Raw genomic sequence first — 288358 nt, 5'->3', positions numbered from 1 at the left:
CCTTTGAGGCAATTGTAAAAATGTAATGCCTCTCTTCTCTATGAAACGGCAAAGTAAATTATTTGGTAGAATTGAGAACATAATAAAATATGACTGTAGAAAAATCGAGGGCAATATTTAAATAAGTACGAATTCACTTTATTATTTTGTATAACTTATAACTAGAGAGAAATGTAAAAGAGTTTAGACTTCTTTTCTTTTTGGGCTAAAATTTACTATAAGTATTTTACCAACGTAATAATGAAAAATGCTAGTACCTAGCATGCATTTAATATTTCCGCAATAATAATAATTAATCAGTGGGTAGACCCATTTAATTTTCCATCCATTAAATAAGCGAAGCCTTATACGTTTCTAATAAGTCAAAACTCGAAACTTGGGGTATGGAGGGTTTGACGAAATAACACCCCGTCGTTTTTCCGTCAGGGGTAAAAACCAAAATTCACAAAGTTGCAGAACAGACAATTAATAAATTAACAAGTTGTTCTTTTAAAACGCGTGGTACAGTAGAACTTCAAAGCGAAATCAATCACCGAAATGCTTAACCGCCACGCAATTTCAGCTACACTTGAGATATTCCAGAACTTTCTGCGTAAATCGAAGTTAATTAAAAAGTTACTTCCGAAATTTGTGCAGCTCCGAGCGAGTCGCAAGAATAGGCAATGAAGATGCGGAACTCCAGTGGTAAACAAAATTAAACAGTCCACAGAATGATAGCTAGTGCACCTAACGAGGCCTCTTCAAGCTCGCCTCAGGCTCTCTATTATTTTTCATCTAGTTTCAGCTTTTTTCTCTAAGCTTGGAGTGGTCTCTAAGCTAGCGCCGTCACTTTGAACGACGCAAAATGAATTATTTAAATAAATAGGTAATCTTTCTCACGCCTGCCGCTCTGCAAAAAGGCTCTCTCGACAAATTTAGACGCTAAGGAATATCCAGGAATATTAATCAGTTTTTTCTATACGATTATCTCATTGGTTCCTTGAAGCAAAAAAGGAAAAATAATTGGTATTACACAAAAATATGTATCATCAGCTATCATATAACTTCATGTAAATTTAATTACTTACAACTTTTGTCTCCATAAAGGAAAATAAAATAATACTTTACTTACTAATTAGTTTTGAACACAGCTGGTTATTGTGTGAACTCTGTCTGAAACATAATGGCCAAATACTGCCAAAATACAGGCTCGCCGTCCTAACTGGCTCACTCGTACCTGTTAGCTGTTTTTGACATTTTCGACTTTGAAGCCCTGCACGAAACAGTTTTCGAGTGGCCTTTGTAGTCAGTACCGATATTCATTACTTCGGCACTCGCAGAACGTGAGCGGACAACGTTTGTGATAGGCAGTTGTTTTGATTGCCTAGCAGCGGTAAACGATAAAGGATACAATGTCTATGGTCTATACTCGTAGTAAATATGTAGTCGTGAAAATTTGAGAGGATGTACGTTCAGGCGAAAACTTTTGAAACGGATTTTGATGAAACTTTAGCTAGCTTACAGAATTAGCACAAACATAAGCTATTTTAAAGCATAAGTCAGAAAGATAACTTTAAAGGCCTGCAGTATCTAGGTATGTAGGTAAAAAAGTTATAATCTCATGGAAAGAAGTAAAGTATCAACATTCAAATCAACGTTATAGAGATGAAGTAGTATAACGTGTACACTGTACAATTAAAATCGAACTAAATTTCACGCTGTCGTTTGCCATGATCGACCATGAACAATTCAACAATACGTCCAGTGAGTAATCGGGGCTGTTGTGCGTCCAGTGCGAGCCAACGAGGCCGGCTCAAATCCAATCCCGATATAATTAAATTATCGGACGCCGATCGCAAAACAATTTTCAGGCAATATTGACTCGCCCGATGAACGTTCCCAACTAAATCGAATTCTTACCCCTAATAGAATCATTAAAACCGGGGACAGCGGGAGAAATCCGCGGGCTTTAACGGTTTTTAACCCAAGGAAACAATTGATTTAATTATTGAACATAAAGCAGAAGGATTGAAATCCATTACTTAAATTTTATGATCAAACCCTGTTATGGTCTGTTGAGGACATGGGACAGTTTAATTAGAGTTAAAGCAATTAAAGTTTTATTCAATCAAATGTATTAAAATACTTATACATACGTGCTCTATGAAATGCCTCTACTCATACATAAACTTATTCACTTAGAAAACCATTCTACATTACTGAATTGCCTCTTGCCATGATGCAGTGACAGATTCAGTCCCGTAATATCAAAGCAAAACTTCATAGCAAATTTTGAGAATAATCCTTTTCGCTAGATTTCTAGACCCAGCCTGCGGGCTAGGCGTTAGGATTTCACACGCTGCTAGTGACACGACGTAAACCGCGGTGACAGTATTTCATGCCTTTTCTGACTGCTGAGATGGCACTGCACGATTTTGTAAGTGGAAATTTTTGAACGAGCTTTGTGGTGCTAAACGATTCTCTCTAGTACGAGAAAATGTAGATACAAAATATGGCATGGAAAACTGTGGAGCTGTTAATGATTTATCTTTCAAATACTTAGTTCTATCAAATATGTAATGATTTATATCTAGCCCTTATCAGTGATAATGTAATGATTCTCTTTTTGATGTGCAAAGTAAATTATTATACTATGTTAAACGTAGGTTTTAGTAGCTAACAAAAAAAATTGTTTTGTTAGTGTGGAATCCACTTTTACAAAGCTCTCAAAAAGTATACTCCGTAGAGCGGCAGTATCACAATTAGCAAGACACGAATGGGCAACAGCTGTTTTTGAATTCATACGACTGCAGTCCGACATTCGGGCTATGAAATATGCAAAACGACCGACTAACGAATATTGATGTTACGCCCCAATTACATCGAGAGGCGAAAACCGTTGCTTTCTAGCGAGCGACGAGCGACGAATACGCGAGAATGACGAAATAATTGACGAACCGAGCTGAAGTGCAGCGCCGAATGCTCTCCACGAGCGTGCGTGTTGATATTGCCTCCCGTTTGGCGCATATGAAAACCAATTACGTGATTTGAGAAATATTTCCAACGCAAAAATAGCGATACCTACCATTAACTTTATTATCATAGTGCAGCATTTTCGTTTTTAAATCAAAAGACTTTACTTAAAACCAGTTTGATAAAAACTGCTTATAATGCCTGAATGCTGGTTAAAATTAACTTTTTTTCTTGTAGGCAAATTACTCCTTTTATAGTAATGCTTAAAAATCTTAAAAATCAGTTCTGAAAATGTCCGAAAAATTTTAAGAATAGTCGATGAAGCAGCATATTCGATTCTGTATTGACTCAAGTTTGGTTTGATACAATTTGAACAAGGGAGCAGTAAAAATATTATTTACCCTTTCAAAGAACCTGTAACATTGTTTGACAAAGGTTCCGTAAAAATAAACAACAACTTTTTACTCTGCAATGCTCTATTGTGGACACCATTCAGATATTTTACGACAGGATTTTCTCGATAAAGATCCTGACATTTTGTTTCCTACTGTTCAAATACAATCATTATTTTCTTCTTTTCTTACGAATAATAAACAGATTTTGATTTCAGTTCATTATTTGTAATCAACATCAACGACCCAGTGTTTTATTTGTGACCCTCGACCTATAAATTACACGTAAGATTAATTTCGAATTGTTGAAAGTCCAACCCTTCCCGTTCGACAATTTGAAATCTATCAACAAAAGCTTTCCGAGGGACGTCTTTTATTAAGATTCCCAACCCAAGCATTGGAAATACATTTGAACACACTCGATCATATAAGTTACGTGTCCGTTGAGGCGCGAAAATGTCTTTATGGGCATTCCGACTTGCCGATATCTAGTCAATTAGTTCCTTAGTCAATGGGAAAGGAGGATGCTACAAATTGGGTTATCCATTATGCGATTACAAATGTAGGCGGGTCTAATCAAGGCTGGCTATTGTTAGCAGCCCTTTGTCCTTTGTGGAGCTAGTTAAACAAATTTAAAGCTAGTTTCGGTTGTTCTACTCGCCAATGTTTGCGCTCACCTTCGTAGGTATATTTGCTATTGGTGATCCAAGTTGTAACGGGTTATGTAAATAGGTAACTTTTAAGAATTTCGATACTGGTTGTGACTGTGATTTATTTTCGTGCTTTTAAACAGGAATACCTATGATTACGTAAATTACATAGGTACTTACATATAATACGATAAAATTCTAATAGCTTCTGACTACGGCGTTGCCCGCGAAGATTTTTAAAAGTCTTTATTTCCAACTAAAAGCTCTTCAAAGGATACTCATATCTACTGAATTTCAATATCAAACTCTACAGTAAATATTACTTATGTTTGTATGGATTTATACCAATAAGCCTTATTGAAATAGTAACGTATTTGCACAAACTTTATCATCCATTTAATTCCCAGCCTACTCAATCACAAAATTGCTGCAGTAACGGTTTTAGTTCATATTTACAAAATGGGCCAAGTTGGAAGTTCCAAGTTTTAGAGATATTATAATTTAGGCAGCGAAGCAAAGGCTTCAGACATAGTGCAATAGAACAGTAATACATCTCTTCTAGTGCGAATTCCAGCAATAAAAGCAACCATTACACTACACAAATAGAGCCCAAAACTTCACTTCAGTTTATTCAACAAAGAAGTGTTATGTTCACATTTCGCTCATGCACCAAATTAAATAAATACCTAAGTAATATTAATTACTATTCCTTTTCACTGTGCTTTTGGGTAGCCCTATACTAGGCGGGAAACGGGCTGTGGTAAGATTTCATCGCATAAGTGGGTAGCCAAAACTTTAAACTATCGGCGTTACATCACAACATTATTTGAGTTTGGGTTTATGAAGCACCATGAAAATGGAGTTACCTAAGCTTGTGAGATTAGTAGACAGAAAATTACCCAAAACAAAGAAAATTAAGCTGCAGAATATTGCCCATAGCTTAGAAGCAAATCTAGAGATTTGTATGTAATTCTTATTCATTTTCACAATCGATCGAAAACGTACCTACTAGGTAATCAAAGCGATTAAGAGAAACTTTTCATGATTTCCTCACACAAAACTACGATGAAATAAATGCTACAGTAGCTGATTTCCCGGAACTTAATTGGAAAAGAGAAGCCATTGCGGCTATCGTGCTAAGAATGCTTGGTAACGTTAGAAACAATCCGAGCTACAAGCATATTTTTCGTAACGTAACATTGAGCACATAAACATTTGAATGTATTACTTATTAAAAGAGTGATTCAGAAAATGGCTTTTATCGAGCAAAAGGAAACGCCCGGGGAGTTGTCACAGTCCGGCCGTCGCCGCGAGTTCATACGAGACTAAACTAATCGAATGACCGCCCGCGCCAGACGTTTCCGGATTACACCAGCACTTAGCGTCCGACACAGATTTCCGCATCCTAGGTTCGTGTAACGAGCTACCATTTTTAAATTTTAAAATACTCGTAGTGTTCCATAAATAACAAAGGATTTAATTTCGGGAAGTTTCATTGTGGTAAACGAATGGCCGATGTTCTTTTGTTTTATTTTTACTCGTAAATTTTGTTCTCACAATATTGAATTACAGACCTTAATACACTAGTCACATAAGCAAAAAAACAAGGAAAATATTTTTACATGGTTTTTACTGCAAGTGACGAGAACAAACGAGAAAAACTCATTTTGAAATATGTAAGTAGAAGAACTATTCGGAAAATGTGACTTTTCAGTAGTGGAAACTCCGGTGAGAGTTTCAGATGTCTGATTTCCACATCCTCCGCATATTTTCATAATGTTTTTCTTTGAAATCTTACAAAAATGTTCTTTTCGTTCTCGCTTTGTGTTATATCAAATTATGATGAGGGCAATATTAAATGTTTGGGGTAAGCCCAATGAGGGTTTTCGCGATTGAAAAATCCGCCAGATGGCAATACGTAGACGCAAGGTCCAAATGCTGCATGATTGGTTATTATTGACATGACATTGACAGATATGTCAAATTCACCAATCACGCAGCATTTGGACCTCCCGTCTACGTATTGCCATTTGGCGGATTTTTCAATCGCGAAAACCCTCATTGAGAGTTTATATTTTTGGGTCGTAAACTCGTAACAAAACTCTTGTTTTATGCATGACTAAAAAAACTGGTTTACACCAAAATTTTGCTTCTTTTATATTCCTGACAAAATGCATTTTGAGACAGTGTTTCATTTTATTATGTACATGACGTGTATTCAGTTGCTATCACACTTCCGCGCGACTGAATGCGTACTATAAATGACCGGTTTTCCAACGTCACCGAAATTAAATCACTGCAGTAGAGAAGTTTTCCTACGCAAATTTTCCAAGCATCCTTTTTACTGAAATCCTGACTAGTTGGCTATCAGTGTCTCTCTCCTAACACTTAATTACCAAGCCACTCACAGAGCAGGGATTAAAAATGACTTTTTTGACTCAAATTGTTTTAAGTCGTTTAAAGAAGTGACTACGCAATCAGGTCACGTGAAATTAATATTTGCAATGATTTATTTTCCAAATAACTAAGATAATTATGAAATTTCGAACTCTGTAATAAAAATAACACCTTATAGAAGATACCTTCTATTCTATGACATCTTCTTTGTAGATTGATAAAATAAAACGTTGATATGAGAAAAACGTTATGTAGCTTTCAATCTTGAAAGACGATAACCGTAAAGATGAGGATCTCGAAAATGTCCGTCCAGTGCCAAAAGCAATACGTCGTTTTCTTTAATCTTTCATTTGTTTCACTTCTAAGCTCCACTAATACACTGCACTCAAATAAAAGACGAGCGCAGATTGTCGTCATCGCGTAATTTTCCACCGCGTAGGAACAAACTCAACAACGTTGCAATTTAAACATGCAGGAAACATTTTGTTGATCGTAGACGATTTTCGCGCCCTTATGAGGTACCACGTCAGTTTAGTAGCATTTAACTTAAGTGTGGCCGCTTGCTTAGCGGTGATAAAAAATAACATTGTGTGTCGAACGATTTACCGCTGTATGGGTAATATAATTGGCACTAGCCTTTGGGAGCGTTTTGGATCGCGTCATTGAAAGATTTTTCCACAGAACTATTTTCCACGTAGGTACACACAAATACCCTAACAACAAGAAGAGTCGACAGTAATACGTATTAGTCTTTCCTAACATGTTTTGATTAAAAAACACCAGAGCCACTAATCAGTAGAGTCCCGTCCGTCCCAATAGAAATGTTGACAAAACAAAAACCAGCCTCCGTTTCGACTGTCGGATTGGGTTTCAGTAACACAAGTAGGTTACATAAAATGTTATTTAGTAGCTTCAAAGTTCCATAGCGTCAACTTTATGCCTATCAATTAAACTCCAGAACCTTCAATGATCTAAATCGCTGCGAATGATTTATGACACCAATTTGGCAGCTCGGACTTTTCAGACCGAGCATTCAACTAACTTCGATATTAAAAAACTTTCGAGGTGCCCTTTGCTGTTATTGTTTTGCAAAGTAATAACACTTCGCAGCAGTTTTAAGTTTGTCATATTGAAAAACAATTCAGAAGTTTCGAAGAAATTTTCAAGGTGCAATCAAGTTGAACGGTACAATAAGTTAAGTAATATTTTGTTTCATTACATCCATGTTGTTATTTCTTGATATTTTACATAATAATATGGGTTTCTCCCACACTAACCAAAAGCACTCGGTGGCTTCTACAAAACTTCATAATAATAATAATAATAATAAAATCATTTATTTGCAAGAACATGGTTACAGATTGGTGTTAATTTAGTTAATTCCAGCATATTCTGTCGCATGCGACATGCAAAAGTTCTTGTTCTTAAAGTTATGTTAATTATTATTGCTACATTTAGTCTTAGATTTTACATATTTTTACAACTCAAAATACTTATTTTACTCATAGTTGTTTTTCATATACCATGACAGTAACAAGTAACAATACAATAAATACATGACAGGGAACAAAATTTGAATTGCAAATGTCAAAGAAATTTAAATTATTAATTGTAGATGTCAAATTAAGTTACATTACCGATGTCACATCATTCTATCATTTAAAAAGTCATTCATTGTATAATACATTTTAATTAACAAAAAGTCAAAAACTGCACTTTTAAATTTGGTAAAAGTTAACATTTTTACATTGTTTGGTAATTTATTAAATATTCGTATAGCCATACAATAACAGTTTTTAGAATACAGTGTCAATCTTTGAGGTGGGATTGATAAGTTGTCTGCCTTCCTACCTCTATAGCCATAAGTTTTATTTGTCTCAAATAAATGGGTATATCTCTTGACAAACATTGCCATCTCAAAGATGTATAAGCATGGAAGTGGCAATATGTTAAGATCTTTAAACAATGGCTTGCAACTGTCTAAATAATGTGCTCCGCAAATCGCTCTAATGCACTTCTTTTGTGCTCTAAAGGCTACAGGCATATCGACTGAGTTTCCCCACAATATAAGGCCATATCGTAATAGTGATGAAACATATCCATGATAAGCCATAACAGCTGCGCTTTTAGATGCTGCTTGTCTAAGTCTATTAAGAGCATAAACAAATCTGTCAATTTTATTTACTAGTAAGTCAATATGAGCTTTCCAATTACAGAATTTGTCTATAGTTATACCTAAGAATTTTGTCGAACATTATCTACATTATTATTCATATGATTTATGTCAAGTTGTACATTATTTTCATTGAATTTAGCTTCAAACTTAATATACTTTGTTTTACTAACATTAAGGTTCAAATTGTTACATTCCAACCATTCAACAATTTTTTTTAGATTGGCATTTGCCATGAGGGACAATTCTTCCTTCTTTTTACATTTTATAATGAGAGTAGTATCATCCGCAAAAAGTACACACTGTTGCTCTGTGATATTTGGCAGGTCATTAATGTAGAGCAAAAACAATAATGGTCCTAAAACACTGCCTTGCGGGACACTACAGCGATTATATCTGTAAGGTGATGTAAATGTTTTTTTAATGTTTGAAGATAACTTGGATATTTTAACACATTGTTGACGGTTTGATAAATAGCTTTCTATCCATGACAAAGCCGTCCCTCGAATACCGTATCTGTCCAATTTATTAAGAAGCCATAATATACTTACATACTGCCAAACTTAGCTGTTAAACAGAGACACAACATAAATATACACATCATAATACAAATGATATTAAAAATAAAACTACACAATATTGATGAGTATATCTTACATTCATTACCGTCATTCCGCATAATCCTACTACATAATTAATCAATCAGCAGGCTAGAATATCTAATTACGTAATTAGCTATCTCATGTCCCACGAGTGGTACAATCAGAGCGGCTCATGCATTCGCAACGCCGCAGCAGGGAGCATCGCGCCTGTCACTTCGCAGGAGACGAGCTTGTATCTGCTGTGGTACAGCAAGATCACACAGTAAATGGAGAGTATTTTTACCGTACCGTATACTAATAAACCATTCTACAAGTCGCGTGCTGGTTGTATGGTTACACCATAGCTCTACCACATCAATATCATTCAAGTGAGGAAAATGACGCGGGTCGACCGTAATATGGACGTTTGTATGGCAAACTGAACCATGACTTTCAAAATACATTTTTGAAGTAATTCTAATTTATTACGAAATTCCAAAACATACTGACCACAAATGTACCGCCAACTATTAAATTGACTATCACTAGAAACAGTAGGCCTAAAATCAATTTACAGTTGTATACCTCTAAAAAAACACCCGTTACTACCTATTGTACAATATATATTTCTAATTAAGGGGCTGTTCTCTTTTAGCTATAACAGCGCTTATTCGTGGAAACCAAACCAGCTTAACGCTGCATAGCAGATATCACAGTCGCAGCTTTATTAATAAGTCTAGTTGAAATTAGCTCGCTATGTCTTACAACTGAAATAGGTATTTCAGACCGTTTTATCCGACTACTCACGTAAATTAAAGCAGATCCACAGAGTACAGATTAGTCGGAATAATCCTAATGTAATTGCTCGAGTAAGTTCGCTACAAAAGAGAGCTAAATAGAGATTTCAAACCTTGTCTACAGGGGACGTATTTTTAAAGCGCTCGAATTCCTAAAATAAGTATAATTCGAAAATTGAACAATGCGTACAAATTACTGAAAACAGTTTCAAGAAATGTAGGTATTTCATGTGTCTGATTATTTAATTCTACGCATTCTGGAGCGATTGTGTTCGTTCATAATTTAAATTCCAGCCAAATCATGACGTTAATATTTTTTTATTATTTTATCGAACACACTCCTGTGTTTAACTTTCACAAGTGAAAAGATAGCAAACACGTCTCCGTGATATTAACATTTAAAATTACACACAGAATGGTTAACTTCACACGCAAAAATCAAACTATGTTTATTAAAATCACACAGTTTTCAACGGAGGGAAACGTGGAAAGCGTCAGTTTTTAGGTTATCAGTTTTTTTACACTACACAACGCACTGTGTAAAATGAATGCATGATTTACAAAACATTAACGACACATTATTTAGACATTATAAAGGTGTCGCAAATTATTTATAGTTGTTGCAACTCACGAAGGCGAGTGAGTTTTACATGTATGGTGGCTCGTTACTGTTCGTTTGAGTTACAAGAACTTTATAGCCTGACCAGTGGGTCTAGACAAAGTGCAAATTATAATCGCAAACCAGTCGAAAAGTGGTCGAAAAGCCCCTTTTTTGTATGGAGTTTTGACGGATTCGATTTTCGATTCGATCAAAAAGTGCTTTTTGTCTAGGGGGGCAGGAACATAAAAACCCTGGCATAGAGGCGCGTCAATTGCATTTGATAGTGCAACACTGAATACAGTCGTACCTGTGTTAAATTAATAGGCTAACTTTATGTATCAGGATTCAGGATTACGGGCTAATTTGATATTTTCATAAATTAACGAAAAAATATTATTATAGGTAACCTGGTTTAAATAAATTAAATGAAACCATCAATCGAGCTAGTAGGATTTATTTTATTATTCATCAATAATCAAATTCAGAACTTGAATATTCAACTGCAATGTTTGCTCATGAACTCGGTACTTCTTTCCCAATTCCATAAAATTCAAAACTTAGAAAGTGACAAAAAATTTTAAAATAGGTAATTGAAACTAACCACAGATCATTTTCATAGTGGACTGTACTATGCGATAAACATGTCAGTCAATTTGACAACCTTTGTCGGAAACATTATTCAATGAAAATATTGTCCGAACCCTTAGTATTTCTCTTCGACAAATACTTTAACACATTGTGAACCACTTGTCTTTCACGACTATAAAAAGATTTTAGCAATTTAATTCACAAAATCAATTGCGCACATTTAAAATAAAGTTTGATTACACTTTGACAGCAATAGACTGACATGCAAGGTGACATGCCAATGAAGTTTTCAGTTACTGTTGCCATTAAAAGAAATTAGTACCATTAGTTTTCCGCAACATGGCGAGGGTTTTTATGTTCCTGGTCGGGCCTTTTTATGTTCCTAACTTGTATTATTGCTTTTGCATCACATTTTGATTTGCGGCCTGAAAAAAGTCTTTTATCTACAATCGACCGCCTTTTCAGCTGAAGGTTTTATCGAGACCCAGATTAAGTACGAGTGCAACGTAATAAAACACTGTAATCGAGTCCATTTCCCAGTGTCAAGCTCGCCGCGCCAATCGAACGGGGAGACCGGGGCTCGACGCTCCGCTATTAATTTCACTTCGCAGCAACCTCCATAAATACTGAAGGCATAAAAATGGCCGCTAATAATCTTTTATACAGCATGTAACAAAATGGATTTTTTATATCTTAGAATCGTAGTAAAAGTGTAAGCTATTCCAGCTATTCCTGCTAACTTAAGAATACCAGGACTGACCAGGAGGTCCATTGGAGAGTCGTGCTAATTTAGATCGTATTTTTAATTACGGTGCTTGTTTATTTACCAAAAAAATCATCAGAAATATAGACCATTTAAATACATAATAATATACAACCAAACCTATCTACTTACATATTGTTCGCTTTTGAGCAATAAGTATCGACAACATGACAAATGAAGAAACTCCGTCCCGAAACTCGAAGTAGTACGCTAAGCGAGAGTTGTTCAGAGTTCAACAACAAAAGTGTCACAACTCGAAGAGGTAGCTACAGACGCCGGCGCTGAAAATGATTGCGAGTATACTTTCTATACAGTCGACAGAGTATGATAGAGGTACGAGTATAAATAGATTTTTTTTTAATTAGGTATCATAACCCATTTAATAAGTTTTTCTAATGTAACATAGTAACTGTTCAAATAGTTTGTAAAAATACTTGTTTTTTACTGTAGACTGCAACTGTAGAGGTATACAGGGTGTCCCAAAAAGTAGAGTCAAGCCGAAGCCGAAGCATCACTAGAGCTACTGGAATCATTTTCATAAATAGACTTGTTTTCAGCTTGATGTTGTTTCCAGAATGATTTATCAACCAATAGTTTTCCAATGGCCCTCCGAAAGTAGAGCAATTAAGTAAGCAAGTACCACATTGAGACTGGCCCTACATTGTTCTTTAACGTATTTATGATAAGCACTTATAACTGAATTTATAATAAAGCACCTATCTATAACTGAATATGAAATAAATCAGTGTAGAATGTATGTGAATTGTACAAAGATATTTGTAAATAAATATGCTCTTCTGACTGTCCTACGAGCGAGAAGTTTCGATTGAACGCCGCCCCGGGCGCGTATCGGGGAACCTGTCAAAAGAAACTCACCGACAATACCTCCGCGAGAACTTCCAACGAACTTCCTACAAAATTTTATAAAGGCTGCAACAATATAGCACATCGTGCTAAACATTGTAACAAAAATCTTAATAAAATTCCATGGGATCACTAGGGTTTGAATGAATCCTCATTAATACATTTGTTATTAAAATTGTGATAAATGAATAAATAACCATATTATATCAAAATTCTATTAAATTATTCTCTTTATAAATCAAATCCTAGACTGCAACTCACTTAACACCAGGTGCGATTGCGGTCAAATATCTGCCTTGTCTTACATTAAAAATAAACAATAATTTATTTGTGTGATCCTTAGGTTCTAATAAAATTAACTTACCTAGTTCTTACAAATTGTCTAATTTATACATAGCATGTCCCTATTAGATATTGTTTCCTATAAAAAATGCAAAAAGTTAAGATGATCAAAATGTTTATCCGGTCTTTCTCCTATTCCCATATCCATTCAATTGAATTCAAAGTTATACGAGCACGTGTCAACTTTGATGCTTACAACGTCTGATACGTATCATATCTACGTAATGAGGCTAATTTAACCACCGTACATACCAGGCAATCTCCCTAAGCGTCAGTTTCACAAGGCGTCATCAGACATTCAAATGTGCTGCGGCGCCTAATCCCTAATCCAAGTCCCACTTGTTAGCTAATGAGAAGCGATTAGTTAGCACAAGCACCCACTCCCTCCCGTACCAAAACAGAGCTTTCCGATGGCTCGTAACTTCACTAGCTTCAATTAGACAGGGTCACCCCGGTGTAATTAAAGAACAAATGAATTCGCTGTAGACAATACTGATCTTCGCTAGGGATAGCAATTATGCTATCCCTAATAAGGGGGGTGGGGTCAATAGTATCCAACTGGTTTCCAATTGGCGTGAAATAGGTTTGCGTAGGTAATTGAATTCTTAGAGGTTACCAACTTGAAAACAAGGTCAGTTGAGCCCTTCGACATGCAAACAATCCGATTCTATTCTCTTTCCGAATTTGATTGCCTCTTGTAATTACTACTATTAATTCCAAATCTACACTAATATTATAAAGAGGAAAACTTTGTTTGTTTGTTTGTTTGTTTAGTTGTAATGGATAGGCTCAAAAACTACTGGACCGATTTTAAAAATTCTTTCACCATTCGAAAGCTACATAACTCACGAGTAACATAGGCTAAATTTTATTTTGGAAAAAAATAGGGTCCCGTAAAATATTTAGGATTTTCATAAGACGTGGAAAAGCGCCATCTATCGTCATTGGTTAAAATCTTCTTGCGCCTGACAAAAATTTTTGAGGTACGTAAATATTCATGAAGGCAAAGCTATCAAACGCCATCTATCGACATCATTAGTAAATTAGTAACTAAATATTACATGTACTATGAATAACGCTGTTCGTAATAACATTGAAAATTTAATAAATAAAGATATTTTATGTAATTGAACCATTCACTGTATGTACCTATTTGAATCATTCACTGTGTTTAAACGAGCAAATCAAAGTGTTAATAATTAGTGACTTTTTACAAACTTCCTTGCAAATTCTTATTAAGTGCCGCCATCTACCGAGATGAATATTAGGGTACTGTTCAGCCGCGGACAAATGGTATGGGCGCGTGGGCGATTGTAGTTAAATAGGATAAGAATTACTTCGTTTTTGTTTTCTGTATGTAATTTGTGAATTTTTTGGTAGAGTCTTTATTTTAATTACTTAGGTTGGTAGGTACTTACTTATTTGATTTTAATGATAATTACTATAGGTACGTATAATTTTAGTAGAAAGAAAGGTCATTGAATGACTAAGTGACTCACTCACTCATCACGAAGTCTCAGAAACTACAAGCTGTGCTACAAGTCTCAAAAGAGTTCTCATAGGGGTTAATGGTCTATTCCACCTGGCTTTGATCACGAAGATGATCAAAGTGGACTCCAGTTAAATTATTTTTTTTAGTGTTCTTTGATCACCTATAAATAAATCGGGTCCGTGGCCGAGTCCCCCTGTGTTCGACGCACCCGTGGTCGACGCCCCCGGTCAGACAGAAGCAATTTTTAATCAAATGTACAGTCAGTCACAAAAATATTTATAAACGAATAAATATTTATACTGATCGTACAAATAAATGTTTAATATTATTTTACCATAGTGATACCTAAAAATATAATAGGTTTTATTTTAACCTATCATATTTTATCATAGGTTTTATTTACCTATAATAACATGTAAATCGTTTTACCTAATCAAAATAATTGTAACAATCAGTCTTTAAAATAACTCTACTCTCTCTACATTTAACTAACTACAAATAAAAGTTTTAATTATAAAAGTTTTAAGTATTTTTAACAAAAAAATAAATACATCATTTTAAATAGCGTCAAACATGCATGGTTTTCGTTGACTGTACTTAGTGCAAAAGCCGAAAAAAATATGATAATATTAAATTTATTTAAATCGGGGGCTTCAACCACGGGTGCGTCGAAAACTGGGGGACTCGGCCACGGACCCTCAAAATCATACCTCTAATTTGTCACATACATGTCCAATTTGTTTATTGCGGTTTTTAGAAAATATCAAAAATGTTACAAAACAAAATATGTAGTACAACAATTGGACATGTGACTATTCAGAGGAGGTGTGATTTGTTTGTAGATGATCAAAGGACACTAAAATAATAATTTAACTAGAGTCCACTTGGCTCACCCAAGACATTGTATCCGTGGGTGATCAAAGGCACAGAATAAATTCAAAGGACACTAAATTGTCGCTGTAAGTCCACTTTGATCACCTGGCTGATCAAAAGCCAGGTGATCAAAGTGGAATACACCTCCTTTTAGAACGTAGGTAGTCACTAAGACGAAATTTTGCAAAATTCAACCCTTATGGGAGTTAAAAAGGGGGTTAGAAGTTTGTATTGCAGTCCTCGGTTTTTAAAGTAAGAGACTTGAAAGTTAAAATGTATGCTCACTATGATCTCTAGATATTGTGGAGGTGTACATATACTGTTCGGTACACTGTGGTACTGTGTACACATCGGTTTGCCGACGATATTGTGGTCATGGCAGAATCGTTGGAAGAACTTGGCACAATGCTCGAAGACCTTAATCGATTTTCCCAACAGGTAGGCCTGAGGATGAACATGGACAAAACGAAGCTTATGTCGAATGTCCGTGTTGCGCCCTACCCAGTTTCAGTTGGGAGCTCAATTCTCGAGATTGTCGACAAGTAGGTATGTCTACCTCGGACAAACGATCCAGCTAGGTAGGTCCAATTTCGAGAAGGAGGTCAATCGTCGAATCCAACTCAGCTGGGCAGCGTTCGGGAAACTACGCAATATCTTTTCGTCCAAAATACCTCAATGCCTGAAGACCAGAGTGTATAACCAATGTGTGTTACCAGTGATAACTTATGGCTCGGAAACGTGGCCTCTCACTATAATAGGCCTTATACAGAAGCTCAGTTGCACAGCGTGCTATGAAGAGGCTTGGTGTTTCTTTGCGAGATCGAATCAGAAATGAGGAGATTCGTAAACGAACCAAAGTCGCTGACATAGCCCGACGGATTAGCAAGCTGAAGTGGCAATGGGCAGGGCACATAGTTTTAATAAATAATAATAATAATAATAATGCATTCAGAACTCTCATTGCAAAGCTAATTTGTTTTAGACGGGGAAATAATCGTCCCCGAGTCATGCGGTTTGTGACGCAAGCCTTTGCTGGGACTGGCGTTCTACCTCAGGACTACATGGCTTGTGTCACAGAACGCATTGACTACCTAAAGCAAAAAGTCTATGCATGGGCAAACCGTATTCGTCGCTACAAAGAGCGCGTGAACAGATACTGGCAAAATCGTGTCTTCCAAAGTGACCAGAGGAAGGTGTACCGGAGATGGGAGGGAGCTGATCAACGTGTGAGCGACGGGCAGCTGCCAGATGTCAATACCATGATTGATTTCTGGCGTGGCATTTGGTCGATGCCCGTTGAGCACACTGAGGGTGATTGGATGCGTGTAATTGAGCGTGAATGTGAGTCCATCGAATCCATGGGGTCTATTGTTATAGATCCCGAAGACGTTAGTAGTGCAATCAGCACGGCCCAGAACTGGAAAAGCCCTGGGCCGGACGGATTGCACAACTTTTGGATTAAGTGGATTCGATGCTCACATGACCGTTTAGCGACACAATTCCAAGAAGCCCTCGAGCTCGGTTCCCTTCCAGCCTTCATGACTACCGGTGTCACCACCTTGCTCTACAAATCTGGTAGTACCATGGACCCAAAGAACTACAGACCGATTACATGCTTGCCTACCATCTACAAGCTCCTTACATCTATTCTGACCACAAAAATTAATACGCATATTGTCGCGAACAATATCTTGGCCCCTGCTCAGAATGGATGTAAGGTTGGGTCTCGTGGTACTAAAGAGCTCCTCCTCATAGACATGACCATTAGCCAACAAGTTCGACGGAGCAGGAGAGCTCTCTCTGCTGCCTGGATTGACTATAAGAAGGCCTATGATTCGGTGCCTCATTCATGGCTAGAGAGGATTTTAGAGTTGTATAAGGTAGATGCAACTCTGAGATCCTTTTTAAGCTCATGCATGGGGCAGTGGACTACAGTCCTTCGGCAACCAGGTGGTAGTGAGAGGTCTCCTGATCCATTGAACTTCATAAGGATTGAGCGAGGCATTTTCCAGGGTGACAGTTTGAGTCCCTTATGGTTCTGCCTAGCACTGAATCCTCTTAGCACTCTGTTAAAGGATTCAGGGCTTGGTTATCGGCTTCGAAGAGGGGGTGAGGTCATTAGTCACCTGCTCTACATGGATGATCTCAAGTTGTTCGCACCAAAACGACAAGACCTGGTGAAGTTGCTAAAAACCACACAGGTATTTAGCAACGCCATCAGGATGGAGTTTGGTGTAGACAAGTGTGCGGTCTTACATGTAGAGCGGGGAAAAGTTGTGAATTCCCCGAATTTACAGCTTTCTGAGACAATGACACTCAAATCTCTCTCCGAAACTGAGACCTATAAGTATCTTGGTATGTCAGAATCGTTAGGTATATCGGTAGAAGACATCAAAAAATCGGTGAAAGAACGCTTTTGTAGCCGACTGACAAAAGTTCTTAATAGTCTTTTGTCTGGCGGCAACAAAGTAAGAGCTTTCAACGGTTGGGTGATGCCTCTATTGATATACTCCTTCGGCATACTAAGATGGACTCAGACTGAACTTGACGCCCTGGATAGGAAGGTACGTCAGCAGCTCACACAACATCGCATGTTACATCCGCGTTCATCTGTGATGAGACTGTACATTCCACGGAAGTGGGGTGGTCGAGGCTTTTTAAATGCCAAGAACCTCCACAACCGTGAAGTGTGCAGTCTCAGGGATTATTTCCTTGCCAATGAGTGCGGAATGCATCGCGATGTTGTGGCAGTTGACAAAGGCCTCACGCCGCTCTCCTTGGCGAACGAGAACTGGCGCAAGCCAAAGGTCCTGAGCGTCGCGGATCGGAAGGACGTATGGAAGAGCAAGGAGCTGCACGGGAGGTTCTATCGGGCCCTTACAGGTCCTGATGTAGACCTCCTCGCCTCGGTGAACTGGCTACGCTTCGGTGACCTCTTTGGGGAAACCGAGGGTTTTGCTTGTGCAATTGCTGACGAGGTCATGATGACGAACAATTACCGAAAATATATCCTGAAGGACGGTACGGTCGACATTTGTCGAGCATGCCACCGTCCCGGAGAGTCACTCAGGCATATAATTTCTGGTTGTTCGCATCTTGCTAACGGTGAGTACTTGCACAGGCATAACCTAGTAGCCAGAATCATCCATCAGCAACTTGCTCTTCAGTACGGCCTTCTTGAATCTGAGACGCTTTATTACCGATACCAGCCGGTGCCAGTTCTCGAAAATGGTCATGCATTGCTCTATTGGGATCGTTCTATCATCACAGACAGGACTATTGTCTGTAATAAGCCTGATATTGTGGTGGTTGACCGATCCCAACGTCGGGCAATGCTCGTTGACATTACCATCCCGCATGACGAAAACCTCGTGAAGGCCGAGAAGGAAAAGCAAAGCAAATACCTTGACTTGGCCCACGAGGTGACCGCCATGTGGGATGTTGACTCGACGATCATTGTCCCGATAGTTGTCTCGGCAAACGGGCTAATAGCGAAGAGCTTCGACCAACATCTAAAGAAGCTCTCGCTGGATGGTTGGCTCAAGGGTCAGATGCAAAAGGCGGTGATCCTCAGCACGGCACGCATTGTCCGGAGGTTCCTCAGCCTGTGACCCTGACCACCGGTAGCTTGGGCCCTGCTCCGCTACCAGCGGAATAACTATTTTTAAGTATTTTTTATAATGTATTTTTTTTTTTTGATAATTTACATTGTAAAAAAATATTTAAAATTAAGAACCAAAGTTAATAAAGAGAATAATAATAATAAATAAATAAATCTTTGGACAATTTCACACAGCGCCAGCTAGCCCCAAAGTAAGCAACTTAATGCTTGTGTTATGGGTGCTAGCTTAGCGGATATACTACTTATATGCTGCGGGTATACTACTTATACATAGTACGCAGAACTGATGGCCGATGGCGCAGAATGGTTCTGGAATGGAGGCCGCGTACCGGAAAACGTGTGACGGAAACGCGTGGGACTTCCACCTACAAGGTGGACCGACGACATCGTAAAGGTAGCAGGGAAGCGCTGGACGCAGGCCGCTTCCAATCGATCAACATGGAAAGCATTGGGGGAGGCCTATGTTCAGCAGTGGACGTCCTATGGCTGAAATGGTAGTGGTGGTGGTGGTACATATACTGAAAATGTATCATTAGAAATCAACTACGGGGGATAAGGAGATAAAAGGAGGGTTGGAAGTTTATATTATGAAAGTCCTATGTGTTTAATGTAAGAGAGTTGAAATTTAAAATGTATGCGCTATAGATGCTAAGAGCGGATTTTACGAAACTCCATCCCTAATGGAGTAAAACGAGGTCCACGCGTACGAAGTCGCGGGCGGCCGCTATTAACTATAAAATTACTATGACTTCATCCCACATTTTTTGGATTAAACTCCATACTCTTTTGTATCAACCTAATAGCAATTAAAAACACTATGGTTAGTAGTCGTTGTTTACCTACTCGTGTGGCAAGAAGATTTTTCCAAAAGATCTCAAGTTATTTTATGTCTTAGAAAGGTACTACGTAACACAAAATAGATTTTCCGTACCAATTTTTATAATTTAGCCTACTCATACAAAAGCGCGGTATTCACATACCGACATTGAGTAAAACGCCCGAACGAATCGTCTCGCCGCAGCACTATAGTGCTCGTAAATTAGTTGATTGAATGAAAGCGCAATAACCGAGCGCGCTGCCGCAGACCCGCATTTGATCGCACTCCATCGACTCTACCAAGAAATACACTCCACTGAGTTACTGGAGCATAACATTTTAGCAATGAAAAGGCTGACATTTTCGCAAAACAACGTCTTTTTGCTATTATCTAAATGTGATGAAATCTAAACACATTTGCAGCACTTTTCTGATCTACAAAATATCCTTTTAATATTGTAAAGACGCTTATTACGTGCATTGTTATTCCGAGCGTAACACCAAAATGTAGGTGATAAAATTTTAAAGGAACATTTGCAAACTTCCTCCTAGATTACGTGAGGCGTGCTCTCTGGACTCGCTAAGTCCTCAGTCGTTAAAACTCCTTAACTACCTCTCCATATTCAAGAGACCGGCTGCCCTCCGCCGCTTAAATCTCCATCAACGAAATATGATCGGCACTTCACTTTGTGCATATTTTAAGGAGCAAGGTGTTTATAAGCAGAACTTTGTTTGTTTTACTTACTTAGGGCTTCAAGCAGAATATAAGGACCTACCTTACATAAGTTTGTAAAAACCTAGAGATTTCATCGCCGACTTTTTAACATAATTATTACTTTTCTCAATATTTAATTTAGCTTCATCCCGGTATCGATCTACTGTTTCTAGAATTTGGATTCACTCCCGAAGTTCAGCTAAAATCTTGAATACTTACTTGAAAAATTTATCAAATATTAAAGTGATATAAATCTGATCTTGTGATGGAACTGGAAGGGCGCCATAGAAAAGCTATATAAAAATATATTTTTCATACACCTGGTACTAAGTCGACTAAGCGCTTTTCGTCGCTTTATCGGTCTTATAGTGACCGCAAAGTTTCCTTTCCCAAACCTCAAAGGAGAATTTCAAGTAGGTAGTAAAATAAAATGCTCGCTGCGCCCATGTCCCGTACCTTTATGAAGTCACGTACCGTTTGATGTGGTGCAAAAACCGCAAAAGCTGCACGAAGTTATGTACAAAGATGTCAAGAACGTTTTAATTACGTTCGCAACTCTGTACCACTATCTCATTTACAATGAGACGCAGATTCACTTAGGTACATATAGACTGTATAAGAAAACAAATAAAGACAGTTTGCCAGCTTAGATCAAAATGTTGAAAAATTTGCGCTGAAAATTCTAAGAATTTGTGAAAAGATTGTAGCAAGATCTTGCTTTGTCTAAGATACACTAACGATCATTATAAAGCTCCGTGTTAAGGAAAACCTCTAATATCTTGCTTCTCTGTGTAATCAGGGGTTGGATGGAAGAAGTTTGTTTTTATTTTTAAGCAGACAAATGTGTTTCAGTTTTAGATAGATGAAAACGTCAAATGAAACGCCAAAGAGTTTGTCTTGCTAAAGTCCTTATTACCTCAGCATCGTGGGCTTCGCTTAGAATTAATGAAGTTCTCCAAAAACAATTTATCAGGGGAACGATCTCTAGAGTGAAAGAGACGAGTTTTGGGGGTATCCTTCGACCAGATAGGCTATTGTGACGCGCCTGCGGCCGCGCACTAATTGTTATCAATTACCCGCCATCACGTGAATCTCTTTGAGCCCATCTTAGATCTAAACGTTTTTGCTCTTTGGCGCCCGATATTATGAAAGTTAAATGAGTTATCGTCTTTTGAAAGCGCGTAAAACTGTTCGCGTTAATCCAAATTAGCAATTTGCTATAAGAAGTTAGGCAATTAAACCCGTTGTGAGAATAGGCAAAGAATGGTTATGTAGGTACTTTAAATTTATTGTAAAGACGAAATATTAAACATGAGATAAAAGTTTGTTCGTAACTTACTTTTTCAAGGTTTTAGGTTAGATTGGAATCAAAAGCAAAAGAGGCTATTTTATCTGGACACTTAAATACGATGACACTACAGAAAAAACATGGTAGAGTCTAAAAGTTACATTGAAATAGAAAACCTAATTTAGGTCACAACCTCGGTTCAGTGAGAAGCATGAAAACCAAAATCAAACGAAGATTTTGTTGCTACTGTGATAGAAATGACAGGATTATGCGGGTCTGACTGGGTCTAACGTGAAAAAAATAATATTTCGCACCTTACTTTGGGAACAATGAAATCGTTAACAGTTGGCTAGACGCGTACGGACGGTTTCTTGCGCGGGTAAACAGGTGTGCGCCAAGTGAGCCGTGGTGTATCGGATTTACTGTAATTCAATGTACGATCGGTATGAAAAACGATCGAAATTTTTTGTGAACTTTGAAGAGAAATATTTTTATGAGCCAATGTTAAAACATGTTTAGATAAGAAAGCTCAAAGCATATTTTCTTAATAAAATACAACTTTCCAAGTAAGTAAAATGAAAGGAATCATTCGGGAGACTTTGTTGAAGTGTCGTTACTTCTGCTCGAGAGAGTCAATAATGTAATCCAAACTTGAAATTTTATTGCACAAAGAATTGAATGATTTAAAGACTTAACGCCTTACTGTATTCTCTACAAGTCAACCTTGAAGAAGCATAACCTTAGATGCTTTACCTAAAAATGTCGTATCCATTTGGACCCGCAGATGCGGCGGTAGAGAAATTTATTCACCTACGAATCGTAGAATGTTACCCAAATGTGCATAAATAATAATAAAATGCTTGGTAGGTATACCAATCTTTGTTACTCCGTATTGTTTGCCACCATTAACAATTTATCTCAATTCGTGCGACGCGCGACGGAAGAATGCGCTAAGGCTTTTACTGTGTCTACCTCTGAAGGACCGTAAGAACATTTTTGAGGTCTTTCCTTTGCTGGTAGAGCAAAATTTTGTTTATGGAGTTTTGAATATATTAAGCCTTTCCCGTTTGGCTGGGTTCATGCATAAGTACTGTTAATCTATGATGTAAGTACTTACTGCCTTCCAAGGCATGGAGGCTTAGCATATTTCATGCTTATAATGTTCTAGGTACATCAAAGTTAGTGCCTCGCCCCATCGACAGAAACAAGTTGATATATTACAGTGTCTTATAGTACACCTACCAATAGGTTAAGTACTCGTTCAATTACGTGTTTGATTAAAGAAAACATTAGATAGATATAGGCATTAGGCACATTGCTAATCTCGTCTTTGTATCAAAGCAAAGTTAAACCATCGTTAGAGCTAGTTCCACCACAGTAAAACTACTTGATAAAAGTGCAAGCAAGGTTTTAAAAACTCATATGGGCCTATTCTGGAACTCAAATCAACAAGCAACATCGGAAACCTAAAACAGCATTTTTTGCCTTAGTGGGAAAGGTTTAATGATAAAGATGACCACGCCTCGAACTTTAGCCGGAATCTCAGAATCACGCTGTATTATCAAGTTATGCCACATTATGCTTAAACTCGAACATGCGAGCTTAGGGAAGTACGAAATTGAAATGCCAGTATGATTCCATTTTACTATTACATTTTACTGTGGCACAACCCAGTTATTCGATTAATCTCCAACTAATTGAATGGATTAGGCACTTCTAATGGGTATTGTTGCTGAGCTCACTCCGAGAGCACTCGAACCCATGTACGAGTATATACTCATGCATATTATTATTAATTTGCTATGTACACATTACTGTGCCACGCCAATTAATCCTCAATTATTTCGGTTCGATGGTATTTGTACTAATGCCTATCCACCAAGTTGGAATACTTTGGCTCTTGTGGCTACAGTAACTTCCTAACTCTCCACACCTCTCTACCAAAGCAGTAGGATCAAGGCTGATTTACACGTATTAGTAGTTAAGTATTTTACTTTTAACTTAATTTTTTGAGTAAGTTGTGGGCGGGACTTGTCACTTGACACGTTTTGAAAAGCAGTTTCATAGTAAACAAGAGCTTGACTACAATGTTTTGACATAGACTTTTAAGTTAAAATTTAGTTACCTATTTATCTTAACACGTGTAAATCAGCCTTTAGTAAAATATTATAGAACCTTAGTAGCTCTTTAACTAAAAAATCAAGTTCATAAAATTATATTTATTCGTATTTTGCATTCTTTTTTAATTTTATTTTAATTTGTGGATTATATAAATATTGTCTACATAACAACTAAGGGCTATATTTCACCGGGACACCATGGCGGCGTAACCAGTCGCCGCTACCAACAAAATGTATGCAGCTTTGCGCAACCAAACGGACACCAGGTGAGTAACTCTCTATAGAGCTGTATACCTACATTTTGTTGGTAGCCGGCGACTGGTTGCGCCGCCATGGTGTCCCGGTGAAATATAGCCCTAAGAGCTTTGTAAATAATACATAATAGACTGAATATACTGAAAGAAAGAAAACTGAGACAAAAAATACTGAATTATTGCCTCACCATACCATACTACCATACAAACCTTAATAAGGATATTGCATACACTGTCCTTCTACATTGATTTTCTACTTTCCAGGTATTGCAGGTATTTCCAGGTTCAACCTCGACTTCCAGAGAAAGGTGAAGCCCTGTCCGGGGCTTGGATGGAACTACCCCGGGCATTCGTCAACCCTTCAGGGCGCAAATGTTTCCCGGGTCGGCCGTAAGGTGGCGTGACACTTTTATTGTTAAAGTCAGACTTTTCGAACAACCTCGGTAGTTTGGTTCCAGACAGCTTCCTCAACTGAAACGCAAGTTAATATTTAACCGTTTCCGAACAGAAATACCTACTCTAAATTAGAAACTAGGGGTGAATTCGTTTTTGAAATCCCGACAAGGGTAAATGACATTGGGAACTTTTTGCCCCACTTTTCGAAAAGTAGCGGACACAAACGAAACCTATCACAGATGATACATACTAATATCCAATGAATTTCCGTCCATTTTTTTTTTCTCTCTTATATGGGAATATTGAGAAAATGAAGTTTTAATATTTTATTTTATTTTACATTTAGGTAACATTTTTGACGACCTCCGTGGCGGAGAGGCGCACACACAACCGGTGTCTCTCACTTCAAGGTGTGCCGGGCCAATCCTGAGGTCCCGGGTTCGATTCCCGGCCGGGACAATATAGAAAACGATCTTTTCACATTGTCTCTGGTTTGGGTGTGTTGTGGTTCGTCGTTCCCGATTTCCATAACACAAATGCCTTAGCTACTTATTTTGGGTTGGAGTAATATATGAGATGTTGTCTAATATTAATTTAAGTATTTATAATATTTTATTTATTTATATTATTTTATTTATATTTTTTATTTATTTATATTATTTTATTTACTTTTATTGGTTACTCTGCAATGCCAAACAACATAACATGTAAAAATATCAAATCATTTTAGACAAATATATTTTCAACTTAGACTCGTCATATCTCAGAATTCCCATATCTCACAACATAGCGCTTTAAGTGAATATACCTACAAGTATAAAGCTTTGAAATAAAATACGTTTCATCTTTGTCCGCCGTGGGGCATTTTCTCATATTAAAGTTCCCAATGTCCTTTATTCACTTGAATAATCACAGGGAAGTGTTCAAATTGTGGGAAACTGTTTCAACAACATTGGTTGAAACCTAATCTATCGTAACAAATTTAAACTTGCTCAGTTTTAAATCAAATTATTTTAAGACACAATTCACAGTCTATCAAAGGAATGACTGAAATTCATACTTGGACTCTCTACTATCATAATTTTGATAAAACCAATATTTTAAGAAAATTGTTAAATGCTCTTCCTAAGTAGAAAACTTTACAACAAGTAACAGAAACATTTGATTATAGGCAGTATACTATAAAAGCTTATTTACTTATTAGCAGACTCGCGACTTTAAAAACCTTATTTTTTCCGTAGTATGAAAGTATGAAAATAATGAGAATGACTTTATTAATGCCCTGAAACACATTTTAGGGATAATTTTGCATTTTACTCAATCCCACTTAATGTCTCGTATTTAATTACCTACCCACGTAGGTGACAGCTTGAGAGAGACAAACATTCCTGTGTGTTTCGGACAAACGAATGACTGACATTTTCCACTAGTAGGTAAATGTGGAAAACACAAACAACGACACATAAAGCCAAACACTGGTTTTTATGGACTTGAAATACGTGCTATTTTGCAACAAAAATAGAAATCTGAAATGCAGCCGACTGTAGAAAATTAGGATAGCCACACTACCATCAACAGTTCGAAAACGACTAAACTAATGTGTCACATTGCGTGGAGGGGACTAAACAGTTTTCAAAAAGGTACGGACCCAAAACTTTATTGTGTAATGCTAGGCAAAGTGGCCATTACTTAGTTAGACAATACCCGAATAAACTTTCAGTGGCTTACAGAACAACGGTAGTTTAGGTGTGATGAGATAGGTGATGCTCGTAAATAAATGCAACTCACGGTTTAAATGCTATATTGTACATCCACAATGTTCTCAGCACAAAGTATATAGTTCAGAAGGCACAATAGAATAAGAAGAGCACATACACACGCGGAAAATAGTTCCATAAAGCACAGAAAGTCAATAGGAAGGAAGTATATAAGCGAAAGTAGAAGTATATGAGCAAATAACAGATCGATAGTTAAAGCGGTTAGTAAGAGCGGCGTGCGTAGCACCAAATTTCCAAGAAGGTTTATTACAAAGAAGAACGGTCATCTGTGACCCAGGCCCGACAGAAACGAGACATGCCTCAGTTTTTTTGTCATGTCTTAATTAGTTAAATTATATATTTTTTATATTCGAAATCTATGTATAACACCAAATTATTACCCTTTGTTTTTGTTCAGGCGCTCAGATCATAGAAGGGATTCAGGCGTCATACAAAAACTAATACAAAATGCCTATTTATCACCAAAATTGGTAAATGTATGTACCTAAATAGCTGCTATGGAATGTATCTAGGTGACCTGGAGATACAGCCGGATTATACAGGGTGGAAACGAGAAGTTACAAAATCCAAAAATTCAATGTTACCAACTTCCATAATCTGTAACCTATTATTGGTACCATTTGAAAGAGCTCGTGAAGCACGTTCAGAATCAGTAACTAGTTTTTCGATATCTTGTATAGTTTAGAAATAATCGAGTGAGATCACTTATCGTTCCATATGTATAATCACCCTGTATAATCCGGCTGTATCTCCAGGTCACTTAGATACATTCCATAGCAGCTGTAATAGACATTTAGGTACATACGTTTACCAATTTTGGTGATAAATAGGCATTTTGTATTAGTTTTTGTATAACGCCTGAACAAAAACAAGGGTAATATTTTGGTGTTATACATAGATTTCGAATATAAAAAATATATAATTCAACTAATTAAGACATGACAAAAAAACTGAGGTATGTGTCGTTTCTGTCGGTTCTGGGTTTTTTTTGTATGGGGCGTGACCGTTCTTCTTTTGACACGAATAATGAAAGATCAACCCCATACTTCGAGTCAAGTTTACAATACGAATACGAGTACCTACTTGTGCTACTTGAGTCAATGCGGACTTTTTCTTAGCGATTAAAAGTTCATAAGTAGGTTAAAGTTAATAAAGGGAAAATTTACCTAGAGAGAGAGGGAAATTTTACCTACCTTTCAGAGAGAGGTTCTTAGTGTTTGAAACACGCAAGCTACTCGCTATCTTAAAAATTGTCACTTAAGAAAAAACAGGATACGTTTTTTTATCCAATCGCGAACTATGTAAAACGGGTTGACTTAATCGGGTTTACGCCCACGCAATAAAAGAAGGGCGACTATAATCAAAGAAAGCTATAAATAAGTCGATATAAATACAAGTAGCTTTGGATACCAAAACGGCCGGCGATATTTTGGGCAACATTAACGCGCTCAACGGGTGGCAACTAAACGGCTCTAGTATGCGCCAATAGAAAATGTAAATTTTTCTAACACAGTAAACCTAACCTACCTAACAATGAGTCGTCTATTAAGTTGCTTATTATTTGAAGAAACTTATCTTAAGTTTCAGAGATACGTAATGTTCAGGATTTAAGGGCGGTTACATCTCGGATTGAGTCAATTTTTACCCGACTGCGCCAGAAGGAGAAGGAGGGTTATGTTTTTCGCGCTTACGAAATTGTCAGTTTAAATAGGCGCCAACTATAAAGCCCGTGCTGCTAGGTAATTATGCGGCGGCGGTGGGCGCCCTACAGCTAATATATCGCCATCGCAGCCCTAGTAAACATCTGACGATAAACTTAATGAGTCACCCTAAACGCTTCCGGGCTAATTAATTGCCGTTATATGTATAGGCAATGTAATAAATCGGAAAATAAACATTAGGTAACTACACCTCGGCCACAACACACTGAAGGTTCGGTATCGTCGGACTTTTCTTCTGAGAACACTGAATGGTTCCAAAACAAACTTATCGAGATAAAATACATTTGCAGTTGAAAGCGTTGAAAGATAATGTTTTCCCTTAAGTTTACATCTGGAAGTTTTTCCTTTTCTTTGAAGGCGCGAACCCTAAAATAGACAGCATCCATCCAAGAAATAGAACCTTAAAGAGGAATCACTTACAAAATTAAGGCCACAAAATTGGTTTGCGGCCACTTTTTTCATTTAATCCCAATATTTGATTTAAAACCCCCATCCAAAAATAAACTAACAAGCTTTACTCAGCTTTTTCAGTTAAGCCGGTAAATACAAACACAGGCGAAGTACGAACAGTCTTCCGATAAGGCTCAAACGAATAACGAATCAGAGTCTGAAAAGTAAAAAAACTGATTCATATTCGTTCGTAATTGAAGGCAACATCAAAGAGAAGCAATTTTCCGATAGCCACGGTCGAACGGGATGGCGCAATGAAAACTGGCTCATGCTAGCTGCACTTAAAAAAACGATACGTGTAAAATACACAGCACTGTGTAGATGCCTCATTTTACCGATGAAACAAAAGATCTATAGACTACCATTGTAGAATCGATTGAAAAGCATTCGTACACGGGAAACGAAATCGGAAAAATCGTTTTTAGATAAATACTTAAATCCAAAACAAATCTATGATAGACATGCTAAAAATGAGCCCTATGCAAAAGCTTTCTTTCTTGTCATCTAAATAATCACTTAGCCAGAATACTTAATTACAGTGTAAAGGCCTCAGATCATAGAAGGGAATAGATGTGAAACGGGGGCGTGGCGCGTGTCTCCGCGATATGCCCAGAAACGAACATCGGTCGCGTAGCTAGGTTAGTCGCGATTCAGTCGTACTAAGGAAATGTTCTCCGATATTTTGGATAATGCGTCGTTACGTGCAATAAAACAAGTGAAACGAAGAACTACAGGAACAATGGAGTCATTTACTACATGTAAGTATTGCAAATCCATTGGTATTTTGCTTATAAATAAAAAAAACTAAACATTTTTACGAACGAATTCAGTGCCGTAACAGTTACTGCGATATCGAAATCAGTGGTGATAAAAATTCTAACACGCTTGTACATTGACGATTTATTTAGCAACCACTTTATGTCATGCTCAACTACTGCGCAATGTATTTAATTTCTTCCGATACCCACTGTCGTGTGAAAATACACAGTACGGCCGCATGTGCCGGTCGTAACATAGTGCCGTGCTCGTGTTCTAATGCGGTTTCCTATTATCGATAAATAGAAGTAAATTATAATTTTCTATTTTGTAATTTTAAATAAAAAAATGATGTGTTACTTGCGATTATAAGATTTTACAAAAAAAAATAATAACAGTAGAAGTAATTAGTAACTGTCAACATGTAATTACTATAAGGGCTAGTTGAAAGCCTAATATAGGCATTATTTTTGATAAACATAATAATTATGCGGTACGCAGATCGCCATAATTAAAAAGTAAATGCGTGATAGTAGTTAATAATAACGTATAGTAATAAAAAGGTTTTCATACATAAGCATTTTGTGAAATCAGTTTCGAGCCTTGCCCCTAGCGATTTAAAGTATCGATATCTTGTCGACTCCATTTTATTTTTGTTCTCTCACTAGCGTTTTCAAAGTGTGCGTCACGTCACGCGGCCATTGATTGGCCATAAGGCATGCCTTCTGGCCAATCACAGCACTTTTAAGCCGGTTGCACATGTTGTCGTAGACTCTCAGTCGCTTTGTTTTTACACAGTTGAATGTGTGTGTGGGGGCTGTGGTGGGGGAAATGTGGGGACACTGGTTCTCGTTGTTGTTACGCGCGACTTCATATCTATTCTCTTTCTATGATCTGAGGTAAAGGCCAAAAATGTATCTTATAAAATAAAATCTACGTAATATATATTTATTGATGACGTTCCGCTCACATGTCATAATTATTTTGTTTTGAACTGAATATTTCTCTATCATTTTCGAAAAGCTTTTCCTTCTAAGGCTGAGTTGCACCATCTTACTTTAACTTCGACAAGCGTCAAAAATCTGTCAAACTCCATACAAAAAGCACCGGTAATCGTTATTGTTACGGTTAAAATAAGGTGGTGCAACTCAGCCTAAGTATATGAGATAGTTCCGCATATAAGAAATTTAATGGCTGCCTTAATTAGGCACTTTAGTTGCACCGCTTTCGATTAAAACCGAGTAAATAGAATCTGTGCGCCCGAGCAAACTAGATTTCCTGAGGAGCTGATCTATTTTTGCTAAGTGAAACAAAACGGGGGGAAATTTTCTATTAGGACTCTATGGCTTTGGCAACAAGCTTCGTTTGTATGCAGACGACATCCATTGGAAGCTGAACGCAGAGTGCCTTCTACGCTCACCACTAAATCAGTCCCGAGCAAATGGCCCGACAGTGTATAGGTCCATTAAAAAATCAGGTCAACGAAAGATCAGAAAGTCACATCATATTTACTACGAACTCGATGTAGAAATACAGCTTACTAATAAGTTACTCTAGAGAGCTATCTACATAAAATATTTCTGGCCCAATCACAGCCTCCTACTTACATATTAGTTTATGAAACAATAGGGTAGGTAGCTAACAGCACTAATAAAAAAAACGTACCTCTCGTACCTTGTATAGAACGCAAACTGAAATGACTCTACCTTTATGTAATTTAAAGCTACAACAATCTAACTCGAATTATTGGGTACCAGGACTTGTTTTCAAATAAGTAACGCTCTTATGCATATTTCATCTAGTTAAGCTCTGCTTACCTACTCTCAAAGTCAATTCAAGAGTCCTTAGTATTAAATTACTTACTACAAAGATTATGTTCATCTACATTTTCGCAAAGCCCGGCTTATAGGGAAACAATATAATATTATTATATCCAAGGGTACTTACATAGGAGGCACTGCTATCGAAATGCCCCGTGAAAGGTATGGGACACGGTCCGAGCCTCTTTCATATTCATGACGCTAAGCTCCAAACTTAATTGCCTGCAAAGATGAAAAACAGAACGAAAAATTAAAATTCCGACCCGTACTTATATTTATTATGTAATGTAAATAAAAAAGGACTTACTGGCTTATGTTTTAGGGTTGCTCGTGTGATCCTTACAATACCTACAGGTCGGCCTAGTACTTTTTTTTAACTGGGAATCAAACACTGAACCTACGAGCTCTCTTGGCTTATTAATGAAGAAGGTGCGTGTCGGATCCAGTTTCAGTTTGGTAAAATTTTGTATTGAGTAGATAAGTAGGTACCTATAGTATAGGTACAAGATATCTGTTACCAACCCAACTCAATTTATTGCAAATGACTCAACCACGTCGGTTCACGGCCTATATCGTTATTATTCGGAGTTTTACCAAAATCACAAACATTGAGCGGAGCCGAGCCGAGCGAGCATCGTTTCCTGTTCCAGTTTCATTACCAATATTGATACGTAAGCTCCTTCGATTCAATTTCCTTGGCAGAAATTTGGTTGCTTACACATCCGAAGGCGAGTGATTGACGTTTATATAACGACCTCATGCGATACACCACAACGTCATAAACCTCCAGCTACGGCTTACTCCTGCCCGTAATCGAGGGTACTACAACTTCGCCAGGCACTCAGGTAGATTAGGTATTTGCTAGAAAGCCTTTTGTAATAATAAATAATATCGGTCATGCACACTAATATCATTTTTTTAAACTTCGAATACCTACCCACATTTCGCGCTAAATCACGCGGTGCTTACACCCGCATAGTGGCATAATATGACTAAGCGTAACGTCAGCAATTTTAAAGGCGTCTACTACGAATTGTGGTCAATTATTATCTACAAACAATTGTCAAAAACTAAAACAGCTAAAAAAACTTGATGAATCAGTGTTTTCAAGGTACCTGAAACACATTTCGTCAAACAGGCTTCGAGGTCAAAGCGTTTGTTGACGCCCTCCTCCGCAGAACATGATCTGAATAAAAATGTTACCATTATTTATTCTACCTCTGTTGACTTGGCAGTTACCCTAAGAGAAATGCCTTTAGCTGTTCGAGACCGTAGTCTTAGCAAATAGGAAATATTGACGCAAGAGAAAGTTTTCCGTCACCTCTTTGCATTTGTAATCCACTCTGAAAGGTTTTGCGGATTGACCTTGTACGGCGGCAACTTATTTGCTGTCTTGGCTTCTAAATATTTAACCTAGATCGGACGGAATTTAAAACTGGACTAAAAGTTGAAGATGTTACATCCGCTTGATTTAACTATGTAATAAAGAAGTAAAAGAAAATAAATCTGAGCCTCATGGTTACAAAAGTATCAGCAAAAAAATTCTGCGAATGTGCGCGGGCTGAACAAACTTTACTAATGCCCGCATTTCTTTGTAGATTTTATTACCTTTTTCCTACTTTTACGTCATAATATTTTTATTTTGAATATTACAGTATATAGTCCAGTCAATGAATGCCTTAACGACGGTGTAGAGAGAAATCCGTGGAACACAATTTCTGATTTCGGGACTTTATTTAGACTAATTAGGAGGTGAACATAGCAAAAGTCCCCGCCCTTATCCCTTGAGCTGGCGGGGTGAGGGGGGTTTAAAGGTACCACTTTTCGGTTTTTCGCTTAATCCTCGGAAACTATGCATCCTAGTGACATGACTACTATAAATCGAAAAAAGCTTATTCAATTTGCTATAGGTGAGAAATTCAAGTTTTTCTATATCTTGTATAGTTTTCGCGGCATCTGCTCTAGAAGGTCTGTAATATTGGAAATTTAATTTTTGTCTTACATGTTCCCATCAGAAGAAAATCGACTAAATCAACATTGAGCAAACATTCTAGACATGCGGGAGCATGTTAAGCCTAGTTCCAGGGAGGGGACTGCACTGTGCGTATATTTAGACGAACCACTTGCAGCCACTTTTGACTCCTCATCACTCAAAAACTACTGTGCATTAACACTTCAAATTTGGCTCATGTGTTGAGACTTACGATATAAACATCAGCTTCAAATATTATAAATATACCTCAAACGGTTATTTAGGTATTGACGTTCAAAAATCGACATTTAGGACACTAAAATCTATCTTCTACCTGTGAAATGTTAAAATTTACTGGTTTTTTATTTCTTCCTTTGTATTTACACATCTACCTATCTGGATGCCAAATTTGAACCTTCAAGGTTATCTGGAAGTGGTTAGAATTTGGTCTATAGGTCAGACATATAGATTTTTGGACATCAATACCTTAAGAACCGTTTGAGGTATATTTATGAAATTTGAAGCTGGTGTTTATCTTGTAAAGTCTCAACACATGAGCCAAATTTGAAGTGTTAATGCACAGTAGTTTTTGAGTGATGAGGAGTCAAAAGTGGCTGCAAGTGGTTCGTCTAAATATAGGCACGGTGCAGTCCCCTCCCTGGAACTAGGCTTAACATGCTCCCGCATGTCTAGAATATTTGCTCAATGTTGATTTAGTCGATTTTTTCCTGATGGGAACATGTAAGACAAAAATAAAATTTCCAATATTACAGACCTTCTAGAGCAGATGCCGTGAAAACTATACAAGATATAGAAAAACTTGAATATCTCACCTGTAGCAAATTGAATAAGCTTTTTTTGGTTCAAAGTAGTGATGTCACTAGGACGCATAGTTTTCGAGGATTAAGCGAAAAACCGAAAGGTGGTACCTTTAAACCCCCCTCTCCCCGCCGGCTCAAGGGCTAAGGGCGGGGACTTTTGCTATGTTCACCTCCTAATTAGTCTAAATAAAGTCCCGAAGTCAGAAATTGTGTTCCACGGATTTCCATCTATAATGCTTTGTTGACTGGACTAGTAGGTAACATCGTAATAAACATTTCTTCGAAACATTCCGCCACATCTCTTTACGTTATTAGAAAATTGCCTTTATGTTTGAACAGAATGGAGGTTGACATGAAAGGCTTGGCAGTAATTGCTATTTGTGTATAAAGTCCAATATTATGGCTCACGTCGCATGTTACAAAAGCCTATTATGGTAGAGCACTCAGCGCAGATAACGTAAATCTAATAGAGACTCTATCAGCTCGATACTGTCGTGAAAATTGATTTATCTACCTTCTTACCTACCTTGTTGTTTATACTCACAAATTATATGCACAAGAAGCTAGCAGTTTTACCTAGGTATCTTACGAAATTTTCCTTACGTAAACCAATAAAATATTTTACTTCTGATAATAAATTCTCATTTGGGTAAAGGATTTCATTCTACCCGCTAAATTAGTATTATAACGATCTTCTCCAAAAGTTCAGGTAATAGCCATCTGGTGGACTCAAATGGAAACAAGAGCCAAACGTTTCAGCGCTGAAAATTTCAGAACCACTGCTATGTGCAAGATGCTATTTTAGATGATTCGGACACGATCAACAAGATGGAGTTTGATTTAGTTATGCTTATAATAAGAAAGATATAAATTAGTGTTAATAAATAAGTATTTAATAAATAAAAAACACCAGTGCCCTAAGCACGAAAAATTATCGTTTTTAGTTATGGTATGGTATCGAAACTCTCCAATTAGCAGGAGTCATTCATGCTCAAGGCATAGAACAATAATTATAATAAGGTGTTGTATGTTTATGTACTATCTAATTTATATTAGGCTAATAATTTATGAAAGTCAGGATCAGATTAAATTAAACTTCATAGTGTGCTTAAATCGTGTATTACAAACTTAGTGAATAAAAAAACTTTGGGTTATAATATAATATGGCATACAAATTGCACTTACAATCTCGGTGTAGGTATCACTTTGGTAAAACAGACAAACAGTTGAATTGGTACACAAAAATCAACAACTGCAAATCACACAAAAGTAACTATAACAATAAATGCATGTTTGAAATGACTTTGAATATCTATACTTATAATAAATCTGTAGAGAGGTCAATTCTGTACATGAAATATATTTTCAAAATAACTATCAGGGGGTGATTAGTGATCGATACTGATGCCAAAAATGCAATCAGTAAAATTTTTGTCTGTCTGTCTGTCTGTCTGTCTGTCTGTCTGTCTGTCTGTCTGTCTGTCTGTATGTTCCTTATAGAAACAAAAACTACTCGACGGATTTTAACGAAACTTGGTACAATTATTCTTCATATTCCTGGGCAGGTTATAGGATACTTAGGAATTCCCACGGGAACGGGAATTAGCGGGAAAATCCTTTTGTACGAAAAATCTAAACCGCTTAAGTTAGACGCTTGAAATTTGGCATGCAGGTACCTTAGTAAACCTAAAGCTTAGTTACAACAGGATATTGCAAAATTCCCACGGGAACGGGAGTTAGTGGGAAAAAACATTTGTATGAAAAAATCTAAACCGCGTAAGATAGACTCTTGAAATTTGGCATGCAGGTACCTTAGTAAACTTAAAGCTTCGTTACAACAGGATATTGCAAAATTCCCACGGGAACGGGAGTTAGCGGGAAAAAACATTTGTATGAAAAAATCTAAACCGCGTAAGATAGACTCTTGAAATTTGGCATGCAGGTACCTTAGTAAACTTAAAGCTTAGTTACAACAGGATATTGCAAAATTCTCATGGGAACGGGAGTTAGCGGGAAAAAACATTTGTATGAAAAAATCTGAACCGCGTAAGATAGATGAAGGGGGGGTAAAACGAGATCCACGCGCACGAAGTCGCGGGCGGCCGCTAGTAATAAATAATTCAATACAATACACGTATTTGTAGTAACAACAAAGCGTTGCCCCCGAGCAGGGCAGGATGTATCATTTGAGACGGTAACAGAACGCATCCTGTCATTAGAATGGATATAGACTTCACACGCCTTCAAGATAAAATTTTATACAAATCAAAAATGAATGCATGTGAGTCGTCTCTCTAATCTCCAATGTCTGACATAGCTTGTCGAAATATCTTAGTAGTGTCTCAAACCAACGCAATCAGCCTGCGTGCGCTATGGCGATCAATGCGTTTAAGTCTGATCGCTGTCGTGTAAGCATTGATTTAGCCGAATCTTAAGAGCTGATCACCTACACTAAGATCATATTATTCAGCGTGAAACTGATCTTATTCGTAATACTACATTCATATCACAATTTCAAACCTTCACTAGAAGATTTTACCAAATAATAAGTTAAATATTTACATCGCTTTTTAAATGAAAAAAATATTGCTCGATTTTTATGTTGTGGCAAACCGAATACACAAAATTTATAAACAATGACTAAATGGCCATTTTAAGACTAATTACAAATATGACATTTAAATAGGTAGGTAGACATTAAAGCATATAGGGATTATAAAATAAATATACATACTTGTAAAGGCTTCGGCAGACAGCGGGCAGGTCGGGTATTCGCGGGCCTTTAATTACAGATCGAGAATAGTTTAAATTTTCAATAATGTAATAGGCAGACCGCTTGTTTCAGCGAGTTTTAACCCGCTCTAGACATGCCAGAAGTGTACCAAAGCCTTTCGAATGTGGTTATCATATAATATAATATAAAGATGATAATAATTAAGAAAACAGTTTAAGAGATTTCAAATATTTCAAACCTAACAAACAAATGCACAGCCTGGAAAAGTAAATCAATAAATTTTAATGATTATAAGTTATAACAGTCATCAAATATTTTAAAGGCACAATCTTTTAATTTATTTATGACTTCAAGAGATCCCTAACTCTAAAGACTTGGTTTTCTATAACCTTAGAATACATGTCACATACAAAGAAAAAACGTGGAAAAAGCAATTGATTTCACTCAATATGGTGGGGACAATAAGAAAGTTAGTACTTCTGAGTAATTCGTTTTGCAGGAAAATATTTTATAGTAGCGGTGTTAACAAGTAGTTACAGTAAAATTAATTCTTGATTGATTAAACAAAATTTACTTTAACACATCTAGTAAAGAAAAAACGTAAACATAACTTTAACGAGAGTGGAAGCGGATATTACATAGTATTAAGTGCGCTTATCGGCAAAACGAAATATGCGAATACTATAAACAACTCCAAAATTAATAATGTTGGTAAAAACAGGAAATGGGACTTGTCCTACGACACTTTTCTACCACTGCAACTCCTGTATAGCCAGCGTGGCCTTCAATTAAACCCAACCAGTAACGGTTGGAAACAGGAAGGAAGGATAAAAACAGGAAAATAAACATACACTCGCTACAATACCCAAAATAAATGAATAATTCATAAAAACAAGTAATATGTTAGTTCTGCTTCTGATTCATTAGTTTGTCCAATGCAATCGCTAATTTACCGAGTCTTTGTATCAATAGGTTACTACGCAGTTACTGCGTAGTTGTAATAATTTGTCGTATCAGATGTCACATACCATTTAGCTTAACGAATGTCGTTATTGCAATGCAGACCTTATGGCAATTTTAGAAGGTTCAACCTTTGCCTTCGTTTTCGAATCAGATAATATCAAGATATAATAATACATAATATTATTTTTATATAGTTAGTAACTATTAGTTACCTATACACAAGAGACAAATACAGTGTGTCCGGGCATGTAGTGATCAAACTTTAAGGGCGTAATCTACGGACAATTTTATCGGTGAAAATACTTTAATTTGGGGCTTGACCCATTTCTCGCATATTTACAAGGATTTAAGTTTTTAATTTTAAATTTTCACCTCTTCCTTCAAAAACAAGTGATAGCGTGGGTAGTTTAACATTAATAAGCAAAAATTTTATATCATGCGATAGCCAATAAAATTATCTATTAGTAGAAGTAGAAAACAGATACAAGTATCGTACATTTTAAGGGTGTAACAATGGATTTAATTAGAAATAAACACGATTTTTTTCACATCTTTTTCAGTTATTTCCCAACACAAGAAAAACCAGGTCGTTAAGGTATGTTTTATTTGCATTTTATTATTAGTATTTGAGCTATTCTACAAAACCAATGTAAATTTATTAGTCTACGTCTATTAGTTTCGACGTAATTGTTGAACAAAGATACCCCTTCCCAGCGGTTTCCATAGCGCACGCGACATGCGAAAATGCACTGCCTGAAAGAATCACACAACCTATTCCGATTACTATGGAAACCGCTGGGAATGGGTATCTCTGTTCAACAATTACGTCGAAACTAAGAGACGTAGACTAATAAATTTACATTCGTTTTGTAGAATGGCTCAAATACTAATAATACAATGCAAATAAAACATACCTTAACGACCTGGTTTTTCTTGTGTTGGGAAATAACTGAAAAAGGTGTGAAAAAAATCATGTTTATTTCTAATTAAATCCATTCTTACTCCCTTAAAATGTATGAAACTTGTGTCTGTTTTCTACTTCTACTAAAAGAGAATTTTATGGGCTATCGTATGATATAAAATATTTGCTTATTAATGTTAAGTTACCCACGCTATCACTTGTTTTTGAAGGAAGAGGTGAAAACTTAAAATTAAAAACTTAAATCCTTGTAAATATGCGAGAAATGGGTCAAGCCCCAAATTTACAGTATTTTCACCGATAAAATTGTCCATAGATTACGCCCTTAAAGTTTGATCACTACATGCCCGGACACACTGTATAAACTGATCATTAGTCAGTTGGGGCATAATTTATACTTAATTTTCTTTATATTCCAAATACAGGCATTTAAATACAATAAAATTAATCAAGAAAAGGTCCCTTAGCAAGAGCACATACAGAACACACGCGTGGCATAAGACCGCCCCTTTTGTGGTTGTCACTTGCGCAGTGCGGTAAAAAAACGTGAGCAAATATTGCGCCATGATTATACATTATTACAATCATTATACACATATTAAATTTATTGCTCTTGTTTTTATTGTGTAACCACTTTGTGTGTTCTCAGGCTGAGGTACCTAAACAGCCTTTAGCTGATCAAATAATTATAACATTGTATATTCCTTTAGTGCTTTATCCCTTTGGAGCAAAAATAAAGTTTGAGTCTAATACCTTGTGCTTTCTGTAGACTTCAACATCGTCAATTGCTGGACACCTGAAAATTACAATAACATTGATTACAATATGCTTCACAGCAGAACACATTAATATACAAATTGAGTTTATCTGAAAACTGCATATCTCCAAATACTGATAAGATAGTAAAAGTGACTAATGCAGAAGCTAGCTATGGCTGTTCATTTATAAATTTATACATATTTGTAAACATTAATGATTATGAAGAATACAAACTTACAAGATCAGTCTTCCAGGTCATGCCAGTCGAACCCTTATAACTCTTTCGACGTCACCTCTACACAATGGACAGTTTTCAATTTCCTTTTGTGAACAAAGAAGGCAGCAACACATGTGTCCACATGGAACAAATACTACCTCGCATTTTGCATCCATACAAACAACACACTCCGACTCATATGTGGTGTCATCACTGTCACCAGCAGTGACAACTCCACTACAATTCTGTTCAGTAACACTCGGTTCAAGAGGTGCACTAGGGGTAGGTGTATCTGGTACATCATTCATCTTCTCATATTTGTTTGTATTCTGATTCTTTGCTTGAACATACTCATTGATTGCCCTCAAAATACCTTCTCTATCAACAAGTAAAGAAATCCCAGTCTCTTTCAATTTCTCATCGTCAATGTCCAACAAAGATCCGTCTGAAAACAAAAATTTCACCAAAAATGGCAAACAGTGTATAACTCCTTCTTGCAACAAATAGTTGGCTAAAACCGGATCCAAGTGTTTGCCCACATCCAGTAAAGTTCTTGGGGCAGAATCCATCAACTTTTGGTAATTCTTCAACCAAAAATCTGTTGATTTTGCATCAGTATCGTTTTCCATTTCTCTTACTGTGACAATAAGTTGTTTTCTTCTTTGTGTCTGCTGATCCAAGAGATCATCTAACAGAGTTACCATTTGAACTCTTTGCTGCATCAGTTCATTGTAATTGTAATTTATCTGCAATTTTTTCTTCTCTTGTTCTATTGTACTCAGTCTGGCTAAATGTGATGAAATCAATGCTATTTCTTCATTTAAACTCCAACTTTTTGCATCAACTCTCTCAATTAATGAAGCAACAGCTGCCTTTTGGACATCCTGATCTTCCAGTAGCTGTTCAACCAAGGCAGTACGGGACTGATCTTTTGCTTTTAATAAATCCTGCAATTTTTCTGTACCCTCCATATCTTGCAGTAGCAAACTTTCTTTTACATTACTTTGACTGTCTTCATAGTGTTTTTTGGAGTTTTGAATTGTGTAATCTTCCTCTATTAGCATTTCCATTGCTTTTAAAACATCAGATTTTTTAATATTATCATAATTTTGTCTAGCTATTTCAAGTAATCTTTCATGTTCAGACTGTTCATATGCAAGCTGTTGTTGTAATATTTCTGGCTTCAAAAACTCAGACTGTATAAAGTTTTTAACTAAACATTCAATTTCTTCCTCATCTTTTTGAATTGCTTTTAATAATCTTTGCCTTTCTATTTCTTTAGATTCATGAACTTTTGCTATTTCACTGTCCAATTCTTGCTGTTCTTGCAAAACTTTTGAAAGGAATCTTTCCCTCTGCTGTTTAGCAGCTTCATGAAATTTGTTTTCTTGCTCAATAATAGCAGCTTCTTGCTCTTCCCATGTAGCAGTGCTATACTTTACAAATGGATCTATGGTCACGCTTGGAACCTGTATAGTAGTTAGGTCCGACTCCATTGGTAAAGGAGAAGTATATTCTACCTCTAATTTTTTGCAAAGAAATTTCATAATTTCTGGAGTACCAAGGCAAATAACATGTGGTGGAGGGAAAATAAAATAGTCTGAATCCAACTCGATAGTTACAATATTTGATGCTAGACATAGTTCTGGACAAAGTTCGTTCAATTCTTCATTTTTAGTGATATTTAACTTTCTCAGTCTCTTTAACTTGCCAAGTGCAGGAGTCAACTTTTTTAGTCTATTTTTTGAAATATCTATTATTTTCAAATTTTGCAAGTATTCTATGTTATCTGGTATGAACTCCAAATAGTTATTATGGACATGTAATTCAGTCAAATTTACTAAAAATTTAATATCATTAGGCAACTTTGAGAATTTATTGCAACTTACATTGAGGACTTTGATAAGATACAAGTCTGATAACAAGCCGCCTTCATCCAACGAATGCAGGCGGTTCCCTTGTAAATATAAATATTCTTTTCTGTACACTTTGCAGATTGAAAAAATTCCAGAAGGGACTTGTCGTAGTTCGCAATCTGTCAAATCGAAGTCCGGTTCTGGAGACTCTTTAGCTATGTAAAGTTTCCTCTCCAGCTTACCTCGTGAGTCACTAGTATTAGAATTCTTACCAAACAACAACATAGTCGTTTGATTTACGCACGATACAGCACAACCCATTAAATTATCAAAACAATAATCCGCACAGAATAACCTCTCTGTCACCGATTCAAAAATAACATTGCTGTAAACCTAGCTAAGGTTTATGCACTTAATTAAATGCTAAGGTCTTGATTATCACAATCATTTCGATAAGCTGATTCAATTCATTTTCATTAGGTTATTCGTCACAATCGTCACTGTTGTTGTGTTGTCAAAATAATGACAATTTGAGGTTATGGCTGTCAGTTGTCAGTGTCAAACTGTTTTTTTTTACGGAAAATACAAAGGCATTATACCATACAGCGAACTCTTCAGGTTTTATTTAATATTTTCAGTTATAATAATCTTAAAATGACTCTAGTAAACTTAATTAAATGATATGATGATAAATGATATACCTCCCTTTCCCTTGAGTTTCAGTAAAGATGTGGTGGTTTACTTAGACTCCATTTTTGGACTTCTTGAGTTATATTGGGAGTATTTTTAGGAAACTAATTAGGCTCTAGAACTTTAGATATATTGGATCATTTAAATTTATGTTTATTAAATACCGGTGAGCCGACGCGACGGATATTACCTAACGAAGGTATTAGTATACCAGATTTATCTATTTGCACACCCAATTTAGCTTCTTCTTTAACCTGGACAACATTAAGCTCGTCATTCGGAAGTGATCACTTTCCTGTTGTAATTACATTTCCTAATGAAGTAGGTAAAACATCAGAAAGGCGCCCACCTCGTATGAAGTATAGGTTAGCTGATGCAAATTGGTATGCATTCCAACAGGAAGTTCAACGCCAGATCCCCTCGTTACCTAATGTCTTTAGTAGTAATCATTCAGAGTGCGCGGAAGCAATCTAAACAATTAAAAAGCAATTAAAACAGCTGATGAAATGTTTGCCACTAAAAACCATTCAAATAAATAGTTAACTAATGTTGACCTGGACGCTTTGCTTTCCCGCCAAAAAATCCATCCTTAAAAGTTGTAAGTTGTAATCTATGGTTGTAATGTAATGTAGAGCGAGCTTTTGAAACGGCACGAGCAGCAGCAGTGACTGCAGTAGTAAGATTGAAGGAACCATTTGTAAGAGTAGTGATTTGAGTTTGATTCATGCCATCATTTTAATGTATTTTTAATAAATTTTAATATAGTACAAGTATTAACCCTAATCTACTTAGGGTTGCCTTGCCTTACTCATTCCATCCAGGTTTGTACGGATACCTATGCTTATATTTTATAAGCTAATTTACTTCAGCACTGGAGAAAAAATTAAGCGTGTAAAATTGTTGAAATAAAATGCAGTCTTTATGGATAAAACAAATTTATTATAAAAGTATCTAAATACAACTAACAGTCTTTACTTTTAGGTAACTTGCCTTTTCCAAATTATTGATGGTGAATCCTTAATTTTGGAGATAGATTATCTAATTAAATTGGACCGTCAGCAGTAGGTACCGTCTCATCTGTGGTAGGTAAGTAGGTACAGCTTCTTCTTATCGTACTGATGGAAAACGAATTATTTTTACAACTTAGATTAATAAAGTTTTACAAGACCAAAACTCTACCCTTCGGCACTTCGGGCAGCGTTCCGTGTAGAGCTCATGGCCATAAAACAAGTAACTAAATCTAATGCAAAAAAAATTGCTAAAGTTACAAATAATCAATATTTTTGACAGAGCACCTTACATTTATAATTAAATTTAATTATTTAATTTATATATTAATAATAATTAATTATTATAAATTCATTGAGTGGTTGCTTACTTATGATTAAATTACGTTATTTTAGCGCTAGACTTAAGTACCTTTAAAAACAGGTAGGTAGTTACCTAATTTATCTCTGAGAAGGTGGACTTGTTTGTACATTGTGGGACTACTACTTATCTATTATCTTCATTTGATTCACTGTCTTTTGATTGGTAATGTTTGTGTGGGTAATATTCAATTAATTTTTCACTGTCAACTTTATACCAATTGTTAGTAAGAGGCACACGCGCACCAAACAGGGAATATGGCTGCTTCAGCTGTGGAGAAAAGGAACCACTATATTTGGATGTGTTATCGGCTTCTTGTTCCGTGCTCCCTGATTGATCTTCTTCTATTACGATATTTTGATGAGAACCTACAGGAGGCGTACCGTAATTATATGACTCTTTGTCATAATCAACAGGGTTACGCTTCAAATAATCCTTTTGATACCAATTTTCGTATGTTGGTACTGGTACGCCGAACAAGGCATATTTTCTTTTCAATTCATTGTCGTTTTCATGCACGGAGGGATCGTAAAGTCTGCTATAATTATGTTTATCTTTTAAATTTTCGTAACGAGCATATTCAGGTGTTTTAATTTCAAGTGATCCGTTTGAGAAATGCTGGTGGACTTTAAATGGATATGCCGTGCGGTATAACGCTTCTTTAACAGTGGGATCATTATTATGTTCATTATTTGGTATAAATTCATACATTTCCTTCGGATTTTGTAACCTTTCGAATTTCTTTTGCGGTTCTTCTGAATACAATGATGCGGGACCATTAATATAAAGGCTTTTTATGTATTCTGATGTTTCTTTGTCCTTTACATCTTCTTTTGAATGCGTATGATCAATGAAATCTTCTGCTATTTTTGGTAGTGATGTAGGGTCTGCAAATTCACTGTAGTCAGTATTTACTTTATAGGCAGTCAGGTCCGGTACGTGTGTATGATAGACGTGTGTCTTTAATATCTTTTCTAAACGCTTAAAAGCATCATTTAAGTCTTTATCATCAGTTTCTGACGATGTTGCCTCTTTTTCATTTTGTGATGGTGCTGGATTTTTATTTTCGTCGCTTATATCAGTTGTTGGTTTCATATCATTGGCTATATTCTTGGGACTGTTATCATTCGTGCCATCTGGTGTATGGAAACTATTTAGATCTTGTACTTCCTTAAACCCTTGACTTGCGTAATCTTCTTTGTATGGTGTATACAAGTCGGCTATTCGTTTTCCCGATCCGTAGCCTGGGATTTCCTTCGGCGACAAGACTTGCTGCGTTTTACTAAAATAATCAAACATAGGAAATGCTGGCTTATTAATATTATAAGTCTCTGGAGCAGGAAGCAACTTTATAACGACTGTTTTACCTTGATGGTATCCGATACCGTGACCATCGAAGGGCTTATTCTTTGGCCTCTTCTTTTTGATCGTTGCCCTGTGCGTTGTGCTCTCTTCTTCGTCATTGTTGCCAGAGTCAGCATCGCAGTACATTTTATTCAGCTTCTGCGTGTCTTTGTCAGAGAGTCCTACTCTTTGTCCGATTTGAGCGGCACCCTGAAATTATAAACAAATAATAGGGTAGTAGTAGACCAATTACCTATTCAACTTATATATAACTTAGATATATGGATCCGCAAAAAATACCTGTTTGGGCACGATGGTGTCTTGCCCGTTGGAGGAGAAAGCACGTTTGCTGTAGTGCAGGACACTATCGTAATCATATCCCACGCCAAAGTCAGACACGGAGAACGCATTATATTTGCGGAAATTGTGCCGCGCCGCTGAAAACCAATAATAATTCTGTTAAATTAAACATTTTTTATGTTCTGCCTTTCCAGCTAAGCTAAATAAGCTTGTGGTACCTATGAGTATGATCTGTAAGTCCAGCGGACGATGGGGTTCGAACAACTGAGCCTCGAATTGATCGGCAATTCGACACTCTATGGCAGCGGTTCCCGAATGGTGGTCCGCGGAACCCTGGGGTTCCGTGGAACGGCCGCAAGGGTTCCGTAAAAAATATTATCCCACGTTTCGTGACCGACGTTGTTCGCTCGCACCGATTTGTTTACGCACAAGGGAGGGGCAGGGCGTGCGGGCGGAGTAGTACGGGGGTTCCGCTAGGAAAAGTATAATCATTTAGGGTTCCTTGGCAAAAAAAATTGGGAAACCCTGCTCTATGGCACCGTTGGGCTAACTAATCGTCGCAATTTTTCGTCATCCATGCACATGATTAGTATTGCCGACATTTTTGCATCCTGTCCAATGGTTAGCTAACACCTGCCTGCCTACCTACATACATTATGGCATTTGTTAAACTAGGATTTGGCATTACGTAGGTATTCAGTTCAGATTGCATACCTATAGGTAAGCGTGTTTTATTTATCGTCACTTTGTTTTGTGTGGACAAGAATTGCAAAAGTTTCGAATAAAAATTAACTTATATAAGTAAGGTAATTTTGTTTTTCAGAATTACCTAGTTATCGGCCACGCGTTTTTATCATATAAATCGATTTAGAAATAAATTAGTAGCGAAGTAGGTACTTAAGTTTCGAATTTCATCATTCCGATTTGGCATGCAGATTTTTACCAATACAGGTGGGATTGATTTTCATACCAATTAAGTACCGCAAATTACCACGGTGGTCTAGTGGCCTCACTCAGCTTTGAAAATCTTACAACAAACTAGACTCAAGCAAAAGTTAGTGGCGACATTCCCACGATATGGAATAAGTAATTGACTTTTCTGTGCAGCCTCATTGTTATTTAATATTACCAGTGTTACTGTATGACGTCACAAGTTTCACTGGTGTCGTTGTTTGACCTCTGCTCAAGACACTACTATGGGCCTGTACTATTATACAGTGTGAGTCACGTTAAAGTGTACATATGAAAATAGATGAAACTAGACCTATTTTTATCGACAAAAAAGAGGTCAAAAAATTTTTGAGATTTTTTTTAAATTTTTTATAGAATTTTTTTTCTTCCAATTACTTTTTGTAAAGAAAACGTAATAACTTTTAAACTAAGAGGTATATCTTGATAAAATAAAAACAGTAATAATGCTAAATAACAGGCGATACTAAAAAAATACATAAAATACACAAAAAACGCCAACAAATAATAAAAAATGATACTTTTTGAAAAAAATCTGCTTTTAAATTCGTGTTTTTTTGGTTATTTGATAAATTTCTCCAAAAAATGCCCCTATAACAGGTGGTTTTTATTACTTTTTATTATTTTCTATCGTATTATCTTTGTAAAACCAAAAATCGCATGTCTCTATTCCTATCACAACATTTGCTATGATCGTTTGAACAAAGGCCTGCCACAACATTATTCTCCGCTACAGGTAGAGACAATTTTAATTTTAACTAAAATGCTTATTTTACTTTGAAATCCTTTGTTTTTATTTGAAATCTAACTTGTTTTTATCAAAATTACAAATCTAGAGCCATTTTCAGTTTCGTTGTTAACGAAGCTTTGAATGGCGCGCCCGGAGAGGCTTAGTTCAAACGATCATTGCAAACGTTGTGATAGGGATAGAGACATGCGATTTTTGGTTTTACGAAGGTAATACGATAGAGAATAATACAAAGTAATAAAAACCACCGGTTATAGGGGCATTTTTTGGAGAAATTTATCAAATAACCAAAAAAACACGAATTTAAAAGCAGATTTTTTTCAAAAAGTATCATTTTTTATTATTTGTTGGCCTTTTTTGTGTATTTTATGTATTTTTTTAGTATTGCCTGTTATTTAGCATTATTACTGTTTTTATTTTATCAGGATATACCGCTTAGTTTAAAAGTTATTACGTTTTCTTTACAATAAGTAATTGGAAGAAAAAAAATTCTATAAAAAATTAAAAAAAAAACTCAAAAAATTTTTGACCTCTTTTTTGTCGATAAAAATAGGTCTAGTTTCACCTATTTTCATATGTACACTTTAACGTGACTCACACTGTATTCTATACTATGGGTGGCATTTGTAACTTCTTTGGTGTCTTTTTTTTACTTAATATTTTTATTTACTTACTATGTATAAACTTACTTTCTTCTGTTACTTTAAGCATTAAGTTACTTATTTGTAGACCTGTCAATTTTGTGATAAGAATGAAATATTAGGTATGTGAACTATTTTTAATAAGTTACGATTATAAAACCAGTCTCTTGAATGTATGTAGGTAGTGTAATGTACATAGTGCGCCTTGCAGCTGCTGAGCCCATTAATATGAACGTTCAATTATTCAAATACCCTACCTACATGCAGTGGCAACTGTACATACACCGTGCATATTGCATTGCCGAGTTATATGCCTGTGACATAACTAACGAATACTTTCAAATGTTTTATCATAAACTAGCCTTCACCCACGAATCCGGTCGCGTGGAATTTGAACCGTGAATAATACTTTCTTAGAATAAAAATTACCTGCAGTACACCTGACCCGGGTCCGAACAGAAAGGCTTTCTATTACTTAATGTGAACGTTTCACATTCAGAATCAAATCAAAGTGTCCTAGGTTCTAGTGTTTAACTTCTCAACTGTCCAATGACAGTTTAACTTTCCCCCGGGACAAACTTGACCTTCACTGGTTGGGTTTTTTATTGGCCATCAAGCTGTAGATCATGGATAACACAGAAGTTGCAGCGATGGCAACGAGATGTGGAAATAGTAGGTAAATAGTTCTCAACTGTCATTTTAAGCTGCATGAAGAGAAAAAGCACACTGAGGAAAATGTAGCTAAAAACTGGTGATAAATCAACTTACGTTGCACGATGTTCTCCCAAACGATGTCGACGTAGTCGTCCCTGTCAGGACTGCTCTGCATGTGGTAGAAACCCAGGGTGTGGAGCAACTCATGGACTACGGTGCCATGGCGGAAACACCCGCGACCGACTGGGTGACGGCCTGATAAGTTCAGCACCTGATAGCCTCCTTGATAACCCACTTGCGAGAAACAGCCCCGTCGACTACCCTGGAAATGGAAGACAAATATAAAGGAATCACTCAAAACAGTAGCTGAAAAAATATTGTTTCGTAAGCCAATCATTGGAGCGCGTTTTGCATGCTAGCTTCACAAGAATAATAGGTTGCATCATGCATCTTTCTACGTTGATGCTCTAAAAAATATGATAGCTTTTTCTTAAGATTTCAATAGTTAAATACCTGAATTACTACTGCATCTCTATCTCCTTTTCTGTACGGTCTAAATTTAATACAGGATGCACGCGCTATATCTTCGATACCATTTCTGATAGCGTCTACTTGGTCACCAGCTGAAAAAATAATCATACTTACTTGGGCTGTTGTCTCAAAAATTAATTAACTTGCGACTGTTGTATTAATTATGAAAAAGACATACAAAAATGTTCCTTCTGTATGAAGTAGATGACTTCGTTATCAGGCCATCTCTTGGTGCTGTCGCGGAGACCGTTCCTGGAGAGACCCTCGGCAATGTCCTCCACTATCATCCTTCTTTGCCGCTCGTTCAGGATCAAGTCGCCTTCAAACTTGCCGCTTTCTTCCCACGCGTGGTCCGATACCACTTCATCTTCGTCGAAGTCGTTTGGATCCGTGCCCTCTGAATATTTATAGTAATACAATTTATAGTTAATTTTAAGGATCAATTATTAATTCAGTAGCATAATAGAACTGAACCAAGCCAGTTCGTATGATAATGTGCCATAAATATTTTATTTTATGATAAATACATTCTATTAAATATTTTTTGCCATGACAAAACGCATTCTCTGTCTTAAAAAGGGCAGTACACAAGTCGCTTGAAACATCACTAGTAATAGAATCAACTTTCAATAACTTTTACTTACTTTTCAAAGTTTCGTCCAACTTTGACGTCTTTTGGAGGAAGTTCGCGAAATCTTCCAGTTCACTTATTGACATCCCTGCACACTGCACCACCAAACAAGTCATAACAATCACAAATAATTGCTTGCACCTCTTCATTTTCGTTACATTGAATATCCTTACAACTTAATATTCATCAAAACAGGTCCGCAAAATAAGTAAACAAGTCACACGCGTTCAAAGTGTGTCATATTAACGGTATAGGTAACATTTTGCTTTGTGAATAAACTTTTACTCCTGTTGCGCGCGATTTTTTCTAAGGAACAAAACCCATCGGAAAGGTGTAGGATTTAATATAGGTTCAGATACAACCATTTCACAAGGTGTTGGGCCGCAACTGCGCGGGCGCCGCTTGCGACAGCCGCGCCTCCGGTGACAGCAGCCACCACTACTTGCAAGAGCAATTGCTAAATTCACCGCCCGACTTATTTTCGCATTTCATACAATTTTATTTCGGTACGACAATAACTTCGATACTCATTATTTGATAATTGGATTAGTGAAATAGAGAAATCTAAATGGAAGTCGAAATAAGCATGGGCGTCGTCCGTCAAGTGGTTTGGAACTTTGTAACTTTACTGAATGTTCGCAAGCCAATCTTGTCACAATTAAATAAATATCATAATATTTATATTACAAATGAATAAGTATTTCTGCTGTCGTGATACTCTTTTCACTTGTAACCTTTTTTACTATGTTTTTATTTACTTTAGTAGGTATACCCACTAATACCCAGCTTAGAAAAAATATCGTAGGTATGTGAAGTCGTCCAGAAAATGGAAGGAAAGATTAGCCTTCAGGAATATCTGAAGTCGTACTAATTTTTCCCTAAGTGTGTTTTGTTTTACTAGTGGAATAATACGTTTCAAGATTTAGGTATCTCAAAATATCGTCTTCAATTGATTTAATAAAACCATTAGGTATTTAAGCCTTTGCTCTTTACAAATTCTCAACTTTCAGTTTTCTATATTCTGCAATCCTATTCAATGCCATTATCATGTGACGAAATACAGATCTATATCATAAGCATTAAATCGCGTGAAAAACAGGTTGTGTTCCGATTTCACGAATTAGTAGACATTGAATAGATTTCAACAGGGAAACCCATTGAAATATAATAATACTCGTAGCTAGCTACTCGTATCAAATTGGGCTATAAGGTAGAGTTTTTACCTTGTTTACCCCGTATAAAAGTAGGTATATTACATACATACTTACTTAGGTATTCAAATTCTAGTTACGTACAACGTTCGTTTCAGCCAAATGACGTCCACTGCTGGACAAAGGCCTCCCCCAAGGTTTTCAGTTACGTACAACATCTTAAACTAAATATACAGGGTGTCCCGTAATGTAACGTCAAGCCGGAACTGGGTGTTGAGGCAAGTTATGCTGGTTATCAAAAAAATTAAAAAAAAAATCTATGTGGCATTTTGTCAAAATCAAACCACCGTACAGTCAGTCACAGAAACTTTTGTCACCATGACAGTAATTAGTAGTTGACATACTGTGACAAAAGTCACCCGTGCGTGCGCGCCGGTACTACCTGCTCTGCCTGCACTTGTACTTGGTAACAGGGATAATAAGGATATGAAGTTTCGGTTATGGATACGGTTACGGATATTAGAATAATATTATACCGGTTTCGGTTACGGTCACGGATATGAAATCATTTCAGATTATCTGAAAGTTTCGGATAATTTCAGTTACGGAATTATTAGAATTTCAAAAATTTAGGTATAATTCAAATAGCAAGATGCTGCGTGACCCACATAGCTACTTTATGTACCAACTAAGACGACACCTATGTATGATAAAGGTAAAACAGGCTGACATATTAGATGGGGCCAGGGAATGCCAAACAAGTTGGTAACAAATATTAAGATTTAAGATACAATTCCAAGATGGGCCGCAGACGGCAAACTGCAACCGCAAACTGCAAAACTATGAAATCGGCAGCGCGGCATTGCAGCTGCGGCGTGTATACTGCAGATTTCATAGAGTTTTGCAGTTTGGAATACTTGTAACCTTAGACTCCGCCTTTATCCGAAACTATCCGTAACTTTTAAATCAGTTTCGGTTACGGTTATGGATATTTTTTTATTTCGGATATCCGATAGTTTCGGTTATGGTTACGGATATCCATAACATCCCTGCTTGGTAAGATGGCCCTCTCCGTCCCGCTCATACCTTTTAAAATGGCTTAAGTGAGGTGGAGACCTCACTTAAGCCAGAAACTTGAATTTTGGGCACATTAGAATAATAATTTTTAACCAAGGTAGATAAAGTTAAACGGGATTATTTCCAAAAAAAAACAAAAATTGTCGACAATTACAGCAAGAATTTACCAAGTGTTATACCATTTTGGAAACCTTACTAAATGCACCAAATTATGACGTCACTTGCCACACTCGCGTAGTACAATTTTTTTTCAGTACAGTCAGTTTAAACTAGGAAAAATTTTATTTTGAAAATTTTTTTGGGAATAATGTATTTTTTTCATCCAAGCTGGAGCAGCTGGTTTTGTAATTTTGATAACGATTTAGAGAAGCATTATTCAGGGTTACATAACAAAAAAAAAATTTGGAAAAAGTGAAGATTTGTGGCAACACGAGTAAAAAGACCGTCACCGGGAGTAGAATTTTTTGTTTTTTTTTTGACAAAATGCCACATAGATTCTTTTTAATATTTTTTTGATAACCAGAATAACTTGCCTCAACACCCAGTTCCGGCTTGACGTTACATTACGGGACACCCTGTATATTATGTAGTACCTATATCCGTTAAGCTAGCACCCATAAACAAGCAGGGTTAGATAGAGCTGTGCGAAATTGTCCAAAGATTATTTATTTATTTATTTTAATTAAAAATTTTTAAAGGATATATTGCGATAATTTTAGCAAAATTTTCTTTGAAAGATATGGGTAATTGTTTATATCCCAACTAATATTATAAATGCGAAAGTAACTCTGTCTGTCTGTCTGTCTGTCTGTCTGTCTGTCTGTCTGTCTGTCTGTTACGCTTTCCCGCTTAAACCTCGCAACCGATTTTGATGAAATTTGGCATAGAGATAGTTTGAGTCCCGGGAAAGAACATAGGATAGTTTTTATCCCGGTTTTTGAAACAAGGACGCGCGCGATAAAGTTTTTCTGTGACAGACAAAATTCCACGCGGGCGAAGCCGCGGGCGGAAAGCTAGTAGAGAGATAAAGCATGTAGATGGTATTACGTATATTACTAACAGCGCTTCCAGGGAAGAATAAACCTATTGCCAGGTCTCTCTCTATCTAGGAGTTATCTCCCTAGTTAACCTAAGTACCTACCTAATACAAAATAATAAGGTATTAACTGGGTAGGTATTTCAAATATTTATAATGTTAAATGTTTGCTGCTTCTATCTACGTAATCGTCACGTCAGAGATACGACATTTTGTTGGCTTCACGTCGCGGTTCTTAATTTTGACGCAACAAACGCAAGAAAACCATCCAAGCTGGTGATCACGAAATAAAACAATAAATCAGGCAAATTCCGACCAATGTAATATTATAGACATTTAGATAATTTCATTCGCAACTTTATTAGGTAAATGATTCAGGTCATTGACTAATCTATGCGAGTAAACCGATTGATAAAATCTGTGGTAGGTACCAAACGATCTAAATTGTCCAAATAACAATCATTACAAATGATACCTAGATGGCATAACTAAATACATAGTAGGTAGGTATTTCGGCTTTAAATAAAAATTTGCGATAGTTTTCACTTTATCGGTCTGACTAATTAGTCCAACAATCATTCATGATTGACTGGTAGAGAATGCCTTTACCGCCATTAGCACAACTTTACGTGCAATAAAGAGAAATTAATACCTACTTAATTAAGTAAGATATTTAGATGAGAGAAAAATACGTGCATCCACCCACAGTAAAAATTTTTTACCCTGCCAATCATTTTCGTTGGCCGTTTGGCAATGTAGCGGCCTGCATCTAGCGCCTTCCTTCGACCTTTATTTACATAAAAGGTCATTTGTTGTTGCACCTTTGTAGTTCATATTTATATGTATGAAATGCAGATAGAATAATGAACTCTACAATTAAATACAGATAGTATTGAACAGAAAACAGTAAAATCATAACAAATACAAAATTAGGCGGACTTATAGCTGCAAACGCTAGCTTCTTACAACAGAAGATTGCTTCGGCTTCCTATGGCACGTACAAATTTCTTGAAATCATTTCAAAACTCTGGATATGGAAGGCTAAACGTTAACTAAGCGAAGAAACTACAATGCTTTCAGTTTTGAAAACTTTTATTCACAGATTATTGCCAATTCGACTCTATCAATAAAAACACTTCAGGGTCAAGCAGCCGTTATTGAGACGTTACATAGCATTTCATAGTTCAGCATTCTTCAATGACATTTTGAGACTATTCGCAATACATTCTGTTCAGCTTCAGAATATCACTTTCAGACATGCCATTTCTTTGGCCTATCACTGCATCGTCCTGAAAAAATGAAATTATCAATAAAAAATTGCTCGGAAAAAAATATTTACCTACTCAATCATAGGAACAAAAAAAGTAGGGAGGACAAAAGTAACAATGTTACGACTATTTAAGCTAAGACGAAAAACTGAATTAAGTAGTATTAGAATAAAGCTTTATATTCAACTTTACATTGTAAGTAATTGTAATTACCTTCAATACAATTATAGTTTTATTCCCATTTTTAGAGAAAGCAGTTTCAGGATAATGCATTACACTGCCATAATCGTACGGCACTCCGAAATCGGTTACCGTGTCATTCGTGTATTTGGCAAAATTGTGTTCTGTGCCTTAAATAAAAAAGATGTTTAACAAGTTGTATAATTCGATTTAATTTTATCACATTTCCTCATGACCACTTAACCCAAATATTTTCGCTACCTACCAGCTTTTATATTTTCCCATACAATTTTGACGTAGTCATCTCTATCGTATGTGCTCTGCATGTGATAGAAACCCAGGGTGTGCAGCATCTCATGGACTACTGTGCCATGCCTGAAGCAGCCCTTGGATAGGTTCAGTACCTGACTAACCTCTTCGTCATCGTCGTCGCCTGGAGTATTAAACCCTACGCTAGAGAAGCACCCGTTCGCAGAACCCTGTAAATAACAATTCGAGGAATACCAGAAGGTCGTCAGGTAAGGTTTGCCTAAAGCAATACTCTTTATTATACTATGCCCGAAGAGTGCAAGATAACGAGAAAGTCTAAAAATATCTCTACTAACTCTAGGGGGTTAAATAGTAGTTTAATACTAAAGTATAACTTGTATACTTTGTTCTTAAAGTGCAAAAACATTACTATTTATATTATATATTATGCAGTAAGCAGGTATTTCCTATACCCCCATAATCTTTGAAAGTATGCAGGTCTTGCAGGGTGCCAGGGTTTGTTAAGATCTTGCATGAAAATCTATTCGAATAAAATATACATGAAGACGGTTGGCAGGAGTTTGCATCGTGCGGTCCACATAGCTAATGACCGCAGTCTGTGGAGGAACATTATCTGTGGTCGCGATCCTCATCAGTGAGGGACCGAGGAAGAAGAGAAGAATACATGATTCAAATAATAATTACCTGTATTATTACAGCATGGTCACCATCAGAAGCTCTGGGCACGAATTTTATACAAGACTTATTAGCGATATCCGCCATCCCTTCTTCAATCATTTTGATTTGATCCTCATCTGCAGATACGAGATAGCAATAAAATCTCAAAAATTTAAATCAACCTCGAAACATTCTGGTAAAATAAAGGCTAACACAAATTGAGCTTGCTAATTAACAATTAAAGCTCTTAGAAATTAAATAAAACCTGTTCTTTCTAAAGATGCCAAGTTTCACGATGTAGTGTCAAAGCTATAAAGATCGATGTTTATTATGTTTTCACGGACATTAGAAGATCGTATCGCTAAAGTAATTTTGTTAAGAAAAAGTTGATCAACTAAAAACAGTTTTGTTAAATAATTGCTTAGGTAGGTAAGTACCTGAGAAACAATATGAAAGCGTCAATAAACATTCATTGTTCATTTTGTTATCAGTCATGAACTGTCGTGTTTTCCGATATTCTCAAAGTACAACACAAGTTATATTTTGGATTTATTCTGCGAAAATTGATATTATTGATCCAATATCGTTTACATGGCAAAGAACTACCTAGGCACGCAATAATTAAAGTGATGTCAAGTTACATGAATATTATTGAAATGCAACGTTTTTAAAATAAACTGGACTAACCGAAGTCATCTTCTTCGATGTGATAGGCAACAGTGCGCTCCGGCCAGCGTTTGGAACCACCCAACAGTCCGTTGCGCTGTTGTGTCGCAGTGTGTATCGCACGATGTTGCTGCGACGACAATAACATGTCGCCCTCAAATAATTCGCCTTCTTCCCCAACTGAATGCAAAAAAACAACATTTAACAAGAAGGAATATGTGTTAACCAAAATAAATTGTATTAGACTTACTTACCATCTCCACTAAAATCTTTGGCTTCATTGAGATTGTTCTCCTCTTTAACTGGCGCGCTCGATGAAATAACAAATAACAGGCAGAAATTGAATAAAACAAAAGCCTGCATTTTTACAAAATTTAATTTACCACCTTAATATGTACTGTGACAGGTGACAACACTCCACTGTAAATTCCATGTTTCCAGCACTTATATTTAAAGAGGAGGTCCTAGTGTGTTTAACAATGGGATAGACAATCAATCACCTAATTAGATAGATAAGCAATATCTAACACCTGCCTTTCGACATTAAGTGGATTTTATTTCGCCACTTAGCTTTATCTATGAAGGACCCCGCTGAGCTCCCAATGGGACACCTTTTAGCCGCACGATAATCACTTATTTCGCAAACCGAATGTTAATGACTTCTGCTTAGTGTCACACTCAAACTCGTACTTGCCTTGACTCAAATATTTACGAATTTGTAGTGTTTGAGTGCATGTGATAATAACAACAATAAGGACTTCGATATCTAATAATACCACAATAGAGAAATGTGAGTATGTCAGTTTGTCTAAGATCAAATTTATTAAATAGTCAGATGATTTTAAAATACTTTTTCCGCAAGTGAGGTTTTGTGGATGACCACGTCTTTTAAGCTTCCCTCGGGAAGCGAGCTAATGTTTTTGATCAAATCAAAGTTCCTACGAGGAATTCTGCGGCAAACACCTAGTATTTGATGTTATCATCATCTTAAATACATAAGTACTTAATCGTATTCAAAAGACATAATTCACTCTCTTGAAAATTATCTATTGAACAAAGAACATGCATCATCATCAGCTTTCTCTATCTACTTGGTAAATAAAGGATTATTCGTTGATTTAAAGTGGGCGTATAAATGGACATTTGATGTTGAGTAAGAAACACCTGTTTAAACGAATATTTAGATTTTAGTAGGTCATTAACATTTAAAAATGGGTTCGAGCTTGCATAATAATAGCAAGTCAATAATGCTAGACACAAAAATTACACTGTTATGGGTCATTCCATAAAAATCTGTATATTTTCGACGTCATTTTGTCCGTAATTTTTTTAAGATGCTTTTGAATACTTTATTAGTGTAAATTATAGTTTATTAATGAATTATGTTATGTCTAAAAGGGTCAGTCACTTTATGCTTTATTTTAGGAGAAATTATAATTTTCAATTTTTTCATACTACATTACTCCTATATGACTTCTAATAAAGTATAAAACATATAACCTTAACATTTATAGATAAGTTAATATACATAATGTAGTTGTTTTGTTATTATCACTATATAAAAAACATCATTCCCTAACTAGTAATTTAGTCCCAAGTGCCGTTTAAAGCTAGGGCCTGACGCTCTAGGGACTGACGATTTGGAGTAAAACTTAACACAAATGCAGATTAACTTTATATTATAAGATGCTTAATACGATGTGCCGAAAATAGCCAAAAAACCACACGTAAATACTATTAAATTATATACAATTTCCTATTGTAATCAATAAAGTTACTCAACTAGGGACTGACGAAGTGACTGGATTAACACATGTTTCCGCAACAACTGGCACGTTTGCACTAATTCAAAAAACGGCTACCGCAAAGCCAGTATGGTGTGAGGATAACTTCGTATCGTACTTTAAACTCAACTAAATGTCATTCACTCTAAATACATATTAAAGCGCAAAATTATAAAATCAGTGCGTGGCGAGGGAATGACGCTAAACGCTGTAGACTCTTTTTCAACTAAAGAAAATCAAATTATTGTTTATTGAAACCGCAAAATATTAATAGAATTTGGTGTAATATACATTTAAATAGATTTATTCGTTAATTAAAACAAAGGATAAAGTTGATGTTTTTATAAATGTGGGTCCCAAAACACAAACTTTTGGAGTACGGACATGCCTAGGGAATGACGTTTTGGGTCATTCAAAAGTAATTTAAGATGTTTTAAAAATAGTTTCAAAAAATATAAATGGGTGATGAATAAAGCACATTGCGAGCTGTTATTTAACAATTTTGGGGATTACTAATGTTTGGCCAAAAAACGTTTCCCAAATTATCACATCGCAAACAACGTTTCGCAAATTTTCATTTGGCAAATTCTCATTTGGCAAAACAACTTATAGCAAACTTTTAATTCGCAAATGCCGTTTTTGGCATATTATTGTTTAGCAAATTATTGTTTGGCAAAGTATGTTTTGGCAAATGTTTCATTTGGCAAAAATATTTCACGATACACTATTTACAAAATAATTTGATTGGTGCATAGAATGGAGTACAAATTAACAAGTGGTTATTATTTTGTTTAGTGGGTAGTTAATATTAAAGGACAATGACCAAAAATGTATGGAGTGTGGTCCAAATGTCCACCACTAACGAGACCTATGTAGTAAAATAGTCTACTAAATACTGATTCATTATAACCAAACCGCAATCAAAAATATGCTGTCAGTAAAAAGTTATGGCTGAATGAAAAGTCTGTTTTTTTTACCTTTTCATCCGAAAAATGTTCTTGATATCATTCTATCCATTGCACATTTTAGACTAATCTACGCATTGTTTGTCATATCGTATGTGGCGCGGGGTTATAGATGAATTTTATTAATATTATACTAGCTGTGCCTACGACTTTGTACGCGTAAAATAGTTTGAATAATATTTCCCATTTTTACAACATTTGTCTTTACTGCTCCGCCCCTATTGGTTGTAGGGTGATGTTATTTATCCTAAAATCATCCTTGATAAATGGGCTATCCATAACAAAAAGAATTTTTCAAATCGAACCAGTAGTTCCTGAGTTTAGCGCGTAAACTACATCAATTTTTCAAACAGTCATAACTTTTTACTGACAGCTTATTTTTTTTTCGTCCCATACTGAAAGTTAATCTCTATTTATTGGACTATAAGTCAATATAGGTCTCATTAGTGGTGGACATTTGGACCACTTTTGGTCATTGTCCTTTGTTCTATATTAATTTTTCATATTTCATTCTTTTTATCGAAATTTCCAAATGATTCATTAACAATAGAGGTGATTCTAGCGCTCGGCGGCCGCTGCCGCGGCACGCTTCGCTCGCCTTCGCGCGTTAAGGGTCACTGTTCTAACCTAACCTAACCTAACCTACTATTTTCTGCAATACCTACTTTCTGCAACCATACTATTTTCTGCAATCTCTTTGTTTTACATAACATTCTTGTGAAAACCATGATCATCTGCCTCTGCCTTATGGTTTGATTTGTGGGTAAGTATGTGAAGTGTCGATTTGACCAAACAAATTATTTGGGATATAATATTTGGCAAAATAAAACATTTGCTATAGAAACATTTGCCAAGTAAAATTTGGGCAAATGATAATTTGTCCAAAAGAATTAGTTGCGAAAAATACAATTGCTAAAAGTTCATTTGGGAAATGAAACTTTGGCGATAAGTTGTTTGCGAAGTGAAATTTGGCGAAAAGTAATTTGGCCAAACGGAAGGATACCCAATTTTGGAATAAAATATTAACAAATATTTCATGTGAAATGTGGCGCGTACTAAGAGTTGACATATTTTTGTGAAATGACCCTTATAGTGAAAAGAAAGAGAGAATTATTTGTACATAAAATTGCAAATATACAATTCTATTTTAGTAACCACAAACAAACAACGATAAGAATGATTAATAGGAAAATATAAAACACATTTTATGTTGTAAATAACGTGCTATATTTATTTTACAAAATAATTACAAAAAAACTTGACACACATAATGTAGACTGTACATGCATGCAATTCAGATTATACGGTGAACATTACGACTAACTCAAATAAAAGTAATTTACAATAATATGTAATTTATATAATAAAAAAAAACTTTACTTAGAAGTAATATTCAACATTACAATATAAAACATAAAATAGTTCCCAAACAATAATAATTTCATTTCATACATTATGGCATTTCATGTTTTTAACATAATACTGAGCTTGCTAATACAACAAAAAAATATGTACGATTTACTAAACGGCCATGTTTAGTGCTATTAGAAGACGGACGCGGTCGCGCGCGCGCGCCACTATTTTCACGGGAGTACAATCTATCGTGTGACATAATGGAAAATTTAAACAATTCTTTAAATTTACACGTCAATTATATTGAATAATTAATTTAGGCAGTCTTTAATTATGTTTCAATTAATAATTATATCAAACCGTTACATAACTTTATAGGTACACTAAATAAATATTAATAGCAGACAACAAAATGGTAACATACCCTACCAACTTAGCTAGCAATCAAAATATTTTACAATACAAATACAATATCAGCACATAATTTCAGTAAAGCACTGTAAAACATTCTAAATATTGGTCTAGTTTATTTATTGCATGGGACTCGTGTCCCTTTGAACGACACACAAACTACCAGATCGTTGCGAATTACATTAATATTCATAGACCAGTATCACACTACTCGTCTCATGCCTGTTCCTGACCTGACTTACTTCTTACATCCACTAAATAATCAAATATGTCACTTAAAATGAACAATTACTTAACTTTACTTCGTTTTTAATTTGCCCCACCATTTCACAGATTTTAATTCAGATTTCAATCAAATAAAACCTAATATAACAAACTATGTTATACGTGATTCTGACGTTTTCTTGGTAAGATGGTGTGATTAATATCTCTAAAGAGAAAAAGTACAAATTGGAAACCATTAAGGCAAAATGGTTGATTCCTCCATATGGCATAACCAACTTGTACTTATAACCATCTGAATATTAGATGGTTACGAACAAAATCATTAAAACATCATATTTCATAAGTCACAATCACACCTGTTTATTGAAACCGCAAAATATTAATAGAATTTGGTGTAATATACATTTAAATAGATTTATTCGTTAATTAAAACAAAGGATAAAGTTGATGTTTTTATAAATGTGGGTCCCAAAACACAAACTTTTGGAGTACGGACATGCCTAGGGAATGACGTTTTGGGTCATTCAAAAGTAATTTAAGATGTTTTAAAAATAGTTTCAAAAAATATAAATGGGTGATGAATAAAGCACATTGCGAGCTGTTATTTAACAATTTTGGGGATTACTAATGTTTGGCCAAAAAACGTTTCCCAAATTATCACATCGCAAACAACGTTTCGCAAATTTTCATTTGGCAAATTCTCATTTGGCAAAACAACTTATAGCAAACTTTTAATTCGCAAATGCCGTTTTTGGCATATTATTGTTTAGCAAATTATTGTTTGGCAAAGTATGTTTTGGCAAATGTTTCATTTGGCAAAAATATTTCACGATACACTATTTACAAAATAATTTGATTGGTGCATAGAATGGAGTACAAATTAACAAGTGGTTATTATTTTGTTTAGTGGGTAGTTAATATTAAATTTGTTCTATATTAATTTTTCATATTTCATTCTTTTTATCGAAATTTCCAAATGATTCATTAACAATAGAGGTGATTCTAGCGCTCGGCGGCCGCTGCCGCGGCACGCTTCGCTCGCCTTCGCGCGTTAAGGGTCACTGTTCTAACCTAACCTAACCTAACCTACTATTTTCTGCAATACCTACTTTCTGCAACCATACTATTTTCTGCAATCTCTTTGTTTTACATAACATTCTTGTGAAAACCATGATCATCTGCCTCTGCCTTATGGTTTGATTTGTGGGTAAGTATGTGAAGTGTCGATTTGACCAAACAAATTATTTGGGATATAATATTTGGCAAAATAAAACATTTGCTATAGAAACATTTGCCAAGTAAAATTTGGGCAAATGATAATTTGTCCAAAAGAATTAGTTGCGAAAAATACAATTGCTAAAAGTTCATTTGGGAAATGAAACTTTGGCGATAAGTTGTTTGCGAAGTGAAATTTGGCGAAAAGTAATTTGGCCAAACGGAAGGATACCCAATTTTGGAATAAAATATTAACAAATATTTCATGTGAAATGTGGCGCGTACTAAGAGTTGACATATTTTTGTGAAATGACCCTTATAGTGAAAAGAAAGAGAGAATTATTTGTACATAAAATTGCAAATATACAATTCTATTTTAGTAACCACAAACAAACAACGATAAGAATGATTAATAGGAAAATATAAAACACATTTTATGTTGTAAATAACGTGCTATATTTATTTTACAAAATAATTACAAAAAAACTTGACACACATAATGTAGACTGTACATGCATGCAATTCAGATTATACGGTGAACATTACGACTAACTCAAATAAAAGTAATTTACAATAATATGTAATTTATATAATAAAAAAAAACTTTACTTAGAAGTAATATTCAACATTACAATATAAAACATAAAATAGTTCCCAAACAATAATAATTTCATTTCATACATTATGGCATTTCATGTTTTTAACATAATACTGAGCTTGCTAATACAACAAAAAAATATGTACGATTTACTAAACGGCCATGTTTAGTGCTATTAGAAGACGGACGCGGTCGCGCGCGCGCGCCACTATTTTCACGGGAGTACAATCTATCGTGTGACATAATGGAAAATTTAAACAATTCTTTAAATTTACACGTCAATTATATTGAATAATTAATTTAGGCAGTCTTTAATTATGTTTCAATTAATAATTATATCAAACCGTTACATAACTTTATAGGTACACTAAATAAATATTAATAGCAGACAACAAAATGGTAACATACCCTACCAACTTAGCTAGCAATCAAAATATTTTACAATACAAATACAATATCAGCACATAATTTCAGTAAAGCACTGTAAAACATTCTAAATATTGGTCTAGTTTATTTATTGCATGGGACTCGTGTCCCTTTGAACGACACACAAACTACCAGATCGTTGCGAATTACATTAATATTCATAGACCAGTATCACACTACTCGTCTCATGCCTGTTCCTGACCTGACTTACTTCTTACATCCACTAAATAATCAAATATGTCACTTAAAATGAACAATTACTTAACTTTACTTCGTTTTTAATTTGCCCCACCATTTCACAGATTTTAATTCAGATTTCAATCAAATAAAACCTAATATAACAAACTATGTTATACGTGATTCTGACGTTTTCTTGGTAAGATGGTGTGATTAATATCTCTAAAGAGAAAAAGTACAAATTGGAAACCATTAAGGCAAAATGGTTGATTCCTCCATATGGCATAACCAACTTGTACTTATAACCATCTGAATATTAGATGGTTACGAACAAAATCATTAAAACATCATATTTCATAAGTCACAATCACACCTTGATTCAGAAAATAAATGGTTCAATTTAAAATGTGCCCACGTTATATCCCCTCATTGGTGTATTAATTAAAATAAATATCGCAACTGTATGTATTTATTATTTTTGCTATATAATCGTACAACAATAAGGCTTGTATGAACTGACTGGTTTTTACACTAAATACACATTTTGCCTATGTGCAATACCGGCCTCGACGATCATAATATTATCAATATTTGGGGTTTAATTACGCTTACTGCTAATATTTGCCTAATATAATTGCCTACGCGTACGCATAGAGGACGTCAAAAGACTGAACAATCCTGGACTCGCGGAAGTTGTTTAAAATGTGCACTAAAACATCACAACAATAGTTTTCAGGTACAGATATTCAGATAAATCACGTAATTTCTTATACGTGTTATGTTTCAATACCAGTTAGCCACAAATTTATTACAATGCACATTTTGGACAACTTTCGAGTGCCCTGGACTTAAGCGGCACGCTACATGAATATCACAATTTGTGCAGCGATTCTACCAACAAGTAAAATTTATTGCTATTTCATTGAAGACTCTTGGTCTTAAGGCAAATTAAATGCTGATTACACTAGGTATTTGTTTATTTTCCTATCAATATATTTAAAAATGTGATTATTGTTTCTATATCAAACCGAGTGAACTTCAACATGTTCCAAAGTTACATTCTATCTACGGCTTCATAGCCTATACTGTTTCTAAAGCTTACACAGTATAATGACACAAACCGTGACGTTTAGTATAAATAAGTATAGATCTCAAAAGTATGTTACTCATAAATCTTTTGCTTCCTTGTAGGTAGCAAACTATAGGAAAAATATAACTCCTGAATATCAAAAATAATAGTATGCATTGAATTTCTTACTAATTTCAAGAGAATACAAAAAATATCGCAATGACCGTAATGATACGATTAAAATGCTTCAACGCGAAACGCTAACGCCAACAAAGACCTCGCGTTACAATTACTTTAAAACATCACAAAAATAGAAGAGACGGGCATCGATAATACACATTCATTGGAATGTGTTTTATTACGTTTACGTCGACTGCAATTTGAAGGGGTATCCTACAACTCGTTTAATAACGTGCTTCATTAAATGCAAAATCTCACTTGCGTGCAACTTTGTACCTGAGAGCTATACCACAAATTCGAAAGGATGCCCCTATATTAATAATAATAATAATTGTACTATATCGCATAAAGCACTATCATTATTAATCGTAATTATATATCGATGAACCGATTTATTTATACAGAAATGGGACATTTCTCTCACTTAGTTATTTGGCACACACGATAATGATATGTATCAGTTGTATGTAGGCTGTTGCACATTGCGCAATGGTATAAAAATATGTATGCATATAGTCTGTATTACTTGTCTAGAGGTGTGTATCATCAAATCATCGGGGTTAAAGTTTTATTTCATTTATTCTATGGAAGCCCCGCATAAAGAACGAAATTTATTTCGATTTAGCTGAAAACCCAAGAAGCTGTCCCATTTCTTATACGAACTTACGCATAAGCCAATTTCAAAACTTTCGCCATATAGTAATATTATGTAACCGACATTAAAACGAGAACATTAGAAATGCCTAACGAACGACGGACTAAGTTACTATAATCAAACAGTAGTATGACTACCATAACTACACGATCTCAAAGTTCCTCTAATTCGATGTATTGAAAAGTGTTAACTTTCGAAGCTGTTACATGTGTATACATATTGACACCAATGGCGAGTACAACAAGTTTTTTTATCAATGACATTAGCTAAACACGAAGGCGTTGCTCGATTTTTTAGTAAACTATTCAAGTCACATGCTGATATGTAAAAGACGACAGTAACTCGATTCAAATACTGATAGATATATTTGGCTTTCGTATTTCGTTATATTTTTTTTTCACATGAAAAGCGTGGAAACTGCAAGCGAATAAAATGCACCACGCGTGGCGTCGTCGGACCGCCCACGACTCATTCGCTCTCAGACCGAATACCGATCACAGATGAAATCGCACGATTACGAATAAATACACTAATATTAATTAGGCCTTTTTAGGACAGATAATCACAATTCTTCTAACTTACACAATTCCTCCTAGTCATTTTCTTGAGCGGATTGTTTCTTCCGTCCATTATTTTGTTCTATCTTTGGGATTCATATCTGTAAGGAAAAACACATTAATTAATATAACATTCATAGTGAAACATAGCGGTGTTATAATAACAGTTCGATCTTTAGACAGCTACACAGTTTGGATATTTTATACACATTCAATTAATTGGCTTTGATAATTTTGCAGCACTATTTTTAATTAGCTAACTAATAGATGACTACTCTTAGTAAACATTCACCAAAAATAAAAGACAAACAGCGGCAATTTTTGGCTTCCCACACAAAGGTCACAGTTGAATATCGAGTTCGGTGGGACAGTTCAGTGTAGGTCATCTATAACGACGAAAGAGAGCACTTCCTACGATACAACGCTGTTTATGTGTAGAACCTTAGAGTAGGCGCACACCGTTGATTTTTAGTTGGCCGATAGTTGTGCCCGATTTTAATTTGTATGAAGAATCGGCCAAATCGAATCGGCGTAGTGTGCGCACTCCCATACATGCCCATACTGATCAACTGCCCGACTAAACTATCGGCCGACGAAAAATCAACGGTGTGCGCCTACTCTTACGCTATACTTACTATTCAGCGGCAGTCGGGCACCAGTCTAGTTAGGCGGCAGCCTGCTGCGTGGCGGGCGGCGCGGCGGGCGGCGCGCGCGCTCGGCCCCCGCGCGGCTTTATGGTCTCGGAGACTTGCCACATGGCCTCCTCGCTCAGCACGTCGTCGAACTCGTTGAACATGGCTTGGATGCGCTCGTTCTTCTTGAACTTGTACTGTCTGCTGGAGGGTGACGACGAATTATATCATTCGTGGTTCAAAACAATACAAATAACTTATAGAGTTATTTAAATATTACAAAACATACACTCAAATTGAGGACCTCCTCCTTTTTTTGAAGTCGGTAAAAAAAAGAAAAAAAAATATGCGCGGAGCAACGTCAATCTGCGTATAGATTTGGCAAAGTAATAAAGCCATTCTTTATCTGCAAAAAGGCTTTTAAAAAGCGCTTTAACACATCTTAGTATTACTTTAACACTACCACAGCTTCGGAAAAATAAATCGGAACAGTGCTTAGAAGCAGCAGCACAAGAAACACAAGTAACATGTCAGCCTCTTTTAAAAAAAAAACTTAAGAAACATAAAGATACGCACTCTTTGTGGAACCTCTTCATGTTCTCCATGATGTGGTACTGCTGCCACCGCTTGGTGAAGTTGATGCTGCCGTCGGGCAGCAGGTCCGGGTTCCCGATGTGGACGAACGTCAGATCTTGCAGGACTAAGCCACTGTAAAATTAATTCAAATATTAAAGTGCAAAATATATTTATTGCAGGCAATATTGTTTAAAGTCATGATAATGAAAGGCGTAGACAGTAGACATTACTATTATGGAAGTATTGTAATGGTTTTTGATGAAACTTTATCTAAGACTTCATACGAAGCGTTTGCGTAGGCGTCCGATTAACGTATCCATATCGCTGCGCTAGCGCATCGCAGACGTCACATAATTTATCCAGATTGTTGTACGATATTCAACCTTAGGTGAGTCACAAAATAAATTCCTTGAATGCAGGTACATGACATCGCAATATCATGTGTGCCAGAAGAGACACTGTCTGCGCTGCGAATACATTTATCGAACGCCTACGCTGGACAAACGCTAATTAAAAGGGGTTCTTACTCCGTGAGCCTGATTATCCAAAGATACTTCAAACTATTGAAAACGCCAAAGTTATAGTCCCATTACTAATTGAGATCTAGCAGCAGTCTGCACTCACATGTAGGGTATGCAGGGCGGCTGCGTCTCGGCGAGCGCCATGCGGTAGGCGCGGAAGGAGGAGGACGAGTCGATGATGGCGCAGTGGTCCTGCAGCGCCTCGATGAGCGCGCGCGGCCAGCCCAGGCGCCGCACCGGCGGCGAGTCCAGCGCCGACACCAGCGCCAGGTACGAGTTGAAGTTGTTCATCTTGCGCAGCGCCTTCATCACCTTCAGGAATTTGCTGGCGTACTTCTCGCGTTCACGCGCTTCGTCCTGCATAAAACAAATCATTCTCAACACCGATCTTTCGACGACGCAAGTATAAAGGGTGGACACGATAAGTGATCTCACTCGATTATTTCTAAACTATACAAGATATCGAAAAACTGGTTACTGATCCTGAAAGTGCTTCACGAGGTCTTTCAAACGGTACCAATAATAGGTAGAATAAACAGGATCTATCCAAAAAAAACAATGTTTCCAGCTTTTTGATTTATCTCATATTATTATAGTTTAAAAATAATCGAGTGAGATCACTTATCGTTTCCATCCTGTATACACAAGACGTTATTTTCCAAATGATACATTATCACTGTACATACGTTTTACAGGAAATGAATTTCACTTGTGGAAGTCCTCGTGTTAAGGCTCCTAAAACGCTGTGTGCGTCTACCGCAACTGTATTATGTTCAGCGTTAACGGTAGTGGCCCAGTTCATGTTTCCGAAACATCTGATTATCAAGGAAAAATTAGTTCTATTCGTATTATTCGAAGTCATCGACGAACAATATTCCAAAAATGACCAATGTTCAAAATGTATTGCAATGAGGTTCTCAATGAGGCATGACTTTAGCTTCTCAGGCAAGACGTATAAGCGATAAGATTTCATTCAATTTCTTTTCGAGTTAATACCTCAAAATACCTAATACAACTCAACGCACCTGTTCCAATATCCTCGATCTCGCCCAGTAGCTCATCTTATTGAAGTGTTCCGTGAACCTGGTCAGGTTCGGCGAGCTCTCTTCGGACTGGTCTCGCGGCCACGAAAGCACCTCCGCGGTCGTGATCCTCACAAACAGTGCTGCGTCCAACAAAGTCATCTGCTCTGCTAACTCCGTCGCCTTGAAGTCGAGCAATGTATCGCGACGTAGCGACACAGAACCGTAGCACGGAGTGTCGTACTCGTATCTGTTGTTCGTCTGGAAAAAGTAATAATGATATTAACATTTAATGCTGACAATATTGTACTGAACTTTTATTTATCATGATAACAAAGTCATACCTGTTGGAAGTGCAACTGTTTTTGTTTGTCGACTAGTATTTGCCTCAGTGCTTTTGCTATTGGCAGCTCCTCAACCTCGACTAGCCAATAGATGAACTCCATTATCTCTTGCATCAATGGACGATCCAGATCCGACATCCTGTGTAACGATATGGAAACATTAAAATCATTTACTCTGTATATGTACCCTAAGGTGTAAACCAGATAGGCCAACAAACGAGATTATAGTTTAGAATAACAATTTATGAAATTGACTTGACTGACCTAATTACTACAGGCCTAGCACACCACTGAATAGATTACCGTCGTAGTGAAAGGGGTGCGATAGGGGTATTTTCATTACTTTAAACGGCGCGAAACTTTCTTCATAGCCCTATCAGTCCCACAATACTCCCCTCCCCTACCATGAGATTTTAATTCGTTTAAACCTGCGTGTAATTTTTTACTTTTAAGTGGTGTAAATCAAGATTAGACTATGTACAGATTAATTCATATTCATAACGCGCTCGTTACTAGTCCACCTTTTGTACACCATTTTTTATATCTAAGTTTTTAAATAAATGTAGTTACTCACGTGAGGTCGGCAACCACGCGTGTGAGCAGACTAAGCGTAGACCGCAACTCGTGCGGGCGCGGCCTGAAGTGCTTGGCGCGCCGCACCAGCCGCGCCACCAGCCCGCTCGGCGACACCCACGTGCGGTACGTGGCCAGGAACGCCTCCTGGTAAGCGAAATCTGCGCACACGACGCTTGTGTTAAGACACGTTTTTGAATAACACCAAACAACTATATTTTGAGCAAAAGTAGCAGTCCACATTGTTATAAGGGTTGCTTTGCTACATACACGGGCCATTGTAGTAGCACCAGTAATTGTTGAACCAAAGCCGGTCCAAAGAAATTACAACATCTCATTTAAATAGTGCCGATAGTAGTTCAATCGGGATAACACATCACTCAAGACTGTGCCGATTAATGTCGTCCTATTATTGCCCGGCCTTATGGATTTTAGCTTTCTTCCCTAACATTCATCTACATAATGTATATTCGACTTATTTTACTGGCTGTGCCGATTAACGCAACCCTAACAATCAAAAGTCAAGGAACGTAATATCTTTTTCGCTGTATTGCTCAAAGTATAGTTGTTTAGAATGCTAAGCTGTAACACATTTTGAAGGCACACAAAGCACAAATTAGATCACACTAAATCTCGATAAAATATCCTCTTTTTTGCTTCAAAACAATTGTGTTACGGTTTAGAAAGCTGAAAGCTTACATTTGCATTGGTGCGGTTTAGCTGGGATTGGCATTCCATTTATCTAGAAACTACTTTTTACAGTTGCTAAATATATTTCTAGTGTTTTATACATCAGAAGCGCAGTGTATTTCGTATATTCAACATTCAAGCAGTTATTATTACATTTCAATCAGTAATGTGCGCCTTTACAATCAGTGACAACCAACACGAGCTATGTTGGCAAAGCTTTTAATAATAATATTAGTAAAACAAAAACCAGCAAATCTGTTTCAGCCCCAATACAAACAATGATTGACTTACACTCGTCCGTTTCTGTAAAGTGAAAGCATGAAAGTTTAGAGGTTAGATGCGATGCCTCAGAGTAGGTACTGTCAACAGGTAATTATTGCACTATATGAAATTATGGACCTTTTTTTCTTGTTTGAAATTTATTGTTACTGTTAGTAAATGAAAGATAGTGATTATGAGCATTATCATAGCGTTCCATGGAACAGACGGGGTTCGCTCTCAAATGTTAAATCATAATATTATTTTATCTTACCCCTGCCCTCATACATGCCTTGCGATGGTTTAATGGTTTATTTAAGAGAATTATATTCATGCGAGAATTTGATTAATAGATTTTAAATAGTAGTTCCCCTTTAGTTAATAATGATAAAGAAACTAATTTCAATATACCTTTGGTAGCTTTGGTAGCAAGGACAATAAGTGCGTCGGGGTTCCCTCCCCGCACCTCAGGCCCGTCCTTGCTGGGAGCCTTGAGGAGTAGCCACGAGCTGATGTCCGTCTGAATGATTATGTCTTCGGCATCAGTGGACGCTGCTGGAGTATTGTTAGTTTCAGTAGCAGGTACTGCCGGCTCAGTGCTGCCTTCACTTCTCTGTAAACAAACATCCAACATTACAATTTAAATTTTAAGAAAAAATAAACTTATGTGTGATTTATTTAAGGTCATTTTTACCGTTGACGGCACCGGCGAAGGCGCAGGCGGCGGAGCGAGCGTCTCCAACTCATCTTCCACTGGGAATTTACCAGGCGTGGTCGAACTCACGTAAGAATCGTCAGAATTCTGAAACAAACAACAAAATGGTTACAGAAACAGTACAAACAGTATTCATGACCATATTCATAGCCACAATAAGAATGATTTTTACTCACCACATTATTTATAATAGATTCATCAGCAGAGCTGTTGTGAGACGAGGGCCGTGGTGACGGCGGAGGCAATAGTTCGTTGCTCGAATTCATTTGGATCTGTAAATGGAAAACGTGTATTGTTATCATTGTTATCTATGTTGCGATTGAAATACTTGTGATATGAAAATACAATTAGTGATATATTATCTATCGTATCTTCAAAAGACAAGCATACCTGTTTATTTTTGTTTGTTTTGGGCGGTAACGCTGGAGGTTCTATTGGTAACGGACTAGTTCCACTCCATCCGACCATACTTTCATCGGAACCACTGTAACAAAAAAGAATTGTTAATTTTAATAAAAAAATGCTGATTAAATTAACTTAGCTGTTAACCAACCAAACAATATAAGTGGAATGTTATGTTTACTGACCTTAGCGGTGGCGTACCAAAATGCTGGACCGTGAAGGACTGCGCTATAGTGCGCTGTACGTGTTGGTGTCTTTGGACATTTATCACTCCTGCTGCTGTTGCATGTTGTCCACTGTAACATCGAATAATACATCAAATGCATGTATCTAAATAAGGCAAACAATAATCCTTGCTATGACAAAAGTATTTATTTACCTGGCCAAGTTATACGTGTGTATGGAGTGCCGGAACATATCCGACGGGGCGGCCGCGCTGTTCGGCGGGTGACTGCAGTTCCCAAACATCTCCATGTACGCCATTACTGTGCAAATTCGAACAGAATAATTTATAAATTCCGTCTACAAAATACGTATACCCCTCAGAGGAATTCAAAATATTTACAGGGATTCTAATAAATTCCAGAAACGATATGAAACTGTGCGTAGGGCATATACGTTTGGATCATTAGTCAAATTAAAAATAACGGAGGCAAACGTGAAATCTAGTAACTTCCAAACTGACTGCCGAAATACAATGAAACTGAGCAAGGGCATATGTTTCTGTAATGAAGCGCTAAGCACGTAATCATCTCGAGTGATAATTAACTACGCGCGAATAATATTCCGCTGTTATTCACTGACATAGATCTAAGCGGTAAGACCATTTACAACAGAAAGTAGAACTGTTTGCAAAACATCGCGTGATTGAGTGACAGAGTGACAAGCAAGCTTTTACTGGTACTGATTGAGGCATATTTTTTATGGACTACTAAATGTTAAAGGTCGATGAACACAGAGAACATAATGTATCATTGTCGCGAATACACCGTAAAATTTGCTTCATGCAGTACCAACTAGAAAACAATGAGTTTCGAAAAGGTCAGTGACAGAAGCTGTGTCGGAGACCGCTAAAAGCGTTGATGACCTCCAAACGGTCTGTATTTGGAGTGGGCCTGAAATGTGTCAATTTAAAACTGTGACTAGGGTGTCCCCCATGAGTCTAGGTTTACTAGAGCTACGTAGCGCTTCGCATGCATATCCACTCACCACTGTACGCGACGCTTTGGAACACTGCCGCGCCGCACCGGCACAACAGATAAACATGCCGTTATAACCCCACATCAAATGCCATTCAAACCTAATTCATACACCCACATCCCAATAATATAGATTTATATCCACATGTCGAGTACATAACACAGAGTAACATCGATGCATTGTTTGCCATCCACATCAAATGCTACAAATGAGATGATAAACAATGACAGAAAGAACATACTTTACATACATAAAGGTGCAACCAATGATATAGATAGTGTGCTAAGATACAAATAAGAATTGAAAGATTTAAGTTTGTGCTTTTGCCCACAATATGCAGTTTCCTTAGATGTAAAGATTTACAAGTGCAGCCGATCATATTAAAAAATCATATCCCTTTAGTACATTCCCAATTTGTTACAACATAGCTCCCATGCGATATTGTTATAGTATGATTATGTTAATAATTCCAATAATATTATGTAGAAGAGAGAGTAGGACTCTTGATTTTTTTTCATCAATTTACAAGTCAAAATGATCATGAAAAACGAGTGATAAACTTTTTTATTTCAAAATATAAGCTTGATCACATTCCAAGACACTTTTATAGTCTCATATTTTTATATTGCCATAAAAATCGATATTGATAAATATCATTTTGCAACATGAAATACGGCAATGACTGATCCTTTCCCCAGATTAAAGCAAGGTAAAATTGAGTGATACTGACTGTGTTTTTTCTTCAGAGGCAGCGGCGGGGGGCGCGGCGGGTGGTGGTCGGCCAGCGTGTGCGGCCGCGCCTCGCCATGGAGGGAACACACTGGAGTTTGTCTGGAGTAACACGGCACATTAGATGCTTAAGTCACATAATAATAACCAACACGAAAAGAACATAAAGTAACAAATTAATCAAGTAATAAAATTAATAAAAAAAACAACAAACACGAATTATCACCTCAAATAAAAAGTAATTATTATTGACAAACAATGTTTACTCGCGTTCGTAAGTCGCTAACATTTATTGCCGTTCCGTGCAATACTGTCGTTAACAGCGTTTTCAATTCGGCAGGCGAGCCGTAACCGAGACAGGTCGGCTCGAGGTCGCATTAGGTAATTACCTGATTTCGACAGTGGGGAAGTGTTGCTGCACGTCGGCGCGAATGTTGCGGCGCGTCTTGGCCGGCAGCTCGGGCGGCGTCTCGCTCTCGTCCGACGTGATGCTGGCCAGCCTGCGCGCACGCGACTGTTAGTGGTTCCGAGCCTCTCGCAGCCGCCGCGCCCTTGACCGTGCACGGCGCGGCGGCCAGCGCTCGGGTGGGATTTCACACAAGTACACAATAGATAATAAAACCAAAACAAACTTATCAGTCAAACTCAAAACCCATAACTTTAGCTGTACTGTGATAGTGAACGTGTCTAGATGGAATCGAAACCTGTTCTGCAAATTAATAAATTCGTGAGACTCGTAACCTGGTTACAATTAATTTGAAAGTGGTGTGGCTTATACAATTAAGCTAAAAAATAATGTTGCGTAAGGCTGTATATTTTTTCCACAACTATGGCTTTGAGTGTGTTTATCATTTTGCTTGGATTAAAACATTATTTCACCAGTAACAAGGTTGTTATTGTGTAAGTAGCGTAACGTGTGATGTAATAGGACGGTGCGGACATGATGTGTTCTTGTTCGTGTGTTAATGATAGAACAAAGAAGAACACTCACTTTGAAGAATGGTGCGTGGCTACACTGTTCATATTCATTATATTCATGCGGCTCTCAAAGCTTTGTCGAGTGCATCTCAATTCGCTCACACAGTCTGTACTGTCAAAATGACTGCAAAAACAATAACAAGAAGCATTGAAACCAAAAGTGTTAAATAGTATAAATTATGTACTGAGATTTACTTGTGACTCGATAGTCAATGCAGTATGGTCATAAAATTATACAACATTCAACACTTTTGCTTTTAGGAATATAGAAAAGAAAATAATCAATGGTCACAACGATGAGAAGGAAAAGATGACAAAACAGTGAATTCACAAACACGTTAATCAACAAAAATAAACATACAAAACTAAGAAACAAACATGTGTGTATACCTATCTGAGTGGCTGGAGTAATGATGCGAGGAGAACGAAGATGTGAAACTGTGTTCTGTAGAGATCTCCGTGTGGCCCACAGAAACAAACCCGGACTCATTGGAGAAGCTTTGAAGAGAAACAAAACGCTATGAAGTGGAAACCTTAGAAGAAAGCTCATCACTATCAAAATAATAAGAGGAAAAGCTAAAAAGCAAACAGAGTCAAACATCATGAAGAAATTCTCCAGAGTGTGTGTAGCATAAAGCGAAATAGAATTTGGAGACAGCGCTGGATTTCGCGCAGTTCAATTGCAGTTGAATTTGTAGATATGTATTTTTCTCAGATTCAGAGTATTTCACTAGGCAATTCCCTTTATTTCACAATCATTAGTTTGGAACTAATGATATTGCAAATGACCAAAAAGGCAATAAATAATGTTGAACCTCATCAACGGAATCACGTTTTTGGCGTAGTTCGCTCGATTTGTGTAGTTTCGCAATACATTAGTGCACACATATCGTAATACAGTGATCTCGTGACCGCAGCGTGCGGTTAGCGCGGTGCGTGCGAGTTTAGGGTTCGCCGATGTATATCAAGCGGATAGAATACATTTATTATTTGATATTTGTACGGACTTCTTAGGTAGCTATCAATTTGATATTATACTGTATAAATATTTACTGATTTTATTAAACTAGCTAAGTATTTATTTTTCTAAGAGTTAATTATGTTTGGGATTTGTTGTATAACTTTGTTTAATATAAAATAAATATCAAATAACCAGTTTATATTTTTCAATTTTGAGTTCTTAAAGAATGACTTCTCCGCGGATTTGTAACGGAATTTAGAAATGTATCTAATGTCGGATATTTTATTATTTAAAGCCTCTCGATTTGAAAGCTAATCGCCAGAATCATTTTTCCCGCAGTCTGCATTGGAATCGCACGCGAACCGACAATATCGCATCTTTACTAACCCTAGTGCGGTGCGTATTATCACAGTAAATACAAATGAGTAGGTCATTTTCATAGAAACGCACGGGCGCGGTTTGTATGTGAGCGCGCATGCGGCTTGCACGCACACACTGACAAAATTTAGAGGGGATTAGCGGTGGTTACGCCGAATTTTGTCAGTGTGTGCGTGCGCGCCGCATACGTATATTGGCGCGCTCACATACAAACCGCGCTCGGTGCGTTTCTATGAAGATGACCTACTCATTTGTATTTACTCTGGTATTATGTTATGTATGTGGCACGTACCGGTTGTGGTTGGAGTGCGCGTTCGCGTGCGCGTGCGCCTCGTGCGCCTCCAGCGACGCGCGCAGCTCGCCCGCCGCGTTGCAGCTGCACACGCCTGGGGAAATAAACATTAGTTTTTACTTATTCACTTAACAAAAATTAATAGTCTTTGAACTTTTCACTCATTCACTTAACAAAAATTAATAGTTCTTGAACTTGTAACTCAGTCACAAGTGAGAAAAGCGAGTCTTTAGCCTCCGACAATAATAATTATAATGTCCACTCTGGACTGTTCTGCGCCATTTACCATGAGACGTCTGACTGGACAGATGAGATAAATAAATTAAAAGTATTCGTGGTCAACTCTTAGTTCTTAGTAATCACGTTTTTGGTAAGTGAGATTTGAATCAACCTGACGATTTGACATGTCTTCAGAAGTACGATCTGAAGACACTTCAATCATCAGTCTAATTCAATAGGATTAAGCCATTTCAGAAGCCAATAGCAGCTGTTTTAGTCTGACACCGGGTTTTTGATCTGAATTGTTCAAAACCACAAGATACAAGAAGAAGAGTACTAAGTATCAAAATAATATCTTACCTAGCATATCATTAGGCTGTGTGATGAAAACATGGTCGTGGTTGTTGGCCTCATGGGAGTTGCGCTCCTCGTCGTTTGACACGTTCAACATGGAGTCCAATGAACCACTGCTGTGCGATTGTAGGGAAAGCCTAAACAAAACAAAAAAATTGATTAATCGTGACGTTCTTCCCTAGTCGAATACTTAGTTTTTTTTTATATAACATCCGAACAACAATTAAATAAGGCTCCGCTAAGTAATTACCTGAATGAACTACATATTCACTTTACAATATAATAAGCAAGCTACATGACCTTAATTAATTAAAAGTAAAATATTGTTACTAAAAATTTCACAGTTACTTAATATGCAAGTCATATGATATAATATATCCTTTCCGTATAAATGCAAAAATGAATACACATTATGTAGAACTTACATAACCAATGATAAGAATAATCAATTAGCGAGGAAATATTAAGCGGACTTCATCTCAAAGTGAAAGCAGGAGCAACGAACTTTTGCTGTAGGTTGTGTATGTAACAAGTATTTATTACAAGGCCCTTTTACTAACCTGTCGATGGACAGCGCGAGAAGGGAGTTGTCGTTGGCAGACTTGCGCTTGGGCGGCAAAGGTGGGGCCAACTCGATTTTCCTGCAAACACAATTTCACTCTCACTATCGCATAAACTTGTTGACATTAGAAAACTTGCACCTGCGCGAAATCGTCTGCTATTTACCTATTAGAGATCTGTAGAATACCTTAGTAACACGTCTCTCCATTATATTGCAATAGATTACATCGAAAGTTATTAACGAAGATTAATATCACTCTAATATGTACATAAATACTGTCATATCGCATTAAATTCTTTTTTATTTAGCCAATTCGTCTTGTTTATTTTGTTGCGTGAGATAAACATGCGCACACACCAATCATAATTTCACCAAATGTCATTTCTTATCTAAATCTAAACAATTTTATTGCTCAGATGTAGACATAACAATCAAGCGCTTTTTACTGCAATTGTTAATTATAAATAGCTTATTTTACAGTTATAAAACAATTCAGTAACGCATTAACCAATCAACGATATAATAAAAAAATAATTTTATTAATATTATTTCAGTTCTGTTAGTAGTTTCAGTAAGTAAGCCACTAATTAAAACGCCTATTTACTTAACTAACACTGTGCTACTTTATTACAACAACAATGACTTAGGTACTGTATCATTTAAATTTTATTGCCATAGCATGTCTCTTGAATTGCATAGTCAAATAGATTTTACACAGAGCATTTCATACGAATAGTACAATAAATAAAATGTGAAACCTACGGCGTACCTACACTTCATAATATTTTATCACCAACCACTAATTACTTAATACACAACACATACTTAACCCATACTTATAAAACATACAGCACAATAATTGATTTTTTATTGTTTTTATGTTAATAATAGTTTTAAGTACCTAAAATATTGTAAAGTTATCTCCTGGCCTCCACGAGACAGGCTTGCCTAGTGTGGAGTCCAAGATTAATATGAAAAATGTAATTGTTTTTCTTGCAATAAACGATTTTATTATTATTTATTATTATATTCTTTCATGTCATATAGTTGCTTAATGCCATTGTGCATTCTCACATTGTCATTGGGCATTGGGATTTTCAGAGGAGTCGCAATAATTCTAACAAGTTACCTATTGGGCCTCGCTGGCTTCGGCGGGGGCGAGTCGGGCGCATCAAGCACCGATTCAGAGGAGTGCGAGGCTCTCACACCGGCCGACTCGCTGCCGCCCTCTCCCGTCAGCAACGATAACTCTTTGGGAGTCAGAGGGATATCTGCAAGAAGACATCGTGATTGAGCATTACGACGGTATGTAGAATTAATAGCTTGTTACTTGTGTTTTATCAACAGAATTAAAAATGAAATTTACTCGTATATTCGTCATAGTTACAAAGTGACAATATTTAATTAAAAATTAATAGGACACTCAGATAATACTCGTAGTAGTTTTAGCTTTGTGAGAAAACATCTAATATTTGAGCCTAATCAGTTACTTGTATTTTCACGGTTATCATTATTCTAATTACGTAATGAGATGTACAAATTGAAATTAACCATTTAAAAGGCTTACGAATTACGATCGTCATGACTAAGGACTGATTAGGCATATTACGCAAATACTACAATTACGTTTAGCTCTAATCGTATGTATAATTTAACGAGGGTTTCCCGTTTGGTCAGTTGTTACGATCATGATTCACGGCAACAATATCAGAAAAAGGGGATTCAATCTATTGTGCACGTAGCAACGTTTTAATGACTCGTGTATTATGTACGAGTAATCGAATACAACTGTATAAATCATTCCTAAGTTGATTTATTGGTCAAACAAATCGCATGCTTTTATGCAAAATCATTGGAGCATACATAAATACTGCTACAAGCATTCAATCATACAATTTGATAGATGATGATATGATAATCTATAAAAGTATGCACGCAGCTTTCTGGGTGACTTAATATGAGTTAGTATATTATTTATTATTTTATTTTAGATAGAGTAGAAATGAGTTCCACGCTACCAATGGGCATTCGTTTAGACCCCCTACCTCGAGCAATGAGTGCCTCGTTATTTTATAAAGTTAATTAACTCGGTTGCGCGAGGGCACGAGGGCAGGCGAGGTAGGTACACCTCCTCCCGTCAACACAGCACATAGTTTTGCGCGCTCAACTGATCATATTTCTTTTCCAACAAATAACATTAAATAAAGCAAGTCCTAACCAAGTGATTTTATAAAATAGGGTTTAAGATATCCGCAGTTTATACGAAACAAGCAGGTAAACACAGTGACTAATGTACGACAGCACATCAAGGTAAACACTGTGGCATTTTATGTAAAAGGTACTAACATTTTTGTTTTATGACTACACTAGTTTAGGTATACGTGACCCGTCTGGGAATCGAGCTTAGAATTGCCCATTTGCCCAAGTTATTTCATGAGGATGTTTCTGATAGGGTAAGCCCACAATCATAAATCATACCTCTTACTCGCACTAAGCGCAGGCTACATCTTTTATGTGCTCTGCCAATAGGTGGAATTCCTTATCACCCTCTTGAGTTCCTAAAGTTATACAACCCTAAAGCCTTCAAGTCAGGGGTGAATAGACATCTTCGGGGTAGTCTCGCTCATAGATCGCATCTGCACCTCTTGGAGTTATCAAGAGCAAGTCTATATAAATAAGATAGTTACCCGGCAAGGAGTTCCTCTGCGTATTAGCTCGCGGCGAGACGAGCGCCGGTCGCGGGGAAAGCGCGGGCCGCGTCATGTGCTGTTGCGCTAACGCCGCTACGTCCGTCACCGCCGCCGTCACGCCCTTAACGACCGCACTGACGTGCTCCGGCGACAGCGCCGCCGCAGATGTATCCAGCTCCTCATTCCCCGCGTCGGCTCGCAAGCTCACGGCCGTGATCTCATCGCACAAACGGATCAGCATCGCCAGCGCCGTGCACAGACGCTTCACGGCGCTCATCAGCTGCGGCGAGCGAGCGCAGTACGGTTTTATTTCTGTAACACGAACGTGATGGATCAGTTAGGATAGGAGGTTAAATAAATCGAAAACTAGGCAGTAAAATATAACATCGCCGGAGCGCAAAATATTACACTATAGACTCGTCGATTATATTCGAAAACGGGATTCAGGTTTCAATGGTCTTTTAGATTAATTGGGCATTAGAAGCGCAATCAAACAGTAATTTCAATCAAATAAATTTTCCGTAATATCACGCAAACATACTGCACGAAACTGTAATAAAAAAAATACCTTTGTGTATATTAGCAATAGATTCGAAGACTATCGTGCCGTTGTCAGGCAGCATTTCTAGCTTCCTTTTTGTTATAACGTCAGAGAAGTGTTTCAACCCGAACGTAACCTGCAATTAGAGATAAAAAGGTGATTTTATAGCGATAGTCAATGCAATTTATCGGATGAACGAGCAAAATATAAACACAGCAAATGGTATTGTAGGCATGAAATGAACCTCTTTGACTAGCCGTTCCAGTTCTTTGGCAGGCGTGACTTCCCCTTCCTCGGCCGCAGCAGACTTCGCCCCCATGTTCCGAAGTTTCGGACTAAGCGGGGAATGTGATCTGCAAACAATACATCATTTAAAATATCATTAAATATAAAAATGTGTGATTATTTTGTCATTAATAGGTTCTAAGAAAACATTATGACGGAATAAACATTCAACATGCAACATTTGTGTACACAGACGTAGAAGTCCAATTATAATTGATGTTTCAATTAGTTTAGTTTACATTTCTAGAGCCATAACGAACTAAATACTACTATTATCAAAGTAATGACTTAATAATAATTGTGGTTTCGCAAATTATTGGACTTTAATCTATTGACATACAAAATTATAAAAATCACATTACCAATTTTGTCATCATTATTGAAAGACGTTACAACAGAACCTACAAAAATGGTAAAAATACGTAATACGCATGACACAGTTCGATAAAAAAATATTACCTACAACAATAAAGTCGCGATACCTAATTTGTTTTAAAATTTATTTGCAGTTTTGCACCTATACTTTTGAACTATAATGCATAACGGTGTCGTGACGGTGTCTTTAATAACTTATCCAACTCGTGCGCTATGTAAGATGGTGATGATGGGCATTTATAACGAAGTAGCGAAAATGATCGTATGTGTTAAATGTAAGTAATTTAATTATTCAACGAAAAAAGTATCAAATTTTATTTCTATACTTAAATTATTTTAAATTGAAAAGAAATATAATTGAATTACTAAACAACTAATTCCAGAACAAATTAACGACGACATTCACACTAGGCTAGACGTGTATCATGTATATTTATATAATCCACATCACGTCACATATAATTGAATACAGATGAGACGGGCGATGTTAGCATACTAATGGGCGAATACCCAAATTTATATGAGTTATCAAATCAACAATATTTCCCCATCATATTGACATTCCAACGGACTTGAATCCTTCAATTTTTACTAACTATTAGCCATGTTGAAATGGGTTACATACACTATGTATCAACTTGATTTTTAGCTCTTAATTCATGTCATTGGAAACTTTGTCATATAATAAAATGGTACGGAAACTGATCCTTCCGCATGCAAGTATAATAACTCGGATATCGATAATATTCTCAGAAAAAGTATATCTTATCAGTTATCAGGTTATCAAGATCATAATACTAAGTTTTATTGAAGAAAAGTATGAAAAATTAAATTAATTAACTGTGCTGGGTTTTCACTAGTGCATACCAAAACTTTTAATGACAGCTTGTGTGTGCCTTAATTAACCTCGATAACAACCTTCAATAAACCTTACTAGATTCATAAGTGTGTTACATAAAGGATCACTTAAAAATGTCATTGCTCGGAATGTGTTGCGAAAGAAGCTGTTTTGCATGCAAAGCCCACACCGCAACGTGAATAACAACAACGAGTTATATTTGATATTCAAGTAGGAGGTCCCGGTTCGACTGACTTCATGAATGATCGAACAAAAATAAATAAACATTACATAGAAAGGAACAAATATCGCTATGGTTAGCAATGATAGCAAGTCTGCCTGCAGTAAAGCCTACTTACAAATAAAATTTAATAGATCACTCGTCCTTGGACTTCTAAGTTCACTGTCAGAGCCAAGGACAATTTCTTCACAAATTGTATGAAATTCTGATACTATATTGGTAATCTGAGCATTGCTTAATGATTTATGTACTGGTTGGACCTGCGTATCTATGTGACGTAAATTGATTGCAAAAACAATTACCTACATACCTAACGATATTTGAATTTATTCCGGCCGTAACCAAAAACAAAGGACGTTACGCCTTAACATGAAGAACGTGTAACTTATCTAACGATCGTACCGTCTTCCATTGTTGGCAAATCTCCGGTGAAGTTGATTCGTGCGTCTGTTGAACCAGTCGCCGACGGGCGATCGCACCGCGTTCGACATTTATGTACACCTGAGCCACTCCGCCCGAGCCGTAAAGAACACTTGACCACACTAGTCGCTCGGACGTTCCGCACACAGAACTACTTTCGAACAACCTCAACGCGGTAAAAACGCGCGTCCACTAGCCGCACAATAAATAAAAAGCGATTCAGTCACGCCGACAGCCCGGGCGCGGACATTAAAATGTAATCACTTAACATAGCACGCACTAACTAATGAGATTTCAGCGGACAGTCACTAATGAGTACGACAGTGGCGGGTCGCGGTCGTGACTCATAATAACATCCACATTTAGTGCAATGTCTACATTAACGCCCCGCAAACGGTAAAGCACTGCGCACTCACAACAACGCTCGCAGCCCAGTACAAAGGTTAGCACTAACTACGCGGATCTGCTGTCAATACACTTGAATATTTTAAAGCAAATCTAACACGAAATAACAAAAGCATTGTTCTTTCGTTAGCGGTTGAGATAAAACTGTTAAAGCGACACTTTCTTACACCGTTGTCAGTTAAGATAACGGAGTTATGTATCTAAAATTATTATCAATTTAGATAAGAAACAATACAGTATGAATATTTGATCGCAGTGCAAACAAAGTAGATAGTGGATAGATTGTTGTTGGTTGAGGAGAGGATGTCGAGATTGAAAAACAACCTTAATAGAGATCGTGATGAAATGGGTCCATATTGGCTCACCTAAAGTTATTTACCCGAAATTGTTCTTCCTAACGATTTTAAATCCGAATGATCACTCTTCCTAAAATTTTTCATCCTAAAGTTTTCATTCATACTATTTGTAGTGCTACCGGCGATGTTCATAACACTCATGTTTCCGAAAATTGTAATTAATAATATCATTTATGTAAATATATTTAAACTCCTACTGTTTTTTATCATAACACTTTTATCCCTAAACATTACCATAATATTTTCACACATAACATAGAATAATAATAAATACTACGTACAGAAGTACGTTCTTCGCGAATGAAATGTAAGGTCACAGTTCTAACCTAACCTAAACCAATAATTATGAATAGGACCGATTCGTTTCTTGAACTTGACTGAATGACTGGAGCGGGACTCTGGCTTCGCTCGCTCGGCTCGTGCGTTGTGGTCACAGTTCTAACCTAACCTAAACCAATAATTATGAATAGGACCGATTCGTTCTGAAACTTGACTGAATGACTGGAGCGGGACTCTGGCTTCGCTCGCTCGGCTGGTACGTTGTGGTCACAGTTCTAACCTAACCTAAACCAATAATTATGAATAGGACCGATTCGTTTCTGGAACTTGACTGAATGACTGGAGCGGGACTCTGGCTTCGCTCGCTCGGCTCGTGCGTTGTGGTCACAGTTCTAACCTAACCTAAACCAATAATTATGAATAGGACCGATTCGTTTCTGAAACTTGACTGAATGACTGGAGCGGGACTCTGGCTTCGCTCGCTCGGCTGGTACGTTGTGGTCACAGTTCTAACCTAACCTAAACCAATAATTATGAATAGGACCGATTCGTTTCTGGAACTTGACTGAATGACTGGAGCGGGACTCTGGCTTCGCTCGCTCGGCTCGTGCGTTGTGGTCACAGTTCTAACCTAACCTAAACCAATAATTATGAATAGGACCGATTCGTTTCTGGAACTTGACTGAATGACTGGAGCGGGACTCTGGCTTCGCTCGCTCGGCTGGTGCGTTGTGGTCACAGTTCTAACCTAACCTAAACCAATAATTATGAATAGGACCGATTCGTTTCTGGAACTTGACTGAATGACTGGAGCGGGACTTTGGCTTCGCTCGCTCGGCTGGTGCGTTGTGGTCACAGTTCTAACCTAACCTAAACCAATAATATTATGAATAGGACCGATTCGTTTCTGGAACTTGACTGATTGACTGGAGCGGGACTCAAGTATACGTGCTAATGCCAACAAACTTGAACTTTAATATATCGTCAAAGAAAGAAATCTAAACAAAAAAGATATGATATTGAATAATAGTGTAAAATATGGTTATGTTTAGAAAATCTAGGAGAACAAATAAAAGTATAATAGATGTTTATTGCTAATGACATTATGAAGTTGAATGATTCGGAATTATGAACATTAGAGACAGAGTAGTTAGGAATTGTGATTGTTAGGATGAAAAATTTTAGGAAGAACATTTTCGGACTTCCAATTTTTGGAGTTGAAAATTTAGGTGAACTTTGGCGCACCCTGATGAAATAAATCTCTGCTCCTAACAAAATTTTAACATGATGAAGATTTTCATTGCACATCTGGATTATATGGGTAACTTCGTCATAATTAGAATGTCTAACTGTAAAACTCTACATAAATAGTGTATCACAAATAAAATTTGAAAAGACAATGCACTGGAACGGGGAACGGCACACTCATCGGAAATGCATGCGTGCGCTCGGTACGATGCCTACGCACGCACGCGTTCCGGCGCGTCACTGACCCAGGCGGTGTTCTTGATAAGTGCGATAAGGCTGACCTAATAGCCGAGGAGAGGTGCGGCGGGTGATGCTGCTGCGCCGGCGAGCGCATGTTGGAGATGCGCTCCAGTAGGTCGTCCTTGAAGGAGCGCGCGCGCCGCGCCAGCTTGTTGGCGCCGCGCAGCGAGCCGCGGTGCCCCGAGCCCGCTTCTCCGCAAGCCTCGGTCTCTGCAATCAAATTACCATAAGTACGCATCCTCAAAATACCTATCTGACGATGCATCATGCATAAATTACATGGCGCATAAACTGAATGTTGGTATACAAAGAGATAGAGGGGAATTAGCTGACCTAATTGGGCCATAAGTCTAACGATTGGTTAAAGTGGTGATTAATAAGTATGATAGGTAAATGTACAAAATTGACACAGGATCGTCACAGTGCAGTGTTGCAGTATCTAACGCAAAGATTCCACAAGAACTCTACCAATTAAATAAATACATATAAGAGTTAGAATTTAATTTAAAACATTTTGGCACTATGTGGTTGTGCCATATTAGCGCCATAGTCGTCAAAAGTAAATAAAAAAAGCTTTTCAAACATAAGCGAGAGGATGAACTTCACACCTCACACCAACACAATTTCAAGTTTCAATAGTTACATCATGCGTTCGACCATACATGTAAATTATGACTATTATGCAAAACTCGCCAAGTTACATTCCTAAACTTTCTTTTAATTAAACAAATGCAAAGCGTTGATGAACTTATGTTAGTTTATTATTAAATTACATTGGCTTTAATTGGATTTGCTCTAGATGTCAATATTGTAGAAATAACTGAAAATAAATGCGTATTTATGTATGCTGATGCGTCATCTTATGTTTTCGTTTATAACTTATTACACACCTAATTATACCGTATAGTATACTATAGGTACCTAATTGTTTTGAAATATTGCTTAAATTATTATGTTCGTAAGCAATTTAGTTTGGAATTTAAGATGTAAACACATTGTAAAGGTCAGCTGCGTCAATGATTTAGTGTCTTCCAAGGTCATTTCCTTAAAGTCTACTACTTTGTTTGGGTTTGAAGGTTGAGAAAAGATTTTTGGGTGGTTCAAAACATATTGGAACTGAAACAAGATATTTAAATTTGAATTCTGCGGCTTATTTATTGATTCCTGTATTGGAGAAGACAAAACTAGAAGCAGTATTCAAAACTCTTTTTAAAAATCAAAGTCTCTGCAAGAAAGGATAATAACATTGTGCAGGTAGGTATGACGTAGGTATAGCTGTCCAATGTTATATGGTAGGTAAGTACTTGTAGTACCTATCTACAACATACATTGAGCCAGCTTACCTGATCATAACTGCGAATGCTGAATATAGCAAGCGACCGTATAAGGAAAGTATTCAATCGAACCAACCGACTGCTTGATCAAAGTTGTTTTTGTATGTACGAGTACCTAATTGGTCGCTACTTTAAAAGGGAAAATGTCTGCTTAAATTTAAGATAATAAAAATGATTTAATCAAATATTACACATGCTATTACATATAATATCTAAACTATAAAATCTGTCAATTTATGCCATCCTTTATAATATAATCATAATAAAGTACTCCAATGCTCAAAGCTTTGTTACTTATGTTTAGGATAACATAAAGTTTCAATTTATAATTAGGCCTACTGACTGGATAAAATATTCTAGAACAAAGAATACATTATTATACTACTGCGAAACATCGACCTAATTGGATTGGATTTAAGTGATTTGGACCTACCTGAGGACAATGACGTAAGCCAGATTCTCGTCACACAAATAAATAACAAATTACTTTGTCTTTCAAGAGTTAACACTGGCGCTCAAATGTACTTCCACTAGTTTGAGCCATAAGGGAGCAATTACAAGGGTAAACACAAGTTTATCACTGGATGTGCGTTTATAAATAAATATCGAGGCGACAGCAGGACGCGCCCAAAGCCGCGGTTTGCGCCGACTGACTGCGACGGACGGACGCCGGTCCTCGCTCCAAGTCCGAGTGCGTCATGCCATACACATCATAAACACGCCCGATATTAAAAACCTACTTAGCATGCAGCTTCGGTAGGACGGCCCTGTCCCATCGTCTCTACACGACCCTTCATACCAAGACACTCCAGGCGATAAGTAATTGACAAAGGAAACATGTAAGTTAAAAACTACTCAAATATTACGAAGTCGAACTACCAGGAAGGATAAAGATAACAAAAACCACTAAAACATTATGAAGAACTACAGGAATTAGTCTACAAAATAGTAGTAGCTAGTACGAAATATAAAATAGGTATGAGCTGTATTATTAGCCAATAATTGTAATTTTATGATAAGACGTAAAGCTTCATAACGGATCTTGCACCATTGTTATATTTTATATTAAAATGTAGAGACTGATTTTACACTGCAGTTGCAGCAGTAACAGCAAGGATATCTTTGAATTTTCCATTTAGTTCAGGGTTTCTCAGAAATTATTAGAGTATAGGAGATGGAGAACCGTCAGGCCAATCAACAACAAGTGTTTGATTTTTATGTTACAAGTTCCAACATTCAGTTCTGTATTTAGCTTCGCTTAAGACTGAGGACAGTGGGGACCGAATTTACGTAAAAAACAGTAGATGAATGTAACCATTTCGTATCGAAAGCTCCAATGTTACATTTCCTATCTCTACACAATAAACAAATCGTTAACCATTTCCGGACGAAAACTCTTACAAAATACAATGTACTTTAATAGAGCTGCTCAAAAAATTTCTGAGAATAGTTGCTTATCTTTCAATATTATTATGGATATTAAGTACCTATACGAATGAATACGTACCTACTTCTAAAACAAAGTTAGTTAACATAAAACGTGTAAAGATTTTGCTAATTAGAAAAATATACACTTTTTCACGCCATTTTTATCCTAATGGTTTACAATGTGTTAATGTGGGACTTTTCCGAGAGCTTCCATGAAATATAAAGCAAAGTTAAAGACAATACACATTTTCCAGAGTCGCGGACAAATCTTTCAACAAGCTTTTAAATATGCTCAGAAAAATCTGAACAATCTTTCTTACATGCCACTAAGATTTCTTTAATGGATGAAAACATTGTTAGTAGATAATTTAAATTGTTACAATTTGCAGCAGATAATAATCTGTGTGTTATGATGATGACGAAGTCTTTGTTGCATATCGAAAAAAAGAAAGTAAATTGTGATCAATGTGTAGATAAACACCAGTCAGTGAAAATACTAACGAATCAAAAATTTTACCTCTAAGAAAGTTTTATATTAGAAACTCGAATAAATGTTTACATAATATTGCTAATTAGATTTTAGATGTGCATTTTGCTGAGAGTTGGTACCGTTTTACAGGACTAATCACATTCAAAGATGAAATTAAAATTATTTTTAAAAAGCAGGCAACGAAGTGGAAAGGCATGAGTAGATTACAATGTTTATTGCGGCAATCGATACTACTTGAGAAGAAGTAATAGTATTCAGGGGGTATTATTCAACACAGTTTTTGTGTACGGCCTTAACATTATCGCAACAATGGAATATGGACACAATGGTGTGGTTTCCCGCGTCTCTTACGCCTTGTTATACAAGATCAAGCATTTCATTAGATGCACTAGCTTAGCTCTTTACAAAGCGCAGCGACACGAACAAGGAAGAAAAACCGAAAGCTCTCCAGGCTGCATTCTCTTCCGTTTCGCTGTGTGGAAATAGAGCATAGTTATCTAGTTACGTCCGACTTTCAATTTTGCAATACGGCAATGAGTCCGCCTATCACGTTACGCATGTAGATTGTCAGTCATACTTATTACGATAAATCGTTTACGGTTTAGTAAACTCCGGCTGCTAATTTAACCTTTTCCCTGTTTCAACTACACGAGAAAAACTTAAACATCGTTAAGTATTTGTATTTGATTCATGAGATGAGAACCTGCTAAAGGCCGAACGAAAGCAATCAAAATTAATATGAACCATTATGCCGTCATGAGAACACTGAATCAGGTTGACAATATAAAAATATAAACCTTGACATACATAACCTTAATCGACATTTAAAACGATGAAGACGGGAAAATTTGTAGAAAACCTTAAAAATTATAAATTAATGTATTTTCAATTTTTTAACTGAGAGATAACGCCTGTAAATAAAACTACGATATTATCGTGATTAGCACTGCTAATAAACAAAATTAATATGACATTACTGGAGTAATCGTAGATTTAATCGAACCAATTGTTAATTAAATGTTTTTCTTTTTGTATTTTAGTTGTGAAAAGATACGTTTATTATTTTAAATTTTTACTTTCTTACAATGTGCCACAGTTAGGGTTGCCAGGTCCAAAATCACAAAAGCCGGACTTTGTGTTTCATTTGGCCGGACATTTTACCCTAAAAGCCGGACATGTGACGGGGGGTGCAATTAGGCAATTAGTGTCAGCTCATGAGTGAGTACTATCATCATCGGTTGCTAACCAACATCCTGATGCGTGCGCTTCATATGATTCTGTGGCTCGACTTTCGCCTGGCGCGGCAACCAAATAAAAAGCCTAACAAAAGCCGGACAGGCCGGACAAGGCAATATTTGGCCGGACAAGACCCTAAAAAGCCAAACATGTCCGGCTAAAGCCGGACGCCTGGCAACCCTAGCCACAGTCAGTGTAAACATGTTAAATGAGTGAGTGACAGAGATCCATATGGATCATGGATGTCAAGAATACTGGATTTATGTCTTTATATTATGTATTAATTAGTTACCGTGGACATTATTGACTGCCGCGGGTCTTTCCCCGCTGATCTGGCGGTACACGCCGACTCCGGGCGCGGGCGCGCTCCTCAGTATGCGTCGCTGCAAGGGGCGACGACGCGCATCCACGACAGAGTATGAATTTTTAACATCATCACTCCGCGTTGCTACTGAAATATCTTCTAAAGGGGAGACGTAATGTTTCAATTTCCCGTCATCCAATAAATTTTGCAGGCTGAATCCATTTCGAATCTTCTCTTTTCTCATATCATTCTTCTTCACAGGTTTGATCGTCAGATTATCAAAACTTTTACAAGGTGTTAGTGGTTTATTATTATTCCTTATATCAATAATCAATTTACTTGGATCAAACACACTAATCCGTGGACAGTGGTCTACTATTATGTCTGGTGTCTTGTACTGTGTATTTCTATTTTGTACTACCTTACGGTTATTTCGATGTTTAATGTTTTTTATGTTATTTTTCAGAACTGACGTTCCTCTCTCTTCGAGATTATGAAATACATCGTTCGATTCTAAAAAGTTTATCGGGCTTAGACCATTTTTATACACCCGATAACTTCTTTTATTTCTTCGTTGGTTTTGATTGTCATCGTATATAAAACTTTCGTCGTAATGTGGCATTTTGTCCGAGTTTAAATACGGTGCCGCATTATTTGTCGGCACCTGTCAGCGACATAATAGCTTAGAGCTTTGTCGAAAATAAAACATCAGGATCACAAGCGAGACACTGATAAAACAAGACTTTACCTTGTTACGATGTAAGTCAGCCTCAGAAATAGCGAGTTTCGTATGTACAATTAGGTCATTATTTATTTACAGTGAGCGTCGTGACGCTCGTCATATGCGCATCACGCGCCGCAGCTCGCTACAGATTGCTGCTGTTCAGTCCGTCTGCCTGACCCGACAACCTTGACACTACAAAATTGGACACCACTCCAAACGTCACATGAATCTGTATCTGCCCAATTGGTATTCCGTGTTCTAGTTGGACGTATTTAAATTAATAAATATGTACATCATTACTCAAGATTTCTTACGATGGCGACTTGGGTTACGAAACCTCAATATGTGATGTTTACACTAGCTAAACAAACTTAGAAATTGAATAGCGGAATTAACGACTTTCTCTGGGTTTCCGTCACTTGATTTTGGACACCTGTGTTTTCACCTGTCAGCACAATTATTACACGCTATGACACAACACAAATTCTATCACAATACTGTTATTTTTTATTATCGCTTAAAAGTAATGAAAAAGAAAACTGAAGGTTTTCGCTCCGAAATGCCATGGATAACCACATCGAACGGACGACACGGCAGAACTAAAAATAACCATGAGTTTTTCACAACACGATCTCGATATTCAGCAGAGCAACGAGTTGGCGAGCCCATGCGCAACGAAGCATAAGATTGACACGGGGTGCCGATCGATCGCAGTGGCCCGTGCGCCCGAGCAAGCAAGCGGTCGGCCGAGGGCGGCGGCGCGGCAGCACTGGCAGGCTGGGCTGCTGTCGCCGAGAGTGAAAGTGTTGGCTCCACCAGGCATCTCCGCCGACTGCGCCCGCGCACACCTGTCCCTACAATTGACCGATTCTCCGCTAATTTGTGATCGTTACCTAACAACCGTAATCTCTTCCTACACGGTAATGTAACTAATGTAAGTAACTGTTTCGAAGCACCGGAGGACATTTGCAATGATATTGACGAAATACACCGCTTTACAACAAGTCTGCAACAATACGTGACTTTTAAAATATTTAATTCAAAACAAAACCTACTAAACTCCGTTATCACCTTGCCCTTGATTAGGTAGGTAACCTAATAATTAATTCCACTAATTAGTTCGAAAAAAGGATGTACGTGAGTAATGCACTCTATTTGTGTTTAATGTTTATCCTTTTTTGTTTTGGAATATAACAAAATAACAGGTAGATAATTATTTACAAAAGAAATGCATTCGATTCTACATTTCGAAAAAAAAATAGGATAAAACAAAACTTGCTCATTGAATGTGCGGTTAAGGGGTACGGTATAAAAAATTCGAAATTACGTTCCTGAAATTCCGAAAGTAGTTCAGAACCGCTTTAAATTAAATCGAAATTACATTGCAAGAAGAAACCGACCTTGCTGATCTCAATAAGGTATGCTGGCTGTGTAACTAATTATAAATATGTATAACAATGTATCTCAATAAATTGTTTTAATAATTACCTAACCTTGTAAACAATGTTGTAGATTAATAAACAAATCTTTATGTGAGTATAGTATGGCCTACCATCTATACATATTTCCACAAAGTGAGCAGATCGAATCTAGATACATTACTTGCAGGGTTTTATTGGAAGTCGTGCTGTAGATCCTGGCTACACAGGAGTTGCAGCGGTTGGACATTTTCTCTACCTATCTGAACAGAAAAACTTCAAATACATATTTTACCAAAATGCCGAAGGAGTCTAGAATTAGCCTCTTCATTTTTAATTCAGAGCAACTTTCCATTTATTTTTTCTGAATGAACCTAATAAAGAAACGGAATATTAATCACAACCTACACATCTACGTAGGATTTAGTTACACCTAAGCCAAAGACCATGATTGGTAAATCTAGTGTGCATTTACATACAAGTGTAAGTAGGCAATAGCACAGTAAGAAGTGTGTTAGAGATCTGTGTCACTTGACCATTAGCAGTTTGCGCCAGGGCTACATGCAATGCCATCTGTGAACTGCCTAGTAACGGGTATAGAGCACGCAACCGACATGCACTTGTCACGGTTTATTGACAGCAATATCTAAATGTTCAGTTCGTGTGAACACTGAACCCTGTTCAGCGTGGCCAATTAACATAAGACGCCTAAAGATCAGAAATTCTTGAGAAAGCTGTGGTAATCGTTGACAAAACAAAGCAATAAAATAACCGCAAGTCATGATAGTCTATGTTTGACGGTGCTTTTATAACAAAAGTAGCGCTGCCTATCTTTCTGGGACTACTCATGGAACTGCCAAACTTTTATAGACCACTAGCTTTCCGCCCGCGGCTTCGCCCGCGTGGAATTTTGTCTGCCACAGAAAAACTATCGCGCGCGTCCCTGTTTCAAAAACCGGGATAAAAACTATCTAAATATAATTTCATCAAAATCGGTTGCGAGGTTTAAGCGGGAAAGCGTAACAGACAGACAGACAGACAGACAGACAGAGTTACTTTCGCATTTATAATATTAGTTGGGATGGGATGATAATTATTCTCAGGACAATCAACGCGAGGAGGCCTAGCAACACAGAACGGTTAGTCCGAAATAACGGAAGATTACTACCTAGTAAGAATGAAACAAACTGATATTCATCATACATATCTATTAACGTGTATTATGCTTTAAATGCTATACATCTTTAATTGTGATAATTTAGCCATTTATCTGTTACTTTGATGGATGTAATAATGAGTAGGTATAATGATGTTTTTTTCATCAATCTACAGAGAGCATAGAGTTTCACGCTACCCAGCCACGATCCGTGCAACTCACTTTCCAATAAACTAGCCCGGCTTTAGATAGCTAGCTACCTAACCTAACGGGATCATACACTTCGAGTTGCTTGCCCGATTATTACACCAACACAAAGTATTATTGCCTTCTTTTCTTAGATATATTGCAGATCATCAACGAAAATTGTTTTCACGACCATGTTGACCAACCTTAGTCAATGTCTTAAGTGAAATCGCTAACAAAACCAGCTTGAATATTTATTTCAAGTTGAAAGAATTACGAAAACATACCATATTGTTACTAAGTTTGCTCAATAGTACAGTGTCTGAAGAACTCGTCACGACTCTATGCAACAAGAAAACAGTACCTAATGATAAAACGAATTACGTTGCACTTTGGAGCAACGTCGTGAGCGAACGAGGACATGAAAAAAGAACATCACGTTTCAAGTCCCGTACAACTAGCAGAGACAAAATGTAACGCAAATAATTTATCTGACCAGCCAGAATTGGTGTTAGCAATTCAGTAGTGAAGTAATTTTTTTGTTAATTCACGAGTTCATCTCGTGTTCGCGACCATAACAATGGTAACAGTCAATCATATCAATAACAGGAAGGCCACACTCGTGTGAAGTTTTATTGAAGGCTCCCTCGAGAACCTATTAAACACATCTTATGCGCCGAAGGTCAAAATCCTTTCAACAGTAATTTGTCAATTCTTTTAACTGAACATAATTGGTGTGTATTAAAGTTATCCATAAGTTCTCACGATTACATTTCAATTACGCTTTTTTTAATTATCAGACTGAGATTTAGATTCATTTATAATGTGACCGTTAATAGCTGCTCTATAATGATCAGCTATCGCAAATAATGTAGCCTGTTTATTTCCATTTTCGGATTTTCATGCGGTTTTTACCAATAGATAGAGAGATTCGTGAGAAGAAACACTTGGAAGGACGTGCGCTATAAAAACTCTCTGTGACATTAATATTAACGCAAAGACGCGGACAAAAGCTATTAGGTAATCACTAATCTTCCCGAGGTGACCTTATACATACGTTATGCATATGCACTTCAAATCAAAACTGTAATGACTAGATTGAACTAGATACACAGAGGAGAATTGAATTGGCGCATTCAAATGAACATTTGCATAGAAGACGTTATGTAAATAGCTTGAGGTAATCGAGGCAACATGTGGTAAGCGCAAATGGGTTCCTCATAACGGGTTTCTGTGTTCAGATGAGCATTACGGCGTAGAAATATGTCACAGCACCAACAGGTCCAGAATAACTTACAGAAAATGTTTGTCGACCACATTCTATGAACATCATATCACATTTCATTTATTACAGCGCAGCGAATGCTGCAATTTATTTATTGCTCAAAGGTTAATCTCAAAACAATTGCATAAGCTGCGTCCATACTTATTTGAACATGAACGGATACGCAATCATAGATGATTTGACGGGCAAGATAGAGGTCTTTAAAATAAATGGTTTCTAACGACTACAAATTTTGTTTAAAATTGGTTTCAATATCATTTACTAACTTACGACATACGAGAGAATCTCGTAAAATTAGTATTTACTATAAGTAACTGTGCCTTTAAGCAGCAGCACACAACAAAAAAGCTATTAGAGCGTTTATTTCATAAAAGCTATTGGTGAAAATCTTATTTAATTGTAGTAATTAATATCTTTGACAATAAATACTATGTAACTAGTACTAGTAGGTACTAGCTAGTACTATGTAATCATTATGAGGGAAATAGATTGTTCGGCACGTCGCGAAACCGCGACTCGGGCTAAGTCCCGTTACAGTGCCACAGATCGCCTCTGTAGATGTGCCAGGGCACAAGAAACTAGGAAGCGTTTTGCTGATATTATTACATTGCATTTTCAGGCATGCAGAGACGATAATCCTATGTCGGGCAAGAGCTCTCAGTAAACATCGTTGAAATGACATGATGACTCAACATAATATGACTCTACATAATTTAAGATTGAGTATATTCACTAAATTTCCTTGTCGTAGCTCAAAAATAGTCCGAAAAAAATGCCAGCGTATAAAAATACAAGGAACAGAATGCAGTTACAGAAGACTCTGTAATGTTCTGTAACCTAAATCGCGATGGCAAAGATCCCTTTCCTATGGTATGCCATTGAACACTATGATTTCGTCAGCAATTAGCCGTCGAAGAAATTAAAGTCTCAAGAGCATTCTAGTTTAAAATAACATAAGAAATAACAAAATTCCTATGGAAAGAAATAAGATCTATTGATGGAAATGAATTGAGGCAATGACCGGCATAGGTACTTCGCAGCCAGCTGGCCCTGCACCGCGAAAGGAATGTCTAATTCTATAGAGTTCTGCCCCGTTACGATCTGGGATTTTCGCGAAGCGCTGCATTTAGATGTCAACTTATTACATGTAAGGTATGTAGAGTTAAGGTATGTTAAAGATAAAGCAAAGTTGCAGCATTCGATGTGTTGCTACCGATCAACGAAAATTATATTTTTATGGAGAGGCTTGTAAATCTTATCGAAAAACATTTATTATTTTCACACATTGACTTGCATTGCTGTTGTCTTGTAGGACTTCACACTTCACGGACAATTAAATGCCTGGGGAAACACGATGAAGAGAACTTTCTCAATTGAAAAGAAACTCAAACAACATAATAGCTACGTAGGTACGTCCCCTAGTCGTCGTACCTTGGCGAACTAAGAAGTTACTGACTGAATCAAACGTAATCAACCACGAAGTTTGGTGAGGCGATTCATTAATTTATCATCCTCCAGGTTATCATCGTATGATACTAATATCATATTACCTACCTAATATTTGTGTGCGATAGTGTAAATATCATTCAGGAAAACCTGTTTCCTTATTCGTATGTGTCAATTTTCATAAATTGTAACATTACTTCCTCGTAAATATTAAAATTAATACGCAGTTTTATTTCATGACATTTATAGGTACTATATTATCAAATGTACCTAGGTACTAGGTAGGTTGGGGGAGGCCTTTGTCCAGCAATGGACGTCATTCGGCTGAAACGAACGAACTAGGTAGGTAGTATTTTGTTAATGCACTACTTGTAAATTCTGTAATGAATAGATTTATTAAATTCATTCTAGATTTGAATCCTTTTACAAGCGTTCAAGTCGTCCATTGAAGTGAGTAGGTACCCACACAAATATTTAACATCATGGATAAGCGTTTCGCTCAAGTGGGACAGAACAAATGGCGGGCTTGCGCGTGCGCCGGATGCTGCGCTCGGTCACTCTTCCCATAAACGTATTCAAACGTGGACTAGCAGAACTATTCTGATCACTATTACGAATGGTATAATATAGGCACAAAATATAATGTTTGCAATAAGTAACTACATTATTATTTTGTATTCAATCAGTGGTTCACTTTTCGGGCCTAGGATGATGACCTTAAAAACAATTTGACCTAGAAAAAACACAAAATCATACTAGCAATTAGGTAGGTACCTACATCTTGCACATTCTTGAATTATCATCAGACAAAGAGCACAGCGACAACTATGTTATTTAATATCACACATAACATAATAGACATCAATTTTTACATGGTCTTGCATAACATAACATAATTGACATCAATTTTTACATGGGGGCTCGTGGAAACTGCTTGGATTTTGTTTACAAATTATGATGAAAATCTACAAGTTAGGCTTCTTAATATTAAATATTGAATTAAAATTAAATTAAAGTTTAACATTCAATTTACACAATAATGTTACTGTTCATGGGAAATAATTTCAACAGATAGTGTAGGAATCTACATAAGGAAAATTTGTTATTTCCTATAATAATTACAATATGAATATGTGATTTAACACAGAAACTATTTTAACTAAGGGTCAAGAAGAATGACTGACATAAAACTACAATATTTTTCATTTTTTTATTCTGGAAAATACATAATATTACATTTATATTATAAATTGTCTATTGAATAACGAATTCAGAAAAATATTTCCGTAATTTAAAATAATACAGTGTGAGTCACGTTAAAGTGCACATATGAAAATAGATGAAACTAGACCTATTTTTATCGACAAAAAAGAGGTCAAAAAATTTTTGAGATTTTTTTTAAATTTTTTATTTAATTTTTTTTCTTCCAATTACTTATTGTAAAGAAAACGTAATAACTTTTAAACTAAGCGGTATATCCTGATAAAATAAAAACAGTAATAATGCTAAATAACAGGCAATACTAAAAAAATACATAAAATACACAAAAAATGCCAAAAAATAATAAAAAATGATACTTTTTGAAAAAAATCTGCTTTTAAATTCGTGTTTTTTTGGTTATTTGATAAATTTCTCCAAAAAATGCCCCTATATCAGGTGGTTTTTATTACTTTGTATTATTCTCTATCGTATTAACTTCGTAAAACCAAAAATCGCATGTCTCTATCCCTATCACAACATTTGCTATGATCGTTTGAACAAAGGCCTGCCACCACATTATTCTCCGCTACAGGTAGAGACAATTTTAATTTTAACTAAAATACTTATTTTACTTCGAAATCTTTTGTTTTTATTTGAAATCTAACTTGTCTTTATCAAAATTACAAATCTAGAGCCATTTTCAGTTTCGTTGTTAACGAATCGTTGAATGGCGCGCCCGGAGAGGCTTAGTTCAAACGATCATTGCAAACGTCGTGATAGGGATAGAGACATGCGATTTTTGGTTTTACGAAGTTAATACGATAGAGAATAATACAAAGTAATAAAAACCACCGGTTATAGGGGCATTTTTTGGAGAAATTTATCAAATAACCAAAAAAACACGAATTTAAAAGCAGATTTTTTTCAAAAAGTATCATTTTTTATTATTTGTTGGCCTTTTGTGTGTATTTTATCTATTTTATTAATATCGCTTGTTATTAAGCATTATTACTGTTTTTATTTTATCAGGATATACCGCTTAGTTTAAAAGTTATTACGTTTTCTTTACAATAAGTAATTGGAAGAAAAAAAATTCTATAAAAAATTAAAAAAAAATCTCAAAAATTGTTTGACCTCTTTTTTGTCGATAAAGATAGGTCTAGTTTCATTTATTTTCATATGTACACTTTAACGTGACTCACACTGTATATTAAAAATTCTTTGTAGAGAAGTTGAGAGAGGCCTTTGTCCAGCTTTGAGGGTATATTAACCGAAAAGGAGGGTAAAGAAAAATATCACAACACAACGCTCCAATCAGTTTATTAATTTTATGTCTATAAGAAAATAAGTAACTAAGGACAAGTTGTTCAAGACAAAATTATTGACATTAGGTTGTATAGATCCATGTAGGGAATGGAGAAGGAAAGAGAAAATAAGAATAATTTATACATATTTATATAAAATTACCTAATAGCATACTATCAAAATAAAATATTGTGTATTAATCTTTGCTAATCTGTTTGACTTGTTTTTAACCAGATGCTACTTGTATTAAAAAATATTAATTAAGTACATAGGTATACTTTTTACTCTCAAGCTTTCAATAAATTAGAAATAATGACTCATTTTGGAACTTTGGACAAGTAATCAAATTCTTAACACTAAGACTAAGCTAATGTCAGGAGCATAATAAACAGCTTTAAAAATCGAGCAATAAATTACAGAAGTAGGTACGTGAGTTAATCAATGATGTTTTTTTGTTTTAGTTTTTCTTTTCTGAGCTTGGCGGATAGTGCATGTCTCAATTTTTTAATTTTGTCAATAATGTTTCAATTAGTTTACACACAAATTATTAAAGATTTTGAGCACGACAATCATTTCTAATAAAAAACTTATAATCATTTATGTTAGAAAGTCAGTCTGAAACAGCGAAATTAGGTACAATTGAAAGATGAAAATGCAGAATGTTACGCATAGCTTACCTTGTCCGCATTTCTCAGTCTTGGGAGTAGAAGTCATTGTGTAAGTAATTTTAGATCCACTATGGCATATTATCACTTCTGACACGGTTCATATGAATAAAATATTAAAAAATAATATACTATTCACAAAAATATCAATAAATGAAGATCTGACCGGCAGCCATGTTTAGAAACAATTTGCAATTTTAGAAAATATCTAGTATACCAGCGCCATCTATACGAAATAAAGCTAATCTTTAAGACAATGTAGTTATTCTATGTAATACTAGATGGCGTTACAGAAAGTTAATGCCACAGATTTTATCCATGTCTGTGGATAATGCAATGGTTATAGTGACGACTTTTTTGTGTACAGATGTCAAAAAAAATAGTAGAATTTTTGGCTGCTTACTCTGGCAACACTATTTTTTCTTCTCTATGTTGGCAAAATTGATTCAAAATGGAGATTATTTATTTGTCGTGGTGTTTCGCAGGCGCAAGCGAGCGAGTTCAATAGTTTTTACTGATAACGTGTCGTGTGGTAAATAATGAATTACTTGTTTATCCAAGCTGGTGAATGTTAGACTTTAGTGCGGTTATTAATTTTGATTGTTAGTGACTATAGTGTGAATAATAAATCAAAAACGTAATCATGGCGGATCCTCTCAGCTTACTTCGCCAGTATAATGTAAATAAAAAAGAAATAATAGAGCGCGATAATCAAATTATATTTGGTGAATTTTCGTGGCCGAAAAATGTTAAAACAAACTATCTTATGTATGGGTAAGTAATCAAGAAGAATCGGTATTATTGATATGTGCTTACCACGTCCGTGTTAGTTCATTTGGTAGATAATTTGTTAATTTTTATTACCACTATGTTTTAGATCGGGGAAAGAAGGAAGTGTTAAAGAATATTATACATTGGAATGTCTGCTTTTCTTTCTCAAAAACACACAACTTACCCATCCAGTTTACGTCAGACAAGCAGCTGTAAGTAAACTCTCACCACAGCTCAACTGAAACTTTACTCATGAAAGAACAAATCAACAAATCGTGGTATTTTTTTGTAGGCGGCAAACATTCCTGCAGTGCGTCGCCCAGATCGTAAAGAGCTGTTGGCTTATTTGAATGGAGAAACTGCTACTTGTGCCTCTATAGACAAAAGTGCGCCACTAGAAATTCCAACTCAGGTAAGCATACATTTAATTTTGCCTTTCTCTTTCATAATGTTCAGACTTTTCGCTGTCCATCATTAATAATTGTCCCAAATAGTTATCATTGAATTTTTTGCACAAAGTGATTAAATATTAATTATTTTGTTTATGAAGGCTATGAGAATCTTACTTTACAAAGTTCTGTTTAATTCTTATTGGATATGAATCCTTTACATTTGAAATAAGTTTCAAGTTGATTCCAGTGAATGTAACGATAAATTTACAACCATATAAAGCAGTTACCTTTTTCGAGTTTGTCAAAATTAATCAACTTTTGAACCTTCCTGAAACATCTTTATTAATCACAATGGTCCAATAGGTAAAGCGCACACATGACAATGATGGGGGAGAATCAGCGGCTAAAAAACCTCGTATTGAGGAGACACATGTGCAAAAAGTTCGAGAGCAACTTGCTGCGCGTCTCGATGCACCAAAGGAAGCATCAGTCACTGTTGACAATATTAAGTAAGTGAGATATTAATATGTTTAAACATTGAACAAAAGTGTTGCTAATGATCTATTCTAATTTATGCTTTTTATTTTACCAGGTCTTTATCTGAAGCTATGTCAGTGGAAAAAATTGCAGCTATCAAAGCAAAACGTTTAGCTAAAAAAAGGACCACTATCAAGAGCAATGACTATTCAGACACATTGGGAGTAGTTGGTTCAGACTTGCGTGCAATCCTAGACTATGATGTTGACCTCACTAAAGACATTATCAGTCGTGAAAGACAGTGGAGAACTAGGACCACAGTATTACAAAGTAATGGAAAGGTATGTTTAATTATATTGTTTAATATTTAAATATTAAAATGAGAGCTCATTCTAAAATAATTTAATAGATGAATGTGTTCTGTACATATTAAAATTCCCCTCTATTTCTTTTCATAAATAAAAGATTATTATGAGTCACTTAAAAAAATCGGTAAATATTACATTGTCTAAGAAGCATTGCATGCTCATTGCTCATGTGCAATATTTTGTACACCACCATAAAAATATAAGACAAAATACTTCTGTAATTGTGTATCTATTTAACATAAAGCTTTTCTTGTGTAGATGTTCGCCAAAAGTATTCATGCACTGCTAAGCAGTATAAAAGCCCGTGAAGAGGGCAGGCCAGGGGCTCCAAGACCACAGCCGGTTGTCATGCCACCTCCCACTGCTTTACCAGCTCAGCAAGCTCAGTATAACAGATACGATCAGGAAAGATTTATTAGACAAAAAGAAGGTGTGTAATCATTTTATATGTAACATTAAGGTGTTCTTTGGATTTTATAGAATATGTTGTACTATTTAATGTTTCTTATTGCAGAGACGGAAGGGTTCAAAATCGATACTATGGGTACATATCACGGTATGACCCTGAAATCAGTGACGGAAGGTCCCAGTGTGCCCGTCGCAGCGCGAGCTCCGCAAACGCCTACACACCCTCGCCAGATGTCGCGTAAGTATTCTGTTTTTTCTTTATAATACAAAAATAAATTTTTCCTCATGCATTTCATATTCCTATAAATATTAGATGATAGAATAGATTGTGTTGATTGTGTAATAAATTAAACCACAATACTCCAGTAGGGGACTCCAATAGAGAACAAATTCCGCTCGAAATTTTCGAATCGATCAAGCAGTCCAATGTGACAATAGCTTAACATGCTTCATCATGTTTATTCATTACTTACACAGTAATGAACCATGCATGAAAGCGATTCGTGAGTTTATTAATTTAGCTATGAATGTATCTGAATGTCATGTGTTTTGTTTGCAGAAAACAATTCTTTACCGAACGGTACGCCAGGCAGGCGTGAGTTACTGCCGGTGACGGCGGCGCGGCCTCCTCCGGGCGGCAAGCGGCCCTCGCGCACACCCATCATCATCATACCGGCTGCGGCCACCTCGCTCATATCAATGTACAACGTCAAAGACATGCTGCAGGAACTCAAGTGAGTAATATCAGGCCTGTTCATCTCCGCGAGTTTACATCGAAAACAAAACACGCACGATGGCCCACCTACAGGATACTATTCGACAAGGCCTTACATACGAGCGGACATTGACTCACGCACGCGTATTCTTGTGTAAGATGGAAGAAAATAAAGAAAATGGTGTACTAAATACTGTGCAGTATTTAACTGCCTAAATAATAATAAAAACAGAATGTATTTTTTTAAGTTGCCTCAAGACACTGAAAGGTAAATAAGTAGTTAATATTATTCATGATAATTCATGCTAAATCATGTATTTCCTCAGCCATTTCGCAGTTTGGCACCGCATGTCACATCATTTTACCGAAGTCAGCCCTATAGCTTCGGCGCAGTGCCGATCACTGACGTTTGTCAACAAAATGGTGCTTGACTCTTGAGACAGGCTAAATTACACCATATTGTTAATGACATTGAGCATACATTTTTTTAAATACCTTCGCTAAGTAAAACTTCTGTACGTAGTACTTATTATTATTCTGTGGTAATATACTGTTACCATGTTATTAATAAATATTAAATAATACCAAATCCTTATAAATAATACCACATAATATAAATAGTACCTGTGGATGTAAAAAAAGTGACCAAAGCACAAAATATGCAAAATCTGACCTCCACAACCCATCTGGGCAAGTGTGGGGTGTGTACAATCCTTCATTTGTCTCTGATAAATTATAGAGGGTGCAGTGTGGACTAAAACATACACATCTTATTTTAGGAGATAATTTCTTTCATGTGTTCATACCAATAGACTTTTTCTGCCAATTTAACTTTTACCCAAAACTTAAGTTTTTTACTATTTACAGATTCGTGCCAGTGGAACAGAAGAAAGCGGAAGGTTCGGCCCGTGAAAATGAAATATTGCTGCAAAGGAGGAAAGGTGCCTCTGGTGATCACCCACCGACTGCAGCAAACACAACCACGGTAAGAATTTTTATATTCCTTCTTTCTTAACTCACGTCATTTAACTCTTAAATAAACCGCTTCAGGTATACCTAATACATTTCCTCAACAATTAAATGGAGTTCTGGATGTCAAATATATTTCATGTCTTAACATTATTTGTATTTCTATTCACAGGTGCCTTACCGTGTTGTGGACAACCCAGGAAGATTGTCAGCCGCAGAATGGGATCGCGTGGTCGCTGTATTCGTGCAAGGTCCAGCTTGGCAGTTCAAGGGCTGGCCATGGGACGGAAATCCAGTTCAAATATTTGCTAACAGTGAGTACTCTTGTTCTTGTTTGATTAATTACTCTAACGCCCGTATTCAAAAACATTACTTTGAGGTCTCACAGTGCGCGTGGACGCACAGGGTGACACGAACCAATCACAGAGCTCCGTTCAACGCTATGCGTTCGATTTTCTGCTTAGTATGGGCTCAGACAAATATGAAAACCAAACCAAAATGCAAAATAGTTTTCTGTTCTTTATTTTTTCACTCATAAATTGCTTTATGTAATACTAGCTGACCCGGCGAACTTTGTTCCGCCTTAATGGCAATAAAAAGTATCCTATGTCCTTCTCCTGGCTCTAAACTACCTCCCTGACAATTTTCAGCTAAATCGGTTCAGCCGTTCTTGAGTTATAAGTGGTGTAACTAACACGACTTTCTTTTATACATATAGATAAGACACGTGTAATCTTTCAATTAAGTATAATTAAAGGACCAGACAAATGCATTGGTGGCATGCTACAACTTTAATCATTGTTCCAGTCTGTGCCTTCCATCTGAAGTACGACGAAATGAAACTGGACGCGAACGTGGCGCGCTGGGCCGTGTCCGTGCTCAACCTCAGCCGCACCAAGCGCCATCTCGACCGCGCCGTGCTGCTCGGCTTCTGGGAGACGCTCGACAAGTAAGTGTGCTCACATCTCACTATCCCTAACACCGCGCCATATACGAGATGAAACTGGACGCGAACGTGGCGCGCTGGGCCGTGTCCGTGCTCAACCTCAGCCGCACCAAGCGCCATCTCGACCGCGCCGTGCTGCTCGGCTTCTGGGAGACGCTCGACAAGTAAGTGTGCTCACCTGTCGCATGTCACTATCCCTAACACCGCGTCATATACGAGATGAAACTGGACGCGAACGTGGCGCGCTGGGCTGTGTCCGTGCTCAACCTCAGCCGCACCAAGCGCCATCTCGACCGCGCCGTGCTGCTCGGCTTCTGGGAGACGCTCGACAAGTAAGTGTGCTCACCTGTCGCATCTCACTATCCCTAACACCGCGCCATATACGAGATGAAACTGGACGCGAACGTGGCGCGCTGGGCCGTGTCCGTGCTCAACCTCAGCCGCACCAAGCGCCATCTCGACCGCGCCGTGCTGCTCGGCTTCTGGGAGACGCTCGACAAGTAAGTGTGCTCACATCTCACTATCCCTAACACCGCGCCATATACGAGATGAAACTGGACGCGAACGTGGCGCGCTGGGCCGTGTCCGTGCTCAACCTCAGCCGCACCAAGCGCCATCTCGACCGCGCCGTGCTGCTCGGCTTCTGGGAGACGCTCGACAAGTAAGTGTGCTCACCTGTCGCATGTCACTATCCCTAACACCGCGTCATATACGAGATGAAACTGGACGCGAACGTGGCGCGCTGGGCTGTGTCCGTGCTCAACCTCAGCCGCACCAAGCGCCATCTCGACCGCGCCGTGCTGCTCGGCTTCTGGGAGACGCTCGACAAGTAAGTGTGCTCACATCTCACTATCCCTAACACCGCGCCATATACGAGATGAAACTGGACGCGAACGTGGCGCGCTGGGCCGTGTCCGTGCTCAACCTCAGCCGCACCAAGCGCCATCTCGACCGCGCCGTGCTGCTCGGCTTCTGGGAGACGCTCGACAAGTAAGTGTGCTCACCTGTCGCATGTCACTATCCCTAACACCGCGTCATATACGAGATGAAACTGGACGCGAACGTGGCGCGCTGGGCTGTGTCCGTGCTCAACCTCAGCCGCACCAAGCGCCATCTCGACCGCGCCGTGCTGCTCGGCTTCTGGGAGACGCTCGACAAGTAAGTGTGCTCACCTGTCGCATCTCACTATCCCTAACACCGCGCCATATACGAGATGAAACTGGACGCGAACGTGGCGCGCTGGGCCGTGTCCGTGCTCAACCTCAGCCGCACCAAGCGCCATCTCGACCGCGCCGTGCTGCTCGGCTTCTGGGAGACGCTCGACAAGTAAGTGTGCTCACATCTCACTATCCCTAACACCGCGCCATATACGAGATGAAACTGGACGCGAACGTGGCGCGCTGGGCCGTGTCCGTGCTCAACCTCAGCCGCACCAAGCGCCATCTCGACCGCGCCGTGCTGCTCGGCTTCTGGGAGACGCTCGACAAGTAAGTGTGCTCACATCTCACTATCCCTAACACCGCGCCATATACGAGATGAAACTGGACGCGAACGTGGCGCGCTGGGCCGTGTCCGTGCTCAACCTCAGCCGCACCAAGCGCCATCTCGACCGCGCCGTGCTGCTCGGCTTCTGGGAGACGCTCGACAAGTAAGTGTGCTCACCTGTCGCATGTCACTATCCCTAACACCGCGTCATATACGAGATGAAACTGGACGCGAACGTGGCGCGCTGGGCTGTGTCCGTGCTCAACCTCAGCCGCACCAAGCGCCATCTCGACCGCGCCGTGCTGCTCGGCTTCTGGGAGACGCTCGACAAGTAAGTGTGCTCACCTGTCGCATCTCACTATCCCTAACACCGCGCCATATACGAGATGAAACTGGACGCGAACGTGGCGCGCTGGGCCGTGTCCGTGCTCAACCTCAGCCGCACCAAGCGCCATCTCGACCGCGCCGTGCTGCTCGGCTTCTGGGAGACGCTCGACAAGTAAGTGTGCTCACCTGTCGCATGTCACTATCCCTAACACCGCGTCATATACGAGATGAAACTGGACGCGAACGTGGCGCGCTGGGCTGTGTCCGTGCTCAACCTCAGCCGCACCAAGCGCCATCTCGACCGCGCCGTGCTGCTCGGCTTCTGGGAGACGCTCGACAAGTAAGTGTGCTCACCTGTCGCTTGTCACTATCCCTAACACCGCGTCATATACGAGATGAAACTGGACGCGAACGTGGCGCGCTGGGCTGTGTCCGTGCTCAACCTCAGCCGCACCAAGCGCCATCTCGACCGCGCCGTGCTGCTCGGCTTCTGGGAGACGCTCGACAAGTAAGTGTGCTCACCTGTCGCTTGTCACTATCCCTAACACCGCGTCATATTATACGAGATTTATTGCGCATTCGTCTTCAAAATCTAATTCTCACTTATAGTCTTTTTCACCTAAGATGATCCGTATGACGTTTCGAGTTTGAAAGATTTAGAGATGTCAGATAACTAAACCATAGCGATTTATCTATCGATTTTTTTCGAAGAGTTAGTAAAACCTACTTTTAGAGAAATATTTTGTATAGGTGTTATTTAACAAAAAACATGTTTTTTTTAATTACAAATATTAATGTATCAATTTTTTATTGATAACATTCAAATTTCATGGTTCGTGTTCAAAAAAACGATTCCTAAAAAGTACTGGTTCTGTTTCTTTAAATTAAAAACTGTAAATTTATTTTCAATGCGTTTATTAAAGTCAATAATCGAAAAATATAGTTGATTTTTGTGATGTTTTTAATAACTAAGTATTCACTGCAATCGATTAATGAACCGCGGAAATAATCGATTTTATTATACAAGAAATACCCCAGCACTAAATCTATTCCGTTTCACACATTGCGTACATTAAATAAAAAATATTTTTACATCGTATTTAATTAAAATATAATCAATAGACCCAGATTTTACTATATATTTCAAGAAAAGTAGTTAATTTTTTTTTTATATGTTGCTTAATAATATAATAATAATAATATAAGCCTTTATTACTGGATTACAAGGTATTTTACAACATTAACATTTCATTTTACAATTTAGTTGCACTCATCTCCAGTTTGTCCTTGGACATAGGCCTCCTCCAATGATCTCCATGCTTCTCTGTTTCTAGCCATTTGTGGCCATAATGGCCCTGCTAATTCGCGGATATCGTCCTCCCATCTTTTCGCTTGTCTGCCTCTGCTTCTTTTTCCTTCACGGGGATACCATTCCGTTACGGCTCTTGTCCATTTCTCTTTCTTTTCCCTCATTAGGTGTCCCGTCCACTTCCATTTCAACTTTCTAATTGTTGCAACAACACTTCTAAATTTGGTTTTTGATTTTATTGTGTTTAGGTTTATCTTGTGTTTAAGTTTCACTCCTAATACACTTCTCTCCATACTATTTTGGCATACTTTTAACTTTTTATGTTGTTGCTTAGTTAGTGACCAGGTTTGGCAAGCATATGTGAGGCAGGGTAGTATACAGGCAGGCATCAAATATTTTCCTTTTGTGGAACATCCTTAGGTTCCCGTTTTTCATTACCTCTGCTAGTGACCAGTATCTCTTCCACGTGTTTGTTATTCGTCTATCTATTTCTTTGCCCATGCATTCTTTGTTGGAAATTAGATGTCCCAAATAGATGTATTGCTAATATGTTGCTAATAAAATACAAATATTTTTTCAAAATTATTCTGCATAAATGTATAATGCCGCATACTGTATGCGTAATATGAATAACCTTGAAGTGTCATACGGATCATCTTACGTGAAAAAGACTATATAGTCACCCTTAACTTACATCTCTATTGTTTCAGGCACATGATGAAGAATAAGCCGCATCTTAGATTCTAAGTCTGAATAAGGGCCGATTTTTCAATTGCCAGTTAATTTTTGTCTGAAGAAAAAAAGTTCAATGTTTTACCAAAAACATCATACTTATTCATCAGATAAAAAATGCCTAGTTATTGAAAAATCGGCCCTTAGTAGTGTATAAAATATATCCTATAGTTTTATTATATTTTACCGTGTGAATATCCAGTAAAAAGCTTTTTAAAAGCAAAGCGAATCTAAGTCAGATGGTACCATTTAGTGACTATTTTGGCTCTTCAATCCCACCTATCAAGCCTTGACCGACTTAGATCTGTTTAAACTATGACTAATTTTACTTTGATTTGTAAATGAACTGTAGTCTTATTAGCATTACTTTAATGTTATTATTTAGTCGAATTTTGAAAACGTCCAGTGTGATAGCTATGCATACATCGACTTAAGAAAACTTAGAGACAATAGATTGTTAAATGTATATCTACAGATAACTTTAACATTGTACCTACGTCCTACATGTTAATTAGTTAAAACACTCAGTTGAATGTATCTGCATACAGACAGTTAACACTTTTACCAAAATACTTAATTAATGGTATTGACATGGTCAAAGATCTGTGATCTTTGTGTAATTTCACAACAATAAATATTGATTGTTGAACATACAACTGACTTTTAATTTAAACTTACACCGAACTCTTATTCTAAGTAAGGTTTAAAAGGAACTACTTTTCATGGGTTTTTATCAAATAAGAACGCTATCATTTATTTTAAGTCGTCTTTATTTAAAATTTCATTTCATTCAATGGTAGTGTATAACAATAAATATTTAATTTCTGTTCTCTTTCAGAGATAAGTACATAGATAAAGTAGGTTACATTTATGTAGTACATATTCATTCATTGATATTTCTGTACACAAAATAAAACCATTAGTTTTACCCATAACAATATCACATCGTTAGAGGTGTGTACTTATTATGTGCCCGTTTTTTTCGTAAAACAATACATATATTATTATATTCATCGCTGTTTACGCGAATAGTTAACTCTACAGGCAACGCATCAACTAAGCACATTGTTACTATACGTAACTTCACTAACCCATATATTAATTGAGTTTTCAAAATAATCTCTGACAAAATTATAATTACATTAATAAAATATAAAAATAACTTTATAAGAACGAGATGTCGACAGGTCATTTTGCCCCGGCAAGGAATGATAGGACCAAATTTTACCGGTCGCAAAGCTCAACTGTCAGACATGCTTAAAATCGTTAGAAAAAACACACTTAAGTCTTTAAAATGGGATAGCCTAACAATAATAATAATTACTCCAGTTTCATAAGATCTGTTCTATATCAGATTCATATAACTTTCGTTTATTCCAATGCGAACAAGCACATTGCTTCCAAAACGCATGCAATTGTCTTTAGACGCATGCTAAATATCTTAGGTAGAGTACTTAGCAAAAGTAAACTGGAGTTAAAGCATAACAACGCGTTACATTTGCTATCCCATGTAATGTGAGTAAACAACCGCAAAATAAAGAATAAATTAATTAACACATTACTATAATTTTACTGTATTTTTCAATTCTAAGGTCGACTATGATGAGATGAACTACTGACTATGAGTTTAGCACAATCACTCATAGTAACACGAATAGGGCTCCAAGGCTAACGAGATTCGTAAAGAGACGCAATTCCAAAGTATGTAATCCATGGGGAGCCGTCTAGACAACCACTTAGTCTTGCGTACCTCGCTTCGCCTGACCCTCACGGGAATGATTCGTGCAAACTAACGAAATGAACAATGAAAATACTAATCTAAAGATTCACAAATGCCGCTAGTCGGCTTAAAAATAAAAGAGTAACGAAGATAAAAAACAATATTATAAAATTATAACGACCTTCAAAGTTTGTAAGCAATACCGTCTCTATTTTTTGACGTATCGGAAGAAGGAGGCAACTTAAAAAATGCAATGCAGAGAAACTTGGTGCATAATGAGTGAAAGTTGAGTATTAAACCTCATGCGGTTATCGTGGACCAATTTGTAAAGAATCAATTAAAAATTTTACGCTTTACAATAAATTCTTTCCTTCTAGCTATTTAATTTAAATTCGTAGCGCTATGTATCGTGTAAATTTTATTAACAATTTAAAAACATAAAAGTACATCGTATTTTATCAAAATTAAACTGCCTCCTTCACCCTGTTGGAAACTGTTATTAAATTTTATGTAAAGTTTGTATCAAATTTTCACAATTTAATTAATTGAGACATAACAATAAGTAAGTAATTCGGAATACATAACAAATTTATTTTAAAATACGAAATGGGTCTCGTTTCCTAATGAAAATATGGCCAAGGAACATGTTTCAGTCAAAAAATACAACAACCAATTTATTTTTTGGCATAGTTCTCTCCAATTTTTAATTTTATATCTACGAATATTCATCTCTTGAAATTGGCTCTAAGATGCAACACCAACATTGAAAATGATCTTACTAACAAAATATTCAAGTAGGTAGTAGTAATGTATTGTAATATTATGATAATGTCTATCTTTGTCACAAATGCTTTTTAAAGTCTAGCAGAGACTTAATATTCAAAGGTTGTCGACGTCGGTACCACCTCCAGTACCATTTGCAGAAAAACTGTAATTTTATCTGAAACAAGTAATTTCATTATAAGAAAAGTGCTATCACATTATTATAATCAAAATATACAACTTTCGATATTAACATTTACTCTAAATAATGTAGAGTAGTACTAAGTATAATACATATTATCTTGCTCACTAGGGCGACTAAATAAGCTTCCGGAAGCTTTATTCGGAAAATAAACGTGGTGATATTAACTTGAGTTACTCGTCGCGTGTGTAAGAGCAAGAGTTCCTAGATAAATAAAGGTATAGCCTGACCAGGAACATAAAAACCCTAGCATAGAGGCGCGTCAATTGCATTTGATAGTGCAACACTGAGTACAGTCGTACCTGTGTTAAATTAATAGGCTAACTTTATGTATCAGGATTCAGGATTAAGGGCTAATTTGATATTTTCATAAATTAACGAAAAAATATTATTATAGGTAACCTGGTTTAAATAAATTAATGAAACCATCAATCGAGTTAGTAGGATTTATTTTATTATTCATCAATAATCAAATTCAGAACTTGAATATTCAACTGCAATGTCTGCTCATGAACGCTTCAAACTCGGTACTTCTTTCCCAATTCCATAAAATTCAACACTTAGAAAGTGACAAAAAACTTTAAAATAGGTTTATTTTTCATAGCGGACTGTACTATACGATAAACATGTCAGTCAATTTGACAACCTTTGTCGGAAACATTATTCAATGAAAATATTGTCCGAACCCTTAGTATTTCTCTTCGACAAATACTTTAACACATTGTGAACCACTTTTCTTTCACGACTATAAAAAGATTTTAGCAATTTAATTCACAAAATCAATTGCGCACATTTAAAATAAAGTTTGTTTACACTTTGACAGCAATAGACTGACATGCAAGGTGACATGTCAATGAAGTTTTCAGTTACTGTTGCCATTAAAAGAAATTAGTACCATTAGTTTTCCGCAACATGGCGAGGGTTTTTATGTTCCTGGTCAGGCTATACGTAATATTACGTAAACTATTGAAACCGTGAGGTTGTCCACCTTTATCAATGGGTCATTTACACATGGGATGGGACCAATGACCTAAAACAACTTAATATTTATATATAAATTAAAAAATATAGTAAGTACTTATGTAACGCAGAATATTATCCGTACATTAGCTAATTACGAGGGGTTAACTGGACTATTAGTTAATTAATATTTTTAAACCCCGACGCAAAAAGAGAGGGTTAGGAGAGTTTAATTAATAAAGTGTTAGCTACACCGTAGTCATGTCAAAAAGTATACTCACCCATGAACGGCAGCGAGTAGCCCCACTTGACGAAGGGTAGGTAGACGAGCAGCCCGCCGAAGATGAAGGCGGTGGCGTACAGGTACTCCCACTGCGGCTTGTCCACGATGGGCGCCACCACCAGGTATGCTGATACGAGCAGCACCACATACGGGATTATTATTGGCACCTGCAACACATTGTTATACATGAAAAATATTTTCAAATACATTTTTGCCGCTAGGTAACTCCAAGGTTAAAATGATTTTTTAAAATTGTAGTTTCTTGCTGTTCAAGATTAGCCTGTTACAGTGCATGGTACTCGTCGATGTAGTCAGTAAGTAAAACACATTTCATAGAATTACTTAATACCACAACATTTCACCAGTTATGACGGATCAACGATCATGTTAACACATGGACTCACGGTGATACACAGTCATCTGATAGAAACAGTTGTGTTAAACCCGCCATTTTGTAATTAAGTCCACATAAATGCTATTTTTATAGAGTTAAGTTTTACTTTTTTAGCGGATACAAAAATAATCCTATGTATAGTGAACCAGTGGTATTACCTTATAAGGTCTAGGTGCATGGGGCTTCGTGTGTCTCATCACAATCAGAGCCAGCATGGCGCCGCCGTAGAAGATCCACGCCGTGAACGAGAAGAAGTCTATCAGCGAGTCTATCGTGCCGTACAGGACCATGGCCACCGCTATCAGCGACTGAAAAACATTTCAAAGAAAATATTGAAATACATCTTACGGCATTTAGGCTGCGTTTCCACCAGAGATGTGCAAGGTTGCGTAGCGAGGGATGTGTTTGTCGCTTCATTTACTGAGGCGAGGTAAATGAAGCGACTCTATTATACGCGAAACGCTGACGCAGCCGAACCTACTGGACGAAATATAAAAAACCGGCCTGCTTAAAATATGGATTCTCTAAGTATTGTGTCAAAATCGTGTCTGGGTGTGTTTGGAGATGATAATAGCTAACTAGCTACTAAAGATCTTTAAAATTGACAAATTAACTACAGAGTGCTCTGAAGTATTAGTACTTACATGAAAAATGAGGCCGGGAGCCGGAGTGAATCGTCTCACGTGGACGTATGATAGGATGTCAAGCAGGTGCCCTTCTCGCGATGCTGCAAAGCACAACCTGCGGGGTGTTTGAAGTTAATATCCAACCGATTCCGAATTCAATTAAACTAAAAAGTGTGGGTAGGTAAGTACCTATTACATGTCTTTAGATTTCGCTCGTAACGTAGTCAGCGTTTTAACATAATGATGAATTAAGTAAGTTGAGTCATTTCATCCACAATGTCGATCTTAAACCTTGTAGAGTCTTTGGCATCACATCAACAAGGATTTTCAGTCAAGCTCTACATTACATATAGCTTTGAGGAAATTCTTAATTCTTATGCAATTGTGAACCTAAACCTATCGTATGTTTAAGGGTTCCATGCAAACAGTTCTCTAGCTATGAACTACGGAACAAAATCGTGAAAAAGTGGAATCAACATACCTTCCCGCAACAAACAGCGTTCCATTAGCCGACCCGAACGTGGATATAGTGACCGCCAGCGGCATGAGCCACGCCATTGGCCCCAGCAGCCGGTTGCCGAACGTCACCGCCACCGCCTCGCTGTCGGCCATCTCGCTCACCGACATGACGGCCAAGTAAGACACGTTGACCAGCGCATAGCACAGCGTCACCAGCGGGATGCCGATTATTATGCTCAGTGGGAGATTCCTGTGGTCATATGATTGTGGGAAGTTCAAACGAGAGCCGCGCTACGGGCGTAGTTCAGCGCACATGTTTCAGCTATTCAGTAGAGGCCCATGAAATCATTAGTTGGTTTAGCTGGGCTTTTTCCGCACTTAGCTGATACTACACACAGTAGAAGAGCTAGCAGATAGAACATTTTTACGAAAATTCTCTGTTTCTGCAGCATTGAGTTGTGGTGAGCGTCTTTTCATAATACCTATGTAGATATCCGTGTACACCGAATCGAATAGGTAGAACTTAATTAATAATTGATAAAATTTAGTTACTTGAAGTAAAGCAACGAGAATGTAAGATCAAAACTTATAATAAGTTAATGGTTAGTGATTTCATTTAGTTCTGAAAATACGAATACTACATTTCTACTATCTAACAACAACTATTTTATGCAATATTTACATTCTAACAAGAATAATTAGGTATGTTGTAGTAGAATCTAACTACCTGCTTGATTTCTGAGTTGTAACATGCTGGTCTTACCTGGATGGATTCTTAATTTCCTCAGTCACATAGTTGAGGTTATTCCAACCGTCGTAGGCCCAGAGGCCGGTGTAGAATGCGGTGGCAATGTTGCCCAGAGTCGCCGTACTACTGGCGAAGTTGGGCTCCTGTAAATGTCGCGTATTACCTGCACCATACGGACACACCACCCGTCAGTCTTACAGAATATTTACATCCCATTAGCATTACAATATAGGTAAGTATTGGTGATGATTCAAATCGGAAAATATCGAAATTCGAGTGGACAAGATGGCTCGGGATTCAAAAGCGTGATGGTAGAATGATCATTCATTAAGAGGAAATGGTGAATTAGAATATTTTAACAATTACATCGTTTTAACATAAAATACAAATTATCCTTACATCCTGGTTACTTAGATTTATTACCTAAAATTAATTTGTAAGCTCCACCGCAGACGATAATGGCTATCGCCACAAGTTTGGCAGCCGTGAAGATGTTTTGCACGTTCGTGGCTAGATTCACGCTGTAGCAGTTCACTGCCAAGATCATCACTGGAATAGAGACAATAGGTTATTGATTCTTATCGACAGTGACACTATCAATTGATCGCCAAGGTCATTCAAGTACGTTTGAGCATCTTACCAATGGAAATGACCGCGACGAGCTTGACGAGGCTGCTGGGTGGCTCGCACTCCGATACAAACGGTTCAACCGCGTATTTAGCGAAACTCAGACAAATTATAGCCATTTGAGACGGCTTCAGCACCAATGTCGACACCTGAAATAAACGTGTTTACCAATTAATTCATTTTGCGCATTATTATTGACATACGTTTTGCGTGGTCTGAAACAACTTTGGTGTAGGACTATAAACCACAGGTGTTTGACGCTACATAAGGCTCTATCGGACCTTCAGTTAAGGTGTCAGTCAAATCAAACTGGGAAATACCACACCAAGTGTTTTTCATTGTGTAGGTATATTCCAACAAGGAAATCGAACCTAGGACTCTCAAGGTGAGAGTTTTGTCGACATTGCACGCGGTTTCTAAGAATGTTTATTAGCTTAAACAAAAGACGAAATCTGAAACATTACCCATGAAAACAAAAATGCGGGTGGCGCGCCGAATGCGTCCATGAAATAGGCGTACTCAGCACCCGACGACGTATTCATTGTACCCAGCTCCGCATACGCGAGCGCTCCTGTTTCACATCAATTTGACACCGTTAATGTTGTTGACGTCCGCGGTTCTAGTAAATAATGTTAACATAGCAATACTGTCTTTTCAAAAGGCATTGTAATTACACGTTTTGATACACGTGACTACTGACCAAGTAGCGAGAGCAGGCCGCAAGCCATCCAGATGATGAAACTTATGCCCACTGAGCCGGTGCGCTCCAACAGCCCAGAGGGCGAGACGAATATTCCTGAACCTGAAAAAAGGAAATTTCAAGTTTTAAAAAGATCACTAGGCAGATCACTACACAATTCTAATCATAATCGTTTATAACCAAAAGCTCTACATAATTTAGAAGAGCTAATATTGTGTTAAAAAATCTTACATAATGAAGGCCTGAAAATAAGTAAGAGCTTAATTATTGCTCATTTGAGTAAATACGACACATAATTTATTGTATTTTTTGTTGAAGAGTATCCTCCAAAACTAAAAAACATGTTTGTGGTGTGTATCAAAATAAACTTAAAGAAAAGTAATAAATATCGTACAACGTGTTATTTTCTTCAGATTGTGCGCAATAATTATGTACTAAATTGACAAGGATTAATTGACAAAATGGATTAATGACGACCTTAATTAGGTTAATCTCAATCTTTAATTTGAAACATATTATAGATACTGAATACGGGTTACCTAATCCATGAAAATTCTACAAATTCCTCTTCGAGTCAACGTCAACTAGGTACCTAATACGTAACTGTATAAACTTAATTGAAATTACTTTACCACTAGGTCAAGTAGGTAGATACTGCATTTAAAATGCAACAGAACAAAATACAAAGGTACTTATGTTTATTGTTTATTTGGCCTAATTGATAAGTTGAGTGATGTAGAGTCAATTTGAACATTGATTGTCCTATAAATTCTACGAATTAAAGTTAGACCAAGTGTGCTTTAATACCATGGTTGCAAGAAAATGGTCTTAATTTAGAATCATCGGTAAAACGCACTTCCTTCATAGAACCGTTTGTGCAATCATTGCATGCATTTCCCAACCGATAAATTTAGATTTCTGGTAATACAATTCAATACTGAATAAACATCCCAAAATTGTGCAAATAAGTATTTGAATTTAAATTTAAACAATAGACAGCGTTGAATAACAAAAAGTTAGACATGCTTAAAGATTGACTAAAACATCCTCTTTAACGCCATGTTACTATTGTTCTATGTGCAGGTATATCTAATTTAGATTTACTTACTCGTAGCATGATTTGTAGTCTAGACAAATAGTTTATGTTGAAAAAAGGCAGCTTATATGTTAAACTAAGTAAGTAATATTATTCTGTGATACTACAACATATGTGTTGCAAGACTTGCAAGTATCTTAGTGGAGCTGGTTTGTATGCTTTGACGTCACTCGTAGACTCGTATATTTTTGTTAGTCTGTTTTGATTTGTAGTTTGACGCATGCAAGGCAAGCAAGGTTTAGATGTAAGTACCTTAAAGCTCATAGAGTCATGTGACGGGATGTGCCTAAATAAAAATCAGCTGAATGTGCTATGTAAAAGAGTCTGGATTGCGTTACATTCTTAACTCTGTTAGTTTTTCTCAAGCGGACAGTGTGCAAATAATGTTAGATCCAATGGTCAATATTCATTAACAAGCAGGTATTTCGTGTAACTATTTATATTAACCAAGTTATTTACATACTTTAAAATAACATTACCTAAGAATTATATTTAATTACATTCGTTACACTGAAAGACAATAATATTTTAATTAAAAAGTTGCTTCTTGTGATTTTATTTTTAACAATATACCAACAAATGCAAAATCTTAAAAATATTATTAATTTTAAAAGTCTTTGTACCTATTCTAATATGTAATAAGTAATGAGATGTATTCTTAATAAAACCGGATATACTCGTACGTGCTTTTGTTTACATGTGTAGGCAATACAGTCGTACATTTCATGACTGTGTAAAATAAGTGGCACATGGAGTTTGCACTTTTACGCATGATTTCGTAATTGAGATTATCTGAGTCAGTGCAAAAATACTTCGATTTAATTCTTGAATTGTAAAGTAGCTATGTGACTCAGGAAGAAAAATAACATGTTTTGCTCTTACATTCTTAATCTTCACTCTAAAAATAATTTAATTTAAGGAATTTTAATGTAATGTTTGTAATACTCTGATATTAACTTTTTATATCCTCTGATATTGAACAGATTTTGTAGAAACTGTCACTATAGGTACTCTCTATACATAAAGCTCGTTCCATCTCTTAAAGTCCATAGAAGAGAAGAGACTGACCTACTCCCACTCATTAACTTCTAATACTTTTTAGCATTCATGGAAAGTTGAAAAGGTGGAAACAACTTACCTATCATGGTACCAACAATTAAAGCCACCCCACTGAAGAGTCCCACCCGTCTCTTGAGGTGAACAGGGTCGTCCGCAGCTGCGTCCGACCCCTCCAACTGCAAAAACAAATCAAAAATCAATACCCTGTAACATTCAGATGAAATACTCGTGGTCTAGCATACTCGTATCAAAAAGGTAGAGGCACAATGTCAAATAAGAAAGTAGGTACCTAAGTCCTATATTTGACCCTGTTGCTCTACTTTTACAACGAATAACTAAATAAGGTGGTGTCAAAATAATATGTATTGTTGCTTCAATATTTGTGAAATAATCGTCAACAAATGATTTGACCTGATTCTTTCTAAATCCCACGTACTTAATTTGAATACGTAATAATAAACCTATAGCAACCATCTAACATTATTACATTCCCAAGCAAATTAACGCACTAACCTCAGAAAATTCTATACATGTACCCACAGCATCTCTACCCTTATTAAAATGTTAAGACGCTGAACAAGCACTCATCTCGGATCGCGACGGCAAATAAGATCGTTCCTGCGAGCCTCTGCGGTTGAAGTGGTGCTCTCAGAGTGAACTAGGCTCTTTGAAAACCTCAAGATTCAATCTAAATCTTCTCCGTAAGCATAAAAGCGGTTCGAAGGTTCCATTATATGTATTTGCTTTTAATTTAACACTTAGGCATACACATGTACACACAAGGTGGACCGACGACCTGATAAAGGTAGCGGGAAGGCGCTGGATGCAGAACGCTACCAACCGTGCGATGTGGAAGTCATTGGGGGAGGCCTATGTTCAGCAGTGGACGTCCTGTGGCTGAAATGATGATGATGATGATGATACACATATAGCAGCTTATTTACTTTCAAAGTATGTACCTCCTCAGTTTCCTTGTTTTAGGAATTCAAGAATATCTGATAGGTAATTTATATCATAAATTAATTTAGATATTGATAGGAATATTTGAAAAGCATTTATAACACGTAAAATATATTGGTATATAGATAGATAGCTTAAGGCTTGGTATTTCTGCTAAAGTAGGTATTTCGCGCTGTCAAAATCTGCGCGCGCAATTCTTCGCCGAAGACAGCGCGCCAAAGAGCTCCCGCCACAATTTCCAGCTACATAGTATAGAAATACGCAGTTGGTTAGGTTAGGTCGACTTCCTTCCCTTCAAGCGTCACACTCACAACACTTTCTAATACAAATCATATCCAAGTGATACAAATTAAAACACCTTACAGACTTTTTGGGAATATATTCTAGAATCGAATAAATATGAAATATAACTGCAGAAGTAAACACGGTTCAAAGTGGCCGTGGCGTCGCCTGACCTTCTGGAAGTTCTGCGCCGGCTTAAAGAATTTCAAGATTACGTCACCCGACCTATCGGTAGGCCCTGGAAGCTTGAGCGACTGGAAAAACATTTTATGATAAGTTACTCTTAGTAGCGATTATTTAGAGCTTGGATAATAAATTATAGTTGTTGCAATTCACGAAGCTTTGCATGTGGTTAATAACATTAATCAGTACACGCATTAATTTTGTTCAGTCTCTTTGTTTATTAATAAATAAAAATATCATACTAAAATTGCAGAAACATATTTGTTTGTATTGGTCTGGGTGTTTTCTTTCTATAATATGTATGACGTATGTACGGGGTTCTGTATCGAAAATTACTATGAGCATCACACGCGGTTACCTGCTTACCTCTGTGCACTCATGGGAGTTTAAGCAGAGGTCCCTAGAGTTTGACTTTGAGCTTTGTTTATAGTCATTACGAAGCAGACTGATGGGAAACTGCACTGTCTTGAATTCGAAAGGGCAATTTGACGGTGTTAGGGGAATTCTAGGAATAAATACAGAGTCTCCTCATTGAGATTGAGATTTCACTTGACATTGAACACAATCTGACATGGAGTTTTCAAACGCTTGTAAAAATAAAAAGTAATTAAATCAAAGGCACTAAGTAGTATTGATATCAACTTCGAAGAAAATGACTGCCAAAATTACTTTCTACCCGTTCCACACGTCTTTCATGAATTATATTAAGGAATTGTTAAGCTAAATTTCAAGTAGATTGAACCAAGGAATCACTTTGTCCCATACAAACTTTGCCCCCTTTTTTCACCCCCTTCATTTCATGACCCCATTTCGGAAAATCTTTTCTTATGAGATGCCTACGTCATACAAAGAACACACCTTCCAACTTTCAGGTCTCTACGATATCCGTCAGTCATTTAGGACAAAGCATTTTCATTAGTTGTCCAATACTCTATCGTTCCAGGTATGTCATTGACAGGAGGGCGCTACTATCTTAATGGGTTATTCATTAGTCCCAACTTTATGCCACTTGACATTTCAGAATCGTTTGACTTTAGATACCTAAGTGATTTGATATTCGGAGTCTTTTAATGAAATCAAGTTCTGAAATAACTTGAGGTGTTGTACCCGATCAAGCTTTTCATTGCAGGACAGTTAAATGGTTTTATTATTAGTTTCTTCTCTAAGTCTTAATTTGTCAGAGTAGGTAAAGGCTCCATGAGAGCAAAATTTAGCATTATTATAATATAGTTTTTAATTTTTTTCTTGAAATATTTGACGCCTTGTAATCTCTCGTTAATATAGGTCCACACAAATAAATAATGTTTGACTTCGAGTTTAATAATTATGCTCTTACATAATTATAAATAAACTAGGTTTCCGCCCGCTGCTTCGCCCGCGTGGAATTTTTCGGTTTTTATATAACCTATTACACTCAGATATAATGTGGCTTTCTATTGGTGAAAGATTTTTTTAAAATCCGTTCAGTAGATCCCGAGATTACCCCTTACAATTTAACAAATATACAAACACACAAACTTTACCTCTTTATAATATTAAATATAGATAGGTAATTTGAAACCCTATTTTGTTTTATTCTTTTTTTTATTTTAAATATTTCACAATCCAAACTAATATTTACTGTAAGTAAATGCTAAATAGTAAATATTAGTTTGGATTGTGAAATATCCTACTAATATTATAAAGGCGAAAGTTTGGGTGTCTAGATGTCATGATGTCTGGATGTTTGTTACTCTTTCACGCAAAAACTACTGAACGGATTTTGTTGAAACTTCACAGTATTATTGTTTATAACCCAGATTAACATTATGACGATATGTGGCAAATAAATTTCAATAAATAAATAAGACGTGTCTAAAAAGCGCCATCTATCGTCATTGGTTAAAATCTACAGCACTGGACAAACTACGGTATGACGTTCGTAAATATTCATTCGGGGGAAGCCGTGAAACGCCATCTATCAACAACGAAGTAAAACATCATATCTAACGGGGGTAAAACGAAGTCGCGGGCTGCCGCTAGTTTATAATAGGTAGCTTTCCCTCCGCAACCTTATTGGTATTCCATGTATGTGTCTTTTAACTGATTTCTGTTAAACATTTCATGTAAAATTGGTCCAGTTATAACTCTATTTACATCTGCATCTGTAAGCAAGGATTCATGTTCTCCAGCCCAGATGCCGAGTACAGAATCGTCTTTCAGTGACGTGCAGCTGCCCCTATATTTGACCTAATTTTTATTATTTATTTGTGTCATTGTGCTCTTCTAAAGAGTGTAAGACGATTATTATGTAGGTACTATAAAAATGTAATTTTAACTCATTGGTTTTGTCTCATATTTGAGGAATGTACTATGTATCATGAGTAGGGTCTTATAGTCTTTTTCACGTAAGATGATCCGTATGACACTTCAAGGTTATCCATATTACGCATACTACATTTATGCAGAATATTTTTGAAAAAATATTTGTATTTTATTAGGAATATAATAAAAAAATAATTAACTACTTGTCTTGAAATATATAGTAAAATCTGAGTCTATTGATTATATTTAAATTAAATACGATGTAAAAATATTTTTTATTTAATGTACGCAATGTGTGAAACGGAATAGATTTAGTGCTGGGGTATTTCTTGTTTAATAAAATCGATTATTTCCGCGGTTCATTAATCGATTGCAGTGAATACTTAGTTATTAAAAACATCACAAAAATCAACTATATTTTTCGATTATTGACTTTAATAAACGCATTGAAAATAAATTAATAGTTTTTAATTTAAAGAAACAGAACCAGTACTTTTTAGGAATCGTTTTTTTGATTTTAGAAATTGTTACAATAATATTTGTAATTAAAAAAAAACATGTTTTTTGTTAAATAACACCTATACAAAATATTTCTCTAAAAGTAGGTTTCACTACCTCTTCGAAAAAAATCGATAGATAAATCGCTATGGTTTAGTTATGTGACATCTCTAAATCTTTCAAACTCGAAACGTCATACGGATCATCTTAGGTGAAAAAGACTATAGTTCAAAAGGATGCCAACGATTTAAATTTCAATAGGTAGACAAAATTCATAATTCTTAATTATCAAAAATTTTAGCTTTCTCCAGTAACACTGATGTTATTATACTGTGACTCATCAAAGTCATCATTGTCAAAAATATTGACAAATCGCGAACTGTCACGACCAAAAAACTGACACGCGTCCGTCCTCCGTAAGCGCCACCGCGCGACTGATTGAGATTGTCCAAGCCGTCATGGGCGATTTTTTCCACATTTTTTAACATAGTAACTAAATAAGAGCCAATATAAAAATTTCATCCGTTAAAAGCCCTCAAGTTATTTCTGAACTTTAGTTTAGTAAAAGATTCAGAATCTCAAATCGCTTATTTAAAAAATAAAACCATAAATAGAAAACGAATAGAGGTAACTTTGGGAATTTATTCTATCGAGTCAACTTCATCAAATCGTGTTTCCATCCGTTAATAGCCCTAGAAAATATCCTCAACTATGCCCAAATAAAATCTTAGCCTTTAATTTTACTGTTTAGTACCTCAAAAATGAAAAATGAAAACCTCATTTTCGCCATTTTCACTGCTACCCGGCCTTAAGTGTAGATAGCATACACTTATGATGTCTAGAAACATATTATCTGCAACTTATATCTTAGATTTTGTGATAATGATAGATGTCTACCGATGGTAAGCTTGATGCGCAGTTCTGACGTATTCCAATCTGTCCATGATCAGGCTTATATTTTTGGGTATAAATAATTGCTATTCTATCCCCCTAAAAAGATACACCTAGGATGAACTCTGGATTAAAATTACGTTTCCATACTAAATGTCAATTTTAGCCAGAGTTCAACTAGGGTGTAACTTTGATTAATAAGGGGGAATAATAAAAGAAACTAACCTTGTCTCCTGGGTTGACGTTGCCGTCGGCGAGCGCTCCCGCCGCGCCATCCTCGGCGCCGAAGCCGGCGGAGCACCCGCGCCACACCAGTCCGCCTTCGCGTGTGCCCCCTGAAAATTGAAACAAGTTTAAATACATACAAATAACAGCCTTATTTTTAGGGTAATAGGAAAATCTAACCCTTTTTCAGAACATGTTCTTTAATAGATAAACAAACAAACAATTCAAAAGTGCGTCCATCTGCCAACCACTAAACTATCCTTTTATTAACCTTTATTTTCCATTATCATTTTGGCATCAAAACAAGCACGTTGCGTTAGCTTACGAGTAGTTTATGTGATTTCATATGGTTTTTTAATCATTGATAATAACGATATCATTTAAACCTGTTTTTAAGCTAATAATACAGTTTTATCGCAGTTTCCACGAAGGTAAGCACATTGGCGCCGAAAACATTGCAGTGGAAAAGAACATAATGTTGCAAAGATTTATTGGAATCTTTATAGTCTTTTGTCGTGAGTGGGCAGTGAAACAACTGCGTCGTCGGCTAGCTCCTGTAACCGCTGACATCCCACCGCCTATCAACGCGTACTTATTTAGTACACTTTACTTATAAATAGCAAGAATGGGTGTGCTCCGTTAAATTTTTCTGAAAAACTCAAACATTAAATGACGTCACCGTCGATATAAATTTTGCGATAATACCGACAACGAAAAATACCAAGCTCACACTGAAAGTCTGCCAACACATATCGAGATTCGTGTAATGAGCTTTGATTGAACCGGAAAGCATCTTTATAGTTAGTTAAAACTACCGGAATAACAGAAATGCATAACGCGTAGGATACGTGACTTCTGACATGTAACATAAATAGAAGTGAAGAAAACAAGCAGCATTCTGAGATTTGACCCGTTCACGTTTAACTTAGTAAGAATACAAGACTTGCTTATGACTCTACCATAGCATTTAAAAAGCAGAAAAATCAAATCATAGAGTTCACTAAAGCACTGATACTAGAAATATCTAATCAGCCAGTTGATGCTAATTTGAGTTATTTCCACGGTTAAATTAACGTTTCAAGGTAAACAATGTTTTTTAACATAATTACGCACACTTCAGCTGTCTAGGCCAGGAATTGAGTTGGTAGCTAAAATTAGCGGTGAAATTGCGGAAAATCGATTCAAGGCTAACCACGTGTCCAAGCTCTGATATTGATTAATTGTCAGTACCTACCTACTTTTATGAAAAGCTGTACCTACTACCATATTGATTAGTTTTCAGTTTACAGCTACAAATCTGCCAATGGAAATTTTAATCCTGCAAAGAGCTATGTTTACGTGAAAACTCAAACAAAACAACACACATAACATAAACAAACTTCCAATTCTGTCTGTCTATATTGTTCAATGTTGAAATAAATTTACATGTCGTGTAAAATTTATTAATATATTTTGTTGCGATATTGTTTTTTATGGAGTACAATATCAGTGGGTCTCATACATTTTAATATATTTAAAAAAGCAAATATCTGATGACCTTGGCCTGATGTTGGAAAAGCCCTCGTTGATAAAAGGGCCAAACAATAAAATGTTCACTGTGATATTTTGTTGCTACATTGATGTAAAAAACGTAGTAGTAGGACAGAGAGTCATGCCAATTGTAATTATGCGTTTCATATAGCACTTGTCTAATTTGTAGTGCCAAATTGTAAGAAGATGATTGTCGCGGTGGCCCAAGCCGCGGCTAGGCCGCTGTCGTTCAGGGTTCTACCGGTATAATAATGAATTCCTGCCTACGAAAACAATTAAATGGTTAAAAGTCACACTCACGATCTACGTCACTGGGAGTCTTGAAATTATTTCATGGGGATACTTTATACCTACAGAAATCCTTCAGAAGTTCAGACTTAATTCAGTTTATCAGGACTTTATATTATCTCGTTATTTTCTGGATGAACATTGCAGTTATAATTTTCAAAAACTTCCTCAGCTCAAACATTGATAGCCAATGCAGTCATAATATCGAGTTAGTGCTCCTTAATGCATTATCTTATCTCATGCCTTTTGAATTACCTAAACACTTAATCATTTTAAAGCTAAGTACCTCAATATGATTCAGCATGTACGTACGGTTAGGTATAGATAAGATGGCACTGAATGGGGACAATACGTAGAGATATGATAGGATTTTAATGCTTCGCTATCGCATACGCAATCTTTCAATGTCTGTAAATCGAAATTATTCTGCTCTATCTTTACCTTTATCTTTATCCTTACGTCGCCGTACTTTGTTTTCTAAAACGTTTTTCAGTTGAGCTTTATGAAAAACATACAATGAATTTTATTGTAATCAGGTTGACATTATTATGCACGGTCTCTGTTATGTAGTTATTCAAGAAATGGAACAGGTAGAAATGTTCAACGTCAATCAATGTCGAAATAAGTTTATTTTTACCTTGTAGTTATATGTAAAATCGATTTGTTTGAATAGCGGCTTTAAAATAATGTATGTAATGCATTGGCACTCTTCTAAACTCACGTCATCATACATAATTTTGTATTGTAAATGTGAATGTTGGGAGATACAATTGATATTACGAGTAAATTAAAAAATATATCATAATCTTTAGTAATGTTGACTTAGAATAAATATTAGATGAGTCACAGTCGCCTATGCGCTTATTTTACGAGTAGGTGTTGCTGTCGCTGGCACAATGCACGTGCCATGCTTTATTTATTAGCAACAACTTACATTTGCAATTGACTCACAACTTCACAAGTGATGAAAGCGCTCCATGTCAAAATGCTGAAAGACAAATATTTTTACAACGGTATTTTTACATAATGCATCTTGTTTCTGGCTTTCGTGCAGTTTTTAAATGAAGTTTTAATGAAATCGTGACAATAGTCAGTTAAAATTAATGTCCTCTCATTGATGAGAATAGATAGATAGTTGCGGCGCCGAGAGCTGAAAAAACGTCACTCCTAACACATAAGCATAAATTCCTAGCATGTCTCTACTTTACGATAAGTTCTACAACTCTACTTTTCGTTTCTACAAACACTTTATTGGAAGACGAAAATCAACAAACATTTATTTAAAACTAGGTGCAAACGTTAATCGTTTCGTAATCAAAAACAATACCTTCCCAGACAAAGTTTATAGCCAACTTCGTTAATAATAAGCGTGTTGACTAAACATTAATAGTGATCCTTAAAACACCACCTACATATTATCATTATGTATCTTATTGTTTTTCTTAAAAATATTTTGCTTGAAATTGACTTTAGTTCCTCACTTGTACCACAATCGCAAATCAGTATTCTTTAAAGTAATTTGGCACGGAACTCAAATTTTATGAATAAGTCATAACTGAACATGCACTTCATATCCCAACACCAAACAAATCGTCACTTGTGAAGTGATAATCCCTTGAGACGAATTTATGAGCTGCTCTATTGTACAATTTCTTGAAATTTCGTTTTCGAATTACTCAAAACGATTTAAAGAATCACTAAGTACGTTTAAGATTGTAACTAATCCATCTCTATAATTATATGTAGGTAAACATAGCTATGTATACTAAACTATTGTACACTTGTAAGAGATAGATTTAGTACTCAACAGTTCAGGTCGCGAGTGTGTTTAATAAATTGTTCAGCTAAATTATAATAAACATAGCATTTCTATAGGTACAAATTTAGTATTATGAGACATCCGACTAGGTATGTTACAAGTCAAAACAGTGTCTGATCAGTGTCACGTACACCGGTCAGCACAATACCTCTATTAGTAAGAGTGTATTTACTTAAACAATGTAGCCAGAATGAAGTTATGCGGCTGCGGTTAGCTTACTGACGGGAATTCCATTAAATTTAAAGAAGTAGGTATGTATTCTTGAGAATTGTGTGCCCAATTTATGATGTTTTTATGTTTGAAGTTACCTAAGGAAAACAAACTTAAGCGGTCTACGTGACTTAACTCATACCTAAAAACCATAAAAGTTTGCAACTTGACGATGATTACCGAGAAGCACTCAAGGAAGAAATATTAAGAAACAATATTTATACGCAAGTAAATAGGTATTACATATATAAAAACAATCCCACATTTCTGACTCTACATTTCATGATTTATTGCCTAAAACATATATATGTTACTTCGTTGCAAACAAAAATGTGGGAATGATTTATTTTAAAATATTCTGTATGACGCACGTACGTAAAATCACGTTTTCGTACCTACTTACGCAATAGAAGCAGAGGAAGTTATACAAACTGGCCGAACAAAGTTATTTGGTTATTGCATTTATTCAAAAAACATACACAAATTAAAGAAACATTAAAAAGTCCTAGCTAATTAGATTTTAAGAATTTGAAACTTTTTTGTAGTTTAGTTCTATTTTTTTGCTATGTATGTCTAAATTCGTAAACATCCCGAGCTTTTTACTTTTATACTAATTGGTGTATTATTGTCACACAAACGCAATGACGCTATCCGAAGCCAGTTTGCGATGAGGAGGAAAACAACCAAAACATCCAACAAACTATGTCTAGTACCCAAAATTTGGGATATGCTTCACATATACCACAACATTTAGGTAGATAGGTTCTTACGATGTGAAGAATTTGACAGAAATTCATAGTCATAGTCGGTAGTGTTACTTTTACCGCCATTCACTTTAACAGATTTAAAGTAAATGAAAAGAATTTTCACTTTTTGCCCTCTACGGTAAAAGGAAATCTTTAATATCACACTCTACTTTAGTTTTATCCCGCCCTAACACACCTAATATCGTCCTTTCTGTGAAAGTTTATTACAAGGAGCTCAGCTGTTTCGTTTTGGCATAACCAGTCGCTTTTCCCTCCATTTTCTTGATTTACGTGCTCCATTTCACTCGTATCCCTTCCCATTATGTTTTACATCCTCGAGCCTACCTACTAACCACATCATTCATTTTGAAGTAGGTCTTGTTAGTTAATTTTCATATGAATTTAGCCTAGATTATTTAATTTAAATAATGTGATGAATATTTATTTAAATGCTACAATAATATCAGTAAAGCGCGGTGCTGCACTGCATTTCACTAATTTCTGATTATCAATAAATTAGTCACGAGAATAAATGCTGTAAAGTTAAAAAATCTCAGATGAAAGTAATACAAAATACACCGACTAGCATCCAGTAGTCACATCATATACTCGTATAATAATACCAGGACATACACATAGCAAAAGTTATCAGTCGCTACATAGGAGTTTATTTTACAACACTAGAGACAATTACCAAGAGTAAATGAGGTAACCGAATCGTAATTAGATACCTTAGCTACCTACCTAACATACTCGTAACATAAACTCCATGAAATCATGCACCAATACTAGTTCCTTAATAAACATAGTTTCATGCAGATGCAGAGCTGTAATTTATTATTGTTGGCATATGATGCATGTATGCTGCGTGTCTCCAAACAAACAGTAGCAAGGGCAAACACAACATTAAAAACTTTAACTAAAACATAGCTCATGTAAGCGGGGATTAAAATTTCAAAATATTCTGAAATTATAATTTATTTTAAATATGCTACGAATTTCGTAGCGGATCAGTTGGCTACGTCGCGTCGTAGCCGGCGGGTCTGTTTGCTACGTCGTAGCACGCGGGTCAGTTTGCTACGTCGTAGCATTTCAACGTATCTCAGAAATCCAATTTGTTGTTGGAATTATCATCTTAATTTTTACTATACAATTGAATAACATTAAAATATTAATAACTGTAGAAGTAAGTAAGTATTAAAAGCAGAATTATTTAGTAATGAGAACAAAACTTCTATCAAGTGGTCTCATTGTTTCAAGCCACAATTTTTTGTTATGATGTTATTTATCATTCATCATAGTGCTTAGAATGATTTAGTTTAGAAAGTGTTTGCAAACCAATTCTTACAATGTGGTCTTATTGAGAATTGTAGTAATTAGTACTGAGTAAGTATAAACCTTCATCCGGAAACACGAGTACGGGTGTGATCGAACCGTTCTGCAACTTCTCCGTGTTGTGTGCAAGCGCGCCCGCGCGCACTGAGCCTCGCAGCAGCGCGGCGAGTTTGTCACGCATCGCATCGCACATGCGCGCCACGCACCTTGACAGCCGCGGCGCCGGCGCTCGCCCGACCTCCGCCGTCCGCGCTCTACAGCGCGAACGCACTACACCGCAGATAAAATACGCGAATCCCGAACCACGCGATTCGCGCTCCCGACGCCGAACCTGTTACTATCTTCAACCCAATCGCACCAATACCCTGTAGCACCTTATCAACTACACACAAAAACGCGGCAACGTAACTACTGATTACGATATTGCTTACGTTTCACAACCTTTCAGTACATCACAATCACAGTCACGCGGAAATAACCTAAACTGTCCCAAGCCACTGAAATTAAAACTAACGACAAAAGGCGACGCGAGAGAGAATTAGGACGTACACAATATTTAAAGAATGACCGGTCTGGACTGTGTCCGAATTTTGCACGTAATATTTGGAAAGCGAACAGAACGAAACGACGTGATCGGTGGCGTGGAGCAGACTGTCTATTCCGGGCGCGAGCGAGCACGTGGGCGCCGCCCGCCCTGCCGCCCGCCCACCGATCAATGGCCACGAGATTTGACACCTAACCTACCCCGGCTAGGTCCTTATCAAACTTCGCATAAACAAACGTTCCTCGAGTTTTCGACACTTTAACAAGTAGGTATATACTGCGATGAACAACTTTACATTTTAGTCAAGTTAATATTCGCGTGGGAAACTAATGCATAATGGTGTGACGAACCGAATACGTCACACATCCGATGACGTTTCAATATAAAAATGTAATATTAAGGCTCAACCACAGTTCACACTGATGTAACTTTTTGTAGAGATACATACCTTTTGCGATATGACTACAGATACACTAACCATAGCGATAATTACCAAATGTAGCACAAATAATGAAGAATGCGGGTCACTGGCTTACGTCAAATATTAATTGTGACTTTATCATCAAGACATGATAAAATCGCAACTCACAACGACCGTGAAATCTAATCTACCTAAATGAAAAGTAGGTAACACTGTGTCAATCCTATATTCCCAAATAAGCGTTATAATACGTCATGAACAACAGGTCACTGAGAAGCCGGGAAAGAGACAAAAACAAAAGAAGTAGCACGCACACACCCTAACTTTCCACTGACGTAGCGCTAGCATAGCGCTAGCGGGTGATGACGCAATATGGGACCACCATTGCCTACGAAAATTATTATGAATTTAGGTCCACAAAACAATTATTTTACATTTTCTTGAACGTATTTTAGAAAATAAGTGCTTTATTAATTTAATATCTACATTTAACTAGTAATTAGCGCAGTGATCCGAACATTCGTACCAATTTTCAACTGTATGCAAATTATTAATTGTACTCCTATTTTTGGTGCAAATTTTACCGGGCTATAATAATTTACACATATTATCATAATTTATCATAATTCATTTCTTCCAAAATTCTTCCTTTTTTAATTTTTCAGGATAGCTTTTCTAAATTTGCAATTGTATAATATTAATCTTAATGTGCCGAGTATTGTACTTAGGATGTAAGTCCTGAAAATTGGTTAGGTATTTCATTAATAAAAAATACTAGTAACGAACATGAATACGTAAGCAGATTTATGACTTGCACCCGAAATACCGGAGATGTAAACTCATACCAAAATTATCATGATTCATCATGACTACTGCACGTTTGCATAGGTGCCTGCCTAGCCTTAGAAGCTAGAACATCGTTTAGTCGAAGAAATATAGAGATGATGTTCACACAGATGTGTAAGATGTTCAAGTTGTAGCAATCAAGAAATCAATCCGTAAAAGAGGAACAATTTCAGCTGTTGTTTCACGTACAGTACTTTGGCACCTTGCTACAGTAATCACACATACCACCCGAGTCCTATTACAAGCTACAAACTTGTCTGTGCTGACACAAATCTGCCCTCTAATTACATTTTGACTCTTATCCCCTTGTAATATGCACTTCAGGAGGACGAACTCATTGGAACCCGTCGCTGGTTTATTAATGTGAAACGTCAAAATAGTGAGCATCCAAAGCATTGAGAATGTCTTTGAAAGTGCACTAGATAGGTGACCTTGTAGGATCTGTCTCTTGATAATCACGATCACTATTTTTATAAATATCGATCCAGACATGCTTGTTGTAGCGACGCAAACTTTGGAATTGGAAGACACACTATAAGAAGGAGTACTATTCTAATTTTTTTGCTTAGATAAGTATATTGATTAATGTAGAGCAATACCTAGCTCCGGCGTTTGTTATTGGTAACATAAAAACGAACGTAGCATTTGGTTTACAAATAGAGATACAATGTCCATGCCGACGATAGCTGAATTATATCAAGTAGAATGTTCTCACGTGCCTTCGTTACACTCAAACAAAAAGCAAAGGACATTGTCAGAAACCGCCTTAGATTCCTGGGCACAGCAGTAAAGTATCAAAATTAATCTCTTACTTTTTGAATACTTAAATATTAATTAGATTGTAACGGACACTTAAGGATTAGAAAATGAAATAATAAAAGTCTTTTATATGTATTCCATAATACTATGACGACATCCGGACATTTTAGGGCGTGGCCTGCTCCATATCCTATGAAGTTCCATAATTTGTGTCGATAAAATCTATGTAAAATCGGCACAAGGCAATGCCGTACTTCATTGTTAGGAATCCATGTAATAGTGATGTTGACTGCGGTCATCATAGACAATAAGATACCGATCTTGTAAATAAAATAAATCGTCCATATTGCTACAGTATGACTAGATTTTAATTAAAAGTTAAAAATATATTGCACGATACTACAAGAAGCTATCTAATGTGTCCAACTGGTCGAAGGTTATGAATAAAATAAAAAGAATTGTGATCATAACACTGATATAGACAATGACAACAATATGGGATCATCTATACTAATATTATAAAGCTGAAGAGTTTGTTTGTTTGTTTGTTTGTTTGTTTGTTTGTTTGGTTGAACGCGCTAATCTCAGGAACTACTGGACCGATTTGAAAAATTCTTTTTGTGTTGGATAGCCCGTTAGTTCCTGAAGGCTTTAGGCTATTTATCATCACGCTAAGACCAATAGGAGCGGAGCACCAATCAAGAATATTTCAAATCAGTGAATTTTTTCCTTTTGAGAGCTGACGCTGCGTAAACGGTTAAAGTTTCGCAAAAATCATGTATAACAGGATTGTTCCCCTTTAAAAGTTCTTTAAAAAAGTCTGCGGTAGCATATGTCTATCTTTTAAGGTTGGCTCATAGTAACCATTTTTATGCAAAAAAAAATCTGTTTTAAAATAATGCATTATTTGCGAAGGTGTTTTTATAAACATGATATTAATCCTTATCCAAATAAATAAATTATTCACCACAAGTATTTAATTTTAAACATTCTTGCCCTTTACACTATTCGATTTCAATAAATATCTTAGGAGATATCGCAGTTTTAAAATATCATCGCAGCAAAATAATGATCAAGTACTACGCGCGCTACTGATGGATCAATGCACAGCCTAAACCGCTGATCGTAAAGACCTGAAACTTGGACGGTATGTTCTTTGTATGACGTAAGCATCTGATAAGAAAGGATTTTCCAAAATTCTACCCCTAAGGAGGTAAAAAGGAGGGGCAAAGTTTGTATGAAATAACGAGATTCCTTCGTCCAATCTACTTAAAATTTTGCATAAGCATTCTATAACAGAATTAATGGAAGACGTGTTTCGTATTTTAGTGAAATGCACCCCCTAACTATGTTAAAAAGGGGTAGAAAGTTATTTTAGTGGTGATTTGCTTCAAAGTTGATATTAATTACTCATTAGTGCATTTTTTTACAATCATGACGTCATGTTAACGTCTACCATACTCTAGGGGCCTCCACTTAACTTTGGAGTGGGTGCCCGCTGCGTGCGCTCGCCCAACAATGCATAGTAATGCATGAAAATCATGCCGCGGGCACCTGCTTGCGCTGTATACATAAACTCACTTTCGCGCGAGAGTTTTGGCGGAGGCCCTTGAGGTAGTGGGAGTAGTCTTGAGGAAAAGCTCCTTCTCCCACGGCCAGTGGCATGCTGGAAGCTTGGTGATTCTAGCACCCGTAGGAAAATATAAAAAAAAGTTTACCAATAATACTGCGGTAGGTGTAGTTTTCGATTTCGTTCACCGGATCAAAGGCCGAGCTGCATATTCATAAAATATAAGAAAAAAATATTTTCATGTTTATTTAACCTGATTTTTATATTTTAAAAGTATTCAAACATTTAGATAATAACGTTAAAACATTTAAAAATAATCGTATGAGAACGTTTTCGACTTCTCCACGGACGAAGTTGCGGGCAAAAGCTATTTGTAAAATAATTAGACTAAATTAATAAAAGTGCCTACCCAAAGTCATTATTCCACGCGGACGAAGTCGCGGGCACAGCTAGTCTTTAATATATCTGTAACAGTTTCAAAATCCGATGAAAAATCCAATGCCGCTTAAAGTGAGAGAAATGTCTAAAGTTTTAATAGAATTGAAAGTTTTATTCGCTCAAAATGCTTATAACAATAATTGGTAATACATTTCAAATATTAAGTACCTTTATAATGTATCGATAGAACCAAAAAGATGTCCTCTCAGCTTGGAAAGGGAAAACCCAGGATTGGGGGAGCGCTCCAGGCAATGTTCAGAACATTTCATAGGTAGTAGTAAATAATATTTATTTTATTATTAAAATTGAATATTTTGATATTGATAAAATTGAATATATCTTTCGATTCAAATACCGAATATTTTTCAATCGATAATAATTATCGAGAATTGTTAATAATATTCAATTAAAAGTTGTTCAATCCCTAGTCATGCATAGACTAAGACGGTAACCATGGAGATAGTTAGTTTGGTAAGTCACGTGTTAAATGTCAAGAGTGGAAAGTAAACATAGGATTCATGTTATTTATTTACGTGCAAAATGTAAGTAAGTAAATCATAAAAGTGGAACGCCGAGCTATTTCCAAAACCCGTCCAATATTATAATACAATTTGGCTGCGACAACTACAATACAGAACCTCTCCCAAATCGATGTGCATAAAATAATATAATACAATACTAGTAAGTAAGAGGTTATGATAACAATATTGCTATCAATAAGTTTATAGAATTGGTCCGCCAGGAATAATTGTTCTTACATAAAGATTTGTGTCATTTAGAACCTAGAAAGTATTTTTTCGGCACTGTTGATCTAACGGCGAACAATGTATGGAGAACGAACATTGTCCTTTGCAAAATGGTCACTTGAATAATGTAAGTATGTTTTCATCCCTATCGATTATTTATTTACTCTCCCTCTCAAGAAGGAGTACTCATCACCATTACCTTTTGTTGAAACGTAATAAGTATATATGTCTCGTGACTATACTATAATAGTCAGTGGCAGTCTTTGATGCCAAATTCTTTATTTGCCGCCAGACAGATACATTAAAATTATAGATACAATAGGTATAATAAAGGACCGGTATATTAAGGAAGGAAAGGAAGGATATATTATTATAAATATATAATATACCTTAAATTATAGATACAATAGGTATAATAAAGGACCGGTATATTAAGGAAGGAAAGGAAGGATATATTATTATAAATATATAATATACCTATATTATAGGTAGGTAATCTATGTTTTTCTAAAATGTAGGTAATTGAGTCAAAATAATGATGACAAAAATGACCTCTTGCCCTCAATCAGAAGACAGTGCTAGTTGCTACTTTTATGAATGTGCTGAAGTGCATTAAAATGCTGAAAAAAGGTTACGATAAGTGCGTTTATACGACTCGTTTAAAACCTTAAACCGTAAAAACGTAATTTTAACGAGCTACGTCACTTATACTCATATGTAGGTAGTTGTAGAGTGAACTAGAGTGCACTCAACAAGTGTAACTCTACAACAAGAAGTAATTACCACTGTTTTACTTACTGCTGAAAAATAAGTAAAATAAAGTACGTGTAAAATTCTGTCTTTTTCTGTTTACCAATGTGCTTTTTGATATTTGATACGCTATTTCTGTATTCGATCCATAATACGTTAATCGACTCCCTTGCTCAATGAGTTGCTCAAAGATATAATTATGTGGACAAAAATCTAAGAATTAAATAAAACAATTATTGCAATTGCATTCATACATAGATAATTGCGGCATACTAAAGTGCACGAAAATTAAACGTTTCATAATATTATCGTCAATTGATTTCTTCACTAATAATGTAGGTGAATAGTGGTTAGCAACAAGGCCAAATTACAAGTAGGTAAGAATTTACTTGCAAACTAAGTAAATTTTAGAAATTGACCACTGAAAAATGTGTATTAGGCCGATTTCAATTGAAATGTAGGTATGTATTTAATTTTGTACCTTATTTTACGACCCCATAAAAATATTACTTCTACGTATACATATTTATAGTGGATACATAATGTTTTACGTTATACCACAGAATACTAATAAGCACTGTTGTATTATTAATTGAGTAGTGAAATAAATAAATAAATAATAAATATCCTTTCACATTTTACACTGCGCTTCTAGTCCCAAACTAAGCAAAGCTTGTACTATGGGTACTAGACAACGGATATAAACATACTTAAATACTTTTTTTTTTTTTGTAAATACATACTTATTATACATAGAAAACACCCAGTCCAATACAAACAAATATGTTCATGCACACAAATGTTTGTACTGTGCGGGAATCGAACCCGCTACCTCCGGAATAGTAGTCCGTTTCGAACCACTACACCAAACGGCCGACAATAATACATACCACTCCAGATACGTAAATAGAGAAATTATAGGCAAATGTAATATAGGATTGAACAACACGCAACTGTGAATGAAGCCATAGGTATATTTCATGGTTAACTTGTTCTATCGTCTGATAAATGTTGATTCTATTAAAGCAAAATAGGAAGTGTAATATCATCACAGATAAAATGTAGGTTATATTTGAATCGCTAGTAGTTGTGGTAGTAGGTGCATGTGCTACGTGACTAACACGCGATGATGCGAAACAATACGTAATAGTAGAGAGCCCGAATTAGAAGTTTCTTTGCGATATGAATGGGTTGCCTAAAAATATTTCACTATTTTATCTCGTCAATCGTGAACTAACATTTTATTACCTATCAACAATTTCAAGCCTATGGAACATAACAAACTTTTGGATAGGAAACAGCAGCTATAATATTGTTGGTCTCTAAAGTAATATTCTTTCAAGTGGTGGTCAAAAAGACAAATTGAAACATTTGCAGATTCCTCCATTATATCACCCCATATATCTTTTTAATTTAGAGCGGATTATGATCCTTATGATTCTGCTGTATTTCATTTTAATTCCCAGGTTATGTTAAACCAAATATTTTAAAGCTTAAAAAGCTTTCAAATTAGCATTTCCCGTCAACTCAAGTAAACTTAGTACTACTTTTTCATTTTAACCTCGACTCAGATGTTTACTTTCGTAAAGAAACGACAGAAGTTTGGAACAATGCGATAAATAAATAATGCTTTTCAATCAATTGGGACAGGTGGACAATGCCTTCTTGTTACGGTTGTAAACTGACACGAAAATAGGCACGGTGAACAACCCCACACACACACACTCAGTGAAATGGGAATGAGACTTTGCGACGCCTTCTGGGCTCTTCGCCCTTCGAGCGACCTTCCACAAGTCGAGTCTACGAAGCGCCGTCGTAGCATTATTACTACGGCAATAATGTAGCACTTTACCAATTTACGAAGGGCAAAGGCGTCAAATATGGCATTGGAAAATGGTATTTTTAAAGTAGATATTATTTGTAATATTATGAGTAAGATGTTAATACGAGTAAGATGTTATTTTATATCCTGAGTTTATATCAGGAGAGTGAGAGAGATCAAGTCATAACCTTAGGTCATAACTCAATCTTCAGAATAATATCTACATGAATAAAATATATTTTAAGGTCTGGTACTATATATAGTACATTCATTCATTTATGTACGTGAATCAATTACTTATCTTAGTAATTACATAGGTATCATACGAGCATGAAGTAATTTTAAAAATCTGTTCTCCGTATTGATAAAAAAAATATCAAACTTTATAATGAATCAACTGTATTGGAGTATCAAGATGCTGTCATATGTGGGCATTGAATTGGTTTGCATAAGTTGCACTTTAAACGAAATAATATTTTTTGCAAGGCAATAGAGAAGATTCGTTTTATAATTAGACCGGACGGTCAGTTATTCTGAGATTTCAACGTTGTCATGTGATCCACTGAGTGTGTGAGCAACGTTACACTGTGTAACACCGTGCACCGGGCCTAAGAAAATATACAAAGACACATTTGTTACGCCTCTTGTTATTCAGTGGTTTTTCGCGTAATTAAGACGACTTCTCATAGATACAAATTGCGAAGCTCGTTATACATGTACTTTGCCAATTAACGCCAAAATTTTAACGAAGTGGAATGTCTATTAGCGAGATACGTATAAGTAGCTATGGAACAAGTAGATCAGTGTCTGGTGTAGCCCTGTAACTCTGTAATGACGTGGAACTTCATTAGTCGGGTCAAGGCCTCCGGGACACGAGATCGCAAGATAGCAAAACTAACATGAAACTACTAACAGGCACGCTTCATAGACGTAGTGATCTGTGCATCTCACTGAATGTCAGGAGACTGAAATCAACGTTGGACCAATCAATAAATTCCACGCATGCGTCGGGATGACTTTAAATAACTCCGAAACGCAAGAGCGTTTGTTTTAAATTATCTGCTAGTTAATGAACATTCAACATGCACCGCCTCTGTAAAACAATATTACTTAACCTGCCCCAATATTTGTTATGCTGCGTATTTTTATACGGTGTTATTAACTGTAATTAATTTGTTTACATATTCGAGTAATATATGTGTATTGTAAGAGTAAATGGATCCGAGTTTCTTCAAAGGTAAATTACTATTCCGATTAAGTAACTAAAGTAAGTAACTTGTAATAAAAACTCTCTCATGCTTTTAAGTAGGAGCTGAAATGTTATTGTAGCATAACAGGATAAATATAGCTACTGAAATGTGCAGTGTAAGGTTAAATGGTTCTATCATTTTCAGCATAAAAAGTTTATAATAAGGGTTTCAAGCCGAACTATGAGTTGATAAAATAATTCTGAAATTGGAAGGATAGTTCTAGAGATTACCTCGACAAATAATACCTACGTAGTTATCCACAATAATTTTACTTCTTTATGATATAAGATAAACTTGAACGTGATTCCGATAAAAAAATATGGATATTGCCTGTTTGAGCTATCATAAAATCGAGGCTATTCCAACCACAAACCTTGCGTAGTGTTTTCATGTCAGTATGATTTGATTCGCATATTTCACACAAATCAAAAAAATGTCTGGACTGCTTACATGTTTAAATATTGATATGTAGGTAAGTGGACTAGACGTGACTATTACATTATACACATTAGTCCTGAGAAAAACTGTTGCTGTTTTCCTACGATATATTATTATTGCAGCAAAGGTTCATTTTTTTTTCTACTTAAGGCTTCAAGTAGTTGACTGGTAGGTAAACAATGTCACATCTTTTGCCTTTGGCCAATAAATTATGGAGCTCGTAAACTTGTTTGTTTACGTGTTCCAGCTAATCTTAAGAGTAAAGCCACAAAATACAATATTTACTATCCCATTTTCTTTTACTCAACAGTGACCTATTTTTTTCCAATATACCTACTAGTAAGTGATCCTGTAATCAAGTAAAAACCTAATCACTATTCTCTGACTCACTAAGCTTTACAATCTTTACAGTCGATTTAATGATTATGTACTAAAATAAGTTGTAAACTATACGAATCTTCGATATCTTTTTTCAAAGGATGCCGCACTGCATGGTATGCGCACGACAAATCGTCGGAAATTGTTTCAACCTTTATTTATCTTATCTGCGCACATGCTATTAACCATATATGAATGTATATGACCGATGAATGCATCAAAAGTAATATTTTGGCAATGATACACATCAATCAGCACAGTCAGTCACTCGAGCCAGATATTAAGATGATGAAGATGAAATGAGATTATCTGAATCCACTTAAATGGCTAATGATATGGTGCATGAATGATGATGATTTACTGTATCAACAGTTTTGAAAGGACATTCTCTTTTGCTGTGATCCATACAATGAAATCCATACAATCTAATGCCTGAATATAAAAATACAGGTCCTGGACGCTCTAGTCGCCCTCTACCCCATCTATGGGACACGCCAGGCCATGATCGGCATATTATAGGATATCAACGAAACTGAAAACTCAGAATGGACTAACTATGGTATGTTAGTTTCGCTGCTCTACATGTTTCGTAGCCGTTTAGCATTGAATCAACCGCGATATAAATGGACAGTTGGGCAAATTAATATAGTGGAATGGAAGTGATGGGGCGAACTACTTGTTACACTGCACGTGACGATGATGTGCTGAACATTAAAGTATTCTTTATTGTTGCCCGTTTTTAAATGACCATGTGCTCACGTTTTATTGCCATTTGTTTTACTTTGTATCGTAGCTGTTTAGTATTTTGATGACAAATCGATTTAGACTTTATTGAGATTATTATTCCGCATTAAAAGTTTTTCATCAGACTTCTTACGTGAAAGGCTAAACTAAACGACAGTAAAAATATTATTACCTAAATCTATTTCCTTTCCAAATAAGTTCTTTTAGGGAATAACTACAATTTCTTTACACAAACGCGATGAAAATAGAGCTTACGATGGCTATGGTAACAGATTCTATAAATATATCCTGGGCACACCAACAGTACACCACTCCTAATTGGGACAATGACCATTAAATAACATTGATTTGACATATCAACGTTGGACCTCAATTCAGTTCCTAACGTAATTGACAATCAAATGAAGAGGATGAACCACACAAATATGTATTAAAATTTGTTGAGTTTGAACAGGGCTTAAAATCTATAAAAAAATATTGTTCCATGGCTTTCAGGAACTTGCAAATAGGTATTATGAGAATTTCGATATGTGAAAGATAAGATACGATATTTTGTGAATTTGTACGCTTAGATAAGGTATTGTAGATGCATGTGGTCAGATTTTCCTAAGAACGAACAAATACCTTCTTGACTTTAAATAGGTAAAATATTCTGATGCAGATTACATCTGGTTCAATTTAATTTTAATAAACAAGTCAATGTTAATCCTTAACACACTGCTGTTGAAAAAAATGTGTTGTTAATGCAAAACTGGGCTAATTGTTCCTTGATTAATAGAAAATAACCAAAGATTAGAACTGTGCTTTTAAAGTACCTACTACTAAAACACCTTTTAAAACTCATACCTACTATTCCCAAATGAAATAATAACGCGAAGTACTTCATATTTTTATTTCAGACAAGATTCTTTTTGACGAAAAAGTAAAAGCTGTAGGTAATATGGAAAGATTTCGCAATGCAATAGATAAAATTCGTTTGAATCACGTCTTAAACTGAAATATGTCGTCATGATATTCATCGATAAATATCTGGTTTACTCGTAGTTTCTGTTATCACGGTAGAACACCTAGATAGGTATATTATGTAGAATTAAATGATCAATCACTTAAAACGTTTACTTAGATAAAATTTTTCATTACAAAATTGAAAATACAATAGTAAAAAACACAACTGTTTTAACTGAAACATAAATTGAAGAATAATTGATGATTGAACTAAATGTTTTGTTCTTAATAATGGTTTTGTTTCAATTTAAGTTTTCAACTAGGACAAACATCAAAATCTCGTCACATTCAAAACAAAAGCTTCCGAAAAACTGCAAACTGCATCCAGGGATGCCAGGGCGGGCGGATTTCAGCGTGACCGCCCTCCGCCCGCCCCTAACGGGTAGCGAGACGACCCGAATATGACCTTGAAAAGAGTGACGCCGTTTCTCGTGAACTTTACCATGACACGAGGTAGACTCGCCGACATACGGCATCAATCAAGCAAAATTATGTTGAATTATTTGTACCTGATACGCGGTGCGCGATCTATTACAAACGACAAGAATGTTATTTCACGGTTTGGTAATAGTGCTGTTAAGTAGCTGTGTAATTTCCTGAATCTTAATTGCGAATTGTTTTAGATTAAATTTAGTTATGGGAAACATTTAAAATCATTTTATTGAAGTTTCATGTAAATATTGTTTGTTGTGACATTAATGAAGATTTATAAGTTGACGATTGCTGAAAAGCTCTTGTTTTGATGGTGATTTTCCATTTTCCTTATTAAATATTAAAAAAAAACGTAAATTTGAATTGATTGTTTTTGAATTTTCATAAATATTAAGAACCGAATAAGCTACAAAAAATACATAGGTGGTATCTAGATATAAATCATAAAAGGACAGGTCGAGTTTCAAATGCACTAGATGTACTAACTCAAAACTGTAACGCTTACTGAATTGTGAATATCTCGCCAACGATACGAGATTGAGGGTTCGTTAAAATATAAATGATTGGTTGTAACTCACCATTACATGCATTCCCTGGCGGCTGTTCATTGTGATGCATTGCTCGGAGCACCGTGATGCGTGTCGAGGATCGCGCCCTTTCATGTCACAAGCGAGACTGAATGTGCGACTGAGCGTCACCGGCTGAAGCACTGACCGCCACCCTCCACCCCGCGCGCCCCGCATGCGCAGGACACACCACGAGATGCCTCGCTCCTGAACACCACCACTCTATTAATGAATGACTCCAATGATACACTTGTGACGCACAAAAGTCCGCGTAACACAACACTCTAATTAAATTAACCGAAGCATTTCAAGTTTGGACATAATCTCTACCTAGACTACCCATACTTTAGAGTTGAAGTTGAAATAACACTTGTCTCCTGTATGCATTTACAAATTAGTCCAAAAGTTTCATTGATATTCAAACCAATATTCACAAGTTTATTTGACTTCTACCGAGTTCTACTTAATTTGGTCCCACGATTTATTCAATACTAGCTTTCCGCCCGCGGCTTCGCCCTCGTGGACTACATTATATAAGTAGCCTATAGTGGACCCGCCTATTTTTTCCAAAATAAAATTTAGCCTATTAGTAGGGAATTTAGTGCAAGAACCCCTCCACTTTGGTATAGAAGGCTCATTTTTGCACCAGTTGTTCTTTGGGTGCTCCTGAGTAGATTTCCGTCGGTAGACATCGGGAGCCCCCCCCTGTGGTACCAGGGGGAGGGGGGGCAAGTTTCCTTCTGCCGCGCTTCACTTTAAGGCCCATATCTTCAAAACTATGAGTATTAGGGCAAGTGTGGTGTCATTTTCGGATAATTAAAGGATGGCGAATTCATTTCTAGAACAAACTTTTTGCCTTTTCTTACAAAAAAATAAAAATATGGAGTAAAATTCACAAAAACCAAAAAGTATTTTTTTAAATAAACGTCGTTTACTTTTAAACCACTGGAGATAATCTAATAAAAAAAAATGTACTGAAAGCTACATTTATCAGGATTATAAATATATACCATTGTATGGTACTTTTTTTGAAAAAAGTAGGTGAAAAAAAATCTTTCTTCAGGACACAGCGGGCGAATTTTAATGCGCGTCGGAAAAAAATCTTTATTTTATCCATGAATTCATACTATTTGGTTCATAAGCAAGTAAAGATTATTATTTTAGAATTTATTTAGAGTTCCTGGCACATCATGCTACCATGATTTGTATTTTTTCTTCAATTAATTTTGAACTCTATGTGTAAGACATAAGGTTGAAAATAGTTTAAATGCGTTGTATGTGTTTATTACTACATGCTTGACTATAAACGAGTGCTGTAAGTGCCCACCAACCTAGGCAGTTTTGTATCAGTATATCAAGGACAGTAATTATGTCCTTATGATTTTTTCAAATTATTTAAAATTTAGTTGGTTCAAGGGGTTCGCGTATAGGGTCAGTTGCAAGCAACCGACTCAGTCTTCCCTTTACCCGACTGGTTGGGGGTGGACCAGAATCGATAGCAACATGGAGCCTACATGGACCAATTGCCCGTAGCTGCCGAAGCTTGCCTGGAAAGAAGTAGTGCAGAAGCTGGTGCTGTCTGAAAAAACAACTATAATGGTCACAGCCGTAGCCTTTGTGTTAAAAATAATCTCCCGTAGGTACTATGATAATATCAATCCTCACTTTCCTCAAACTTACCTTTCCGTTATCACTGGTACAATAGTATATGTAGAAATAAAAATGTTAATTAAAATAATAATAATAATCATTAGACGTTTAGACAAATTCAAGTTCTTTATTTAGTGCTTTCTTCTTATGATATTTTCAATAATACAATGCATTTAAACTATTTTCAACCTTATGTCTTAAACATAGAGTTCAAAATTAATTGAAGAAAAAATACAAATCATGGTAGCATGATGTGCCAGGAACTCTAAATAAATTCTAAAATAATAATCTTTACTTGCTTATGAACCAAATAGTATGAATTCATGGATAAAATAAAGATTTTTTCCGACGCGCATTAAAATTCGCCCGCTGTGTCCTGAAGAAAGATTTTTTTTCACCTACTTTTTTCAAAAAAAGTACCATACAATGGTATATATTTATAATCCTGATAAATGTAGCTTTCAGTACATATTTTTTTTATTAGATTATCTCCAGTGGTTTAAAAGTAAACGACGTTTATTTAAAAAAATACTTTTTGGTTTTTGTGAATTTTACTCCATATTTCTATTTTTTTGTATGAAAAGGCAAAAAGTTTGTTCTAGAAATGAATTCGCCATCCTTTAATTATCCGAAAATGACACCACACTTGCCCTAATACTCATAGTTTTGAAGATATGGGCCTTAAAGTGAAGCGCGGCAGAAGGAAACTTGCCCCCCCTCCCCCTGGTACCACAGGGGGAGCTCCCGATGTCTACCGACGGAAATCTACTCAGGAGCACCCAAAGAACAACTGGTGCAAAAATGAGCCTTCTATACCAAAGTGGAGGGGTCTCCATACAAATCATTGCACTAAATTCCCTACTATATGTTACTTGTGGATAATGTAGCTTTCGAATGATGAAAGAATTTTTAAAAACGGTCCAGTAGTTTTTGAGCCTATTCATTACAACCAAACAAACAGTTTTCCTCTTTATAATATTAGTGTAGATTAGCTAATCTGATAGGTAAAACTCTTTGTAAAGTTTAATCAAAATCCGTCCAGTTGTGGTTGCTTAAAGGAGTTACAAATATCGTTAAAAGGCGCTATAAAAGCTTATTTGTAAAAAAAATAACGTTTTTTTTAATCAAGTTTCATAAACTTTCGCGTCTAATTCGCAGTTATTATTATGAATGATGTTCTACCCTTATAGCTAATCTTAATATTAGTAAAATTATAAATTAACATTACCTAGACATCACCCTACAGTCAATAGGGACAGAGCAATAATGAAAAATTTTGCAAAAACGAAAAATACTATTAGCTAGGTACTTAGCTAGTTCCAGGAAAAAAAAGTAAGCGCAGAACTGCTGACATCATTTCTAAAACTAGGTACTTAGGTACTAAACACTATTTTAGAGTAGGCGCACACCGTTGATTTTTTATCGGCCGATAGTTTAGTCGGGCAGTTGATCAGTATGGGCATGTATGGGAGTGCGCACACTACGCCGATTCGATTTGGCCGATTCTTCATACAAATTAAAATCGGGCACAACTATCGGCCAACTAAAAATCAACGGTGTGCGCCTACTCTTAATGCGAGTTTTCCTCTCTGTCCCATGAAGTCGAAACCTTACAAACCCGCGCTAACAAATACCTATACGAGAATTAATATTACGACGAAATGTTATTAAATTTAAGTGACGCCTTTCTGAGTACTTCCACTGAGCCCACTCGTACTTGTGAACTGTTTCGTTTTCGTATTATCCATACTTCACGCAAACTCCACTTGTGACTACGAAAAATTATCAGGCGTTACATCAAACGCCCTGTAAATCTTTAAGTCCTTTAATTAACGTCAGTGCGATTAAATTATTTATTAGCATATACGTATATTATAATATAGGTAATTTGCGTGCATTAATGCCCTAGGACCTAGATACACATTACCTACGTACAGTGCCGTAACTAGCCTTTTATGCACCCGGTGCGAGATAAAAAAAATTCTACGGGGGGGGGGGGGGGGAGCGATTGTGTATGGATGGAAAATGAATACATTGATCATCAATCATTTACCTAAATTCGAAATTTTGACCATTCCATGAAGACCGAAAAGTGACCGGTCGTATAAAAACGTTTCATGGATTTGCGTTTCACTATCGAAAAACATAATTTTTAAATTGTCACTATTAATATTTTTTACTGAATAACCTGTAAAAGTTAATTTTACAATTTCTGAAAAATCACCTAAAAGTAACTTTTTCATTAGTGTAACGTAAAAGTAACCAATGCAGTTCAAAAGTAACCTAAAAGGTTACAAAAGTAACCTTCTGGCAACACTGCGGCTATCTGAATGCGTGATTCTCGATGTATCGGGGAATCCCCGAACATTGGGTGGGACGGCGCGGCAGAATGGAACGTTTGTGAATCGTTTAGTTTTGTAAGTCATCCTTTTCACTCTTGTCGAACGATGAATTTTCTATCTATCTCTCGCACGCTAGTGCGTCAGTAACGACGCACGTAGTTAATGAATAAAATCAAAGATAAAGGGAGGACCTACAGTTTGTCTATAAAGTCGTGACATAAAATGAGGGCGCTTTTTTTCTTCATGTAGCAACCCTATACAATTTGACCAAATGAGTTTGATACTAGGGCAATTTAGTTAAGAGTAGATTTTTCTATCCTTAGATATCTTTTGACTGATAAATAAACTTGTCATTTTGACATATTTTCCATACTAAAACTGTCAATGTGCCAATCTTATTCTTCAGTTAAAAGTTATCCGACGATTGAAAAATCAGCCCTTAACCAATTTAGACGACGATTTTTTTTTCTGTTTTAATACAATAGGTACCTATGCTTATGAAAGGTTTTACCAAGCATTTTTATTGCATCAGCATAATAAAAAACGCATCATACATATTTAATAAGGACATTTATTAATCACTTTCATCATCGGATTCCAAATATTCGATGTTAAGAAAAGTTTCGTTGCCACCTTCATAAGTAACGCTGACATCACTCACATCATCTTCACTGTTGCTATTATCGCCTAAGCAAATAACCAATTGTCTTGGTACAGGTCCATAACTATAATGGAAGGCTCATGAAGATTTGGTATTAGTTTTTCTTTAATCCACTTCGTAAAGTTATGCGCATTCATTTCTGAATGGTAGTCTTCCAAATTATTTCTGTCAGTGAATATGAGGAGGCAGTTTGAAACAAACCCCTTTTCGCTTCCAGCATGGACTATGATGTAACGCTTTCCTTTGAAAATGTCTTTTGTTTGATGTTTAGAGATTGCGAACATTTTGTGACCTGGTGGAAAAATAAATAGATTCTTGTTAGTGAAAATTTTATAAAATTATACATCCATACTAATATTATTAAGAAGAAAGATTTCATTGTTGGTTTGTTTGGATGGGGGTTTAAGGGGGTATAAGAGGGAGGGGGAGGGTGTAATTGGCTTTGAAACTACTGGACCGATTTGAAAAAATATTTCATCATTACAATCTAAAAAAAACTGCTTAACATAGGCTATATTAATATTATATAGGTTACCATATATGAAGAATGAATATAGCTCACATCAAACAAAAAACATGCAAAAGATGAAAAAATTTATTTACCTACCTCTTTTTGTACCGTGTAAAAAAATTATATTTTTTGGCGCAGAGCACAAATATTAAAATTATCCATTTCTTTCTTTGGTTGGCCTTGCCTGTGTTTCCCAGGAATTCTAAATTTTCCATTATTCTGAAAACCTTCATTAACTATGCGCCTAACCGTACTCTCTGATTTTCCTGAAAAAAAAAGTTCAAATTTTAAAGGGATGGAAAGAATAACTACAAAACCTAACTAATATTATTTATTGTTAAATATTTACCAACAAGATATCATTTCACATGCACTCACATTATAATCTAGAGCTAAATCATAATCATAAAAAAATATTGCAACAAATTATTGTTTTTGTAGACAGACAACTTGATGTGAAAGTGATGTCATACAGTTATCAATGGCCAAAGCGAACGGGTAATATAGATATGAAGCAATTAATTCAAATTCAAAACTCGTAGAAAACTTGACTGAATTGATGTATCAAATGAAATGGTCGTACTACAATATATCCTACTTACAATGAAAATTTAACCTAAAAATGTCCTATGTAAACAATGCCTGTTTTGGTCACCAAATCGCAAAATGCAGTAAATTTGTTACTTTAGGTAGATTATAAACAAGCAGTAACACGATTACGTACCCGTCAAAGATGCTGTTCGCCCTTAAACATCATCCAAATCCCACAAAATTTGACCAGCTTGGTACTCCGCGGAACATTGCTGGAAAACTTTAAAAATCACTTTCCGCGTGGCACTCCAATTTACTTTACTCATTGTTTATACTTTTCTTCGTAGCTGAGTAATAATTTACTGGAGATTAGTCAAACAATAAAAACCACAAAATGAAAATCGTTCCACAACTTGTTCTCGATGACAGCTGATGTACATATGTTTGGTGAACTTTGGTGTTGCCAGACACATGAATAATGTTAGTTCCTCAAACATTCATGTCACGACTTTATAGACAGACTGTATGAATGTGGCTGACAGCAATGACAGCGTAACGTGAACTATATTACATCTCCTCAGCTAGATTGACAGATTTGCTTAGAACTTCTAAGTTAGAAGTGGCGCCCTCCAAATGAATATAGACAGAAATTGTCCAATAGTTACGGTATAGGTACTTTTGTTTGTGTATGTAATATTGCGAGCAAGACAAGGTGGATTTATATTTGTCTGATGTGTCGTGACGTGACGCGTCAGAACTGTATCGGTTCCATACATAAGCCATCACAACACAACACGTTACGCACTAGTGTGAACGTTACCATCCTACTAATATTATAAACGCGAAAGTTTGTATGGATGATGGATGGATGTTTGTTACTCTTTCACGCAAAAACTACTGAATGGAGTTTAATGAAACTTTACAATAATATAGCTTATACATCAGAATAACACATAGGCTACAATTTATAAACATATTGTTCGAAATACTAATCCAGCGCAGACGAAGTCGCGGGCACCAGCTAGTACTAAATGTATGAAACCGATACCGTTCTTCTGACGCGTCACGTCACGACACATCAGACAAATATAAAACCACCTTTACAAGTGTTGTTGTTTCAAGATCGCTTGAAAAATGCAATATACAGGGTGGCCAAAACAGTGAGGTCTAACAGAAAAATTTAGATTCCTTACATCAAGGTGTACCTAAATCACCCCCATGTATATTATACGATTGTGCTTAGTTTAGGAGATAGAGTTAATTTTGTGATATTTTAAAATTTTATGACCTAGTAGGCTTTAAACATTTTTATCTTTTTTTTTGGGTTGACTTTTTTCAGATTTCTTTTTTTCGACAGATTTGTTATAAATTGTAGATGTTTGAAAAAAATAATCACCTTCCTATCTGTGATTCAAGATACAAAAGTTTTGCTAGAAACATTAAAATTATGCTTTTATCAGAACACTATCAAATTTTCAACTTAAAAGTTTAAGTAAAAAAAAGAACTTCCATAGGTCCAAAACCATTTTAAAAACTGCGCCGTTTCCTGAACATTCATAATAATACAAAAAAACATGTACTTAATAGGCCACTATTTCCTGTAATCGGTCCACTAAAGTGGTAAGTCGGAGATTCCGTTACATGTTTTTGACTTTCTTAGAGTGAATTAATATTGGGAATCCTCTAAGTTTACATTACGTAGAACAGATTTAAAGCAGTAACTGGACAGAACATGTTTTTATTCTCAACGAGGAAGCTCTTGCCCTTCATCACACCTGGTGGAAACTGAGGATTAGGCTGAAGGTTTAAGGGAACTTCAACTACAGAGGAACTATGGCTTCCTACCTCCAAATGCCGGAATACAGTAATGCTTTTAACATTATTGTTATAGTGACAGACTTAGGAAAATAGAGTTGCTAGCCAGGCAGACTTAGATCAAACCCTACCACCAACCAAACCGAGCAGAAAATTTCACCTCCACTGGGAATCAAACCCGGGACCTCTGAAGCTTACCTCTTACCACTTGAAGACAGAGGCAGTTGTTACATTTTACTATTACCCTTGAAATACCTACTACAGTGAGAAGAAGAAGGAGGGATATTTGGTTTATGTTCATCAAAACTTACTTAAAATAACAATGTGTTCCGGAATTTGGAGGTAGGAAGCCATAGTTCCTTTGTAGTTGAAGTTCCCTTCCACCTTCAGCATAATCATCAGTTTCCACCAGGTGTGATGAAGGGCAAGAGCTTCCTCGTTGAGAATAAAAACATGTTCTGTCCAGTTACTGCTCTAAATCTGTTCTACGTAATGTAAACTTAGAGGATTCCCAATATTAATTCACTCTAAGAAAGTCAAAAACATGTAACGGAATCTCCGACTTACCACTTTAGTGGACCGATTACAGGAAATAGTGGCCTATTAAGTACATGTTTTTTTGTATTATTATGAATGTTCAGGAAACGGCGCAGTTTTTAAAATGGTTTTGGACCTATGGAAGTTCTTTTTTTACTTAAACTTTTAAGTTGAAAATTTGATAGTGTTCTGATAAAAGCATAATTTTAATGTTTCTAGCAAAACTTTTGTATCTTGAATCAAAGATAGAAAGGTGATTATTTTTTTCAAACATTTGCAATTCATAACAAATCTGTCGAAAAAAAGAAATCTGAAAAAAGTCAACCCAAAAAAAAGATAAAAATGTTTAAAGCCAAATATCACAAAATTAACTCTATCTCCTAAACTAAGCACAATCGTATAATATACATGGGGGTGATTTAGGTACACCTTGATGTAAGGAATCTAAATTTTTCTTTTAGACCTCACTGTTTTGGCCACCCTGTAGATATAGATAGTACAGAGGGCGCGTCTACACCATATTCGCAATAAAACAAAATGTACCTACTAACTACCATGCATGAAACAAAACTAGATACTGGTCTGGTCATTTCTGCGCCCCTCCAGGGTCTGCGCCCTGTGCCTGGGCACCGCTGGCACCGCCCTAGTTACGGCACTGCCTACGTAGTCTTTGTTTTACGCGTTTAGATATCATATTACTTACGTAGAGTCCGCGTCGCATTTGACTATCATTCATACAATGAATGTAAGTGGGGACGTTAGTATTGTTACAGCGACATTTTGTTTTAGTCACAAATAATTATGTGTAATTTAATTTAGAGTATGACGGCCAAGATATTAAAAAGGATAATTTATCGCGTTTTATCTAGTTCCTACACGATCGAGTGCATTTTCTAACCGATAAATGCATTTTTTCTGTCATGCGGTTTACGATACGCGTGCGGATTACCGCGTGCGTGTTAGCCCGCGTAATAGGAAAACATGAAATAATTACAAAAATTCAGGCAGCCTGTATGCGGACCAAATCCGCACGCGTGCCGAAACCCGCATGACAGGAAAGGCACTAACGGATGGTATAACATTGGTGTATAAAAAAAAATATCTCGCAAACAAAAAAGTGTTGTTTCAGATTCGAATTTATGTTGCTATTTTTGTTGAACCGCCGTATTACAAAACAGCGCTGTTTTTAAAAATGGCTGGCTGTAATGTAAAACGGCGGATTATACAATCCCTCTGCGACATTTTGTGTCCTCATCCATTTGTAATCTCTAAATTACTATAAAATTACAAAATTTTAAATAAATAAGAGGTACTACATACATAAATAAACATAAACATTAATATGGTTTATATTTTATTGATATAAAATTAAAAGCAACCATTATTACAGCATAGGTCATATTTTGTTACCTTCATTACATCTAGCTCTTATTACTTAAAATTTATAGATAATAGTTATACCAATATAATAAAGGCATGCAATGCTTTTTAAAATATGAGGATTCAATCAAAATACACTCTGGTGAAATAGAACTAACAATAAATAGTATGGCCATGCTTTTTGCAGGGGCCAATACTTTTTTATTATTACATTTTAATTTAATGAAGAAAAGCAAAATGTGATACAAGATACATAGTATACTAGTATGCGGAATCTGTATCAAACTCTCCAAACAGCTTTGCACCTATAAAGCTGTTATTATGGCATCTAAAAGCTGCCTGATTTAAGTGTCATGACTTATTCATAACAAAAAAACAAATGAACAATTTGTAATCAGAGTTATGTGTCATAAGTTTGTTCAATAACACTCATTAATATTGTGACATGCTGAGTAATTATGATGTTATTGGTAATTTTTATCATTAACTACTTATATCTAATGCTTTAAAATCCAAATATATACAGAAACATTTATGGTAAATATAATTTTTGGGCAAATACATAATCCACTCCATAAACTTATCACAAGTTATGTTTAAGGAGGTTCCAGAATAATAACATATACACAGCAGTCAAAATTTAGTAATACATAATTTTTAAGACTATATGTAAATCAATATAATAAACAGAATCTTTATATTATATCCTTTTGTTGCTTAAGCTTGCACTTTGCTTTTCTTAATAACATTGTCAGATAATTAATTGCATTAAAACCTTTAACACACAATTTTATAGACTAATCTAGAATATTTTTGGTTTAAAATTATCAAAACTCATATATTTTAAGTAATAAAATAACAATCTATTAAAATGGAATATTATACTGTTAATTAACTGCTGTGTTTAACTCAATGCAAGGAAAAGGTAACAACACAATAGCTGGCAAACAGTGATAATAGTGTGTAGTGTGACATAGCAAGTTTATTTTAAAATAGAATCAATCAAGTTTTATTTTCAAACTAAAATAAACAGAGATTAGTAACCTAAATTATGTAGGGCAAGAGGCCTGTTGATACTGCACAAAACAACATTCAAGGCCTTGACTATTGTGCTGCTACCTATTAGTGAAACAATGAACAAGACTTAATTAGATGCTGAAATCTCCAAAATTTCAGTATTAAAATAAAATAATTATTCTAATCTCTAATTAGCTATATCGGTTTCATGTAGCTGTAACAAACAATAGATACCTAGATACCCATTATACCAAAATTTAACTAGACATCACATGAATTTTACCAGAATTAAAAACAACACAACAATGGACATTATAACAAGCAATAGCCAAACTTATGTATCTTAGTGTATTACAAAACACTACTCTTCCACATTGTACTTAAAAGAAGTCATTGCTGGATGACATAACTTCCTATGGCATGATAATTTTGATTACATTTTTTAGAAGTTATTTTAGTCTTTAATATAGACGTGCAATTAAATTTCAAACATCTCACATGTGCTACAAGAAACTTGTCCAATCTTTATAGTATTTATTTTCTCTATACATTTTTACATGATAAGGATATAAAAGAAATTTACTTACAGAATAACATTATACTTCATTGTATTAACTTTATAAAAAATGAGAAACTAGTATGATGCCAGCACTAGAGAGTGTACCTAGGCCTAGCAGGCACAGTTGTCTCCATCCTTATTGCGACCATTGTCATTGGCATTAAGCTTGATGTGGTCTGGGAAGTCGTTGTACAACTCTGCTTCTGTCTCCTGAGCGAGAGCATTGCGAGCTATAGTCTGGAATGCTAGCTCCACATTCACAGCTTCTTTGGCACTCGTTTCATAGTACGGAATATCATTTTTGCTTTGACACCATTGTTGTGCACGTTTGGCAGAAACAGCACGGTTTTCCAGATCTACCTTATTGCCTAATATCACGAAAGGGAAGTTCTCAGGGTCACGAGGCGAAGCCTGGATCAGGAACTCGTCTCTCCAACTCTCCAAGGACTTGAACGTGTTGGGGGCAGTTACGTCAAACACTAAGACGCAACAATCCGCCCCACGGTAGAAAGCGACTCCCAAGGATTGAAAACGTTCCTGACCTGCAGTATCCCATATTTGCATGGTGACGATCCTATCATCGACGATTACCTCTTTCGTGAGAAAATCTGCGCCTATTGTTGCCTTGTACTGGTTGGAAAATTTCTTGTTGACAAACTGATTCATCAGCGAAGTTTTACCCACGCCACTATCTCCAAGGATGATTACCTTCAAAAGAACCTTTTTTCGTGACGACATTTTCGACTAAAATTTATAAATGTGGTAAAAATACAAAATAATCACACTCTTTGTCTGTACTCTTGACATAAAACGAAATTGATAAATGCGTCACCTGTTTGAAGTGTTGCCAATTAAAAAAAATAAACATCACTACGATGAGCTCAAATAAAATATTATGAGCTCTATGATTGAGCTACATAAAAAGGTAGCTCGTAGCTCTATGCCTAATATAATCTATGTTTTTTTCTATTCATTCATTCGGACATTCAGTAACATTCTTGGATAATCATTCATTCATTTTTATTTCATCGGTCTTTGCTGCTGACTGATTTCTTCTGTAATTTTGTGTGATTCATGATTTTTTCAGAATAATTGAGTTTGTTTTCAATATTGATACGTAAAATGGACGTTTAACATGAGAAGCGAATAGAAGTGATGACTACGTAAAATATAACGATTGTCATTTTGCTCGTTGGAGGCAAGAAATCATTGAGGTGAGGCATGAATCTAGCTTACAGAAGGTACCTCGTTCGATATGACATGGTAACTTTGTAACTTTCTTTATTTTCTAGAATGGAGAACAATTTGAGCCGAAGTGGAAGCCGATCGAGCTCTGTATGCGAGCTCGAAAAAGATTTTAGTGACATGGAAATTATGAAAAGTAGGACAAACAGACGTAACGTATTGCTTCGAACACAGCCAGCGCGGAAAGCGAAACGAGTCAGGTTTTTTCGAAATGGTGATAAATTTTACTCTGGAGTCATAATTCCGGTCTTGCCAGAACGATACAGGTGAGTAGTATTCTTCTAATCTTCTCATTGACAATAATTGTACCATTTGAGGTGAATTAGTGTGAATAAGATTACACTTTCACTTATTTATGCAGCTACCTACACAGCTGTGATCTATCACAACACAGTATATTTATTTATAATGTGTCAAATGACAGTGACAATAACCAGATTTTGTCTCCCATTTTTTTATTGCATCTTTTACTAGCAAAATTAAATAATCCATGACTGTTCTTCTGTTATGCTCTTATTTTCGTCACTAAGATCCTACTGATTGGGCTTCCACCGTGATCTCAGAAATCTACTAAGATCACACACAAACATAATATTAACAGATAAAACAAGTTTTACGATTGGCGATACATATCAATAAAATTAATTGGAACTGGCTGCCATTGAAATAAATTCTCATTAAAAAAAGCTGTGTCTGTGACTAGCAGAATGAGTCATTGCACGTGAAGCATCAATTGAGACTACTTTCTAATATGCACTTAAAGATTAATAATTTATCTAATCAATACCTACTCCTTATAAACTATGTCCCTCTAATACTTGATTCTCAGTCTCATCTTACTGTTTGAATTGTCATTACAAATGCAAATATATTTTCTTATTGGAATGTTTTTAAAACAGATAATGAATTTAAATAATTTTTTAGGTCTTTTGATAGCTTAACAGCAGATTTGACAAGGGTATTAGTGGACAATGTTACTTTGCCTAGTGGCGTGAGGACAATATACTCTCTTGAGGGTAGAAAAGTAAGTAATTGCTGTTATACACAATTTATAAATGGCTTGAGGCTGTGCCTGTGCAGTTGACATTATGTAGAGTCGACAGCACATCTGACTATACATTTTCGTTGCAAAGTCGCCCCTATCGCAACTGTGTAAGATACCACAGTGTTTAACGTTGATGTACTGTGAAAAAGTACAGGTCATAACAAAATGGATGATGACAAGTCAATGATAACCTTTTCTTAATTAAAATTAAGTTCATTGATTACAGAAAAATTTTACATGGAAAAATTTCTACTAAATATAATATTTTTTTGTGTCAACCTGGTAAATCTATTGTAAACTAAACCCTTGATTAACTCATAAAATCTGCTTCCAGATAGGAAAACTCGATGATTTGGAAGATGGACAGTCATATGTTTGTAGTGGTTTTGGGGAGCCATTCAAACGGTTAGACTATGAAGCAAGTGCAGTGACACCACAGTCTTTCAGACTTAGTGGGCCTGAATCATTGAGTGATAGTGCAAGTCCGTCCCCGGCTAGAGCTAACAACAGGCTGTCCCGCTATTTGCAGGTACGTACAAAGTTCACTTTTGTAATCTTTTATTATTTTTGTATCCATTTTGTAACACTGTTATCACTAGCTAGAAATTGTTGTGAACTTGTTTCTGGAGGGAAGCAGATGATTATATTTCAGAATAGTGCTGAATTTTATCATTTCCAATAGAGAATAACCCACATCACACTGTAACAAATAAAATAATCTGCAGCAGTGTGCAAACCTGAAAGAGCTTTTTATATTGATAACTTTTTCAATTATAACTTTAGTACATATGCTAGTTGGTGAAGAGGTTTAAAAACCAAATAGCAAATCTATCATTTCCTTTCAACCATATTAGGAATTCAATAACACACCTTTCTGATATTGTTTACCTACCTAATATGTTACATGGTCTCACTTGACCTTAGATTTGTTGTAAATTATGAGGTTCTTTAATACTCATCACCAGCCGATATATGGTTTATTACACCTTACATTCCCTGGTTGTAAAAGTCTATTTTTGGAGGCTGTTGCGTAAAATTCGTTCAGCATCCGCAAAACCAAAGGAGATCTCCAGAGCGTTTGTTGACATCGATTTTCTCTTGATAAAACCTACTCTGGTGGCATACAAACTTGCCACGTTTTGAAGAAAATTATTGTTTAGGATTCCTAATTTCGTTCTTCGTGGTGATACCCACGCGTTTAAATCTACGATACACGAGGCTTTTTAGCCTAAACTTTATCCAGACAATACAAAATCAGATGTAATATAATAATAATAAATTGTAATGTAATATAATATATTTAGTGCTTAAGTTTCTAAAGTTCTTGTACTTTATTAGACTAATTTTTCAGGCAAATGGTAGTAGTACTACTGGCAACGGGACAGCGCGCGTTAGCCCCCCCGCTGGCGACAACGTGGTGCGGCCACGTATAGTTACTATTATTAGGAACGGTGTTAAACCTCGCAAGGTAAACCAATATGTACCACGATCGTGCTGCTTACACAATGCAACAGCGCTGTGGTTAATGACTCATTGCGGTTGATGTAATAACAACTTACTGCAGTCTACAATAATTTATCATTATCATAATTTCATTAAATAATGCATACCTATTCGGAATAATATTTGGATAACATGTTGATGTACCTTTTTCCACGAAAACGGCGTAATTATATTTGCTACGTGAATTTTGCTGTTTTGAACGGACACGACAATGATATCAAAAACAATTAGTAATAATCCTCTAATATGAGAAGTAATTGCGAAACAATTAATCTTTAATAACAATACTTTTCCAACTCTAAAACAGTCTAAAACGTTTTTACAATAAATTTTCAGTAGCGTACAACAGTTTCGTTTTACCGACTCACCTGAGCGACGTTTCCAGGTATGCCGGCTGTTACTAAACAAGCGCAACAGCCCTACCTTGGAGCACGCGCTCGCCGCCATCACGGACTGCATCAAGCTGGACACGGGCTGCGTTCGCAAGGTCTTCACGCAGACCGGGTCGCCGGTCTCGGCGCTACACCAGTTCTTCGATAACGAAGACGTGTTCTTTGCATATGGAAACGAAAGGTGATAGTTTATCAAACTTTGTAGTGATAGATGTTGGTAATCAAGTTTTAATTTTGTTTTTTTTTGTTTAGGGTAAACCAAGAAGACTTCGAATTGGAGTTCGAAGAAAGCAAAGCTGTGTTACAATGTAGAAAAACGCCTATTTCAAGAAATTCTAGGTAAGTTCAAGTAAACTAAGGGTTAGTGTCTGAGACCTGACCAGCTTCAAGGTTCTAGATACAATTTAAATTATCAAAATCAATATTGGTTTAGCAATTTCGCGATGACGTCACTAATTAACACTTTACATTCCACATGACAATGTGTGGCATTGCAGCTTAAAAAAAAGTTTGCTCCACCTTGCCTGGATCCCCCATTTGCCCATTGCTATTTGGCTAGAAAAGCTGAGTATGTCAATGCCTGATGATACGGGACTATTCCCAGCACCACTGCAACTCCTTTGTAGCCGGGCTCTACAGCTTAACCGCCAATAAAAACCCAACCAGTAAAGGTCAAGTCTGTCCAGGGGGAAAGTTAAACTGTCTTTTGACCCGCAACGAATTTAATCAGAAGAACATAGGAGGAGAACAATGCCTGATGTTGATGAATGTGTGTGTCATCTTAGGGCCGGGCCCAAGCCGCGTATGCCTGTGAAAGCGGGCGGCGCAGCGCGCGCGGGCAGCGAGGCGGGCTCGGGCGCCGCGGGTGACTCCGCCGACGCCGACGCGCCGCTGTTACCGCAGCCGCTAAGACTCAAATACAGCGTTGGAAAGATCATCGGTAAGTTAATTGCTTCATAGTCCGTGTAGAGATTACGGCAGACTTGTACGGGCATTAAACCATTCACTATCTCGAAAAGGTAAACTCTGTGGGATCTTATGTACGTCAGCGCTACTTCAAATGTTATTCCGATATGAATACCGACCGTGTAAAGGACAGTGCCAATCCATGTATGGAAGTTGGACCAAGTGCTGCCCAGAATGAAACCATAATGCATTTTGTTCCTCAGGCCAATACTAATTTGTAAACCGGAGCGCAATTAAATCTATCCCTGGAGTTAAGAGAAAAAAGAGTATTGTTTTGAATTATTTACATACAAAATATCATCGATGTATACGTACTACGCATAAGATTTCGCGATTTTGGCATTAAATAACACTCGCTATGTTGAACTTAACCATACTGCATCCGTACACCTTACTTTAGTACGACTTCGACATTCTTTATAAGCGATCAAGCGCTGTTGCAGTAGTTTGGTGAGTTGACAGAAATTAAATATTTCCAAAATGGAGCAAGAAGTTCTTGCTTCATTTTGGAAATAATGAATTTCTGTCAACTTACCAAACAATTGAGAATGTTACTAGGTATGCAAAATCACTTGAAACCTATGTTACAGTTAGGCTTTTACATTTACAAATACATTAGTTTTTATTTCATTCAAAAATACCCAGTAGTTATGATTTTACAGGCATTCAAAGTTCGCTTAAATATTGAGTGCCGCCGACGGTCACGTGACCCCGCGTGACGTACATTCACAGTGTCCGCTCACTAGAAAACGGATATAAACATACTTAAATACATTTTTTTTTGTAAATACAAACTTATTATACATATTAACACCCAGACCCATCACAGAAATTAAAATTGAACCAAACCCAAACTTGATGCGATTGTGTCGTTTTATTGCGAATTACCTTCCAGCTCCATCATTAGACCCTGATTACTATATAGAATTAAAGTACTCATCAATACAAAACGAACGAACCCAAACTCGATGGATTTAAGTCGTTTTATTATAGAGTTCCTATGGCCACCTTCCAGCTCCATCATCAGATCAGCTCCATGTCATCATAATATTGCATGGTCATCCAAATCACATGTGTTTGCGAAATTTCAGCTTAATCGGTTGCCTGGAAGTGGGTCTTAATTCAGCTTGCAAGATTCCACCCATACAAATATGAGCCAGTCACTGTAATATGACGTCACGCGCATAAAATGGCGGGCCGGCCGCCGCCCGCACTTTTAAAATTCAATATCTTGGAAACTAATTGACGTATCGAAATAATTCTTTCACGTGTATTTTTTATTTTTAACAGAGAATACAGAAAGCTAAAAAACAAAATTAGTGAACATTCTTCATTAAAACAGTGCTAGATCGTTTATAAGCAATGTCCAAATCGCACCAAAGTAACGTGTACGGATGCAATATGGTTAAGTTCAACATAGCGAGTGTTATTTAATGCCAAAATCGCGAAATCTTATGCGTAGTACGTATACATCGATGATATTTTGTATGTAAAAAATTCAAAGCAAAAATCTTTTTTTATCTTAACTCCAGGGATAGATTTCAGTGCGCTTCGGTTTAAACATTAGTATAGGCCTGAGGAACAAAATGCACTATGGGTTGATTCTGGGCAACACTTGGTCCAGACCCTGGCACTATCCTTTCTTTTACATAAGTGACGTTGACGGAGTTGTGGTTCCTAAAACCAAGTATATTGCGTCACATGTAATCCATCCCACACTACTCCACCACTGCAGGAATCTATTCAATTAGGAGCCCATACACAAGTAACCACAGCAGCGTCGGGTGTACTACCACAGAATAATAATAAGTACTACGTACAGAAGTTTTACTTCGCGAAGGTATTTAAAAAAATGTATGCTCAATGTCATTAACAATATGGTGTAATTTAGCCTGTCTCAAGAGTCAAGCACCATTTTGTTGACAAACGTCGGTGATCGGCACTGCGCCGAAGTTATAGGGCTGACTTCGGTAAAATGATGTGACGTGAGGTGCCAAACTGCGGAAAATGGCGGAGGAAATACATGATTTAGCATGAATTATTATCATGAATAATATTAACTACTTATTTACCTCTCAGTGGTTTGAGGCAACTTAAAAAAGTACATTCAGTGTTTTTATTATTATTTAGGCAGTTAAATACTGCACAGTATTTAGTACACCATTTTATTTATTTTCACACATACACAAGAATACGCGTGCGTGAGTCAATGTTCGCTCGTATGTGAGGCCTTGTCGAATAGTATCCTGTAGGTGGGCCATCGTGCGTGTTTTGTTTTCGATGTAAACTCGCGGAGATGAACAGGCCTGGTACTACATCATTTATAGTATAGTAAACGCCCCATTGTCATGTTTGTAGACAGTGAATGGGTTAATACATATTTTATTACGCGTAATAATCTTTTATTAGTTAGTCATGAAAGCATGAGTTAGGTTGTCGACACCATCAATCAATCTTATGTATTTTTATGAGCTGCTTTTTATATCAAAATTAAATTTCTAATTTTGCAATAGGAATATCTCACGTTTTTTCCTACTCCATTGACTTTTATTGATACAAAGTAGCAAAAATTTCAGACTCATTTCAAACCGGAGATTTATAAAGAAAACTCGTTGCTCTAAAAATATAATCCAATAATGCCTAATGATTACATTGCAATGAAGAATGTTCACTAATTTTGTTTTTTAGCTTTCTGTATTCTCTGTTAAAAATAAAAAATACACGTGAAAGAATTATTTCGATACGTCAATTAGTTTCCAAGATATTGAATTTTAAAAGTGCGGGCGGCGGCCGGCCCGCCATTTTATGCGCGTGACGTCATATTACAGTGACTGGCTCATATTTGTATGGGTGGAATCTTGCAAGCTGAATTAAGACCCACTTCCAGGCAACCGATTAAGCTGAAATTTCGCAAACACATGTGATTTGGATGACCATGCAATATTATGATGACATGGAGCTGATCTGATGATGGAGCTGGAAGGTGGCCATAGGAACTCTATAATAAAACGACTTAAATCCATCGAGTTTGGGTTCGTTCGTTTTGTATTGACGAGTACTTTAATTCTATATAGTAATCAGGGTCTAATGATGGAGCTGGAAGGTAATTCGCAATAAAACGACACAATCGCATCAAGTTTGGGTTTGGTTAAATTTTAATTTCTGTGATGGATCTGGGTGTTAATATGTATAATAAGTTTGTATTTACAAAAAAAATGTATTTAAGTATGTTTATATCCGTTTTCTAGTGAGCGGATACTGTGAATGTACGTCACGCGTGGTCACGTGACCGTCGGCGGCACTCAATATTTAAGCGAACTTTGAATGCCTATAAAATCATGACTACTGGGTATTTTTGAATGAAATAAAAACTAATGTATTTGTAAATGTAAAAGCCTAACTGTAACATAGGTTTCAAGTGATTTTGCATACCTAGTAACATTCTCAATTATTGAACTCTTTAATAGAAAACAAGTGTACAATTTTCAATCCGTTCTCTCGGTGATGGTTACAATTTTATACGATAAATAAAATAATTTCGAAAGTATCGTGCAGATACTTTACTACATCAAATAAAATAATTGGTAGTCATTTAATTATGTTAAAATAGTAAACGATGTAAGTTCGTGTCGCCGTAAAACGGCGGAAGTTGTCTATTCCTTAATGGCTCATTATGTTACAGTTGTACCTGTACTAAATTATAACTATAAAATATCTTTCAATCCTTATCACGCCAAAAACTAGTGTAAATATTTTGTAATTTAAACTTTCGAGCAACGTTTTTGGCTCTATTATGATACATCATTAGTAGTTAGTGGCCTTAATAACTCGACCGGTGCGGAAGCGACTCGATCGGATTCAATGAACTGACCCCAATATAGAATATTATTTATTATTTTTCAACAGGTGACGGCAATTTCGCTGTTGTAAGGATATGTAGAGACAAGACTTCTGGGAAGGAATACGCTCTCAAAGTTATAGACAAAGCCAAGTGCAAAGGAAAAGAATATTACGTGGAGGCTGAGGTATGTATCAATCAATTTTACTTGTTTTTACAAAATTGTGGTCACCACAATTAGGTCATATCCTGATAGAATATTGTTCACATAGAGCGAGTTCTGTCTTATCACAATTGAACGTAATCAAATGTGATAATGAAAGATAATGCATGATTCATTTTGCCCTCAGGTCAGAGTAATGCGAAAGCTATGTCACCCTCGTATCGTATCACTAATTGAGGAACAAGATAGTCCCGAATGGTTGTTCCTTGTCATGGAACTAGTTAGTGGTATGTATGTTACATTTATTTTTTACAATGAGTGTGAATATTATCTAGAATTATAAAAATCATAGATACTTTTGTCGTATTTTGTATCACTATTCATTAGTGCAATACCGTTATGAAGCGATCGTAAACTATCATCGTAATACTTTTGCAGCGGTGGGCGAGTGTTAACAATACATAATGCCAATTAAAACTTCTAATGTTTGGATTTGTATTGACGGGATCATCAATATTAACTGAAATCAATCATTACTAATATTATTTTGTACATTTTTAAAATCGCCCACCTTTACTTTAATATTGATCTTCCATTTTACCATTTCATTATATCAGTACCTAATGCTATTCACATTCTACTAAAATCGTTTATTTTTAGGTGGCGACTTGTTTGATAGTATCGCAGCTGCTTCCAAATTCTCAGAGCCACAAGCGCGTTTGCTAATTGGCCACCTAACATCAGCTATTGCATACCTACACTCGCTTTCTATAGTGCATCGCGACATCAAACCTGAAAACCTATTGGTAAGCGAAAGACTAACAAAAAGAAAGTAAAACCTGCCCTCATTTTGGTCATCGTAACAATTTGGAAATTCATTGTTAACTTTCTACTGTCAATCCATTTACGAATAGCCAAAAATGTTAACGAATAATTTATTTATTTTTCATATTACGTAAAGCAAAAGTATCGGTTCATGTTATGTATATTTACACTAATTCTTATCACTAGTGAAAGAAACACTTATTTAAAAGTATTGAGTGGGATGATGTCTTGTATCAATTGGATATATTTGTTTACTTGGTCTTTATTAAATAAACAGAATGTTTGTAACAGCGATTCTCACTAATCGTCTTCATAAACAAGACAATCTTCTTTTTAAACAAGTTTTGGAGTTGTTATTGTATAAGTATGATATCACGACATTTAAGTAATTAAAATGTGACCAGTTTCTCTGATAGTGGCGTTTCTTGAAATTGTATAGTTGATAATGATAATAAATGTTATAATAATGTTTTCCCCAGGTGGAAGTGGGTCCAGACGGCAGCATACGCGGGCTGAAGCTGGCTGACTTCGGCCTGGCCGTCGAGGTGTGCCGGCCTCTGCATGCCGTCTGCGGCACTCCCACGTACGTGGCCCCAGAGATACTCCTCGAGACTGGATATGGACTGAAGGTTGGTGTAGTATACTTAATGTGCGAACATTATTGCATGTCATGGAACTCTTTTTTAGCTTAAGTGCCACCATTGTAAGAAAAAAATATTCTAAAAATGTAATAGCTGTTGAGTTTCTGAATAAACTAAATAAATAAATAAAAAAAAAAAAAAAAAACAAATATACCGATGACACATTCCCACTGCTGCAACTCCCGTGTTGCCTTCTAGCATGAATCCCGATGGCAACCAAATTTGGTCGATTCAGTCGTAACGATTGCTCGAAATGTTATAAACCAAAATCAATCTTATCTACAACGACAACAGCCTGTAGTAAAATAGTCACATTATTATTTATAATATTTTAGTACAACATATTTACAAAAGTAGCCTATTTCCCATCACTCTGAATGAGTTTTACACACAAAGTATTTTATCTATCTTATTACATCACTCACATTATATTCCACATAGTTGTGACTTTGAAATTTTCTCACATTTATGAGCATCTGAGAACTGCCCATTGTTTCAATAACTACTGAACTTGAACTTCCCAGAAAGTATGTGGCCCGCACACGTAACTTTATGAGACACAAATTATTTTAGTTGTATAATAATTGTCATCCAGATCGACGTGTGGGCGGCGGGCGTGATCCTCTACATACTGCTGTGCGGTTTCCCGCCGTTCTCGTCGCCGGACGGCGATCAAGAGAAGTTATTCGACGCGATCCTGTCGGCGCGGCTGGAGTTCCCCGCGCCGCACTGGGAGCGCGTGTCGGCGGGCGCCATCGACCTCGTGGCCAACATGCTGCGGCCCCAGCCCGAGCTTCGCTTCGCTGCTGAGGACGTGCTCGATCACGCCTGGATGGCGGTGAGTTTTTTTTTTTATTATAGCCGTTGAAGATACCGGTTGCCAGAGAATTTTCAGCCAGTCTGAATGTAATGAAGTCGTCCGATATCGATGTTACTGAACTAAATTGTTATAGAACGGAATTCGAACAAAACTGCAGCAACTATGTATCTGTAATATACATAATTATAAAATGAAAACTAATAAAATGTTATCTGTAATATACTTCACATTGTCTGGCTTGGTGATAAATACAAGGTATTTTTCCTAAGATACCCTGTTTTATTTTTTTCTATTAAGTCATAAGAATGTCTGAATTTTGATTGTGAATGACTACTACAAGGTCAAAAAACTCTTGTTGTTTCAATTTTGAAAACAGCTCTGTGCCGTGTAATGCGTGCTGACTAGTTACTATTTGTGCTTCAGGACGACTGTTGCGACGACTGCTACGACTTCCGCACATGGTACGACGAGGACTCGTCATAGCGGGGCGCCGGGCGCGAGACGGTGTCGGCGCCCACGTGACGAGCCCGTGACGCGCGCCTACCGCGAGCAGCCTTAGCCGCCGGTGTTCTCACCGCAGCGTATGCCTTTCAACATAACACCAATACCAAAGTTTATTTAACATTACAACGTATTTACCCCAAAACGATACTACTGCATTTGTAATTCGTAAATTGTATATCTTTGGTTTTGTTCAGCGTGACCACAAATGCAATATTATAGTTATTTGTGTATTTTCGACACCTATAAATTAACGTCTCTTCTGTTCACGAAACAAAGGTTCCGATGTAGGATAACAGATTGTATACTTTAAAAGTAGCTTGTCCCATGCTCCATTAGGTTAAAAGAGCACTAAAATACCTAATAGTTTATACGGCTGCACATCTGTTTTAGTATTATTATTCCTGCTTTTTATAGTATCAGAATCAGTTGTCAGCCAATAAGTACAATAAAAGTAAAATCGTTCTTAATAATTTCAAAAGATCTCCAGAAGTTTTCATGTCTACCTATTCAGTTTTAAATTTAAATCTTAGGTTTAAACAAATTGTAATATTTATAAACAAAGTTTTTATTTTATTATAACATTCTGTAATATATGAGTAATATATCTTATTTAATTATTTGAATGAATTTGTATTTACAAGTGCAAAGCGGAAGCTTGTTAGTTTTTGTATTAAATGAAATGCTTATAGGCGTATATTCATTGCTATTGCTTGTATGTAACCATATCAGTAATTTTCTTAGTAGTATCACATCCATTAATGACCAAAAATTGGTTTGATAAATATTTGATTTTAATACATAAATGGTGCTTAAGTATAAATTTGCAGAAACATTGCTTTATGATCATTGGTAAATTAATGTAAGTGATGACTAGTTAAAGTTGGCTAGTAAGGTTAGATTGTTTAATCAATGCAAATCATTTCATCTAATTGTCACTTTATATGGTGCAATGTTATTAAAACGCAATAAAATAAGACCATGCACTATGAGACGTCGTTAAGTGCCAAAATTACATCATCAAATTTGGTAATTAGGTTTAAAAGTAGGTTGATGCGACGAAAACTGATGTTCCTCTCGAATAACGTATTTACAGCTGATTAGTTTAAAAATTATGTTAGTATTTTTGTATCATGGCTGTTGTGCAAACATGGTACGAGTGGATCTGAACAAGCCTAAATTGTCGTTTTATCAGTCATTATGTTTTCCAATGAACAAACCTTGTGTCAAAATTTATAAATTAGATGAAAAATTGTATGGTAAAATAATTTGAAAAGCTTATTTATGGTTGAGTCGAGTGCATTGTCTCATCCCTGATACCTGTATTTAGACTGACATACATTCCTTAGAATCTGTACTACTGAACTTTATAATGCATTAATATTTTTGCATAAGTAACAATGTTTTAATAAACAGTCAATTTGCTTTTGTAGCAGCTATATGCCATCATTAGACTTCAGAGAATTTGTATATCCATGTGTTTGGATGTTTTGTAAGAATAAAGTTTTTAAAATTCAAAATTTACCAAGAATAAATATTTACAATAAACAATTTGATATCAAATTCTTTATGAGAGTGATGTACATTGAAACCAATAATTTACTAAATAGCTTGTGTAAGAAAATTTTATAAATTGTGTGAATTATTAAAATATTTTCATACATGTGTAATGTCAAATTGGTTATTATTACTATTGTTTAAAAAATGCAAGATTATAGCACATCATACACACATGATCATTTTTAATGCATTTAGATATGGTATGTGCATTTCAATAAATGAAAGCATTAAATAAATTTTTTAAAACTATATTTTTGTTTTTATCTTATAAAATAATAATTGATCAATACCAAATTATTTTAAAACATATCCTGTTAGAAGAAATCCACTGGCTGAATTCATCATTACTTCTGGATGTGTTCTGTCTGGTAGTACCTGCAAATAATTTTATAATTAATTTCTTTTGCTAAAATAATGAGTAATATAATATGTTAGGCCATTAACTATTTTTCCATCTACCTAATAGATTTTGGAAACTATAGAAATAGGTTTTGGAGAATGAATGAAAAATTGATTTTTAACCAACAACACACTAATCTACATAAAAAATAAATACATAACACACATGTATTTTGTGTTGTGATATAATAATATTTGCATACATTAAAAACAAACCTGATAATTCCTCATCCAGTTGCATGTTAACTTTAATGCAGCTACATTACTTTGTGATTTCAACAATAAATATAGTTGTTGCAATGGCTCAGCAACAGCATAATAGATAGCAAATGGTCGTCCTGGTTTTACAAATTCCACTAATTCAGTGAAAATATTTTTCGGATCTTCTTTACAGGTGATGACTAAAGCATCCACCTTTTGATGAAGTAGTGAAGCAGCAGCTATATTGTCAAAGTGCCATTTAGGCTTTTTAGGTTCTGGCTTATTCTCTGAATTATTGGCTACAGCTTCTGATATAGCATCTGCATCCTGGTCTGTGTTTTCCAGTCGGGGAATCTTATTCTTATGATCTGGTTCTTCATCAGCTTTTCTTTTTAAAACATTTGATTCAACATTTGAGTTATCATTAGTATCACAGCCTTGGTAAAATTGTCTCAAAGCCGAATACACATTGACAGAAATGCATCTATTAAGTTGTTCTTCTTTAAAATTCATTGCCAGCAATGCTTGTTTCTGTGACATATTACCAGGGTGCATATGAATGAGTTTCCCATTAGTTTGGGGACCGATGGCACTCATCAAGGATGCAGCTAGTAAACCATTTGATCCTGAATCATACAGAAGATAATTACCTTCTGAGTAAATGTTAGATAAAGTATTTATTTGTGATAATGTATCAATACGAATGCCCTGGATTTTGGCTGGTTCTAACTTATACATCACCTCTGCGATTAATCTCAGATTTGGTTTCAGAATTCTAATGAACTCAAAATATTTTTTTTCCTTTTTCCTAAGGTATTTCTCCTGAGAAAATTCAGTTTTCCTGTGAAAAGTATTTGAGTTTGTAATCAATGTTTCAACAATATCTGATGCTTTGTTTGAATCCACTTTCAAATCTTCTATCTCTGCAGCAGTCAATTTTTGAGATTGTCCATCATCAATAATGTTGCGATTATCATTTCCTGACGTTTTAATATCTATTTCATCTTTTAAATTCACAACTTCATTAGTTAATTCCAATACATATTCTTTACTTTTCTTGCCTCCAGAAAATATCATTTTGAATGTTGAAAAATACGGGCATCCTTCTATCCCTTTCAAGTTTATGGTATCACGACCTACTGTAATACTTAAACTTGGTTTATTAAACTTGAACAACTTTTTGTAGTTTTGTTTTTGTAAGACAATAAAGTCCCCAATACTAATAACTTCGTTAGCCATTTGGAAATCTTTCTTATTGTGTCAACTCCATGCACAGTGAATGCTCCACGAAAGCTTTTAAAATATAGACGATTAACAGATAAACGCTTTTATCATTTATTTTTGATTTAGCGAGGTTAAAAGTGCCTTGTTTTAGTTTTAGGTTAGGTTAGGAGAAATTTTTAGGTTATGTTTACTAGTTTGACTTTTTACTTTTTCAGTCGTGCTGTCAGCAGTGCGGTCAAAAATATTAACGATATGATATCGATAATCGTTTAAATTTCAATTGAATACAACGAAAATTAATACCCGGGTTCGATCTCCACGGAATCCCGGTCCCGGTCCCGGGTTCGATTTCCACTTGCTAACTTGCATCAATTTAGCAAACGAAAACGATCTTTCTACATTCTTCTCATAATAAAATAGTAAAAAATCAGTTGTAGTATCCTACTATATTTCCTACATTATTTTCATACATTTCCTACTTTACTTTGTGGATGTTACTCACCTCTAATCCATATCTGTGTTACTCACAGATATGGATCTAATCCTTATCTGTGATGTTACTCTTTCATATGTGTTATCGTTGTATAATAATAATATATACAAAAAGTACGATGAATGAATTTTGATGAAACTTTACAATATTGGCTATTTAATATAAAGGCACTGGGTCTCTATCAGAAGGAACTCTAGGGGTGGAATCTCCATAGGCGTGGGTTAACGGGCAAGGAGATAATATCTTGGACGGTTGACAATCACTTTTCCTACAATTTAACGTTCCACCAAACTCAACACGCTCTCAAAGATAACCTCGTAGCCGCCTGCTCACACTTGACATGACACAACTGATTGACAGTTATCTTTTTCTGCGCATCAGTCGGGTGTTACGTTTAGGAATCACAAACCTTCTGCTCTACAGATTTCTACAGATAACATAATATTAAGATTGGTACTATTAATCATCAATAATAATTTGCAGCATCTGTGTCCGGCGCCGACACGGCCAGCCTGACTATCGCACGGCCTCGTGCGCTTAGTCCAGGGTTTGTCCATCTGTAAACATTCAATTTCTTATTATCACAGCTCGTCCATTCCTGACTACAGAGCGTGCGAATATCAGATCGTAGAATCAAAATAAATACAGCTGATCAGGGCGTGATGACCCTGGATCAGGAAACCAAACCATTACAGCTGGCCCGGGCGCGAAGCCCGACCAGGAAACCAAAACATTACAGCTGGCCCGGGCGTGAGGCCCCTTCGACCAGGAAACCGGGGTTTAGGTAACATGGCCCGACGCGCAAGGCCTAAGCCAAGGCTCCTTCAACCATTTACCTCAAACCGCACCACTACTACTGCTGATCCAGGCATGCAGCCATGCGACCAGGAAACCAACATTACATCAGCGTGGCCCGGGCGTAAACAGCCCCTTCAACCACGGCAACAGGGTGGCCCGGGCGCCCTTGGCCCGGCCCCCTCAAGTCACTCACTCACAAAGGCCCTTCCAGTTTACGTCAATCACAATAATTTCCGTCAACCTGCACCAACTCTCAATGTCTGAGCCAGCATCCTCCATGTAAAACTTGATGAGTTGCGTAGCGTAGGTGCGCCATGCTGAAAGATTTATCTCCTTTGAATAGTGCCCTTCGAATCCCACTTCTGATAAAGGCACTGGGTCTCTATCAGAAGGAACTCTAGGGGTGGAATCTCCATAGGCGTGGGTTAACGGGCAAGGAGATAATATCTTGGACGGTTGACAATCACTTTTCCTACAATTTAACGTTCCACCAAACTCAACACGCTCTCAAAGATAACCTCGTAGCCGCCTGCTCACACTTGACATGACACAACTGATTGACAGTTATCTTTTTCTGCGCATCAGTCGGGTGTTACGTTTAGGAATCACAAACCTTCTGCTCTACAGATTTCTACAGATAACATAATATTAAGATTGGTACTATTAATCATCAATAATAATTTGCAGCATCTGTGTCCGGCGCCGACAAATATAAGTTAGGACGATCTGTGCTGTGACAAGCTAAATTTCAGGCGGGCGAAGCTGTAGCGCTGTAGGTAAAAAAAACTAGTAATAAAATAAGTCAAGCCACGCTACAACAAGCGTATCTCTGCAAATAAGATTTTACAAAAATCTGTGCTGTCGACCGTAAGATAATCCTTTGATATTACATTTATATAAGTGATAAGAAATATACCTAATCTTACTTACAACACATACACAATAGCTACTTTATTGAGTAGCTATGGATTGATGCACAGATTGATGGCGCGCACATTTAGGTAGAAGGAGTCAATTGATACGAAATTATTAATATTACTTATTCCTTGGCACTTAGAAGAATTTTCTAAAGTAAAGTGATGATGAAGACTTGAGATATTTTCATACATAAACTAAAAAAATATTCTCAGTTAATGAAGAAATTACTAATGCCAAAAATAATAGTAACTTTTTAATAACTAATAATAAAATATAATTAAATGTCTTGAATCATTTTTAAAATAGTCTATTAAAAATATACTTAATTTTCAGATATTAAGTAAAAGATAAATATTTACAAAACTAAGCAAATCAATAATAATTATGGATTTCATCTTCTATTGCCTTTGTTCATTTGTTGTGTAGGAAGTTCAGCTCTAAAATATATCAGTACAAGGATGTAGACCGTATGTTATAGAGCTATTTCTAACATTTCTTTAACTGAACAAAGTTTCTCTCTGGGTTTTCCTTTAAGTTCACCCTGCTGAACTTCATGTTTATTGATTTTCTCCCAACCATTCCAATTCACAATTTCATTATTGCTTGGTAAAGCCTTCTTTATTTCTTCAAATCCACCTTTATTGATTAAGCCATTAGAACTTTTTAGATCTTCACATATAAGCTTTGCTACATGGAAAGCATTCCCCATGGTGTGCAAAATAACACCAACTGGACCAGTTCCAAGCCAACCTGCCACATATAGATTAGCCAAATCTGTAGAATTGTCCACAGAAACACAACCTTTGTCATTTGCAACTGTGCCATGTGGTGTAAATATTAAATCTTTATCTACTTGTATACTCTTATATCCTATACTTCTAAAAGCTAAACCACAGTTAATAACTTCAATTTCCTCAGTGGGCACACAAGTTTGATTTTCTGGTTTATCTCCCACCAATTTATTACAGTTCAATTGTACTCCAGTCAACTCTTTTTGTTCATCTATAAGAAATTTTTTTGGGCTTCTGAAAAATATGGGCATGAAATACTTTTGGCTGAGGTCACCTTCATTTATTTTGTGATTTTCTTTTAATGACTTTACCATGAGTTCTGTCAGTCTCTTCCTAGGTCGACCTAAATTTGGGATGGTTTCCTCAACTCCTTTAAAATCTTTCTCTCTCCATATTGTCAGGCAGTTCTTTAGTTTTAGCTGTTCTCGGAGCTCCTTGATAGTAAACGCTACCTGTAAAGGTCCTCTTCTGCCTATAAGATAAAGTTCCTTCAATTTAGATTCTGCTAATGTTTGGAGAGCATACTCAGTTATATCAGTTTTTCTTAATTCATCTATTGGACTTAGAAGTATTCTAGCAGCATCTAACGCTACATTTCCTTGTCCTAGAATAGCAGCAGTTGAGTGGGATAAATCAACCTGAAAGAAAATTAAGAACACAATTAATAAAAAAATATATAGATTTATTTGCTATGCAAAATAAATAAAATGTTTGTCACCTTTAAATCTTTATCACTGGGGAGTCCATTATACCAACCAACAAAATTTCTAGCAGCAATTACATTTTTGGCATCTTCATTCTCAATGCCAAGTGTTCTATCTTCATCAGCCCCATATGCCTACAAAATAAATTAATATTAAAGTATGAGATACAATATGAGATTGATGTATTAATAAAGAAAAATTAAGAAAATTAGATACTGAAGTTAATATTAATACCAATAAAACAGCATGATAATGTTGCCTCAACTGGTTCAAAGATACATCTTTCCCTAATGTCACATTTCCATAGTATTTAACATTGGGATGCTGAGCTACTTTGGTAAATTGATTGATTACATTCTTAACTTCTGGGTGATCCGGAGCTACACCATACCTGTAAAAAAACACAACTTGATTACATCATGTTTTCTATCAACATTACATGAATACTTTTCAATAGCCCACATCACACACACCTTACAAGGCCAAAAGGCACAGGTAGTTTTTCAAGTAAGTCAACATTAACATTAGCCAAATTTTTGGTCAAATGCATAGCTGCGTAAAATCCAGCTGTCCCTGCACCAACTATACACACACGAGGAGTGTTCTCGCCAGTTGAAAACATTCTTTTGACTACTTTTAAATGTTTCAAACTCATCTCTAACAATGTAACAATCTTATTTACAATAGATCAACAATGTTATGAATTGTTATACATAAACTTTTGCCAATATCACTATTTCACGGTTGTACTACTTAAAATGAAGATATATTTTATTAGTGTTGAACAAAATAATAAATATTAATAAATGTAAATTATTTGTATTTCAGCTTCACCGCTTTAAAACTTGTTTGTTATTTTAACGGCTGTCAGATAGTAGTGACAGCTAGCAAGCTAAAATAGTACTTTGTGTAGTGTCGTGGCTTTGTGATATCCGTGGTGCAATAGCAAAATGAATAATTTATGTAAAAGACTAGTTAAGTTATGGGGACTTGTTACCCGAGGCGCGCGTTCCCGTACCGGAACTGCATTTTGGATGCTCTATTTACAGTGCAATTTTAATTTTGTAGTGTACAGAGCCCCGATTACGGTAATTTGTAACGTCTACAATCCAGACACGCTTCTCGATTCTGCGATACGATTGGTCGTTCAACAGCGTACGTCAGCTGTTTTGACCAATCGTATCGCAGAATCGATGAAGCGTGTCTGGATTGTAGACGTTAAAAGTTACCGTAATCGGGCTCCTGTTTGTTTACTTAAAGATAAGTCGAAAATGCCGTCTCCATAATTTCCCACTCGAAGATGACTGACTACATCTGTCAATATTTATTTTTTAATTATCTGTGGTCAGGAGCACAGAGCCCCGATTACGGTAACTTTTAACGTCAACAATCCAGACACGCTTCTCGATTCTGCGATACGATTGGTCGTTCAACAGCGTACGTCAGCTGTTTTGACCAATCGTATCGCAGAATCGAGAAGCGTGTCTGGATTGTTGACGTTAAAAGTTACCGTAATCGGGGCTCAGATGTAGCTCAGAGTATGGAAACTTCCATACAACGGTCATCGAAGTGAAACTTGCTTCCAAACAGCGACATCGGTGAATAAATTCAAATACTTTTTAACTACCCTAAAACGCTCTAGATGTCGCTGCTCCTGTTTCCTTCATATTTACATTTTTTTCTTAATTAAAATATATTTGAGAATATTGTTAATTACAATGTGAAAACTTTTTTTAAATGAAATTAATTTGTTTTAATTTAAAACTGAACATTGACATTTTTGTTATAATTTACATAATAGAGTAGTAGAAATTACTATTTAACATATGGCAACATTGTTTTTCCTCCAAAATGGCCGGTGTTGTTTTTGTTATGTTAAATGCATTCTTGTTTTCTTAGCCATCATTTAAGTTTTCTGTGGCCCTATTAAAGTATTGAAGAGTCGTCGAGTCAAATTCAAGTTCATTCCTTCGTACCTGCTGCTGTTCTGGTTCATCGGAGTTTTGTTCGTTCCTTCGTGAATCGCGAAGAAACTTTCTGTTATGTTCACAAGTGATCTGAGTTTTCTCAATGTGCAAATGCTTTTTTAGTGTTGTTGAAAACTTTGCGAAAAGACGCTTTTGGTGTATAATATTATGTGTGTTCATAAATAAAGTAAAATTATTAAATTCAAAAGTTTTTGTTTACTTATTTGCATTTCCATGTGCAATATAGAATTTTTCCAAATCCATTGTTTTGAAAATAATACAATACGTACACCATAAAGATAAATATTTTCAAAATAGTGGATTTGAAAAAATTCTACATTGTACATCATAAAAACAATAATTCTTTGAAGGTTATGAGGGCCTATGCGTGCGTGAACTGTGTGTATGTGTGCGTGGACTTTATGTATGTATGTGTGCGTGTACTATGTATGTATGTGAGCGTTACGTACGTAGGTTAAGTACAGGGAATTTAACACCAGGCTGTCAATTAGTAGGCTCAAAAATTTGACAGAGAGGGTTCTCTATTTCCTATGTATTACTTTTCTCTATGATGTAGCTTGCTACATATACACAGATGTCAGGAGCTGTCAACAATTTGTCAATCTTTTTTTGTGAAATGAAATAATTTTACAAATTCTTTCGTAAGATCGTAATTATTATATTCGTGTAGAAACTGTATTTTATATTTTTCTGGATAGAGAGAAACCTTTACTACCGTATTATAAGACATTCTAAAAATGTCACATGTAACAGATGTGAAATTTCTTTTTAGTAGGTTATTTTCATTAAAAAATGGGTACGTAATTTACATTTATTTGTTAAGTGCTAAAAATAAAGTGTTGAATTTTATTTTATAACTCAGTAAATTGTATGATAACTTATTTATGTCAACAGACTGAATCCATCAAGATGGGGTCTGAGAAATTTTTCTCAGGATGTGGACAAGTCAGTTGCAGGCTTACAAAAGGGCAGTGTGACTCCTTTACCTCCACTGTCAGAGCCCATGCCACACCTTCCTCCAGTATCATATTCTACAGCTAAATCTGAAGATGCACACACAGAAGTAACTGTGCTTAGTAATGGTTTAAGAGTGGCTTCTGAAAAGAAATTTGGGCAGTTCTGTACTGCAGGAGGTAATTAATAATTTACAATAGTTAATTTACACCTCAAAGCACATACATTTTTAATTTGACTGTGTTGCAATAGCTTCATATTATTCATAACTTAAGATTTTTTATCTCAATGTTGTAATGTATTATTTTTTATTTTAGTTGTTATTGATTCTGGTCCAAGATATGAAGTATCTTATCCAAATGGCATTTGTCACTTCCTTGAGAAATTGAGTTTTGGTGTAAGTATAAATCATTTTTAATTAAAGAGGATTCTTATAAAAATACAAAATTGCTATCCCAACTTTTTAACTAAATCTGCATAAAAATAAATGAATAGTTTTTAAGCTTATGACTTGGAATAACTATTTACAGTGTTGCATTATTTTATTGAAATTTACATTGTATGAAAACAGCATGTTGTTTTACTATGCTAAAAAAAACTATTATTTACAATTTCAGGCAACACACAAATATGCAACACGTGATGTGATGCTCCGTGAGCTAGAACGACATGGTGGGATCTGTGACTGTCAAGGGTCTAGAGATACAACTGTCTATGCCACAAGTGCTGACTCCAGAGGTCTTGAGGCTGTTACACAGGTAACAAGAAGTCCAGGAATTTCAAAAAGCTACAAGTTCAAAATGTCCTTACCTGCAAATATTAATCAATTTATCATTAGGTTTTAGCAGAAGTAACATTAAGGCCTCAGCTATCAAATGAAGAAATAGAAGCAGCAAGGCAAGCTGTAGCTTTCGAGTTGGAAACTCTCGCCATGAGACCAGAACAAGAGACTATTTTGATGGACATGATACATGCTGTAAGTATTTTTGATATTACTCATCAATATTATCCCTGATTTTTTTTGCATTTATCTGGGATCAGTCCCTAACTCTAAGCAGATTTGTTCCTTGTTGTTTTGTTATTTTGTCCAAAGTACTCCCCAGCAGGACAACTGTCAATCACTATCTGTCCCCAATGATTTGTTCCTGTTAAAAAAATTGTTAATATTTCTTTTTGTGATTTCAGGCTGCATACAAAGGAAATACACTTGGATTGCCAAAAATATGCCCGACAGAAAATGTGTACAAAATTGACCGCAATATTATACTCAAATATTTGAAAAACCATTACTCTCCCAGTAGAATGGTTGTTGCTGCTGTTGGAGTAAGTTTGTTGATTTTTTTTTCAATTATTGACTAAAGCTAATCTGAAGAAGAATAGAAACTTTAACAATTATGATTATTTTTTAGGTAGAACATGGGCCATTTGTGGAGTTTGTCCAAAAATATTTTGTTGATATGAAACCCACATGGCACACAGAAGAGACAGAAAATTCTGCTATTGAAGTTGACAATTCTATTGCACAATATACCGGTGGCATTCAGCAGGTAATGTTTTATAAATTTTGTTGCACTTCACGCAATTCTAACGAGGTCTATTTTATTTAATTTGTATTAATTTCTGCTTTTAGGAAGAATGCGAAATTCCTCTATACCCAGGTTCTGATCTCCCTGAGTTATCTCACGTTGTTATTGGCCTAGAAAGTGAGTAATTTAATTAATTTCATCATAACACATAATATTCAGATAATTTAAGAACACTTATTTACATGATGTAATGCATATTTACCTATATTTTCAGGTTGCTCCCACGGCGACCCCGACTTCGTGGCAACTTGTGTGCTAAACATGATGATGGGAGGCGGTGGCTCCTTTTCTGCCGGCGGGCCCGGTAAAGGCATGTACACCCGTCTGTACACAAATGTGCTCAACAGGTATGTAAAAAGAACTGTAAAGACTGTTTCCTCATAGAAATACCACTCAATACACAACAAAAATTACTCTTGATGACAGTTTTTTGACATTAGCATCACCTTATTTTTCAGATATCACTGGATGTTTAACGCGACGGCTTACAATCACGCTTATGGTGATACTGGCCTGTTCTGCGTGCATTCGGCGTCGCCACCAAATCGCATTTATGACACCACGATTGTGATTGCTAGAGAACTCGCCAATATGGCAGGAAAAGTCGGAGAAACCGAATTGAAGGTAATTTTATTGAACTTTAAAAAGTTATCTTACTTAACAATATAAGTGCATGGTATATTAACTATCTTTTCTCTGTTTTTCTTTAATTTTATTTTTCTTAAAATATTTTTAATGTTTACAGAGAGCCAAGACCCAACTACAGTCCATGTTATTGATGAACTTAGAAGCGAGGCCTGTGGTATTCGAAGATGTCGGCCGTCAAGTCCTCGCGACGGGCAAGAGAAAGCCACCATCTTTCTTCATCAACGAAATAGGTAGGTGACCATGTTTAATTCATTTATAGGCGGGACATAATAATCGTTAATTCAAGCCACATTTTCACTAGGGGACATGTCGCAGAGATAAGTCGTCCGACATTCACGTAGTTTGTCTCTGCAACTTTGTCCCTCGACATATAACTTGTTCACACTAGCCAGTAGTGATAGAGCATCGACATGCGACAAATCTCGCGACCCGTAGATGTCGCAAGCGACGTCGGGCGACATCGCGCGGGACACATGAATTTCGTGTCGGGCGACAAGAGTCGCGGGACAAATGTCTCCTAGTGAAAACGCGGCTTAAATAATAAAATTAGTTGGTCTGTGAGGGTTGCTAAACATCAGCGGGCTGGCATAGCTAAGCGTCCATTATATTCAGATAACTGTTCGGAAAATGCCGCTCAGCTTTACCGCATATAACATCCAAATCCGAACAAGAACCGATAACGAGAACAAGAACCAACAAGAACCGCGCACACTTTGTAAGTATGCCTCGTCCGCGTAGTTCCATACGTCTGGAGCGCGCGTATTTTATGGATAAAAATTATCAAAAATTCTCGTTGTTTCAGAAAAAATCACCGCCGACGACATCGTCCGCGTAGCGCGGCGCATGCTCAGCAAGCAGCCGGCCGTCGCCGCCCGCGGCAAGCTCGCGCACCTGCCCAGCTTCGAGGAGATCCAGGCCAACATATCGCTCTCCAACAGCGACGCCCCGCAGGGACGGCGGATCAATCTATTCCGCGCCTAATTATAATAATACCCTTCGGTAGCATAAATTAATTTCTATTTACACTTCGGTAATAGCCATAAATTGTTAATAAAAATAGTATTTCTTCCAACTACTGTTTTATTTTGAACCATCTTTGCCCGCGGCTTCGTCCGCGTGAATTTTCATCAACATCCGTTCATTAGTCTGCATGAAACAGTACCTATTAATATCCTTACAAACTTTCACGTTTATAATATTGCGTAGTAGGCTAAAATGAAAGTATTTATTTTATATTACAATTTTATTCTATTCAACATCTATAAACACTATGTACAAAGTCCATTAAAAATCATAACAGGGAAAATAAAAACAATTCACATTTTTTGTGCATTTATGATCGCGTGGACCGTGGCCGAATGCCATGTCGAATATTAAAAATTAACTAACCATGGTTGGTTAGGTAAAAATATTGTTTATCAGTCTTTACACTAGGGATAGCACCTATACAAAAAAGTGTTAGTCACAGCAAATGAAGTGTTATTTTCTAAAATGCAAGAATTTTAAAGATACAATTCACTGGATTAGTTTGCCATGGGAATGAAATGCACATAGCTTACATTATATGTACTAATGAATAAATTCATATTAAGTAAGGGATTCAACACCAGAGCCGTTTTCTTTTTCTACATTATTAAATTATATTTGATTATTTCTGTTGAGCTAATTTAACAGCCATCTTAGCTGCCTCATCTGCATCATTTAAGATAGTAACAGGGAATCCAGATTCCTCTAAAATTTTCCTGGCAGCTGCAGAGTTGGTGCCCTCCAGCCTTATGACCATAGCATGCTTTGGTGGATTTTCTTTGCAAGCTGCTACAATCCCATTAGCAATTGTAGCACAGTTGACAATACCTGAAATGATAATAATTTTAACAGTTTAGTAATATAAATAAAAAAATATATAGCAACAGCTATCTTAATATCCTTGTGTATTTTAACTCACCAGCAAAGACATTCACAAAAATGGTTTTAACTTTAGGGTCTGACTCCAGGATTTTCAGGGCAACAGCAACTTGGGCCTGCCCAACACCACCACCCAAATCCAAGAAATTGGCTGGTCTGCCACCATTCAAATTAATCAGGTCCATGGTGGCCATGGCTAGGCCAGCACCATTGACCATGCACCCTATGCTGCCATCCATGTCAATATAGACAAGGTTTTGAGCTGCTGCATCCCTCTGAAAATTATAATTTTATCATAAGCAATTTCTTGAACTCAAAAATACCTAAAATGGCATTGATTGATATCATTATCTCTGTAAATACTCTAGCTAGTTTGAGGAGGGCTTGTTTATGACATACAACTACATAACATGATATCGGGTTAGTGATACAATACACTATCATTAAAGTTTAAGAAAGAATAAGCTATGATAACAAGGTTATTTGATAACACAAAAATATGGGACTTGATAAATGATAAGAGATTCTCTTGTCTTTACAAAATTAGTAAACATGGTGATTTTAAACTTTTTTAAGTTTGTTAAAAGTTTTGATAACAGATAAAAGCAAAGAATTCAGACAAACCTCTCTAGGATCAGTTTCTGAAACATCATCAAGGGCAAATATATCAGCTTGCCTAAACTTTGCATTGTCATCGAAATTGATTTTTGCATCAACTGCTACCACTCTGCCATCATCAGTTTCAACCAGAGGATTGATTTCCAGCTGTGTTGCATCTACCTGAATCAAAATGAAATACCTATCATTAGTAACAGGATTTTTGCCCAATGCTTTAGGGTTCATTTAATAAAAATTAAATAATTACATTCTGGACAGTACCTTCATAAATAGTTGCCATAGATTTTTTATTTCTTGTGCACATTTGCTCCTCAGGGGACCCTTAAATTCCAAGAATTCTGCTATTTGATTAGCAACCTTATCAGTAACACCTTCATAAATATCAATTGGAACTGTTTTCAACAGATGAGGTGTTTCCTCTGCAACAGTTTCTATATCCATGCCACCAGCTGGTGAAGCTACTATAGCAGCACCATTGTAGCTCCTCTCCATTATTATACTTAGGTATGTTTCCCGTTTTATGTTTACACTCTCGGCCACCATGACTTTATCTACCTTTATACCATCTTTTGGTGTCTGCTTAGTAATGAGCTTATGCCCAAGCATATTCTTTGCTAGAGGTACAATTTCATCTTGTTTCTTAGTCAGATGAACACCACCTTTGAACCCGTTATCAAAGTGGCCTTTGCCTCTGCCACCGGCAAGAATTTGAGCCTTCACTACGTATTCATTGGCCTTGAAATCAGAAAGAGGTGTCGTATCTAATTTAGTATCCAGTATGCGGAAATCTTGAACAGTAACCTGATGCTTTCTTAGAAGATCTTTACTATGATACTCCTGTAGATTTAAGTTTCTCTTGATATTAACTTGTGGATGTTTCACATTGAGCACTTTAAATAATTTAAAATTCTTAAACGCAGACATAGCGAACTTTGTTCACTCGGAGAAACTAACCTTAAAAAAAAAATTATGGTAATTACTTTCACAATAAAGTTAAATTCAAATCTAGTTAAAATAAAATAATTGAAAATAACTAGAGTTACTTACAATAGTTAATTCGTGATGTTCTGAATCAAAAAGATTTTTATTTACGTTATCGCGTTTTGATAAGAGTGATGACGTCTATTTTTTTTTTAATCCGACAAACAACGGAATATTTTTTTTTAGTTTGGAAAAACAACAATTTAGCCATAAGTAACTTAAATAAAAGAGCTCAACTTTCTGTCGGGTCAATAACCATTACATTATTCTACGGCATTCAATTTTTATTTTTTGTATATGGCAACATTGTGTACCACCCTGCCACTTTCGACTGCGTCCGATCAACTTCCTTTTTCTCGTGCTCTTTTGACAGAACGAGGTTAGAATTTCTATTTTGTAAATTTTGTAATTGAAGAGTACGTAATAATCTCGTGGTGTTTACTTAAATTTTAAGTTTTAAGTGATAATCTTTAGTAATATTTTCGTTTAATTGTAGGCGCCATGGCTGAAGAAAACTGGAATGATGAAATGGAAGCGGGCAGCGTGGCTGTCGAGAGCATGCCACTTCCCCAACCGGCCGACATTCCCGAAATTAAACTCTTCGGGAGATGGAGCTGCTACGACGTGCAAGTTTCGGACATGTCCCTCCAGGATTACATTTCAGTAAAAGAGAAATATGCTAAATATTTGCCACACTCTGCTGGAAGGTATGCCCACAAAAGATTCCGCAAGGCTCAATGCCCCATCGTCGAGCGTCTGACCAACTCTTTGATGATGCACGGACGCAACAATGGCAAGAAACTTATGGCTGTGCGTATTGTTAAGCACGCCTTTGAAATCATTCACTTATTGACTGGTGAGAACCCTCTTCAAGTCCTTGTTACTGCCATAATCAACTCCGGACCCCGTGAAGACTCCACCAGGATTGGTCGTGCCGGTACAGTTCGTCGTCAAGCTGTGGATGTGTCTCCACTCCGTCGTGTGAACCAGGCTATCTGGCTGTTGTGCACAGGTGCCCGGGAAGCCGCGTTCAGAAACATTAAGACAATCGCCGAGTGTGTGGCTGATGAGCTCATCAACGCTGCTAAGGGTTCATCTAACTCTTATGCCATCAAGAAGAAGGATGAGTTGGAGCGTGTCGCTAAATCCAACCGTTAATATCTATGTAGAGCTGGTCTCAATAAAAAAATATCCAAATTTATGTGTTTTATTTTATATCTAATACCTTTCCATTGTTTTGTAATTCTTGATTTCATAAAGTAAATAAATAGGTACACAAGTTAAAAAATTACATATTGAATATAACTTGACTAGCTAACTACTATTTAATTTTTAACTTGAGTTTTTGAAAGAGCCTAGAAACAAGCATTCTTTTCTGTTTTACTTCTCACATTAATTTTAGTTTCAAAGACTTATTTATTAAAATAAGTCATACAATTTCTTAATTTGCTAGTGCACACAATACATAATGTAACATAATATTCAAGGATTTAGTTGTGGGTTCGAGTCCTGCATGGTATTTTTAACACCCAAGCTTTTGAAACTCAGATTGAAAGATATGGTCATTGATGAGTTAAAAAAATACAAAAGGTAGTAAGTAGGTATTCTATTTATACTTGTGCACAATGATATTATAAAAATATAATCTCCACTGAAAAAGTACAATGGCCATGTTGGCCAGACGGGTTGAATTTATTATCATTATGCACAATGGCGTATTGGCGTAGCGTGCCCTAAATGGGTGCCCTGTACTTTGTTGCTGGCCCGATTGGGCGCTTTTCATCTAGAAAAAGGTCATCGCAAACAAGAAGAGCATCTAAGAATCCGTTCAATGAACAGTGTTCATAGGGCCCTAGGTACCCTGCCTGAAGAAGGAAACCCGTCCGTACGGTCCGTATCATTCAGTGCATTCAGTCATAAGTGCTACCGAAGCACGGAATTTTATTTATTTTATCCTAATTCAACTGCATATGATATGCACAAAAAGATTTTACACTACTTGATTTTCTAGGAATCGAACCCAGAACTTCGAGTCGAGACTGTCGAAAGTGGTCAAGAGTCTGTTTCTCTGAGGTCATGAATAGAATAGAATAGAAATGGGTCATGAAAACGGGAGGTAGACCTGGTTCTAAAGCACCAGGCTTAATTTCAGTTAACTGAACAATGCTAAAGATGAGGAAGAATGGATTCTGGAGACATTACATGGTAGGAACTGTAATCCTGGTTCCTGAAAAAATGCTGGTCAGCGGTAGCGGCTAAATAGCTACAATTCAGATAGAAAAAGAAGATAGAACTCTATGGTTGTTTATGACGTGGAAGGAATGTCACTCATTGTTGATAGTTGTCATTAAAGTCAAAATTGTGTATCAAATCTGGATCAGCTGTAAATTGGTGTTAACTTGAATTAACTTAAAATATCATAATATTTTATAACATCGGACAGGTACCTTGAAGAAATGATCCACAGCTTATTTATAATAAATCCTGCTGGGTGAGTAAACCTTGTTAATCAATTTTTCTTTTCCCGCGGCCCTGCAACCATAAAACATCCACAAGTTGAAATTAGTTTGTCTTTTACTATAGAAGGATACTATCTGATACTATTAATTACATTCGTCCTAGAAATAAACGTAGCCTAAAGTCTCATCAGTGTGCACGTAAGTAATTTGGTGAACACTAATTTAGTTAAACTTTTCACAGATATCTGTGAGAAGGCTTATAATAATATGTAGAGATTACTCTCTTACAAATATAGGAAACAACTTTATATTATTATTATTGAATAAGAGTGTTTTAAGTAGGTAATTATATTAGTAATACATCATTTTGGTTTCAGTGATGTGTTTTTGGAGAAGCACTGGCGTAGTGTAATTCCAAGATCTGTCTGTGATTATTACTTGGAAGCACAACGGGCATCTCCTAATGTGAGTAGTAATAATTTGTTGTCAATGCAGACTCATAATAATTAAATAATTTGTTTTCCATAGTGCATAGAAGTACCTAATGCTATTAGATTACTGTAACTTGGTTAAAACAAATGAAACAATAATAAATATGGATTATTTTGATTAAATGCTCTTGTTTTATTATTTCAGGATGTGCCTCCTGTGCTGGCTGCGCCACATCATTACTTGATATCCATCCAGAGGGGAGGTGTGGCCCTCGTGGCCGTATGCAAGCAAGAGGTGGCACCTCTATTTGTTATTGAATTTTTGCATAGGGTTGTTGATACATTCAAGGTAAGTTATACATTTATTGGGTTGTTGGCTTGTTATTTACCAAAATCATTGTGTTCACAATTTTTTTTATTTTCAGGACTATTTCTCAGATTGTACAGAAACCATTATAAAAGAAAACTATGTTGTAGTATATGAGGTAAGTAAATATATTTTTAAAGTTAAGTTAATATCCAGTGGGAAATAATTCACCATTTCTTTTTACTATTGTGTGCATTTGTTTCAGTTGCTAGATGAAATGTTAGATAATGGTTTTCCACTGGCAACAGAGAGTAATATTCTGAAAGAGTTGATAAAACCACCTAATATTTTGAGGACCATTGCAAACACAGTTACTGGCAAATCCAAGTAAGTATTACTTAATTCTACAAAGCTTTTTTTACTAACTACAAAATTTTATATAAAATTAACTAATTGAATTTCTTTTTTCCTAGTGTGTCTTCAATATTACCAATTGGCCAGCTGTCCAATGTGCCTTGGAGGAGATCCGGTGTGAAGTATGCTAACAACGAAGCATACTTTGATGTAGTAGAGGAGGTAGATGCGATCATAGACAAAAGTGGCGCAACTGTTTCTGCTGAGATACAGGGATATGTAAGATAATAATTTTCAACCTTTTGACAAAAGCATGTTCATAATTTATTTGGATTATTTGTAACTTCTTTTAGATCTTTTGGTGACTCTGCCTACATGTCATATAATATTTCTTTACCAATGCTTTCAGATTGACTGCTGCATTAAATTGAGTGGAATGCCTGATCTGACTCTAACTTTCGTAAATCCACGATTATTTGATGATGTTTCATTCCATCCATGTGTAAGATTCAAACGCTGGGAGGTAAGCTAATATAATTTATGAAATTAATAAAATTTTAAATTAATATAATAAAAAAATACACTTAGGTTGGGTTGCACCATCTTACTTTAATTTTAACAACAACTATACACAAAAACACTGGTTATAGTCACAGTTAAAATAAGGTGGTGCAACTCACCCAGTCAGTGTAATCATATAGAAACATTGTAAACTTTTTATTGTTGTAAATAATTAACGCAGACAATGAAAAACAAAGATGAATAAAATATATTTTTTATAATTGTATATGTTAAAACTGTATTCTTATCTATTTGCAGTCCGAGAGGATATTGTCGTTCATACCGCCCGACGGTAACTTCCGACTAATGTCGTACCACATCGGCTCCCAGAGCGTGGTAGCGATCCCCATCTACGTCCGGCACAACCTCTCGCTCAGGTCGAACGGCGACCAGGGCCGGCTAGACTTGACCGTGGGACCTAAACAGACTATGGGCCGGACATTAGAAAGTAAGTTACAATTTAGTTTTCAGCATTATTTTAACCAGCAGCAGTCTAATACTGTTTTAGCCTCACATGAGTAGAATAGTATTGAATGAAAAGTATACCACATTTACATAATTTGAAAATCCTGTTCAGTTTAATTATGATCGCTGTTAAGCCTTATATCATTCAATAATGAATTTTCTGTCATGCTATAATTTTTTGTACTTGGATATTGTGTTTTAAATGTGTTTTTTATTCCTCCTTGCAGATGTAGCGTTAGAAATATGTATGCCAAAATGTGTTCTAAACTGCTCTCTGACTGCAAATCAAGGCAAATATTCGTATGACCCCGTGAGCAAGGTTCTGCTCTGGGATATCGGGCGAATCGAATTGCCAAAGCTGCCAAACATTAGAGGAAACGTAAGTAAATTGTTTATATTCATATTATTAAGGAGACATTTTTTTACTTTGATTTAGCATTATATTTTCTGGAAAGCATTTTAGTGCGATGCGATAGGCCCAGAACAGACGGTGAAACGCAACTGCAACGAAACTGCAACTGCTAGTTACTTTTGAATTGCATCTAAGTTTCTGCCATAGCGTCCGTTGAGAGACCACACATGACGCGACCAGTTTGAAACTTTCAGTTTCAGTTTTATTCATCAGAATCATCACAAAGTTGCAGTTTCGTTGCAGTTGCGTTTCACCACACCGTCTGTTCTGGGCCATAGCCTTTCACTATGACCTAAGTTGGTGTTAAGCATATTCAATGACATTAAACGAAACACTTATCTTAGCTATAATAAGCATTATTATACTAGTGTCAATATAAATGGCAATATTTAAATATTTTCCCTCAGTTCCACTATAAATATTGTCAATCATGTTACTCACTGAATATATCTGATAGAAGGGGTCAAAATACCCTACGTCCCGTACGATTACTGCGCATTTTGCGATGCATTTATCTGACGCGGAAAACGCTAGCTTCCGCATCAATGACATAGTGCGATATTGCCTCGGATATTCCATGTAGTGTCGGGTGACACGTCCGGCGACATATCGCTCGATATGTGTCTCCAAGGTGGTACAAGGGCCCAACTTGTTTTATGTTTATAGGTTTCCGTAGCGTCCGGCGCTGACACGAGTGGCGCGAACCCGAGTATCAATGTCCACTTCACGATTCCGCAACTGGCCGTCAGCGGGCTGCGCGTGAGTCGCCTGGATATGTATGGAGCCAAGTACAAGCCCTTCAAGGGGGTGAAATACATCACTAAAGCGGGCAAATTCCATGTGAGGATGTGATGGGAGGCGCGCCACCCTATATGGGACTGTCCTGATCTATAACGATGAAATCAGAACAAAGCGTGGTACGGCCAAAGACTTCTATGTTCTACTACTAGATAGGACGTCCTGAACTGAAATATCTCACTTTGTGACACTTATCAACAACTAATTTAGTCGATTGCGAGCGAGAGAATCGGATGCTGCGAGACTCGCAAAAGTTGTGGTTGATAAACTAACACTCATATCGTTTAACGAGATCGATAAAAAACGTAACCAGTGCATACTGGTGATACTTATTTTATTATGAACTGCTTGTCTAGTAGTAAGTAGTAAGCTTAAAGCTAGAAGTTTTTGGGTGCAGCAAAGACTTTGATTTTAATATTGAGGTAGTGAATATGATATGTGTTTACTGATGTCGCAAATTCGTGTCGTGATGGAATATTTTGATGTTGTTTGGATGTCTAAGTATCGTTTGCGAATTGCGATTATGATATTTCTTAAGATCTTTGAAGTTTTATCTCATAAGATGATGAATCTTCTAGCTGTCTGAAAAAAAAACACTTGTAACCAATTCCGGTATAGGGCTGTATTCATACAGTCTGTGGTATTTTAAATCACTAATGAAGAGACAGTTCATAATGCGGTTAATCCATAGTTTTTGTATGGTGTCAAGCACCGTACAAGGCGAATAATGAAAATTCAGTCCTGGATGGCGACTGCAATCGGAAAAATGTATTTTATAGAATCAATTACATAAATTTTCTCGTATAATTTATTAAATAATAAATCTCTCCGTGATCTCGGACCCTATATTTTTAGCAAACGTAATCTATTTTCCTGTATGTTAAGTTTGTTAATATGTCAATTCCATAATATAATTGTTAGCTGTTTCGCTTTAATACATTATTAATGTCACATGATAACTTATGACGAGTGTAGGATATAAAAATTATAATATACTTAGGTAGGTAATTATTAAGCGTAGTTATGAGGAAAACCATAATGACGAATAATTTACTCGTGCATAAAAGTTTAATAAAGCCTGTAATTACACACAAGTTTTCTGGCTAGGAAGTTTAATCAGACTTGTGTTATAGATAAATATTAACATGGATGTCAAAAGAAAGTTACTCGTTTTTGTGTGTTAACTAGCCAGTATTTGTCTTGTTACTCGCAGTTTGAATTGATGTAAATATGCTCAATGCACTATTCAATTTGTTTATATTGTTATAAAAATAAACATATTTCTTATTGTATCATATGGTCTTTTTATTTACATAAAACATAATTAGCTGCATTACACTTGTTTAGTTTGTTTAAATAATTTTTCGTTGTGTGCCTTGTACGAAGCGAGTTCGCGTCGCAAAGCGTCCAACTCGGCCTCTATGCCGCTGCAGGCGACGGTGGTGGAGTGTTTGTCGCGGAAGTAGCGCTGCACTAGCACCGACATTAAAGCTGGGTACTCCTTTTGCAAACTTGCCTCGAGATCACGTTCCTGAATTATAAAAATATTGATATAGCCTAAATAACTCTGATATCAACTGTGTAGTTGGACATGCGGGTCCATTTGTTAGGCAAATACTTTGCGGTTGATTGTTTGCCTCCTATGCTTTATAAAAATACATATAATTCACAGACTGAATTATCATAGGAACTGACTGTTTACCTACTTCTAAATCTTCTACGAGTAATTAGCCAATAGGTTCGAAACTGTCTCGTGTAGGTTTTATTAGTTTATGAAATTAAATCTTATCACAATTAGGTATATTTTATAATTATAAGACTAGCGAGAAAACTATAAACTTGAGGATGTATTTTTTAGTATAAAGGTAGTAAAGTATAAAATAGGAACCGTATAACAGCAGTACGAGAGCGACCAGCGCGCCGCAAGTCCTTGCGGCTTGCTCATCTTGGCTCGGATCCACTCCACCACGTTGCCCATGCCCGACGCGGTGGGGATCATGTTGAATGGGGACGGGAGCGTGGTCTGCAGCATGTAGTCGATGTACACCTGGAAAAATAGGCGAAGTAAGGGTAACACTTTGCCCTATCACAGCTACGGAGACACGGAGTCTTTAGTATTTTAGGTATCCATTTCGTATTGCGCATAGAGGTGTAAATGCCCTCAACTTGCATAACAACTTACATAATCATTATCAGGCCGGCCGTTAATCCCCTTATATCTTGAACAATCATGGAGGTTGTTTCCTTAATACCAAGAACTATTACTTTACAGTTCTGAGCTTCATGAATATACATTTCTTAGTATTTTACGCAAATGCAATCACACAGGGTGGTCTGCCTACATTGATTTGAATAACGACAGTGCGACCAGGTCTGGGCTTAGTCTAGCTATTCCAGAATTTGTCTAACGATTTACGTTTACGACTGACGTGACCAGAGTTTAACAGACAATATTATTGAGAATGTATCATATACATTGATTAAGCAATTAAAGTTCCACGATTCCGTTAAAGTTGCAATTAAATGTAGGCGTTAAACGTGGGATGGTGGGAATACAAAGTAACGGAACGCGCAGGTCAATCAGGATTCAGGATGCAAATTCACTATTGCGTAATGGCGGACGTCGGAATGTAGTTAAATAGATTCCAGCCGCCATCGATATGTTAACACGTGCCATTAGTCGGGGATTGCAATATGTTAAACTAATTAGGAAACACAATTTCATATGTTACCTTAATTAACAAGTTCCGGCACCTAATCTTAATCGGACCAAATGACTAAGTACAAGCCACATTTACTGTTATGGTAGGTACATAATTTAATCTAAGGTATGCTAGACTCACAAGACGGATAGGTACGGTACCTACAATAAGAGAGCAATAGAACATGCGATTTAGAATTTAAATCATTAAAAAAGTTTTAAAACTTTAGGGGGATAGCGTCGTATCTGGGAAGTACTTAAATGACGAAAAACTGGAAATATCCTCTGAAAAAAAACGCTCTCTGCGATAGGACCACTTACATTATTCCGCTACAATCTTTGTCAGTTTTGTGTATAATTACATTTTCTGTAGAATTGAAAGGTGAAAAATGTAGAGTTTGCAAACTAGATATCTTATAACTAACGTCACGGAAAGCAACCTCTTCTGATCTGAAGCAATTATTAGATCTAGATCTATTTAATAGTAGGTAAGTAAATGAGACGAGCAAGTTTGTTTGCTATTTTGTTTGGATTTATTTTCCTGGTATAGGTATTAAGTACCTATATGTATACCTGAAGACTCGAGCCATTGATTAATACTTAAAAGGTTAGTGGTTCCGTGTAACTAGCTACTCGACGGGCACTTTACTAGTACCTACTTAACTGTGTTCCTTTCCAGATTTATAGCGTAAGGATCTTCGAAAGTTCATAAAATAAGCACCATAGTGCTTAAACCTGTCTACAGCACTTATATCTGAAGCCTGATGCAGGAAGAAGGCAGCATTGGAATCTCGTATAAATAATTGCGATATAAATTATAACAGCACAAGCACGATTTTAGTCTGGCGAGGCGAGTGGAAGTGTTCGTATTTGCCGTGTATGGAGAGGCACAAATCATTTTGTGTCCGCAATACCGTGCTCTCACGGGCCGGCCTTAAGGCCGAACCCACCTCCTGCAATAAACCTGCGATGGTCGTTTGCACATGTGCCGATTATCTTGTATGGTGGTTAGGGTGTCCCTTATTTTTCAAAGTTTTAAATTTGTAACGCATAGGTCTTAGTTTTGTTTGTTTGCCTCTAAAACACTCGGAAATAAATTTTTACCTTATTTGGAGTACGATAACCCGTGCCGACTTGCATCGAAACATGTTGCGCGGCAGTAGCGGTGCGTATTCGCGGTATTTGTCATTTGTTCTCAATTAATCTCGTGATAAACACCTATTGTTTGACATTTAGAAGATGGCTGTGGAATTAAGAAGCAATAAAAAAAGTATTTTCTTAGTCGGGGACGTAAATTTATCAAATAATAGGCACAAATTTACCGTTAATCGTCAAGTTTTTTCAGTAGTTTTTTACATATTTTGCGAAGTTAATTAAATGTTATTGAAACCTCTAATCTCATCATTCGGGAGTGTATTATATTTTGGGAAAAGCTATAAATCCTACCAGAGCCTAACTGTGTAAAAAAACTTGTGTATCTTCACCATGCTTGGAGGGAGTTGCAAGAAAAATTATTTTAAAAAAATCAAGATTTATAAGCGCCGCGGTGAGGAGGATTTAAAAACAAATAAAATATTTTAACAAAAACAAATAAAACCAAGGCGTCCAGAGTGTTAAGGTGTAGACAAAAAGTTAGTTAAGAAAGTAGAAAGTGCAAGACAAAGAAAATTAAATAAATAAATAAATAAAAAATAGAGCAAATATGTTTCGGAGGTTTATCATCATCTCTTACTACGCAAGATTCTATACAAACGCAAGGACATCACGACCAGCTTACCAGCTCTGAGGAAAGCCCTAAGGAACTCTTGACATCCACTTTCCAAAAGGTATATGAGAGTCTTGACAAATTGATTTCCAAAGCAGCCCTGAGCAAGTTTAGTCAACATCTTTGGTACTTCATATCAGAAGAAATTGCCGTTTTATCACTTTTTGATGATGAAGGTCATGAACAAACACCGTCAATATTGTAATAAAAGTACAAAGAGAGAGTATGTATGATTCTGGGAAGAGATACATTCCATCTGAAGAAGGTATGATTATTTCTATGGGAAATAGGACTTTGCACTAATTTTTTATCCTGTTTTTAATGAATTGATAATAATACTGCCTTATTTATTGTTGCTGGAAAACCATTGAGTGGTTTTATGTCTGTCAAGAGTATAAATTTATTTTCTCGATTGAAAATTTATAATAATTTCCCCCTGAGACACATTTCTATATGAGATAAAGATGTTGCCTATTTAAAGGCAAAAAAGTGCTTCTTTAAGGGTAGTTAATGATACAGCTGAAAGAGCTATAAAGCTTATGCAAGATTTTCACGGTTTGATCACTGCAAAGGAAGAGCAAAAGCTTTTTTTGCTACGCACAGTGTAGCAAAAATCAGGCCAATATTCAGGAGCATGGAAATCTGTATCCAGAATGTAAAAAAGGGTCCCTCAAAAGTAAAATATATTGTCTGATCTGTAATGTTATCTTCTTTTTATAAATATTTTATAAAAAATAAATATTTTAATTGATTTAGCTACACATAACGAAAGGGGTAAAACCAGCATTTTTCAAAATCTTCAGAGCTAAGTCGGCACGGGTTAATGTGGACGTAGGAAGATGAAATTTTGTATTTAAGTATGTCTGAGTAGTACGAAAAGAAATAGAGGGTATGCATTTCAATATCTAAAAAAAAATTTTTTTCGGCCATATAAGGGACACCCTAATGGTGGTCTTCGAGAGATGTCAACTGACCCACAATACATAGATAGTGAATGAAATGAATGTTAAAAGTTTTTACTTCTCCAATGCTAATGGATTATATAGGCCAGTAGAATTAGATTTTAAATCGGAAATAATTCCTACAAAAGATTTTATTGCTTTAATGGCTTCATTGGTTGCCCTTTAAGACTCTCCTAGGTTTTCGACTTCGACGGAGTTGTGCTTAAGTGGTGGGGGCCCCCGAAAGGGGCGCTTTTTCGGTTTTCCGGTTATACCGCGTAAAGGACTTACCCTATCGAAAAGTGGTCTTCTTGACGGTTGAAGGGCATTTAATCCTGCATTAAATAAGACCAAATTCATATGTTTTGGACAAACCGTTCTCGTGCAAATGTTCGGCAAAGTGACCCTCTCCACGTCACCCGTAAGCTCCCAAGTCATGTAAAGGGTCGCCTTAACCAGCGTATCTCTGTCAAGGCTCACGAGTTGGATTCGCTTATCCTTGTTCGTCCCAGCCGTTCCTTAACTGCGGTTGCTGCACCTCTCCCTAGCACTCTCCCGAACGACTCTGTGTTACCTAATGTGGCTGCCCCTCTTCCTTGTACCCTCCTGTACGATTTCATTGCTTAGCCATATGACTGGTCCAAGGTTAGACGCCACAAAATCAACTTCGTACGCGTGAAAATAGTTAAAATACTATTTTCCGTGCTTGCAACATTTTTCTTTACTGCTTCGCCTCTATTAGTCGTAGAGTTATTGTATACATATATCCTATAGCCTTCCTCAATTTATGAGCTATTCAACACAAAAATAATTATTTCAATCAAAGTAGTAATTCTTGAGATTAGCGCGTTCAAACAAACAAACAAAAAACTCTTCAGCGTTTTAATATGAACTTGTTGTTGTTGATTTTTGGTGTCGAACCTTAGACCAGGCATACGGCTAGGCAAGGAAGATACAAGGAAGAGAGGGGCAGCCACAGTAGGTAACACAGAGTCGTTCAGGTAAGTGCCAGAAAGAGGTGCAGCAACCGCAGTTAAGGAACGGCTGGGACGAACAAGGATAGGCGCATCCAGCTCGTAAGCCTTGATAGGGTTACACTGGTTGAGGCGCTCCTTTTCAAGACTTGGAAGCCTGCGGGTAACGAGCCATTGGACGTGGAGAGGGTCATTAATTATACGCATATTTTCTACTTTGCCGAACATTTACACGAAAACGGTTTGTTCAAAACATATGAATTTGGTCTTATTTAATGCAGAATTAAATGCCCTTCAACCGTCAGGAAGACCACTTTTCGATAGGGTAAGTCCTTTACGCGGTATAACCGGAAAACCGAAAAAGCGCCCCTTTCGGGGGCCCCCACCACTTAAGCACAACTCCGTCGAAGTCGAAAACCTAGGAGAGTCTTTATGGGTAACTAATGAAGCCATTAAAGCACTAAAATCTTTAGTAGGAATTATTTCCGATTTAATTCTACTGGCCTATTAGCAGTGTAGGTAGGCCTGTTTAGTCAAAATAACTTAGGTAGGTGTTTTCAGTTAGTATCTACTGAGAAGGTATTGATGGTGGTGAATACGTAATTCTGTACCTTTTACAGTGTAACTTTTCTTTTACTTTGGCTAGACTACGTGACTCTATCTCTTTATACGGTGAGATATGTCCTAAAGTTACCTAAATACAAGAAAATTATTTCATAAAAGAAAACAAAAAAGCTTTTACTCACTTCAGTTCTCCCAAATGTCCACTCGATAGCGACGTTGTCGTTGATTCTTTGGAATGTATTCGACATGGTGGCAATGAGCATATTTAGCACGATTATTACGGATATTACTTCAAAACCTGCAATATGTTTAATTCATAAATTATAGGTTTGAATTAAATAATATGGCGATTAGTTTTTAATAAAATAAATAATATGTTGCTACATACATCCAAAACAGAAGTATCCTATGAGTTCCGTATATCCGTGCCGATTTTCCTGAAACTTGTCTAATGTTTTCGAGTTTTTCGTGTTCGTCAACACAACATCTGCACTCTCCAGGGGAGCCATACAAAATAGACCCCAGAATAAAGTCTTTAAAGTGTCAGACAAACTCGTGAACGAAGATACCTGTAGAGACGGAAACCATAACCTTTTGGCAGTAACCTTTCCGCACCATTATTCATTTTATGCATTGATACCTCAATTTTGTTACCTGCACAGTTTTCACACCGAACTCGTCCTCATAAACCATCCCATCGTAATATTGATAAAATCGAGCAAGCCCAGCAGCAAATGCACTTATGATAATTGTGAACACTATCGCATATTTGTAAATGTCAATGGTCATCTTCCCTAAAGATACCTGTAATGGAAAATGCCTAATAAGATAGAAACCCACTTCGCATTAACTATTTTCTCGTATTAGCGAGAAGACCTTTAAAAAGGTTGATTTCGCCAGTTACAAATAGGTAATAATCAAAAATACTTTTTTACAGTTATGTTCAAAGAGTAACTAAGTATATTTTTTCATAACCACGATTTTAGCTGCCCTGGAAAATGCATCACGTTTAGTTTAGGGCAGTGAGTGTGCTAATTAGCACAATCTTAATGGACCGTTTTAACGGCGTGGCGAATGAATTATAAAATCAGTGTAGGATGTTTTCCGAGAACTTTATCGTAACTTAAATTCCATTCCATGTAGTTTCAACACGTCCATTATCATTTTCTCTTAATAAAAATAAATGTTATTCTGTTCTAAGTTGCTTCTGAGATGTAATGCGTGTTTTAATGTTTCTATTAAATAGAAAGTTAAAAGTTGAAGATTTACTCGTATGTGTAATTTGTATTTATTTACATTATTAGTAACTCTGGCCCATTTTAGGAAGCCCACGCGTGTGCATATTTAAGTAACTACGTAGTAAACGCGTCGAATACTCCGGAGCTAGTACAAAGCTAAGTAACGCAGCAGAGCCGCCTACCACATTCTCTAACGAGAGCGTTCTTACAAGCAGCCGATGCGGCATTGAAATGCTAATGTGCATACCTGGAGCGGCCCTAGATGGTAGTTCAGTTGGCACAAAAACAAGAGTCGGAAATAAGCGAATATTGTTGCCAGGCAGAACGTGCCCTCCGCGAGCAGCGTCGGTTCGTGTTGTTCCCAATACTTGCGCTCTGTGAAAACGCGCGAACGCTATTAATATCGGCTGTTAAGATATTTCACAAAGAATATGAACCTGCATTTTACTGCCTTTGGTAGGCTTAATCGTATTTCTGCTTGCCACAATTCGGATATTTATTTCACACTTATTGCACAGGAATAAAATCGTAATTATGGCGAACTTAATGCCATAGGGAATTCTCAACATAAAACATAAGCACCTTAACCGTTTAAAGTTCTTAGAAACTTACTAATAGGAAACTGACAGGTTTTAAGATACCTATCACCTGTCTGAAGTAAGAGGAGGTGTCTAGTCATCAGCGTTGCCAGTTTTTTTTTTCGCCAAGTCGGGACTTTGGTACTTTTTGAGTGAAAATAGCGGGACTCTTCCGTCAGAAGCGGGACATAGTAAAAAAACGTATATAATCAAAGGTTTTATGAAAAACTAAATGGGTCACCAATAAAACCATCAAAGGTTTTCAAATATTAATCTTTTTATTTGACTTAAAATTACGTTTACGTGACAATATATAGCAAAAGTAGCCATAGAAAATGTATTTTAACAAAAAAATAATATTTTAAATCAGATTTACTCTATCGTTAAACTCGTCTTTAGAATAAAAAAAGAATAAAATTAAAAATGTTTTATTCTTTAGAATAATATGGCGTTTCAAACAATAGTTTGGTGAAGTGAGTGTCTCTCTCCGAAAAGCGGGACCGAACCTGTCCCGCGCGGGACATTTAAATTTGATTGAAAAATCGGGACGTCCCGCCAAAATCGGGACGTCTGGCAACGCTGCTAGTCATACTCGTATTATAGGTATTTCATAGTACCTATAAACTAGCCCAGCATTAAAGTAATGCTGTACTTACTTAAATACTTAATTATGGAAGAAAACTACCCACCTAAATCATTTGTAGAATTTGCGACATCGATGGCAGCGGCAACCCACAATGCAAAGGTCAGGCCAAATAGCAAGAGCATGATGATTTCTGCCCAGTTCCACAGCTCCGTAAAATACCTCTGGGGACCTTGCATTAGGCACATGCGAACCGCCGACCAAGTGTAGCCACACACGTACAAGATTAGGGGCGCTTCTGCACCTGTGAACGGGGTTTCAAAGACGCAGTCCTATAAAGGTGTAGAGCTAGGTCATCGATGAAGCGACAAGCTAATAAGAAAATAACGCTTAGTAGAGAATACCTAAAATTTGATTATGTTTAGGAAAACTAAAACTCTACCTATCACCTGTCCTACTGGCATACTACTGGCATCGTCTGAAAATTTATTTGATTAGGTAGGTATGTACTACAGTTGAAAAACAAATGTATTTTTTACAATACCTATCGTATTTATTAGTATGTATGTTTACCCGACAGGAATGGAGACCGACTGCTAAAGTAGCAGACGAAATCTACGCCACTAAGAAAGACATTAAACCGTCGAAACGTACGAGCTTTAGCGCTTTCCCCTAATGATACCAGTTAGTATTGACCAGTGGGGTCATATCCTTCCTCCTTTCTAGAAATACATTAATACATTCTTAGACAAGCATTTTTGAGCCTTATTATTGCTAATTGAAATGCAAATGAAGTTTCTTAACCTTTGAAAATTTGGGTAAAAATTCCAAGATCTTACGAGATAAGCGATTCTTTTAATTTGGTGAAAATAACACGTGCTAAAATGATGTTTTCGCTACTGGATCATCAAGATTAATTGATGCAATCACGTCAACAAATCTCATCAGAACCACCATCGGATACTTAAATAATAAAGCGCGAACCTGTATCCGGCGGCCCTCGTTTCTGTTCGGTTTTATCTTGATTGGAGATGTGGAAGACCAGAGCTAGGAAAACGATGTACGCTGACGCATGAGTAATAAGTTTGTTCAACGGGATCTGCCAGTGCCTAACGAGCCAATGCCGCGGGAGTGCCTGTAGGTAAACACTCTAATTAGACGAACACTAAACATCAATAGCTGTAAATACTGGTACTAAATGGCAACTTAGGGTTTGTTTACATACCATTGACATAAAAACAATTATGGGGGTCATGAATATACGACTGAAAACGATCAAACTCTTTGCTAAAATTGATTTAGTCGGCCAACTATACCAATCGCCAATCCAGTAGGACTCTAGGACCTGAAAAATTTAACCCGGCATTGACATGAGAACTTCATTCACTGTGTGCTTGGATAATATTAGCTTCTCTATTAGTAACAGTAATATAATAATAGTATTTTGTTTAAATGTGCTGTAACTAATAAATAAATACTACCATTATAAAGATTCGGGTAGAGTAATGACTGGTTGTGAGAAATTTTATATGTAAAATTATTTTTTAAATTAGAAAGTATCAAAAATATAAATTTACCTGCTGCGTATTTGGGTGTGCGACGAATTCCTTCTGTTTGTAATTGACGGCCATCAATAAGCGCGGCAGCACGAAGTGGCGCTGCCCGCGACAACCCGCCGTTTGCTTTAAAATCAGCTCGACTTCTTCAGAAGTTCGACAACAGCCTGAAAACGTGTACATCATTCAACATCCAAAATGACATATACGTATTGTTAAATTTTCCTTATATTAATATTTTGAGAATTCGGAAATCGTTTTTCGTTTCACTACGAAATGATAACGGAGTCCAACTCAATGACAGTGGAGTGTGATCTACAAAAAAGTGCAAAGCTGTGATGGTAGTGTCACCTATAAGGTCAACAGCGAAAGCGCTGACGTCACTTCTGAGTTGTAAGTAGGCTGCAGCTAACTGCCTGTGCGCTGCTGCGTTTTCTGTCAGCTCAGCCGCCATCCGTAGTGCGGTCAGGATGGGATCGGGAGACATTTGCACGATATACGCGGGGGAAGAGATGGCCCGGTACACGGACAGGCGAGTCATGCTTGCGAAAAGGGGATCTTCGTTGATTAGAGAGTTCCTAAAAATAAAATAGAACCATAGTAGAAATAAGATTACATCGTGTCATTATGTATACCTTTATTATCAACCTACTTGCAGCTTGCACAAAAACAGCTAGGAGGATGTGGTCGGGCGATTGAGTGACCACGAGAGACAAGCAATTCAATAATTTCGTAGTGACCCAGTTGAGCCGCTAACAATAGTGGCGTCACGTGTTCGGGAAACTCCGTGGAGTGGGTAGCTCCAGCAAACTCCAAACCGGGCGATATCTTCTTCTGAGCATCCAACAACATCACTGCACGGGAATTAAAATAATTATTTTATGCAAACACGCGAAGTGAAATCGAGATCAAAAGGCTAATTACCCAAAATGCCAATATTGTTATCTCTTATGGCATGCAATACAGTATCACCAATTTCAATATGAGGTTGCTTTAGCAAGAATGAGACCATTGAATCTGACCGATTTCGTACTGCTATGTGAAGCGCCGAAATGCCCTGCATACATAATTAAAATAAAATGTAACCAAACAAAGACAATTTTAAAGGTACTGTTCTCAAAATCAAAACAAATATGACTAACCTGAAAGTTAATGCAATTAATATTTAATTTAGTGTGCTCCTGGAGAAAACTTTGTACGCGGTCTATATCATTATCAGCAACTAATTGGAATAATTGGATTTCACTTGACTGCAACTTTGGCAGATGTATTTTATGTTTTTCGTCGAATTCTTCATTTAACTGGAATTATTATTTCAGTACTTTTAACACACTTATTTTACAACAATAATTGACAAGATTATACTGGTACTTATTTAAAAACAGCTTACATTTATCGACTCTGTTGGACGAGTCTTCGATTTATATTTATTGCTTCTACATTTTATATCAACATTCCGTTTAGGTACTCTAGTAGGGAATGAATTTTCTTCAGCTACGCTTTGGTAGTAAGTTTGAATCTGAAAAAATAATCTTCAGATATGCTTCAAGTTAAGTAGATCATGATGATATAAAAAATAAAGAATTATGCTTCATAATAGAAGAGTGAGTTTATAAATCTCATACAGCTTTGAGTTGACAAAGTTACAGTATTTCATGCAATTTCAGACAAAGAATCAAATGTTGCTCAGCAGTCAAAACGATGGAAATGAGGTTACGGAAATAGAGTGCGTTAGAAGATACCCATGAAATAGTTTTGTACAAGTTTTGTAATAGAAAAACATCATATTGTTGTTTTATGTCCCATTTATAGACTTGGTGCATTTTCCAAATGTAATTTGCATTAAATAATATTGTAAAAGGAATGTTTTATTTGAACTATAAAAAATACATTTAAGAAAGAATGAGGTTAAAATTCGGTGGGCGAGTGTTTCCAACGTTGCTTACCGTTTGTTTCTCGTTTTGGAAGCGATTACCTCTTTCTTTTGGAATACTCGGCAAACTTATGTTTTGGATGGAATCCGTTTGATTCGACTTTGATGATCTCACGTCTCTGTCACGAGAGAACATTCTGTGGAAAATTTAGGCTATTAGTAGAACAGGCGGAATAATAATAGGCTGTATTTATAAAACAGGTTCATCGCAAGTACTGATACTCTTTGCCTGGAGATTTGAACAGCGCTACGAGTTTTATTCTAATATATTCTTTAGAATAATTAAACTAAGCTGCTTACCTCTTTTGCACATCTAAGTCTCGTGTACTTAATATTAATGATCTCGTTTTAATGATAAATTATTTTACGTGGATTTAATATTTATTGGTTGTTGTTGTTGTGATATTTCCATCTATCAATCATTTGGTTTGACAGAAACAGAGAGTATATACCTATATTCGTTGTTTATAAAAACCATAGTTTCAGCCATTTCCTAGCATGACCTATCCTTTAGATTTCAGACGATTTCAGGTGTAAGGTTTCTTTAATGAGTAACAACTAGTATAATCTAAAATTAGTTTTTATTCATAAATATTTTTTTAAAATACATTTCTAAAATAACTATACGAGTAAATCACAACAAGTAGTCGACCAATACAATAACTAAGAGTACCTATAACCTATGTCTTCTACGAGCTAAGCTTTAGGTATATGAATGATACCAATAATAATATTATTTCAAAGCTAAAATGATGAAAGTATATTTCATCGTTGTACGCTATGTGTATTTTTTTTATTTTTTTATTTGTCGTTGTACATAGTGTAAAGAAGTGCAAAGTAGGAATAAGATCTCGTCAGGATCTGTAAAGAAGAAAGTTCACGGTAATGTTATGTTTCGTTAACAATATGTAACTATTGTTGTTTTAAATTATATTTACCGATGAATAGGTCACTAAAGATATATCCGTGAAACCCATCGCTGTAAATGCGATTGGTTTTTGTGCTCTGAAAAATAGTTTGATTGATCAATATCAGTGTCCAAATTAGCAATAACAGCAATACGATGATCTAGATGTCAATATTAAAGAATCATCAATTAACTACAGTTATTAACTTTAATTTAGATCAAACACTACGGTACTGCTACAAAAAGCGGATTACGTGAATTGGAAATTGATTTTAAGTGCAAAAGTGATACGATTTAATTTTATACAGCGTATTTCTTATGTGCCTACATAAGTTTTTGCTACGTGCTGCTACTATTGATTTGCCTGTTAATTATTTTTAATCGCATCATTCATGTTGTGGTATCTAATTGGACGCTAATTGTTCCCGACATCAGTATGCGAACGAAGCCGCGGGAAAATGTTTGTAATTGGCCAGAGTTGCGGTAGTGGAGTGCTTTGCAAATACGTTGTCTATATCGAGAGAGGGCAGCGGTTGTTGACTGACCTCTGGATAAGGAAAAGCAGGGCGCGGCGGCAGCGGGCGCTGGTCCTGTACCAGCCGCTGGTGTACGCGGCGGCCGCCACGTCCGCGTTCTAAACAAGCGTTTATGTCACTCTCGGAACATGCTCGATATAAGCGCCGGTGCACACTTGTTCGCTATCCTATCGACTATCGGCCGCACTCTTGTTCGAGGGCGTGCTTGTAACATGTGCAACTATAAGCGCCGCCCGTTCACTTGTCCACTGCTGGCCGCATAAGTTATTCTTTTATGATTCATGCTTGTGGCTCGGATGCACTCAGCCACCGACACATTATAAATGCAATAAGACTAATTTACACTAAACATGTGGAGGCAGTTAGTGGCCAAATGAGCAAGAGTGCCTAGAGAGCTGAAGAGTCTTTACTGTTCAAACGAAGTTTGAATTTGCAATACTACTTATTCACGTGTAAACTATAAAAAAATACCATGTTCGCATAGCAACTGAACGGAAATTAATAAAAATTATTCTTCTAATAAATAAGAAATTGGCATTTAAAATATGCTGCAGTAGATGTAACTTGTTAAACAGTTCTAACAGTTAGTTCGTGATATAAAGTATAGTTGCCCGTAATACTGCACACGCAGAGCTTGCCTGCTTTACGGCACATGATTAAAGCTCCGTATGTGCATGAACGTAGGTGCTTTAGCATTAGATGTAATTTTGTCGTTTGGTGCACCTTTTGGTTAAAAATATTTTTTCTTTTTATAATTTAGTATAGATCCAAGAATTTCTCATTCTGGTCACATCAGTTATCGCTCTATCTCCTTTCCTTATCTGGGTACTTTCCCTGACTGAATGCCGAGTTAAATGTAGCATCAATGTAAATAGCTGTCATTGTAAGTCGGATACACTCACCGCGTGCAGGATGTCGTCCGCGTACCAACACAACATTCCAATTTGAATCAACGCTGACCCTAAAAAAAGCTTGTTGCTGATGTCTAAAAACGGTTCCAGCAACTGAAAAAGGTAAATCACTGTCTATTGTTCAGCTCTAAGATACAATGCTAAAAGGAACGGTTTATATACCTAAATACGAACTCATTTTCGTCGGTGACGAAGCAAGAAAAGTTCTACTTCACGATCTGCAAAGCGCTACGCAGCTAAGTTACTGGTGCGTTTAGAACGTACACTAGAGTACAATATTATAACTGAAAACGTAGAGATTACGTACGACAATGGTGAATACGACGCAGCAAATGTTGACGGAGCTAAGAATAATGTTGACCAGATTCGAGAAAGAGAATGCAACTTCCAAATCGTTGCAGTATCTGCAAACAATGTGTAATTTTAATTCATTCAGTTAAGTATAGAGAAATATTATCATATTGCAATTTTGCAGAAAATTACTTACTTACCTACTTAATATTATGAAAAAATAAAATGAAAACTAAAGAGCTTTACTACGAGGTTTGACCAAATTGTTTTTAATTTACTTGCCTGATGAGTCGTTGATGGAGCTTAATACTCGCTAAAATGTCTCTATAGTTATCTTCTTCAGTCTGTTCCATAGTTGCTAGCGTTTCCAAGCGGCGCTGTAGCAGCCGAAGAAGGAGGCCTATGTGGCTCGCCATGCCAGAGAACAGCAGGTCAGTGCCTACCATGATCCAGACGCAGGTTTGTCCTGATAAAACACATTAATAAATTAATTTAAATAAAATATGACAAATTGTATGGTAAAATTTTGGTGCAGGCGCATAAGGTAGAGTCTTTCTGTTCGGTACCCCAGCCACATGAGTATAAATCTTAGCTTCATTTTACAGTGTAATAAAAGCACAACTAGGTTGTAAAACAAATACAAGACGCGATGGGATCATTATGGCCCATTAATTATATGCCCACCTCCGCGAAAGTAGTGCAAAAACAATGTCCGACTGTGATATCGTGCATCTAATAATCTTATCACGTTTTTGTTGTAAAGTCGTTGGCATTATAATCAAATGCTTAAAGTGGACTAATTGCAACATATCACGATCTCACAAATCAACACTACTCCTGTTCACTTTGATGATGATGATAGTTGTTTTTAGATAATTGTATATAATTTACTTTCACTTTTTCTGTGCCAATAAAACAAATATTTGGATCTCAAATTGATGTTCAGTTTTTGTTGCAATTTGTAATTTTATGGATGGGCGTTTAAATAGCTGTAGTCACCGTAAAATTATAAGCGACACGTCTTGTTAGACATTCCTATTTGTTTGTGAATTGCTTGGAGTATAAATTACCGGCAAATATTTCGAAGATGTAAACGGCGACATGCGCAACCGGATGATGTTTATCGAAAGGGTACCATGAGACCCAAACGTAGCCCATTTCCACGTCTTGTCCTTGCCAAACGCGGTATGCGTACACGATGATTGGAGTCAGATTGTAGAACCAGACTCCTAACACGTTTATTACAAAGTACCCTGCGAAAAACACTAAATTTTAATCAATAGTACCATTTTATCTGGTAGAGTCACGTGTAATTAATTCAGATTTGGACAATAACTTTAATTTTATCTCTGTGTTATTTTCTTTGTTCAGCTGTGTATACTTGTAATTGTTTCCGTTTTTTTATCCAAGAATTCGTGTAGCAAACACTCACATTGATGTGCAATACGTAGCGCAGTGAGACTTTTTGCTTTAATGACCGCAGCATCGTCATCGAGGGGAGACATAGGCCAGATTCCTGCTAGTTCACTTATCAGTTGCTTGAACACGTCCTTTTTGTACCATAGCGCGAATACTTTTGCGATGCCTGTTAATTTTAAATTCAAGGTTAAGGTTGGGAACATTATGTTTGACTTTTGTCTTTTTAATACTAGCATTTGGGGGACAATATTATTATTAATATTGTTTTACTTTATTTACAAAAAATCACTTTCTACTCACTAAGAGCACCATAACCAAAAGTATGAAATAACGGCACAACATCTTCTACGTTGGGCGAGTTGGATAACGTTAGACCGATGTACACAATCTCGCTGAAAACGTGATAGCAAATGCTCATCACTGACAATACCAACATAAACTTCTGCGCGAAATATGACGACGCATTCTTTGGCTCCTCAAAAGACAGACCAATGCGCCTCATACAAAAGGTATTTAATGTCAATGATTCTGCTATTTCCCGTTTGGCCTCGGAAAGCGTTATGTCGGACATTTTTGACCTGGATTTCCTTTGGTCACTCAAGTGGGATGGACTATGTGATGTCTGTGTTTGACAATGATCCTGACGTTCTGAACGGTGCTTTTAAAATGCAGTAAATGAAAGTGGTGTTTGCTACAGTCATAAATATAAAATCAGTTAATAGTGGATTGTTAGTACAAATAAATATTTAATTGGTTTCAAGCGTCTGAAATGGGCGTACCTATCGGAAAACTTTGAAACTTACAGTTTAAAACTTGTATGATAGACAAGTCTGATGGACGGAGCTTCTTTCCTATTATTATCAAATGAAGAGTTTGAAAAATTTGTAAATTTTTAATATACTTAATAATTGTATCGATTGATTTAAATCAAACTTATACATTTAAAAGGAATGTGGTTGAAGTAACTTGATTTTGAAAGTAATTTAAATGCATATTATTCTATCAACACTTAAAACGAAAACTGCCTTTGATATTGCCTGCCATGGAAATGCTCTCAGCTCTAATCTAATGTAGATTAGCTTTCAAGGTGTAGCGTGTTATTATTCTGGGAAATAAAAACGGTTTAGATTTAAAATTTCATTTAGTTTTACAGCTATACTCTTGCCAATTAAATCTAATACAGAATAATATTCACATGGGTAATTAAATTAATATCTATAGTCTTTAGATCAAATACAAAAGTAAGTAAGTACAAGTTAAATAAGTTAATTAAATTGAAAATGGCAATCATTACGAGGTACCGTAATGAGATAAGAATTAGTTTCCATAGTGTCGTGATATAATTGAGTACATGTGTACTTGCAATGTTGCGGTACTCCGTTGCGTCTAAACACGCAAAGCATTTAATTAGAATCTGATGAGCTGGGATTTCATTAGTATAGTGCAATAGATTATTTAGTAATTATAGCAGCGCGGGAACACTGGGATCAGAAACAAAGCGCAGCAGCGAGTTTATACGCCAAGGAACTATAACACTATGCACATACACAATATGTACATAAGACCGCGAGAACCTAGCGGTAGGGTAGGATAATGGACGCATATTTTATTCGTTATCTAAGATGCATAATCGCTGATACCGCTAATACTATTCAAGTCACATTCAATCCGATACTCAAAGGACTTATTTTTATATAACGTAAAATAATATTTCAATATTATTTTACGTTATACGAGTACTACAGTAAATATATGGATAAATCAATTTTATTCATTAGCTGTTAATGGCTTCTGGATGATTTATGTTTGATATGTTCAATATTTGCATTCAATGATTAAATGCGATTGTCAATAAGTATGTTCCATCAGCTGCACTGTCGTGTTGTCAGCCTAACGACAACGATTGCATTGCGGCAAACGAACCACGGCAAAATTGTTTAATGGGCTCCTCGAGGCACATCTCGATCGAAGATTGCTAGCGGTAATCCATCCGGATTCCGTTCAAGGCTTTGCTGGTGAGACGCACACGATAATTACTTTTACGATTGTCGTGCGAGACGAGCTCTTATCATACCTATATTACGAGTATCAAATACATTTATTGCTACTCATAACAGTTTTAAAATTACCGTGCCTTGTCTATGTTGACTCATGAGACAGCTTTCCTTGACCTTGTTTACATAACCCTTACTTACTGCATAAGTTCATATTTTGTGTCATATTTGCAATTGTTAAGATCGTTGGTCTCCTTTTTGGTATAATAAAGTTTTCTTTATTCACTTTGGACTCCCGTGATTTTACCACGTTTTGTTTATTGTTCAAAGTCAAAATTTCTTTATTTGTATAGATAAATTCATAAAATTTATTTATTTTTGCAAATAGGCTTTTAAAAAGCACTTTTACACGTCCCAATATTAACGCTACCACTGCTTCGGGACAATAAATGGGCCAGTGCTGAGAAGAAGCAGCGCAAGAAACTCAGTCACTATTGTCAGCCTCCTTTTCAAGGGTTTACAGTCTTTAAAATATACAAATTATAGTCATAAGTATTGATGCGAGCTAGGTAGTTAAACATTCCAATCATTTTTATCTTTTATACAATCATCAACTTTATAGGAGCCCTTTTTCATTAAGGTGCTTTTGATATGTGCTTTAAATTTATGAATGGGCAATTCTACAACAGTTTGTGGTAATTTATTGAAAAGTTTAATACATTTCCCCATAAATGAATTACCAATCTTGTGCAGTCTGAAATTTGGAACGGCAAGTTTATTTTTGTTTCTTGTATTGAACTTGTGTAAATCACTCTTTCTAGTAAATTGCTCTATATTTTTGCGAACATATAAAAGGTTTTCATAAATGAACTGTGAAGCTACTGTCAGTACCTATATTAATCTCCTTAAAGAATTCTCTCAAGGAAAATCGGGGTCCAAGGTTATAAATGGCCCGCACTGCTCTCTTCTGCAGAACAAACATAGTTTCAATGTCCGCAGCTGAGCCCCACAACAATATGCCGTATGACATTATACTGTGAAAATAGCTAAAATAAACTAGCCTTGCCGTTTCAATGTCAGTTAATGCCTGATCTTTCTCACTGCAAAAGCAGCTGAACTGAGCCTTGCTGACAAGGTTTCAATATGAGGACCCCACTGAAGTTTAGAGTCTAAAGTGATTCCCAAGAATGTTGTGGAACTTATGCTATTTAATGGTTCATTCTTCACCATCAATTGTGTGGGAACCTGCCTCACATTAGGTAAGGTAAATTTAATGCATTTAGTTTTGTTTGCATTTAACAATAAGTTGTTAACAGTAAACCAATGCAAAACCTGTGAGAGTGTGTCATCACATCAGCAAATAACACAATATCACATAGATCTTTTACAAAGTAGGGAAGGTCATTAATATAAATAAGAAATAGCAAAGGTCCCAATATCGATCCCTGCGGCACACCCATGGTAAGAGGTGCTCCAGAAGACTCAGTTCCATTAATACAAACTTTTTGCTTTCTGCCTGTGAGATACGAGTTCAACAAATCAAGTGCCTCGTCCGAAACACCATAATGTCGCAATTTTTTTAGTAACCTAAATAGACTATTAAATAGTAGGTACTTACAAATATTCAAATATTTTGCTCTTAAGGAGCCTCTACATGTCTCATAATCTCTTTTTACCCTACCAGTATACCTGTACCTATGTGGAAATAATGATACAAGGTATGGTTATAAGAAGTAGGTACAAAGAAAATAAAAGCTCCGTATTATTGACAGCAGTACAGTGATAGCATTTATTTTAACTTTATTTTTCAAAACTTGTAACAGCTAATAATGCATTTTACTGCTCAAGTAAGTGTTAAACAAAAACAATGAACATGCAATTTCATTTCATTAAATTTTGATTGTGTTGGAGTGCTATAAAATTACTAGGTATTTAAACAACACGCTTCTAAGAAAGCCACTTAAGTAAGCAACTCGAGTCCCGATGTAAATGCTGGCTAAATAGTTAACCTTTAGCACCGAAGGTACAATTGTTTTGTTGTATTTGGGTTGTACTTACTGCGTTTGGGTACCAGGCTGTCATTAGTAATATGCAAATTGTATGTATTGGAGCTACAACTTTTCTTTTTTATTTGATGCTAGTTGCAGCCGCGGTATCGTTGTCATTTTTCTATAAAAAGCGAAGATGAAACTTCTTGCGGCGATCATGCTTTTTTGTATAATTGACTTTTTTCAGTTATGGGCGGGCATCGACACGAATTAAAGTGATTTAAGATTTTCCCGCTAGAGATCGCGGTGTTTCGGCAAATTTAGCACGCGGCCCGCGGTCCGTGGCGCGCTTTACAGTTCGCCACCGTTACGCAGCGATTAGGCGGCGCACGCGCGTCGCGCGCTCCCTGCGCCCAGCCCGCCTCCGATGCGACTGCACCGCAATCACGACACGCAAGCACTTCAAAAGTTACGATACACCCAATTTATCATACAGCTACTAAAATATGCTTCATCAGAATTATTACACCTGATTTTCTATACTATAACTCATTCACAAAATACGCCTCCTTTACGATTTCGAATATGTATGCTTCCTTTCATTAATTTATAATAAAACATTGCCATCTCCATCATCAAATAAATTGATACATTATGAATAGGCATCATAGTAAAAACAGAAATTAATTTATTAATTAAAAGCCAAATCTCTCTTAAAGCTCAGTCGGTCAAACAATCAATATCAATTAACATACTCATGTGTGCCGTTGTTTTGGTTCTGTGTGTTTAATTGTCTGAGAGCAGCGCTGGCAGTTACAATGTGCTGACGCATCATCTGTGCGGTACTAATGTAGAATTAATAATGGTCGATCTCTCCGAAGTAAAAGTGCTACGTATTACCTACCTATCAATGTTTGGACGACCGACCCAGTTCTATTGACGAGTGGATCGCCGGCGCCCGAGCAAAAACATCTCCGAGCGACTTCAAATAAAAGGTGTGAAAACGAAGTGAAACCAGCACCGTGTCTATATTACTATTCCAAATTAGGATTTGCGATTTAAATTATATTTATTTATTTTGAATTCCTCTACCATGGCTGTAGCTACGATAGAGTCGAGCACAGAAACATTATGTCTTGGTGTCGTAGTATAGACGACTCGCTACAGTTAATGTTGCGGTCCTCAGAGACATACTCTTCATGTATTTACAAAATTGTCTAAAAACCGTTTTCTGTAAATGAAAAACATAAAAAAAGAACGTAAATTAATGTTTTTCAAAGGATTGTTGTTCGATACGAAAGGAAATTAGATTTTGTGGAATAAAATATTTAAACAAAAATAAAAACAAAGAAGAGAAATAAGATGACGCAAAATCAAAACCTAATACTAATAAACAATTAATAAAAATAACAATATAACAACTGAAACAATTTGATCGATGACAGGATTCATCGCTGCTTTTCGCGACTATGGAACGTCTCTATCGCTTCTTGTAGAACCACCAAAGCACACCAGATTTTTTTGCTGGTTACAACGTTTACTATATTTTTATACCCCCTTTTTTAATTGGTTCAGTCGATACTTTTCATTACTACGAGTATCATCACTTTCTGACGAGGTATGAGTCCGCGCCAGTGTCACTGCACGACCGCCTCTTTCCCTGGCGGTAGCCATTACAACGCATGAACATGTATAAATGCCTGCAACATTAACACAATAACCCACATGATATGCAATGCAATCATTCGGATAATGTTCTCATGGCACCATTCAAAAAACTGATATCATATAGGTAAGTATTTAATGTGCTCTACCGACCACGCGCCAGGTCGTGCTATATTCGAATGTTAAACGAATATGTACTAGGCTAGTTTGCGGTGACTTAGCAAAAGAATAAATATTTGGTTGACATGGTCGACTTGCGGAAAACATAGCGTTGATACCGTTAGTATCTTACTAAGCACTTGTTTTTAAATAAAGTAAGCCGATACAGGTTCCTTTGCAGGATACAGGCCTCAACTCACGACGCCACGCGGGCCCACTCAAGATAGGTGAAGGGTCATTCACACCCCTTAATAATGGCTTGACGTCTTGAGGTACTTGATATGAACCGGGATCAACCTTTGATGTGCTTTCATAAGCACGAAGGTGCTTGTAAAGGCATGCGAAGTATGATCAGATTGACGCTGCTGCCACTGTTAGTAATTCATAGACAAAACTAACTACTAGGTACTTCTACGAGCTAATAATGAATTTTTATACATAAACATTTTGATGATGATGAAATAACTCTTTCATATTGATATTACTTGTATTATTCACATGTTCTAAACTTCATTACTATACATACTTCGGCTTAAAATTTTATATCATTAGTTATTTAATTATGCTAATTGCAAAATAACTAAATGGTTTTCTCTTCATCAAGCGACGTTCATTACGCTGTGCCTACAAAGAATTATTATTTTCTTAGCAGTAGCCTAAGGCGTTGTCCATCAGTCACTCAGAAGCGAGTAATTGAATCTTACACAAATAAAAATAGATCAAGACATTCCGTGTGCAGTGTAATTTAAGATTTTCATCGCGGAGATAATGAGTAGCAATGCGAATCGACATTAACTTTCACTGCTGTACGGCGCACAGTTGGCCTTAAATCCTCCTTTGGGAAACCGCAGGAAGTGAGATTAAAAAGATCGAGTTTGCACGTTTGTTTTTATTGCACGGGGAGTCATTAACCGATAATAAGACGGGCAGAACGTAGAAACTCATTTTAAATGACCATTTTATTAATTTTCTACTTCTCATTAGGTAATATTTATAGTAAAAGAGTAATTAAACCACATAATAATAATAAGTACTACTAAACTTCCTAGTGTGAATGCTTTTTATGCGATTTTAAATATTTCATTAAGGTACTTGAGTGCTTGGTTGGTGAAATGGTTCATGTTATGATGAGTGTGATTGGTGTAAAAAGTAAAAAAAGAAAAGAAACGAAATAGCACAATTTTTGCTGCAATATATTACACCAATTACAACCTACAACGTACAATTACTCAGTTTCCCATTTATGCTGTATGGTTTTTAGGTGATTTTTGTCCTAACTAATATAAATAAAGAACTCTATCTATTAAAGCATATTACGAGCTACATAATGATTACGTACTCGTATATTACCAAAAGCATTTTCCTTGACTTTTGTTTCATCAGCAATTGAATTGCCATTGACAACGAAAACTATAAGTTTATCTAAGTAATAGGTAGTAAAACAACTTACCTATATTTTTTTCAGCTATTGTTCGAGTGTATTAATTTAAGTTCGATTTTTGTTTCTTTCGGTTTAAACACATTTTATGATTGTGGTGTAACAGTAAAGAGGTAAAATTGAGGGAACCACATAATCAAAACAAACTTGTAAAGCTAGAAGTTCCTGAAAAAATAGAAGTTCCTGCAGTGGAATTAAATCGCCTTTAGGTAAGTGACGTATTTCAAAATATTTTATATTAAAATAAAATTCGCGTAATTATTTCTGTTAAATAAGTAATTATTTATATGAAGCACCTCACCTCCTATACTTTAGCGGTCGGTTTATATTTTTAGTCAAGCAGTTACTTGTTTAATAAATCATATAAATAAAAACACATACCATATTAAAATTAAGTAGGTATGTTCTTATGTCTTAGGCAATTGCAAGATGTCTAACGTCACTGAAAGGCCAACTGTGCAATTTGTTATTATAAATATTCGCCATAAATGCAAGTAGGCGCAGGTGTTGTAGGGCAGCTCAGTTAAGTTGAAATCCAAAGCTCTGTTATAAACTTACGACCAAATCTAAGTTAGAATATTAATAAGGCGACAGTGACGTTATTATACGGTTACGTTGATGTCATATCATAAAGAAGTAAATGCATGACGTGATGTCAGAGCCTTGCCTTTATTGTCAGACGTTTAGTGTAAGGTCCATAAATATTTGATTTCCTTCTTATTTTATGTGATATGAATACGTTACTACTGTCATCCATCTCTATAATAATGTAGGCGAGTTCACAGTAACACAATATCTAGTTTGCATACTGATACGACGTAATTATAGTATTGTGTTTGTAAATAATCACTTAATTCCGCAAACGCTTTTTGTCGCGGTGCCATTCAACACGGTGCGCGCTACTCGCTGTTTCTTGTTCATTCATCGCATTTTGCCTACTGAATCATGTTTACACACACTTAATTGCTCTTCACAGTAACGTTAACCTCAACAGCATCTACGAGGCTTAAGAAAGCAAATATTTTCCCACATAAACCGAGTTCTTGTTCCGCATTCATCTAATTTGCTCGTTCACATGTCAGGACCAGTGTGAAGCTGCCGGTGCCAAGCACGTAACCGCATTAATCTATAGCGCTCTGTGCGGTAATTTTACTATAATCGCGTTGAGCAAAACACAAAACACTTCATTCACTACCTCGCTACGGTCCAATGAACTAATACATCAGTGTAACCTATCATTATGCCACTTTATGTATTTATTTATTCATAATTTATGCTTGTTTGACATTTTATAGTATTATATGAATTAGATTGAGCTATTTTAAGAATTAAAATAATGCTTATACAGGCTGTCTCAAAAAGTAGTGTCAAGCCTAAGCCCAGAGGTAGAGCATCACTAGGGCTATCCGAATCACCCCTATGTATTTTCCGCGATATTTAACTCGAAAGTTGTTTTAAATTTCTGTGCTTAGGCACTTAATCATAACTTTCAAATCAAAAAAGTGCCTAAGCACTTTTTTGATCACTGTGGCGCGAATACTTAGTCAAGTTACATGCCTGATTTTTTTATTGTTATTAGATGAATACTAGGTCTAGCTGATTCAGAAGTGTTTACATCTATAACACGAATGTAAACTAAAAACCTGTATGTTGTAAAAAAAAACATAACTCGAAATCTATCAAAAGTCGCGGTGATTCGGGTAGCCCTAGTGCGACTAGTGACTAGATGCTCTACTTCTGGGCTTCGGCTTGACACTACTTTTTGGGACATCCTGTATATTCAAGTTTTCGGTAACTCTCAATTAATATATTTTTATTCTTATCACTCATCCTATGTAGTAATGTAAACTAGCTACTTACCAGATAAACTGATCACGATTTTATAATTAAAAAAAAATGTATAAGTATACTCGTACTCGCTTAAGTTTTTTTATAATGTATTCTATTGAAATTCATTGACGGATTAACGGATTTAGATGAAATGTGCGTGCATTGCACTTAAATGACATGAAAAAAAAAAAACGTAGCTTTACTTTAATCAAGAAACATCTTGGTCAAGTGCAATTTAAAAGCTCAAGGAACCATGGCGGTCTATCGCTAGTGAGTATTAGCGATGATATTTTATATTAAGTTATATTTTAAGTGTAAATAGAGCAAACAGTCAGAATGCACTTAGTGTTTTGGTTTGGTATCGATGGCCTTAACCGATGCCATTTATGTTACCGTCGTGTCCTCTTCCGTCTAGGGTTTGCAAGCGCTAACACCAGCGAATTGCAGCGTTCAGCTCCGGGCGCTTTATTGAAAATTCTATCTATCTGTTACAGCAAGAAGGCGCTTTTCCCGGCGGAGAATATGGCCCTTGCGCCGGCGCAGCACGGTCGCTAGTCGGGTGGCTGAGCGCAGGCGGTGCCCGTTATCCGGCGTCAGGTTACGGTCACGTCTATAAAAGACCGCGGCGTCTTCTTCACCATTTCATTCGGTTTGAGACGCCCGGCCGGCTGCGTGTTCGCCGCGTTTTCCGAACATTCGCGCCGGTGTCGAGCACCAAAGTTCGCTAGTTCGCGGTTCATTTGTTCGGGACTTCGGGGTCCAGTGCTCGCTTCCCAGCCCCGGGACAGTTTAGTTTCCTGTGAACTTTGAACATTATCCAGTGATCATCAAAGACTGTGAAGCAGCCTGCTGTGCACAGGTATAAAACGTGAATTTTACACTAACCAACTTTTCCTAACAGCATTTAAAATATTTGAAGAAATGCATGAATCACATTACGAGTGAGTAGGCATTACACAAAATGTCAGATTTTTATAAGTAATTACGCAGTTTTCTTTGATACTAAAGATTAAAATTTGTTATACATAGTTTGTCAACATTTTTTAGCATGACAATAAATAAAATAATTTTCAACACGAATGTTATTACATAAATAATTTAATATTTATATTATGTATGTGGATAACCAAATTGAACTTACAATGTTATCTAACTAATGTTATAAGTTCAATTTAGTTATACACAATAATATTTTTTGTTATCTTATTATTAGGGGACATTGACCTTTTATTATCCATTTTTATCATCGCATGTTATACTATTAATATTTATTTCGGAAACAGGGGCCATATTGAGTTCAGTTTCATTTCAGGGAAAATAATATCAGTTTTTTTTTTAAATATGTAGAGATTGCAGGGATATAATAATATAGCGATTACTTTTGAATCATTCCTATTCTTAGCGCAGAAAATAACAAAACCAAAAAGGTTAGATACGAAAAAAAAACAGGTGTAATACACAGTCCTAGAATAAACATAATGCCTGCTTCATTAATCCCCGGCATAAACTAACCATTACGCTAACAGACGTCCTATAAAAATACTTGTTTAACTCACAACTTGCATCAAAATAAAATTACTCGTGTACGTTTAGATCAATTTTCTGCTCGATAAATGTTATTCATGATCATGACTATAAGAGGTCTACAATCACTAAATTACAAACATGTCGTCTTTTACCTTTTATTCGCACGGTCCTCCGCGGCCCTATTGCTCTGTACAAACGCAAGCTATTGGTATGAAGATGATAAAATGATTACCGTCATTACTAGCGAATTACAAGGAGACGGTCTCTTAGGGTATTACATGCACTCGCGTGAGATATAGGCTGTGTGCGACGATTGACGTTTTTGTTGCCACGCTGACTTCTAATAGTTCGTGTAAGCTTTAGAACACAGGCAGGTGGCTAGAAAGAAAGCTATTGACATCAATTTAGTTTGAAATAACTCTTATTTCCTTGGAGATAGTCATTACTTGCTAGGTGGATTCCACCACGATATACATATACGATACACTCATGCGTTAGAAAATAAATAGAAACGTTTGAGGGTAAAATGTATGATGCACCTATGATATTTCAAGCTTCAAGGTCCAATTATCATGTATTAAATATATTTATAAAAAGCTACAGGTTGAGATTATGATAATAACACTGTATACAACTGGGATTAGTCAAGGGATAAATCTGAGCTACGATTATCATGATAGTTTTATGTTTAACATCAACGTTCACCTTTTTTGTGCAAAAAGCTGCGTGGATCGAATCCAGAAGTCGTGTCTTTTTTCCGTTCCTTAAACATGAATGAAAATATTTAGTTTCATAGCGGTAAGTCGTCGTCGGAGATAAAAAAACTTGGAAAGTTCCACGTTGTATCCATGTTAAAAACCTTTTTTGTAAATCATGATACGAGTATATATTATTGTGAATAATTCTTAACATTTAAAAAAATAAGAATAACTAGTTAGGAATAGTTAGAAAATGAGTTTAAAATATAAATTATTTAAAGGAACTTTAACTTGAAACTTAATTCTACTAATAGGTTTTCAGTCCAATTTATTTGCCGGCTGTTCTTTAAATGGGTTAATAATTCAAACATAAAGATTAACATAAAAAAGATATTTACAACTGTCCCATTACAATCCTATAACTGATGTCTTTGTGAGCAACTAGAACTAACTCGCTTCTATTTTCTCGGTTCTCGTTCTAAGACTAGTTCAAGAACAGGTTGCAAGGCGTCGACCATTACAGGATGCAAGTTATTAAAAATTTAATAACCCTCTCCTAGTCTTTTGAACGACTCCCTTCAGGCAAACCAAACACTAACCGTGTAAAAATAAAACTAGTAGGGAAAGTAAAGAACGTAGGGCCGCGTAGTAACAAAAACGTCCCCCATGTTATTTCCATGGCAGACTGTTAACTAAATTATTACGCGTAAACGCTATTTTATTACACTTTCATTTATTATGCTCACAATGTCTTATCGTCGTCATTACAAATAAAGTTTGAAGGAGCAAAAAACGTATACCAAATCATTTTACCGTATACTGAGTCATCACAGTAGGAGGTATTTAAATACAGACAGAGTTAATACCCGTCACATTTTTTACTCTTAATTAACCATTATGGCCATTAATTTGAAGACTTAAGATTTGTCTTCTTTTTTTGTTTCGCACGCTTACTAGCATTTTTTTAGTATTTCGGCTACTTAGCTTACGGGTATTATTATAAAATTATGCATTTGTGTGTGTAAGAACTATCACAGATTCATTGTACATAATTAACTACCAAACATCGTGCATAAATAAGTATCTAAAGTGAAGTTGATTGCAATATTTTATGCATTAACAGAGATATTGTGTTGTGAGAAATCAGGTCCACTACCATGTAGAATATGTATATTATAAGTGCCGCTTTTATGGATTACTCTGAACACTACATGCACTGCTTTTCCTCACTTTCATGTTCTATGCATAATATCTAATTGTAAAATGAGCTCTGGTAGTTACTTCTTAAGTGAGTATCGGCGTCTCTACAAGTGGAACACGTTCGCCATCTTGGATTTTAACATTAATACTACGAGTATAATCGCAATTAGCGCCCCGACGACCCCGGAAGGCACAAGACATGCTCGTAGCACTCGTAACAGGCACCAATTTTTATTGATAGAGTTTGCAATTGTGGTAAATAAGCATCATGTTACGTGTACGTACTTATGTATAAGTAGGTACCTACATACAGTTTTTCTCAACACAAACAAGTAGGTACTCTTTAGAAACAACCAACTACAGCTCTTGTAGAGCTATGGGCAATAGGATAGTGTTTGATCTTAATCAAATTAAAGTATAAAAAGACAGTACACATTAGTATAAAATGGCATACAAGAGAAGGTAATAAAACATCGAACATCAATAACCCGCGTACTTACAAATTATTTGTATGTCGTAAGGTGTTACCGCAAAAAAAAACACGTCTATGATAACCGCATGCGTGGGCGCAACCAGTTAGTTTTTTGCGGCCAGTGCACGCGGCCTTGACCGCCCCACCCGAATCAATCTGTCCTGGTCCAGTTATGAGCCGCATATCGAATTCATATGGCGCCCGCCCGGTTGGTGTCACCATTGTGTTCTGCTTATGCGTAATGCGTATCGACTCTTTATCACTTATAGACTTAATATAGTGGCTTCAGTACGCGTTTTGTAGGGCAACTCTACTTTAGAATCGCTCAACGAAACAACGATGCATTTTCCTGTATGCTGAACCAAATGATAAATTGCTCTTTTATAAAAGCTCACAAGTGAAAATCGACCGTGTTTTTTTCTGACAAACGTGCCAAGTTTTCAGTAACATCTTATTTGTAACTGTACGTTACATCTTGATCATGACTATGTATTCTGTCACTCTATATGTTATCATTGTTACTTTAAAATTAAAACAATAAAGCACTGGCTTGCAAGGAATAATATGTTTTAACCTTTACCTTTTGCAATTCATCAATTTGATTGATATGAAGTAACAATAACATTTGTTTTTTTGCCAGCGCTACACACTTTATTCATGGCAATAAAAAGTTACAAACCACAAATAAAGTGAAATTACTAAAGTAAAAAACAGTATTCTATGCAGACATGAATATGGTACAGAATTGAGTGAAATGAGTCGACAAGTGTCTGGAAGATTAATGGTTTTATAGTTAGGTAAAATTGATCATACGTCGCAGTTTATTATTATTTGATTGATTGATCGGTGTTTAAATAGAAGTTTCGCTAACATTTCTCACAGTTTCACGCGGCAGTCGGCATGCTATCCAAACATTTAGCCTCGGCTTGAGCTGCCGGGCATTGATAATGACCTTTATTTATGGCTACGTGTTAATCATTATAATTTATAACAAATTGCAAATTATTTCACGGTTCATACACATACACTTTAAGTTCCATTTAATTTACTCCTTCCTCTTTATTTAAATATGATTTATGGAGCAATAGTTGGGTTGCTTAATACAATTATTAATGTTTATTGGATTTCACCTAAATAAATATATTTTCTTTACAAATTAGTTTTTACAAAATAAGTTACCTGCATATCAAAGAAAGTGCCTGATTAGTTATTAATTTATTAAAATTAGCGATGTGAATTGAATCTATTGTGTTCATCACACTCACAGGCAGATACACGATTATGCATGTACGAATAGTTCAAAGGGTCATACCCTAGACATTCGTGCGTGACTCAGAGTTTCACAGGCTTTGAAGAGGTATTTTTGAACCATTCGACTTGAATTCGTGCACGGAACAAATCATGTGCGTAATTGACAACTACCGATTTTATTTATTTGTAACCATTCTAAATAAAGTCTTTGGTTGCTTTTAGTTTGGGGAAGTCAAAAGTTAAGTTAAAAAAAAAGTATATTTTAAGTTAAGTTTAAGTTTCCTTCAGACAAAGAAAATGTTATTTAACACAAAGACAATTTTAAAAGCTACGTAACTTTTATACCCATCTTTAAATGTAGGTTTACCTACATCTAAAAGGCTTTTCATTTGGTTGTATCAGTCTGCTACCTCGGAAGCCGCAGTCAGAGACGATTTCTAAAATCCGCCAGAGACATAATGTAGCAGCAGATCGGCGGTGTAATTGCGGCATGCACCGTGCACGTACATAAGGCCCCACTACTTTCCCCACGACCCAGTGCCCTCTCAGTCGAAGCCGACCCACTACTGCCGCACAATTCCGTAATGTCTCGCATTTTATTTGAGATTTGCCGTGCCTCATTACACGTTCAGCGTACAGTTATATCTAATAACACATCTCTATTATACGATTGTCCACTTCGAGTTATCGCGCGATAATCGATTGTAAGTAGCACTCGCCATTGTCATAACCAGCCGATTTGGATAGAGATTTCTTATTCGCATTTTATTTGAATGCTGATTATGATAAGTGTGGATAAATTAAGCTAGTTGTTTGCTTGATTATCATAATGAATAAAATAGATCAGGATTTGCATGTCGCCATTTTTACTTATGCTATTGATCTTACAATTTTATAGTTCCGTAGTTACCTATAGTCTTTATCACATGAACTCAACAGGTACTGCATTTATGTAGTGTTTATACATGATATTAGTATTTTTATCGGCTATAGAAATCATCACAAAAGAGCTATTATGTTTATTTTTCAAAGAAGGTTTTTTTGGTTGTTATGTATTGAAGTGAAATGTTTTTACTTTCTTTCGGAATTTGCATATTTACACGTGTTTGCGAATATTTTCATACAATGACTTGTACTAAGAAGTCACGCCTACATCCTTGTAACTTACCCAAAAATAAAATATCATCTGGTAATATTATGGTAATAATAGTTTTCACTAACCATTCTTAAATCACAAATGATTTAGGTAACCTAGTTGTTAAAAAATAACTTTTAGTTATATACTTAGCTGCAGGCGGAACTGAAAACATTTAATAAATTGCAGATTTATATGAAAGTACCCGAGATTCTGAATATTAATCAGTTTGTACGAGAAATTTTAAGTCATTAATCATCATCAATTCATTTAATTGAACGTAAAATTAATGTGATCATGTTGATTGAGTAATTTATGACTCAGTGGGTGATGAGTGGCTTGTGTATACCTTGTTGGAATTCGGGTAACAGTCAATATTTGGTCGTGAGCGCGTCTCCGCGAGTGGACGGTGCTGCGGCGGCTGTGGGCATAACGCTCGCTATCGCCTGCATCTCGCGGCAATATGCCGCCTCGAGTACAGTTACCCGAGATTTTTAACATTCCGCTCTATTCGCTTGACGAGTACGTAAACATTCGTAGGCGTGTCCTTCACGGGTTTGGGCCAAAACGTTTTATCCACGGAATAAGACTTAGTGGGTTTAATAACGGTTGTTTCATTTGACAAAACGACACAAATGTAACTTTCACTGACAGTTCGGATCACGTAGTCGGGTGGAAACATTAGTGGTGTATTGTTGGGTATAATGGATTTACCACAGCCGGCCGGGCCAGGGCGCGTGCTCGCGGGCGCACGTCGCGCGCGACCCACTAAGCTGATGAATAAACGAGAAAGTGCACGCGATACCACCTCGCATTATGTCCGGCAATCGGCAAACTTAATAATTTTGAGTTATTATGACTCGATATCATGACCCAAAAAGTGAAGGTGCGTATTGTTGTGAATTCGCTAGTGGAACGTCGAAATTGACTTTCCAATGCGTCTGGTGCATAGATGAATTGAACTTTAAATTATGATTAGTTAAATTATTCAAAAGCTTGTTTAGATAGGATATGAATACATTAGTATTAGTGTTTGCTGTAAACAAGCTGATTCATTTGATCGATAGTGTGAATGAGCTGGTGGTTTTTCGCGTGCATTTCTCTTGTAAGTGGAATAGTGTAACGCTCACATGAAGCGAGCGTCAGTGGTGCGTGCGCTTGGGAACCGTGCCGCCCGCGCTGCGGCGACCCGCCCGCTGCATCGATGAGCTCACTTGCCACTGCATACGTATCAGACATCTAATCCAACGAACACATCGATATTCCGCTTCACAGGTCATTAAATTAACTATGTCCGGCCTCAGGCGTAATTATCGCTAGGCATTAGATGTGCTTATAAAAGCCTACACGACCTTATCGACACCTTAACACCTAACTAAGGTGGCGATTACTCATTATGTATCTTAACATCATTTAATTTGAATTAAGAGCATCTTCCGTTAAGGCCCCCTGTAAGTATATTAATTTATTACCTTACAAGGAACATGCAATAGGTGTCTTATACGCACTTATACCATTAGCAATATAATTTATGCAGTGTAAAGAAAAACAAATTAAAAAGCTCGAAAGCTTCCAACAATATTTCTGATAGAAACTTATCTCCGATAATGCATAGTGCCCGCGAATTTATGTGATATTGTTATACCATCCAAGCACTTCAAAGGCTGGATAGTGGATAGTTAATTGAAGGCTGGTCGCGGCGCGCCCACGACACCGCGCGGCGGAGCGTGACGCGGCCAGTTATCCGCTGACCGCGACACTCGCGCTTCCTGGAGGCACAACTGGCTTTCGTTATTACAGCGAACCGAAGCAGGCATCTATAGGAAATCTAAGGCATGGAAATATTATCTTTGTAAAGAATAGGTATCATATTTTACAGCGGCGGTCCATGATATCTAGCGACAGGCTTTGATAGCAAAGTTTTCATATCAACTGATGAATACTTAATCATATTTACTAAAATAAATATATCGAAATAAATAAGTATAACATACTGATTTATCAAAAAGTTTGAGATGAGATTATTAGAAAAGAGATGATATTTCCATAACAATATTTTCCCCAAAGCTTTCTTGAAAAGTTGATAATATCATTACAATTTTATTCCAATCGTCACGACGAGCAACTATTCATAGCATTCTGATAGCATTATGTTTATTATTCTAAACAACAAGTGGTCAGTGTCAGCTCATTACACGCGTTATGTTTATTTTGATATGTTGCTCTGCCGACAGATGTGTGCTCGATGCGCCGTCTGTCACTGCGATCAGATAACGTGTGCGGCGATGTAACGAGTGTATTATTACGACAATGGCGCTGATAACAGCTCACTTATCTCCGCCGCTTTGTATTTTTATCGGTCAAGTATTTCCAGTCCGCATCGCAACTAGTTATGTTAATTTTGTGCCGTCTCTCAGCTATTTTTACCTAGTACGGTACGATGCACTAGCGTGCGGTAATATAACGTAACAATCATTATCACAGCATTATTTTGTTAAGTGGACAGCAAAACATGATAGATTGCCGTTATTATTAGGAAAAAGAATGACATTACAAGCATGCTGTAGCTTTTTTCTTCGAAATATTTGATTTTTTTTTATTTTCAGTTTACGTAAACAGGACAGTGATTGATTTAAGTGTTTAATTTTCAGTTCATAAAATTGAATTGAATAAAATAAATGATTGCATTTTTATACAGTAAACGTTAATAATTTATTTTCGAACGACATTGATACAGAACAATAATATAGATGATTGCTGGTTCCAAATGATGATTTTATGTCTTTATTTTTATAAGAGCTTCCATTTCTTGTTTGATTTTCTTGTTGGCTCTATTCTGATGTTAATTTTGTGTAATCTTATTAAAACTACATGTATTAGAACCATTTATTTATTAATTATTAGTTATTACTAGATAGATAATAATTTACGTAATAAAATAATTATATGGTCTATATTTTAATAAACATCCATTAATAGACACAATTAGTTTGATCGCTTCGCATATTTTCGTGGCCAGGTGCTCGTATATTAAGTTAATGGCTTATTAGAGCCGCCCGCGCATCAGCATAAACACCGAGAACCGATTCACAGATTACGTGCACTCATGCAATAAACATCTGAAAATATCCATAGGATATTAAAATTATCAATTTACAAAATGCCGGATGCCTCCGTCGGTACGCCAGTTCAAAGCTCTCTTCAAGACGTGCTGTCTCTAGAATAGCAAAATCAGATTTCATCATCTCAATTATATGGAGGACGAAGCGCTCTTAATAAAAAGTTATGAACGCAAAATTGAAAATCTGAAATTGATGTTATTTTGGATTATTGGATCAATTTTATTAAACGCAAAAACCATTCACGTGCAGACATTCGCAGACAACAATAAGCCACAATAAAGCAATAATGTCTAAGAATGGATCATAAACAAAAGTGAGCCGAGCTAAGCATCGCTAGTCCCTTCCTTGTGATCTCGGGCGTGCGGTTGTATTTGAAGCTGTACTTATTATTTTTTATTACATAATAATTGTGGGGACGCTGTTCCGCGGTCGCCGACCAGAGCCTGCACGCCGCCTCCTGCACCGTATCAGATCAGGATCGGCTCCCGCTTCTCACCACGACAAAACAATGAGATAATATTATCCACGCTGTCAACGATCGCTGATGATCGAAGTCACGTTGTCGCTTCGAGTTTTGAAACAAGGGCATTACCCCTTTTTCGAAAGCTCCGGACAATACTTTCTAAAGAAGCAATCACAGAAATCACGAAATGACGTAAATTGATAGAAAGTGCTACTGTGATTTGGTATTTTGTCATTATCAAAGAAATATTGCTACGAAAATATGAACGCGTGCATTAGACATCAACGCGCTGTGACCTATGACTACGTTGTTTCCGTAGCTCGTAGCAAAACGTGATTTGTTTGCTACGATGCAAATAATTACCCGAAAAGCTACCTACGGTTTTTTCCACGGTTTCGCACGTATGAATTCATCACTTAATTTGAAAATTATCAATGCCACTAAAATTTATAGCGACCGGACTATTTTCATAGTCATAATTTTCAGTTTAACAAAATTTAATAGTACCTATTATATATTTTTTACGAAAGAATGCAAATTTGAACAGATAATTGCATAGATGTAATGGGTTAGTAATAAAAATTAATCATTAATAACTTTTATGATGGGAAGAGTTTCAGAGGGTAATACGAGTACACGTGATGGAAAGATGTTAAAAAACTTATATTTCTGGAATTGGAAAGTAAGGTCAGTTACATTTAAAAGCAAAACGATGCGATATAACGCATTTAAAGAAATATAACTCTACGCGGAGTACAAAAGAATGCTAATTGTTTAACAAAATCTAAAGTTATCGCGGACGAAGTCGAGGGCAATATCGAGTAAAAGATAAGAATCAACGGACCGGAGAAATCACACCTAAAAAGAAATAAATAATTGTGTTAACCTACTATAAAACATCATTGTGTACGTATCTGCTTCTAATTTGTAATTATAGGCGTAAAATTCGATATAATAGCGTGTCGGGCCGTGTCCATCGTCAAGTCGTTTGCGAAAAGAATTCTAACGGGCTCTCTCCTAAATTGGTCTCCGGAGTCCGCCGCGTGGCCGGCGCTGAGATGGTATCGGCACCGCGCGATATCGCACTCGTGTATTACTCGAGCTAATGTTTACACATTACGGCAATTTGTGCTTTTTTATGTGATAAACAATTCGTTTTCTAAGGTATAAACGCATTCTCTCATTTATACCGCAATAAATAAATGAAAAACGTAAAATAAAATTAATTGAAAGGAAAGGAAAACTGATTTCCTAGAAAAACCTTTTTTGAATTACTTACATGCTTTTTTAAATAGTCGTAATAAATTCATTTTATTCGATGAATGTTTCTGTCCAATTAAATTAATGCAATTAAAATTCCTTAGTAAAGCATCAAGACTCATATCATTTTTATCAAAAGATCGAGTACATTTCTCAAGTGTAACAAAAAATATCACACAAAAAAGATCCCCGGTCAGTTAAGCAGCGTTTTCTGTGAAGCGGAGCGGACTTGTGTATATTCGTAGTATTGCTTTCTACAGAAGTAGATAGAAGAAGAGATATATGAACTATTCCCACCTCTCGTTCCTACCACTGCAACTTTTGTGTAGCCAAGATCTACAGCTTGACCGCCATAAAAACCCAACCAATGAAGGTCAAGTTTGTCCCGGGGGAAAGTTAAACTGTCATTGGACCCGTAATGAAATTAATCAGAAGAACATAGGAGGAGTTCGAAATTAAGGTTCGACTTCCCTCCATTGCAAAGCGGATGACAGATAACAAACAAAGGCTTAATAACCTTTATGAAAAGATATGCACCACGGACAATAAATATCAATTAAGGGGGCCTATATTATGAGCAATTAGCTGCCAATAATATTTTTCACAAAATCGCTTAAAAACACGGAAATTTTTCCTTGTCGCGACAAGATCGGTGTAATAAATTGCGGAAACAGTACAACAGTGTATGTTGTATTGAATTAAGCATTATATCACGTTCATGTTTCCAAAGATCACACTCCCACAAGATACGATGGGCAGACTGCTCGCTCATGACTGACATCATCAGTGGAACACTCGCAAAAAGGAGACGGTACTAGTTTGAATTCGTGAAGAATAAGAGTTATAAGAGGAGAGGAGCTGGAGTCGACTTTTGATGACAGATGAAGGTGGACTTTTGGTGACGCGGACGCCATCAGACAAATATCGCCAGCAGTGTGATTCTATTTCATGTTCTTCATTACGTCCAAATTTTATTACATTGAAGATTGCTAGGTTTTCGCTTCTCTATCCTGCAATCTACTTTTGCTCCGCTTCAGTGAAAACGCAGCCTTATAGAAGAAAAATATTGAATAATATTGTGTTGTTGTTAATGTTATTGTGGGAAAAAACAAAGAAAGAATAGCATTATTACATTAATTGCAATTAAATTGAATCAAAAACACTTCGTTATAATGATTAAAGTGAGAACATAATGTTTTATAAAGTTGGAATGACTCATTAAAATAGTTTTATTTATTTATTTAAATTGTTATTCAGCATCGTCGTAGACACCAGTACAAAAATACTTCTATATCTTTTCTTATATTCTCACTCCTTCTCAACACAAAATAAAATGAATGGTAATGGTAAAATTTTGACAGACGCCTGGATGAATTCAAGGTTTCTTCGCAATTCTTAGGCTGGGTTTCACCATCTTACTTTAACTTTAACAAACATCAAAAGCCTGTCAAACTCCATACAAAAAATACCGGTTGTGGTTATAGTTACGGTTAAAATAAGGTGGTGCAACTCAGTCTTAGTATGTAACACAAACAATGAAAAAGCACTGAATGGTTGATTCATCCCAGCCTAAGAATGTTGAAAGTAAATTCTCGGGTATAAGCAAATAAACTTGTCCACTTGCGAATTCACTGAAAAACACTTAACACCTTTTGCTTTTTGTGCACATTAATCTTCGTACCTGTGGGCTGCATGTTTATAGATCGAGCGGATACGTCTAGCCCGGCGGGCTCGACTAAAGGATTAAAAATACTTAAGAATCTCTATTCACAGACTCGGGTATTTATTTGACATCCAAGTCCAAGCTCCTTGCTCACGATTTGGAAGACGTGTAATGATTATTTTATTGATTTATTCATATGATTTTTCTATACCGTTTATTATTTCTTAAGGTTGTCAAGAAAAATATACGTAATATCCGTCTGAACTCCAGGTATTTCATAGACTTTTTTTTTAATAAGATGATAATAAATTAAAGCCATTAAAAGATTACTTATAAGATATTTTTTAGCTTAACATTTTTTTTTCAAATCAGCAAAGTCGATGGTGGGGCAAAGAAAATAAAATAAAATTGCAAAGTTCGTTATTTAATCTTAACGTGCTATCTTCAATTAAGACGCTAGAGGCATCTGAAATGACTGAGAAAAATAGAATAAAAGAGTTGGAACATTTTCCACTGTCACGTTCGTTAAGACTAAGCTGTGTTGCTAGATCTTGTGCAACTAAATTCTTGTGATGTACAAAGATTTATCGAGTTCAGCGCAGTTTGTGTTCGCAGTAAAATCTTTTATTCCATTTATTCACTACAAATGCATGTGAGATCACTTTTAATACATTTACGAAGATCAAAATAATCTGGGTCTGTTGAATTTTATTGACAGTCTAGCTAAATCGTTTCAGGGTAAACAGTAGTGGGAATGAGTCGAGGGCATGGTTTTTGGTCAATTAAATAAAAGCATGAGACGATGAAAGTTTAAGTAAAATTACTAAATAGTGCATCAGCTCTACCACAGAGTTTCATAGTTGCGTAAAAACGAAATGTAAAGAGATACATTAACGTTCTTATCTAGTAGTAACTGTATTTAATGTTTATGTGTGGTTTATGTAGTCATTGCATTGCCTCGTAGATGGATCCGTTATTTGCGAGATTATTTGTATAATCGGCACGATTTATCATAGGCAACTTGGTGGTTAAAAAGAAACGTTATTTTAGACTTAGAAATATCCAAGGCTAAGAGAGCACTTATCTATTAATAGGTGTAGGGAAGGTGAGCACGGCGATCCTCTCTTGGGTGAATGCTTGTTATTTATAGGATATTTAACATAATCTAGTAAAAACGTGTGCTTATATTAAAGTAAATCGCTGTTATGGGTAAAGTTCAAAAGATTTGCGGTGTTTTAGTTTTTGTTACGAGTAGAAATCAATGAAAAGGGAAATTAATAATGGCATTACCTACTGGTAAGGCGTGGTAGCATTTCTTAATTTTTTCAATATTATCTGTAATCAGCGGCGGTGTATTATCTTCAAAGGCTGAAAGCAGAGTGAATACATACAGCTGCATCCGTTCGTATTACTATTACCTACCTCCATGTAAGATCTTAAGAGAAAGATCATAATATGTATAATTTTGCAAGATTCCGCTGGTCTTAAAAGAAATTATACAGTACATTAATAAAAAATTGTTTCAGAGAAGTCAAAGAATATTTTTTTAATACTTTTTAATTACACTATAGAGATTAGGAAAATATTTTAAAGTTTTTAATTAGAAATAACCGGTTACTGGCTATAATATATAATACCTCGCTGTGATAGAACGCCCCTATTAAATGGGCAGTTAAAACAACAAAAAATATTGTTCTTAATGACGTCAACTATTTTCCCATGGCCTTACAAATGAATGCTGGAGCACTGTTTTATAACTTGCGGTAACTATTTAATTTAACTAACGGTAGTGATAGCCTGTTGTTTTAATTACAACGTAAATTACTTAAGTGCGTGATAATTATGTATCTAGAAGTACGTCTATAATAGTATTTATTACTGACCTTTACTCACACATGCATTGCAAATCGTCATTTTCATAAAAAACTAAAAAAGTTTAGAGGAGAAACATCAAAAGGTTATCAAATGTTTTATTTAAATATCTACTTACATATTTTATACAGAAAAATTACGTCCATGAATGTTTATAAATATATTGAATAGTATTAGAAATATTATTATTTTATTTGATTAATCTTCTAAACAACATGTCCAGTTTTACGATTGCAAATGTAATCATGTTTGATTAATGGCCAATTCACGCAGTTCTTTACGGCCTGGACACTATTTTTTGTGACAGCCTTGTAAGTACATTTACAACTTTACGTGCTTGTAATATTAGTATTAATAAACATTTTTATTTCTTTCTAGCCTTAAAAGCGTACATACAATTAATTCCATGAGAAAATACATAATTAAATAGGTCTAAATGTTTTTGATTAAGGCCCTAATTAACCGCACCCCATAAAGAGGTTTTCGACGTTGCTGGTTGTGGGAAAACGATAAAAACAGAGTAAAATTCTTGGTTTATAACTCAAGTAACAGGTGTAGCATCACAGTATAATTTTATGCCACAGAATGCACGTCTATGTGACATACTTGAAGTTCGACATGAACAATGCATGTTCGCTTTACGCCTTGCCTTCAGTGTCGCCATAAAAATATTCACGTCCCCCATCAGTAATTCTAAATATGGAGAAACAAGTTGTGCTGCCGATTCTAGTAATTACACAGTTCTAATTGTGCTTTCAAAAGCTCTGCCGACACTAGAGAAATCAAAGGCATTCAAAGCTCTTTTATGTTTATGTAATATCGATGTAAGAAATAAAGCAAATTATTTTCTTAGTACATCAGGTTTTATGAGAAATCAAAATCGGTTTGATAATACAATAAACCACGACGTCAACGCTCTTTGAAAACGAACTTTTTGATATTTTTGTGGAACAATGAAATGAGTTCACTGTTGCTGTTTGGATTTCATAACTGAGAAATTGAGCTTGATCAACGTCACTTCTTTTGTCAATATGCAAACTAAATGAGTAAACTGCACATTTTTTGTACAAAACGTCTTTTTACTTAATAAATTAAAAAGTATTGAATACTATTTTATTAATAAGGGCAGACTCGTATTCCAAAATGTACTTCTGTGCTCTAGTTTAGAGACGCTTGTTATGGGTAGTGCGTGGGTAGACAATAAAGGCAAATAGTGAAGGAATGGGCTCATTACGTGTGTTTATGTTACGCTCGGCGGGCGCAGGCGTAGGCTTGCGCCGATTCGGACTCATTCCGAACGGTTTCTGTGACGTACGCTTGTGCTTTTCCAATTATTGGATTTGGAGTCCGTTATTTCCCGTCTGGGTAGATTCACAACGCTTTTTAGATTACGATTAACGTAAAAATTCAAGAAAATGCACAAATGTGAGTGTGAATAATGTTTATTTTAGAATAATTGACAAACATTACCATATTTAAGAACAACGTTCAAAATAGAGTGAGATTTGTTTCTTGTTCTAAGTTCTCGTCGTATATCGACACTATTCTCTGTTTGTTTAGTGAGTGTGTTTGTTCTTTTACAACTTTTTGTAGGTTTTCAAAGGTTATTAACCCACTTTAGGGCATCATAGTACTCGGCCGCATGTGTGTTTGAAGTTAGCATCCTAAATATTGTCCCGCACGTGTAATTCTTGCGCAATGTTATGCGAACAAGTGAAAAGCTTGAAGTGTTTGGTCTTCTACGATTGTAAGACCGGTAGAGCCACTTTAACTTTACTTACAAGAATATGTTCCTATTTTTTTTCTGTCGAAGCAGGAATGAACTGAGAAAGTGGGTATACTTATCTTGTTGAATACCGGATGATTCTTAATTATAGTTGGTTTATACATTATGTAAATTAGCTTTTTATGAACACCTGATTAGTGATTATAATATGAAATAGATCAAGCGTTGACTATATAAACTACCTGACTCTACGTACCCTGGTTCAAAGTTTTAAACGAACATTGATAAGACCAGGAACAATACAGCGCTTGGAGCTCTAAACTGCAGCGGGGCGTAGTAGATTACATGCAAACGATACTAATGCACATTCCCTAAGTGGCCTAAGTAATAGACTAGACCAGGGAGAGTCGGAGGGCCGCGGGAGCGTACGAAAGAGCGGGAGGAATGTGCGCGCAAGGTCATTGCGCCCTGCGCGGTCATGCGCTCGCGCCGCGCCCGCGCAGCCCACCCCGCACCCACCACCACATTGTCTAGTGATCAGCTGCGGATAAGGGGGAAGCGACCGCACCGAAAGCCGATAGGAACCACTTCAATGCGAAAGTGCCTTTATTTTTCCATTTTGCCCGTCCGCTCGGACGAGCCGGCACGAACGCCCCGAGCGATATTGTTCCCTGCTCTAACGCCATTCTCTAAGCTAAGAAAAAGACTATTGGAGCCGTCGTCTTTTATTTACGATGCTTACTCTTTCCAGCTTTTATCCCACGTATGCGCTAGGGGCGTTTGAAAGGGTTTTCTGTCGGGGTTTTAGAATATTCTGTCTATAATTAAGAAACTACTAATATTTTTATGACTCTATATCTTATGAATATTATATCCTGCGTTACATTTATAAATGCTTAAATCCTAAGAATAACTTGAAATACCAGCCATTAACATAATATTACGAATAGATCACGTACTTTCACATCGACCGTTATATATTTCTTAAAAAGCAAAATTAAAGCAGCGAATGTGTGAAAACAACATTCTTCGTCTTTGTTGGTGGCAATAAATTTACAAGGGATTTGCAAAAATTATCATGTTTTGCCGAGTTAGGCAGTCGAATGATAAATTAATTCCAGCTTTTATACAATGACAACATCTATTAAAATACTGTTTTATCGATTATGTTAATGCGATACAATATCGATTGATTTTTACCGGTGATGACATACTTTAGTTTTTAAAATTTATAGCATAATTGCGACAGGCTTTCGGTATAAAATTTTGTATTTTTTGAGTTTTGTAGGTGTCACTTTATATGTTGGTCGGTACGAATATGGTTATAAAAGCGTGTCGCTAATTAAGTAGCAGTTTCACTTGGTAATTGATGAGGTGATAAAATCCGCTTGGTAGCGGCCGATGGGTTGTCGCGGGTCAGTGGTGCGGTATCATTACTCACGCAAGTAGCGCAGCGCAGGGTCCACCCGAGCGGCCAGCGTAAACATGGTAAGGTCAATTAATGATCTTGAACGATTGTGTTGATTAAGTCAAACGCAGGTAACCACGATTGAGGCTGGAGCAAATAGGAGTTACTTTGAAACATTATAGGGGTTCTATCTAACACAGTTGTCGCACATAATGTTAACATCAGCAAATAAATGCGGATAATGCGTGTACTGGTTTCAGTCGCTTCAATGTGGCTTCCAATATTATGTTAACAGGTATTCTTACTTTGGTGTTCTGAATATAAATGTACTTGTAGAGTAGAGTAGAATGTTTTTTCTTCGATTATCTTGTATCATCAAGTTGTTTTACTTGACGATCTTGATGTATCGAGCGATACCAGCTCATTATTTATTTATTTTTGTTGTACCTAGTTGTTTATAAAAATAATAAGTAAGTGCCATAATGATAGTTATTCAGTTTTATCTACATTATACGTATATTAGTAACTATCTTAAAATTTTCAGAAATATAAAACTTTTACAGAAGCTTTAAAATACTAGTAGTGATTCAATTTTATTGTTGTTCATAAAATGTGACGGTAATATGCGAATATTATTGCCCACTTGTAACGGTTGCTTGTGCGGTATTGTGAACTGTTTTTTGCAGCTATTGATCAAATTGAACTTCAAGAAGACATTACAGAATGGTTATGTTTTCGTTTTTACAACGTTTTATGTCATGTTAAGTTCATTCTTATAAGTTTTTTTTTTTTTTTTTTTTTTTTTTTTTTTTTTTTTTTTATAAAGATTATTAGTAATTTGTTGTTACACAAATTACTAATACTCCCGTTAGCCCCTCGTACTAAGCTAAATATGCTTGTGTCACGAGTGAGCTCACCACAATAGTCGAGCGGCGGCGGGGACCGAACCCGCGTTCCCCGGATCACGAGTCGGCCAGTCCGACCCCTTCACCGTTCGGCTATCGTGGCTTCTGAAGTATTACATCGTTCAGCATAAAGTGGTGCCGTTATTAAATTTTACTATTGTTTGTTGCAGGATTTGGTTCCTGGGCTACTCATACTTCTGACGAACGGGTAAGTTTCAGACACCTACATAAAATAAAGTACATTCGCATAATAAAAGCATCCAACATTTCAGAAGTTAGGTACAATCGTGTAAATATGCCTATCTACCCATGTAAGCTCGTACTTTAGTTAATCCAATACACTGTTTCTACCATTGTTCGTATCCACTGCTCTATTGTGTGACACTGCAAAGAAACATGGTCTCGATACCTTTCCGTGGGACGTCCGTGAACTCTACCTCTTTTTGTGTTGTCAAGCATTTTACTCGCGAGTTAAACAAGATTGCATGTCTGCAACAACTTTGCGTTGACCAAGTATCTATATTCAAGACACAACCAGTCTTTACTAATTCTACTATTTTCCAAACTAGCCTATTATCTTGTAAATGTAGATATAACTGGATATTCTCCGATACAAAAACAAGGCTTTGTTCGATGAATGATTTATTGATATTGAGTTTGCACAGATGAACTCCAGATAGCATGATTGATAGAAAATAAATTTGCTGTATTTATGAGATAGACGTTTTCGTCATTGTTGCTTGTGCAAGTGAAAGTAATTTCGTAAATGATAAATAAAAATTAAGTAGCACACGTCTTATAACTTTCGATTATTAGTGATATTTAGGAGTTTGATTTTTATTTTTAACTGCTTTACCTACTTGAAATGTTAGTGAATAACTTTATTAGTTTTTTGTAAAACAGTTTTCACTTTATAACAAAGTAGATAGCTGTAGAACTTGTTTAATTAGGTAGAATATTACTATTTTAGTACTTTTTTATCCTGTCCTAAAGAAAGCCAAGTCCATCGTACTTACCGTTTACTCTTTGCTTAAATTTCATTTAAGATCAGTTTCTTTTTAGTACAAAATAGTGTTCTGAATCACGCTTCCAAAATTGCTGTAAGATAAAATTTAAAGAGCGAAACACTTTTTTGCTCAACGCGCCTCCGCTGATATACCGATAAAAAGCTCTGGTAGAGTTTGCTCTAAATGCGGAATGTTGTAATCAGCCTGCATTTCGCCAGCGGTTTCTAGAGAGACCTAGTTGGTTTTACGCGAAGGGCTAATAGACGTCATCTCTAAATAAGTGGTTATTGAGATGTTACACGCTAACTTCTGTAAGCATGAGTGACAGGCCGCGCCCCAGAACATGTTCCTCGCCCGCGGTGCGGCAAATTTCTATCATCTAACACTCGATTCCTATGAAATGTTTAGAGAGAAATTGCTATGTAATGTCAGATAATGGCCAATATCATAATTGACAGACACTATGTCCGTAAATACGCCACGTTTGTGACAATGTGGTTAATAATAGTTAACGCTCGGTGGGACTGCCACTGGTGAAATTTTCAAAGAAAGCTGTGTCGTTTAGATGTCAGTAAAACGACGCTACTTTTATTTCTGTCGTTAAAACGGTGAGAAAGAACTTCTTGAATTAGACTCGTGGGTTAACGATCACAGCAAGTACTTACAAGAAAAGTCATTACGTCATTTTATTTATTTTAGTAGGAAATTATATAAAATATAGTGACCATTCATTCCTGGGTTTGTCTGTGGTGTAATCGTTAAGTCGTACGTGAGAAATTAAACGCTACCGTTAATTGTTTTCTTTCCGTGATCAAGGAACGAGCGTAGGACGCGTGAATGCTCGGTTTGCGGTAGGGCTCGTAGCATTCCGCGCGGTACTTCATGCTCATTCTGGCATCCAGATAAACGGAAAGTAGTAAGAGTGAAAATATGTGGCAAGAAGTGTTATTAGTAAAATATTTGTTTTTCTCAAAGTTACGGTAAGCCCGCGCCCTAGCTTAGTAACCGCCACATCGCCACTTACCTCAATGGTATGTATGCACCCATCCATTAATCATACATTATTTTGTTCAGTAGCTTGTATCATATGTACTTTTTTGATGTATTCAATTTGCGTGACTTGATTACCTCAATAGCTATCGCTTAATTTCTTCTCACCATAAATTATGTTGCAATCTAAGTATATTCAAGAATCTAGTATTTCTGAACGAAGTGGACTTTCGATGCGATTAACACACATTCTGGACATCAGCGATAGGAAATCATGTTTGCTTGCAGCATTATCAATTACTCTTTGGAACGGTTTCTCGCCCCTATAAACGCTCGCCAACGCGCATTAACTTCACTTTGTACAACATGGTTGCCGCGTGTCCTAATGGCCTTTCTTGCCACTTTCTAGATTTAGGTTAAGAAGTAGCCGGTACTAAAACTATATTATTAATCTAGAGACACTAATTAAATAGGTTGGCGACGCGAAGTCGGCTTCGACTTAACGAGTAGTAGAAGTGCGCAGTTGTTAATGCAATATTAAAAAGGTATTCATCATCAAATCAAATCAAATCATCGGTAATATTTTTTCTAATAATAAATTCAAACTAGCCAGAACGTACATGATGTTGGTGACTACTACTTAGATGTACTAAAATTATTATCTAGTATAAGTAACTTTGTAAAGATCATTTTACCACTAAATTATTCTTTTACAACAAACATTTATTTAAATTATAATGGAAATCAAGAATAACTGCTTCCTATAGCAATTTGCTTAGTTCTTGTTAGTATCTACTAACATTTTCCAATCAAATTGTTACAGCAAACTGGACATTACTAACATTTACATATTAGAATTAGCTTGACGTACTTAGTACTGTATGTCTAGGACGGTTCCCTACATGGTTTATTTTAGCGTCCGGTTGTGTCCGTAGCTGCAGTTTCCTGACCAGTCCAGTCGCGGCGTTAACGACGTCGTGCGTTTTTCATCCCGTGCCATAAGCCATGAGCCGAACGAGCATTATCATAAAATAACACATTAACTAACTGTCGCAACTCAGCATTTCTTTGTTGTTCGATGATTTATTTAGAACAGGTTGCTTTGCGTAGAATTGTTTCTTCTAGATCAGGTCGCTTGCAGAAAGTAAGAAATATGTTTGTTACAAAAGTTTAAGCAAGCTCCAAAAGTTAGTGTATATAATTATGTAGACTTTATATGATAGAACGATAATTTGTTTTTCTACCTTTTTTTCGCCAGTCACGAATAAAAATGTATGCCAAACCATTAATGATAGAATATAGAATTTTATACAGTCAGGCATATCAACATGTCTCACTTTTGGCACGCGTATTTTTAACTTGATGAAATGTATTTTCATAATTATGTCAGCAAACTTGGGATATTGACACGATTAGATTGAGAGAAATTAAAAATAATTCGAAATACATATATAAAATAACAGTAGAGTAAAACATTAGGTGTTTTGTTTATCGCGTCCGCTTATGGTGTATATCAGAGACAGCGCGCGGCGCGGGCGCAGGCGACAGCGACAAGCTTTAGCATTCCGAGCACTGCCTTCTTTAGCGCAACACGCGATCCTTTGCATCCAAGATATTTAAATAAGCTACATTAAAATAATTAAGGGTTGAAAATGTATTTATAGGATTTTATTGATACTGTTGTGATTAACAGCTTGTTTCATTTGCGTTGTTTTTTCAAATAAATTCCATGAACAAATTAGATAATGTCATCATGATATTCAACGTTAATCATTTTATGACGTTAAGCTGAAGCATTAATTTTTAATTAGATACCTACTTGTGCAGTGTGCTTGTATGAGTGCACCATTGCATTGATTTCAATAAATTAAAAGTGATGAGTTATGGTAATCGTACCAATAACACGATAATCCTTTTAGAGCCGGTATGAAATTCTCGTATAATAGTTTTGAGGAATCTGAATTTATTCATGTTGCAGGAGAAGGAACAGACGTGTGAAAGTTGAAACGAAAATTCACACGCATTCGAAAACAGATGCCCCAGTTGGAACAGATAATTGGGTCAGCCGAGCAACCTGTCGAGCTGCTCACACGCATTGTCTCGCGTCTCGGTGCGCCCGCGCCGCGGTACCGTTAGCGCTCGGTCAAGTTCGGCCCATTGTGACGTATCGTGCTCATGAATGTGACATACGGATTTAAAACTAGACCCTTTAGGTGCGATTAATTTGATTTTTTAGCTTATTTGTATCTATAAAACTCAAGAAATACATACAATTCAGTAGAGTATGTTGTTTTCCGCAATTTAGAAAGTCTTGCAATTTAAATAAGTTTTAAGGCTAAGGAGTTTTAAAATGTACGTTAACGAGGCTTCGCGTGCTCGTTAGTGATACGACAGTTTACTGTATCTTAAATCCTTAGACGAGGGAATGGAACGTGCAAATAAATTCGTTGCAGACGGAGATTCCTTAGCAGATACGAGCATTATTTAAGTACGTGGACTCGGTTCTAAGGTAGGCGGCCGGATGAGTACGTGAGCCCGTGACCCGCCGGGTAACATCAAAAAGATCTTAATGCTAGTGCATAACTTCCACTTGTGTGGCACCGCTTTGTCCCTGCCCGCAAACATAATATTATGAGTGACCGCTTTAAATTGCCTTCAAAACGATTTATATCAAACTACACACTTTTTCGGAGACATTGTAGGAAAAGTTGATATTTTTAACGCTTATGTTTTATTTCGACACACTTCTTGGACTTTTGAATTGCTTTACACATTAATCTGGAGTCTCAAATAAAATGGCGTAATGCGCCCACTGATTTCGGAAAGCTCTCTCAACTTAACGAGTACACACTTAAGTTTGAAGGCAATTACCATGCCGTACCATAGGATACAAGAAGAAAACAAGCCCAAGTTTGGTTTAATTTTAGACTTTTTATACGTATAAGTAGATTCAAATCTGTGTACTCTATTAGTAAAGTGTAGATGGGGTTTAGTTTAAGTCGGTACACATACCCATACCAAAGGTAGAGTAGAAAGATATGCTGTATAAACTCGTTAACGTTTCTTATTGCCCCCGCATCATTTGTTATTGTCCTCGACTAAGCTTGTTATTGTCGGAGTTAGTACCACGTCACGGGCACTAATTAGAAGAATGATTTGACAAATGGAGAGGTCAAGTATAGGTCCGACACAACTTTCTATTTTAAAAACAAAACAAAATACTAACAATTACCGTTGTTGATTCCGTTTATTGTTGTTTAGAATTGATAGTTATCAGTGGAACGGTGGGAGTGTAGAGAATGCAAAAATCTCCGCCGTTACATCAAATAATATTACCTTTTTTATGGAAATAAACGGTGTTTGTTTTCTCAATCTTTTCTAAACGTATAACGACGTGTATAAACTTTTGCAAATGTATTTTAGCTTTGCCATTCCGAACAAAAGTAAACATTTCATTTCAAAGAAACCGAGTCGTGAGCTAAGGTTTGTTTACTAGTTATGCCACTTAAATTTATTTAGTAGTAAAAGGTGATCTTGCAAACGAGAACCATTTTGTTTGAGTTATGATTGCTCTAGAGTTTAGAATATAGTGATCTCCTAGTACGGTTATGGTACTTGGAATACAATTATGGGCTACCGTATTCATGTTTTATTTATCCATCTTTGTTTTATTGTGAGAATCTTTTAGCGATAACCCTTTCACACGCTGCATAAGTGCAGGTCAGATATTAAGTGCTAGCAGGAAATGTAAACTAGTAATTCTATCTTACAATGCCTGTGTGAATAATTGTTTAAGGTCGATAGAATTGGTATGGTCGGGGCGGTCACTAATCCGTACATTGCTTGGGAACACAGGCCATTGTATGGATAATGAAGAATAATACCCCCATGCCGGCTCGGTCGATTGCAAGGTAATTATTAATTGCACTTGGATCTATTCATAAAATCATTGTGCATTAAAGGTCTTCAGAAAGGTACGGTTGTGTAACTTTAATGACCAGTTTCTTTGATTATTACTGTCGGATCACCGTTGTACGAAATACTACGTTATTGTATTATTAGATTATATTACCCATATTAGGAAAGAATTAATATAAAAAAAGTCAGAGAACATTAATCAATTCGACATTTAATGAACTTTTATGGTTAGTGATGCAATCGTTACGATGTGAAGTTTTGTTACGGATATGTTAATTAAGTCACTGTTTTCTCAGTGTTATTTGATGTTCATTTGATTCGATATGTTCTCGTATTACGGTTAGTATACCAACTACTTATCGTTTTACAAATGAAAAATGCTCTGTTACAGTACTTGGTAGTGATTTAGGATGCTAACGGGACCAACATTAATTGCGAAACGTTTTAATATTAGCCGAGCGAGTCGCGCAACCACGAAGTTTGCAATTTGTGACACAGTCTGATATTCTCCACCGTTAAATTGGACAATTTGTGTAGGCACACGGTGGCTGCGCGCCCGTTGCGCCACGCTCTGCGCACCGTGATATAACTGTTGCGACGATTACGTGACATATGAATATCGTCACACGTACTAATTGCCGCTCGTTACGTTACGGCCTCGCACACGACGCGTCCCGTTCCTATCGTAACGGCTCCTCCATATATCGCTTATGACATTATCTTGTTAGTCTGATGAGAGAAAATGTGCCCAAGAGCCTGTTTATGGCGTCTTCATTGAATATCAACTGTAATTGATTTTGATAACGGGTTATTATCGTGATATGCGATCTTATCCTATTAGTAACGTAAAAGTAATGGTAAGTAGGTAAGTATCATAATAATTTTACACTTAAGTATACGTTCTCCTGCAGATCTTACAAGGTTTCTTTTTACAAATAAGTAATAGTGAAATAATAAATCTTTTCGTTAGTAAAACATAGCTCTACCTAGGTACATATATTAATAAACTGGAAATAAACAAATACTAATTGTAAGTACATTGTTAAAATTAACGATAGTCTAGTCACTAGATTTGTAACGTTCAACCATAAATGTTAACAAGAATTTGACATGAACAATCACACTAAATGCGATTTCAAATGGCAACCAAACGGTCAGCTAGCGGGAGTCGATAATTAGGAATTAGGTAAACAACTTCTAGAAAATGATTATGCCGTTATGCATTTGTATTAGTTAATATTGTGGCTGTTTTATGTCATCAATAACTTAGTTAATGTTTTAACATAACCCGTCACATTCACTCACTTTGAGTTCCGTTAGTTTTCAATAAAGTCGGACAATTTGCACGTTCGGGCCTACATGGAGCTTAAACAAAGGCCTTTTAAAATTGCCACAATTGGAGCAAAGGTTCCGCTTACGATCGCGGGCAAAGCAGTGCCATAATGGAGTAATAACTGTCTGTTTTACTCCTTCCGCTCTTAACCTCTTTGCTCTATCTTTCCCTAGTCGGATTTTAATGCCGAGTATCGCGGTGATTTGTTTTTGTGTATAAAATCATCTCTACAAATCGTGGTTTCGTTTATGGAGTGGAATCTGGCGTTAGCGTGGAGCTTTAAAGTTATGCGTCGGGAAAGGTCAACGAACGAAGGTTAAAGAATAAATAATCAAACAATATAAATTAGCATTTATGTGGAGAGTCGAGCGGAGTATCTAAGCGTCTGGATCTATATACGATACCAGAGCTCCTGTGTTTAGCTTTAGGTGAACCATCTGTGCTTTTGGCGTAGTTGTTTACGAGCTACTGATAGAATCGTTGAAATATGTTTCTGAAGTATTAAAATATTCATTCGACATCATATTTCATTTCTAACTTAATGCAACATTACCTTATAGTTATACCACAAAGTTTTGTAAACCATTTGTTATACTCGTAAGTAGTTTTTTATGTGAATATAGGTCGTCACCAGCAAATGTGTCCAAATTGTCAACACCGCAAGACCGCTCGTAGAGTTGTTTTGTGGTTCGTTAAAGTTAAGAAATCAGCACCGTAAAGTTACTTCTTCCGGTGGATTTTGAAACTCACGATGCTTAATAGATTAATCTCATAGCAGACTGTACAGAAACGGGATCTAATATATTGCAGTTATTCTGTGGGAACGCACTAGGGAGTGGAGTGATACAGTTCAGATTTACATGAGAACCTAATGAATATGTTTATCTTGTATTCTCGATAACGTGGTTCTTTTAATAGGCACATTTCTTTCTTAATTATAATTTCTCTGGTAATGTATTAAATCAGGAGCTGGAGTAATGTCTTCTCAGATTTCGAGAAAGCAACCTGAATCGGTGTAGCGGTATAATAAAGTGCAATTTATTTTATTGCTATATTGGGCAGTGCAGCATTCCGTAATGTGATAACTTAGATTGAAGAAGGCTTCGGGCACGTCTCAGATACAATTCAAACTCATAGTGATTGATATGATCATTGAAGCAAAACCATCAAATAATAAAAGGCTTTTTGAACGTGGTTAGCAAAAAATATTTCTGCTGATAGTATGTAGACAATGTAGACTTTCACGTTTACAAATTATTCATTCTGCTTGATAAAAGACCCAAGTGAAAGCGATATTGCTGTGTAAAAAAGTAAATGAAAATTCGTGTCACTGACTTTCCTATAGCTCTCGCGGTTCGCCGGATCGGTCTTGACCCGCATTCAGCTGAAATCGCAGGCATTAGTGGGCTCAGGTTCAGCTGGCGGTGAGATGTAATCAACGTAATGATACCATCCGCTTATGATAATTTGACAGAAATGATTTTAAATTGATATTTCAGTTAATTCAGTTTCACTTTTTTCATTATAAGCTTTATTACTTCACAAAAATAAAATATTTAAGAAACTGTTTTAGTTTCTTAAATATTGTGTTGTAGTTTGAAATACATAGTAGGTACGATATGATTTCATAAAAAACTTAACTTCAATAAAGTAAGGTTATGATAATCCTAGATTGTGTGAGTTATAAAGTTTCTGCTTAGGTGTAAATGAAGTATAGTGTAGATAATTATAATTTATTTACATGCCTGCCTGAGTCACATGCCGACTATTTGAATTGCTATACTGGTCTACTCCTGATAGATAAATATCTTGTGTCAGTAGACAGACTTCCATAAATGATTTGGAAATCGTTTTCGACTTTTGTTTCTAATTCGATCTGCCTCTAAAATAAATAATGATAACATCATCTGTCCAGATACGATCGCATGTAATGTCATTGTCGTTGACCGGCTTTCGATTTTATTCATTGTAAAATTGACAATGCAGCCGCGAGTGCGAGCTTGAACGGACGTCCTTAGTACTTGCAACTTTCTACGGCATAGTAGTTTTATTTTAGACGGTACGATCAAGTACGATACCAGCATTGTACTCAACGGGGTGCTGTCAACAATTTATCGCCGGTAGATTTTATCTTTTTGTCCTTCACCATTCATGAATGCTAATAATTTTCAAGAAACGAGAGAACCGATTCGAAAGTTTATAGTGCGGTCATTTATCTTTTATACGCGTAAGAACATTGATTGTATAAATATAGCACTGGCCATAAAAGAAGTAGGGCTGCTTTTAAATCTGTGGTTTTGTTGTGTGCGCGTTAGTTAATCAAAACAATAAATTACATTTTTATATTTATCCAGACCGGCCTCTACACAACGACTTTTTCTTCTTCTTTATGGAAAAAACTTGGGTACCTAGTCCTGCTGTCCAATGTCAATGAAGTTACTATAAGTCTTTTAAAGGAGTTTTGAAAACCACTTACAAGTTTTGTAGAGTTTGGTGTATTGATTATATTTTATATGCCTTATGTAATATTGTTTGTTTTCAGGTGGTGGATCCGTCGGCATGACGGGCGAGACGCTGCGCTGGGCGCGGCTCGCGTTGCTTCTGTTGCACTCCTCTTTTGCATTCAGTAAGTTTTATTACCATGCGACTTATTATTTTAATGCCTTTAATCTGTTGTTATTAAACGTGCAATAATAAAATTAATTGATAAAATATCACACCGTGCGATTTTTGAGGTGCAAGTACGTTATTAAGAGAATTGTAAAAGCTTTAAAGATACCTTTTAGAGCTAATCCAGTAACCTATATTTTAAAAAATACTGAGCAATTTTAGCAATCTCTATAATGTCCAAGGTCTTTGTTAGATTTGTTCCGTGGGAAAAAATACTTCGACAGATTACTGTTTACTTAACATTGTTTTACTTACCTACTTCCCTAATATTTACAAATTAACTCTAAACGCTTCTTCATAATACTAAACGAACATTTTGTTGCAGGTCGGATCGCCTTCGAGAAGCTCACAGATGTGGACTTCACAGGCACCGCGTACTACACTGTGCGCAACCTGTCACTCTACGAGTGCCAGGGCTGGTGCAGAGAGGAGCCCGACTGCCAAGCTGCCGCGTTTAGGTATGACAATAACAATAATAATTTGGTACGAAAGTTTTATTAATGATAGCTTTGCCTGCAACTTCGTGTCCGTGAAAATAGTTTGAAATTTTTTTCCCGTTTTCGCAAAATTTTTCGTTGATGCTCTATTGCCCGTAGCGTGGTGATATTTGTATAGCTTTGGTTATAGCCTAGTCTTCCTCGATAAATGGGCTATCCAACGCATAAAGAATTTGTTAAATCGGACCAGAAGTTCCTGAGATTAGCGTGTTCAACTAAACAAATAAACAAACTTTTCAGCTTTATATTAGTAAGTATAGATAGATATACATAATTATGTATTGAGTATTGATGATAAGTAGGTACTATCATTATGTTATTGTGATTCTAATATCAAGCACAACTTTCAATGTGCCAGTTCGTAAATTATTTTCATCCGTTCAGATGGTTTCTAAACGTTTAAAATGTAGGAAAGTGACTGAAAGTGTGAAAGTGAAGCTTTCGTGAGCACATTTGATATGGTCGCACCAGTTCCAAACGTGGAATATTAAGTATTTTAAACATTTTTAAAAGATATTAAGCGAGACCAATGTACAGAAATAAGTATTAGCCATGGGTTTTTAAATATTAACCAAAAATTTACTGAACGAGGTATAGGTATTTTTTTCTCATCGTTCGAGTTACGGTCATAGAGTTTCTAGTATCGATCAACAAATTCCAATCACATTAAAGACTTGAATCGTCATTCTCTGACTGATCACGAAATAAATAAAAATCAACGTGTCGTTACTATCTCCAATCACGATGCTCCTGACCCGAATGTCTTAGATAAGATCGGATTGACGTGAAGATCCACTAATACTCGTACAGCCAAGGTGCAAGGGGCATTAGGGAAATTTGAACTATAGACGTTTATGGAGCATGTCACGAAAGTGGCTTGTGCGTGAACAAGTTCTGCACGCTATTAAATAACGAATTTCTTTTATTGATAGCACAATATTATTGTTTTATAACTAATCACGTTTTGTTAAATAAAGTGCTATTTGACTTCACTTGAGCTACAGCTCGTAAGCGTAAGCTATACGCTTTCATCTCACGACTTCAATGTATATAGGATCTAAATCGTGCGCTATCGTTCCTAAACACAGTCCTGATGAATATATATGGCCTGCGCGTAGACATGTTTACTGGCCGGCTGCAGTACATGCATTAGGTGGGCTGATTGCGCTCGAGCCGCTTCGTGTCTTGTTTTGATACTCAACATTGAGCGCACAATGCGAATTGCATCTGGATTGTGGTGAGGCCAGGAATGTGTGTCAGTCTGCCACACGTCCTCCGCTTGTGGGATCCCAATGACACGCTGTGGGTAATAACAATGTGTCTCTGGCATCGCCGGCTACAGACCGTGTAAAAGCGGAAACCGACCTCGCCGCGCTCTAAATTGGATAACAGTAAAAGTGATCGCATACGTCTTCAATAGATTATTGCCGGCCGTTTTCAAGCACGCCAATAGTTTTCATGACTATTGGCGGTTTGGAACGGATTACTTAATTTATTGTTACTCTAGAGCTATGCACGAGATTAGATTAGTCCCGATGCTTCATAATAGGTTTAGCTTGAGTGCACTTGAGATTACTTACTATAGTTTTGGGAATGTTATTTTCCTACTATCAACAACTTTCTCTACTAGTGTACATTGAAGTCGACAACGCAATCTTTAAAAGAAAATCGTGTACCTATACCTACTACACACGCGTATATAGTATTGCCACAAGTAGGTGAATGCATCGATTATCCGATTGTCTATCTATATGCTAAAATTATATTTAATTACCGTGTCTAAGTGCAGTATTTTTTTGATTACGCCAATTAGTTTAAATCCATAAAGGCAGATTTTATTCTAATACCTAACTTGTTTAATACAATTTTAATGTACAGTTTAATAATAATTTTATAGTTATGCGAAAAACAAAATTGCTTAAAATTGCGTGTAACTGAATAACAATGCTGGTTAGATACATCGAAATCAATTTCAACGGGATCGATCTAAAATCAATTCGGCATTCAATTAAACGAGATGAAACTTTCCCGCGCTTCTAATCTGGCATTGTACTAACACGGTACGTATCTCGAATCAATCTGTCCAGAGAAATGGCGATCTGACAAAAGAATAGGATAGATGCGGTATTAACAATCAGTAACTGTTCACGGTGCCACTGGCTTGCTCGTTTACGGTACAAGGCCACACAACATGAGCTATCTCTTATCTCACCAGATATAAAGTCCAAAACGAAATGATAATGCGCACTACCGATGCGCGGCGATTGACAACCGCTTTGGATACCGCTTCTTCAATGGCATAATTCAATAAAATCGCGCACTAAAATCAGGAGTATCTAACGTGAACGTGACCCTTGCAATCTGATGCTGTCACGAGCGATATCTTGAACAATATTTCACTTTGAAGATGCTTCTAAATTATAACTGGATAGCGGGCTCTTTACGAAAAACAAATTATTAACAATCATGAACGGAAGAGCCCAATTACAGATCTGATTAAACACATAAATACCATTAATGTCTGTAGCCGGATGGTAGCAATAAACACGCAAAAATCATGCCGTAAGCTTCCATTGAACAAATAAAATAAAATTGTAATGTATCAATCATTAATACTGCAATCAAAATATTTATGAGTGTTTAGAGAGTGAGATGAAGTGTGGAGATAGTACGCGGGCTACTTAAGCTATTTTCATCGGCATTGGGCGGTGATTGATGCGCGCGCGGCTCAATGCGTCGGCGCAGCGTGGGATGCGTAGACGCAGAAGCTGTAATCTTTTGTTGTCTGAGGGATGTTTTCAATACTTGTTATTAATGTTTATTAAGTGTTATTGGCGAAAGTATTTCGATTCAAAGATATATTTGTTATAAAGAGCTTCTGAATAATAAAATTATAGGTTTTCAGGAAAAACAATGTTCTTACATTTTAAGAAAGTTTTCCTAAAAAACCATTTTCCCAAAACTTAGGAATTTCTGTTATTAGATGTTTTGCTCTGCTCTTTGACAGTTAATTCATTGATGTTCATGAAGTTCAGAGTCATGTACTGGTATAGCCTCAATAATTTAATGCTTTGAATGAAACAGGATAGCATTAGAAATTTTATTGTTCGAGGCTCACTGGTGAGCCGCGCTGCATCCAACGTGTTATCTGGTCGTTAAGCAGTGATCCGCGATATTATGAAACACACGTCACAGCGCGTTGTCCCAGCTACCAGTTGCACGCCACCATAAATCGCGAGGACGCGTCATCGCTCTCGTAATCGACGCCCGCGGCAACCTGACTCTACCTACCTCTCTCTCATACCTGATGCGATCTTGATACGCTTTGATGGGATGCCGAGCTGGATTGCGGCTATTATTTCCAAAGGAAAGCTAGCCAGGCAGTGAAAAACTATGTGTGCGGATTCCTTTGTGAGACGTAGAATTTATTTCTGAAAGACCACCCACTGAAAATAATGATCTAAAGTTTTTGTTACTATGTTGTACACAAAGTACTTACTTGCACAAAGGGCGACACAAACGATTTTAACAAAATGGGCAGCGCAGTTAGATTTCATACTGAGATCCCTGTCATAACGAAAGTTATTTTTAATGAACATAATTTGTCGAATCGTATATTCAGTGAAAAAGCACTAACTCTATTTTACGAGCTTTTAACTTCAGGTTTGATGTGCCTATGCTTATTTCAGTCGTTCTATTTATATCATACTGATTTTAATAACACCTTTAATAATATGTGGAGTGCTCTGAATGCATAAATTATAGCTTTCTGATTTCTCGATATCCTGCAGGCCTATGCAATTCTATTGTGCATTGGCGCTGAAATTGCTATCTTTTCACCCATCAGAGTCCTAGGAGCTCACATGCATAGATACGAGTAATGCTAAATGAAATTAAAAAACATTATTTTATGATTCATGTTCTTTATCATGCATACAGCATGTTTCTATGGCGCGGCTTCTTTTTGCAAGATTCATCTGCCTGCTTATTTTTATGAAATTGCTTTTATAATTTTATTATGATGATGTTCGTAGTTATCAGCTTTTTAAAAACATAGAATGTCACAGAGTAACAAGCAAAATGTAGATTCTAATTACACAGTTATTATTACTTCATCAAAGTCATTTATGGCAATTTTAAGAGAATGTGATAATATCTTCATCACAAAAATATCTAGGTGATCAATTTGCAATAACAGAAGACGCCTTAAGCAGTCCTAGATATGCATCGCAATATACAAGTAAGTGTTTTGTTGAATGTAAAAAATGCACGCCCGCAGCGATTGTCAGTGCATTTTTACTTTTGTATGATTAATGTTATGTTATCAAATCAAGGTCCGCGCCTACCTGATAGTTATCTTTGCTATCCGCAGAGCCACATCGTACGGAAGGAATGCCCATCATTCGTTTAATTACCACTTTAATGACAGAGCACACGTTCAAAGATTTATTATGCCAGTTGTGAAACTAAAACGAAATCCGATGTCATTAGTCTAAGGGCTTCGGAGTAACATTAATCAATTATTTTTTGTAGTTATTTTTGTGTTTACATCTGACTTAACAGCAATTTATATGACCGCGCCTGTAATTTGTCTACGGTTGATATATTGAAATAAATGTAGAACATGAAAAGTATTTAGTTCAATTATGTTTCGGTACATCTTAGTTTAAAACTTTTAACGACCTTGCGCATTTTCATCCGGAATTTGAAATTTATTATGTGCCGTATACAGTTTTATGGCAATTCAACAACATCATGATACGAATTATGAGTGAGTTAAGTGCACCGCACTTAAATTGCACGATTTAACGACATTGTAAGAGTGGTTAGTTGAGAAAGCTCTCAGTAGCTTATAAAATTCGAAATATCACAGCAAACGGTACCACGCGCCGTTATGCGCTGCAAGCAAACTGTAACGCAGTGTTCTTGCTCTTGACACTTTGCCGATATAGGCCTATGAATCAATGCTGATTTCATTCATTCGTTTTGTAGATAGATATCATACTTAAGTTATGGTACTACTTTGCTATAATATCGTTATTGTTATACTCGTAATAGTGGATTCTCAGTTCTATTGAATTTTATTTGGAGGAGGCTGGAGATTTTTTTAAGGGACAATATTATTTGATCCTCTAAAAACTAATTGATCTTTTTTGTATGTGCACTTTTAAAAATAAATGATGTTTTTTATTATATTTTATCTTTATATTAATTATTGGGTCTATATTAGTTGATCTACGGATAAGTTATGAATGATCTTCATTAAAGGTAACATAATATTCATGTTTAATATACTCTTTTAATATTTGGTAAACAAAAATAATATTTGATCCTCTTTTTTAGTTATTGATCTTTAATTTTGTTAATTTGATGATTTTTATATCAAGTTTGCCTTTTAATATTGATCACCTAATAAATACATTTCGATCTATGTATAACTTAACTTTAAAATATATTTGATCTAACAAAAAATATTATTGGTTAATATTTTTAATTAAAAAATATCTTTTAATTTACGCGGTACTTTGTGGTTGAGTGACAATCGTCCGTCATTGGTTACTGAGTTGGCCAAGGGCTTAGCGGCCAATAAGCAAGCAGAATGGTACATTGCCATGTTTGTTTAAATTACAAGCTTTGCTTAGTTTGGGACTAGAGGCGCTATGTAAAATAATTTCTTACTTCTGACATCCCTGAACCCGACATCATAATTTTTACCTCTTTATTTTTTTCAAATCGCAAGGTTGATGAAGGTACCGATCTCGACCGTGATCAGTGACCATAAAGTCATCTGTCAACGGGTCGATTAGACACGATAAAAGCACTCAACGATATTGGTTTACTTTTAGTGCGACATCGGGTCGTAAGGACCTGATAAGTTTTTTTTTTCCAAATATTTACTGTGTTTGACGAAACAATTGCAAAACAATATTTATATGTCGTACTACTGAAAAGACCGAATATATCATCCCGCACCAACGCATCCAGCACCTAAGGTCAATTCGACCCGATAACGCAGTGTGAACGTGTTAAACGTATGCTTTTTTAATAAAAAAAAAATCTTTAAACATCATCCTTTAAATAGTTTCCATCCTTTGACTACAACGTAATAAAAATAAGTACCATAACATAATTATTTTGAAGATTATTTGATATAGACAAAAAATAATTTATACAAATCGAATTATTTAAAAAAGTATCACAATATTGAATATTTGATGCTCATTTCTTTTATTTTTGAGGACCAACAAGTAACGATCAGATATAATTTATACATCTCAAATTTTTTTTGCGTAGTTCAAAAGAGGTTAAAATATCGATCGATTTCATTAATTTTATGTCTCAAAGAAAGAGGATCAATCATTAAAATAGATGACCATTTAGATTTTTTTATTTGCCGTTTTTGCTAATTTAAAAAGATCATTTAAATACATGCCTTTTTTTAAGTACCTAAAAGATATTCTTTATTTGTAAAGAAGATAATTTAAATTCATTTGAGCTTTTTCAAAAAGGGGGCAGTTGCAAGTTTTTGAAATATACGAAACCACTGTACAGTACTAGGCGTGTGCACACACTCGTTCATTACTTATTTGGTAACTACGATACTGTATAGAGCATTATCTCACTGCAGCCTCTGAAGGGCATTATAGCGGCATTTACAAAGAAGTGTGCCATCGACTCCATTTCTCTAATACCATAGAACAAGATCAGAGTTAACACCCTTATCAAGTGCAGTTCCATTGCACCATGATAGATGGCATTCACGCTGGTAAGTATAGGCTTGGGTAGGGACCTGCTTTTATAAGGCACAATTCAAGTTACGATAGTGTTGTTAAGTGCACCCTTTAAAGATGCTACATTCTTCACTGGGCGCGCGATACCTAAGGCATAATATCTAATTGTATTACTATTATAAGAATTTTAGATTTGTGGTGGCAAAAATTATTGTTATTTAAAAGTTGCAAGCATTAGGAATTATATTTAAGTTATTGTAATATCGTTGGTGTTATGTGCATATTTATGTTTTGCTATCTACAAAATGTTTCGGGCTGAAAAAAGGATTCCAGTATGTTTATACTGTACCGTTGTCCGGTAATAATTTGCATAGTTTAGGACTGGTTGTAGCTGTGTAAAATGCTAGTTATTTATATTATTCTTTATTTTATAATGTCAGTCTTTAAAATTACTCAAATGGTCTATATTTAAAATATCGAAAGAGATGTAAAATAATATGGCGAGGTGAGGGTAAAAATTATAACTAATCCATGCATAGCCTGTCTGCAGCCGGTTCCTCAACTGTAAGAGGCATCTATGCAATTACATCGCAGGTACATCAGAATGACGCCACTTCAATTAAAAAGCTAGCATAATCATATAGTTCCTTTTGAAGACATCAAACAGGACTTCCTTTAACACACAGGTTGTTTCAGCGTGTATAAATAAAACGCAGGTTTTTCAACTTTTTCTACATACCTCGTAGTAGTCAACGGTCGTGTGGTTTATAGTCTAGATGGGCGATGGAGTATCAGATTTCAATCGCGTATTTATGTGACTATCTTAACCGTATTTTTACGAAGACACTTTATGTTTAAACTTATATTTTTACACGATAAAGTTTATAAACCCTCAAACAGGTACTCTGTTATTTAGTTGATGTTTACTTACAACATTTAAATACAAACATCGTAACCCAAGTAAATAAGGAACAATGGATTCAATGTCAAACAAACAACACGGGACCGTAAACAACTGCTTAGGAGATCAATGCTTTAGAGCTGCCACATCTTATTCGCATACACCCGTTTTGCATCCAGCTAGAGCTGTCGTTGAATAATTTACTCGCGTGATTCACGTTATGCTGCATTCGCTGATGCGGTCCCGCTATCGCAGCCGGTAGCCGTCACTTCCCGGTACAGTGAGCCATTTTATGCTTACTTTCTAAGGCCTAAGCGTTTATCAAAAATCTTAGTTGCCAACTAGAGCTCAGTACTGCATTTAAGATGCAAAGCGTTCTATTTAGTTAACTCCGAACGGTGAACTTGAAAACACGCGAATGTTAGGTAAAGGAACACGTAATGATAAGCCCAAGTTAACTCAAGAGGAAAAATCATGTCTATATTATTTTAAGTAAATAAAAAATATTTTTATGTAAGTATGTAATTGATTGTTTTTAATTTAATGCATGGTTAACCACTTTAAGGGTTGTGTGAAAGTTATTTACTTAGGTAGTTTGTAGGTATTTTCATATTTTAAGACGGGTCATTTTTCAAAATTGTGACATCTATACTTATAATAAATCTGTAGAGAGGTCAATTCTGTACATGAAATATATTTTCAAAATAACTATCAGGGGATGATTAGTGATCGATACTGATGCCAAAAATGCAATCAGTAAAATTTTTGTCTGTCTGTCTGTCTGTCTGTCTGTCTGTCTGTCTGTCTGTATGTTCCTTATAGAAACAAAAACCACTTGACGGATTTTAACGAAACTTGGTACAATTATTCTTCATACTCCTGGGCAGGTTATAGGATACTTAGGAATTCCCACGGGAACGGGAATTAGCGGGAAAATCCTTTTGTACGAAAAATCTAAACCGCTTAAGTTAGACGCTTGAAATTTGGCATGCAAGTACCTTAGTAAACTTAAAGCTTAGTTACAACAGGATATTGCAAAATTCCCATGGGAACGGGAGTTAGTGGGAAAAAACATTTGTATGAAAAAATCTAAACCGCGTAAGATAGACTCTTGAAATTTGGCATGCAGGTACCTTAGTAAACTTAAAGCTTAGTTACAACAGGATATTGCAAAATTCTCACGGGAACGGGAGTTAGCGGGAAAAAACATTTGTATGAAAAAATCTAAACCGCGTAAGATAGACTCTTGAAATTTGGCATGCAGGTACCTTAGTAAACTTAAAGCTTAGTTACAACAGGATATTGCAAAATTCTCACGGGAACGGGAGTTAGCGGGAAAAAACATTTGTATGAAAAAATCTAAACCGCGTAAGATAGACTCTTGAAATTTGGCATGCAGGTACCTTAGTAAACTTAAAGCTTAGTTACAACAGGATATTGCAAAATTCTCACGGGAACGGGAGTTAGCGGGAAAAAACATTTGTATGAAAAAATCTGACCCGCGTAAGATAGATGAAGGGGGGGTAAAACGAGATCCACGCGCACGAAGTCGCGGGCGGCCGCTAGTTTAATATAAAGTAATGAAATTAGCGGTCATAATTCTTGAGGAAGTAGAATCGTGAAAGAAGATTTTATTTTATATTATGAATTATGATGCACTCACCAATTAATTTAAATTAATAGTGCATGAATATTATGTTTAGAAGTACAAGTAGGTCAGCGGTAATAAACAGATAGCGTGCCACTTGCAGCATTCCCCATTATTATTACGTTATATTATATAAATTATTTATGATCCATTTTGTTAGCGATTAACTCACAAAAAATGCAACACCTAGTACGTTTGGTCAGAAGCCCATGTTAGATATAATATACCGTATTGTGCATCATGATTAACAGCCGAGAGACTTTAATGCCTATTACGGCGTCCAGTCGAAATAAATTGCGGATAAATTGCAATTATTACCCGGTTTATTGCCTTTTGTGTTGCCGTGACTGCGATCTGTAATGATCTACATCAGTTTCAGTTAACATTACGGGTGGGAAGAGCTAATTATTAATATAAGTAGTTTTTTTTAAATAAAGCATTTGATTCAATTTTGTTTCGCTATTTACGTTGTAACTGTATGCAATGTTATGTTTGTTTGTTTTCTAATAGAGTGTATTTTAATATCCATCCATTTAAAACAGATTCTAAAAAGCACTTAATATCAAACTCATGTTTCCATAAGAACGGACTAGGTAGAGTTTGTGGGACTACTAGTTAAGAGTGTACTACTAGTTAACCCTCCGTGTACGAGGTGACTAAAAGTTACGTCCCGTACCAGGTGGGGTATGACACACCCCAATATACAAAGTGATAAAATTTTCATTCAACATTTTTTTAGGTGGAATTTAATATTTAATATTGATTATTTACGTATGCTAATTAGGTTTAAGAAATGCTCTGAGCTGAAAATATGTATTATAACATTTTTATCATAAAAAAACAAAAAGACACAATTTCCGTTGTTCTTGTAATTTAGGAATCAGTTTCCTATGTATAATTTTTAATTAGTGCCTTTAATTATGACAACCGTTTTTATTTAACAAAGTACAAGTATTTACTTATAATTTAAAAGTAAATTAAAAACTGGAAAGGTATAAATTTGTTTTGATCATCGGTTTTCAATTTACCACAATTCTGATGAAAGAAAATGAGTATGCTCAATGCATAAAATGAGAGCGTAACAATTTTATTTATTTATAAAATATGTTATTCCATTACAGTAGCCCATAAATTGTATCACGAAGTATAAATTGTAGCCCATAAGTGTATGTTCACATACATCTTTGGATCTCAGTACTAAACTTCCAGATTCGCACTAAAAGTCATCTCATTTGACTAAAAGTTATTGAAAATTTTAGATAAAATTATAATATTTCGTAAAAATCACGAAACATATTATTTGTATTGAATTTTATTCAATTGACAAAGCTAAAAATATATAAATTACACCAAAACTGTCAGATTTTTTTTAAAACTTTTTAACAACGTCCCGTACCAGGTGGGGTGTGTGACACCCACACGCACTTTAAAGGCATGTAACTCAGTTGGTAGTCACCGCTGGACTGATTTTGCAACGGTGATCGAAGCAGCAGTGTCATAATTCCAGCTACTGAGAATTTCAAATTCAGCACTTGATAATTTTTAAAATTGTGGCTATTTTTAAAGGACTGGGGTGTGTCACACCCCACCTCGTACAGCGAGGGTTAATACTGTAAATAAAGCAATAAATGTTATTAGTACTTTCAATAATAAATTATTATGAACCACTTTAAAGTATTATTTTTATTTATTTTATGTAATGAAATATTATCTTGTTGCAGTTTCGTTCTAAACCCACTGACTCCAGTGCAAGAGACCCGCTGCCTGCTGCAGAACGACACGCAGGCCAATAACCCCATGGCCACGCCACAGGTAATAATCATTTTCATTTTAATGCCTTGATTTTTACTTTTCTTTGAAATTGCAAAGGGACCGCGGGATAAGCTACCCTTTTAGTTTAGATATTTTACTCGCAATACGACTTTAAGTCCTGTTTATCAGACATTTAAGAACTATACTGTCAAGTTTTAACGATTAACATTAAAGATTTAATGCCACAATCACTTACATTGAAATGACATGAGTATTAGGTTAATGTCCATTTTCTCTTTATTTGATTGAGGTCAGGCAGTACGTTGCTTTAAATATTTTAAGTCGTGAATAATTCAAAGTTAAATTATTATCAATCATCAAGTAATTTATAAAGTTTTAGTTGCTCCAATAAAGTGAAAGTTGTTACGGTAGTTGGAATTCCACATCGATAAATGATTTTAAATATACAAGTATTAAGTACCTACTCGTAAGTATAGTTAAATATTCACATCACATATCAATTTCATGATAAATTGCCTTTGGTTAAAAATTGAACTTTAATTTAACTTGAAATGCATTGGCTGTAGAACTGGACTGGGTTAAGAAAATTGTGGGTGAACTGATCCCTGCAACTTCCAAGCTGGTTACAAGTTCTAAACAAAGTTTCTGCCTATGGCCTTTTCAACCAAATAAAGCTCTTTAGAAATGCAAATAAGCACGTGTTAGCGATGCAAGGCGTTGCTTCAGTGAAAGCAAAAGTTTAGAAACCACTTAATTTATGCATAATGGAATTCAAGATTACAGTTACTCACTGTACTGTTTATCGTTTTTGTTGTTTCGGTGTTGTGCGGAATTTACATAATGTTCAGAGCCGTGGAAATGGAGATATTGACAATGTTATAATTGAGTTATAAATAAGGATTAAAACAAATTATTCAGAGTACTTATACCACCTATATTTGTAAGTTCTTATATGTATCTAGATAGGATCAAAGAAGGATTATAATACTTTTGAAATATAACTACTCCCGGAACTTTATTACGGCTTAAATCCCAGAACGCCTCGTTGCCGTGTTCCATTTCTCTCTATTTCTAGATGGAAAATCCATACCGGGCTTATTAATAGTCGAATAAATCTCTCTGCGATCGCGACGGCCAGCCTTCCCCCGATACTGCCAATTAGCCCCAAGTTGCTGAGATAGGATTAACAATTCAGATTAAATCGGGCGACCAGTCGCAGGAAATAACTACCGATACACATTGTAACTGTACAGGTGGATCGTGAGATCACCTAATCGCTTTCAGGCCTAACGAACGATTGTACACAAACATTGTTAGGCGGTGCATCGCAAGCGCCCATACATAAAATCTTTGCTAATGATGTTAAAAACAAATCTGCAATAAATGGACTGTATAAGTGGATAGCTTGTATGTGGTAAGTAAGGCGTTAAATTCAGTAATGGAGTAGCCTGAATCAATTAAATCTCCATTGTATTCTGCGGCTATGGTCAGTGGTTGCGATCAAAAAGTAAAAAAAGTAACAATATGTTCATTATACTTTTGCAGTTTTTTGTAGTAGGTCCAACGTTGGAATTAGACTCCATTGTATTTATTTGCTAGTACTTAGCCTAATAAACTATGACCCGTATTTTAACATGACTTGTTTTTGTTGTACCAGCGCGCTGTGAACACATACTACATGGTGAAGCTACAAGTGCGTACTGAGAGCGTCTGCCTGAGGCCGTGGGCCTTCGAGCGCGTGCCCGGAAAGGCCCTTCGAGGCCTTGACAACGTCATCATCTACACTTCCACCAAGGAGGCCTGCCTTGCTGCGTGTCTTAATGAGGTAACTAATAACTTTTAGGTAAATAGCATTATTGTCTAACTAAGAAGGTGAAATAATGACTCTGTAAAACATATGACGCAGCAGATTCAGGTTGTTAAAGCCACTAAAATTTTCATAGCAAGTTTAATATCATATCAGGTCAAAACTGCATGTAATTATTTACCGTATTTTGCCGTACACATGAAGCACAGTGTGCAAGCACCCGATAAGAGCTCTTGAGAGTAACAGGCTGGCACCGTTGTTAGCCAAGAACCATCGCTTTGAGGGAACGTCGCCTCCGCATTGCAATTTACCGTTTATCTATTCAATTTATATTTTATGGTTTCGTCCCAGTTGAGTGGTATTCGAGATATAGGCGAAACGATACGGGCATGTTTATTACATCCGGATAACATGTTACAGAATATTTTGAAACTAAGTAAACCCTTAGAAAACGTACGATAGCCATCAACCTTCGTTGCTCACCTGTATTGACTGTAGCAATATATTGTGCATAGAGACATTACGTTCATAGTCTATATTTAAGTATTTTCAATATTATCATGTTAAACCGTCATGTTCATTATACTAACCACAGTTGTGGAGTATGTGGTTCCAGCAAAATTATAATTCTAGGCTTTTAATAACGTACATGTCACGAATGCGACTAGTGACCATCTTTATGATAAGAAAATTAGCGGTTATATTTTAAATCGCTTAAAAGAAGACGTTAATAGGTCGCTGATAGTAATTAATGGTTTCAGTCAGCAGCCTAATAAGTCAGTTAAAACCTTAACGACCGAAGGCTCCGCGCAGAGTTAAATACGTGTGAATTGATCGAGCGGTACTTTGCTCCACAATTGATGTGTATCTTACATACGTGAACGTTTTATTTACAGAATATCACTTCGGTTTCATTGGTTGTGAGATCGAAACCGGTCATTACGCTTATATTTTTTTCATTTTCAACTTGTTAAGTTATTAAGCACAAACGCCGATTGTTAAGTCGAATTATGTTGTATGAGCAGTTGAGTTATTTTAGTCTCATCGAGTTATAATAACAATTCCAAATCAGGCCAACGTTATTATGATCTAAATCTTGCTAACCTACTTTCGAGGGACAATTGTGGCATCGGATAAGATTTACGTTTACACTTACACGAATATTGGTTATTACTGAAATATTTCAGTGTGATTGAGAAACTGAACAATTTGTGGCAGAAACACTACAACACAATTAAATAAATAATAGATACGACCAGCGCAATTGAGAAACTCTCTACAATTTGTGTCTGAAACACTACAACTGAATTAGATACGAGTAAATAATGGAAATGACGACAGGTGCCTGTACGTCTCGCTTTCCCGATGTAACGGGCGAGCGAGAGATGTTAATGAGTGTCGTGATTTGCAATTTCTTTATGATGCTATACATCCTAAGTAGGTTGTATAGCATAGTTATAAATAAAGTCCTCGGGTGTTTATCTTTCGGTTACTTTCAAATATAAGAGGTTAATTACTTTACAACCAGAAACGGTTCCCGTGCCGGTCTGCGGAGTACGAGTACGGCAGCATGAGGTGCTCGCTCAGCGACTCTGATAGGCGCACCGCCCAACACATCGTGCAACTGGTCGACACGCCCGGCACTGACTACTTTGAAGTAAGTGCTTTTTATATCCTTACTGCCATTATACATTTACATATTTTGTTCCCTCAATTCCTAAAAAATGTACTATGAACACCATATATTTGTATGTAGACCACATGAAACAATAATAAGTTACGTTGCTTTTTGACTTAATCTTTACTAATTCAATATTCGAAATTGTTGCTTAAATAGAATGCGGTACTTACAGCTATAAAATTAATTTAACTAGATGTTTATTACAGTTTAATAAGCGAAAATGAATAAGGAACCACCCGCACGTTGAGGACGGTTAACTGCCACTTTACACAGTATCGTCGTGTAAAGACACAGTATCGCTTCTGAGCAACGCGAACAATTTCAAGTGAAACAATTGTAATTTAGTTGCGGGACGTTTGAGTGGTCGTGTAAATAAACATCTTGGTTGCGTTATTATAGTGGTGGTGTGTTATTTGTCTGATTGTATACGTGTGTGGTCCAGAACTTGTGCCTGAAGGCGGCGCAGGCGTGCAAGGGACACCGTCTGTTCACGGCGCCGCGCGTGGGCGTTGCGGAGGACAAAGTGGCGCAGTACGCCGGTCTACACTACTACACTGACAAGGAATTGCAGGTAATAACTAAACCTCATTTACCACCTTTTTCTTTATACCCGTGAAGTGCTGACGATGACGAACAGCGAGTCAGAAAAACGCGAAGCCACTGCACATTTTCTCTCCCGCGCCCGTGAGAACGCTCCTTCAGTGATGTTTTTATCGACATAAATTTTCTTGTTGCGTTTTTACATCGAACATTTAGCTATGAATACACGTTGCTTAGTCTTGTTTCTTTTTAAAATTAAAAAATAGCTTTTCCTGTGCTTCACTCCCGTTTAACCTTGATATCAATTCTCTACGCGGGACTGTGTAATGTTGTGGGGAAAACTCCTGGAGATCAAGTAGCACCATTAGGTACCTAGACTTTCAATTTGGGTTAATAGCTCTACAATTTTCTCTTAATTGACTAAAAACAGACATTTCTTCAAATATCCATCAGATTGCAGAGCAAATTGTTTTAATTCACCAGAGAAATTGACAGACGAAAAATTACATGATTTCTCTGAAATATACTTTTTTTTGTCTCGATAATGGGATAAAACATATTTTTTATTCGTGTTTTAGTTTGTTCGTTTAAAGATACGACTTGAATTTTACGATTCCACATCAGAGATGCGATAAATTACGTGTAGATAGATGTGTACCTCAGCAATTAACATTGCAATGAAACCTTTTGTGCCATCCCCGTCATGTACGCGGCCCGCGGAGGGCCAAGTGATGACAGCATGTTATTAAACTTTGAAATTGAAAGTTGACTTAAGTAATATTATTTTTATTGTGGGATCACAGTAATTACGCGTTGTGATGGTTCGCTATTTTGATCAACTCATTTGTTCAGCCTTTTAGTTAATACGATTTACTTGCCTCTGGCATTTGTGGTTGTCAATAGAGTGGAAAAACACGCAAGCTTTATTTAACTTAGGGTAAAAGATTGATAAAGCGAGATATTATTTTAAGGTTTTCAAATCGTTGTTTTGTGAGTCATTTATTTAATTGCTCTATCACTGTCGATGATTTTAAGACTTGGTCTTACTATAAATAGAATGAACATTTACTGTGTGTGTGAAAGTGGCAATAAAATATAATGAATAATAAAACAGATTTAGATACATAAACTATCAGTAATGTTCATGAAACATTATGAACGAAAGCTTTATTAGACGGAAATGTCAGTTAAAATTTGCGACTCATTAAAATACGATTCCGCAATCAAAACTTTATTACGAAATGAAAATTAGAATATTAAATGTAAATCATAAACGCAGGTAACATCCGAGGCCGCATGCAAGTTGGCGTGCGAGATCGAGTCGGAGTTCCTGTGCCGGTCGTTCCTGTACTTGGGAGCACCACATTCTACCGCATACAACTGTCGACTGTATCACCTGGATCATCACACCCTGCCTGATGGACCATCGGCTTACTTGAACGCGGAGCGACCCCTGATCGACGACGGCGAACCCATCGGAAAGTACTTCGAGAACTTCTGTGAGAGTGAGTACCTTCAATTGTTTTTTTAGTTAAAAAGTGCAGTCCACAACTCGACTTTCAATTGTTTTTTTTAACAGTCCTTTCTGCAAATCTGCTTAGTTGTAGATTAGACATTTCTACGCTATTCTACGTTTTGAGTTTTAAAAAATGAATCATGTCAGTTGGGTTCCATGTTATTTCAGTTACGTATTCAATCACATTATTCAGAACCATTTAGGTTAAAATGAAATTAAAGCGGAAACTTTAGTAAGAAGTAATTTCATATCTGAGACGTATGAGTGTTATTAGGCTCTGTATCTATGCTCATAATTCACTCATCTTCAACTAAGCGTTATAAAACCCGGTGTTCTACTCCTTTGCGGTACCGATATCAGAATGTGGCTCTTGAAAATATATCCAGTAGTTGTTCCAATCATTTTCTTGCCTTAGGTGGATTAAAGGCTATCTCGGCGATCCGTTCTCAAGAAACTAGTCTAAGTGCGATATAAAATAGATAAAGCAACTAATCGGTATGTTATAGCTCCTGCGATGTTGTTGTTTTGCTCGTACTTTCTTACCTTTTATTATGTTCATATTTTTTGTCTAATAATAATAGTGACTTATATCTCCATAAATTTATCTGGTAGGTACTTAATTTAAAGCGAAACAAAACCCTGTACATGAATTTATTCTTAACAGAAAAATTATCATCAATGCAGAGAAATAAAGTTTGTGAATGCGTGATTTTTATGTGAATCAAAGTTACCTAGCTACAATTTATCTGATTGACGACAACTTTTTATTTCACAATGATATTTCCACAATCCTCAGTAAAAAACGAACAAATCATACTGCTGCTACATTACTTGGTACAAAAATAGCGCCTGCATTTGCATCAATGCACATTGTTAAAGTAGCGTAATGGACGATTCGAATACTACGAGTACTACATAGTCGTGACATTAACTTTTTATACTTTAAGTGCGTTATTACAGACAGGCGTTCATTGATAATGGAAAAATAATGCACGGTTTGAATTAAAATCATGTAATAACTTTATAGTGGCCAATAATTATGTGGACAGCGGCGCCAACGTTGCGCTGTAATGTAAGTACCTAAATAGCTTCTATGTAGCCGAGCTAATAATCTTTTACAATCTTGCAAACAAATAAGGCCGAATAACATTGACACCGAGTTATTAATGCTCCTAGTGATGTGCATGTGAAGGTAAGTTACCTTGGATGGCAAATTGACATAATCTTGAACAATGCAGACTCCGTTTTAATAGATTTTTATCATATCTTTCTTGAACCAGCGCTAGCCTCGCTAGGAGTTATGCGTCCCAGGGTTTATTGCAATAAATAAATGCATAAAAGTAACGCTATATCATTTATGGCTGGTTTACATACTTACAATCTATTTTGACGTAATGGCTAGCTGCCGTGGTACACATTTTGAAATAACTTGATGATATTATAAAGTTAATGCGCGGTTGTATCGCTCATTACAATAAGTGAAAAAATTGTAACGTAATGAAAGTAATATCCATACCTGGACCAATTTTACATCAATACATGGCAATAAGTTGATTACAGACTGCTTTTGTATGACTTTGACTTTTTCTAAGTAGAATTACATTCTTGGTGATAAATAGATATGGCCTACATTGATTTTGGAGTAAGTACCTAGTAAATATGATTTCCTGGTACGATATGATTTACTTGCTTGGATTCTGAGCATAGTTAAGCGGAATTTATTATTTCATGGCTCGCAGTATACAGCTATTTGCTACAAATATATTTTATCTTCAGATACCGAAGCGCGCGGTGTATATTTGAAGTGACGGCCACAATACGGAAGGGCCGCGCATGGTGCATTATCGTGTTAGATTTATTGCTCATATTTTGCTCAGATACGGTATTAGGATTTATTAAGCATTATAAAATAGAGCTTAGATATCAAAAGGTGAATTTCACTTAAACATTTTCCCGATTTATTAATGCAGAAAACGGTGATTTAATATTTCAGTTTCCATTTTCAGTTGCAAAATTACTATGATATCTAACATCAAGCATTCTTATTTGATTATTGTAAACAATAAGAAGTCGTGTTACAGTTAGCCAAACAAATATGTCTAAGTCTAATCTGGTTCTTTAACTATTACATCGGCTAAATTATTTGCAGCTCGAGGTAAATTAATGCCATCGCTGGCTAGCACTAATGACAGACTGATATCGCCGCAATCAGCTCTAGTCGGGGACACCGTGACTACGGGCGCTCTGCGGCGGCGATCGTTCACCCCTCGTCGACCTAACGACGCACTGCATCGCAAATAAATGCTCTCCACCACTCAGCAGCCAGCATTGTATCCATTTGAATATCCTTAATTTGCGTCGCGTAAATGGTAGCCCTCCATTGTGCTGTCCAGTCCCATCATCATAAATAAAAGCACAGCTAAACCATCATTTCCATTGTTATAAAGTCTTATTAATATTGCAAACAGGATGCAAGCAATTAGTATTTTCCACGCGCTAACAAAGGATACGTGAAAGTAATTCGCGTGTGTTTTTCTTAGAACAAACCTTTACCCTCAAATGGCGTCGTTCGTATGACTGCTGGGCATGAAAGTGTGCGTATAACGCAGCATGAATAGAAAATAAGCGTATATTCGTGGCACTCTGCGACTATTACCCTATTTACTGGCGATCTTCCCCTTCAGAGCCCCGATATTCTCGGTCAAGATGTATTCACACGATTCGCGGTATACAATCGCACCATAATTCTATCATGTGACTGCTATCATGTCTTCTATTTATTGCATTGCATGCTACTCGCGTTATGAATTCATGATGCGTGTAATATGCTTTTTTATTTCTTTCTTAGCGAAATGGATACAGCTCGAACAATGTTGCACGTAATAGATTTAGACATAATAAAGAGTTATTATAGATTTATTAAATACTTTTCGAATCGTCGATCTACAGGAGAGAAACATTTGTTTTGTTGTATATTAACATATAAATTTAATTGCAACTCGTGCTTTTGCTGTACAATTATTCGCAATGCATTATTTGGGTTCAGGTTTAGTGCACATGCAATTTAATTGAAAGATGAAAATCGCGGGAATAAACTTTATATTGTCGTGACTCTATGTGGAATCCGTGAGTATTCATAAGGGTGTACGCGATTGCATTACAGAACCAGATTGTTTTCATCCGCGCTAGTATGGGATGCATGTCCCAGTAATAAAATGTATGTTGCCTACACGCGAAGGTATTCGAGACAGGACGGATGGCGACGGGCGGGTTGGTCCTAGTACATATTAAATATTTCTTATGGGACTAGCGGATGCCGGCGACTTTCTTCGCGTGAGGTCTAATCCAGATCTATTGTTGTATCCTTTTAGTATCTACCTATACTTTCACGTTTAAAATATTTACCTAGGTAAATACGTTTCAAATTACGGTATCTAATTAAAATCTATTGAAACTAGCTAGGTCACTAGTTCATCGCTCGTTGTATCTGGGCTTAATTGATAATTACGTAAAGCAATTTACAAAAGCTGTATGTTATATACTGGGCTATAATTAAATCGTTATAACATTATTATCCACTAACGAGCTCTACTAACACTAGCTTATTGATCTAATTCTCAACGAAAGCTGAGTTGACACCTGATTATGAATGCGCGGTGCTAGATTGTGGGGCGTTTTCAACCGACTTCAAAAAAGGAGGAGGTTCTCAATTCGACCCGTATGTTTTTTTTTTTTTTTTTTTCTATGTTTGTTACGCGATAACTCCGCCAATTATGAACCGATTTGAACAAATCTTTTTTCGGCGTATAGGTAATACCTCAAGGGTGGTCCCATTTAAATTTAATAATAAAAAAACAACCCCCAAGGGTGGAAAATTGGGGATGAACTTTTTTATACGCAATATCTCCGCCGATTATAAACCAATTTGAACGATTATTTTTTTGTTGAATAGGTATTATCAAAAGGGTGGTTTCATGCTAATTTGAAGAAAATATTTCACCCCCAAGGGTGGAAAATTGGGGATGAACTTTTTTATATGCAATATCTCCGCCGATTATGAACCAATTTTTTTTGGTCTCAGTGTACTGCCTACCTTCAGTGGTAACATCAAGGTAATAATTAGTTAACTAAAAAGCAAGAAATAAGTAAAATTTTATAAAAAAAAATAAAACCGACTCCAAAAAACCTACACTAAAACGTACAAAAATAATTACTAATTACCTACTTATTTATTAGGACGAATTATTAATATTTATGTAGGTATACCATGATTGATACTTTTGGAGTCGGTGCAGGCAAACTTTACATGTTTCATAATCTTGGCACCGACTCCAGAAGTATCAATCATGGTATACCTACATAAATATTAATAATTCGTCCTAATAAATAAGTAGGTAATTAGTAATTATTTTTGTACGTTTTAGTGTAGGTTTTTTGGAGTCGGTTTTATTTTTTTTTATAAAATTTTATTGCAAAGCGTGCATCAGCGCGACGCACTGAACAGTTATAAGTGCTAAGCCCCTATTTACTTGATAGCACCGCCATACAGCATCATTTGCTAAGCTAATAAACATTAACTAGTCGGCCGTTTGGTGTAGTGGTTCGAAACGGACTACTATTCCGGAGGTAGCGGGTTCGATTCCCGCACAGTACAAACATTTGTGTGCATGAACATATTTGTTTGTATTGGACTGGGTGTTTTCTATGTATGTATAATAAGTATGTATTTACAAAAAAAAAGTATTTAAGTATGTTTATATCCGTTGTCTAGTACCCATAGTACAAGCTTTGCTTAGTTTGGGACTAGAAGCGCAGTGTAAAATGTCCAAGGATATTTATTAACGCGGCTCAGATGCCAACTGATCCAATTGACAACATTTCACTGTGTAAAAATAAAGATAGTTAAGTAGTTACTTAGTCGTAGCTACCTATCTTGACTTCAGCCTTAGCTGTAGGAAAATATCACCAGTTTCAACTAGTCAGCCAGTTTTTAATAGTAGTAATAATGTTCTGCCACAAAAGGTGCTTAGTTTTCGTAATCTAATCGTCGAAATTATGAGAGCTATTATCGTTAACGCTTTGTCAGTTTTATTGGTCTAACACCAAAATAACTTCTATGATAATTGTAGGAATATGCTGAGTTTCTGGCGAATATTATAGTGATCAAATCCAGTGTGCAAATATTATGTACATTTATACTCATAGGATTAGATTTTAACTAGGATTTTAATCATGTGTCGAGCCTCGTATGAATAAAACAGCTCCCGGCGCAGCGGGATGCATCTTGGAAAAATATGAACATAATTTCAAATGCGAATAAAGCTTGAAATTACGAAATAAAGTAGACGGTCTTGGCAAGTTATTATCCGACCCCTATAATAACTGAAGAAATATTACGGTTGCAAACTTATAATAATCACCTTTAATTTTACTGAAGTAACTAAAAATAGGATGTAATCGCGATGTTTGAAGAGATTTATAATGGTTATTAAAATTTACGTTGCCTTTTAATCTTCTATGTATTACCAGTATTACCTAATAATGTAGCATGATAATGATTTCGGATTTTCGATAATCTTTCGTGAAGCCATATTGTAACGTATGTTTTACACAGGTACTTGCAGTTATCTACTATTGATATCTTCTTTTCATCGAACGCTGATTGGATTTCATAATTATTGCTTTTTGCATTAGCGAGACGTTTCTAGCTGGTCCGTTGGCGCCACACAGTTCAGCCGTCCATCACATCGACAGAAGCCCCAATAGCTGCATAAATCAAGTCAGATGCCGCAAGTGTAATAATTAGTTGGCATAGCGAGTTGCACAATCACCTTGTAGGTGGTCCCGTAACGGGCTTTTGCTAGGAAGAACTACGCCGGTCATTTCTGTCAACCGGCGAGGTGCCGAGCTTTATTGTGGTCACAATAAAGCTCGATTTGAAATATCCTTAAATAAACAACTTGTCAGCAGTCGGAGCAAGTGGCTAAGAAAATGTAGAGTTATAGAAAATAGCTTGAGGTTGTTTTGAAAATATAGACTTGATATTAGATAAAATATGTAATGCCCCATACATCTGAAAAGGATACAATAAAACAAAAAATAAATTTATTTTGTTTTTCTTGACTATATTTACAATGAGATATAATTTACCATTGAATGGGATCGCTAACTGAATCATTCCTTCTAGAGATCTAATAGCATTCATAAAAACACCACCTCGGGGCGATCGAGCATGAGCCGCATGCTAGGTGCAGGCCGCGGATCCAGGGCATCGGGCCTTAACGACTGGCGGGAGACTGATCGCTGTTCCCATTTATGGCGACAAAAACCCACAGACACTTAATTCAGCTCCAGCTTTTTGCCAAGGAAAGTGTTGGAATAGGCAATCTAGGTAAATCAATCAAGAAAACAATTATTTCGTCGACATTAAAAACAAAACGCGTTCGTGCCAATTCGAAAATGGAACTACCACAATAACGTTAATCACAAAGAAAATCCAATTATACAACTCCTCAATTATTCACGATCCACAACAAACCAAGTTCATTTTGAAAATCAATTTGTTTTATGATTAAAACACTCAGAGATACAAATCACATAATTACGCCATTAGCACTGTATGTTCTGCGGATAATAATAATTGCTGTGGTTAATTTTTTCCTCACCTGAACTTCTCACCTAGTGTACTCGTGAGAAATGTCTGCAAATCGACAATGAGATTGTTTTTGCAAGGTTATCAGATTAAACTTCTGTGCAGTGTGATTGAACTTGTGGGTTCCACAGTGGGCGCACGCTTCGGCAGCGACGTTTTACCGTAAATACGCCCAATTAGTAAGCTGATTAATATGTATGAAGAGTGTTTATAGTAATAAAGATAAATAAAATCGTTGAAAAGATTTAACTTACTACTACCGCGTCAGGCATACCAATAGTTACTACAATAAAAGCGATGACAGCATAATGCTCGTTTGAACTAAATCAAAACGTTGTTTAAACCATAAAGTATCATCAACAGAGTCAAGCAGCGTTTACATAATTGTAATAAAATTCAAATCGTGAAATGAATTTTAATTCACGGTTACAATGTAGGTACAGTTATCTACATTCACACGGAATAGCTGTTTGAAGTGGATATTACGTGTAATTAATTCCAACTTCCAAGAAAGTACTTAGGGAAACAGTTGACAATCGTGGCAAGGAAAATCTCAGAGGCACAGTTATAATCATGTTGTAAGAAGACGTTGAAATATGCGAGTTCATATCTCACGTTGCGTTCAACGAGAGGTCAGGGTTAGAGGGGTCCAATGTACCTTAATCGAAGAGTCACCGATCGCTAACGCTTGCTACGAACCACGATCGCACCGATAAAATCGATTCGCGACTTGGAAATAATATTGCTCGCCTAGACATTGAATAATGCTGAACAGAAACAAAGATCGTGACGCAATTCTTAGGTTCATTGTAAAATGAGAAGACAAAACAAACAAGATTCGTACAAATGAGAAATGCGATTCTTGTTGTTTGCTCTTATTGGCTATCATCATTACACGCTTTCATTATGTACCAGACGTAAATCTAAAACGATAAATTGGTTTAGACGTTCGTAAATTTGTAGCAATTACAGTTAATTCCTGAAGTCCTTAATATCAGCCTGTAGCACACATCAAAACCGTGCTGAGGCAGTATCCATCATCGGTTCCGCAATAAACGAGTTGGTTCCTTGCTACTCTATTACGATGCCCTGTTGTTATGGTATTAAGATTACCATCAGCCCGATCCACAACGAAGCAATACGCACATAATGATAATGAATTAGGTATTCAGATATTTCCATCCGTGCACCGTTACCGGGGCGAATCCAATCCCTTACACATCCTCTTCCATAATGGATAAATGTAATTACAGCTAGATACAGGATATCTAATGATCATCAAATCATCAGTAATGAGCGTCCGTACGAAGTTCTTACCACAAATGCTAAAGGTGGAATTCCTTCCTAATATGACTGCAGTATGAGCAGTCATATTAACGCAAATCTTACGGAAGCACGTGCCAATTCGGCTACAATTCATCCAACACATTAGGAATTCCCGAGTCGGCTGCGGCACGTTTCATGCATTGTCGCGCCGCAATGCACATCTGGGCAATGAAAGATTTTATCAACTTCAGAGCTGTAATTGATACTTATTTACACTGAATAGATAACATTATCGATAATACGTCATCGCAATTTGGTTATTTATGTTTACAATGATGAAATGTGTTGAGTCACGATAACATTTGCTGCATCTCGGTGCAAAAAGTATTAAAGCGATGGTCATTGTGAGCGACGTCAGCGCGGCGGCGCCGGTCGTGCGTGCTCTTCTAACGGTGGTAATACACAAATTGAATACTCTTTTTTGCTGCTGGTGAGATCGGTTTCCTCATGCCCCAGCCCTAATTCTCGGCAAATTGAATTACGACGGATATAGACCGCGATAGCCGATACTTACTGAAGTTAAAAGTGTACCTAAGCTCATGTAAGGCACGTAATACATGTGATATCCCTTGAGTTTTTTATTATTGTCCGGTGTCACTCAGTAAAACACATGGAGTTCTAATATACTTAATTAAATATTTTCTTCTTACAGGTAATGAAATTTTTCATTCAGTGTGAAAAAAAAAACAATAACCAACTTTCTCACAGTAATACGTGCTATGAAAATGTATTCTTTACTTTATATTCACATTGATAAATTCAATATAAAAATATCGTTGTTCTAAGGTTCTTTACAAGAGAGAGATGACAAAAAAGCATGAAAAACTAGTTGAATAATTTAGATTATCGCATTCTATCAATGTGTCTTTGGACTGTCAGCCACCTGGGTGGATATCAGCAGTATATCAGCCGTTTATTAAGCGTTATTCTAGCCTCTAGCTGGATAAGGAGATGCTATTAATAAACTGTGTCGGTATCGTGTTAGCTCGGCGATGTTTTAATAAGCTGCAGCGAGCGAGGCGGTTATGTGATGGCATAACGGCCTTGGTCGGCCTTGCCACTCGGGTTACATGAACCGGGTCACTGCCCTCTCGGTTATTGCTAATCGAATCAGTACGCGTCATTATGTAACTTGTTATGCGCGGCGTTTAATTAAAATTTGGACTGAAATGTTTTAGGAAGATCTGGTTCCGTCAGATACTCTTATATTTTTATGCAGTTTCTAAGATTTCAATGATACCTGAGGCAATCGATTTTATAGTTATCCTAGTTAGAATAGAAATGCAAAAGTTTAATAACAATGAAAATAGCGGCAAGCGATCATTACCACCGGGAATTGAGCTTTTAAGCTCAATCTAAACATCTCAAGACTAACTAGATTCCTCAAGTGACCGGCAGACACGCCGCCATAGGTAGAAAGGCTCGTTTAGTCCCGTCACGAGCCGGGCAGCGGCTCTGTATCACGGCAGCTGCTTACAACCCTGCTGCAAGGGCTGGCAATGCTTTTAGAACTAAACATGTTTTTGAAGTGTTAGCGAAAGCTAAGTGAAACGTGAAGGAAAAGACGCTACGGAAATTTTTCATGAGCAATATTAGAAATGGATTCTCACACCACTACTATTTTTGTCTCGAAGCTCTTGTTGATGATGATTAGTCTAAAAGGAGTACTTTTACGATGGGAACAACATTAGATTTGCGTTTTTTTTCTCCCTTTTTATGTAAAACAGCGCTCTACCTCGACGGTAATATTATTATGGTCGGTTTGAATTATCTTCAAGATTCTAACGTAGCTCCCATTGAATAATTAAATCGCCATCCTGTGCAGTGAAAAATGCTTTTTGTAAGCCTACTTGCAAAGATGAATGGGATATTATTACGCACCTGTGCTAGGACGTTAACGATGAAATTTATCTAAGTACTTGGCCTCGAATAAAATTTATATAGTGCAACTAAGTAGCAGCAGTGCAGTTTATAGCAGCCAATTAATAGGGTAAGCAAATGAACCGTCGCTAAACAATGTCTAAGTCTAAGCACACTTCAGAGCCACGAAGGTTAATATTGATAGTTTTCTTCTACTAGTGTTTGGAAAGTCCCCGGTAGCTGGTGGTACCCCTGCGAATGTCCAATGCTCCGTTATCGCGGTGCCACTTCCGACCTTCGTAACTAAGCGCCTACACAGCTTTCCTAGTGACGTCCAAGCGTGCCGACTGACCCGTTCAGGTTTTAAAGGACTAACCGCCCGTGAATGGTGCGTGAATGGTTTAAACCCCATTTTCAGAGCCTGACTCTACAAGAAAACCACGACTTCTATATTTATCTCGACTCCAACAAAGTGAAAGACACTTATAAATATGGATAGGTGAAACTTGTAAATGAAACAACAAAACATACGAGCAAACAATACTTTCGATTACCTACGATTTTTCTTAACTTTCAGTGATACTTACCTTGTTTTAGTAGACCACTGTTATAACTTAAAAAGAAATAAAGATCTCAATCTTTATGTCTAAAAATATTGATTCCCCAGCATAAGTTGCAGGGATTTACTTGATGAAGAAGCGTGGGAACTTATTGATCGTATTTTGTGATTCGTCGGAGCGTTGCAAATATGCTTGGTGCAATGTCATCGACACCGACCGCCACGGAAAGTGTAAAAGTTCTACCAAACGGAATGACTTGGTTTATTTCTAGCTCCCTACTCACTCTAGTACCCAATTACTTTAGTAAACCCTTTAGGGTTTCCTTTAAACTTGTTTACGAGTATGTTCCATCTATTATGAGCTATTGTAACCTAAAAGGTCTAGAGATTTAAAATTACCCGCAGTCAAGCTTTTCGTTTTTCACTATGAATCCTTGCTTATTATCGTAATTAGGTATTTACCATTTTAAACAGCTCTGTAAAAAGCATACAAAAGGCTATGAATAGTAAGGCAACCTTTACGATATCATTAATTTTGCCTTTAAAGATACTATCTAAACGTAATCAAAAAATATTTCTCATTAGCATAAATAAACAAAAAAGAACTACGATCGTAAAATCGCAACTCTGTCAAGATGGTCGATAGAGTAGCTCTCATTATTAAACAATAAACATTATGATATAGTAAAACTAATTTGCATTCGCTCATAGCGAAACAAGCTTGATGAAGTTCAGATACTTAACGTCATCTCCCGCGCATAAATCATGCGTGTACTAAAATAAATAGCGCGTCTAGGAGCACCAGGGTCCTTTGCTAAGGATGTCATTACCATAATAGGCTAGGCATTATAATAATTTTGATTGACAGTTCAAATCGATGCGGCTCGTGAAAAGTGACCGGTTTTGCGGTAATCACTATAGTGTATGCCTAGGAGCAGCACGGTAATTTGGTCCACTACGAGTATTTTATTCTCATTTCTCTTCAACAAAGTAAGATTTAAATGACGCAAATAGCGGCTAAGGGCTCTATAACAGTGTAACTGCTGGGCAACAGATGCAAACGAATAATCATTTCGATAATCGAGTTATTGGAATTAATAGCTCATAGCTATATCGGGCTTGCTTCTTACTGACCATTGCAATTTAGTTTTAGTTTTGCTGATTACAGGTTCCAGCCTTGTAGTTAAAACTATCAATTTGTAAACAGTTAAAATGATTGGAATAACGAACCAGGTGTAAAACATAGAGCTGTATTAAAAACCGAGCTAGCGTGAAGTTGTAAAATGAAAATTACCTATTCACTTCTTTAATTGTCTCGTCTAATATCCTGGTCAATTTCTTTCTAAACTGTTGCCGTTTCGGTCGCGTTCTCGTGGGCGAGTGACAATCCTTTGTCCATCTGCTGCCGGTCAACGGCCTAAATCGCCAGTTTACGTCACCTCATTATTGGCGGGGACCGGAGAACATGTCGAGACATTGGCGCTATGCTAACGAATCGATTAGGGACGGTTCACCGACCGTCATCGTTCCGGTAACCGATTCATTTATCCGCTACCTGTCCAAAATTTTGTATTGATTTGTCACCACTTACTGATAACGTGTTATCCGAAATAGCTAGATTCAGATACATTACATGCGATTTTTATTACGAAACAGCAAAACCTGAGCACACTCAATAGGTACTCTATCCACATAATAAAGCTATAGAAAGGATGAGGATAATTCTACACAATTACTAGAGAAAAAATAAAAAAAGGGCCATGGACTTTTAATAAATGGAATTTACGAGTAATTTTAATAAAATATTGACGCCCTTGTCTAGAAAAAGAAAGCACAGCTAGTAATTGACTATCTGTGCAACTTGAATATGTTATGTTACAGACAATCATCCAATTACATAGATGGATAAGTCTAGAACCTAAGTACAGCTGGTGCAAGTAGATTGTCGTATGATTGGTAATTATAACACGGAGTAAATCACCATAATAACGACGCGTTACGTGCTTCCCTCACGAGGTTTTAACAGCTGCCATTCGTTCTGACATTAGGCGATGATTCTAACCATGGAGTACTTATCAATTGCGTGTGAAAATCAAGAATTGCTCGACGCGGCAAGCTTTGCGAGAGGCACCAAGAGTAATTGCAGTAGTAGGATGCAGTCGGAATCACCGAGACGGACATCGTGGATCGCTGCAATCTTGTATTGATTATGATGATACACGCGCAACACGCACTAAAACCCGGACCTAATCAAAGGTTCGCTTGTATAAAAGAACTCGAATCGAACCCTCCAGTCATAGATTTGTTCAGGTTCATTAGTCGGCATTTCTGCTGCATTATTTATGCACTTTCACTCGACTTAAAGTTTAAATGATAGAGTAATGTTGAATTCGTCTATTTGTTCTAGAGCCCCCAAGCAACTCTAACCCGAGCGGCGAGTTACCGGTTACCATCGAGCACCAGCAAGACACTAACACGTCCAGCAACTTGACGAGGAATGACGCTAACTGTGACAAGACCGGCACTTGTTACGATGGTAATTACGTTTTTTGTTTTACATTCCTGCTTGTAATACACAGGCTGTCACTTTCGCGAGCTAGTCCCTTGGAGGATTTGTGTTAATGAACTCGATCGTTCTTTGGCGCGTCTCGAAGAAATTACTCTCTCGATCTCGAGCAACTTGTGCTATTACTTTATGTATAAGGTTATTGACATTTGTTTGTGTTTCAGTGTCGGTACTTTGCAAGGATACGAGAATCGCTGTGCAAGTTCGCACTAACAGGCCTTTTAATGGTCGTATCTACGCGCTGGGTCGATCCGAGACGTGTAACATTGACGTCGTGAACAGCGATCTTTTCCGACTCGATCTAACGATGGCTGGCCAGGATTGTAATACACAGAGCGTCGTAAGTGCCTTGAAAACGAAATCATTACATAACTCATTTTGGTTGATAACGTTTCTAAAATGAAATATTTTTCAGACCGGAGTCTACTCTAACACTGTCGTCCTACAGCACCACAGTGTTGTCATGACAAAGGCGGACAAGATTTACAAAGTGAAATGCACATACGATATGAGCTCCAAGAACATTACATTCGGAATGGTACCAATCAGGTCAGTGTTTAAAGTAAACGGTATATGTCTGTACACACAATGGATGTAATGCAAGAATGTTAAAAGGCACACAACGCGCCCTGCAATTTATTCAGTAACAAGCCTAAAGACATGCCTTGACGGCATAATGAGAAAAAGGAAGCCGTATCGGCACGTGAAGGAAAATTTAACGTCGAATATCTCCCTTACATCGTAAACGCGTAACAATTAGATTCACAAGCTGGCACTTGTGGCGATCGTGATGCGCGCTGCCTACCAACTGCAATTATCTACTTTGTATGCATGTAGTTTTAATGAAGTGAGCAGTACCGTGATAACCATCATGATTGCTGTCAATGAATGTAATGCGATTGCACCGGGTCGGCCATAATAGTAGAATTTATTATGCAAAGTGTAGCCAGTAATGTAACGACGTGTGAATTTAACTCATTAGTTGCCGTTTGACTTATTTTGATATCTTACAATTCAGAATATTAATGTGAGACTATAATTAAAATGGGTTGTAATATTTTAACCGCAGAGATCCTGAGATGATTTCCATTACGGCATCACCGGAGGCGCCTTCGCCGCGCATTCGTATCTTAGACGCCCACCAGCGAGAGGTCGAGACGGTCCGCATCGGAGATCGTCTTACCTTCCGCATCGAGATTCCTGAAGACAGTAAGATCACTTTCAATAGCGATGATATACATTTTATTATGGATAATTGATAATTTGAGAATATTTTCATACTAAAATGGTCTTATTTACAGCCCCGTATGGCATCTTCGCGCGCAGCTGTGTTGCAATGGCTAAGGACTCAAAGACGACCATACAAATCATTGACGATGAAGGGTAAGTTATTATTGAAGCTACGACGCGTACGATTACATTTTGGAAAAAACATTCACGGAATTGTCATTGTTTCCAGGTGTCCAGTTGATCCCTCAATCTTCCCTGCCTTCACCCCCGACGGCAATTCATTGCAGACCGTTTATGAAGCCTTCAGATTTACCGAATCCTACGGTGTCATCTTCCAGTGCAACGTCAAATACTGCCTTGGACCTTGCTCACCGGTAATATTAATATTATTAATTTCTTTTTTTTTATGATTATTGAAAAATATGATTTTATTTACTTCTGTTACTCATAGAGCTGCAGACATATAATAAAAGCTTCGTAGGTGTCATTATAGGTCCTTGTAGATCTATGATTTCCACGCCATCATTGAGATGACCCCATATTATTATGATGTGGCGGTGACATGACTTCATAGCAATACAAAAAAAAAAGTTTTTGCTCATTAGGACAATATCGTTAGTGACGCATAATACAAAGCTCCTATTACTATTAGACACGGCGGAACCGTTCCGGCTAATCTATAACTTTATTATGATGTAATCTTCGCTTCCAGGCGGTGTGTGAGTGGGCAATGGAATCGATCGAGTCCTGGGGCAGAAGGAAGCGTTCTTTGCCACACAACGAGACCGGCGAGAACCACTCACAAGAAGAAAATATGAACATTTCCCAAGAAATACTCGTTTTGGACTTCGGCGACGAAAGACAGAGCACAGACTTCTTAAGGTCCGACAAGCCTGGCGGCACGGTGTCAGAGGCTAACTTCGGTGGTAAGTAGTTGCTCTATTTATAACAGTAATAGCGCAGGCCTTTTATGGCTGTGACTAATGAATTCGAAGGAGTTTACTATCAATTAAAGGTTATTAGACCATAATGAGCTTGATTTTAACCCTTAATAGGTCCAGTTCCTTATTTATATTCTTTCTCAGATGCGGTTATGACTCTTTATAATTGTTTATATTATGGTTTTGATTTGTTAGGTAATCTTTATGCGATTCGTTGTTACATTCAACCAATATTTTAATTGGTGGTTTTTTTACAGAAAAAACTGTAACAATAGTAGAGCCGTGCCCCAGCAAGGCGTCGGTGCTGCTGCTGGGCGTGGCGTGCGCGCTGCTGGTACTTCTCTACATCGCCACCGTGTTCTGCTACTACATGCGCAAGTGGCTCGCGCCGCCCAAACACATGTCGTAATCTGATCGTCAAACCACACATCATTTTGACCGTGTTCAGATTCCCCATTTTACGCGCGTGTTTTGTTTTTAAACAGAGTTCCACCCTTATTCAATCAATCAGGTTCGCGAATAGTGTGTCCAAAAACGCACGATCACAAATCACGCGCGTAAAATGCGTCAGACACGGACACAGAGGCTACGTCGACGATTGGTCTCGCGAGTAGTTCCGACGTTCTTCTCCGAGGAACTTGTGATACGAATGACTGATGAAAAACAATATCAATTATTCACAGGTCAAATCCGTCCATTTAATTTAGGAACCCTCATTTGTAATTGTAAACTAGATTATCCTCGTGGTGTCAAGCATTGGAACGTTTTTGATATCTGTTTTGATGATATTATTGTGACCACCGCGTGTTTTGCATTAACTTTAGTGGTAATTTATTGCATTTAAAAGCATTTATTAATATTAAGTAGGCATAGAAGTAACGAAATACCCTGCAGGATAATCATTATGCATTTATTTAGCAGTTAATCGAATTCTAGGATATTTATCCCCCTTATAAACTGCTGCAATAGGGTACCTAGGAAATTGTATTATTAAGTAAGACAATGCATTTATTAGATAAATAAGTTAAGCAACCAGTGTTTGTACAATTGTTTAGCATTTTTAGTATTTTTTTTGGAATAGTCCCTAAAAGCGAATATTAAAGCAAAATAAATGACGAATATGCTTTATGGGATTATTCCGAACGACTAAAATTTTAAACTGACTACATAGTTTAGTGAACAAGCTTAATTTAAGGACAAAATTTTTGACGAATGCTATAATTTACTCGTAAGATATCTGAACTCTTCCAACATTATTTCAAGGCAGTTTGACAGCTTCAAGACGCTTTTTACCTCTGTCAAAAGTTCAGACAGTATTTTTGTAAATATTATACCATTTATTGCAATTGCTTTGGCTCAAGCACTTTAGAAACTCTTATGAACTTTCAGTTGGGTTCTGAAGAAATGTATATAGGACTAATTTTATTTATTGTACTGAGTGCACAACTAAACAGTCATAAAAATATAATGTTTCTCTTAACCCAACTTGAGATTTCTATTTTATTTATTTAGACTAATTTTATTTTTTACTTATTTATTTTTCATTATGATTAACAAATGAAATAAACTTGTACAAATTAATTTTGTTTTTATTTCATAACAAATTCTAATTTCAATAAACAGTAACAAATAGTTAACTATTAAAATTCACAGATCAAAAATTAATAAATTATTTAAATTTTAAAACTACAATTTTCATATCAAGCATTTGATACCAATAATTTGCTATAAACAGTGTTGAGTATCTCTTCTTTGATCTTTGTATCTAGTTCATCAGATTGACAATCAAATACTTTTTCAAAGTTACGTAAAAACAATGGAGTCATTTTGTCAATAGAGCATAAAACACCAGTTTCTTTAGTGAGAGAGGTAACACCTTTATCTTCTATACCACAAGGATCAATGTGGTCAAACCAGCTGAGATCATTATCACAGTTTAGAGATATGCCATGTGTAGTGACATACCTGGAGGCATGGATCCCGATGGCAGCTATTTTGTTATCATCTACCCACACGCCAGTGTGTGGTGACCTTTTAGCTTTGATACCTTAAACAAACACAGACATTTTAAAAACAAACTGATAAACTTAGTTCATTTTGCCTCTAAAATGATCATTTGAGGTGGAGAATGTAGTACCTACAGTGGAATCTCTATAACTCGAAATCCTCAGTAAGTCGAAAAAATTTGCCATTCCCTTCCGCTGAACACCTAAATACGCGGTAGCTCGAATTATTTAGACTTTGAACTCGAACAAAATGTTATTTCCCTACGAAGTATTGATGATACATACCTATTATGTATTTATAATCTATAACTCGAATTTCAAAAAGGAGAAAATATAATACTTGGAATTCCCCGTAATAATAGCAATAAAATCCAAAATGAATGTTCGGGTTCGGGGCTTCTAATCTATTGTTATTGTCTTGTACACGTGCAATGAATGAATACATTCATGAAACTTTTCTAAGTAACACAGCTGTGAACGTGATGTTTGTTCCTTGTCGACACAGGACACGATTACTTATAGCGGAGCTTGTTAGTATTATTTTGGCTGTTAACCAACAACAACATGAGTACAAAGCGGAAACTAAAGACTTTGACTCAACGTGAAAAAAGCGATGTTATCAATGCGGTAAAAAGTGGAATGAAAAAAAAAAGACGTCGCAGCTCAATACGGATTGCCAGCAAGCACTTTGTCTACAATAATTAAGAATGAAGCCGAAATATTGCGAAGATATGAATCAAGTAGCAATTTATCCAGCAAAAGACGGAGTCTAGCTGAGTTTCCTGATTTAGAAGAATACTTACTCACCTGGTTCAAACAGTGTAGGGACAAAAACATAAGCGTATCTGGGCCTATATTACGCAAAAAGGCAGAAGAACTTTCAAAATCACTGGGACACAGTTCTTTTCGTGCCAGCAACGGTTGGTTGGTGAATTTTAAGAAGCGTCATAAACTTGTGTTTATAAAAGTTTGCGGCGAAAGTGCAAGTGTCAATAACGAGATAGGTAAGTGATAAATGGATAATTGAGTTGCAGAGTTTATTGAAGGATTATGAACCAAAAGCCTTTGTCAAAAGCCAAAAGTCTTTAATGCCGACGAGACTGGCCTTTTTTTCAAGTGCCTACCTGATAAAACACTTATTTGTAAAAATGAAAAATGTCATGGCGGTAAGCACAGTAAAGAGCGATTAACAATATTGCTAGCAACAAACATGACAGGCTCTGAAAAACTTAAACCATTAGTTATAGGAAAGGCTAAAAAGCCTCGTTGTTTTTCTGGTTGTAAATCTCTACCACTAGACTATGATGCTAACAAGAAAGCCTGGATGACAGCTGAAATATTCAAAGGATGGCTCATTAAAGTCGACAAGAAAATGATTAAGGAGAAACGCAAAATATTACTTTTCATTGACAACTGTACAGCTCACAACATAATTCCACCATTAAAAGCCGTGAAAGTTAAATTTCTTCCACCCAATACAACATCTAAGCTACAGCCCTTAGTTCAAGGAATAATAAAAAACTTCAAATCGGCTTACAGAAAGGAAGTTGTTAAGAAACTGATTGATTATCCTGATCCAGCAAGTTTTGAACCAACAATAACAAATAAAGAAGCCAGAGCTGCAATCAACACTCTACGAACTTATGTTGAAAGATGTGATGATATCGAGGAACATGTGTTCGGTTCATTGTTTGAGCTTGAAAAAATAATTGATAAAAAATCTGCAAATTGTTTAAATCAAAAGAAGATAATGGATTTTTTTCAGTGTACAGTTTACATCATAATTTGTTTTAATATGTAAAAAATATAAGTAGAAATTTCAGCAGTTAAGTCATAATGTATCTCAAAGTTCTTGTTAAGTCGAAAACTCGTTAACTCAATTTTTTTTGCATTACCTTTAACATTCAATTTATAGAGATTCCACTATAAAAGGTAATTAATATAGTGGCCAGGTGTTGCCAACTGATTGACATGCATTTAATACTGAGACAATAAAATTTGTAAATAATAAATAAATTGTATTGGCGGCGCACTGTAGCAGACGAGGCGAAGAAGATCGGCAAGACCTGGAGCGAGATCAAGCGAGAAGCTCAAGACCGAACGAGATGGAGGACTGTTGTGGACGCCCTCTGCCCCATCTAGGGGACATAGGACCATAAGTCAAGTCAAGTCAAATAAATTGTATTAAGAACTTAGTAGGGTCAATCTTGCAATAATATGGAAATAATTACACAGTTTACAATAAACAGTTAAAATCTTGTCTTACCTAAATCACCACACATCCCAATGACCGTTTCTTCCAAACTATTGACGTACCACTTGACACTAGTTTTGAAGTGCTTCAAGTTTATGACAGGGTACGCTACAAGCTGGCCGGGACCATGGAAGGTGATCAGCCCACCCCGGTTTGTTTTTCTGAACTCTGCTCCAAGTTCTTGGAGGCGTACTATTTCATTTTTGGGAGTATCATCTCTAATACCTGAAAGAAGAAGTATAGTATTAGGATATTATGTAATAATAAGGAAAATCTACTCCAACCACATGAAATTACTGTCATAATAATATTAAACTTAGGAACTAGGCAAGCATGAAATGATGAGATACTTCTTATTTGCACAGTTATTGTAAAGCTCAAGTTGTAAGTTCAGGTAAGGGGCTTTACGACACAAGATTTTTTAAAAGCTTTCTAGACTTACCCACGGTATAGACTGGCTTGTGTTCGACAAGTAGAAGAGTATCGTAATTGGTTTGTACTCCCTTCACCATTCCATCGAGGTGCTTTCGAGCTATAGCCAGTTGGATTTTCTGGGCGGTATCATAGCTCATCAGTCCTAGTTTCCAAACCTTAACCATTTTGAATTAGTTCTATTTTTAGTAAGTTATGACTTCCTTCAAAAGATGATCAGTAACATGTACTTATGTATTTTTTATTTTGATTTTTGATTTTTTGCACTTTTTCTGTAAATTTTGAAAACAAAACAAAAACATGTGACAATTTGACATTGACAGTTGTTGATTCGTTTTTGACAGAGGCCGGTTTAATTTTTTTATATTTGATTTTATTGAATGATATAAATTATTTATTTTCAAACAGTGATACTGCATATAAAATAGTTAGTTATTTACAAAGAGATTTACTAAAAAGATATTTTTTCAATAGTTTTATGGATGTGTTAGCACTACTGCCATCTAGTAGCGACTTTTAGATACAAAAATGTTCATGATAGCACTGTCTTGCAATATGTAGTTAAGCATGTAGTTAATCTATTCACCACTAGATGGCAGTATCTGAGTAATATCTCTAGCCTGCCATCTATTATTAAGTTCTTAAAACTTTTATAGTAAAAAGTACCGCTACTCTATGATAGATGGCACTAATTATGCAACTAGTTTATTTACTCGCCACTAGATAGCATTGATAGCATGTCACAGTTTGCCCTACTGGCGCACTTGTAGGCACCACCAACAACGTTTTAAGGGCACAATTTCATTCAGTTGGTTCAGTTTCCGGAGTTCCCTGCCCGTAAGGCGGTGTTTCGTACGTTACGTAAACCAGCTGTCAATTTCATCAGTGTGTTTTTAATGCGCTAACATAAAAATATTTAATACATGGCATTGCTTTTATAAATTAGCTTTCGGTTAATACATTCTGTTTAAGTGTTGCAAAAGGTTTAGATTCTTTAGCAAAGTAATGGGCTGATTGTCATGCTGATCCTTGTTAAGTTTAGATGAAACATAACTCTTATGACACAGTTCGCGCAATTACCGCCCTTATGTCTTGTTTGGACAAGGTCTTAGTACGGTCGGAGATGTGGTGTTCTCTCAAACGATGACAAGAAGGGTAAATATTTTTGATTCTATGTCTGCAATATTTATTAAGTTTCTTTGTTTCAACGCAATCTCATCTGCGATTAATTGCAGACGAGCTTACTACACTGATGCCTGATTGGCAACTCAATAATATTACCTATCTACATTCTTAGATTGTGGGACAGGTTCCTGAGCAGGAGCTTACTGTAATCTAATAAACAAGCAACAGCAGGCAGCAAGGATGGAAAATATAGAGTTGTTTCATAAGTCACATACAGTTATTAAATTGCTGATAAGTTAAATTTATCCAGGTAAGTAATTAATTTATTGACTACTGTAATTGAACTCTAGTGTTATAATGCTGAGCATTTTTCAGTTTTGTTCAGGTGATCTAAGGTAGAGGCATAAATGCGGGTAGTTTGACTACTTGTCCATAAAAAATGTCAACTAGTCTTAAATGTTTGTTAGTCTTGTAAACAAGACCTTTAGAAACTTTTTTTTAGGTTAGCGTACTGCCTAGTCTGTACCAAGACTAGGTAGGTACCTACCTACCGACCTGGACGTTAAAGCCGTTAAAAGACTGCGACTGCATCCTGTGCCTATTGTAAGAGAACCTGGTAAAAATCAATACGTCTCTTCATAATCCATTAACAGTCGGATACCTAAATTCAAAATTAATTTGAGCCAAATAAAACAAAGTCCCATCTGTAGTAGAAATTAAACAGTGATTGATTACGCCACGCAACGCACCATTGCGTACGCGCACCCCAGCCCTCTCTATAAATAGCCGCAGGATGCCAGGAAGCCGGCCTTCCTGCTTCTATTTGACACTTGTTTACCTTTGTGCGGTTTTTAACCCTGCACTGTAAAGGGCAAAGACCGGATCACTTATTACGAAATACTAGATGCACGTGTCCTGAGAGTTAGCGGGAATCAGTAAAGAACATGCTCTACATTTATCATGTAGTTAAACAGTTTTTCTTACATTTTTGTTTAATAATTCAGCAGGAAGGATGGTTAGAGTTAGAGTTGCTGAGATCAAAAAAAGAGTCACTATAAAATATGTAATTTCAATAATAACATATTTAGTATAAAATATGTAGATGTGTCAGTCAACACCACTACGCTAGATAGAAATAGGGAACATGGGTTTTCAAATTCAGTTTGATGTTCCGTCGTGTGTGTACACAGTAATCTCCATCGAAATTGGTAGCTAAATTCTGCCTAAGAATAAGACGTATAGTGTTAATTTTTGCCATGGCAAAGCCTCAAATTTAAATGACGTAAATAAGTTCCCTCAAAAAGGCCTATTAACTAATCTTCTATATATACAAAAATGAAACCCGTTTTCCGTTGTCACGACATAACATGAAAACGGCTTGACCGATTTGGCTGATTTTTTTTTGTAGTTTTCTAATACTCTGTACAAGGTTTTTACGGAAAAAAATATAAAGAAAATCTCTACGCTAAGGCGGTACGAAGTTCGCCGGGTCAGCTAGTAAATACATAATTATGTTTTTTTTTAAATGTTTCGACGAATATTGCTTACTACGAATATAGTGTTAATAATTTTATAACAATGCTTCTCCCGAATATTGCGTGCGATATTTTGGCGGGCTCGGGCCGGGCGCGTCGCCATGGCGACGGCGCAGTAGGCCTGCAGCTCCGTGATGCGAATGTCAAGCCGTGGATCGATGCGGCGCTATCTACATATCGCTGGATCCGTAGATCTCCTGAAAAACTTTATCGCCCTTGGGGAATGTCATCGCGTGAAAAATTAAACGGCTTACGGTACGATGAAGTTGACTACCAAAGAGCTGGAAAACACACTTGAGTAACTAAAATCTTTGTAAAAGCACAGTAGGCGGGACATAGAATTTTTTAAGTTAGACAGTAATCAAATTACAAATTTTCGAAGGAAAAAGACTTAACTTCTACAAAGAGGTGTCTCAAGAAAACTTTTAACGTTATATTTTGTAGTGCCTACGTAGTGCAAACCCTTGCAAAGAAAAACAAAAAAGCTCTAATTACTGTTTTTGGAAATATCTAGGAACTTCATCTGTCTAACTCTACATTCCTTTCGTAAAGGCCAGTTTCACTACCGGGGACGCTAATAGGTATTCGTTCAAAGCAAACAATGAGATGAAGCTTGCAATTGCACTTAAGATAATGACAAGTTTGTGCACATGTCTGTGGTTCCCACAAGTGCATTGCTTGCAGCGTTTTGGTTATCTCTAACGAGTCGGCACAGCTTTAATTCAGTACATTTAGATTTAGCTTTGTAAGTGACCGCTTTTATGGCTTTCATTTATAATTTTGATCACAAATAACACTGTTAATACTTTGTATTTTCAAGAGTACCTACAACCTATATTAATTTGCCACAGGCCCAGTTAAGAGGCGCTTTCTTTTAATTAAACTCATTGCCTTTGTTTTATACGCCGCTGTAGTTATAACAATATGCCGCTAGCCCAATTTAAAAAAAACTAATTTTGACTTCAAGATGTTAAGGACTCTGAGAAGAAATTAATTAGTCATAAAATTCTCGTAGCCATGTAGTTTTAAATATTGTTGTAAGAAGTGTTTTTATTTGAGGTAGGTACTTTATTTTTGTGTGTTCAGACTGCTAAGTTTGGGGTAGCTAATTAGTGGAACAATATATTATGCTACTATTCTTTTCTAGTCCCTTAAATTAACAGGGGTTGTTCATACAAAGTTCTTCAAACTAATTTCGTCTTCCCAACAAGGTATGCATATTCCACTCATCCTACAGGATCATCCCGGGCCCGGGATGTGACTAATTAAGTCGTAAAAAGTGGCGTTTGTCTACATAACGTAAGTTATTTGGTGCCGGCGAGCGAGTGAGTTATCGCTTGTATCCCCTTTAATTATTCATGGCGGCCTAAGTTTCAGCAACTTCGGACCGACATCTGGCGGGCTACTGTTAAATAATTTGTATTCGCTTCTTTAAGACGCTGGATGCGGTTTGCATTAGAATTGGCGAAAAACTAAGTTCAGAGATCAAGTTTGACGGGTTAATTTATTGGGGCGCTAATTTCAGGGAGTTGAACAAAGTTTGCGTGTCAAATTGTTATCTAAGCTAGTATATAAGTATATCTTCCTATTTTCTACCCTGATTAAAATGGTTTGATTTGAATCCAATCAAATTCCTTGTGGTACTTTTTTTGCGGGCGTATCTACAATGTTCGTTGGCTGTTTTATGTTCTACAAGGAACTTACATAAGTAATTGTATTTTATGATGTACTTAAATGCGAAAAATGCTGTATTGTTTCAGATGTGGTCGCCGCGAGCGCGCGCGCGCCGGTGAGATGAGCGCCGCGGTCGCGAGCCGCAACTACTCCTACGATGAGACTATACAGGTAAGCCCTAGTGCAATCTAAAGTCTACCACTAGCCCAGAAAGTACGATACTTAACAGAATCTAAAGTTTACTGTTACAGATGCGTTCGTTTCAACCAAATGACGTCCACTGCTGGACAAAGGTCTCCCCAAGGTTTTCCACAATGAACGGTCACGCGCTGCCCGCATCTGGGCTCCTCCCGCGATATTTACCAGATCGTTGTACAGATTATTAGGCTAGAATAAGATGAAGAGCTTATTCGTATTCAGATACACGTATCCCAGAGCATAGGCAGGCATGCTTAAATAAGCTATAACCCTCCAAAGAAGAGGCTTAGAGAATAGACTAATACGATAAGTTTCTTAGAGAGTAAAGTAACCAGACTAACCAGCTATAAGCGCATGGAATTGGACACTGACGCAGAATGCTCTGCGGTTAGCTCTCAGAATGGGCTTTGTTCCATAAATGAAGATTGGCCTGACCTTCAAACAAACCTCACTAAATAATAAATACTGTTTCATTCTGAATTAAGGTATTCAGTAAACCAATGTTAGAATTATCTATCCTCAAACTTTAACAAAACCTAATAATGTTCCATTGTGTCGCAAAACGTAAACGCCTTCAATTTCATTACTCCTTTCAGCTTATATTTGGAGTTTCAGCACTTTCACCGCTACTTCGTAGTTTTCAGTGCCGCAGACTACGTACCGAATGAATAAAGTACTTTCCCCGCGATCGAATTCCGATTAGTGTGAAGGAAAATCGACCTGAAACATGTGGTCATAAAGCTTATATTGTATTGTAAAGAGCGGAGTGCTAAAACTGCAAGCTCTTCCCGGTGGCCCGTAAACGCGATTTTAGGGTTAGCAGTTTCGAAATTTGAGGCTTGTTGCGGGGTGATAGAGTTGTTATTTAAGTGTCGATGGGTGTTTTTGGGATATGAACGAAGTTTTTCAGGACGGGTCATAACGACACATTAGCCGACATGGGCGCACTTACCTTTATTAATGCGGTACAAGCGTTGCCGCTTTAGCCTCGGGCGCCCTCGGGCTCCAGGCTCTGGGTCAGGGATCGCTAACTACGCATTAGAGTCCTCTTACTCGGCACGTGTTGAGGTGCAAATAGCCAATTGACCTATGAAAATAGGATCTTTGAACATGACTTTTGTAATTGTTGAATTTGGAGAACTAAGGGAGGCGCTCTAGATGTGAGGGTTAACGCTTCTTAGTTACAAGCTTTTATTTCTTACTTTATTCCAGTTTTCTTTATCAGATCTTAAATATTATTTGAAAATTATGAATGAAAATATGAACATGCCTTTTTAAAGTGTACCCTATATCTCATTATACCAACCACTTTCGTATCTCTCATCTTTACGGCTTAGAGACTAAACTTTAGTCAACTTCCATCCTATATTCCAATTTCAGTATCATTGTTTCGTCTGCTCTTATCGGGAGTCCCATTATTTTTAGGCTGCGGATCTTAATTCAGCAGTCTGCCGCTTATCTGGAAGGCTTTATTTGCCGACACAATATAGCGCGACCATTTGTCACCCGCGACCCACATCGGCCGGTATTGGACAGGTTCACTCGCTTTTCTGTCACTGACCAGCGTATGCATGTGTGAATTCCAAACTATATTAGCCTAGTGAAACGCATTGACGAAGATTCTGTGAGTTGAATTTTCAGGCATAAGTACCGACATAGATTTGATAAAAAAAATCAATAAATACTTAATCAGTATAAAAAGCCTTATATTCATTTTTCAAACTTTTGTTTTTCAAATTGTTTTGCTAAACTTTGCTTGACACATCTTAATAACGTAGGAATAATTACACAATTGACGTTTTAAAAGTATCAATAACAAAATGCTAGGGCCTGTCGAGGATCGACAGGCCCTAGCATTCAGGCCAGGTGTGGAAGATATTATTCCATCACAACATAAATAGATAAAAGATCGGGTTTAATTACATTTTTCAAATAATCGAGTGATTTGTCACAAACAACAATCGTTTAATCCGAGTTTAATTCGGCTCTGCTTATCGCGCGGGCTTTATATCGCGTAATATCGCGAAGGGCGCGCGCCATTTGTTACCGCCATCTGCCGGGACGCCTCTTTGTATTGGACTACGATTATTGCGATAGTTGTTCCATAATCGCTATATTGACGATGGTCCAAGCTTTTTATGTTTCTGTGTCTTGTTTGGGGATAGTTTGATGGTTATATGTAGATGAAAGACGCGATTTTCCTGAAAAATAACTTGAGTTTTTTGTTTTATTTGTGGTCGAAGTTTGTTATTCATTGATAAGTATAAATTGTTTCTTCTCAAATGAACCTCAATTCTGAATCGGTAATTTAAGAAATTATTCTCAAAATAACCTACTAGTTTTGTGAAAATTTTATAGGTTGCTCTACCTACAGCTTTAGGGAAATTTATTTGCAAATGGTTGGACTTCTCGTGCACTCGTGTGTAGGTAATGTTGATCTTTTTACTTGCTCGCTGTAAAAAGGTAATACATTTTTCAAGTTACCGTTTAAGTCAACGTTTGCGGTCCTAAATCTTGGTACAAATACAACTAATACCAACCGGAATAGCCCCATTCGATTACTTTATCAGCGCCCGAAGCAATATATTGTGATTTCGCTATCTGTATGGCCGGAGATTGGCCCAGTGAATTTGATTAAGAGACTGTTTCCGCGGCAAGGGTTGGGCTAATGCGTGGACCGCAGCGCATTAAGGAGGCGCGGACCAGAAAATCGAATTTTCCGCACTATGCCCCGCATACATCCACCTTTGTACCTCCGGTTTTTCAGAGCGTGTCGTCTACACAAACTTTGTTACGCAACCCCTTTCAGAGGGCGCGAGTCTCCTACACTTTTTATGGAAATACCCACCAATGAATTTCAAACGTAATCTACATATTTTTACGGGAACAATAAACTGACGACGTTATTTGCTTTGTTAATTCCCGTTTGACCTGGTTTCCGTAAGTGCTTATCTCCGATATCTGAAGAGTAAACAGCTACCAATTTCAGGGGCGTAGAATTAGCGCGTGTTTGCATAGATTCCAGGAGGGTAGGCCCTTAATCCGAATTTAAATTTTCCGAAAGATAAAGCGGCCGGGCTACCCAGGTTTACGGGCCCCGGGAGCCTGCCGACCCGCCACTAAAGCGCCGGGTACGGATGGATAGATAGTGACATTTACGGGGCCCGGTGAAGTATTGGTACAGTTTTCAAGACTCCCTGAAGGGGAAGATATAAGTGCGTTTTCTTAGAGCAGATAAGTTTTTTGTTCTTTTTGTGTACATCATGCCACAAAACTAGGTTGTAAGAAAATGGCGACATTATATTCAGTCGTGACACTATATTGAGATTAGACGATATAGTTTAGTCGTCTAAACATCATAGAAATCGTAGACTGACCTGACTGTATTCGTACAGCCGAAGGTATCGGTTTTCCGGGATAAAGTTTATTAAATTGTAATGAAAAGAGTTTTTTAAAACAAAATAAATTGAACTCAATATCTTTACAGCATCAAAAGAGTTAATGAATAATTAAGTACACTTTGTTAATTGATTTTCTTATTCAACCCCCGCTATCTCCAAAGAAAACCTCAATGTGATTATACAGGAATTAGTTTGTTGAAAGGAAGCCGACTGCGACGATATAACTAACGAAGTTAATTAAAAGCTTTATCAGATTCACAGCCATCCTTTACAGAATTGGAATTTTCCGAAAGATTAAACTGCGGACAGAAGGTTTACGATCCCAGAGAGCTTTAGGAAGCCCTATTGCTCCGGTATTATTTATTATTCTGCGGTCTTACTGGGAGACCTAAATGGGAGTGTAACTGCCTTTATAAACCACCTCTGTTGCTAAGACACAATACAGAATCGTTTAGAAATGAATGGGTCTGTATTCCTGGAATTCCCTTTGATAAAGTGGTTTAATTTTACTCTAGAATTCGATCTTTTGATACTTAACTAGCTATCATAACCAAAAGATGAAGCCTAGTAGCGGAGAATCGCAATACTTCATAACATACTTGTAATAATTTACCAAGTTACCTCGTGCGCAGAGGACATATAAAAATATCCGGTAAATCTAAAAAGCGTTCTCATGTACAAATTCATCATAAAGGGACGTGAAATTAAGGACAGAGACGCGGGGCTGTATGATGGAGCCAGACGAGTCTCCTGCGACCTTGGCGATGTATACTAAACATAGACATGTAGGTCCCAGAGGAACAATGTTCATTAAAAACTTTCAGCATGAAGATTCGTCTGTAGTTTCTTCATAAAACTTTTGTTTCTCGAGTTCGCCGACTTTGACACAACACAATCAATCCTACCTTTATCTGTAGCATATAATTATATCTTAACCAACTTCGTAAACTACATAAATTACTTGTATATCTATGTAATAAACGAATAGTCCTTTTTTGTATTTATTTATTGAAAATTATTAACAAACTTGACCATCCATCTGGTGGTGCGCGCGCATATTGTCTTGCAAATAATAAAATACAATATCGTCAAGAAGACTTACTGAACTGAAAAGCTGATTTTCTTCGCATTCACTTCACATTCAAATTGTTAAATAATATCATTTAAATACGTCATGTAGGTACAACTAGACAGCAATCAGCTCTACCATACAATTACTATACAAAATGGACATGGTAATTTGTCGCAATGATCCCTGGAGCGATCGGCTGTCTACCGACACAGACATGTTGGTCCCATTTAATTTGTGCAACATGGACTACGCCGGTGTCAGTTTGTACAGTACGCGGTCACGTGCCTTCAGGCTGAAACAAAATCAGACCACATTCGAACCAATTAAGTAGGTATATTTTATGATAATCGACCAACTCAATTCCTCGAGGACTGCCTAAAATAATGAACGGACAATATTAAATTTTAATTAATATTATTTTGCAACGGTTCATTTGTTTAAAAAGCTTCTTGATGGCCCATTTACATAAAGCCAATCCACGAGACAATTCATTGGCACAATGATAGCGACAATCCAATAAAAGGCATTCCATTTTACTGGATTTTCTTTATTTCAATTGTAGGATTGGCTAATTAGATCTCTTGATTGATCTTGTGTAAAGTTGTGTATAAATTAATAGTCCAGAAAGTACTAAAACTCAACTATCTCAAACTCAAGTCAATAGTAACCTAGTTAATATTTAAAATCCAGTATCTTGTATGTGGGTCACAGAGTTTTGCTTATGTTTTAACTAGGAACTTTTAATTTAATATTTCAATTGAATTATTGGTTCAGGCGCGCATTGACCTATTTGCAGTTGACAACAAGAGAATACTTTTTCCACTTGGTCGTTTATTACTGCCATCTAGTATCGGGTAGCGGAAATAAAAATAGTATGGACGTTCGATTGCCCTACCCTTAACTAGAGGGCGTTCAGGGGTTAATATGCAGCCGTGGCGCTTTACTGTTTGCTATTACAACCGTCGTCCATAGCATTGAAATGAAAGAGTCAGTTTTTACTTTTTGGTATTGTTTTTAGTGTAGTCTTATAAAATACTGTATATAATGTACCTATAATATAATTATGCTATAATTTTAGAACTTTTAGGGAAACTAAATGTTAAATTGTAACCGATACAGCATTTAAATTACTTACTTATTCTATATTATTGTTCATGTAGGTAAAGAGTTGGAATCTCAAAAAGATTCCTACCATTAATTTAACTATACCTTCCCAGTAAATTCCAGTCTAATCCTTGCTTTGTACACTGACCACAGATCACAACCACACTGTACTTGTATGAAGCATTGGCTATCAAAGCGTATTTTGGCGGTAAAACAGTTGCCGGGTGATTCGCGGCCATTACTCGTTGTTCAATGACCATTTGTCGCAATGAGGATCAGTACTCTGCCGTCCAATCACTATAATGCCGTTAACCCACAATTGGTCAATTTTGACTTTTGAATACCATCCGAATCAGAAAAAAATGCTTAATCTAGCACTATTATCGAAATTTTTATATCTTGTTTAGTTCCTGAGATAAAAAAAATAAGAAAGCCGCTAACTGCTTCGCCTCTGCAAGATTACATAACTAAAATGCAGTTACATTACATTTCTTAGCTTAAACGCGGTTAAGCGTCTTTAATTGTTATTAGAATAAAAAATTTAAGAAAAATTACAAAGCTTTATTGCCGTTATTTACAATTTCTAGTCAATACAGCCGTCAAGGTACTTTAACGACAATATTGCTAAGCTGCTCTTTGCAAAGCTTTAATAGACTCCTCAAGACTAAAACGCCGTTAAGTAAAATTATTAGACTTAAACGCAACAAAGGTCCAATAACGGCATTATAGCTTTGTATTACATGAATTTATTTATTAAAATTGCACTAGTAAATTCACCATTAAGGCTAACCAAATGTAACAATCTATGTGTTTTTTACATTTTTACAAGACTTAAATGCCGTTAACCTACATTCCTAAACTATAATGCGGCTATGTTCAAAAAGTTGAATGAAGTGTTCTAAGCGTCGTTGCGTGGGTCGATCACTCAGCTCAGTCAGAGTTACTGATGTGCCGCTGATAACGCTCCCGGAAATATTCCTAGCGTTC

The 288358-nt window shown here is 36.4% G+C and overlaps 19 protein-coding genes and 1 long non-coding RNA gene across 33 annotated transcripts; 7 read left to right on the top strand and 13 right to left on the bottom strand.

The window, feature by feature from the left end:
- Positions 1-38210: 38210 nt before the first annotated feature.
- On the bottom strand, positions 38211-41912 carry LOC135081495 (E3 ubiquitin-protein ligase LRSAM1-like). Its single transcript, XM_063976213.1, has 2 exons — positions 39608-41912; positions 38211-39406 (listed from the first exon to the last, which is right to left on the bottom strand). Exon 1 carries the CDS (start codon positions 41761-41763, stop codon positions 39625-39627), a length of 2139 nt encoding a protein of 712 aa, XP_063832283.1. The 5' UTR covers positions 41764-41912; the 3' UTR covers positions 38211-39406; positions 39608-39624.
- A 1138-nt stretch (positions 41913-43050) lies between these two features.
- LOC135081481 (seminal metalloprotease 1-like) lies at positions 43051-49875 on the bottom strand. 2 transcript variants are annotated; one of them, XM_063976203.1, is made up of 7 exons: positions 49332-49875; positions 48866-49084; positions 48670-48779; positions 48271-48478; positions 45145-45281; positions 44868-45054; positions 44634-44782 (listed from the first exon to the last, which is right to left on the bottom strand). In XM_063976203.1, exons 1-7 carry the CDS (start codon positions 49465-49467, stop codon positions 44721-44723), a joined length of 1059 nt encoding a protein of 352 aa, XP_063832273.1. In that variant the 5' UTR covers positions 49468-49875; the 3' UTR covers positions 44634-44720. The 2 variants fall into 2 exon arrangements, with proteins under 2 accessions (XP_063832264.1, XP_063832273.1); XM_063976194.1 differs by having other exon boundaries at positions 43051-45054; positions 49332-49870.
- Positions 49876-53656: 3781 nt separating this feature from the next.
- On the bottom strand, positions 53657-56064 carry LOC135086405 (seminal metalloprotease 1-like). The gene is made up of 6 exons (XM_063981138.1): positions 55878-56064; positions 55645-55803; positions 54985-55094; positions 54296-54509; positions 54064-54200; positions 53657-53871 (listed from the first exon to the last, which is right to left on the bottom strand). Exons 1-6 carry the CDS (start codon positions 55984-55986, stop codon positions 53794-53796), a joined length of 807 nt encoding a protein of 268 aa, XP_063837208.1. The 5' UTR covers positions 55987-56064; the 3' UTR covers positions 53657-53793.
- A 5944-nt stretch (positions 56065-62008) lies between these two features.
- Positions 62009-98913, bottom strand: LOC135081437 (guanine nucleotide-releasing factor 2). Of its 8 annotated transcripts, none has more exons than XM_063976124.1 (28): positions 98752-98913; positions 84604-84772; positions 80120-80228; positions 79903-80011; positions 79332-79646; positions 77774-77915; positions 76643-76723; positions 76089-76219; positions 75510-75603; positions 74269-74376; positions 73892-74002; positions 73290-73400; positions 72902-73002; positions 72181-72204; positions 71351-71456; positions 71157-71267; positions 70960-71053; positions 70746-70841; positions 70549-70656; positions 70266-70467; positions 69888-69899; positions 68908-69067; positions 68334-68472; positions 67993-68250; positions 67071-67324; positions 66447-66578; positions 65874-66074; positions 62009-65339 (listed from the first exon to the last, which is right to left on the bottom strand). In XM_063976124.1, the coding sequence occupies exons 1-27, from the start codon at positions 98786-98788 to the stop codon at positions 65903-65905; spliced, it is 3486 nt and encodes a 1161-aa protein (XP_063832194.1). In that variant the 5' UTR covers positions 98789-98913; the 3' UTR covers positions 62009-65339; positions 65874-65902. The 8 variants fall into 8 exon arrangements, with proteins under 8 accessions (XP_063832194.1, XP_063832202.1, XP_063832244.1 ...); XM_063976132.1 differs by having other exon boundaries at positions 65874-66071; XM_063976174.1 differs by lacking the exon at positions 98752-98913 and adding an exon at positions 86330-86548.
- Positions 98914-99172: 259 nt separating this feature from the next.
- LOC135081547 (parafibromin) lies at positions 99173-103808 on the top strand. The gene is made up of 11 exons (XM_063976291.1): positions 99173-99513; positions 99617-99722; positions 99803-99922; positions 100266-100411; positions 100495-100720; positions 101006-101177; positions 101262-101393; positions 101715-101889; positions 102738-102855; positions 103012-103153; positions 103647-103808. Exons 1-11 carry the CDS (start codon positions 99383-99385, stop codon positions 103790-103792), a joined length of 1614 nt encoding a protein of 537 aa, XP_063832361.1. The 5' UTR covers positions 99173-99382; the 3' UTR covers positions 103793-103808.
- Positions 103809-103826: 18 nt separating this feature from the next.
- LOC135081567 (uncharacterized) lies at positions 103827-108775 on the top strand. Its single transcript, XM_063976313.1, has 2 exons — positions 103827-106105; positions 107617-108775. The coding sequence occupies exons 1-2, from the start codon at positions 105455-105457 to the stop codon at positions 107632-107634; spliced, it is 669 nt and encodes a 222-aa protein (XP_063832383.1). The 5' UTR covers positions 103827-105454; the 3' UTR covers positions 107635-108775.
- Positions 108391-141391, bottom strand: LOC135081526 (b(0,+)-type amino acid transporter 1-like). 4 transcript variants are annotated; one of them, XM_063976260.1, is made up of 13 exons: positions 141267-141391; positions 122618-122727; positions 117354-117450; positions 115120-115221; positions 114884-114990; positions 114433-114568; positions 114216-114341; positions 113808-113955; positions 113067-113294; positions 112604-112700; positions 112118-112267; positions 111564-111732; positions 108391-110298 (listed from the first exon to the last, which is right to left on the bottom strand). In XM_063976260.1, exons 1-13 carry the CDS (start codon positions 141304-141306, stop codon positions 110231-110233), a joined length of 1578 nt encoding a protein of 525 aa, XP_063832330.1. In that variant the 5' UTR covers positions 141307-141391; the 3' UTR covers positions 108391-110230. The 4 variants fall into 4 exon arrangements, with proteins under 4 accessions (XP_063832330.1, XP_063832324.1, XP_063832338.1 ...); XM_063976254.1 differs by lacking the exon at positions 141267-141391 and adding an exon at positions 128609-129199; XM_063976268.1 differs by lacking the exon at positions 141267-141391 and adding an exon at positions 122889-122945.
- A 4406-nt stretch (positions 141392-145797) lies between these two features.
- Positions 145798-147470, bottom strand: LOC135086400 (uncharacterized). The gene is made up of 3 exons (XR_010260469.1): positions 147143-147470; positions 146515-146684; positions 145798-146199 (listed from the first exon to the last, which is right to left on the bottom strand). It is a non-coding gene; the product is annotated as an uncharacterized LOC135086400 (long non-coding RNA).
- A 3172-nt stretch (positions 147471-150642) lies between these two features.
- On the bottom strand, positions 150643-153088 carry LOC135081424 (ras-related protein Rab-7a). Its single transcript, XM_063976113.1, has one exon. It carries the CDS (start codon positions 152993-152995, stop codon positions 152369-152371), a length of 627 nt encoding a protein of 208 aa, XP_063832183.1. The 5' UTR covers positions 152996-153088; the 3' UTR covers positions 150643-152368.
- A 165-nt stretch (positions 153089-153253) lies between these two features.
- Positions 153254-166005, top strand: LOC135081392 (serine/threonine-protein kinase GA29083). The gene is made up of 14 exons (XM_063976111.1): positions 153254-153471; positions 153550-153768; positions 154427-154526; positions 154882-155076; positions 155899-156015; positions 156436-156623; positions 156695-156781; positions 157228-157382; positions 161315-161433; positions 161597-161696; positions 162070-162215; positions 162714-162863; positions 163471-163713; positions 164119-166005. Exons 2-14 carry the CDS (start codon positions 153551-153553, stop codon positions 164176-164178), a joined length of 1878 nt encoding a protein of 625 aa, XP_063832181.1. The 5' UTR covers positions 153254-153471; position 153550; the 3' UTR covers positions 164179-166005.
- LOC135081408 (tRNA (adenine(58)-N(1))-methyltransferase non-catalytic subunit TRM6) lies at positions 165989-168703 on the bottom strand. The gene is made up of 2 exons (XM_063976112.1): positions 166372-168703; positions 165989-166131 (listed from the first exon to the last, which is right to left on the bottom strand). The coding sequence occupies exons 1-2, from the start codon at positions 167593-167595 to the stop codon at positions 166051-166053; spliced, it is 1305 nt and encodes a 434-aa protein (XP_063832182.1). The 5' UTR covers positions 167596-168703; the 3' UTR covers positions 165989-166050.
- Positions 168704-170029: 1326 nt separating this feature from the next.
- LOC135081382 (NADPH:adrenodoxin oxidoreductase, mitochondrial) lies at positions 170030-172141 on the bottom strand. Its single transcript, XM_063976104.1, has 4 exons — positions 171758-172141; positions 171519-171675; positions 171299-171418; positions 170030-171218 (listed from the first exon to the last, which is right to left on the bottom strand). Exons 1-4 carry the CDS (start codon positions 171937-171939, stop codon positions 170262-170264), a joined length of 1416 nt encoding a protein of 471 aa, XP_063832174.1. The 5' UTR covers positions 171940-172141; the 3' UTR covers positions 170030-170261.
- Positions 172142-173830: 1689 nt separating this feature from the next.
- Positions 173831-177532, top strand: LOC135081345 (mitochondrial-processing peptidase subunit alpha). Its single transcript, XM_063976067.1, has 12 exons — positions 173831-174068; positions 174167-174405; positions 174544-174623; positions 174844-174984; positions 175065-175202; positions 175412-175549; positions 175636-175773; positions 175857-175929; positions 176027-176159; positions 176271-176436; positions 176558-176690; positions 177263-177532. Exons 1-12 carry the CDS (start codon positions 174010-174012, stop codon positions 177439-177441), a joined length of 1617 nt encoding a protein of 538 aa, XP_063832137.1. The 5' UTR covers positions 173831-174009; the 3' UTR covers positions 177442-177532.
- A 152-nt stretch (positions 177533-177684) lies between these two features.
- On the bottom strand, positions 177685-180135 carry LOC135081354 (succinate--CoA ligase [GDP-forming] subunit beta, mitochondrial). The gene is made up of 5 exons (XM_063976077.1): positions 180031-180135; positions 179245-179937; positions 178990-179145; positions 178406-178640; positions 177685-178314 (listed from the first exon to the last, which is right to left on the bottom strand). Exons 2-5 carry the CDS (start codon positions 179905-179907, stop codon positions 178109-178111), a joined length of 1260 nt encoding a protein of 419 aa, XP_063832147.1. The 5' UTR covers positions 179908-179937; positions 180031-180135; the 3' UTR covers positions 177685-178108.
- Positions 180136-180239: 104 nt separating this feature from the next.
- On the top strand, positions 180240-181161 carry LOC135081365 (small ribosomal subunit protein uS7). 2 transcript variants are annotated; one of them, XM_063976087.1, is made up of 2 exons: positions 180240-180343; positions 180461-181161. In XM_063976087.1, exons 1-2 carry the CDS (start codon positions 180262-180264, stop codon positions 181120-181122), a joined length of 744 nt encoding a protein of 247 aa, XP_063832157.1. In that variant the 5' UTR covers positions 180240-180261; the 3' UTR covers positions 181123-181161. The 2 variants fall into 2 exon arrangements, with proteins under 2 accessions (XP_063832157.1, XP_063832164.1); XM_063976094.1 differs by having other exon boundaries at positions 180289-180380.
- Positions 181162-182310: 1149 nt separating this feature from the next.
- Positions 182311-187046, top strand: LOC135081315 (AP-3 complex subunit mu-1). The gene is made up of 10 exons (XM_063976042.1): positions 182311-182455; positions 182801-182888; positions 183060-183203; positions 183280-183339; positions 183427-183548; positions 183635-183794; positions 183925-184038; positions 184335-184524; positions 184769-184920; positions 185620-187046. The coding sequence occupies exons 1-10, from the start codon at positions 182421-182423 to the stop codon at positions 185803-185805; spliced, it is 1251 nt and encodes a 416-aa protein (XP_063832112.1). The 5' UTR covers positions 182311-182420; the 3' UTR covers positions 185806-187046.
- Positions 187038-199106, bottom strand: LOC135081302 (short transient receptor potential channel 4-like). Its single transcript, XM_063976036.1, has 17 exons — positions 198885-199106; positions 198598-198721; positions 198042-198170; positions 197794-197952; positions 197576-197708; positions 197304-197505; positions 197003-197229; positions 196673-196818; positions 196321-196440; positions 196080-196230; positions 195202-195399; positions 194182-194309; positions 193351-193500; positions 193085-193265; positions 192879-192994; positions 187640-187798; positions 187038-187282 (listed from the first exon to the last, which is right to left on the bottom strand). The coding sequence occupies exons 2-17, from the start codon at positions 198718-198720 to the stop codon at positions 187085-187087; spliced, it is 2520 nt and encodes an 839-aa protein (XP_063832106.1). The 5' UTR covers position 198721; positions 198885-199106; the 3' UTR covers positions 187038-187084.
- Positions 199107-199146: 40 nt separating this feature from the next.
- Positions 199147-203419, bottom strand: LOC135081328 (odorant receptor 4-like). 2 transcript variants are annotated; one of them, XM_063976057.1, is made up of 9 exons: positions 202949-203419; positions 202662-202814; positions 202300-202482; positions 201512-201695; positions 201246-201342; positions 200930-201031; positions 200037-200125; positions 199523-199589; positions 199147-199445 (listed from the first exon to the last, which is right to left on the bottom strand). In XM_063976057.1, the coding sequence occupies exons 1-9, from the start codon at positions 203217-203219 to the stop codon at positions 199386-199388; spliced, it is 1206 nt and encodes a 401-aa protein (XP_063832127.1). In that variant the 5' UTR covers positions 203220-203419; the 3' UTR covers positions 199147-199385. The 2 variants fall into 2 exon arrangements, with proteins under 2 accessions (XP_063832127.1, XP_063832119.1); XM_063976049.1 differs by lacking the exon at positions 200037-200125.
- An 8949-nt stretch (positions 203420-212368) lies between these two features.
- On the top strand, positions 212369-274151 carry LOC135081516 (uncharacterized). The gene is made up of 17 exons (XM_063976245.1): positions 212369-212581; positions 230595-230632; positions 240215-240298; positions 240668-240800; positions 251841-251931; positions 253550-253717; positions 255228-255356; positions 255823-255951; positions 257200-257425; positions 270241-270369; positions 270564-270739; positions 270815-270948; positions 271469-271608; positions 271701-271782; positions 271859-272003; positions 272342-272555; positions 272828-274151. Exons 3-17 carry the CDS (start codon positions 240232-240234, stop codon positions 272977-272979), a joined length of 2115 nt encoding a protein of 704 aa, XP_063832315.1. The 5' UTR covers positions 212369-212581; positions 230595-230632; positions 240215-240231; the 3' UTR covers positions 272980-274151.
- Positions 274139-277591, bottom strand: LOC135081556 (octanoyl-[acyl-carrier-protein]:protein N-octanoyltransferase LIPT2, mitochondrial). The gene is made up of 3 exons (XM_063976302.1): positions 277273-277591; positions 276843-277055; positions 274139-274617 (listed from the first exon to the last, which is right to left on the bottom strand). Exons 1-3 carry the CDS (start codon positions 277427-277429, stop codon positions 274271-274273), a joined length of 717 nt encoding a protein of 238 aa, XP_063832372.1. The 5' UTR covers positions 277430-277591; the 3' UTR covers positions 274139-274270.
- Between the last annotated feature and the right edge of the window lie 10767 nt (positions 277592-288358).

This window comes from Ostrinia nubilalis, chromosome 2 (genome assembly GCF_963855985.1).
Source record: "Ostrinia nubilalis chromosome 2, ilOstNubi1.1, whole genome shotgun sequence".
Lineage (NCBI taxonomy): Eukaryota > Metazoa > Arthropoda > Insecta > Lepidoptera > Crambidae > Ostrinia > Ostrinia nubilalis.
The sequence above is the reverse complement of the archived record's forward strand: the minus strand, read 5'-3'. Positions and strand labels throughout refer to the sequence as shown.

What these genes read in the sequence shown, in the direction of transcription:
- LOC135081495 (XM_063976213.1), bottom strand. Translation starts at nt 41,763, where the DNA reads ATGGGTTGTGCTGTATCGTGCGTAAATCAAACGACTATGTTGTTGTTT.
- LOC135081481 (XM_063976194.1), bottom strand. Translation starts at nt 49,467, where the DNA reads ATGAAGAGGTGCAAGCAATTATTTGTGATTGTTATGACTTGTTTGGTG. An exon ending in GTTGGACGAAACTTTGAAAA is followed by an intron (nt 49,085 to 49,331) that starts GTAAGTAAAAGT and finishes ATAAATATTCAG; the next exon opens with AGGGCACGGATCCAAACGAC. An exon ending in ACACCATCGTGCCCAAACAG is followed by an intron (nt 45,055 to 45,144) that starts GTATTTTTTGCG and finishes TTATAATTTCAG; the next exon opens with GGTGCCGCTCAAATCGGACA.
- LOC135086405 (XM_063981138.1), bottom strand. Translation starts at nt 55,986, where the DNA reads ATGCAGGCTTTTGTTTTATTCAATTTCTGCCTGTTATTTGTTATTTCA. An exon ending in CAAAGATTTTAGTGGAGATG is followed by an intron (nt 55,804 to 55,877) that starts GTAAGTAAGTCT and finishes TTTTGCATTCAG; the next exon opens with TTGGGGAAGAAGGCGAATTA. An exon ending in ATGGGAAAATATAAAAGCTG is followed by an intron (nt 54,201 to 54,295) that starts GTAGGTAGCGAA and finishes TTTTTATTTAAG; the next exon opens with GCACAGAACACAATTTTGCC.
- LOC135081437 (XM_063976124.1), bottom strand. Translation starts at nt 98,788, where the DNA reads ATGACTTCTACTCCCAAGACTGAGAAATGCGGACAAG. An exon ending in TGGAACGGCTAGTCAAAGAG is followed by an intron (nt 80,012 to 80,119) that starts GTTCATTTCATG and finishes CTCTAATTGCAG; the next exon opens with GTTACGTTCGGGTTGAAACA. An exon ending in CGCGTGGTTGCCGACCTCAC is followed by an intron (nt 68,473 to 68,907) that starts GTGAGTAACTAC and finishes ATCGTTACACAG; the next exon opens with GATGTCGGATCTGGATCGTC.
- LOC135081547 (XM_063976291.1), top strand. Translation starts at nt 99,383, where the DNA reads ATGGCGGATCCTCTCAGCTTACTTCGCCAGTATAATGTAAATAAAAAA. An exon ending in CACTAGAAATTCCAACTCAG is followed by an intron (nt 99,923 to 100,265) that starts GTAAGCATACAT and finishes ATGGTCCAATAG; the next exon opens with GTAAAGCGCACACATGACAA. An exon ending in CTGCAGCAAACACAACCACG is followed by an intron (nt 102,856 to 103,011) that starts GTAAGAATTTTT and finishes TTCTATTCACAG; the next exon opens with GTGCCTTACCGTGTTGTGGA.
- LOC135081567 (XM_063976313.1), top strand. Translation starts at nt 105,455, where the DNA reads ATGTCACTATCCCTAACACCGCGTCATATACGAGATGAAACTGGACGC.
- LOC135081526 (XM_063976254.1), bottom strand. Translation starts at nt 128,738, where the DNA reads ATGTGCGATGCGATGCGTGACAAACTCGCCGCGCTGCTGCGAGGCTCA. An exon ending in ACGCTGTTTGTTGCGGGAAG is followed by an intron (nt 112,701 to 113,066) that starts GTATGTTGATTC and finishes AACACCCCGCAG; the next exon opens with GTTGTGCTTTGCAGCATCGC. An exon ending in ATGCACCTAGACCTTATAAG is followed by an intron (nt 111,733 to 112,117) that starts GTAATACCACTG and finishes AATGTGTTGCAG; the next exon opens with GTGCCAATAATAATCCCGTA.
- LOC135081424 (XM_063976113.1), bottom strand. Translation starts at nt 152,995, where the DNA reads ATGTCGTCACGAAAAAAGGTTCTTTTGAAGGTAATCATCCTTGGAGAT.
- LOC135081392 (XM_063976111.1), top strand. Translation starts at nt 153,551, where the DNA reads ATGGAGAACAATTTGAGCCGAAGTGGAAGCCGATCGAGCTCTGTATGC. An exon ending in CCTATTTCAAGAAATTCTAG is followed by an intron (nt 156,782 to 157,227) that starts GTAAGTTCAAGT and finishes GTGTCATCTTAG; the next exon opens with GGCCGGGCCCAAGCCGCGTA. An exon ending in TGTCATGGAACTAGTTAGTG is followed by an intron (nt 161,697 to 162,069) that starts GTATGTATGTTA and finishes GTTTATTTTTAG; the next exon opens with GTGGCGACTTGTTTGATAGT.
- LOC135081408 (XM_063976112.1), bottom strand. Translation starts at nt 167,595, where the DNA reads ATGGCTAACGAAGTTATTAGTATTGGGGACTTTATTGTCTTACAAAAA. An exon ending in ACTGGATGAGGAATTATCAG is followed by an intron (nt 166,132 to 166,371) that starts GTTTGTTTTTAA and finishes AATTATTTGCAG; the next exon opens with GTACTACCAGACAGAACACA.
- LOC135081382 (XM_063976104.1), bottom strand. Translation starts at nt 171,939, where the DNA reads ATGAGTTTGAAACATTTAAAAGTAGTCAAAAGAATGTTTTCAACTGGC. An exon ending in GTGCCTTTTGGCCTTGTAAG is followed by an intron (nt 171,676 to 171,757) that starts GTGTGTGTGATG and finishes GTTTTTTTACAG; the next exon opens with GTATGGTGTAGCTCCGGATC. An exon ending in ATTATCATGCTGTTTTATTG is followed by an intron (nt 171,419 to 171,518) that starts GTATTAATATTA and finishes TTTATTTTGTAG; the next exon opens with GCATATGGGGCTGATGAAGA.
- LOC135081345 (XM_063976067.1), top strand. Translation starts at nt 174,010, where the DNA reads ATGTCACATGTAACAGATGTGAAATTTCTTTTTAGTAGGTTATTTTCA. An exon ending in TTATTTTCATTAAAAAATGG is followed by an intron (nt 174,069 to 174,166) that starts GTACGTAATTTA and finishes TTATGTCAACAG; the next exon opens with ACTGAATCCATCAAGATGGG. An exon ending in TTTCTTCATCAACGAAATAG is followed by an intron (nt 176,691 to 177,262) that starts GTAGGTGACCAT and finishes TCGTTGTTTCAG; the next exon opens with AAAAAATCACCGCCGACGAC.
- LOC135081354 (XM_063976077.1), bottom strand. Translation starts at nt 179,907, where the DNA reads ATGTCTGCGTTTAAGAATTTTAAATTATTTAAAGTGCTCAATGTGAAA. An exon ending in CAGAAACTGATCCTAGAGAG is followed by an intron (nt 178,641 to 178,989) that starts GTTTGTCTGAAT and finishes TATAATTTTCAG; the next exon opens with AGGGATGCAGCAGCTCAAAA. An exon ending in TTTTGTGAATGTCTTTGCTG is followed by an intron (nt 178,315 to 178,405) that starts GTGAGTTAAAAT and finishes TTATCATTTCAG; the next exon opens with GTATTGTCAACTGTGCTACA.
- LOC135081365 (XM_063976087.1), top strand. Translation starts at nt 180,262, where the DNA reads ATGGCAACATTGTGTACCACCCTGCCACTTTCGACTGCGTCCGATCAA. An exon ending in TGCTCTTTTGACAGAACGAG is followed by an intron (nt 180,344 to 180,460) that starts GTTAGAATTTCT and finishes GTTTAATTGTAG; the next exon opens with GCGCCATGGCTGAAGAAAAC.
- LOC135081315 (XM_063976042.1), top strand. Translation starts at nt 182,421, where the DNA reads ATGATCCACAGCTTATTTATAATAAATCCTGCTGG. An exon ending in CTGCTGAGATACAGGGATAT is followed by an intron (nt 183,795 to 183,924) that starts GTAAGATAATAA and finishes CAATGCTTTCAG; the next exon opens with ATTGACTGCTGCATTAAATT. An exon ending in TAAGATTCAAACGCTGGGAG is followed by an intron (nt 184,039 to 184,334) that starts GTAAGCTAATAT and finishes ATCTATTTGCAG; the next exon opens with TCCGAGAGGATATTGTCGTT.
- LOC135081302 (XM_063976036.1), bottom strand. Translation starts at nt 198,720, where the DNA reads ATGTTCTCTCGTGACAGAGACGTGAGATCATCAAAGTCGAATCAAACG. An exon ending in TGTTTTTGTGCAAGCTGCAA is followed by an intron (nt 197,230 to 197,303) that starts GTAGGTTGATAA and finishes TTTTATTTTTAG; the next exon opens with GAACTCTCTAATCAACGAAG. An exon ending in ACGAGGGCCGCCGGATACAG is followed by an intron (nt 195,400 to 196,079) that starts GTTCGCGCTTTA and finishes CCCCGTTCACAG; the next exon opens with GTGCAGAAGCGCCCCTAATC.
- LOC135081328 (XM_063976057.1), bottom strand. Translation starts at nt 203,219, where the DNA reads ATGTCCGACATAACGCTTTCCGAGGCCAAACGGGAAATAGCAGAATCA. An exon ending in CATCTTCGAAATATTTGCCG is followed by an intron (nt 201,696 to 202,299) that starts GTAATTTATACT and finishes GTGTTTTATCAG; the next exon opens with GACAAACCTGCGTCTGGATC. An exon ending in CTCCATCAACGACTCATCAG is followed by an intron (nt 201,343 to 201,511) that starts GCAAGTAAATTA and finishes CATTGTTTGCAG; the next exon opens with ATACTGCAACGATTTGGAAG.
- LOC135081516 (XM_063976245.1), top strand. Translation starts at nt 240,232, where the DNA reads ATGACGGGCGAGACGCTGCGCTGGGCGCGGCTCGCGTTGCTTCTGTTG. An exon ending in ATTGTAATACACAGAGCGTC is followed by an intron (nt 270,740 to 270,814) that starts GTAAGTGCCTTG and finishes AATATTTTTCAG; the next exon opens with ACCGGAGTCTACTCTAACAC. An exon ending in CAAATCATTGACGATGAAGG is followed by an intron (nt 271,783 to 271,858) that starts GTAAGTTATTAT and finishes CATTGTTTCCAG; the next exon opens with GTGTCCAGTTGATCCCTCAA.
- LOC135081556 (XM_063976302.1), bottom strand. Translation starts at nt 277,429, where the DNA reads ATGGTTAAGGTTTGGAAACTAGGACTGATGAGCTATGATACCGCCCAG. An exon ending in CAAGCCAGTCTATACCGTGG is followed by an intron (nt 277,056 to 277,272) that starts GTAAGTCTAGAA and finishes TTCTTCTTTCAG; the next exon opens with GTATTAGAGATGATACTCCC. An exon ending in TGGGATGTGTGGTGATTTAG is followed by an intron (nt 274,618 to 276,842) that starts GTAAGACAAGAT and finishes TGTTTGTTTAAG; the next exon opens with GTATCAAAGCTAAAAGGTCA.